A 288,358-nucleotide genomic window follows, 5' to 3' on the forward strand; every position below is an offset into this window, starting at 1 on the left:
CCTGGAAAGTGAAACCAGCCGTCGAGCTCATTCCTGTACACCGAAAAATATCCAGAACGTACAATTATTCAGCCGTCTTTTCCAGCGACTAGCAGACTTTAGATCCGTAGCACTAAGAACCACGTATCGTGGCAGAACTTGTACCATTCGTTCTCCTGTTCTGGAACAGCGATCACTGCTACGAGTGGAAGAAGATCCTGGAGCTAGGATACGTAGAATTTCAGCATATATCGGATTTAGTCATCCTCTAGTCTGAACGATCCTGGATAAACACTTGCTCTACCCATATCACGTACAGCCTGTACAGCACTTTGGCCACAAGATCGTCCTGCCAGAATGCAGTTCTGCCAATGGCAGTTGCAAAGATGTGGCGAAGATCCACTTTCCACAACAAAAAATACTGTTCACAGACGAAGCTGGTTTCAGACGAGATGGCATTGTCGATTTTCATAACCGAAATTTATGAGATGATGCGAATCCACACGCAGTTGAAGAAACAAGGCATCAGCATCGGTTTTCAATTTCTGTATGAGCAGGAATTATTGGCAGTAGACTAATGGGACCTCACATACTACCAAACAAATCGACTGGTAGAAGGTATCTTCAGTTCCTATCAAATGAGTTGCCTGCCCTTATAGAGGAGGTACCATTCCAACAACGGCTAGAGATGTGGTTGATGCATGACGGAGCATTAGCCCGAGAACATCTCGCACAGACGTTTAAAGGGGCAATGGATTTTTCCGAGAGGTCCAGATGTCCAGCTCATTCCGCCGATCTTAATCCGTTGGATTTTTTATTATGAGGGTACTTGAAAGCTTCGGTGTATGCAAACCCCATTAATGATGTACAAATACTACAGGAACGTGTCATCAATGTCTGCCAGTGCATCCGTGACCAACCTAGAGATTTTCAGAGAGTGTGGTTTCCCTAAGACGTCCGACAGAAGCACGCCTTACTATGAATGAATACCATACCGAGCGCCTCCTTTAACGATGGCTCACAAGTGCAGGTCGTATGTAATGGCAAGCAGATTACAAGCTCCGCTTCTTCACAGTAACAGAGTAATGTGTCTCATTTATTCACTCATTTCTTTACTTCGTCCAGTAGATCGTTCATAAGAGCAAAGAGCTTGCAGTAGAAGACTGTGTTTTACAGTAGCGAAGATGAAAAAATGCTCATAGCTGTTTACGTAGGCAGTTTAGAGGCCAAGTTTGGTGGAGAATTTTGTTTTGGTTTGGTCTATACTACCACCTCTCAAAATGTGGAACATTTTTATTAACACCCTGTATTTCTTAATACAGTACATTAGTGTCAAGCAATATTTTGTGTAATGTAATATCTTGCACAGACATCTTTTATTAACCTGACACGTTCCACATCATTACGAAGTGTCGTATTCATGATCTATGGATCAATTATTAATCTAATCTAATCTAATCTGTTGTTATTACTGTTGTTTCTGTTTCATTTACTATTGTTATTCAAAAACTACATTGACCATTGTTGGATTAGTCTTGTCTTGTTCCTTTCGATAAGCCCTGGGTAAGTCATGACGTTTTCTACGACGTAATGTGGTTGTGTAACCTGCCTCTTATCTCCTTTTATATTAATTTGCTGCAATCGAACGTGGGTGGAGGATGATTACCACAGGAAACACGCTTCGTTACAAAATTAAACTCACAGTGTTGTCTAATACGAAACGTATCTCTTTATTTCACGAACATTAAAAAATCCTACAAATTTTCGGTGGAAAAATTTTGTTTTGAAAGGATAACCGCGCATATCATTTTGTTTCTTCACTGACTTCTTGCAAGTAACACGGTTCCTAGCAATGAACAGACCTAACCATACTCGTATTAACAGTTAAAATGTATTCATCTTTCACACTGAAGTTTGCCGTTACTGTATTGCTTTTCCGAGTAAATCTTTCGCGTTGTAACTACGATAGCCGTTTTATAACTATTCGAATAACGTAAGTGGCTATCAAAAATTTTCGCTCGAAGGCCGTGCAGTCCAGAATCGGTATGCCATTCAGGCAAAATCGTCGTGAGCACTGACCCAATCGTCCCACCGACGCAGCAGTTTGAAGACACGCGTTAGTAAACCACCTACTGCGCATCCTTGTACCACAGCAATCGTCGACCGTTCAAGGCTTTTTTAAATGACCGATGACGTGAGAGTTGCGTGGGGATAAATAAGAACCATAGGGCAGGTGCTCGAGTGTGTCCCACTTGAGTTGGCGTTAACTTGTGCATTACTACATCTGCGATACGGGCGCGAGTGTTATAATGAAGCAGGAGCACCACTTGTCGCGCACCATTACACAACGGTAGTTTCCGGCAGACATGGTGCCCCCTACACATTCTTCACTCGCCGGTGTTTGGGCTTCGGCAGCCAAGAAAAGAGTAACAGTACGTCGATCCTGTTCGGACGCATTTGCTAATACCGTCGCTATAGTTTGCGTTTCCGCATTTACCGCATTTTCGTCGGAAAGATACGAATGCCACACTAAACCCTTGTCATCATGTCGGTGCTTATATAACTGCATTGGAGTCGCGCTACGTTACATGTACGCTACAGTAACACAATCAAACAGAAACTTTTTGATCGCGCATTACAATACGTTGCTATAACTAAAGTTACTGACTGAAAATGACGATGCCCTTTCGTCCACCAATTCCAGTGGAATTTCGCGCACGTTCCGCGAATAATCACAATAATTACTCACTATTACTCTATCAATCGACGTAATACTTTCAAACTGATAAGTCACCGCTTTAGCACTCCGTCCAAATAATTTAGGTGGGATATGAGTACACGCAACCACTCCGCGCAAAACCCGAACAACGACGCTCCCCTCGTATTCAAATGCGTTCTCGCCAGCGCTTGGTCGTTGTTGAACGTAAAACAGCGATACAGTGCCCTAGCCAGTTAAAAGACGCACAGGCAGAAGTTTTCAGAGAACCAGCAATGCGTAAGGGGTACGATTTACTACGTTATGCTACTATCGATAGTAGTACCTCTTATAACTGACGTAGTCGTTCACTTGAATGAAAAATAAATACATGGTAGTCACCCTTGATATCTGCTCGTCATAATATTCAAAGATAAACTACGCACAATTCCTACATAAGTCTCTGCCGCATGGGTTAGTCGAATGAAGCAAGAAGATTAGTGATTAACGTTCCGTAAGCGACTAGGATGTGAGAGACGCAGCACAGGCTCAAAATGGAATGGATCGCCATGTCGTTTTCAAAGATACCATCCCGCAAATTACCTTGAGCGGTTTAGGAAACAGCTGCACAGCCAGCTGTCGTACTTGATAACAATGTGCAACACGATATTTCGGTATGCGTGTCAAACTTCGCGAATTTGTAACACGTACCTAATAACAACTCAAACAGCTTACTTACTCAACGTTAGTGGATACATATTTCGACACACATCTACAAAAGGCTCATCAGCCAACGTTATGAAGTCTTTCTGATTGTTAGCTGACCACGCTACGGTCAGTTATTGTGGTTGGATATCTGCAAGAATATTTAGAGACACTTGAGCAATTTTTCCACTTTTTGTAGCGAACAGCGTATTTCCTTTACTGTGAATACTGCACATTAGGACTAAAGAAAATGTTTTATTCTATTACCGAAGGTAGTGAGCTATGGATATTGCCATCGGTGGGGTGGCTTACGTGTCTCAGAGATACAGATAACCGTACCGTAGACACAACCACAACAAAGAGACATCTGTTGAGAAAAAAAGACAAACGTGTGGTTCCTGAAGACGGGCAGCAGCCTTTTGAGTAGTTGCAGGGCTAAAAGTCTGGATGACTGACTGATATGGTCTAATAACATCAAACAAAACGGACTTGCTGTGTTGGTACTGCGAACGGCTGAAGGCAAAGGGAAACTACAACCGTAATTTTTCCCGAGGACATGCAACTCTACTGTGTGGTTAAATTATGATGGCGTCCTCTAGGGTAAAATATTCTGAGGAAAAATAGGCCCCCATTCGGATCTCCTGGCGGGAACTACTCTGGAGGATGTCATCAGCAGAAACAAAACTGGCATTCTGCAGATCGGAGGGTGGGATGTTAGATCCCTCAATTAGGCAGGATGGTTAGAAAATTTAAAAAGGGTAATGGATAGGTTGAAGTTATATATAGTGGGAATTAGTGAAGTTCGGTGGCAGGAGGAACAGGACTTCTGGTCAGGTGAGTACAGTTTTATAAGTCAATAAGTCAAATAGGGGTAATGCAAGAGTGAGGTTAATAATGAATAAGAAACAAGGAATGCGGGTAAGCTACTATGAAAAGCATAGTGAACTCATTGTCGTAGCCAAAGTAGTCGCGACGTCTACGTCTGCCACAGTGGTACAAGTTTACAATCCAACTTGCTCCGCAGGTGATGAAGAGATTGAAGAAATGTATGATGAGATAAAAGAATTATTCATATAGTTAAAGGAGAAGAAAATTTAATTGTGATGTCGGGACTGGAATTCCATAGTGGGAAAAGGAAGAGAAGGAAGAATAGTAGGTGAATATGGACTGGGGTTAAGGAATGAAAGAGGAAGCCGTACAGTGCAGTCGTTGTCGAAGCGATTTATCGATTTATCTGACGTCCAAAAGTGCATGATCATTGGCATTCGGCGCAAGGGTAGAAGCTTTTCCGAAACGGCTAAGTTTGTAAGCTGTTCGCGAACCACCGTGGTTAAAGTATACCATCCATGGCAAAAAGGCGCCATCGAAAATCGATATCGAGGCAACTGAGGCGCAACACGGGCCATAGAAGACAGGTGTGAAAGACAGCTGCAGAGATGTGTACAGACGAATATACGTGCAGTTGTTGAGCAACTGTCCAAGGGGCCACCAACAATGTCTCCTCAACGACCATTCATCGAACGTTGCTACTTATGAACATCCGCAGCAGGCACCTGGTTCATACACACATGCTGACTGCTGCTCATCGGCGACGAAGGCTGGAACTTGCACGTAAGTACCGCAAGTTTATTTCCACTGAGTGGCGAAGGTGCCTTTTCAGATAAATCACGTTTTATGATCCATCGGGCAGATAGCCGTTGGATCGTCGGATGGTTCAAATGGCTCTGAGCACTATGGGACTTAACTTCTAAGGTAATCAGTCCCCTAGAACTTAGAACTACTTAAACCTGACTAACCTAAGGACATCACACACATCCATGCCCGAGGCAGGATTCGAACCTGCGACCGTAGCGGTGGCGCGGTTCCAGACTGTAGCGCCTAGAACCGCTCGGCCACTTCGGCAGGCTCGTCGGACGGTTCTGGGTTATTTTCTGTAGCATTTTCTAGATGTCCTCATCATTCTGGAAGACACAATGGACCAACACGTATGTGCTATCCTTGGGGACCTTGTACAACGCTGACTGCTGCTCATCGACGACGAAGGCTGGAAAATGCACGTCCGTACCGCAAGTTGATTTCCACTGAGTAGTGACAGATGGCTTTTCAGATAAATTATGTTTTATGCTCCATCGTTGGATCGTCGGAGGACTCCAGGCCGGAGAAGAGAGCGTTTGTGTCTAGGGTATTTTCCGTGGCATTCTCTAGGTAATCTCATCATTCTGGAAGGCACAATGGACCAACGTTTGTATGCTATCCTTGGAGACCATGTCCATCCCCACACGCAGTTTGTTTTTCCTCGTCACGATGATGTCTACCAGCAGGATAAGGCAACGTGTCACACAGCTGGCAGTGTACGTGCGTGGTTTGAAGAGGACGAGGGTGAGTTTATCGTACTCCCCTGGCCACCAGACTCTTAGGATTTAAACCCAGTCCGGTTTCCGTGAGACCACCTCGATGCGGCTGTTCGAGCCTTGGATCCTCAACCGAGAGACCTAGCGCATCTGGCCACAGCACCGGACTCGTCGTGGCTCCAAATTCCTGTCGGTAGCCTCCATAAACTCACTGTCTCTCTTTCTGTACGTCTCGCATTGTTCTGCGATGCAAAGGGCTGTTATTCTGGCTTTTCCCAGGTGGTCACATACATGTGAATGGGCACTGTATACGTTAACATTATCTACGGCGTCAAGGTACTGCCAAATCATGACCTCAAAATGATAAACATTTAAGAAATCAACCGATTATGATAGATTTCTTACAACAAAATGTCGTATATTGAGATCTATCGCCGTTTTGCTTCCGGCCTGCCAGCCGCGGTGGTCTAGTGGTTCTGGCGCTGCAGTCCGGAACCGCAGGACTGCTACGGTCGCAGGTTCGAATCCTGCCTCGGGCATGGGTGTGTGTGATGTCCTTAGGTTAGTTAGGTTTAAGTAGTTCTAAGTTCTAGGGGATTTATGACCTAAGATGTTGAGTCCCATAGTGCTCAGAGCCATTTGAACCATTTTTGCTTCCGGCCGTTAGAATTTAATGTAGTGTGACATGGGATGGTCAGTTAGCTTCCGGAGTTTGGTGAGGTGGGCATCAGACAACAGAGTGCTATGGACTGGCAAGTAAACCGCACAAAATTTATTCGTTTTGTGGATTTTCTGGTTCCAGTACGTTATATTGGTTCAAAAAATGGTTCAAATGGCTGTGAGCACTATGGGACTTAACATCTATGGTCATCAGTCCCCTAGAACTTAGAACTACTTAAACCTAACTAACCTAAGGACAGCACACAACACCCAGCCATCACGAGGCAGAGAAAATCCCTGACCCCGCCGGGAATCGAACCCGGGAACCCGGGCGTGGGAAGCGAGAACGCTACCGCACGACCACGAGATGCGGGCTACGTTATATTTCAATGCAAATATTATACAGTGTAATTTTCTAAAAAATTAAATTCATTGTGGAAGGCGAACCGCAACTGTGATTTAAATTGGCTGTTTTGTAGATTCACTATGCAACTAGTCGCTTTTTTTTAAATTTTGATACAAGCTCTTTTACCATTAACCAGTTTTCGAGCTATTGCTAGCTCGTCATCAGATGGAGGTGTTACAGGAACATTATCTAGACCACCTGCAGCTAGATACTAGCATCGTAGTACTTTTCCAAAATTTGTTGAACCAAACAACCAGTCGGTGCTTATTGAGATTTTGAGAGAGATTTTATTTGATATACAGGGTGAAACCTACTCCAAGACTATAAAGAAAAAAAAAAGACTAAACTGTTGCAGCACAGATACAAAACCAAGTGTTATATAACGAATGCAAAAAAAAAAAAAAAAAAAAAAATAAGGAACTGCTATTTGACATACGGGTAGAAGACGTAAGTAGCCGATGGAAACAGTATATTGAAGACCTGTACAGTGGTGCTGCATTTTGGAACTTACATGATTATATTTGAGATGAGAAACTAATTGATAAAATAATAATAAGAGCCACCGAACACAAAACACAATTTTTTTTTCTCTCTTTAAATATGTTAAAATCATATAAAGCAGCGACATTACTGCAGAACTACAAAACAGTAGTGACAATATCGCCAGTAAATTATTTACTGTGGTATCTAAATGTTATGACGAGGGTATCATACTGCCTGACTTTACATAAAGTAAAACCATTCCATTAGCCAAGAGGGCAAATGCAAAGGACTGTACAAACTACAGAACACCAGCCCTTCTGTCACATGTATCAAAAATGTTACTGTCAGTAAGTAAATAGGTTAAAAAGGTAAAAGAGTGGAACTTAGCCGGCGAGCAATTTGACTTCAAAACAGGAAAGGAACGAGAAAAGCAATATTAGCACTACGTAAAATATTGTAAAGTAGATTAGAAGTAAACAGAAAAACACATACAGCGTTTATACACCTAGAAAAAAAATTGATATTGTTGATTACAAGTTGTTATTTAAAACAATGCGCAAAGTAGGTCTAGACTGGAAGGACAAACGATTAATTTTGAGTATACACAAAAATAGAAGTACTAAAATTGGTATTAATTGTAGAAAAAAAGAAGAAAAATCAGAAGTGGAGTAAGTCAGGGGCGCCCTCTATCGCCTTATTTATTTAATATGTTCATCGAGGAAGCAATAAAAACACTGAAAGAAAGGACGACTGGAATCAAAATTAATGGTATTCATATTCACTGCATCAGATTTATCGATGACATTGTCATAGTGGCAGACTCACGGAAGAATTAAATGAAATGCTTCAGGTCTTAAATCAAAGGATAACAAAGCCAAAAGTAAATAACGAGAAAACAAAGGGCACGGTTAAAAAACAAGAAAGGAGATGGAAGCGAGACTGACATAACAATAGGCAGTGAAGAACTCGAGTAAGTAACCGAATTTCACTATCTCGCCAGTGCTGAGAAAGAAAACAATAGATGCGTCCAGGAAATCAGGAGAAGAGTAACACGGGTAAAGAGTTCCGTCCAAAATAAGAACAACGTTCTACTGAACCACCACATCAGCTTCCACATTCAGAAGAGATTTGCAAAGACCTTTGTGAGGAGTGTCCTGATACGTGTACGAATATGTGAAACCTGGACGTTAGCAAAGCAGGAAAGAGTTCGCCTTGAGGCTGCGGAAACGTGATTCTCGAGGAGATTACAAGAACTAGCTGGACTGCCAGAAAAACGAATGAGATGGTACTACGAGAAATAGGAGACAAAAAAGAACTACTGTAAACAGTAACCCAACACAAAACAACCTTGTTGGACTCTTAATCATGCACGATATTCCGCTGCAAAATAGTTTCAAAGGCAAGATCATAGGGAAGAAAGCGAGGGGACGAGCGAGAACATTGTGTTTAAAAAGTATAATAATGCATTTTTCATACATGAAGACGAAGAGCACTGCTGAAGAGAGGAAGCTGTGGCTGCGGAAGCAAGATTAGCCTTTTGAAAGAGAAAGGCCGATAGAGCACGTGGCCTTAACTCTCGGTTATCGGGCTAAGCTTAGACCAGCTGCTGATTTTTTAGCTTAATCCCTTCTGTGAGTAGATTTGTAGTACGACAATGCAGAGTTGTGCTTCACTTAATTTTCTTAACTTCGTTCGATTCTTGTTGTGACCTCGTGGGTCTTATACACTCCTGGAAATGGAAAAAAGAACACATTGACACCGGTGTGTCAGACCCACCATACTTACTCCGGACACTGCGAGAGGGCTGTACAAGCAATGATCACACGCACGGCACAGCGGACACACCAGGAACCGCGGTGTTGGCCGTCGAATGGCGCTAGCTGCGCAGCATTTGTGCACCGCCGCCGTCAGTGTCAGCCAGTTTGCCGTGGCATACGGAGCTCCATCGCAGTCTTTAACACTGGTAGCATGCCGCGACAGCGTGGACGTGAACCGTATGTGCAGTTGACGGACTTTGAGCGAGGGCGTATAGTGGGCATGCGGGAGGCCGGGTGGACGTACCGCCGAATTGCTCACGTGGGGCGTGAGGTCTCCACAGTACATCGATGTTGTCGCCAGTGGTCGGCGGAAGGTGCACGTGCCCGTCGACCTGGGACCGGACCGCAGCGACGCACGGATGCACGCCAAGACCGTACGATCCTACGCAGTGCCGTAGGGGACTACGCACCGCCACTTCCCAGCAAATTAGGGACACTGTTGCTCCTGGGGTATCGGCGAGGACCATTCGCAACCGTCTCCGTGAAGCTGGGCTACGGTCCCGCACACCGTTAGGCCGTCTTCCGCTCACGCCCCAACATCGTGCAGCCCGCCTCCAGTGGTGTCGCGACAGGCGTGAATGGAGGGACGAATGGAGACGTGTCGTCTTCAGCGATGAGAGTCGCTTCTGCCTTGGTGCCAATGATGGTCGTATGCGTGTTTGGCGCCGTGCAGGTGAGCGCCACAATCAGGACTGCATACGGCCGAGGCACACAGGGCCAACACCCGGCATCATGGTGTGGGGAGCGATCTCCTACACTGGCCGTACACCACTGGTGATCGTCGAGGGGACACTGAATAGTGCACGGTACATCCAAACCGTCATCGAACCCATCGTTCTACCATTCCTAGACCGGCAAGGGAACTTGCTGTTCCAACAGGACAATGCACGTCCGCATGTATCTCGTGCCACCCAACGTGCTCTAGAAGGTGTAAGTCAACTACCCTGGCCAGCAAGATCTCCGGATCTGTCCCCCATTGAGCATGTTTGGGACTGGATGAAGCGTCGTCTCACGCGGTCTGCACGTCCAGCACGAACGCTGGTCCAACTGAGGCGCCAGGTGGAAATGGCATGGCAAGCCGTTCCACAGGACTACATCCAGCATCTCTACGATCGTCTCCATGGGAGAATAGCAGCCTGCATTGCTGCGAAAGGTGGATATACACTGTACTAGTGCCGACATTGTGCATGCTCTGTTGCCTGTGTCTATGTGCCTGTGGTTCTGTCAGTGTGATCATGTGATGTATCTGACCCCAGGAATGTGTCAATAAAGTTTCCCCTTCCTGGGACAATGAATTCACGGTGTTCTTATTTCAATTTCCAGGAGTGTATTTAATTTTGAGGTAATACAATAAATGTACTTATAGAGTATTTGCTGGTCTCATTTTCAACCACTGAGTATGTTTCTCGTATCCCACCTATGCAAAAATTATAAATGCAGACTGCCAAAGCAAGTAAAACGTTTCCAAAAAAGAAAAATATTTTAACATTTCGTATCAATTTCAGCGTTAAATGGCTCTGAGCACTATGGGACTTAACATCTTAGGTCATCAGTCCCCTAGACTTAGAACTACTTAAACCTAACTAACCTAAGGACATCACACACATCCATGCCCGAGGCAGGATTCGAACCTGCGACCGTAGCGGTCGCGCGGTTCCAGTCTAAAGCGCCTTTAACCGCGTGGCCACACCGGCCGGCTTTCTGCGTTAGAAAATCTTTACTGAAAGTATTAGCCTCAAGTGCAGCCTTGTACAAAACTGAAACGTGAACGGCAAACAGTTTAGACAAGAAAAGAATAGAAGCTTTTGAAGTGTTGTTCTACAGGATATTGCTGAAGACTAGATGGATAGCTCGAATAATTAAAGAACAACTGTACCGAATCGGATAGAAAGGAAATTTATGGTACAACTCAACTAAAAGAAAGGGTCGATTCATAAAACACGTTCTCAGGCGTCAAGGAATGGTCAGTTTAGGTATAGAGAGAAGGGTTCAGATAAAAATTGTAGAGGAAGACCAAGGCTACACTATGATATGAAGGTTCAAGTATTGGGGTGATATATAAGTACGTAGTGCTTTTCAGTAAGTTTAATAAACACTACAGGTACACGTAACAGAGAATTTAGTCATCAGTAATATATTGTCCTTACAGTCTGCCAACGCTGAGATAACTTTCCGATTCCGCAACTGTAGAAATTGTAAGTAGGCTGTTTATGTTTTCTTATTGGCAACGTTACGTAGCGCTCTATATGAAAATCACTGGCTGTGCTGTGCGCAGTCTGTGGGTAGTTTGCATTGTTGTCTGCCATTGTAGTGTTGGGCAGCGGCAGCTGGATGTGAACAGCGCGTAGCGTTGCGCAGTTGGAGGTGAGCCGCCAGCAGTGGTGGATGTGCAGTAGTTAGTGCCTTCCGTAGTTTGAATCTTTTATTTAGCTGGCAGTAGTGGCGCTCGCTGTATTGCAGTAGTTCGAGTAATGAAGATTTTTGTGAGGTAAGTGATTTGTGAAAGGTATAGATTAATGTTAGTCAGGGCCATTCTTTTGTAGGGATTTTTGAAAGTCAGATTGCGTTGCGCTAAAAATATTGTATGTCAGTATAAGCACAGTCATGTATAAATTTTTCAACGGGGACGTTTCAAAATAACGGAGCGTATTTTCATGTGGAAAGGAAGTTCCTTGAAGGTTGTTCGCAGAGAGCGAAGGAGAAAATCTGAGTTTGTGACATCAGGTGAATAAGGTGGGTGCGCAATGAATTCCCAATCCAACTCCTCTATAGTGTTTTTTGCCAGTCTAGCAGAATGCAGGTGGGTGTTATTATGGGGTAGCGTAACGACACGCAATGTCCATGGTCGTTTGTCTTGGACTGCGTCTGGAAAACGTCTCAGTTGTTGTCAATAAATGTCAACAATAGTGGTTACACGTAGTACATCATATCGTCGCTGTTCCACTAGATGCATAACTATCTTTTGTGGATGCCAAAGGTCTCTGTACGGAGAGCTTATGCTTTTCTGGGCTCAACCATCCCTTTGTTTTCTTGATGTTAGCATAAAGACACCATTACTCGTCCCCAGTAACTACACTCCTGGAAATGGAAAAAAGAACACATTGACACCGGTGTGTCAGACCCACCATACTTGCTCCGGACACTGCGAGAGGGCTGTACAAGCAATGATCACACGCACGGCACAGCGGACACACCAGGAACCGCGGTGTTGGCCGTCGAATGGCGCTAGCTGCGCAGCATTTGTGCACCGCCGCCGTCAGTGTCAGCCAGTTTCCCGTGGCATACGGAGCTCCATCGCAGTCTTTAACACTGGTAGCATGCCGCGACAGCGTGGACGTGAACCGTATGTGCAGTTGACGGACTTTGAGCAAGGGCGTATAGTGGGCATGCGGGAGGCCGGGTGGACGTACCGCCGAATTGCTCAACACGCGGGGCGTGAGGTCTCCACAGTACATCGATGTTGTCGCCAGTGGTCGGCGGAAGGTGCACGTGCCCGTCGACCTGGGACCGGACCGCAGCGACGCACGGATGCACGCCAAGACCGTAGGATCCTACGCAGTGCCGTAGGGGACCGCACCGCCACTTCCCAGCAAATTAGGGACACTGTTGCTCCTGGGGTATCGGCGAGGACCATTCGCAACCGTCTCCTTGAAGCTGGGCTACGGTCCCGCACACCGTTAGGCCGTCTTCCGCTCACGCCCCAACATCGTGCAGCCCGCCTCCAGTGGTGTCGCGACAGGCGTGAATGGAGGGACGAATGAAGACGTGTCGTCTTCAGCGATGAGAGTCGCTTCTGCCTTGGTGCCAATGATGGTCGTATGCGTGTTTGGCGCCGTGCACGTGAGCGCCACAATCAGGACTGCATACGACCGAGGCACACAGGGCCAACACCCGGCATCATGGTGTGGGGAGCGATCTCCTACACTGGCCGTACACCACTGGTGATCGTCGAGGGGACACTGAATAGTGCACGGTACATCCAAACCGTCATCGAACCCATCGTTCTACCATTCCTAGACCGGCAAGGGAACTTGCTTTTCGAACAGGACAATGCACGTCCGCATGTATCCCGTGCCACCCAACGTGCTCTAGAAGGTGTAAGTCAACTACCCTGGCCAGCAAGATCTCCGGATCTGTCCCCCATTGAGCATGTTTGGGACTGGATGAAGCGTCGTCTCACGCGGTCTGCACGTCCAGCACGAACGCTGGTCCAACTGAGGCGCCAGTTGGAAATGGCATGGCAAGCCGTTCCACAGGACTACATCCAGCATCTCTACGATCGTCTCCATGGTAGAATAGCAGCCTGCATTGCTGCGAAAGGTGGATATACACTGTACTAGTGCCGACATTGTGCATGCTCTGTTGCCTGTGTCTATGTGCCTGTGGTTCTGTCAGTGTGATCATGTGATGTATCTGACCCCAGGAATGTGTCAATAAAGTTTCCCCTTCCTGGGACAATGAATTCACGGTGTTCTTATTTCAATTTCCAGGAGTGTATATAGGATAGGAATGGTCGATGTTGTTCACGAGCCAATTGATGACTGATCTGATATTCATGATTTTGGCTTAGAACATGCGGAACCATACACCCGATCTTTGAAGCGTCCCCACTGCGTGAAAATGTCACACGATTGTGAATGATCTCAGTTAATCACATTTGCCAGTTCTCGAGTACACTGACCTGTTCATTGTGGGTTAATGCGTTTAAACTGTCTTCATCAAACCCCGAAAGTGTCCCTAAACATGCCCGCATCTCGTGGTCGTGCGGTAGCGTTCTCGCTTCCCACGCCCGGGTTCCCGGGTTCGATTCCCGGCGGGGTCAGGGATTTTCTCTGCCTCGTGATGGCTGGGTGTTATGTGCTGTCCTTAGGTTAGTTAGGTTTAAGTAGTTCTAAGTTCTAGGGGACTGATGACCATAGATGTTAAGTCCCATAGTGCTCAGAGCCATTTGAACCATTTTTTTTTGTCCCTAAACATGGAGAGTCACAAAAGTCAAAACGACTCTCCTTAAACGAAAATCCAGTTTTCTGCCGTGGTCTGTCCAATGGTATTATCCCAATAGACGGTGTAAATGTTTTTGTCTGCTCTTACCTCTCAACAGAACTCAAACAGAAGAGTCTGTCTGAAATGTTCCCATTTCTCCACTCGGTACTCCGTTTTATAGTATCCACAGCTTCGTTCACTATCTCCAAATCACAAAATGTCAATATGTAAACTTGGATAACAACAATAAACTACAAATTAAACTGACAATCAAGAAATAACCCCATAGTAACCCGAATAGCAACATGGAAAACAAAACGCTACGAACTTATGTACCAAACTAAAACATGTAATTTTCTTGTTTAGTTATTATTGCGACCACGTGAGTCTTACAGTTCACTTGTAGATAATACAGTAAATGTGCTTCTGGAGTATTTGTTGATCTCATTTTCAACCTCTTAGTATGCTTCTCGTATTCTACCGATGCAAAGAAAATATAAATTCTGGTTGTCAATAGTAAAAAAAGCGTTTCAACAAAAGAAAACATCTCGTATCAACTTCAGTGTTGGGAAGTCTTTGCTGAAAATATTAGTCTGAAGTGCAGCCTTGCACGATACTGAAACTTGAATGATGAGCAGTTCAACAAGACAAAAATGGTTCAAATGGCTCTGAGCACTATGGGACTTAACATCTATGGTCATCAGTCCCCTAGAACTTAGAACTACTTAAACCTAACTAACCTAAGGACAGCACACAACACCCAGCCATCACGAGGCAGAGAAAATCCCTGACCCCGCCGGGAATCGAACCCGGGAACCCGGGCGTGGGAAGCGAGAACGCTACCGCACGACCACGAGATGCGGGCTTCAACAAGACAATGCTGACGATTAGACAGATCGGATAATTAAAGACGAATAACTGTAGCGAATCGGAGAAGAAGGAAATTTATGCCATAATTTAACAAAAAGAAGGGATCGATTATAGAACGCGTCCTGAGGCGTCAAGGAATGGTCAGTTTGGGTATGAAAAGAAAGGTTGGGGTAAAATTTGTGGAACAAGACCAAGACATTACTAAAGTAAGCATTCTCTTATAGATGTATGTTGCAGTGGTTGTCAGAGATGAACAGGGTTGCGAAGTATAGCCTAGTTTGGAGAGCTGTGTCGAACTAATTTTTTGACTAAAGACCACAAGAACAACAAGAAAATCCTTCGACTGTCCGCTGTCTGCTGTTTTTATACCTTCGCCCAACCCACCAACATTTCAATGTGGGTTAAGACTCGTGCAACACAGACAAGTTCGTAGGGACTTCAGAAAGTAAGTTATACATGTCGTCCCACGATAAGACCACTGCACAACAAAATGGTTCAAATGGCTCTGAGCACTATGGGACTTAACATCTGAGGTCATCAGTCCCCTAGAACTTAGAACTACTTAAACCTAAATAACCTAAGGACAGCACACACTGCACAACAAGAATGGCGCATTGTCAGATGAGAGTACATGCTCTGGTTTCCTGCAGATTAGTTCTGAAGCATTACAGAATGCAGGTGCATCACAGGGTATGGGCGGAATTTCGCTGCAACTGGAAACCTACTCCGTAGCTGATTGTGTGGCATAGTACACGATTCTTGTGGGCTGAAAGGCTAAACTGCATACACATTCGCCGTGAGATTCTGAAGATATACACGAGGGTTGGAACTTTAATAGTGGCAACTATTTAATTACAGCTCTTAAAAAATAGGCACCTGTTACAAAGTTTTACTGACCTTCAAAGTAGTCACCAGCATTGTGTATAGCCCGTTGCCAGCGATGTGGAAGTCGTAGGACACTCTTAGCAGTGCCAGTTGTGTTGACAGTTCGAGCGGCGCGGTCTATTGTCCGACGAATTAGTAGCAGTTCTGCTGCGAATGCCGCGCAGTGTTTCCTTCAGTTTAGAAATCGGGTTGAATTCACGAGGGCTTAAGTCAAGGGAGTGCAGTAGGTGGTATAGCACTTAGCAGCCCCATCAGTCAAACAAATCAGTTCAACTCGATTTCTAAACTGAAGGAAACACTTCACGGCATCCGCTTCAGAACTGCTACTAATTCGTCGGACAATAGACCGCGCCGCTCGAACTGTCAACACAACTGGCACTGCTAAGAGTGTCCTGCGACTTCCACATGCCTGGCAGTGGGTTATACACAATGCTGTGACTACTTTGAAGGTCAGTAAAACTTCGAAACACGTATCTATTTTGTACGAGCTGTAAATAAATAGTTGCCACTATTAAAGTTCCAACCCTGGTAGATCAAATTCAATGTTGCGTCCAGCCGTAATGAGATGGTGGCAACAATTTGTCCAACTCCGCATAGATCTGGATGAGGCTCATCGGCAAGTCGTGATCTTGCAAAGTGCGATTTCTGTCTTTTCGGCAAGCTGAAAGAACATGTGGGGAAAAGAGGTCTTCAGTGACGAGGACGTTCACACAGCGGTCCCCATAAGAAGTGGATTTCTATCGTCGAGGCACTCAACGGTTAGTAGAACGTTCCAATTGTTGTTTACAGAGATTTAGTGACTACGTTGCCAACGTCCTTGCTGCAGTGGTAACATGAGTTTCCATCAGAACGTGCCAAATTAAGCGCTTTCGGCCTTGGCTAACACTCGGATGGGTGACCGTCGGGGTCTACCGGCTGCTGTTGACAAACGGGGTGTACTCAGTCTTTGTGAGGCAACTTGAGGCGCTACTTGATTGAGAAGTAGCGGATCCGGTCTCGTAAACTGCCAACAGCCGGAAGATGGTGAGATGACGACATGTCCCTCCATATGTCCATCCAGTGACGCCTGTTGGCTGAGGATGACACGGTGGTAGGTCGATACCGATGGGCCTCCAGAGGCCTGTTCGGAGGAACTTTATTTTAGTGCCTACGCTGAGAAATAGTATCATGAACTTTGAAGACAAGTGCAACACTCAATAAAATTATTTGGACTGCCATAATAATACACTCCTGGAAATGGAAAAAAGAACACATTGACACCGGTGTGTCAGACCCACCATACTAGCTCCGGACACTGCGAGAGGGCTGTACAAGCAATGATCACACGCACGGCACAGCGGACACACCAGGAACCGCGGTGTTGGCCGTCGAATGGCGCTAGCTGCGCAGCATTTGTGCACCGCCGCCGTCAGTGTCAGCCAGTTTGCCGTGGCATACGGAGCTCCATCGCAGTCTTTAACACTGGTAGCATGCCGCGACAGCGTGGACGTGAACCGTATGTGCAGTTGACGGACTTTGAGCGAGGGCGTATAGTGGGCATGCGGGAGGCCGGGTGGACGTACCGCCGAATTGCTCAACACGTGGGGCGTGAGGTCTCCACAGTACATCGATGTTGTCGCCAGTGGTCGGCGGAAGGTGCACGTGCCCGTCGACCTGGGACCGGACCGCAGCGACGCACGGATGCACGCCAAGACCGTAGGATCCTACGCAGTGCCGTAGGGGACCGCACCGCCACTTCCCAGCAAATTAGGGACACTGTTGCTCCTGGGGTATCGGCGAGGACCATTCGCAACCGTCTCCATGAAGCTGGGCTACGGTCCCGCACACCGTTAGGCCGTCTTCCGCTCACGCCCCAACATCGTGCAGCCCGCCTCCAGTGGTGTCGCGACAGGCGTGAATGGAGGGACGAATGGAGACGTGTCGTCTTCAGCGATGAGAGTCGCTTCTGCCTCGGTGCCAATGATGGTCGTATGCGTGTTTGGCGCCGTGCAGGTGAGCGCCACAAACAGGACTGCATACGACCGAGGCACACAGGGCCAACACCCGGCATCATGGTGTGGGGAGCGATCTCCTACACTGGCCGTACACCACTGGTGATCGTCGAGGGGACACTGAATAGTGCACGGTACATCCAAACCGTCATCGAACCCATCGTTCTACCATTCCTAGACCGGCAAGGCAACTTGCTGTTCCAACAGGACAATGCACGTCCGCATGTATCCCGTGCCACCCAACGTGCTCTAGAAGGTGTAAGTCAACTACCCTGGCCAGCAAGATCTCCGGATGTGTCCCCCATTGAGCATGTTTGGGACTGGATGAAGCGTCGTCTCACGCGGTCTGCACGTCCAGCACGAACGCTGGTCCAACTGAAGCGCCAGGTGGAAATGGCATGGCAAGCCGTTTCACAGGACTACATCCAGCATCTCTACGATCGTCTCCATGGGAGAATAGCAGCCTGCATTGCTGCGAAAGGTGGATATACACTGTACTAGTGCCGACATTGTGCATGCTCTGTTGCCTGTGTCTATGTGCCTGTGGTTCTGTCAGTGTGATCATGTGATGTATCTGACCCCAGGAATGTGTCAATAAAGTTTCCCCTTCCTGGGACAATGAATTCACGGTGTTCTTATTTCAATTTCCAGGAGTGTATTATTAGAAGATTAGATGGGTAGATCACATAACTACTGAGGAAGTATTGAATAGGATTGGGGAGAAGAGAAGTTTGTGGCACAACTTGACCAGAAGAAGGGATCGGTTGGTAGGACATGTTCTGAGGCATCAAGGGATCACCAATTTAGTATTGGAGGGCAGCGTGGAGGGTAAAAATCGTAGGGGGAGACCAGGAGATGAATACACTAAGCAGATGCAGAAGGATGTAGGTTGCAGTAGGTACTGGGAGATGAAGAAGCTTGCACAGGACAGAATAGCATGGAGAGCTGCATCAAACCAGCCCGTAATAGGTTCAGATGGAATGCCTAAAATAACTGCAAGTATACAGGCTAATTTCAAAGTTACGAGGTGTCAAATAGAAAAACACATGAATTTACGATATTTGTTATTAGTATTTACTGTTGTAACACTTTCCGGATCCAACTCAGTCAGGTTTGTAATAAGAAGTAATGGTCTCACCATATTGATTCAACCAGTAGTGTATCATTACCTCTCCTGTCCTTTTCGTGTTAGTACTTATTTTATAAATATCTGAGAAAAAATAATAGGCTTAAAATACAATGTTCACGTAGAAAGTGTACTCCTTTCGGAGTATGCTGATCCATTACCCCTATACTTAACAATCATATACAACCGTTCGCTCGAAAGATCCGCACCCAAAGACTGTAAAGTTGCACACGTCACACCAATATTCAGGAAAGGTAGTAGGAGTAATCCACTAAATTATAGGCCCATATCGTTAACGTCGATAGGCAGCAGGATTTTGGAACATATATTGTGTTCGAACATTATGAATTACATAGAAGCAAACGGTCAATTGACACACAGTCAACATGGATTTAGAAAACATCGTTCGTGTGAAACACTGAAGTGTTGAGTGCTATTGACAAGGGATTTCAGATCGATTCCGTATTTCTGGATTTTCGGAAGGCTTTTGACACTGTACCACACAAGCGGCTCTTAGTGAAATTGCGTGCCTATGGAATATCGTCTTAGTTATGTGAGTGGATTTGTGATTTCCTGTCAGAGAGGTCACAGTTCGTAGTAATTGTCGGAAAGTCATCGAGTAAAACAGAAGTGATTTCTGGCGTTCCCCAAGGTAGTGTTATAGGCCCTTTGCTGTTCCTTATCTATATTAACGATTTGGGAGACAATCTGAACAGCCGTCTTCGGTTGTTTGCAGATGACGCTGTCGTTTATCGACTAATAAAGTCACCTGAAGATCAAAACAAATTGTAAAACGATTTAGAAAAGATATCTGAATGGTGCGAAAAGTGGCAGTTGACCCTAAATAACGAAAAGTGTGAGGTCATCCACCTGTGCTAAAAGGAACTCGTTAAACTTCGGTTACACTATAAATCAGTCTAATCTAAAAGCCGCAAATTCAACTAAATTCCTAGGTATTACAATTATGAACAACTTAAATTGGAAGGAACACATAGAAAATGTTGGCTAACCAAAGACTACGTTTTATTGGCAGGACACTTAGAAAATGTAACAGACCTACTAAGGAGACTGCCTCCACTACGCTTGTTCGTCCTCTTTTAGAATACTGCTGCGCGTTGTGGGATCCTTACCAGATAGGACTGACGGAGTATATCGAAAAAGTTCAAAGAAGGAGAGGACGTTTTGTATTATCGCGAAATATGGGAGAGAGTGTCACAGAAGTGATACAGAATTTGGGCTCGACATCATTAAAAGAAAGGCGTTTTTCGTTGCGACGGAATATTCTCACGAAATTCCAATCACCAACTTTCTTCTTTGAATGCGAAAATATTTTGTTGACACCGACCTACGTAGGGAGGAACGATCAGAGCTCGTACGGAAAAAATATAGGTGTTCATTCTTTTCGCGTGCTGTATGAAATTGGAATAATAGAGAATTGTGAAGGTGGTTCGATGAACCCTCTGCCAGATACTTAAATGTGATTTGCAGAGTATCCATGTAGATGTAGATGTAGATGTAGATGGGAAAACACGAATTTCTAGCCGGCCGGAGTGGCAGAGCGGTCCTAGGCGCTACAGTCTGGAACCGCGCGACCGCTACGGTCGCAGGTTCGAATCCTGCCGTGGGCATGGATGTGTGTGATGTCCTTAGGTTAGTTAGGTTTAAGTAGTTCTAAGTTCTAGGGGACTGATGACCCCAGCAGTTAAGTCCCATAGTGCTCAGAGCCATTTGAGCCACGAATTTCTAACCTCAGCAAGATGAGTATAGAAGCTACATGTTCGTCAATACCGCTCTTCGTAATTCAGTATTTCCAGTTCGCAAGCTACTGTACCGTCACGGCCGAGGGTGACGTGCTCAGCTTGAGCTGTTGCGTCATCGCGGCGGACAGAAGGCCGCATTTTGGAGGCGCTCGCCGACTGTAAACGTGCCACTGCAAGGGAGGCCTCTTCCTCCTTCCCGCTCACTGTTTATTTACGTCAGTCCCCGGCGTTTGTTTGCGACAGCACAATGTACACAGCCTCTCGACTTGCCTTGGAAACAAGCAGCGACAAATGAATGAAACGCAGCTATTTTTATTGAAAAAGAACGAATCTTTTGCTACAGGCACAAAAAAGACTGCCGACTTTTGGTCGTAAGTGCTAAGGTATCTTTTGAAAAACTATTCATTACTTTCCGGAATCGAAATTCCGGTACTAGAAGTTCGTTCTGAGCCACGATTGCCAGATACCTCGGTCGTCAAACCGGGACACAATGAAAAAATCCTCGTCTCGAATTGTAACATAAAACACATTTATTAAGAACAAAAACGAAAACCACAAACAAAATTTATACATATGTATATATGTACATATATCTCAAATGTATTTGTATCTCTTTAAGGAAAATATGTTTTTAGGTACGAAATAGATAGTAACAAAAATGAGTCCACATATGTTACGACTTAACTACAGTACCACAGGATTCAATCTGTACTCTCATTTCTTTTCTTTGCATTTTGAATTTGACTAAATATTTTAAATAGCGTCTTATCAGTTAATAAGTAATTATGCGTTTCATTACAATTAAAAGTATAATTTCCAAGCACAGCAGAAAACTTTTAAAAAATGGTTCAAATGGCTCTGATCACTATGCGACTTAACTTCTCAGGTCATCAGTCCCCTAGAACTTGGAACTACTTAAACCTAACTAACCTAAGGACATCACACCCACCCATGCCCGCGGCAGGATTCGAACCTGTGACCGTAGCCGGCGCGCGGTTCCAGACTGTAGCGCCTAGAACCGTTCGGCCACTCCGGCCGGCAGAAAACATTTAACAGTATCGGTTGAAAGTTTATTCCTCTCGTACGTCTATTATATTTCAACCAAAGAAAATATTGTTTCTGCGTTACCCTTATGGGCCGGCATGAGAAAAGGTATACTAGTGCATGCAATATTGCTCGAGAAATTCCGTTTCTAATTGTGAAAGGTAGGACATTAAGGAGATGGGATGCAGAAAAGTTGAAAAAACTAGAGGTTGTTGAGAATTTCGGAGGGAGCATTAGGCAAAGAGGGAAATGGAATACAACAGAAGAGAATGTGTAGCTTTGAGAGATAAAACAGTGAGAGGAGCAGAGGATCAAACAGATAAAAAGACAATGCATAGTCGAAATGCTTGGATGTCAAAGGAGATATTGAATTTAACTGACGAAAGGAGAAAATATAAAAATGTAGCAAATGAAGCAGGCTGAAGGGAATACAAACGTCTAAAAATTGAAACTGATGGTAAGTGCAAAACAGCTAAGCAGGAATAACTGGAGTACAAATGTAAGGCTATAGAAGCATAACTAGGAGTAACATAGATACTACTTACAGGAAATTTAAGGAGACATATGGAGAAAAGTGAAGGAGCTTTATGAATATCAAGATCTCAGATGGAAAACCAGTACAAAGCAAAGAAGGGAAAGCTGAAAGATGGAAGGAGTTTAAAGAGGAACTACAAAAGGGAAATGAACTTGAGGCAATATTGTAGAAAGGGAGAGAGACGTAAATGTATAAGGTGGAAGATATGATGCTGTGGGACGACTTTCACAGAACACTGAGAGAACTAAATCGAAACAAGGCTACTGGATCTGGGGAACGTGCAGGATGAGCTTCAGTTTGGAAAAGTGAAGGACGAACGCAGGAGGGGAGTAGACACACGAACAATAAATACAGAAGTGCAAACTGTCGTAGTTGTGTTGGAAAAGAACCAGAGTTCCAAGCGCTAATAGAAAGCACTGAATCTCAGATCGGTACATGTACGGAATACTGGCTAAAGCCGGAAATAAGTTCAGCCGCAATTTTTACAAAGGACCTAACCGTGTTCCAAGAGGATGTATTAAATACAGTTGGTGGTGGAATGTTTAATGCTGATAGAAATAGCTTACCTTGTAGTGAAATAGAAGTAGGTAGTTCCTGTGAGTTAGTAATTCTTGACAACCGGAATAAATTAATATCTGTTCCTTTTACCGACACTCCGACCCAGATGATACAGTTATTGGATGGTTTAAAGAAAACTTGAGTGTCATTTCAGTCAGGTATCCCACTCAAACAATTATAGTTGCTGGACACTTCAGTCTACCCTCGATTTGTTGGAGAAAATACATGTTTAAAGTCAGTGATAGACACAAAACGTCGTCCGAAATCGTGCTGAATGCCTTCTCAGAAAATTATTTTCAGCAACTAGTTGAGAAGCCCACTCGAATGTAAATGGTTGCGAAAATATATTATATATGTAATATCTTCCTCTCAGCAACGAATAATCCTGACCAAATAAGGACCAGCATGACAGATACAGCGATTAGTGACCCCTAGGTTGTTTGTATCTAGACTGAATACCGTAACATCCAACCCCACCAAAAATAAATGTAACATACATATATTTAAAAAAGTAGACAAAAATTCTGTTGAGACCTACCTCCACTCCTTCCAATCTGACTATGTAAGCGTAGATCAGATGTGGTTTAAATTCAGAGAAATAGTATCGACAGCAATTGAGAGATACATACGAAATAAATTAATAAGAGATGGTACTAATCCCACCTGGTACACAAAACAGATCAGATCACTATTGTAGGTGCCTAATATAAAAGAACGGAAAATCTGCAAGACTGGCGACGTTTTACAGAAGCGCGAAGCTTAGCACGAACTATAATGCGAGGTCCTTTTAATAGTTTCCACAACAACACTCCGTCTCAAAATCTGGCAGAAAGCCCAAAGAGATTCTGGTGGTATTTGAAGTACACCATTGGCAAGACACAGTTAATGTCTTCACTGCACGATAACAATGGTGATGTTATTTATGACAGCACTACTATAGTAGTTTCTAAACATGGTTTTCCGAAATTCTTTCACAAAAGAAGACGAAGAAAATATTCCAGAATTCGAAGCATGAACAACTACCAAGATGAGTAGCTTAGAAGTAGATATCTTTGGTGTAAAGAAGCAGCTTTAAACAATTAAGAAAGCTTATGCTTCTGGTCCATATTGTATACCAAGTCAGGTTTCTTTCAGAGTATGTTGATACAACAGCCCCATACATAGCAATAATACATAACAACTCGCTCGTAGAAAGTTCCGTACCCACAGACTGGAAAGTTGCACAAGTCATACCAATACCCAAAAAAGAAATATGAGTAATCCGCTGAATTACAGACCATATCACCAACGTCGATTTGCAGTAGGTTTTTGGAACATATAGTATGCTCGAGCATTATGAATCACCACGAAGACAACCATTTATTGGCAATTAGCTAACACGTATTCAGAAAATATTGTTCTTGTGAAACACAATTAGCTCTTTATTCTCCCGAAGTAATGCGTCCTATCGACAGATTACGTAAAATTGATTCCTTATTTTTTGATTTCACAAGCGACTTCTAACGAAATTGCATACCTATGGAGTATCGTCTCAGTTATGTAACTGGGTTCGTGATTTCCTGCCACAAGTGCCACAGTTTGTAATAAGTGACGGACAGTCATCGAGTAAAACTAAACTAATATATGGCGTTCCACGAGGAAGTGTCATAGGCCCTCTGTTGGTCCTGACCTTCATAAACGATTTAGGAGACAATCTGAACAGTCCTGTTTCACTGTCTGCAGATGATGCTGACTTCGATTTACTGGCAGAATACTTAGAAAATGTAACAGGTAAAGAGACTGATTACACAATACTTCTCCGCCTTCTTATGGAGTATTGCTAGGATTGCCGGAGAGGACGTCGAAAAGTTGAAAGAAGCGCCGCTCGTTTTGTATTAGCGCGAAATAAGGCAGAGAGTGCCACGAATATGATACACGAATTGCGATGGCAGTCATTAAAACAAAGACGTTTTCGCTGCGGCAGGACATCCTCAAGAAATTTCAGTCATAAACTTTCTCCTCAGAGCGTAGAAATGTTTTGTTGGCGTCCTCCTACATACGGAGAAATGATCATCATAAAAAAAATAAGAGTAATCATAGCTAACGTGGAAAGATTAAAGTGTTCGTTTTTCCCGCACGCCATTCGCGAGTGGTGTGGCAGGGGAAAAGCTAAAAGGTGGTTCGATGAACTCTCTGCCAGGCACTAAATTGTGAATTTAAAGTAATCACGTAGATTTAGTTGTAGATGAGGTGTCTGGAATAGACGACATTCGTCAGAACTACTGACATCCTTGGGAGTGCCAGCCATGACTAAACTATTCCACTTAGTGTGCAAAGTATATGAGATAAGAGAATAACCTCAAGTTTCAAGAATAATGTAGGAATTCCAGTTGCAAAGAAAGCTGATGCTGACAGGTGTGAATATTAACGAACTATCAATTGAATAACTCACTGTTGCAAAATACTAACACGAATTATTTAAAGAACAATGGAAAAGTTTGTAGAAGCCAACCTTGGGGATGATCAGCTTTGATTCCGGAGAAATATAGGAACACGCCAGGCAATACTGACCTTAAAACTTATCTTAGAAGACAGGTTAACCTACGTTTATGGCTTTCGTGAATTTGGAGATAGCTTTTGACAGTGTCGACTGAAATACACTTTGAAATTATGAGGGTAGCAGACGTAAAACACAGGGAGCGAAATACAACTAGTACAAAAACCGGACAGCAGTTATAAGAGTCGGGGGACATGGAAGGGATTCAGTGGCTGAAAAGGGAGTGTGACACTGTTGTAGCCTATCCCCAATGTTATGCAATATGAACAATGAGCAAGCAGTAAAGGAAACCAAAGAAAAATTTATAGAAGAAATTACTCCTCAGGCAGAAGAAATAAAAACCTTGACGTTTGGCGATGACATTGTAATTCTGTCAGAGACCGTAAAAATCTTTGCAGATAAGTTGAATGGAATGGACGGGGTGTTGAAAGGATGTGTAAAGTCAAAAGTAAAACAAGGACAGTGGAATGTAGTAGAATTAAAGTAAAAACTGATCTTTTTAGCAATTACGGACTGTAAGGAGGTTCACATAAAGATATGCTACTGTTTCTAGTACTAAATTCTAAATAAAATAAATTTTTGTCACAATTACTCAATAAGTAATAACACAACGACATTTTAAAATTCAGTACTGTGTCTATTCCGTGTCATATTATTATAGCGCAAGCGGTGAAACCAACGAGATAAGGCACGACAGCTATCGACTTCTAACGGTATGACTTAAGCGGAACTAGTGTGCGGTGCATTTCTTAGTTCTTTAACAAGTTATCGTACTTTACTCACTAGCTGTAGTAAAATTAACTTACATCTGTAGCAAGCCCTAGACAGAAGATGTGCGAACAAATAATATCAAAATAAATATTATCTTCTCAAACGCCTTCTAATCAGCTGATCACAGTAACAATTAGAATCTTTGGGCGTTGACTTCCAGACTGATAGTTGGCAGAACAGGTCGGAAACAAGGGGTACTGCACGTCGAGTAGAGGGGATGCTACCGGTTTGACAATGCAAACATTGTCAAGAATCTAAAAGGCTATAAACTAGGACGTTTGAACATCCAGAAAGGTGTATCAGGGAAACTGGAGTAGTAGAGCAAAGAGAGTATGGCCGCACTGTCCATTGTTAATTTATTCAAGATGGTGGATCCAAGATATCGGCAATAGATATGGCAACGTCGCAATGACGTCATGGCGGGAAGTTCAAATTTTGGCGGGAAAATAGGTCAATTGGGGTACCTCCACTAACCCAACAGCCTCCACTCCCCCTTCCCCATCATCTCAGAAAATGATGGGAAGTTAAATTCCAGTAGGACTATGCAACACACCATGGCTACCTCCACTAACCTAAGAAAATGGGAGGAGAAAAGGTCACTTGGACTGCCTCCCCTAACCTAGGTCATCCAGCCACAACTTCTTCCTAGGAATTGGTGGGAAAAGGACTCAACCTGTGCTGGATAGGATGGATGTAAGTCTTTATTTTCATTCTTTATTCAAACAATTTGAGGCAGCAGTAGCTTCATTCAGTGTGTCGACCATGAGGTCCCGAATCCAACTGATCTAGTACACAGTACTGCTACCAGAGTGCTCTTTCATCCCATGGCGGTCTGGGAGAAACATGGTGGGAAAATGACTCAGCCTGTGCTGGGATGCTGGAGAGAAGAATGAGTGTACTTTATTTATTTTGGAACAATTTATTTAGGGATGGATTTCACGTAGATTATTTATTACACTGACACAAAACATACACTCTGATGTGCTTGGGCCCACAATTCACAGCCTACAGACCTGCAAACTACTCGTAAATCACCGAAATAATGCAGTACACTGATGTATAGAAACACAGACAACTCGTAAATTGAAACTTCCTGGCAGATTAAAACTGTGTGCCCGAGTGCTAGTTCTGCAAGTTTCGCAGGAGAGCTTCTGTAAAGTTTGGAAGGTAGGAGACGAGATACTGGCAGAAGTAAAGCTGTGAGTACCGGGTGTGAGTCGTGCTTCGGTAGCTCAGATGGTAGAGCACTTGCCCGCGAAAGGCAAAGGTCCCGAGTTCGAGTCTCGGTCGGGCACACAGTTTTAATCTGCCACGAAGTTTCATATCAGCGCACACTCCGCTGCAGAGTGAAAACCTCATTCTGGGAACTCGTAAATTGTCAAAATAATACATGTATAATGCTCTGTAAACACGCTTGCTACTTTTAAACTCTCGAAATAATGTACTGAACAGCCTACTGAACTGCAAACTACTTGTAAATCACCGAAGTAATGCAGTACACTGATCTGCAGGGATGGAAACAACTCGTAAATTGACAAAATAATGCATGTAAAAGGGCTCTGCAAACACACTTCCTAATTGTCATCAACTGTCTAAATCATGCATTGCACAGCCTACAGACCTGTTCACAAAATAATGTGACATATACGAAAACAACTCGTAAATCACCAAAATAATGCATATGTAACAGTCTGCCGTCACACTCACAACGCTTAAACAGCCGCAAATAAAGCACAGCAAAAACACTCAGTGCATGTAAAAAACTCTTTCAAACTATAGTCAACCATGACAGTCTCAGCAAACTGCTGCCCTGCAGAGCTCCAAGGCACACATGCCGGGTGGTGCGCTCACGCCAGACCCATATGTGAGACACCTCTGGACATGGGGGTTTACCATGGCTGGCATGATACCTGTGGATACTGACATCACAGTTCGTGCTCTAGAAATCTGTTCCAGAATAACATAGACTGCTTTCTCCCTAGTGATCCTAATGCAACATGCTAGCTATGTCTAGCCGTGCACGCATGCTTAGCTGCCCAGTGTTGCTGACATATCGCGGCGAATTTCACACGTGACAACTCACCATCTAAAAGGTTGTCAATGTTATACAGAAGTCATATGGCTATGTAAAATAAGAGCCAAGTAGGCCTCTCGAAATTGTAAAGTGCTGCAGAAATAGTTAACGACTCGCTTTTGTTAGAGCTTTCATGAAGTCTCAGGTTGTCTGCATGGAAATTCTTCTCCTAACAGAACCTGTTTACGACAAATAGCGCAGAATAACGCCGAATGCATTTATCCTGATGGTCGTAATGTGGCAACTCATCCATTACATGTTACCCTTCCTGCTTTCAACAAACATCTCCTAAACACAAACGTTCTCACCACTATGTAGAGGCTCTTTGTGAATGAATAGAGCGTTCTGATTGGCTTTTAGTGAATTTACCCGCCAAATTACTGATGTTGCCGGTGTGGAAGCACTGTCCGCCATATTTTTTTCTGCAGATGAGACTTTCAGCAGCAAAAAAACTATCTTGTACAGCTCGCCATATTGCACTGACAATTAAACCCCACAAAGTGGCCTATAGATCGACAACTATGGAAAGACTCTTACACAGTTACACTGCTCTGCCACTGAGGACAGGAGCTTGAATATCAAAGCGTGAAACCGATCTCCAACCCAGAAATATATCACTGTGTACCATGTCGATGTAGTAAACATACAATTCGTATACTGCGGCATAGAAAATCACCATTTTTATATCATTTGCATAGCTATCAGCCGCCAGACACTTGTACATATGCTGTGAAGACAGATAGCATAAGCACATGCAATGCAGGAATACTTCTCGCTGCATGAGATAATTCCTGTGAGGTCGATGGGTCATCCACTCCCAACGCGTGACCTGAGCACCCTTAGCGAACCAAAGTCACTCTCAGAACTGTTCTATAAATTCGGGGTCAGCTCCCCTCGGCACTAAAGCATTCCTGTTTATGGCCATGACCTGCTTGCACGCTTGCTTTTCTACACCCGCCTCCATACTCTGGGATTACAAGAACATATGTAATTTTGCATGGTTTGCCAGAATATCATACCATTTTCGCGATACTTCCCAATATCAAGCACAAAGCAATATTGCTTGCATAGCAGTATCACTCACGCAACATAATTCCTAACAGACTGGAAATTATTTCTCTAGAAACCCGAAACTTCAGTGAGGTGCAGGATGCTGGAAACCACCGAGTAACTAGAAACATATCCTGTCTGTGAAGACCTTTACATTAAAACTCGAAAAAAGGGGAAACTGATATTTACACTCGCGAATACCAATGTCTTTTGTGTAACAAATTCCAAGTCATTCCTATAATTTGCAAAGTCAACTAAGGTGTTCCTCATGTCTAGAGAACCAGTAAATGTGTCTTCCACCTGTCTTTCACCGCTGGCCGCTGTGGCCAAGCGGTTCTAGGCACTTCAGTCTGGAACCGCGCGACCGCTACGGTCGCAGGTTCGAATCCTGCCTCGGGCATGGATGTGTGTGATGTTCTTAGGTTAGTTAGGTTAAAGTAGTTCTAAGTTCTAGGGGACTGATGACCTCAGGTGTTAAGTTCGATAGTGTTCAGATCCTTTTTTTTTCTTTTGTCTTTCATGTGCTAGATGCACACACCAGAATCGATGTTCCCTCAAAGGGGCGAAATTTGCGGAAGCAGTTAACCAGACAAGTTTCATGTGTGGGAATAATGGTCCAGCGCAAACACACGTCAATATTGAATCTTCTGAAATTTCCATGTGATTACGAAAGCTGCCCAACACATATTAAGTATTAGTTCGCTATTCGACCGTCCAGAGGACGACAAGGTTAAGTCAGCTACATTACTGCATCCCAACAGGCCTTTCCAGTCGTATGGCTCCCGCCATGAACGGCAAAGGTGACTCATTCCAGCCACAGGCCACTGGCACTGCACGACAAGCATGCATAGCCAGAATCATCATCCTAGGAATTGGTCACATGTATATTTGATCGCTATACTTACAATTACATGTTATGATTGCAGTATTAGTTGAAGTCTTGCAACTTCTGCCATTTCTGCAGCTTCATGCATGTAATCCTTTCAATTTAAGTTAGAACTGAGTAGAGGTCAGAGAAAGCTATATTTACCACCTTCAGCAACCCATGTAGAAACAGGCTAAGCTGAGTTAGTGCAGTAGGACTGTGTTTTGACCATTTTATGGAAACAGGAACATACTGTCATAGGTTCACCAACTGTGCACATTGTGTAAGGTCAGCGCCAAACGAAGCCCGCTCCTGCAACACAAAGTAGTATAAAAGGCAGTACAGGAACTGGGAGAAGTACGAGCATTTTGCTACTGCATTGTGATGCATCCGCAAACTACATGCAAGATCTGCTGTCCTAAGCAGATCCGTGTCCCTCAGGGCCTATTCACGTCTATCACCCCAACATGCTATCTTCGTTATTCTGTACCATCCAACAGAGAAAAATTACGAACTATAAAAGCTCCACTAACGTTGTCTGAGCCGACCAGAGTGGCCGAGCGGTTCTGGGCGCTACAGTCTAGAACCGCGCGACCGCTACAGTCGCAGGTTCTAATCCTGCCTCGGGCATGGATGTGTGTGATGTCCTTAGGTTAGTTAGGTTTAAGTAGTTCTAAGTTCTAGGGGGCTGATGACCTCAGAAGTTAAGTCCCATAGTGCTCAGAGCCATTTGAACCATTTTGAACGTCGTCTGATAGAGAACTCGATAAGATTTTTACCGCATCTCTCTCCTTCCATGTATCGAAAATAAATACCGTCTGCATGCCGGCATTAAGCACATGTGACGATCCCATTAAATATACAGCTATTGATCCATTGCAAGGACCAGTGTAAAGGGACATCGCCTGTACTGTAGAAGGATGACTGTATCCCACAAACTATACTATAAGTCGAAGAGACCCTCCCTGTGACCCTGTGTCGTTGTATGAAACATGGTTTTTTCCTGCTGTAACACACTTTGTACACTGCCATACATTTTGTTTTTTCGCCACAACTTCGAGGTCTATGTCATGTTATAAACGGACATTAACACGTTCTGATCTATTGCTTCTCACAGAAAACGAGACGTCACACAATATAAGTCATGTTGTTACTGCTGCTTCCATAACATGCCGCGCACACTGGGTAATTTTAAATAAAAGACAGCTACAACATAGGAAACTGGAACAGTTTGGCAGCGTTGTGGAGAGTTGCCAAACTGCTGTCTGAAGGTGATTGATGGCCTCTACATTTAAACTCATCTGCCACAGTGACGGAATAGCTAATGGTTCTGCATTCTGTTTTGACTGGTTCCTCATACTGCAGTCATGTACGCGATCACTGTTTTGGTGCTAGCCATCCTCAGAACGTGTTGCCCCTCCACCAAAACTATTTCTCCAACTCAAACAAGCGATGTCAGTCAATCATTATGGAGTAACCAACAGCGTACCAGAACGTTACATAGCGTTACATAAGCAAGAAGAAAGAGCGATGGAACGGTATGAACTGCCCAAATCGGGATCTTTGCCGGGCTTAAGTATGGGAACAATTACGTAAATGCACCAATCGTCCGGGAAGTTGCGTAGCTCCCATAAATGACTGTAGATGTCGAGAAATAGGTGTAAGGCATCGTCCGACAGATTGGCCAGCATTTTGTAGTGGATGTCGACATATCCTGGAGCATCATTGCTGGTACTTTTTAAGACATTCCCCAGTTCTGAGAAATGGAATGGAGTCAGTAAGCATTGCGTCAATTCCAGGGGCTAAGGAGAAGCAGCAACCAAGGTTGGCAGTGATTCAGTGATGACCGATGGGGCCGCGGCCGGCCGGGGTGGCCAAGCGGTTAAAGGCGCTACAGTCTGGAACCGCGTGACCGCTACGGTCGCAGGTTCGAATCCTGCCTCGGGCATGGATGTGTGTGATGTCCTTAGGTTAGTTAGGTTTAAGTAGTTCTAAGTTCTAGGGGACTGATGACCTTAGAAGTTAAGTCCCATAGTGCTCAGAGCCATTTTTTCGATGGGGCCGCGACGATTTGTGCGAAGTCATTCAGCCAGCCATGTAAACAAACTTTACTCAAAGGCCTGTTTCGGAATTTGCGTGTGATGGACTAAAGCGATAACAAAGGAGTTTCTCTGGTGAATGTCTCACAAAACGGATTACAAAACTGAGTTTTTTTCGCTGCTTCAAAAACAGTTTGGTAGTGGCGGTCACCTGTTTGTATTTGAGAAAATTCGCCCAGGTTCATTCTCGTTTATAGATGCTGTAAGCTAACTTTCGTTTAGCAATTTATCTTGAGCAGTCGTGATTCCACCATGGAACAAAAAGTCCTTTTGGCCTCCGTATTGGTTTGACTTGTCATTTGGAAAATACGGCCACCTCATTTATTAGGGAAATGAACAGACTGTAACGTTCATCTGCGGGCCCCTTGCAATAAATCTGCATGAAGGTGTTCCTTGATAAGTATTTTATACTCCTCACAGTTTGCTTTGGGCATGTTCCATTTTGATGACGCCATGTATGGACCTGAATCACTCTGATTTATCGTAGTTATTCGAATAGCAAAGTGATCAGACCCCAGCGGGTAGGGGCAGACCTTCCACTTAAATTCTTAGGAGGTATTCGAAGAACACAGGGTGATGTCTGCTGCGTCTTCCAGGCGGCGGGATGAGAGTTGAGCAACCATTGTTCACAATAAGTAAATTGAATTCATCTATAATGTCTAAAATAGCTGCTCGATACCGATCGTTCATCTCGCGTCCCCAGGACGTATGGTACGCATTGAAGCCTCCACAAAACAGGAAAGGGGGATCCAGCTGGTAAACCAATGTATGCCACACACCAATTTCGATTTTGGTTCTTGGAGGGAAATATAGTGGCAGCATGGAGAGGTCTAAAGTCCTAAAGCTGGTGCGCACCGCTACAGCGTGAGAGCCTCTTATGCGTGTGCGGTCGACGTATCTAGCAGAAGCAGGAACTGAGGATCGAACAAACAGTGCAACTCCTCCATTTCGTCGTATCTGTCTTTCCGAAAAGTGTGGAAGCCTGGAACGAGGACAATGAATGAACGAAGGCTCTGAGGTAGCAGCAATGGGCATGTATTGTGAAAATAACTCTCTTTGCAGGGTTTCTCTGTCGGAAATGACTAGTCTGGCGTTCCATTGTAGAATTTTAATCGCCACTTTGCTGAGTCAGACTTTACAGTAACATTTGGAGTATCGCTGTGGAATTGACTAGCGCTTGTGGTGCCGTTTGGATTTCGTGAATGACCTGCATCATAAGATTAAAAAGTTAGTCTTGCAATGTGAGTGGCCCCGGAACGGACGGTCTGCCTGTTTCTCCAGAGTGGAACTTCCGTTTTCAGCGACATGGAGGCGTGGTACGGCGGTCGGTACGGATTGCTGCGGATCGGTCCCAGTGACAGGCCGTTCGGGTGCAGAGGTTGAGTTAGCGTCCATCGGAATGTGGGCGCCGGGCGGGCAGCCTGGCATCGCTGCTTAGAGACTATATTTGTGCGGCAGAGATGGGAAAGCGCGTTCATACGCAGCGGCGGAGGAAAATGCGCTACTTCGACATACGGCCTGTGTGAGAAAGCAGTCTCGGTTTCCGCAAAAGTGACGCCTTGCCTACTAGCGACCTCCTTAACGTACCTATGCCGCGCATACTCTGGTCACTCCCGGTTTACCCCCTCGTGTGCCTGGTAGCAGTGTACACAAAAAAATGGTTCAAATGGCTCTGAGCACTACGGGACTCAACTGCTGAGGTCATAAGTCCCCTAGAACTTAGAACTACTTAAACCTACCTAACCTAAGGACATCACGCACATCCATGCCCGAGGCAGGATTCGAACCTGCGACCGTAGCGGTCGCGCGGTTCCAGACTGTAGCGCCTCCGGCCGGCTCAGTGTACACACCGCGGTTGAGTGGACGGGCAGCCGACTCGCACATGATTTCCAACACATCTGGCGCATCTTATGGCAGAGCGGCACTAGCTGCTTACGTGATTAAATCTGAGACAGCTAAGACGTTGTCGCACAGAAGGGACGTATACTCCACGGAGCAAAGCATCCCATAAATTGAAACACACTCTGGCAGTACTTGCGAAGCAAACTGAACCACACATGTGCCAAATGATGTGGTAGTGGTAATTCCGTCCTTCATCACCTTCTTTGACATGCGTCTGACATATAAGACAGTATAGTGTGAAATTATCGCATGCAGGAGTTCTTCCCCATGCAAGCTGGTGTCAACTTTTCTGATTACATCCTAACGCGTGACTTGGTATGTAGGCCTCCAGTTGCTGAGCTGAAAATACCTGAGACTCTACCAGTTAGTTAGCTGCTTTGGGAGAGTTAAGTTCAATTTCAGTTCTGTTCCGTTGTAGTGATAACATATTTGTAAAGTCTTGCTTACACTGTGCATTCGTTGGGTACACAAGCTTTAAAACTACCATCGGATGCAGCCTACCAACGTTTCCTGCATATCCTACCAATTACACACTGAAGCGCCAAAGAAACTGGTCTAGGCATGCGTATTCAAATATGATACAGAGAGATGTAAACAGGGAGAATCCGATACTGCTGTTGGCAATGGGTATTTTAGACAAGTGTCTGGCGCAGTTGTTAGACCGGTTACTGCTGCTACAATGGCAGGTTATCAAGATTTAAGTGAGTTTGAAGGTGGTGTTATACTAGGCGCACGAGCGATGGGACACAGCATCTCCGAGGTAGCGATGAAGTGGGGATTCTCCTGTACCACCATTTCACGAGTGTTCCTTGAATGTCAGATATGCGGTAAAACATCAAATGTCCGGCATCGCTGCGGCCGGAAAAGCATCCTGCAAGGACGGGACCAACGACGACTGAAGATAATATTTCATCGTGACCGAAGTGCAACCCTTCCGCAAATTGCTGCAGATTTCAATGCTGGGCTATCAGTAAGTGTCAGCGTGTGAACCATTTTACGAAACATCATCGATATGGGCTTTCGGAGCCGAAGGCCCACTCGTGTACCCTTGTTGACTGTACGATACAACGCTGGGCCCGTCAAAACCGACATTGGACTCTTGATGACTGGAAACATGTTGCCTGGTCAGACGAGTCTCGTTTAAAATTGTATCGAGCGGATGGAAGTGTACGGGCATGGAGACTGTGGTGTCACCGCCAGACACCACACTTGCTAGGTGGTAGCTTAAATCGGCCGCGGTCCATTAGTACGTGTCGGACCCGCGTGTCGCCATTGTCAGTACTTGCAGACCTAGCGCCACCACATGGCAGGTCTAGAAAGACGGACTAGCACTCGCCCCAGTTGTACGACGACTCTGCTAGCGACTAGACGTACGAAGCCTTCCTCTCATTTGCCGAGAGACAGTTAGAATAGCCTTCAGCTAAGTCCATAGCTACGACCTAGCAAGGCGCAGTTAACCATATCTGGAGAGAGTCTTACTTGTATTCACCATAGAGATGTACCACACAAGAGAATACAGTTAAGTATACGAGACGCTCCGTTCTTTTCTTTATAGCATTTATGAAGTATCCTGTTTCAGACTTAACGCAAGACGGCGTGAGTTGACGCGTGCCCTATCGGCTACTTCATTGTGGACTGGCTGCTCTTGTCAGTCCACAATAGAGACAACCTCTTGAATCCCTGGACCTTGCATGTCAGCAGGGGACTGTTCGAGCTGGTGAAGGCTCTGTAATGGTGTTGGGCGGGCGCAGCTGCAGTGAAATGGGACCCCTGATACGTCTAGATATGACTCTTGACAAGTGACCCGTACGTATGCATCCTGTCTGATCACCTGCATCCATTCATTCCATACTGCGTTCCGACGGACTTTGGCAATTCCAGCAGGGCATTGCGACACCTCACACGTCCAGAACGGCTGCAGAGTGGCTCCAGGAACAGTCCTCTGAGTTTAAACACTTCCGCTGGCCACCAGACTCCCCAAACATGAACAGTATTGAGGGTATCTGAGATACCTTGCAACGTGCTGTTCAGAAGAGATCTCTACCCCCACGTACTCTTACGGATTTCTGGACAGCGCTGCAAGATTCATGGTGTCAATTCCCTCCATCAATACTTCAGACAGCAGGCCGGAGTGGCCGTGCGGTTCTAGGCCCTACAGTCTGGAGCCGAGCGACCGCTACGGTTGCAGGTTCGCATCATGCTTCTGGAGTTTTTTGAAGAATTTTCTGCAGAGGACAAAACAGAGGCAGGTTACAAATGTGCAGGCTACGCTGAGTCAGTGTTACAATTCAAGACTTATTTCTTTTTACGTCTTTATTGCTATGCAGTGAACCCAGTAGAGGATGGAAAAAAAAGAGAGAGAGAATCCGCCGGCCGGTGTGGCCGTGCGGTTCTAGGCGCGTCAGTCTGGAACCGTGTGACCGCTACGGTTGCAGGTTCGAATCATGCCTCGGGCATGGATGTGTGTGATGTCCTTAGGTTAGTTAGGTTTAATTAGTTCTAAGTTCTAGTCGACTAATGACCTCAGAAGTTAAATCGCATAGTGCTCAGAACCATTTGAGCCAATACATCAGACATTATTCTAGTCCACGCCACGTCGTGTTGTGGCACTTCAGCGTGCTCTCGGAGGTCCTATACGATATCAGGCAGGTGTACCAGTTTCCTTGGCTCTTCAGTGTACATAGAAAGGGACCATGTCACAGTCTCGATAACGGTTATTTTTATTCACTGAAGAACCTGGCCGACAGGAGGGAACAGCATTGTTTGTATCCCGAGTTGGTGCACCGCTAGAAGAGCTTGGCAAGTGCATATTCAAGGATGTGTCTACAGCTGCGGGGCTGTAACGGCAAAACTTTATCTAAGCATTGGTAAAACAAGCTAGTTGCTTCCCTTGTTTGGTTGTTGTACAGCTCCACGGCGAGTGCTACTCGTTTGTCGTTCTTCTGTTCTTCCTCATGCTCCATTGGCCACTTCTGTATAGCACCCGAAGCACCGGTACCGTATGATGTGATTGTTGGTGTAATTGCTGGTATAATCACTGACAACTTCTATGGCCCCCGCTACCGCTGAGTGTAGTTGCTGCTTGTCTGCCGTGCTCACGTTTTAAATAACTTTACGCGGCTCCTTTGCTAACTTTTGCATCCTATTAGCGTCTCTCAAGAAGAAGAATATAGGTCTTCCTCACACGTAGCACGAACCCAATTTACTGACAAGGGAACCTCTCCATCGCACCCCCCTCAGATTTAGTTATAAGTTGGCACAGTGGATAGACCTTGAAAAACTGAACACAGATCAATCGAGAAAACAGGAAGAAGTTGTGTGGAACTATGAAAAAAATAAGCAAAATACACACACTGAGTAGTCCATGCGCAACATAGGCAACATCACAGGAAATCGTGAGCACAGGAGCGCCATGGTCCCGTGGTTAGCGTGAGCAGCTGCGGTACGAGAGCTCCTTGGTTCAAGTCTTCCCTCGAGTGAAAAGTTTAATTTTTTATTGTCAGACAATTATCAAAGTTTAGGCACTCACACATAATCAACTTCGCTCTTCAAAATTCCAGGACATGTTCAGATTTGCTTGGACATATGCAGGTTTTGACGGTCTACGCACGGAAAAATTTGAAAGCGTTAAAAACGTATGTTTTGACATAACACAGGGAAAACTGTGTGACTGTGAAACTGTTGCATTCATTTTTTGCAGTTTATGTACAAACTCTTTATGTTTTCATCACTTTTTTGGGAGTGATTATCACATCCACAAGAAAACCTAAATCGGGCAAGGTAGAAGAATCTTCTTACCCATTTGCCAAGTCTACAAGTTAGGTGGGTCGACAACATAGTCCTGTCATGTGACGCACATGCCGTCACCAGTGTCGTATAGAATATATCAGACGTGTTTTCCCGTGGAGGAATCGGTTGACCTATGACCTTGCGATCAAATGTTTTCGATTCCCATTGGAGAGGCACGTCCTTTCGTCTACTAATAGCACGATTTTGCGGTGCGGTCGCAAAACACAGACACTAAACTTATGACAGTGAACAGAGACGTCAATGAACGAACGGACAGATCATAACTGCGAAAATAAAGAAAGAAAAATTCTTCACTCCAGGGAAGACTTGAACCAAAGACCTCTCGTACCGCAGTTGCTCACGCTATCAACGGGACCACGGCGCTTCTCAGCTCACAATCTGCTGTGATGTTGCCTATCTTGCACATGGACTACTCAGTTTGTATATTTTGCTTATTTTTTTCATAGTTCCACACAACTTCTTCCTGTTTTCTCGATTGATCTGTTTTCAGTTTTTCAAGGCCTATCCACTGTGTCAATTTATAACTAAATCTGAGGGGGGTGCGATGGGGAGGTTCCCTTGTGAGTGACACTAGATATGCAAATCGAAGTAAACAAGGCTCCGCGACTACAAGGAAGTGAACGGCCTGAAATCGAGGCGCAGAATCGCGTGGGCAAGCCCCTCAAAGTAAACATCTGCCGTCCAAACGCAGCGAGCGGACTTCCACACCTCAAGCCATGATACAGGCAGACAGAGCTCAAGCATGAGCTAGCTGTCACTGTTCGTTCATTATTTAAAATAAGCTGAGACTTTTTGTTATAGTTCATTTCGTGTTGCTAATAAACAAAGTGACCATCAGCTTGCATAGTAGCTGTGGGTGCAGCCTCTGCAGCCTCCCATAGACGCAGATTAATAATGATAAAGAAATCATTATGAAGGAAACTGAGACTTTGTTGATGAGTTTACTGTGTTGTAAAAAAACGGAAAAGAGTAGTCAGTTGACTTCGTTGTGGTGCATTATACGGCAGTTTCTCGCGTAGTAGATAGTGTCGGAAATTCCATGCGGCTTTTCGCGGATGATGCTGTAGTATCCAGAGAAGTTGCAGCATTAGAAAATTGCAGCGAAATGCGGGAAGATCTGCAGCGGATAGGCACTTGGTGCAGGGAGTGGCAACTGACCATTAACACAGACAAATGTAATTTATTGTGAATACATAGAAAGAAGGATCCTTTATTGTATGATTATATAATAGCGAAACAAACACTGGTAGCAGTTACTTCTGTAAAATGTCTGGGAGTATGCGTACGGAACGATTTGAAGTGGAATGATCATATAAAATTAATTGTTGGTAAGGCGGGTACCAGGTTGAGATTCATTGGGAGAGTCCTTAGAAAATGTAGTCCATCGACAAAGGAGGTGGCTTACAAAACACTCGTTCGACCTATACTTGAGTATTGCTCATCAGTGTGGGATCCGTACCAGATCGGGTTGACGGAGGAGATAGAGAAGACCCAAAGAAGAGCGGCGCGTTTCGTCACAGGGTTATTTGGTAAGCGTGATAGCGTTACGGAGATGTTTAACAAACTCAAGTGGCAGACTCTGCAAGAGAGGCGCTCTGCATCGCGGTGTAGCTTGCTGTCCAGGTTTCGAAAGGGTGCGTTTCTGGATGAGGTATGGAATATATTGCTTCCCCCTACTTATACCTCCCGAGGAGATCACGAATGTAAAATTAGAGAGATTCGAGCGCGCACGGAGGCTTTCCGGCAGTCGTTCTTCCCGTTAACCATACGCGACTGGAACAGGAAATGGAGGTAATGACAGTGGCACGTAAAGTGCCCTCCACCACACACCGTTGGGTGGCTTGCGGAGTATAAATGTAGATGTAGATGTAGATGTAACATGTGAAAAGTATGCACTGAGTACAATGATATTAAGAAAGCTGAAATTTGACTAAGTGATAGTTAACTTTAATACTTTAATGAAAAATAGTTCACTGAGTTTTTCGTGATGGAAAAGTACTTAGTTGACAACTGAAAGATCGGCGCATTGCTATGCATGCGGCACGTCGGCGAACTGCAGGACGGTGGCCGTCTGGGAAAGCCGATAGGCAATTACCTGCGTTCGCCTCTCTCTCTCTCTCTCTCTCTCTCTTTCTCTCCCTTCTTCCCTCCCTCTCCCAGTTTCTCTCTCCAACTCGATGAAGAGAAACAAAGTACTGCCGTACTGTAGGTTAGAATTCCTCTACCTTCTAGTAATATTTCCTTATTTAAGAGTATTTTTTTGATTATTGTGTTTAATTTTTAAAAAAATAAGAACATGTAAAAAGCGTTGCATTACAATGTATACGCCTTTTATAAATAATATTCTAACTTACTTAAAAATTATGTTCACGCATTATTATGTATTAGAAGTATAAAAACGTTTTATGCAAGTATTTTTATGCTACAATATATCATCAGTATATTTGGTTCCAGATGATGAGGAACAGATGATCGTCATCTGAAATCGACCAGGAGTTTGGGGGCGATGATGGGGATTGTTATTCTATTTCTTTCATTACCTATATGCAATAATAATTAAAATATTTTTTAACAAATGCATTAAATGTAACTACATATTTTAATATAATCAGTAGTATAATTTCGCCCGAGAGAGAAACAGCTAATGTAGTGACATGGATGCAAGGTGTCCGCGCGCATAAACGCACTTGTCTTATTAATCGAAATTGACAGACATCGGAAACCAAGAAAACTGGAAGTTCGTGAAATAATAATTATCTATTACAATTTCACGAAAAAGTGCGCTGAATTTTTCGCAGTGGAAAAGTGCTCAGCTGATGCACTGAAAAATAACGCGCCCACGCGCGTAGCGAAGCACCGAATCTTTAAGTTGTCAGCTGAGCATTTTCCCACAGCGAAAAGCTCAGCGAACTCTTTTTTCATTAAACTGTTAAAGTAACTATCACTTAGCCAAATTTCAGTTTTCTTAGTATCATTTTACTCAATGCGTATTTTTCGCATATTTACGCTTGAAGCTGACATATCGTACCCCGAGACAAAACCAGCTAACTACTTTTTTTCGTTTGTGTACAACATAATAATTGTATCAACAAAGTATCTTGAGATCGGTTTTTCAACATTGTTAAGCGTGTGTGGGAGGTTGGCGCGGCTACACCCACGGAAAATGCGTATGCAGAAGTTCAATTCATTTACTAGCCATACTAAATAAACTATAGCAAATAATTGTAGTTTTCTTACTTTTCGTCACCAAAAGTAGCAGCTGGATCCCGGACAATATCGCACCAGAGGTGTCAGAAGACCACCACTTATGGAGAAGCCAGAGAAACCGCAGCTAGATAACGATAGTCAAAGACAGGAGAGCTTCTGTGAATTTTGGAAGGTAGGAGACGAGGTACTGGTGGAATTAAAGCTGTGAGGACTGGGCGTGAGTCGTGCTTGGTTAGCTCAGCTGCCGGCACGGTAGCTCAGCGTGTTCGGTCATGGGGTTAGCAGCTCTCTGTAGTAAAAAAAAACTGAGTGAATGGCTGAATAATGAACTTCAACGGGCGTCAGAGGACGTCCGCCACAAACAATTGCACCGAACTATAACGAACAAAATGAGATTTTTTTTAAAAAAAAGTTGGAAGAGCACTTGCCCGCGAAAGGCAAAGGTCCCGAGTTTGAGTCTCGGTCCTGCACACAGTTTTAATCAGCCAGGAAGTTTCTCATATCAGCGCACAGTCCGCTGTAGAGCGAAAATTTCATTCATTATAGTCAAAGACGTTCCGCAAGCAAAGGTATCGATATTAGTTTGGGCTCAAAACATGGCTCTCAGCACTATGGGACTTAACATCTATGGTCATCAGTCCCCTAGAACTTAGAACTACTTAAACCTAACTAACCTAAGGACATCACACAACACCCAGTCATCACGAGGCAGAGAAAATCCCTGACCCCGCCGGGAATCGAACCCGGGAACCCGGGATCAGTTTGGGCTCAACTAAGAAATGGATAGGTTGAAGTTCGATGTGGTGGAAATTAGTGAAGTGCGGTGGCAGGAAGAACAGAACTTTTGGTCAGGTCCGTTAGGGGAAGATAGCTGTAACGCAGGAATTGCCTAATAATGAAAACGGAAGTTAGAATGCAGATAAGCTGCTATAAACAGCATAGTGAGTGCATTATCGTAGCCAAGACAGACGGGAAGCCGGTATCAAAGACAGTGGTACACGTTTTTAAGCCAAATAGCTTCCCAGATGTTGAAAGGATTCCAATAATGTATGATGAGATGAAAGAAATTATTCAGGTAGTTCACGGAGAGGAAAATTTAATTATTATGGGGTACTGGAATACGTTAATAAAAAAGGAAGAGAGGGAAAAATAGTATGGAAGAGAAGAAAAATTGTAGAAGAACATGGCCTGTGGGAAAGGAACAAAATGGGCAGTTGCCAGGTAGAATTTTGCAGAGAGAATAATTTAATTACTGCAAACACTTGTTTCAAGAATTATAAAAAAACACATGCTTTAAAAAGTGTGAAAGTCGGTTGTATACGTGGAAGAGATCTAGACACTCTGTAAGTTTTCAGATTGATTACATGGCAGGACAGAGATTTTGAATTCATATTTTAAACTGTAAGAAACTGTAAAAGGGGAAGATATCGACTTTGATCATAATTTATTGGTTATGAACTTCACTTTAAAACTTGAGAAGTTGCCAAAAGCAGATGGATCCTAGGTGAGTTAAAATAACCAGATATTATTGAATGTTTTGGAGGGAGCATTGGTAAATGTTTGGCTGAAACAGGGGATGGGAATGCTGTAGAGGACGAATGGGTATCTTGGAGAGATGAGATAGAGGAAGCTACAGAGAATCAAATAGGTAAAAAGACATGAACTATTAGAAATCCTTGGATAACACAGTAAAGCTCGGACTTAGTTGACGAAAGTAGAAAATACAAAATTGTAGCAAATGAAGCAGGCGAAAATAAATAGAAACATACAAAAAATTAGAATGACAGGAAGTGCAAACTGGTAAAACAGGAATGCTGTAGTAATATAAATGACTAGAGGAAAACCAAATACTATCTCTTGCAAAATTAAAGAGACCTTTGGAAAAAAGTGAAGCCAGCCAGATGGCCAGCCAGTACTACAGCCGTCGACACACAGGTCGAATTAGGTAGCGCTGATGAAGCACTTTAAGAGTTTTGTGACGTCAGCTCCTGTTATTTCGCGTTGAAACACAAAATCGTTCTGCCATATTTCGGTAAGGTGTCACGTAAAGTAGAATCAATAAGAAACAAGAACTCTCTCTGCATCATAAGCAGAACTCGCGAGACGTCATATTGTATTTGTCGTGTCCTATGCTACTTATAAGCACCAACACACTGAATGTCTCGTAACGCATCGTTCTCGCTACAATTTTTTGTAATAAAAAACGGGAAACGTCATATTGGGGATTAAAGAAGTTTCGCATTTACTTGTTTTCGTTGTTTTTGTGTTCGACAGGTTCTCCAATAGAGTTGCGCAGTACGTGCCGATAGTCCGTTTATTTGCAAATTTTAGTTTTCCACGGTCTTTAGTATAGACAGGGACTGCTATTGTTGTGTGCGGATGCGAGCAGAGTTGATGACACTTAGCTCTCAGCTTCAAGCTGTGATGGCTTCGGTTACACAGCTTGAGGCTGCAGTGGATGTGCACCACTGTTGTCGGACGGCCGTGGGGATCCAGCGGACATCCAGCACGTCCGAGTCTTCCGATCGGTCCTCACGGGTGGACAACCCAGTTATTGCTCGCTCTGAGGTTCACCCCTCACCTCTTGTCGAGTGGGAGGTCGCCCCAGGGCGAAGCAGGCGGCGAAAGACTTCCCAGCCGGCCGCACGTGAGGCCTCCCCGGTTTGTCTGACAAACAGGTTCCAGGTGCTGTCTGTGCCTGATACTGTCGCTGAGCCAGATGCTGTCGCCTGTCCTGTTTCAGAGGAAATCACTCAGCCTGCAAGATCCGGTCAATAACTGAGGGTGGGATTATTGGTAGTTGGGAGCTCCAACTTTAGGCGCCTTATGGGGCCTCTTAGGGACTTGGTTGACAAGAAGGGAAAGAAAACCAATGTGGACTCCGTGTGCATGCCACGTGGAGTCATTCCAGACGTGGAAAGGGTCCTCCCGGATGCGATGAAGAGCATATAGTGCAGCCAACTGCAGGTGGTTGTTCTCGTCGGTGCCAGTGATGTGTGTCACTTTGGATCAGAAGAGATTCTCTCTGGTTTCGAGCGGTTAACAGAAGTGCTAAAGACTGCCAGTCTTGCTTGCAAGATGAAAGCGGAGCTGACCATTTGCAGCATAGTGGACAGGACCGATTGCGGACCTCTGGTACAGAGCCGAGTGGAGGGTCCGAATCAGAGGCTCAGACGGTTCTACGACCGTGTAGGCTGCAGATTCCTCGACTTGCGCCAAAGGATGGTTGGGTTTCGGGTTACGGTGGAAGGGTCAGGTGTCCACTATACGCAGGAGACGGTCACACGGGTAGCAGGAGCTGTGTGGCGTGGAATGGGCGGTTTTTTAGGTTAGATGGTCTCGGGAAAACACAAGAAGGGCTTCAGTCACAAAGGGTGCAGGCTGAATACAGGAAAAACGTAGATACAGGAACCATTGGTATAACAGTCGTAAATTTTCATAGCTGTGTTGGGAAAGACCCAAAGCTCCAAGCGCTAATAGAAAGCTCTAATGCTCAAATCGTTATAGGCACTCAAGCCGGATATAATCTCAGCTGAAATTTTTGCGAAGAACCTATAGGTGTTCCGAAAGGATAGGCTAAACACGGTTGGCGGTGGCGCATTTCTTGCTGTTAGAAGTACTATCGCTGGCCGCGAAATTGATGCAGATACTTCCTCTGAGTTAGTAAGGGCAGAGGTCATTGTTGGAAACCGGAATAAAATAATGATAGGATCCTTTTACCGACCTCCTAATTCAGATGATACAGTTGCTAAAAGGTTCAAAGAAAATTTGAGTTTGATTTCAACTACCCAGATAGGAGACTGCCTACACTACGCTTGTCCGTCCTCGTTTAGAATACTGCTGTGCGGTGTAGGATCCTTACCAGATAGGACTGACAGAGTACATCGAAAAAGTTCAAAGAAGACAGCACGTTTTATTGTTGTTGTTGTGGTCTTCAGTCCAAATACTGGTTTGATACAGCTCTCCATGCTACTCTATCCTGTGCAAGCTTCTTCATCACCCAGTACCTACTGCAACCTACATCCTTCTGAATCTGCTTAATGTTTCATCGCTTGGTCTCCCTCTACGATTTTTACCCTCCACGTGGCCCTCCAATATTAAATTGGTGATCTCTTCATGCCTCAGAACATGACCTACCAACCGATCCCTTCTTCTAGTCAAGTTTTTCTACAAACTCCTCTTCTCCCCAATTCTATTCAATACCTCCTCATTAGTTATGTGATCTACCCATCTAATCTTCAGCATTCTTCTGTAGCACCACATTTCGAAAGCTTCTATTCTCTTCTTGTCCAAACTATTTATCGTCCATGTTTCACTTCCATACATGGCTACACTCCATACAAATACTTTCAGAAACGACTTCCTGACACTTAAATCTATACTCGATGTTAACAAACTTCTCTTCTTCAGAAACGCTTTCCTTGCCACTGTCAGTCTACATTTTATATCCTCTCTGCTTCAGCCATCATCAGTTATTTTGCTCCCCAAATAGCAAAACTCATCTACTACTTTGAATATGAAGTGGGAGATACGATACTGCGTGAAGAATTTGACAGAGCACTGAAAGACCTGAGTCGAAACAAGGCCCCGGGAGTAGACAACATTACGTTAGAACTACTGATAGCCTTGGGAGCGCCAGTCCTGACAAAACTCTACCATCTGGTGAGCAAGATGTATGAGACAAGTGAAATACCCTCAGACTTCAAGAAGAATATAATTATTATAATCCCAAAGAAAGCAGTGTTGTCAGTTGTGAAAATTACCGAACTATCAGTTTAATAAGTCACAGCTGCAAAATACTAACACGAATTCATTGCAGACGAATGGAAAAACTGGTAGATGCCGACCTCGGGGAAGATCAGTTTGGATTCCGTAGAAAGACTGGAACACGTGAGGCAATACTGACCTTACGACTTATCTTAGAAGAAAGATTAAGGAAACTCAAACGTACGTTTCTAGCATTTGTAGACTTAGAGAAAGCTTCTGACTATGTTGACTGGAATATTCTCTTTCAAATTATGAAGATGGCAGGGGTAAAATACAGGGAGCGGAAGGCTATTTACAATTAGTACAGAAACCAAATGGCACTTATAAGAGACGAGGGGCATGAAAGGAAAGCAGTGGTTGCGCAGGGAGTGAGACAGTGTTATAGCCTCTCCACGATGTTATTCAATATGTATATTGAGCAAGGAGTAAAGGAAACACAAGAAAAATTCGGAGTAGGTATTAAAATCCATGGAGAAGAAATAAAAACTTTGAGGTTCACCGATGACATTGTAATTCTGCCAGAGACAGCAAAGGACTTGGAAGAGCAGTTGAACGGAATGGACAGTGTCTTGAAAGGAGGTTATAAGATGAACGTCAACAAAAGAAAAACGAGAATAATGGAATGTAGTCGAATTAAGTCGGGTGATGCTGAGGGAATTACATTAGGAAATGAGGCCCTTAAAGCAGTAAAGGAGTTTTGCTGTTTGGGGTGCAAAATAACTGATGATGGTCGAAGTAGAGAGAATATAAAATGTAGACTGGCAATGGCAAGGAAAGCGTTTCTGAAGAAGAGAAATTTGTTAACATCGAGTATAGATTTAAGTGTCAGGACGTCGTTTCTGAAAGTATTTGTATGGAGTGTAGCCATGTATGGAAGTGAAGCATGGACGATAAATAGTTTGGACAAGAAGAGAATAGAAGCTTTCGAAATGTGGTGCTACAAAAGAATGCTGAAGATTAAATGGGTAGATCACATAACTAACGAGGAGGTATTGAATAGAATTGGGGAGAAGAGGAGTTTGTGGCACAACTTGACAAGAAGAAGGGACAGGTTGGTAGGACATGTTCTGATGCATCAAGGGATCACAAATTTAGCATTGGAGGGCAGCGTGGAGGGTAAAAATCGTAGAGGGAGACCAAGAGATGAATACACTAAGCAGATTCAGAAGGATGTAGGTTGCAGTAAGTACTGGGAGATGAAGAAGCTTGCACAGGATAGGGTAGCATGGAGAGCTGTATCAAACCAGTCTCAGGAATGCAGAGCACAACAACAACAACATCTACTACTTTAAGTGTCTCATTTCCTAATCTAATTCCCTTAGCATCACCTGATTTAATTCGACTCCTGTCCATTATCCTGGTTTTGCTTTTGTTGATGTTCATCTTATATCCTCCTTTCAAGACACAGTCTGTTCCGTTAAACTGCTCTTCCAGGTCCTTTGCTGTCTCTGACAGAATTACAATGTCATCGGTGAACCTCTTGGCTCTGTGGGTTTTCATTTCTACCCCGAATTTTTTTTTTGTTTCCTTTACTGCTTGCTCAATGTACAAATTGAATAACATCGGGGATGGGCTATAATACTGTCTCACTCCCTTACCAACCACTGCTTCCCTTTCATGCCCCTTGGCTCTTATAACTGCCATCTTGTTTCTGTGCAAATTGTAAATAGCCTTTCGCTCCCTGTATTTTACCCCTGCCACCTTCAGTATTTGAAAGAGAATATTCCAGTCAACATAGTCAAAAGCTTTCTCTAAGTCTACAAATGCTAGAAATGTAGTTTTGCCTTTCCTTAATCTATCTTGTAAGATAAGTCGTAGGGGTCAGTATTGCCTCACGTGTTCCCACATTTCTACGGAATCCAAACTGATCTTCCCCGAGATCGGCTTCTACCAGTTTTTCTATTCGTCTGTAAAGAATTCGCGTTAGTATTTTGCAGCTGTGACTTATTAAACTGATAGTTCGGTAATTTTCACATCTCTCAACACCTTCTTTCTTTGGGATTATAATAATTATGTTCTTCTTGAAGTCTGAGGGTATTTCGCCTGTCTCATACATCTTGCTCACCAGATGGTAGAGTTTTGTCAGGGCTGGCTCTCCCAAGGCTATCGGTAGTTCTAATGGAATGTTGCCTACTCCCAGGGCCTTGTTTCGACTTAGGTCTTTCAGTGCTCTGCCAAACTCTGCGTACTTTCACAACACGCCGTATTATCTCGAAATATGGGAGAGAGTGTCACAGAAATGATACTGAATTTGGTCTGGACATCATTAAAAGGAAGACGTTTTTCGTTGCGACGGAATCTTCTCACGAAATTCCAATCACCAACTTCCCCTTCGAATGCGAAAATATTTTGTTGACACCGACCTCCATAGGGGGAAACGGTCACCACCATTAAATAAGGGAATTCAGAGCTCGTACGGAAAGATATAGGTCTTCTTTCTTTCCGCGCGCTATACGAGATTGGAATAATAGAGAAATTTGAAGGTGGTTCGGTGAACCCTCTGTCAGGCAGTTAAATGTGGTTTGCAGAGTATCCATGTAGATGTAGATATAACTCGCGTGTTGTGAAAGTATGCAATGTCAAGGCAACGGCCCATTCAAAGTTCATCAAAAATGTGTCGTTCATGGTAGGATTTGTTGTCATTAACTGTCAATAACGTATCCGCCATTAAAGCCTTCGGAAGACTGTAACATAAAATACGCCCCATGAACTTCAGCGTAACAAAGTTGGTAAGGGGCGTCACATTACAGAATAGTGGGAAAGGCTTCGTGTCCCGCTGTATCAAAACTTTTTCCACCTTCGTGGTTTTTAAAAGTTTGTGGCACCCTCTTATTAAACCACCATAAATAATTTCTAGGTTTTTTTCTGTTACGTAAATATAAGTACGCTCTCTTTCAGGAGTGAATTTGTTCTATTTTGTGTCCTTACTGACAGGACATTTATCTGTCTGTTTTGTCTCATTACATTTTCACAGATATTGAAGTTTTGATTTATGTAGACTATAGTCAGAACAACATAACTAGCACATGGAAAAGAGACGATATGTGAGTTCTAATAGAGCATACGCAGGAATTTTATGCGCATCTATTTTCGTAAAGAAACCTGTGAGATGTGCGAGCCAAATAAATCCGACAGCTGCCGCTGGAGACCGCTGAGAACGCAAAATCACGTCAATCAGCTAGTCTCGTGAGTCGACGGCGCGGTGTCTCGTGACGTTGGATTTCCTTTCCACATCACGTCAACCTTAGCTGCCTCGTCCGGTGTGACGACGGCATAAGGAAAAAAGGGAAAACTGAAAGGTGAAAGGAATATTTTCGGGGGCTATACAAAAATAATGAAATTTTAGACAACATTATGGAAGAGAGAAGAGAACGTAAATGATTGTTTGGTGGGACATGTACTACGGCGAGAAGGCGACAAAAGTCATGGGATACCTCCTAAATCGTGTCGGACCTCCTTCTGCCCGGCGTAATGCGACAACTCGAAGTGACATGGACTCAACTATTCGTTGGAGATCCCCTGCAGAATACTGAGCCGTGCTGCTTCAATAGCCGTCCATAATTGTGAAGGTGGTGCCGGTGCAGAATTTTGTGCACAAACTGACCTCTTGCGTATGTCCCATAAAGGCTCATTGGGATTCATGTCAGGCGATCTGGATGGCCAAATGATTCCCTCGAATTGTCCAGAACGTTTTTCAAGCCAATCGCATACAGTTGTGGCCCAGTGCTATGGCGCATCGTAGTTTGAGAACATGAAATCTATGAATGGTGGTAAATGGTCTCCAAGTAGTGGAACATAACCATTTCCAGTCAATGATCGGTTCAGTTGGACCAGAGGACCCAGTCTATTCCATGAAAATACAGACCACACTATTACGGAGCCACTATCAGCTTTCACAGTGTCTTATTGACAACTTTTGTCCATAGCTTCGTGGTGTCTGCGCCACTTTCAAACCCCACCATCAGCTCATACCAAGTGAAATCGAAACTCATCTAACCAGCTCACGGTTTTCCAGTTGTCTAGGGTCCAACCTACATGGTCACGAGCCCAGGAGAGGCGCTGCTGGGCCGGCCGCGGTGGCCGAGCTGTTCTAAGTGCTTCAGTTTGGAACCGCGCGACCACTACGGTCGCAGGTTCGAATCCTGCCTCGGGCATGGATGTGTGTGATGTCCTTAGGTTAGTTAGGTTTAAGTAGTTCTAAATTCTAGGGGACTGATGACCTCACATGTTAAGTCCCATAGTCCTCAGAGCCATTAGAACCATTTTTGAGGCGCTGCAGGTGATGTGCTGTTTGCATAGACACTCGCATAGCTCATCTGCAGCCACAGCCCATTAACGACAAACTTCGCCGCACTGTCCTAACGCATAAGTTCGTCGTTCGTCCCGCATTGATTTCTGTCGTAATTTCACGCGGTGTTGCTTGTCTGTTAGCACTGACAACGCTATGCAAACGCCGCTGCTTCCAGTCACTCCACTGTGTTGTCCATGGTGAGAGGTTATCTTGGAATTTAGTATTCTCGGCACACTCTTTGCACTGAGGGTCTCGGAACATTGAATTCCTTAACGATTTCCGAAATGGAATGTCCGATGCGTCTAGCTTCAACTACCATTCCGAGTTCAGAACTTGTTAATTTCCATCGTGCGTCCACAATACCTCGGAAACTTTCTCGCATGAATCACCTGAGTACAAATGACAGCTCCGCTAATGCACTGTCCTTTTATGCCATGTGTACGCGATACTACCACCATCTGTATATGTGCATGTCGCTATCCCATGACTTTTGTCACCTCGTTGTAAGTCGAAACGAGGAACCTGGAGTCTCGACATTCCGTCACAAGTATTGAGTTCCTTGGGAGAGCCAACCATGACAAAGCTATTCCACCTGGTGTGAACGTCACTTGAGACAGACGAGAAACCCTCAGATGTCAGGATGACTGTAATAATTCCATTTCAGACCATGGCAGGTATAGCCAGGTATGTATATTACCGAGGTATCAGTTAAGTAAGTTATATTTCCAAAGTACTGACACTTATTGTTTTCAGAGTAATGGAAGAAGTAGTAGAAGTCGACCTCGGGAAAGATCAGTTGGTGTTTCGCAGAAATGTAGAAAAACGCGAGGCAATACTGATCCTACAATTTATCTTAGGCTGGAGAAAAGCAAACCTACGTACACAGCATTTGTAGAATTAGAGACAACTTTGTCAACGTTAGATGGTAGGGATAAGATGTAGGGAAAGGAAAATTATATATAACTTGTCCAAAAAATAGACTGCTGTTATAAAAGTCGAAGGACATGAGAGGGGAGTAGTAATTGAGAAGGGTGTGAGATAAGGCTGTAACAAATTCCCGATTTTATTCAGTCTGTATACTGAGCAAGCTGTAAATAACCATCAAGAAATCCTGAAAGGAATTTAAGTTCAGAGAGAATAAATAAGATAATAAAATTAGTATCAACATATTTTCAACATTGTGCGATTGTACAAAGTGAGTTATGGAAACGTTCATAGCAAGGAAAACGCCAAAATTGGAATCGTGGGAGAAATATCCTGAATCCAATTGACTCCTCTACTTTATACAGGTAAAGGTATTACTGATTAAAGTATATTCAGATTTCAAAAAGGTCGATTCGTGAAAAGCTGTTTTTTAATTAAACGATGCTCGCTGGACGAGTTGCGGGAGTCCCTCAGTATGATTCACCTTTGACTAATATTGATTGACCCAAAATGTGGTTCATTCATGAGACAGAATAACTCCGTGCTCTGTAGGGCCACAAAGACTTACGCAGCCAAAACTGCAGCCACGTCACGTTGGCAGCAAGATGTGTTTCTCGACCCTTCTGCAAGTTTAAGGCACAGATACGTAGCAGACAAAGAACTGTGTGTTATAAGAAGAGAAATTATTATGGAATGTGGACAAGTGATTTATCTGTGCTGCAACATTTAATTATTTTTACTTTTCGCACTACTCGCTTTCAGTACTGATCATTAGGTTCGTGTGGACTTTGTGGCAGACGAAAAAGCTGCCTTCTCAGATAAGGTCTACGTAACATTAACGCGAGCAGTCTACGAGGGCGTACTGAAAAGTAATGTCTCCGAATTTTTGTTCTGTTCTCAGTATCGGGTGAGGCGTCAGGGACGCCTACTTATAAAAAATATTGCGGGGGGGGGGGGGGGGGCTACTGAGGGTCTTGCACCGGGATATTTTCTAAATTTTACATGAAAAATAGTGAGTTTTAAAGTTTTTTAGACTCATATGATCAACATTAGAACCCCGAAAACTGGACTCTCGATAACTCAACACTCTAGAAAACTCGACAAGCCTGATACATTTTTTGGCTTTGAAAAAAGAAACAAAACATAAACACGCACGGTATTTTCGTAAAAAGCTAATTTCATTTACAGTGATAATCATGCTTATAGACTATTACAGAGCAATGAATATATAGCTCTGAAAAGACTGAAGTCATATTTAAATAAATCCTAAACTATCTTTAAAAGAATAAAACATAAAATATTGCTGTCGCACAGTAATAGCACTTTGATTAATAAGTGAAATAGCTATTTAAGCTTACTTTTGAATAAGGCTCAGGTTTCATTAAATAGAAACAATAGCTCAAGGTTAATGCTTTAATAAATTTAATACAGTATGCCTAATACTTTCAGTCAAAAAGTATGTAAATAGCGGATTTGAATTGGGTCTTACACCTTAAAAAGTATTTAAAAATAACTAACACAGTACTATAGTAATATAGTAATACAGTACTAAACTAGTACTAATATTTCGAAACTGAAAATTTAACATTATGTATGTATTTCATTCTCTATTTAATAAAGATTTTTAATATTACTGTAAATGCCATTACTAGGGATAGAGTGTCTTTAGAAAGGTGCAAATGTCGACCGTGTGACTGGATTACTGAATATGAAGTCGTTGATGAGTGGTCGGATATCCAATTCATCCAAAACATCTCGGTGCGCATGAAGAACAGCAAAGTTGTTCAGTCGCTTCTGTCCCATTGTTGATCGGAGATATGACCGTTCTGCTATTGCTGTCGTGATTGGAACTATGTGGAGAAGCTTAATGCACTTCATTACTTCACATAACATTTCTCCAACTGCAGGCTCTTGTGTAATGTACTTTCGTACATCACGCAAGTTTTTTAACACGAGTTGTATTTTATTAACGATATCGGCTAACGTATTCAAGTGTAAGCGCAGTCTCTCGATGTCTAGGTCATTTTTGAAAAAACTCAGTTGATTTTTCCAAATTTGTTTCACCTCTGTTCACTAAAATCAAGCACTCTTATTCGACTGCAATGACCTGTGTGAGTCCAGTTGAAGCAAACCGCTCAGTAATGCACGATTGCACCGTTTCACAAACTTCAATGTAAACAGCTTTGTAATATTCCTTTGGGGTTTTGAAAGTGTGCTGTGAGCTGGCTTCGCTGTTTTCATACTTCTTTGGTGTACTTCGATTCCGAGCAGGGGAAGGATCATCAGCTTGTGAAGATTTTTCTTTTAGACACAATTCCCAAAAGTGTTCAAAACTATCACGCTTTCCATGGAATATACAAATCAATCCCTGATATAATTTTTCCGGATCAGCAACACTTAGATGAGGGCACTGATTTTTTTCATTCACATCCTCTACTGGGTTCACTGCATAGCAATAAAGACGTAAAAAGAAATAAGTCTTGAATTGTAACATTGACTCAGCGTAGCCTGCACATTTGTAACCTGCCTCTGTTTTGTCCTCTGCAGAAAATTCTTCAAAAAACTCCAGAAGTTCTTCAAAGTTTTTCAATATTCTCAAGATACTAGAAACTCGCGTAGTCCATCGAGTCGGGCAAAGGGGTCGTAGACCAGCGTGGTCGTTGGCGCCCTCACTGCGTATGCTTCTGAAAAGTCCCATCCTTTTGTTGTGTTCCCTTACGATGTTTATTAAGTCCTTTGCTAAAGTCATAATATCCCTCATAGACGTAAGATGGTGGAGACTGTCTACAACTGCCAAGTCTAAACTGTGAGCAGTGCTGTGCACATAACGTGCTTTTGGTTGTATATCCAAAATTAGTCCTTTGAACTTACCTCTCAAATTCGAGGCACCATCATAGCACTGTCCTCTTAAGTTATCCATTGACAAATCAAGACGAGCAAAAACGTCTTTTAAAATACTAAACAGAGTTTGTGATTCAGTGTTGGGGGTCTCGTATAAGCTAATAAATTCTTCGGTGATGATTAAGGAATCATCGACAGTACGAATACAAAATGACACTTGTTCGTGACTCGAAGAATCACTTGTTTCGTAAACCATAATAGTAAAATGTTCATTCTTCTTGAGTGAAGCCAATATCTTTCTCAACACAGACTTTCCTAGTAGATCAATGATCTCGTTTTGAATATCGTGGGACGTCCACGTATACCCCGCACGCCCTAACCAATCTTTAAGCTCGAGTATGTCACTCTTTCGTAGTTCCAACAGTTGAAAAAAGTTTGAGTTTACATTTTCGTGCCCTCTAATTGCTAGTCCTTGCCGGCATAGAAATTTCATGGTGGTAAAAATTGTCTCAAGAGCTAAACGGCCTTTTTTCATATCACTATCTAACTGTTCATTCAATTGGGAGGCCACACTTCGGTTAGTGATAGAATTTAGGTTCAGAACACCTCCTTTATCCGTAAACGTATTTTCATGAAGACGGAATTTTTCCAAAGCCTTTTTCCAGGTAGAAAACCCGAGGAAGTAAATGCATTTTCTTTTTCTTTTTTTTTTTTTTTTTTGAAGAAAATTGTAATACGATGAAATGAATACCCTTAGTTGCATACATGCGTTGATGTAAGTCAACGGGGACAGTGGAAAATGTGTGCCCCGACCGGGACTCGAACCCGGGATCTCCTGCTTACATGGCAGACACTCTGTCCATCTTTTTTTTTTCATTTTGTTTGGTACTGATCGTTGCGTTTGGTCTGGATGGACGTCACAAGACATCCGTTCAAGATGGTCGTAGATTCCTTTACTCAGTTCTATTTATTTATTTTTAAATTACAGAGGGCGAGCAGGCCTCTGACCGAACACGCTGAGCTACCGTGCCGGCTTGCTCTGAGTCACCGAGGACACAGACGATAGTGCGACTGCAGGGATTTATCCCTCGTTCGCCTCCCGTGGGACCACATTCGCAACTTATTGTCCCGCACTATATTCATAGTGCCCCTGCCCATCATACTCATTACTCGCGGCTTTACCGCCGATTCCCGTAAGCGTTAGGGCATTGCTTGTGCATCCGCACAGAAGAAGATGGTCAAATGGCCGGTGAGCCTTAACTATACATACATGAAGATTAGCATCTGCCTCTTTGGAGGTTTTGCAAAAAGCTTTTTCGGTAGATGTTTCATACTCAAGCCATGTATATTTGATCAACCAAGACTTCTTAAATGATCTTCCCTTACCGGATTGTCCAGGTTTCGACTGTGAACGGTTCTCGCCTGAAGACGACGAAGCAATTGACGACACTATAATTGTTGGAGGTTGACTCGCAGTATCATTAACTTCCAAGTGCGCCTTTTTGGTAACAAATTTATCCATTGCCATTTTAATTCACAATGCACTAAGAGACTAAAGTAAACGAATAAAATATAGTCATATAAAATAGTCCACTAGACACTAAAGTCGGAACACAAAACACGTCTGTAGCATGCAGTGAACGAAACAATCCACACTGAATGACTGCGACAACAGAGTGGGTTTTATATAGCCGCGGCGTCGTAATGTCTCGAAGCGTCAAGGCGACGCGATGCGGATGGTTACAGGCGCTTCTGCTCCAGTCCTTTTGATGTCGCCGCGGCCGCAGCGCTGGCCCGCCGGCGCCAGAATTTACCCGATAGTTCTCACACCGGGACAAATTCTAAGTGTTCCCGCAGCACCGTAACACTATCATGATTCACACCACTCGTTTTCAGTTAACCTGCTTACTACCGTAATAATTATTTGTTTTAACTCATTACTGAATGTATTTTAAAAGTTAACTATCGTCAAACAAGGAAAATAAAAAATTCCAACATAATTTTGTGATTCTAAAAAGCATAATATAACTAATAATTTTCTTAAATAATTGGGAGGGATTCGCCATCCCAAACGAATTTTTGAGGGAGCTCGGGCCCCCTCAGGTCCCATGGAGTCGGCGCCTGTGCATGTCGTGCATATTATTCGGTAGACTTTCCCGCTCTGCTGCCCCAAGTTGCAACCATCTGCCGCAAGATGACTCCGAATTGTGGCGTGTAACACAACGATGTGTAACGTAACTAACGGCGCACGATAAACATCATACTGTTTTCGAATTTCTAACCGCAGAAAACATGCTTCCAATAGAAATCCAAACAAGACTAAAAGCCGTGTACGGTGGTCAGCAATGTGCGAAGTATGGTTGTTCACCATTTTTACCCCGAAAACAAGAGAGCATCAATGGAGTTCCACCAGAAAGGATCACGGACGTCAAAAAAGTTCAAGACCATGACATCAGCAGGCAAAGCCATGCTCACAGTTTTCTGGCATGTTCAACGTGTGGTTCGTTTGGAATTCGTGCCTAAATGCACCACCATAAACTCCGCACGCCACTGCGAGATCCTCATAAGCCTGAAAGCACGAATTCGAACAGTTCGCCCACCCACAGAGCACCCTCTCCTTCAGTAAGACTATGCCAGACCACATACGAGCGCTGCGACATCTGCAACAATCAGACGCATTGAGTTTGCTGTCATCGATCATCCTCCATACAGTAACAACTTAGCCCCAACCGATTTTCGTCTGTTTCCAAAACTTAAAGAACACCTTCGAGGACTTCACTTTGTCATGATGGAGAGGTGCAAGCAGAGGTAAGGTTGTGGCACTATCATCAATGCCAAATATTCTGCAGAGATGGTATCACCAAACTGGTCTCTCGTTAGAACAAATGCAAATATGTTCGTAGACAGAGTGATTATGTTAAAAATAAATATATAGACATGAAGAATAAAAATGTAGAATGTTAGTAACTTTTTTAATTTAATAAGCCTTTAGAGTTTTCACGTAAAAAATTCGGGGGTATTAATTTTCAGCACGCCCTCGGAAATTACCGAAATTCGTGTGAACATTAATTATGCTCTTTAAAAATTGTATTTCGTTATGCATATTAGGAACTTAACATAACCGATAACTTTCTGGATACTCGGCTGCACGCATTTTTATGAAAGAAGTTACCCAATTCATTCGTATGAGAGAAGAATCAGTTTTGCGCTTTGTTGAGGCTCAAAAGAAATAACTCTAATACATCGCACGGATTTGGTAGCGACATTTTGTATGTTGCTTATACACTGAAGAGGCAAAGAAACTGGTACACCTGCCTAATATCGTATAAGGCCCCGCTAGCACACAGAAGTGTCACAACGCGACGTGACATGGACTCGACTAACATCTGAAGTAGTCCTGGAGGGAACTGACACCATGAATCCTGCAGTGCTGTCCATAAATCCGTAGGAGTACGACGGCGTGGAGTCTCTTCTGAACAGGAAGTCGCAAGGCATCCCACATATGCTCAATAATATTCATGTATGAGGAGTTTGGTGGCCAGAGGAAGTGTTTAAACTCGGAAGAGTGTTCCTGGAGCCACTCTGTAGAAATTCTGGACGTGTGGAGGGTTTCACTGTCCTGCTGGAATTGTCCAGGTCCATCGGAATGCACAATGGACATGAATGGATGCAGATGATCGGACAGGATGCTTACGTACGTGTCATCTGTCAGCTTCGTATCTAGACGTATCAGGGTTCCCATATCACTCCAACTGCACACACCCCACACCATTACAGAACCTCCATCAGCTTGAACAGACCCCTAATGACATGCAGGGTCCTTGGATTCATGAGGTTGTCTCTATAACCGTACACGTTCATCCGATCGATACAATTTGAAACGAGACTCGTCCGACCAGGCAACATGTTTCCGGTCGTCAGGAGTCCAGTGGCGGTGTTGACGGGCCCAGGCGAGGCGTAAAGCTTTGTGTCGTGCAGTCATCAAGGATATACGAGTGAGCCTTCGGCTCCGAAAGCCCATATCGGTGATGTTTCGTAAAATGGTTCGTACGCTGACACTTGCTGATGGCCCAGCATTGAAATCTGCAGCAATTTGAGAAAGGGTTGTACTTTTGTCACTTTGAACGATTCTCTTCAGTCGTCGTTGGTTCCGTTCTTGCAGGATCTTTTTCCGGACTCCGCGGTGTCGGAGATTTGGTGCTTTAACGGATTCCTGATATTCACGGTACACTCGTGAAATGGTCGCACGGAAAATGCCCACTTCGTTGCTAACTCGAAGATGCTGTGTCCCATCGCTCGTGCACCGACTATAACACCACGTTCAAACTAATTTAAATCTTGATAACCTTCCATTGTAGCAGCAGTAACCGATCTAACAACTCTGCCAGACACTTGTTGTCTTATGTAGGTGTTGCCGACCGCAGTGCTATAATCTGCCCGTTCACATATCTCTGTATTTGAATAGGCATGCCTATACCAGTTTCTTTGGCGTTTCAGTGTAGAATAATGAACCACAAGTACGTTTAAAAAGCTGTTAATAATGATTATTGCAAACATTATTATTATTTATATCAAATTTCATAATCCACTTGCATAAGCAAAGGAACGTTTCTTTGCTTATGCAACTGGAGGCTGAAATTTAATATAATTACATTTTACAGTTGCTGACTCTGCTGCACTATGCTAAAAATTTTCAAATTATTTCAAACTGTTCACGATACCTACTAGAAGAATTACGATTTTCATATAGCACGTCTCATGAGCGCGTGGTGCACAGGTAAGTTGTCGCTTACGCTTCCTCCCTGAAGAATTCAGCTCGCCGTCTTAGCGTGTGTAGATGAAAAAACTGGAGATCAGCCTCTGATCCCAGCCCATGGCGCAATATAGCTACGCCGCAGACTTTCATGTTGATACCACATGGACTGCTTCATAACTTGTGGGATATTTTGGAATAACAGTGGCAGCATATCAGGTCCGAACTGTTGATGCTTGCACCTGTTTCTAGTCTCATCCATATAACATGGACTAATCACGCGATTCTTGGAAAGATGACTTAATACGCTGACAGACCAAGGTCGTCTTTTATCTACCTCCATCAGCTAGCGACGATTATCAACTGAGCAGTAGAGCATATTTGAAAATTTCTTTTCCCATTGTTTGTACACGATGCTTTATCCGCAAACAATTCCTTGCATAGAAATGCTGCATCCCTTTGCTGTTTTCGTAGACAGCAGTTGGAGAATATAAGGGACTGTGAAATGAAAACGAGACAGATGGAAAAAAATAAGTAAACTGTTTATTATTTCAAAAGTAATCGCGATAACTATTACTAAATTTATCCCACTGTGACACAAGACGGTGAATGCCTTCATGGAAAAATATTTGCGCAGGCGCGCACCTCTTCATCCTAAGCAAATCTACAGCCACGAACGTCTTTGTCCAGGGCTCAAAAAATGTGGAAACCACTTGGCGAGAGATTGGGACTCTGTGGAGGATGTGTAAGGGCTTCCCAGCGGAACTTCTGCAGCGTAGTCGAAACATCCTTGGCAACACGTGGGCTGGCATTATCCTGCAACAGAATGATGCCGTCAGTCAACATTTGTGGGAGTTTGGATCTGACGGAGCGCCTCAATTTTTGCAAAGAGTCCACTTGGACGTGCGATTTCCTTATTTTTGGAGCCCTGAAGAGAGATTTTTGTGGTCGCGGTTTTGTTTTGGATGAAGAGGTGCACGACTGTGTAAAATCATGATTCCGTAGGAAACCACAAATATTTTTCTTAAAGACATTGATCGTCTTGTCTCGGAGTGTGATAAATGTTTAACTGTTATGGTGATTCATCTTGAAATAATAAACAGTTTACTTTCTTTTTTCCTTCTGTCTCTTTTTCATTCGACAGCCCCTTATAGTTACTTACTTTGAAAGTGACTGTCATGGAGCTATTGATGGGACGACATGTAGAAAAACATTAAATGCGTTGGAATGTAGAGTTCTCTGAACACCCTTTGGCTGATCCCACACAAACTGCCTCGTAGTCATATGTGGATTGCACGTTACCGCTGCTAAATGTTAGTTCCATTTATTTCATCAATTGCTACTCTTTTTATTGATATATTTCATTCTTCACACTTCCAATTTCTAGAATTTTTTTTACTTATGAATAAAACAGACATGACAGTGGTGTAATATTCTACAATATTTAATACTTTATGAATCGGTTTTCGGCAGTTACGCCATCATCACGTACAAAAATAAATACCGTACGTGTGGCTGTGAAATTTGTAGGATCAAAGATTTTAAACTAGTGCATTACAGGGTATTTCAGTTCGTTCCAAAAGATGACAGTTCTTAAATCTCTGTTTCGTACTAAAAAGGAAAGGAATTATTTCACTGTAAAATCACTGAACTTAGACAAAATACGTGACAAATTACATAATGGACTGTATAACAAACTAAAAAACTTATTTTTAAGAAGAAAATAAACAGTACAGTTAACTTCGGCGACATGTTTCATCTTGAAATAATATTTTCTGTAACAGGTCCAATATTAGAAGCTGGTAAGATATACGAGTGAGACTAAGTAGGTAAGTGAAACAGCTGTGATTGTAGAAAGTAAACATTTTTAACGGGGCAAATGAAAGTATAGTAAATGATATAAAGCGAAAAATGGGGCATGTGAGTAGGAGGGGTAATTAACAACAGGGTGTGGATAGGATTGTACGTAGTGCAGAAGTGCAAATCAGTGTAAAGGCGTAGATATTTGTAGGGAAATTTACATCGGTAGCTGGAATAGCTATGTACAGTGAATATGCCACAGTACGAGGGGCGTAGGTTCAAATGGCTCTAAGTACTATGGGACTTAACATCTGAGGTCATCAGTCCCCTAGACTTAGAACTACTTAAACTTAACAAACATAAAGACATCACACACATTCATGCCCGAGGCAGGATTCGAACCTGCACCCGTAGCAGCAGCGCGGTTCCGGACTGAAGCGCCTAGAACCGCTCGGCTACAGCGGCCGGCGAGGGGCGTTTGAAAAGTCCGTGGAAAAATAAAAACTACTTACGTGTTTGGAATAAACCTTTATTTACTTTTCGACATAGTCTCCTTTTAGACTTATACACTTCGTCCAACGCTGTTCTAATTCGCTGATCATTTCCGAATAATAGGAATTGTCCAAGTCTGCAAAACAGCTATTAGTTGCTGCAATCACCTCCTCATTTGAATAAAATCTTTGACCCGCCAGCCATTTCTTCAAATTGGGGAACAAATAGTAGTCCGAGGGAGCAAGGTCTGGAGAATAGGGGTGATATGAAACGAGTTGAAATCCTGTTTCCACTAATTTTGCGACCACAACTGCTGAGGTGTGTACTGGTGCATTGTCGTGATGGAAAATGACTTTTTTGCGGTCCAATAGCCGGCGTTATTCTTGCGACTCAGTTTTCAAACGGTCCAGTAACGATGAATAATATGCACCTGTACTAGTTTTACCCTAGTCGACCATAGGCGATGAGGATTGTCCCTTGTGAATCCCAAAAGGCAGTCGCCATAGCCTTTCCGGCCGAAGGAATGGTCTTCGCATTTTTTGGTGCAGATTCTCCCTTGGTAACCTATTGTTTCGATTGTTGTTTGGTCCCAGGAGTGTACTAATGTATCCATGTTTCATCCACAGTGACAAAACAACGCTTAAAGTCCTGTGGATTCTTCTTGAACAGCTGCAAACCATCCTTGCAACACTTCACACGACACCGTTTTTGGTGATGCATGAGCAATCGCAGAACCCAACTTGTGAATAGTTTTGTCATGTCCAAATGTTTATGCAAAATATTATGTACACATTCATTCGAGATGCCCACAGCACCAGCAATCTCACGCACCTTAACTCTTCTGTCATCCATCACCATATCATGGATTTTATCAATGATTTTTGGAGTCGTAACCTCCACAAGTCGTCCAGAACGTTCAGCACCATTTGTGCCCATATGGCCACTCCGAAAATTTTTAAACCACTTATAAACTCTTCTAATCGAAGGTGCAGAGTCACCGCAGTGTTTAACAAGCTTTTCTTTAGTCTCCTGAGGCGTTTTGCCTTTCATAAAATAATGTTTAATCACCACACGAAATTCTTTTTCGCCCACTTTTTGACAATCACTCGACTTGCTTGATTCACACGAATGCCAAACATAAAGAAATAGACCAATATGGCTGAAACGTGGTGTACGTTCTTTCCAAAATGCTACTAACTAAACATGACCTCGATACGCACCGGTGGTGTCATCTCTCGGACTCTGCACGGCCTTTTCAAACGCCCCTCGTATAAGATCCAGTTTACCGACAAATGCCGTCAGATGGTATCGAATTTGATTTCGGTAGTACATAATATAGCAAGACATCAACAGTTCCGATGGTAGAGAGTGGAGCTCGGTATAAATGCAGTCGGCTCTGTGCGGTATTACTATGTGCGTACGTGCCTTTACTGCAGGTAGAAAACAGACGACAATTAGTGACAGTGTGTGTTGTGTACATAAACCATGATTGTGACAATGCTATGCGGAAAACATTTATCAAGTGTCGAAAAAGCAAAAACCGGTGCGTACAAGAAAATGAAACTCTATAATTTGAAAAATCGCCTAGAAGGCTCACGTGGAGTCATCGATAATTTCGTTAGACTGGGTGCATGATATAGACAGAACAAAAACTATGGGCAAAGTAGAAAATTATCTGAGGCATCGAAACGGTTACTTTTGAGCAACCAAGGGCCATAAACCGTTACTCTTCTGAACCTGTTGCTGATTTACAGTTGCCAGTGACTGCCAAACGTGTACGATAAGTTTTGTCACATAACTAATATCTTGCATCCAAGAAACGACTGCAGAAACCAGCTGTAACACCCAAACACTAACAGGCTAGTTTGGGCTTTGCTGTGAAAGATATATCATTGACTGCAGATTGGGATAAAGGGATATTTAGTGATGAGAAGAAATTTAATTTTTATGCGCTGGACGGATTTCAGCGTTATTGGCATCATCTGCAAACAGAGCAGCGGGTAAGAATGAGCAGAAATTTTGGTAGTTGAAGAGTTATTTGGACAGCCTTCTGCGCTATAGGTAAGTCACGCATTGCTTGGTTGAACACTAGAATGAACTCTTAGATGTACACTGAGATGCTGGAGACACGATTTATTAGAATGTATGAGGATCTAGGGAACGAAAGTCTAACGTTTCAACAAGATAATCCGTCAGTGCATGTTTCTGATACAACCAAAAAGTGGTTTGAAGATAAAAATGTTGATTTTTGCCCTGTACGTAGCCCGGATTTGAACCCTGTGGAAGACCCTTGGGGGATACTTGCAAGCCGTGTTTATCGAAATAGATGGCAATTTGAGGCCGTGTATAAGCTGAAAACAGCGATACGAGAAGAGTGGGAAACAATTTCACTGCGAGAATTATAAACCCTAACAAAAATAATGTCGAAGAGAATTTTTGAGGTAATTAGGAACTACGGAGGTTGGAAAAAGTACTAACAATGCAGTAACACAACAGGACATTGAATGCTTTTATACTAATTTAAATCGAGCAAATGCAAACACCTAATTTTGTTGCTCTTGTTATGAAAGGGACTGTGTAATTCCGTCATGATTGTTTGTGTCTTATACGTATCTACTACTTTCATGTTGTTGTGGTCTTCAGTCCTGAGACTGGTTTGATACAGCTCTCCATGCTACTCTATCCTGTGCAAGCTTCTTCATCTCCCAGTACCTACTGCAACCTACATCCTTCTGAATCTGCTTAGTGTATTGATCTCTTGGTCTCCCTCTACGATTTTTACCCTCCACGCTGCCCTCCAATGCTAAATTTGTGATCCCTCGATGCCTCAGAACATGTCCTACCAACCGATCCCTTCTTCTAGTCAAGTTGTGCCACAAACTTCTCTTCTCCCCAATCCTATTCAATACCTCCTCATTAGTTACGTGATCTACCCACCTTATCTTCAGCATTCTTCTGTAGCACCACATTTCGAAAGCTTCTATTCTCTTCTTGTCCAAACTATTTACCGTCCATGTCTCACTTCCATACATGGCTACACTCCATACAAATACTTTCAGAAATGACTTCCTGACACCTAAATCTATATTCGATGTTAACAAATTTCTCTTCTTGAGAAACGCTTTCCTTGCCATTGCCAGTCTACATTTTATATCCTCTCTACTTCGACCATCATCGGTTATTTTACTCCCTAAATAGCAAAACTCCTTTACTACTTTAAGTGTCTCATTTCCTAATCTAATTCCCTCAGCATCACCCGACTTAATTTGACTACATTCCATTATCCTCGTTTTGCTTTTGTTGATGTTCATCTTATATCCTCCTTTCAAGACACTGTCCATTCCGTTCAACTGCTCTTCCAAGTCCTTTGCTGTCTCTGACAGAATTACAATGTCATCGGCGAACCTCAAAGTTTTTACTTCTTCTCCATGAATTTTAATACCTACTCCGAATTTTTCTTTTGTTTCCTTTACTGCTTGCTCAATATACAGATTGAATAACATCGGGGAGAGGCTACAACCCTGTCTCACTCCTTTCCCAACCACTGCTTCCCTTTCATGCCCCTCGACTCTTATAACTGCCATCTGGTTTCTGTACAAATTGTAAATAGCCTTTCGCTCCCTGTATTTTACCCCTGCCACCTTCAGAATTTGAAAGAGAGTATTCCAGTCAACATTGTCAAAAGCTTTCTCTAAGTCCACAAATGCTAGAAATGTAGGTTTGCCTTTTCTTAATCTTTCTTCCAAGATAAGTCTTAAGGTCAGTATTGCCTCACGTGTTCCAACATTTCTACGGAATCCAAACTGATCTTCCCCGAGGTCGACTTCTACCAGTTTTTCCATTCGTTTGTAAAGAATTCGCGTTAGTATTTTGCAGCTGTGACTTATTAAACTGATAGTTCGGTAACTTTCACATCTGTCAACACCTGCTTTCTTTGGGATTGGAATTATTATATTCTTCTTAAAGTCTGAGGGTATTTCGCCTGTCTCATACATCGTGCTCACCAGATGGTAGAGTTTTGTCATGACTGGGTCTCCCGAGGCCATCAGTAGTTCTAATGGAATGTTGTCTACTCCCGGGGCCTTGTTTTGACTCAGGTCTTTCAGTGCTCTGTCAAACTCTTCACGCAGTATCTTATCTCCCATTTCATCTTCCTCTACATCCTCTTCCATTTCCATAATATTGTCCTCAAGTACATCGCCCTTGTATAAACCCTCTATATACTCCTTCCACCTTTCTGCTTTCCCTTCTTTGCTTAGAACTGGGTTGCCATCTGAGCTCTTGATATTCATACAAGTGGTTCTCTTCTCTCCAAAGGTCTCTTTAATTTTCCTGTAGGCAGTATCTATCTTACCCCTAGTGAGACAAGCCTCTACATCCTTACATTTGTCCTCTAGCCATCCCTGCTTAGCCATTTTGCACTTCCTGTCGATTTCATTTTTGAGACGTTTGTATTCCTTTTTGCCTGCTTCATTTACTGCATTTTTATATTTTCTCCTTTCATCAATTAAATTCAATATTTCTTCTGTTACCCAAGGATTTCTATTAGCCCTCGTCTTTTTACCTACTTGATCCTCTGCTGCCTTCACCACTTCATCCCTCAGAGCTACCCATTCTTCTTCTACTGTATTTCTTTCCCCCATTCCAGTCAATTGTTCCCTAATGCTCTCCCTGAAACTCTCTACAACCTCTGGTTCTTTCAGTTTATCCAGGTCCCATCTCCTTAAATTCCCACCTTTTTGCAGTTTCTTCAGTTTCAATCTGCAGTTCATAACCAATAGATTGTGGTCAGAATCCACATCTGCCCCAGGAAATGTCTTACAATTTAAAACCTGGTTCCTAAATCTCTGTCTTACCATTATATAATCTATCTGAAACCTGTCAGTATCTCCAGGCTTCTTCCATGTATACAGCCTCCTTTCATGATTCTTGAACCAAGTGTTAGCTATGATTAAGTTATGCTCTGTGCAAAATTCTACAAGGCGGCTTCCTCTTTCATTCCTTCCTCCCAATCCATATTCACCTACTATGTTTCCTTCTCTCCCTTTTCCTACTGACGAATTCCAGTCACCCATGACTATTAAATTTTCGTCTCCCTTCACTACCTGAATAATTTCTTTTATCTCGTCATACATTTCATCTATTTCTTCATCATCTGCAGAGCTAGTTGGCATATAAACTTGTACTACTGTAGTAGGCATGGGCTTTGTGTCTATCTTGGCCACAATAATGCGTTCACTATGCTGTTTGTAGTAGCTAACCCGCACTCCTATTTTTTTATTCATTATTAAACCTACTCCTGCATTACCCCTATTTGATTTTGTATTTATAACCCTGTAATCACCTGACCAAAAGTCTTGTTCCTCCTGCCACCGAACTTCACTAATTCCCACTATATCTAACTTTAACCTATCCATCTCCCTTTTTAAATTTTCTAACCTACCTGCCCGATTAAGTGATCTGACATTCCACGCTCCGATCCGTAGAATGCCAGTTTTCTTTCTCCTGATAACGACGTCCTCTTGAGTAGTCCCCGCCCGGAGATCCGAATGGGGGACTATTTTACCTCCGGAATATTTTACCCAAGAGGACGCCATCATCATTTAATCATACAGTAGAGCTGCATGTCCTCGGGAAAAATTACGGCTGTAGTTTCCCCTTGCTTTCAGCCGTTCGCAGTACCAGCACAGCAAGGCCGTTTTGGTTAATGTTACAAGGCCAGATCAGTCAATCATCCAGACTGTTGCCCCTGCAACTACTGAAAAGGCTGCTGCCCCTCTTCAGGAACCACATGTTTGTCTGGCCTCTCAACAGATACCCCTCCGTTGTGGTTGCATCTACGGTACGGCCATCTGTATCGCTGAGGCACGCAAGCCTCCCCACCAACGGCAAGGTCCATGGTTCATGGGGGGACTACTTTCATAAGAAATTCAATACATGTATGCTTCAGACTATCACTTTCGTATGAACCCTGCCTTTATACTGATTTGCACTACTGTATCTTCAGTTAAAAGTGGCGAGTAGGAGAGCTGTGTCTGATCATTCAGTACTAAGCTTGGGGAAATTGACATACATCAGTCAGTACAGTCTTTTCTAACGTTCGCAAAGACAGATAGTGATGGACTGGCGCAATCCCGCACAGCTGTTTTGACAACTTGATAACGTTCATCAGAAACGAAAACAATATCCATTTTGTCGACTGTTGTACGCATCGTGAACGTCTGAATAGCTACACGAGCGTGCCGTCTGATACCTGCAACAGCAGAGAATAGATTGACGGGCCGTAAGTGCACATCTACCTGAGTGACGTCATTGCTTATATTTGGTCCAGTCGGCAGATATGCGTGGAAACTCTTATTCTGACGGCGGACAGCGGTTTACGAAGCTGTTATCTTGCTGTCATTTCATCAAACTCCATACTGGTTATGATGTAAAAGTTGTCTTTGTAGATTCTTTCCAATGATACGGAAAAAGTATATAGTTTGCATTAGAAAATGGGTACAATAATCCGGCAGCTATAAACGTTAAAAATGATTTGCGTGTCAGTAAACTCGCCACAATGCCCGCTATAACTTAGCGAGAACCATACCGCGATATGTTTATTCGTTCTAGAGATATTTTTGGTGGCTTATCTTAACTGTCTCACCCTGTAGGGTATAAAGCAATTTTCGTTGGCCCTAAGCACCCAGAGAAGTGACTGCTTGAAATGCGATAAACCAACGAACATTGTGATACAGATAAAGTTCAAAAGAGAAGCTTCCACGTTTCCTATCGTCAAGAGGACTACGATGTTCTGTAAACTGCTCCCAGTGAAATCTGCACATAGAAAACGTAGAGGAAAGGTCCACTAATCCTTCCGTCTCAACTCCGCAGCTTTCCCGGCAGGTAGAAGAGCCGAGAGCTCTTACGCAGTGATCTACTTTGTAGTATATATATGGTGTCTGTTCTTCCGCAGTTGTCCGAAAGAATAGACACCACATATATGTAATTCAGGCGAGGAAGTCCAGTGATCTCTTCAGTACGGATGCACATCAGGCTCGAACTCTTACGGGAATCGTCGAAATTCCGTGAGTAGTGAGGATAATGGACAAGGGGCACTATCCTGTGGAAAAATCACCGCAGTCTCGGTTTAGGCAAAATAAAAGTTGCAGAAAATCCCATGGTCCCAGCTGAAGAACTAAACCGATTCTTCACATTACCTACAACCACAATTGAACCGCAAAAAAAAAAAAAAAAAAAAAACAAACAGAGAGTCATTTATTACTTCATGGGGATGAACGACTGTAGCAAAGAAAAATTCTATCTACAGCACGTCACTTGCAGTACTGTCAAGAAAGCCATAATGCGGATTAGATCAGCATCTACTGGACATGATGGCATCACTATCCAGATGCTAAAAGTTATTATTGACCAACTGCTGCCCTCTATAACAGACATTTTCAACGATTCGTTAATCACAAGTGTTTTCCCTGAGGCCTGGAAACTGGGACAAATTAAGCCACTGCCTAAAACGGACATCGCCACAGCACCCTATGACTACCGCCCCATCTGCCTTCTTCCTGCACTATCAAAGGCCTTAGAATATATAGTTCATGACCAGCTCACCAACTACCTAACTACTAACAACCTACTAGACGAATACCAATCTGGTTTCCGTAAACGTCGAAGCGCAACATCCGCACTGATAAAGGTGACAGATGACCTGAAACTTGCCATGGACAGACAAGAAGCTACTATCATTTGCTTCTTAGATTTCAGCAAAGCATTTGATACTGTCGACTTCGACATCTTACTAGCCAAACTTAGCGGTCTAAATTTCTCACCAAGTGCAGTGCAATGGTTTCGCTCATACATGACGTCTCGTCAGCAGCGCGTCCTGTCTGGGAATATAAAATGACAATGGCGGCAGGTAGTGTCAGGCGTTCCCCAAGGCTCAGTATTAGGTCCTATACTCTTCTCTCTGTATGTCAATGATGTGTCATCGGTTCTGACCTATTGCAAATATCACATGTATGTTGATGACCTTCAGTTGTATCTAAGTGCGAAACCAAGCAATCTCAAGAAAGCTATTGAAAATTTCAATACTGACCTCGATGCACTGTCAAAATGGGCACAGGACATAGGTCTAAAACTAAACCCATCTAAAACCCAAACGGTACTTGTTGGTCACTCTAAGCTCATTTGCCCAAAACATCGGGAATCCGTACCATCTCTTATTCTAAATGGAACAAATATTAACTTCTCTCCCTCAGCAAAGAGTTTGGGAGTAATAATAGATGAAAATCTAAATTGGACAGAGCACGCAACTGCAGTGTGCAAAAAAAGCATCAGCATCCCTTCATGTCCTACAAATATATAAAAAACTCTTCCCTTTCGATCTGAAAAAGAAATTATTACAAACGCTTGTACACCCAATTATTGACTACAGCGATATTATCCTACAAGGTCTCTCTCAGGACGGAGTGTATGGAAATCTCTGAGTTTGTCTGCACGCAGCCAGGACAATTTTGCATATGCTGGTGAAATGTGATCAAAAAGTGGAACGTCACAGATATATCGGACGCAGGCATTCATGACCAGTTCTAGACGTCGCGAATTTTCCTGAGAGAGTTGAGTTGAGTTGTTTGGGGGAAGAGACCAAACTACGAGGTCATCGTTCTCATCGGATTAGGGAAGGATGGGGAAGGAAGTCGGCCGTGCCCTTTCAAAGGAACCATCCCGGCATTTGCCTGGAACGATTCAGGGAAATCACGGAAAAATCTAAATCAGGATGGCCGGACGCGGGATTGAACCGTCGTCCTCACGAATGCGAGTCCAGTGTGCTAACCACTGCGCCACCTCGCTCGGTCGGCCACCCCGGCCGGCAAAGTACGCTGTACTTTAAAAAGGCAGAGCATGGATCATAAAACAACTTACGTAATAACATCATCATCATCATCATCATTTAAGACTGATTATGCCTTTCAGCGTTCAGTCTGGAGCATAGCCCTCCTTATACAGTTCCTCCATGATCCCCTATTCAGTGCTAACATTGGTGCCTCTTCTGACGTTAAACCTATTACTTCAAAATCATTCTTAACCGAATCCAGGTACCTTCTCCTCGGTCTGCCCCGACTCCTCCTATAGTCTGTCGGTAAACTGAAGAGCGAGCGAGCGAGTCCCCACTCTGCCTACCCAGCTACGTCACGAGGCACTTCTACAGGCTGCTTCACAACTTAGTACCGGTCCTACCGCGGCGCGCGTTTTAAATCTTTGTCGACGCCGTGTACAGATATGTCCTGGCAGCGTTTATTTTTAGACAAATGCGTTAAGACCATAATGAATCCAAAACACGATAGCTTCTTCCGAAACACAACATTATAGAGTAAGTAATATTAACGTCAGGATTCTGCTACAAATACAGAACCGAACGCCTGTTCATGTGAATGTATGTACCCTCCACTGCTATTCGTAAAACGAACCCCGTATGGTGCAATCAATCTGTAGAACTTAAGCCTTGTTCTTAATTTATGTTTCTATTAAAAGCTAGAAATTTCCAGGTAAATCCCATTTTTAGCTGTGTCTTACATAAAACATCTTTCTGCCAAAGAAAACAGATTTTTTTTTACGGCAGTAAGTAATGTCTATAATGTCGTCATTATTTTTTGGTTTATGTGGAAGTCCTCCATCGTTTGTCGAATGACCGATTTTGTGAAACTGCCTATAACGAAGAGTTTCCTCCCAAAATTATCAGTTTTCCTTCGTGGCGGTTCCAGTAAACCACGCGGTTTGTTTTCGCGTTTCTTCCTTATGCGTCCTATTGTGGCGAGGCTGACGTTTGCATAAATTGCAGCCCTCTGATTGGGACTGGTAATATTAGCCCATAGTTCTTTTGTGCCACCTCTTTAATACATGATGTTGTAACATTACAGACAATCGAACGCTCATTACTCCATAAATACCTCCTCTTCTCCATATTCTGCACATTTTCTTGCAATGCAGGGCGATTATCCATCACTTCCGGATACCGAAGTATATAAGTAAGCATACAAAATTAACTGTCTAACACTGGCAATTAAGATTCCACGAACAGAACGACGTGTATCACTGCTCGCTGATCTACACCGCTAGGCAGGTAACGGGCAACTGATTTTGGGTGCCCCTGTAGGCCAGTGGCAGGGTTCTTCTAGGAAAGGCCGCTTCCCCCACCAAAAGCACTGCTCGCTCTTGAGTTTACAGACAGACTATACCCTCTACTGCTGACTCCATGAGTCTCTTGGGTAACCTTGCTTCTCCCATGCGTGTAACATGACCCCACCATCTAAGCCTGTTCGCCCTGACTGCTACATCTATACAGTTCATTCCCAGTTTTTCTTTGATTTACTCATTGTGGACACCCTCCTACCATTGTTCCCATCTACTAGTACCTGCAATCATCCTAGCTACTTTCATATCCGTTACCTCAACCTTGTTGATAAGGTAGCCTGAATCCACCCAGCTTTCGCTCCCATACAACAAAGTTGGTCGAAAGATTGAACGGTGCACAGATAACTTAGTCTTCGTACTGACTTCCTTCTTGCAGAAGAGAGTAGATCGTAGCTGAGCGCTCACTGCATTAGCTTTGCTACACCTCGCTTCCAGTTCTTTCACTATGCTGGCATCCTGTGAGAATACGCATCCTAAGTACTTGAAACCGTCCACCTGTTCTAACTTTGTTCCTCCTATTTGGCACTCAATCCGTTTATATTTCTTTCCCACTGACATTACTTTCGTTTTGGAGATGCTAATCTTCATACCATAGTCCTTACATTTCTGATCTAGCTCTGAAATATTACTTTGCAAACTTTCACCGAATCTGCCATCACAACTAAGTCATCCACATATGCAAGACTGCTTATTTTGTGTTCACATATCTTAATCTCACCCAGCCAGTCTATTGTTTTCAACATATGATACATAAATAATATGAACAACAGTGGAGACAGGTTGCAGCCTTGTCTTACCCCTGAAACTACTCTGAACCATGAACTCAATTTACCGTCAACTCTAACTGCTGCCTGACTATCCATGTAAAGACCTTTAATTGCTTGCAAAAGTTTGCCTCCTATTCCATAATCTTGTAGAACAGACAATAACTTCCTCCTAGGAACCCGGTCATATGCCTTTTCTAGATCTATAAAGCATAGATACAATTCCCTGTTCCACTCAAAACACTTCTCCATTATTTGCCGTAAGCTGAAGATCTGGTCCTGACAACCTCTAAGAGGCCTAAATCCACACTGATTTTCATCCAGTTGGTCCTCAACTAATACTCGCACTTTCCTTTCAACAATACCTGAGAAGATTTTACCCACAACGCTGATTAAAGAGATACCTCTGTAGTTGTTACAATCTTTTCTGTTTCCATGTTTAGAGATTGGTGTGATTACTGCTTTTGTCCAGTCTGATGGAACCTGTCCTGACTCCCAGGCCATTTCAATTATCCTGTGTAGCCATTTAAGACCTGACATTCCACTGTATTTGATGAGTTCCGACTTAATTTCATCCACCCCAGTCGCTTTATTGCACTGCAATCTATTGACCATTTTTTACACTTCCTCAAATGTGATCCTATTTCCATCATCATTCCTATCCCATTCTACCTCGAAATCTGAAACATTACTGATCGCATTTTCACCTACATTGTGCAACTCTTCAAAATATTCCCGCCATCTGCCCAAGGCATCCACAGGATTCACCAGCAGTTTTCCTGACCTGTCCAAAATACTTGTCATTTCCTTCTTACCTCCCTTTCGAAGACTGCTAATGGTTTTCCAGCAGCTTGACCCATAGTCTTCAACTTGTTTCCAAAGTCTTCCCACGATTTCTTCTTGGATGCTGCAATTGTCTGTTTGGCTTTGTTTCTTTCTTCAACATAACTTTCTCTGTCTACCTGGGTTCTGGTATGTAGCCATTTTTGATACGCCTTCTTTTTCCTTTTACAGGCTGCCTTGACTGTATCATTCCACCAAGCTGTTTGCTTCATCCTTCTTTTACACACTACTGTTCCAAGACATTCTTTAGCCACTTCTAGTACTGTGTCCCTGTACCTTGTCCATTCCTTTTCCAATGACTGTAATTGACTACATTCAACTAACTGGTACCTTTCTGAGATCGCTGTTATGTACTTGTGCCTGATTTCCTTATCCTGAAGTTTCTCCACTCTTATCCTCCTACATATGGACCTGACCTCCTGCACTTTCGACCTCACAATCCCAATTTCACTGCAGATTAAATAATGATCAGTGTCATCAAAGAATCCCCTGAATACACATGTGTCCCTCACAGCCTTCCTGAATTCCTGATCTGTTATTATATAGTCAATGACAGATCTGGTTCCCCTGCCTTCCCAAGTATACCGGTGATTGTTCTTATGTTTAAAAAAGGAGTTTGTGATTACTAAGCCCATACTGGCACAGAAATCCAAGAGTTGTTTCCCATTCCTGTTGGCCTCCATATCCTCTCCAAATTTACCCATAACCTTTTCATACCCTTCTGTTCGATTTCCAATCATGGCGTTAAAATCACCCATGAGCAGAACACTGTCCTCGTCTTTTACTCTAACAACTACATCACTGAGTGCCTCATAAAAACTATCCATCTTATCTTGATCTGTCCCTTCACAATGCGAATATACTGACACAATCCTAATTTTCTTGCTAGACACTGTCAAATCTATCCACATCAGTCGTTCGTTTACATACCTTATTGCAACTACGCTGGGTTCCATTTCTTTCCTGATGTAAATCCCTACACCCCATTGTGCTATTCCTGCTTTGACTCCTGTCAGGTAGACCTTGTATTCTCCCACTTCCTCTTCTGTCTCACCCCTTACCCGAATGTCACTAACAGCTAAAACGTCCAGCCCCATCTTCCTTGCAGCCTCTGCCAGCTCTACCTTCTTCCCAGAGTAGCCCCCATTGATATTAATAGCTCCCCATCTCATTACCATTTGTTTGCCAAGTCGTATCTTAGGAGTCCCTGGTTTGTCAGTTAGAGGTGGGACTCCTTCACCTCCAAAGGTCCGAGGCATTTTGCTCTGATTGTTGCCAGCATCATATTTAAAGTACCAGGGAAGCAGGTTGCTAGCCTTACTTGCCCCGAGTCCCATTGGGTTTTACCCCTAACGGCTGAGGGACTAACCGTTGGATTTGGTAGTCTGTGCCGTATGAGCACAAAGGTGACCACGACTCAGAATATGTCCGAGATGCCCAGCCTTATTCCGAAGTAACTGGTATCCCGACTGCCGGGGCCACTTACTTGGCCACTCATACGTTGCCCGTGGTTCATGAACTAGAACATGACTACAGGAACCCACACCATGAACCACAGGAACAAAATTTTTAATATGACATTGCATAACGATTGTTCCCATTAGGACAAACTATGAATCGTAACAGTAGCAAAAGCAGGAGTTAAACGTTGAAACAGCCATAACCAACGCAAGATGCGTATGTAAGAGAGCAGCCCACAGTGCGTTATGTCGCCAGTTGGCGACGCTCTTCTTCCGGCAGCAGAATGTTTATTATACGGTCATTTGTGTCGACGTGGTTCGCACAGGGGACACAGCCCCTCGCTACAGGCATATGGAGCATTTCCGGTGGACGAGAGCTCTCGGTGTGCAGACAGGTCGCGAACTTAGGCCGTGCGCACACGGGTCGATTGGCACTTGCCGTGGGCGCGCTTTTCCTTCAGTCAGCTTATCACTTCCTATATAATGAACAGTTCTAGCAATGAGGGGGATGCTGTGATGTTTAGTACCGGCAGAAGAGAAGAAAGACACAGCGAATGTTACTGGTGCATCCTTACATAGAACGGAATTTTCATCATCGATTGTTTGTTGGTGCTAGAAAATTGCAAGAGAGTAATTACAATTTTTTAGCGTTATACAGAACGTCAAAGGAATCTTACATCGCCCTAGTGAAAATTGTAGCTCCAGCTATTCAGCACATGAATACAAACTTGAGAGAATACGTGAGTGCAGAGGAACGAATACTTATGAAATTAAGGTAATACTTTAAGTTTACATTTGTAACAAACATACAAAAGAATGGAAAAGATTATGATTATTTGTGTAGATATTATAAATATATTAAATATTAGATATACAATCGCAGCAAAAAGTATTGGCACACGTGCGTATTTGTCGTTGCTGGTTACAAACGCCGCACCTTCCAGACACAGCACATGTACGTGCTACCTCACATATCAGACATTACAGTTCTGCCCACAGTGCCTACCATTAACAAAGAAATGCAGCGTTAAAGGCAAACATGTATCTCCACTACACGCAAAAAGTATTGGCACAGAGCGTGGCTTCCCGGTATATTGCTGGGTTTTCAGGTACCAGAACGCCATCTGCTGACGCAATGGACACTGCGTGTTGTTGACGGCCCAGTCGCTAGCATGTTGCTGTATTGCGCGATAGTGGTCAGCAAATTGCAAGAGAGTAATTACAATTTTTTAGCATTATACAGAACGTCAAAGTCAAGTCTCTAGAGGAACGGAAGGTTCCAAATGATTGGAAAAGAGCACAGGTAGTCCCAGTCTTCAAGAAGGGTCGTCCAGCAGATGCGCAAAACTATAGACCTATATCTCTGACGTCGATCTGTTGTAGAATTTTAGAACATGTTTTTTGCTCGAATATCATGTCGTTTTTGGAAACCCAGAATCTACTATGTAGGAATCAACATGGATTCCGGAAACAGCGATCGTGTGAGACCCAACTCGTTTTATTTGTTCATGAGACCCAGAAAATATTAAATACAGGCTCCCAGGTAGATGCTATTTTCCTTGACTTCCGGAAGGCGTTCGATACAGTTCCGCACTGTCGCCTGATAAACAAAGTAAGAGCCTACGGAATATCAGACCAGCTGTGTGGCTGGATTGAAGAGTTTTTAGCAAACAGAACACAGCATCTTGTTATCAATGGAGAGACGTCTACAGGCGTTAAAGTAACTTCTGGCGTGCCACAGGGGAGTGTTATGGGACCATTGCTTTTCACAATATATATAAATGACCTAGTAGATAGTGTCGGAAGTTCCATGCGACTTTTCGCGGATGATGCTGTAATATACAGAGAAGTTGCAGCATTAGAAAATTGTAGCGAAATGCAGGAAGATCTACAGCGGATAGGCACTTGGTGCAGGGAGTGGCAACTGACCCTTAACATAGACAAATGTAATGTATTGCGAATACATAGAAAGAAGGATCCTTTATTGTATGATTATATGATAGCAGAACAAACACTGGTAGCAGTTACTTCTGTAAAATATCTGGGAGTATGCGTGCGGAACGATTTGAAGTGGAATTATCATGTAAAATTGGTTGTTGGTAAGGCGGGTACGAGGTTGAGATTCATTGGGAGAGTCCTTAGAAAATGTAGTCCATCAACAAAGGAGGTGGCTTACAAAACACTCGTTCGACCTATACTTGAGTATTGCGCATCAGTGTGGGATCCGTACCAAATCGGGTTGACGGAGGAGATAGAGAAGATCCAAAGAAGAGCGGCGCGTTTCGTCACAGGGTTATTTGGTAACCGTGATAGCGTTACGGAGATGTTTAACATACTCAAATGACAGACTCTGCAAGAGAGGCGCTCTGCATCGCGGTGTAGCTTGCTCGCCAGGTTTCGAGAGGGTGCGTTTCTGGATGAGGTATCGAATATATTGCTTCCCCCTACTTATACCTCCCGAGGAGATCACGAATGTAAAATTAGAGAGATTAGAGCGGGCACGGAGGCTTTTAGACAGTCGTTCTTCCCGCTAGCCATACGCGACTGGAACAGGAAAGGGAGGTAATGACAGTGGCACGTAAAGTGCCCTCCGCCACACACCGTTGGGTGGCTTGCGGAGTATAAATGTAGATGTAGATGTAGATGTAGCATGGGGCCAAAGAAAAAGGAACATTCAGTGGCGTTGCGTGAGAGAGTGGTATTGCTCCATTCACAAGGGAGAAACTATCGACAAATCGGAGGCAGAGGTGTCTGTTGGCTACACCACGGTACGAGCCATCATCCATCAATATAAAGAGACTGGAACAACAGTGAATAAGTGTCGTCCTGGACGTCCAAAAGTGCTTACAACCCGAGAGCGTCCCCGTATCATCGAACTTGCTCGGAAGGAACCTGCCACAAGTGCAGCAACTATTGCTGAGGTTGTTCAGACAACGTCTGACAAGATAGTTAGTGTTCAAACTATACGAAATGTGTTGAATGAGGCTGACATGCATGGACGTTCTCCCAGGAAAAAGCCATACATATCGGAAATTAACCGGCAGAAACGCTGCAGTTTGCAAGGGCTACATCAGCAAACCGATGGAGTTTTGGAACACTGTGATATTTAGAGACGAATCGAAGTTCAGTGTGTTCGGATTTGATGCAAGAAAGAAAGTTTGGGGCAAGAAGAATACGCATCTCGACATCAAACACATCCATCCCACAGCCGAACACCGAGCGGTTCTAGGCGCTTCAGTCCGGAACCGCGCGACTGCTACGGTCGCAGGTTCGAATTCTGCCTCGGGCATGGATGTGTGTGATGTCCTTAGGTTAGTAAGTTTTAAGTAGTTCTAAGTTCTAGGGGACTGATGGCCTCAGATGTTAAGGCCCATAGTGCTCGGAGCCATTTGAACCACAGTCGAACACAGTGGGGATGATATGGTCTGGGGCTGTATGGCGGCGTCCGGCATTGGAAATCTAGCTGTAATCCACGGTACAATGGGTCATATGAGATACATCGACGTGTTGCGAGGTAATTTACACGCTAGTGCACAGATATCACAGACATTGGGCCTTACTGGGGTGTTTCATTTCCAGCAAGACAACGACCCAAAACATACCGCCATGAAAATCCGGGAGTGGTTACTGTACAATGCCCCCAGAACGGTTCTAACACCACCTCAGAGCCCTCATTTGAACCCCATTGAGAACTTGTGGGCTCATCTTGACACATAAGTCAAAAAAAGGCGTCCATCCGGTAAAAACGACTTGGAGAAAGTGCTCCTGGAGGAATGGTCGAAAATTACCCCTGATATCACCCGGAATTTAATACAAAGCTTTCCTAGGCGTTTACTTGCTATTATAGATGCTAAAGGGATGCACACTAGCCATTAGAAGGTGAACATCAATGAAGAAAACGAACACACTGTCCGATTCATACGCGTAAGCCAATACTTTTTTGGATGCAGAAGAGCGATGTTTATTTTCATAAGACTGTATGTTACTTTACGGGCAGGTGATTCGGTCATATTTGTACCCTTGCAACGTAAGGTGGCACGTGTTCTGTTCTGAAATATATGTGTCGTTTACCTACAACCACTAAAATGTAACTGTGCCGATACTTTTTGTGCGATTGCAGATATTAAATATAGGGAGTAATGCCTTTCTTTTATAATACCTTAACTAAAAATCACACATCCGCATGAGGTCTGGGACAAGGCAGCACAGGCTTTTTCTGCGTCACTTTGAAAGTTTCAACATTTTCTCTTCCTGACTCATCTTCTCGTACCCATGGAGTCTCGTGATAGTGTCACCCCGTTCCCATGAATTGCCGAAGATAGTCCTGGAGTCACGGCCGGAGATAATTCAGGGAGTTTTGTGTAGGGGTGGACTGCCGTGATGGTCGTGAGGAAGGTGGTTTCTGCTAGTCAACAATAATAATTTCAAGCTTGGACGAAATATTTTCTGAGAAGAGTGTTATTTTTTTGAAATTTTTCTATTTCGGAAATATATGGTGTTGGTGAGGGATGCGGATTGTAGGGGCCAGCTACTTTAACGGAAGGAAAAGCAAATTTCATTGAATCCATCAGGTAACAGAGTTTCTTCTTTGTTGCTTCACTGTCACTCGGTTTGTGCTTGATGGTTCAAATGGCGCTAAGCACTATGGGACTTAACATCTGAGGTCATCAGTCCCCTAGACTTAGAACTACTTAAACCTAACTAACCTAAGGACTTCCCACACGTCCATGCCCGAGGCAGGATTCGAACCTGCGACCGTAGCAGCAGCGCGGTTCCGGACTGAAGCACCTAGAACCGCTCGGCCACAGCGGCCTGCGTTTGTGCCTGAAATTGTTAATGAACATACTCCGCTGGTTCCTCCATTTTTCCTTGTATTCGGGCACGGTAACTTCTTGATTGATAAGTATATAATTTACAATTAAATATTTTTTGGCACCATGTTTTGAAGGTAATAATTGTAGTGGACTGGCCCGACAGCCAATCCACTATGACTGGTAGCCGAAAGGCACGCGTTTAAGCTCACGCAGGCTGGCGTGAGGTCTGGAACAGTTCAGTCTAGTAAAAAAAGGAGGTAACTGGTAGAATACTTAACTTTAATCCACAATTGGTGAACATCTCTCTTGACGGTACATGCATCACAAGATTAATGACAATTGATATTGGCGCCTTGCTAGGTCGTAGCAAATGACGTAGGTGAAGGCTATGCTAACTATCGTCTCGGCAAATGAGAGCGTAATTTGTCAGTTCCATCTCTAGCAAAGTCGGCTGTACAACTGGGGCGAGTGCTAGGAAGTGTCTCTAGACCTGTCGTGTGGCGGCGCTCGGTCTGCAATCACTGACAGTGGCGACACGTTGTTCCGTCGTATACTAGCGGACCGCGGCCGATTTAAAGGCTACCACCTAGCAAGTGTGGTGTCTGGCGGTGACACCACAATAATACCTTCGCTTATCTATATGCTTATTTCACGTATTTGGCTACAGGAAGTACTGGCTGAAAATTATTGAACCTTATGAAATAAAATCGTCATAACTTCTGAACGGATTGCGTTAGGACGTTCAAAACATGCCATTGGCCGTGGGGCATGATGGGAATTAGTGTGCACATGCGCACGTGCCACGTTTTTGTGGGCCACTTCCATTTAGATGGGTTCGTCAAGAAGCAAAACGCGCATTTCGCGATCGAGAAGTCTCTTCACCCTCAACGGGTGACTGTGTGGTGTGCAATGTCGAGTCATGGAATAATCGGTGCGATATTCCTTGATGACAGATGACTACCGAACGGTACGTGAATGTTATGCAAGATGATTTCATCCCCATTATCCAAACTTACCCTGATCTCGACAATATGTGCTTCATGCAAGACAGAGCTCGACCTGATCGAACCAGGAGAGTGATGTCCTGGAGGAGCAGTTTGGGGACCGCATTCTGGCTTTGGGGTACCCAGAGGCCGTCATATTCTCCGGATCTGAACACATGCGACTCCTTTTTGTGGGGCTATGTTAAAGACAAGGAGTACACAATAACACCAAAAACCACTGCTGAGCTGAAAACATACATTCAGGAGGTCATCGACAGCATCGATGTCCCGACACTTCAGCGGGTCATGCAGGTTTTCACTATTCCTTTGCGCCACATGATCGCCAATAAAGGCAGGAATGTCGAACTTGTCATAACCTAAAGCCAAATATCTGTAGTGACGTTTACATGTTGAATAAAGTGTGTCAACGCCGCAGTTTGTAACTAATTTACTTTTTTTCATATAGTTCAATAATTGTCACCCTGTACATTCGTTTCACAGGAACTCTACTTTCGTCGGGAAGAGATTACAGTTGGGCAAATAGTATCTGAAACTACACAGATCATATGGCGTATGCAATGAGTTGAAAGACGCCTACATAGCATTCCCCACTCAAGATCAGTGGAAACGGATTGCTGGGCGCTTTTAGTTCCTACGGAACCTTCCAAACCTTATGGAGGCAACCTATGGGAAACATGTTGGCATACAGAAAATTCCTGGTACTGGTTTGACTAATTTTAATTCTGAATTATGCTACTTTGTAGTACTACTGCGGTACTGTGTTTCCGACGATATTTTATCTATGACTGAAACTGGGTACGTTGGCAGAAACAGTGATGGACGCATTTTCAGATCCTCAGCAATTAAAAGCTTGTTACCTAATTCGTAACTTAACATACCACCGCCGTCTAAGTTTCCCTTAGATGACTATGATGATTGTGTTTTTTCTTATTACTTTGTAATAAGACCTTACTCAAAACGGACTCCCGACGATATAAAACCACACTACTGGCCATTAAAATTGCTACACCACGAAGATGACGTGCTATAGACGCGAAATTTAACCGACAGGAAGAAGATGCTGTGATATGCAGATGATTAGCTTTTCAGAGCATTCACACAAGGTTGGCGCCGGTGGCGTCACCTACAACGTGCTGAAATGAGGAAAGTTTCCAACCGATTTCTCATACACAAACAGCAGTTGACCGGCGTTGCCTGGTGAAATGTTATTGTGATGCCTCATGTAAGGGGGAGAAATGCGTACCATCACGTTTCCGACTTAGATAAAGGTCGGATTGTAGCCTCTCGCGATTACGGTTTATCGTATCGCGACATTGCTGCTCGCGTTGGTCGAGATCCAATGACTGTTAGCAGAATATGGAATCGGTGGGTTCAGGAGGGTAATACGGAACGCCGTGCTGGATCCCAACGGCCTCGTATCGCTAGCAGTCAAGATGACAGGCATCTTATCCGCATGGCTGTAACGGATCGTGCAGCCACGTCTCGCTCCCTGAGTCAACAGATGGGGACGTTTGCAAGACAACAACCATCTGCACAAACAGTTCGATGACGTTTGCAGCAGCATTGACTATCAGCTCGGAGACCATGGCTGCGGTTACCCTTGACGCTGCATCACAGACAGGAGCGCCAGCGATGGTGTACGGAGCGACGAACCTGGGTGCACGAATGGCAAAACGTCATTTTTTCGGATGAATCCAGGTTCTGTTTACAGCATCATGATGGTCGCATCCGTGTTTGGTGACATCGCGGTGAACGCACATTGGAAGCGTGTATTCGTCATCGCCATACTGGCGTATCAGCTGGCGTGGTGGTATGGGGTGCCATTGGTTACACGTCTCGGTCACCTCTTGTTCGCATTGACGGCACTTTGAACAGTGGACGTTACATTTCAGATGTGTTACGACCCGTGACTCTACCCTTCATTCGATCCCTGCAACGGCTGGTCCCGGCGGAGGTTCGAGACCTCCCTCGGGTATGTGTGTGTGTGTTTGTCCTTATGATAGTTTAGGTTAAGTAGTGTGTAAGCTTAGGGGCTGATGACCTTAGAAGTTAAGTCCCATAAGATTTCACACACATTTGATCCCTGCGAAACACTACATTTCAACAGGATAATGCACGACCGCATGTTGCAGGTCCTGTACGGGCCTTTCTGGATACAGAAAATGTTCGACTGCTGCCCTGGGCAACACATTCTACAGATCTCTCACCAACTGAAAACGTCTGGTCAATGGTGACCGAGCAACTGGCTCGTCACAATACGCCAGTCACTACTCTTGATGAACTGTGGTATCGTGTTAAAGTTGCATGGGCAGCTGTACCTGTAAACGTCATCCAAGCTCTGTTTGACTCAATGCCCAGGGGTATCAAGGCCATTATTACGGCCAGAGGTGGTTGTTCTGGGCACTGATTTCTCAGGATCTATGCACCAAAATTGCGTGAAAATGTAATCACATGTCAGTTGTAGTATAATATATTTGTCCAATGAAAACCGTTTATCATCTGCATTTTTTCTTGGTTGTTGTTGTTGTGGTCTTCAGTCCTGAGACTGGTTTGATGCAGCTCTCCATGCTACTCTATCCTGTGCAAGCTTCTTCATCTCCCAGTACCTACTGCAACCTATATCCTTCTGAATCTGCTTAGTGTATTCATCTCTGGGTCTCCCCCTACGATTTTTACCCTCCACGCTGCCCTCCAATACTAAATTGGTGATCCCTTGATGCCCCAGAACATGTCCTACCAACCGTCCCCTTCTTCTGGTCAAGTTGTGCCACAAAGTCCTCTTCTCCCCAATCCTATTCAGTACCTCCTCATTAGTTATGTGATCTACCCATCTAATCTTCAGCATTCTTCTGTAGCACCACATTTCGAAAGCTTCTATTCTCTTCTTGTCCAAACTATTTACCGTCCATGTTTCACTTCCATACATAGCTACACTCCATACAAATACTTTCAGAAATGACTTCCTGACACTTAAATCTATACTCGATGTTAACAAATTTCTCTTCTTCAGAAACGCTTTCCTTGCCATTGCCAGTCTACATTTTATATCCTCTCTACTTCGACCATCATCAGTTATTTTGCTCCCCAAATAGCAAAACTCCTTTACTACTTTAAGTGTCTCATTTCCTAATCTAATACCCTCAACATCACCCGACTTAATTCGACTACATTCCATTATTCTCGTTTTGTTTTTGTTGATGTTCATCTTATATCCTCCCTTCAAGACACCATCCATTCCATTCAACTGCTCTTCCAAGTCCTTTGCTGTCTCTGACAGAATTACAATGTCATCGGCGAACCTCAAAGTTTTTATTTCTTCGCCATGGATTTTAATACCTACCCCGAATTTTTCTTTTGTTTCCTTTACTGCTTGCTCAATATACAGATTGAATAACATCGGGGAGAAGCTACAACCCTGTCTTACTCCCTTCCCAACCACTGCTTCCCTTTCATGTCCCTCGACTCTTATAACTGCCATCTGGTTTCTGTACAAATTGTAAATAGCCTTTCGCTCCCTGTATTTTACCCCTGCCACCTTTAGCATTTGAAAGAGAGTATTCCAGTCAACATTGTCAAAAGCTTTCTCTAAGTCTACAAATGCTAGAAACGTAGGTTTGCCTTTCCTTAATCTTTCTTCTAAGATAAGTCGTAAGGTCAGTATTGCCTCACGTGTTCCAGTATTTCCAATCCAAACTGATCTTCCCCGAGGTCGGCTTCTACTAGTTTTTCCATTCGTCTGTAAAGAATTCGTGTTAGTATTTTGCAGCTTTGGCTTATTAAACTGATTGTTCGGTAATTTTCACATCTGTCAACACCTGCTTTCTTTTGGATTGGAATTATTATATTCTTCTTGAAGTCTGAGGGTATTTCGCCTGTTTCATACATCTTGCTCACCAGATGGTAGAGTTTTGTCAGGACTGGCTCTCCCAAGGCCGTCAGTAGTTCCAATGGATTGTTGTCTACTCCGGGGGCCTTGTTTCGACTCAGGTCTTTCAGTGCTCTGTCAAACTCTTCACGCAGTATTGTATCTCCCATTTCATCTTCATCTACATCCTCTTCCATTTCCATAATATTGTCCTCAAGTGCATCGCCCTTGTATAGACCCTCTATATACTCCTTCCACCTTTCTGCTTTCCCTTCTTTGCTTAGAACTGGGTTTCCATCTGAGCTCTTGATGTTCATACAAGTGGTTCTCTTTTCTCCAAAGGTCTCTTTAATTTTCCTGTAGGCAGTATCTATCTTACCCCTAGTGAGATACGCCTCTACATCCTTACATTTGTCCTCTAGCCACCCCTGCTTAGCCATTTTGCACTTCCTGTCGATCTCATTTTTGAGACGTTTGTATTCCTTTTTGCCTGCTTCATTTACTGCATTTTTATATTTTCTCCTTTCATCAATTAAATTCAATATTTCTTCTGTTACCCAAGGATTTCTACTAGCCCTCGTCTTTTTACCTACTTGATCCTCTGCTGCCTTCACTACTGCATCCCTCAAAGCTACCCATTCTTCTTCTACTGTATTTCTTTCCCCCATTCCTGTCAATTGTTCCGTTATTCTCTCCCTGAAACTCTGTACAACCTCTGGTTCTTTCAGTTTATCCAGGTCCCATCTCCTTAAATTCCCACCTTTTTGTAGTTTCTTCAGTTTTAATCTACAGGTCATAACCAATAGATTGTGGTCAGAGTCCACATCTGCCCCTGGAAATGTCTTACAATTTAAAACTTGGTTCCTAAATCTCTATCTTACCATTATATAATCTATCTGATATCTTTTAGTGTCTCCAGGGTTCTTCCATGTATACAACCTTCTATCATTATTCTTAAACCAAGTGTTAGCTATGATTAAGTTGTGCTCTGTGCAAAATTCTACCAGGCGGCTTCCTCTTTCATTTCTTAGCCCCAATCCATATTCACCTACTACGTTTCCTTCTCTCCCTTTTCCTACACTCGAATTCCAGTCACCAATGACTATTAAATTTTCGTCTCCCTTCACCGTCTGAATAATTTCTTTTATTTCATCATACATTTCTTCAATTTCTTCGTCATCTGCAGAGCTAGTTGGCATATAAACTTGTACTACTGTAGTGTACTTGGTGTAGCAATTTTAATGACCAGTAGTGTATTTGATGGTACACACGAATGCCAGTCAGTATGAGCCAACTGGCAGTTTGCTCTAAAACACATCAATTGCGGCTCGAGAACAGCTGAAATGTCGCGCTTTATGGTAGCTTCGAATGTAGTAAAGGTTTCAAAGCAATTTTTAAAATGAAGCAAATCGCTGTAGTCGAGGCTGGATACCACGCAGAAACATTTATCATCGATCGCGACAGTGATCGGCTGCAGGATGCCATTTCTGCGAGTTGCACGATTCCCGCGAAGCGTGGGCGGCCGGGAAACATCAGAAAATTGTGCAGCAGCAGTATTTCGAGGTCGTGGAAAGACTCGTGCACGGTGCCGGTGTAGCAGATTAACTGCGAGTATGAAAAGTTTTACACAAACTCATTTTTAATCTCGTAGAAATCATACCTTTATCTTTAAACGCTTATTTCTCGACAGAGTGTTCTTCAAGCTGACGAAATAGATGCGGGCACGCTAATACAGATATCATTCTGAAATTTGGCTGAATTACTCTTAGGACAAGTCCTCAACGAATAATAGGGTAATTTATTTGTATTTTAATTTATTTATTAGGTATTTGCAAAAAAATGGTTCAAATGGCTCTGAGCACTATGGGACGCAACATCTTAGGTCATAAGTCCCCTAGAACTTAGAACTACTTAAACCTAACTAACCTAAGAACATCTCACACATCCATGCCCGAGGCAGGATTCGAACCTGCGACCGTAGCAGTCCCGCGGTTCCGGACTGCAGCTCCAGAACCGGACGGCTACCGCGGCCGGCAGGTATTTGCAAAAAGTGGCCAAAGAAACACGACAAAACTACATTTTTGTTTCAAACGTCTGACATTGTGTTAGTTTTTCAGATTTCAAAAAACTGTGCCACTGCTCCGTGCGCAATATCCTACAGATTAAGAAAATTGTTTACTTTCTGATTTCAGAAAAGATTTGCAGACTGCAGGACTTTCGTCATGGACACGCGTCATTTTGGACAGAGAAACTTTAACTCATCGGATGGGGGCTTAGTGATGACTGAAATTCTTACAAAAATCACAAAAATTTGGCCAAGAATCAATAAATAAAATGCGAAAAGATTTATCTTAGTTGGTTATTAGTTTAAAAAGAACCGTAAAAATCACTTATTTTATTGGCTGACTGAGGAGAATGGACGCTTAAAGAGGCCATCGAAATTAGGGCCCAAGATGGTTGAATTAACAAAGATAGCGGCCTTAACTGAGTCAGGCGTGGAATGCACTGAATCGAGAAAAAAAAAGTTCGTATACAGTGAGTTCCAAACCCGATGGCGAGCGTACGGAGGCTGGAGGCCGCAGTTCGCAGCCGGGCGTTGCCAACGCCACCACTGCCAGCACCTACCGCGGCGTCTGCACGGCTAGTGACAGGAGCAGAGTAGTGGACGTTGTAACGGCCAACGCATACAGTTTTAACATTAATGAAATCGGCAAACTGCAGGGACGGATCCCTGACTTAGAATGAAGGAAAAAAGGTCGAATGACCATGTGTCTAGAAATGAACGGTGTGCGTGCAACGACAACAAATCGTCGCGGAACACAATACAGAGCTGAATCGCATCCACATCACAACAGAAGTTCAAATTGGCCTCCACCGGACTGCGGGTGACACAGATAGTAGCAGTTGTCATGCAGGATACCCATAACCGTACTTTGGTTTAAACCATGTTGTCGGGGCAGTTGCCTTGTACTAGGGTTCATCTCAATATCCTGTAGTACCAGGCACTTCAAATGTGGTGTACGCACAGTCCGACGCCACCCTGTTCGTTAGTTTATATGAAAGGATCCATGATCACACTAACGCCCAAAAAGGGCTTGAAATGTTGTGTTTTGTGGTTGGGGTCGTGAGGATAGTTGCTTTGGTATAGTCGTACTGCCTCTCGACCATTTCCATTTGCATGGCCGTACACAAACACCGTCTCGGCTTGTTCCCGCCATGAATATCGGACCACTTCAAAAAAATGGTTCAAATGGCTTTGAGCACTATGGGACTTAACATCTGTGGTCATCAGTCCCCTAGAACTTAGAACTACTTAAACCTAACTAACCTAAGGACATCACACACATCCATGCCCGAGGCAGGATTCGAACCTGCGACCGTAGCAGTCGCGCGGTTCCGGACTGAGCGCCTTGAACCGCTAGACCACCGCGGCCGGCCTATCGGACCACTCTTCTGCTTCGAGTACGCTGCGTCAATCACACAGCCAGCAACACACAAGGAACACACGGCACGCAGACGATCTGTCATTCGTCAGCGCCGTCTACCGTGGGAAAGATGCATTGCCGGACACATACTCATAGGATCTTTTTTCTCCATTTCCAGTCAGGAATCCATCCCTCCAGTTTGTCGGTTTTATTTATGTTCACACTGTATAGCACGCTGACCTGAGTAGGGCAGCAGTCATAATGAACCACTTGAAGATAGCAACGAATCTGTTTCACGAAGTATCGTGGAGAACTTATGATGTGAGCTAGACAGCCACCCGAGAGTTCTACAAGAAGAAAGGAAGATTAGAGGCTAACGATCGCAGCAACGAGGAAGTCATTAGGCAGAGCATAAAAATGGATTATCATATTAGTTGTTTACTTTAGAGAGGAACCGTCTCTGAATTTGCCTCAAGCGAATTATGGCAACCAAGGAAAACTCAATTCTGGGTAGCCACATGGGGAACTAAGCCCTAGCCTTATGAATGTGAATCAGTTCTACTACTATGAGCCACCTAACTGGGTCACTGAAGACAAAGGAAATAAAGCAGTAGCCAATAGCAGAAGCCCGCTGCGTGGAGTTCACCCACCCACAGTGTGTCCATGATGAATACGAGGATGGTTTTCCTCCAACAGAAAGCGACGCAAGATTAACGGCTCAGAACAGCTGTTACACTACATACAGAGCAGATGCCACCGGGCAGCGCGGGATTAGCCGAGCGGTCTCAGGCGCTGCAGTCATGGACTGGGCGGTTGGTCCCGGCGGAGGTTCGAGTCCTCCCTCGGGCTTGGATGTGTGTGTGTTTGTCCTTAGGATAATTTAGGTTAAGTAGTGTGTAAGCTTAGGGACTGATGACCTTAGCAGTTAAGTCTCATAAGGTTTCACACACATTTTCGATGCCACCGGACGGTACTGAGCATCTACAGGGTGTTTCAAAAATGACCGGTATATTTGAAACGGCAATAAAAACTAAACGAGCAGCGATAGAAATACACCGTTTGTTGCAATATGCTTGGGACAACAGTACATTTTCAGGCAGACAAACTTTCGAAATTACAGTAGTTACAATTTTCAACAACAGATGGCGCTGCGGTCTGGGAAACTCTATAGTACGATATTTTCCACAAATCCACCATGCGTAGCAATAATATGGCGTAGTCTCTGAATGAAATTACCCGAAACCTTTGACAACGTGTCTGGCGGAATGGCTTCACATGCAGATGAGATGTACTGCTTCAGCTGTTCAATTGTTTCTGGATTCTGGCGGTACACCTGGTGTTTCAAGTGTCCCCACAGAAAGAAGTCACAGGGGTTCATGTCTGGCGAATAGGGAGGCCAATCCACGCCGCCTCCTGTATATTTCGGATAGCCAAAAGCAATCACACGATCATCGAAATATTCATTCAGGAAATTAAAGACGTCGGCCGTGCGATGTGGCCAGGCACCATCTTGCATAAACCACGAGGTGTTCGCAGTGTCGTCTAAGGCAGTTTGTACTGCCACAAATTCACGAAGAATGTCCAGATAGCGTGAGGCAGTAATCGTTTCGGATCTGAAAAATGGGCCAATGATTCCTTTGGAAGAAGTGGCGGCCCAGACCAGTACTTTTTGAGGATGCAGGGACGATGGGACTGCAACATGGGGCTTTTCGGTTCCCCATATGCGCCAGTTCTGTTTATTGACGAAGCCGTCCAGGTAAAAATAAGCTTCGTCAGTAAACCAAATGCTGCCCACATGCATATCGTCGTCATCAATCCTGTGCACTATATCGTTAGCGAATGACTCTCGTGCAGCAATGGTAGCGGCGCTGAGGGGTTGCCGCGTTTGAATTTTGTATGGATAGAGGTGTAAACTCTGGCGCATGAGACGATACGTGGACGTTGGCGTCATTTGGACCGCAGCCGCAACACGGCGAACGGAAACCCGAGGCCGCTGTTGGATCACCTGCTGCACTAGCTGCGCGTTGCCCTCTGTGGTTGCCGTACGCGGTCGCCCTACCTTTCCAGCACGTTCATCCATCACATTCCCAGTCCGTTGAAATTTTTCAAACAGATCCTTTATTGTATCGCTTTTCGGTCCTTTGGTTACATTAAACCTCCGTTGAAAACTTCGTCTTGTTGCAACAACACTGTGTTCTAGGCGGTGGAATTCCAACACCAGAAAAATCCTCTGTTCTAAGGAATAAACCATGTTGTCTACAGCACACTTGCACGTTGTGAACAGCACACGCTTACAGCAGAAAGACGACGTACAGAATGGCGCACCCACAGACTGCGTTGTCTTCTATATCTTTCACATCACTTGCAGCGCCATCTGTTGTTGAAAATTGTAACTACTGTAATTTCGAAAGTTTGTCTGCCTAAAAATGTACTGTTGTCCCAAGCATATTGCAACAAACGGTGTATTTCTATCGCTGCTCGTTTAGTTTTTATTGCCGTTTCAAATATATCGGTCATTTTTGAAACACCCTGTAACTACCTTCAGTGAATGAGGTTTCCCGATGGTATGGTACAGGGAGGAGATACCTGCTGTCTCTAAGACCTACAAGGACCTGCATTCTACATATAACTTTCACCCCATTAGTCAAATGCCAATTTCCCATGGTGTGATGATTCTGAAAAATGCTCCCAAACGAGCTATTTCTGGAACAGACATGCCATGACGCACGAACTACTGCGCCTTGTGATGGAGGCGGAGTAGAGAAACGAGAGTTGAACTTTAGAATCAGCGTGGCGCTGTGACCTCCTGTTGAAGCTCCTTTTTCGGGTGCCAGTCCCTCACGTACGACTCCTCCTAACATCTAGAGACAGAATCACCAGTGAACGTACGCAGGAAGGTTTCTCATCTTGCTGCCATATCATACACATAGTAAACAGCGAATGTACCACAGGCGCTGTACAGTGCACGCAATTTATCCATTGCGGGAGGCAGGGGGTTCGGATGGAAGTAACGGGTGGCTATAATTAAATTTTCCCTATTTAATAGGTTATAACACGGAAACTAATTACCGTACGACGACCAAACTTGGTAGCATTAACGTCAAGGACATGAGGAAGAGAAATAATGCAGAATCAATTCAATTGAAACACTTTTAATATAAAACTTCCTGGCAGATTAAAACTGTGTGCCGGACCGAGACTCGAACTCGGGACCTTTGCCTTTCGCGGGCAAGTGCTCTACCAATTGAGCTACCCAAGCACGACTCACGCCCCGACCTCACAACTTTACTTCTGCCAGTACCTCGTCTCCTACCTTCCAAACTTTGCAGAAGCTCTCCTGCGAACCTTGCAGAACTAGCACTCCTGAAAGAAAGGATATTGCGGAGACATGGCTTAGCCACAGCCTAGGGGATGTTTCCAGAATGAGATTTTCACTCTGCAGTGGAGTGTTCGAGTCTCGGTCCGGCACACAGTTTTAATCTGCCAGGAAGTTTCATATCAGCGCACACTCCGCTGCAGAGTGAAAATCTCAAAAAAATGGCTCTGAGCACTATGGGACTTAACACCTATGGTCATCAGTCCCCTAGAACTTAGAACTACTTAAACCTAACTAACCTAAGGACATCACACAACACCCAGTCATCACGAGGCAGAGAAAATCCCTGACCCCGCCGGGAATCGAACCCGGGAACGCGGGCGTGGGAAGCGAGAACGCTACCGCCCGACCACGAGCTGCGGACAGTGAAAATCTCATTCTGGAAACATCCCCCAGGCTGTGGCTAAGCCATGTCTCCGCAACACCCTTTCTTTCAGGAGTGCTAGTTCTGCAAGGTTCGCAGGAGAGCTTCTGCAAAGTTTGGAAGGTAGGAGACGAGGTACTGGCAGAAGTAAAGCTGTGAGGACGGGGCGTGAGTCGTGCTTGGGTAGCTCAGTTGGTAGAGCACTTGCCCGCGAAAGGCAAAGATCCCGAGTTCGAGTCTCGGTCCGGCACACAGTTTTAATCTGCCAGGAAGTTTCATATCAGCGCACACTCCGCTGCAGAGTGAAAATCTCATTCTGGCACTTTTAATATACTCTACAGTACATCATACTATTACAAACCGATACCATTACTGCTAGGAACTGGATATGGCGTTCATAAGTGTCCAGAAGAGTCTGAAAACACTGCATTCTGCACAGCAGAACGAAGCATGCCCTTGGGTATGCTGGCTACCTCTCTTGATATGCTGCGCTTCAGGTCAGCACACGTGTGAATGTTCCGCTGGCTAAGCCTGGCCTTCATGTAGCCCCACAACCAGAAACCACAGGGAGTGAGATCAGGTGTTCGTGTCGGCCAAGCATTTGAAAACGATCGGCTGATAATTCGACCGTTCCCAAGCGACCGTTTCACAAGCGATGTGCGGTGAGGCCCCATCTTGTATGAAAACTGTTGAGTTCAGTGCGTCTCTCTCCTGTAGGTTGGGTATGAAGCATATCGCAGTAACGCTGGCCAGTCACACTGCACATCTTTGGTCCTTGAGCGTCAACCTGTCCAAAAAATAATGGGTCAATGATGAACGTAGCCGTAAAGCCACACCATACAGTGACCCGTTCACCATACAGAGGAACTTCATGCACAGTGACTGGAGGTGAAGAACCCCACAGTCGGCAATTCTGTGTGTTCATCTCACTCGTCAGAGAAAAATGTGCTTCGTCTGTGCATAGAATGGTCCAGGGTCAGCCCTCGTCAACTTCAATCCTAGCGAGTGGAGGGCGAAGTCAACACGTCGTTGTGCGTCCTGTGGTGCAAGCTGATGTGCGAGATGGATCTTGCACGGATACCATTTGAGAATGGTTCGAAGCACCTTCCGTACAGTGGTCCACAAAATGTTCAATTGTTGGTTGTTGGTTGGTTTGGGGAAGGAGACCAGACAGCGTGGTCATCGGTCTCATCAGATTAGGGAAGGATGGGGAAGGAAGTCGGCCGTGCCCTTTCAGAGGAACCATCCCGGCATTTGCCTGGAGTGATTTAGGGAAATCACGGAAAACCTAAATCAGGATGGCCGGACGCGGGATTGAACCCTCGTCCTCCCGAATGCGAGTCCAGTGTCTAACCACTGCGCCACCCCGCTCGGTGAAAAATGTTCAACTACCCTGACACTGTGTGCGCTGCCTGACGATCGGGAATTGCGCGCAGCGTTGTCTGCCATATCAACAGCGATTTCATCAACCACCTGCGGCGCAACCGGTCGTCGGCCTCTTCCCGGAGCGACGCCCAGTTCTCCAGTTGATACGAACTTCCTCATCATGCTCCGCACAGCATGTGGAGAAAGAGGACCCTTCGTAATCATTTCAGCCGGTTATTTATTTATTTAGCGTATGGCTATACATGCAACATGAATACATCAAGTGTTAGACATTAAAATCTTATAACAATCATGAATATAATTGATGTTTATATTGGTCAGTTAAAAGGTTATATCGAGGTTTGAGATCCATTCTAGCGCCGATGGGGATGCCTCCAGGAAGTCGGACCAGTTCCCTGCATATGCTCGCAAGGAGCATTCACCATGGATGTGTTGGATCGTCTGTCTAGGGGCACCGCAGTCGCATTCTGGTGACATCGCTCTTCCCCATTTGTGTAGTGAATCCGCACACCTGCCATGTCCAGTACGTATTCGATTTAATGCGGACCATGTTTTCCGTGTTAGTTCCATTCCAGAGATGTTGCAGTTATAGCTCTCAAACCAGGTCTGTAGTTGGTCATTTGTCTTTTGGTTCCAATCTAGTCTCCATTGTTTCATGTGGTCATAGTTATTATTTTGAAGCTGCTCAGCTGTGCGTATGGGTGGCTTTCTTGATTTCAATCGAGTGTGTCGCAGTTGTGAGAATTCTTCTTTAATTGGTAGTTCTGGTTTTGTCTCAATCTTTCTGAATTCGTGCAGTAGGGCCGCTTTTCTACGCAGGTCCGGGGGCAGGATATTACATAGCACCGGTAGCCAGTACGTGGGCGTTGATTTAACGGTTCCAGAAATCAACCTCATTGTGTTATTTAATTGCCTGTCAGTAAGTTTGGTGTGACAGCTATTAATCCAGACTGGAGCGCAGTCCTCAGCCACCGAGAACACTAAGGCGATAGATGAGGTGCGTAATGTTTTTGCGTTAGCTCCCCAAGTAGTACCGCTAAGTTTTTGAATGATGTTATTCCGTGTTCCAATTTTTGCAGTGGTGTTCTCCAGATGTTTTCGGTAAGAAAGAGTGCGATCCAATGTTATACCTAAGTACTTTGGAAACTTACTATGTTTGAGGTTGGTGTTTCCGAGTTTTATGTTAATAATTACATTTGCCATTTTGTTATTAAGATGGAATGTAGATACTTCAATTTTGTTAGGGTTTGGCTTGAGTCTCCATTTCTTGAAATAATTGAATAGTATTTCGACGTCATTATTAAGGACTTCCTCTGTATTGAAGAGATACTTGTCTCTGGTAGCCAGTGCTATGTCATCCGCATAGCAAACTTTCTTGACTTTGTGTTTGGGAGATCTGCTATATAGAGGTTAAACAGAAGAGGGGCCAATACGGAGCCTTGCGGAAGCCCGTTGTTAATAAGTTTTGTTTTGCTTGTCTTTCCGTTTAGGGTGACCTGGAAGGTTCTGTTACTCAGCATATTATGTATTAAGGATGTTAAAATCTGGCAAGGAACACTCTTAAGAGTTTGTAAATTATTCCATCTCTCCAAACAGGATCATATGCAGATGTTAAGTCTAGAAATACAGCACTTGTTTTCAATTTCTGTTGAAAGCCAGCCTCTATGTAAGATGTTAATGCCAGAACTTGGTCACAGCAACTACGGCCAGGTCTGAAGCCTGCCTGTTCTATAGGTAAGTTCTCCATAATGATGCCGCTAATTCGATTATGGACAAGTCGTTCGAGAAGTTTGTATGTACAGCTAAGAAGATTTCAGCCGGTGATATACTCGAAGTGCAGCTGCAGCATTACTTTTGCGTTGATAACAGAGCTTCACCGATAGTGCCCTGCTCCTTTTGTCCAAGCTCATGCTGACACGTCAACAGCTCCACTGCGACTGGTCAGGTGTGTGAGACTATGAAGCACTATGACTGACCACGGCACCTGATGGTCATAGTTGGAACTGGACGGTGGCGCTGTGACGCATGGAAATCATGCACCCCATACTGTGGACGTTAATGCTACCGAGTTTGCTACTCGTACGGTAATTAGTTTCCGTGTTATAACTTGTTAAATCCCCCCATGAACCATGGACCTTGCCGTTGGTGGGGAGGCTTGCGTGCCTCAGCGATACAGATGGCCGTACCGTAGGTGCAACCACAACGGAGGGGTATCTGTTGAGAGGCCAGACAAACATGTGGTTCCTGAAGAGGGGCAGCAGCCTTTTCAGTAGTTGCAGGGGCAACAGTCTGGATGATTGACTGATCTGGCCTTGTAACATTAACCAAAACGGCCTTGCTGTGCTGGTACTGCGAACGGCTGAAAGCAAGGGGAAACTACAGCCGTAATTTTTCCCGAGGACATGCAGCTCTACTGTATGATTAAATGATGATGGCGTCCTCTTGGGTAAAATATTCCGGAGGTAAAATAGTCCCCCATTCGGATCTCCGGGCGGGGACTACTCAAGAGGACGTCGTTATCAGGAGAAAGAAAACTGGCGTTCTACGGATCGGAGCGTGGAATGTCAGATCACTTAATCGGGCAGGTAGGTTAGAAAATTTAAAAAGGGAGATGGATAGGTTAAAGTTAGATATAGTGGGAATTAGTGAAGTTCGGTGGCAGGAGGAACAAGACTTTTGGTCAGGAGATTACAGGGTTATAAATACAAAATCAAATAGGGGTAATGCAGGAGTAGGTTTAATAATGAATAAAAAAATAGGAGTGCGGGTTAGCTACTACAAACAGCATAGTGAACGCATTATTGTGGCCAAGATAGACACAAAGCCCATGCCTACCACAGTAGTACAAGTTTATATGCCAACTAGCTCTGCAGATGATGAAGAAATAGATGAAATGTATGACGAGATAAAAGAAATTATTCAGGTAGTGAAGGGAGACGAAAATTTAATAGTCATGGGTGACTGGAATTCGTCAGTAGGAAAAGGGAGAGAAGGAAACATAGTAGGTGAATATGGATTGGGGGGAAGGAATGAAAGAGGAAGCCGCCTTGTAGAATTTTGCACAGAGCATAACTTAATCATAGCTAACACTTGGTTCAAGAATCATGAAAGGAGGCTGTATACATGGAAGAAGCCTGGAGATACTGACAGGTTTCAGATAGATTATATAATGGTAAGACAGAGATTTAGGAACCAGGTCTTAAATTGTAAGACATTTCCTGGGGCAGATGTAGATTCTGACCACAATCTATTGGTTATGAACTGCAGATTGAAACTGAAGAAACTGCAAAAAGGTGGGAATTTAAAGAGATGGGACCTGGATAAACTGAAAGAACCAGAGGTTGTACAGAGTTTCAGGGAGAGCATTAGGGAACAATTGACAGGAATGGGGGAAAGAAATACAGTAGAAGAAGAATGGGTAGCTCTGAGGGATGAAGTGGTGAAGGCAGCAGACGATCAAGTAGGTAAAAAGACGCGGGCTAATAGAAATCCTTGGGTAACAGAAGAAATATTGTATTTAATTGATGAAAGGAGAAAATATAAAAATGCAGTAAATGAAGCAGGCAAAAAGGAATACAAACGTCTCAAAAATGAAATCGACAGGAAGTGCAAAATGGCTAAGCAGGGATGGATAGAGGACAAATGTAAGGATGTAGAGGCTTATCTCACTAGGGGTAAGATAGATACTGCCTACAGGAAAATTAAAGAGACCTTTGGAGAGAAGAGAACCACTTGTATGAATATCAAGAGCTCAGATGGCAACCCAGTTCTAAGCAAAGAAGGGAAAGCAGAAAGGTGGAAGGAGTATATAGAGGGTTTATACAAGGGCGATGTACTTGAGGACAATATTATGGAAATGGAAGAGAATGTAGATGAAGATGAAATGGGAGATAAGATACTGCGTGAAGAGTTTGACAGAGCACTGAAAGACCTGAGTCGAAACAAGGCCCCGGGAGTAGACAACATTCCATTAGAACTACTGATGGCCTCGGGAGAGCCAGTCCTGACAAAACTCTACCATCTGGTGGGCACGATGTATGAGACAGGCAAAATACCCTCAGACTTTAAGAAGAATATAATAATTCCAATCCCAAAGAAAGCAGGTGTTGACAGATGTGAAAGTTACCGAACTATCAGTTTAATAAGTCACAGCTGCAAAATACTAACACGAATTCTTTACAGACGAATGGAAAAACTGGTAGAAGCCGACCTCGGGGAAGATCAGTTTGGATTCCGTAGAAATGTTGGAAGACGTGAGGCAATACTGACCTTACGACTTATCTTGGAAGAAAGATTAAGAAAAGGCAAACCTACGTTTCTAGCATTTGTAGACTTAGAGAAAGCTTTTGACAATGTTGACTGGAATACTCTCTTTCAAATTCTGAAGGTGGCAGGGGTAAAATACAGGGAGCGAAAGGCTATTTACAATTTGTACAGAAACCAGATGGCAGTTATAAGAATCGAGGGGCATGAAAGGGAAGCAGTGGTTGGGAAAGGAGTGAGACAGGGTTGTAGCCTCTCCCCGATGTTATTCAATCTGTATATTGAGCAAGCAGTAAAGGAAACAAAAGAAAAATTCGGAGTGGGTATTAAAATTCATGGAGAAGAAGTAAAAACTTTGAGGTTCGCTGATGACATTGTAATTCTGTCAGAGACAGCAAAGGACTTGGAGGAGCAGTTGAACGGAATGGACAGTGTCTTGAAAGGAGGATATAAGATGAACATCAACAAAAGCAAAACGAGGATAATGGAATGTAGTCGAATTAAGTCGGGTGATGCTGAGGGAATTAGATTAGGAAATGAGACACTTAAAGTAGTAAAGGAGTTTTGCTATTTAGGGAGCAAAATAACCGATGATGGTCGAAGTAGAGAGGATATAAAATGTAGACTGGCAATGGCAAGGAAAGCGTTTCTCAAGAAGAGAAATTTGTTAACATCGAATATAGATTTAGGTGTCAGGAAGTCGTTTCTGAAAGTATTTGTATGGAGTGTAGCCATGTATGGAAGTGAGACATGGACGATAACTAGTTTGGACAAGAAGAGAATAGAAGCTTTCGAAATGTGGTGCTACAGAAGAATGCTGAAGATAAGGTGGGTAGATCACGTAACTAATGAGGAGGTGTTGAATAGGATTGGGGAGAAGAGAAGTTTGTGGAACAACTTGACTAGAAGGAGGGATCGGTTGGTAGGACATGTTCTGAGGCATCAAGGGATCACAAATTTAGCATTGGAGGGCAGCGTGGAGGGTAAAAATCGTAGAGGGAGACCAAGAGATCAATACACTAAGCAGATTCAGAAGGATGTAGGCTGCAGTAGGTACTGGGAGATGAAGAAGCTTGCACAGGATAGAGTAGCATGGAGAGCTGCATCAAACCAGTCTTAGGACTGAAGACCACAACAACAACAACTTGTTAAATAGGGAAAGTTTAATTATAACCACCCGGTAGTTCCATCTGCATACAGACTGCCTCAGGAGAGACGCACTGCAAGGAGATAAGGCCCCACTTTCATCGTGCAGAACAGCTACTCGACAATGAACGACTTTTTCTATCTGCGTACTAACGTTGTTAACCATAAATTCGGCGTCATTGCATCGTGGATCGATGAAAATGAAGATGATTTCCTGGTATGATATGCTCAAAGCTCCAACCTACACATCATTAAATTTTTGTAATTTGTACCAAATATTTACGAAGTGACACGCAGATGTAGCCAACGTCTTAAGGTTTTATGTAGTCAACATTGAGATCGCATTATATATTAACGTGTTCACTAATACAGAATGTCGACAAATGTCTACTAATCCACTGTAAAATTGTTTCATTGTGAAGTTAAAATGACTGAAAAGAAAAAAATAACACTATTAACCTGAAGGTTTACTTTTTGATCGGGGCCTAAGTACACGATGCAATAGAGCATTCTGATCACAAATGGAAAATTCTGCATGGTCGTCCTTACACAAGCACCATATATCCTTGATGTTGTAACCATTATACTTTTGTGCCATCGAAGTAAACATTGATGTATTATTGTTGTTGTCTGCCCTCAAATGTATGCATTCCTTTCATTGAGTATATTTGAGAAATATATTTCTTTTACAGTTTAAAATGTAAAAAATATCATTTTGCTGATTCATACATGGGGAATCGATAGTTAGAGCTGTAACGGATAGAAAATAAAAGTTGGAGGGAAGTCCCTCTGTCTGCGAAGTGTTAGCGCGCCATGGGAGTAAGCTTGAGGTTGTGCAGTTATCACGACAAGTTGACTTCAGTCATTCAGTAACTAGCTACCGAAATATGAACATCAAAGAGTGGAAAATGAGGCAAAATTATTTCCAAATTATTATGAAAGGGTCTCGGATGCGAGTGCTATCAACATTTTGCAATGTTACATAATATGGAATGCTCTAAGGCGTCTAACAGTGAAAAGAAGAATTTAACAGAGCAATTCGTATGAAGAGCCACTATTGCGGAATACTTTTTCAGCACTATCGTCACAGCGGATCATCACTTCGTCACCTCCAGACAGTGTACAGGTTATTTAGACTTGTTGTAGTGCATGAATCGGTCATGTCATTACAGTACGTCATTATATTTGTGAAATTCTATGGGAGTATGTAGTGAGAACATCACCTACCTTAATCAGGTAACCTGCGTTCTGGTCTAATCCTGATACTAAAAGTTACTAAGTATCTACAAATCTTAAGTTAATTATTTGAGTTTTTGCTACAGTTAATAATCAAAGCGTTCAAATACGTGAGTCGAAAATATATCTATTTAAGAGCCAGATAAAAATTCGCTTGACGTCTCCACTCCTTCCCAAACAACTATGTGAGTGCAGACGATACGTGGCTTAAATTCAAAGAAATACTAATAGTATCTGAGACAACTGAGAGATTTATACCAAATAAATTAATAAGAGATGGTACAGATCTCCAATGGCACACAAAACATGACAGAAGACAGTCGCAGAACCAACTAAAAACACATGCTGAATTTAAAGGAACACAAACTCTCCAAGACTGGTGATGTTTTACTCAAGCTCGAAACATTGCACGAGAAGGTCTGAATAGCTGACCCGAAATCTGACAGAAAATCCAACGAGATTCTTGTTGTGTGTAAAGTACACCAACGGCAAGACACAATCAATACCTTCACTATGCGATATCAAAGTTAATATAACTGATGACAACGCCACTAAAGTGGAAGTATTAAACACAGTTTTCCGAATATCTTCCACCAAAGAAGAGGAAGTATTCCAGAATTCGAATCGAAAACAACTGCCAACATGAGTAATTTAGAAGTAGATAGCCTCGATGCAGAGAAGCAGTTTAAAGTACTTAATAAAGGGTTGTCTTCCGGTCCAGATAGCATACCGATAATGACCTGTATGCTGATACAATAGCCCCATACTCTGCAATCACATACAACCGCTCGCTTGGTGAAGGATCCGTACCAAAAGACGAGAAAGTTGCACAGGTCACACCAATACTAAAGAAAGGAAATAGGAGTAACCCGCTGTATTACAGACCCACATCGCTAACTTCTATTTACAGTAGGGTTTTTGGAAATTATGAATTACCTCGAAGGTAACTGTCTATTGACACACAGTCAGCACGAATTTAGAAAATATTGTTATTATGAAACAGAACTGCCTCTTTATTTCCTCGAAGAAGTTAGTGCTATCGACAAGGGATCTAAAACTTCTCTCATATTTCTAAGTTTCCAAAAGGCTTTCGGCACCGTTTCTCACGAGAGACTTCTAATCAAACTGCGTCCCTACGGCATATTGTGCGATTCGATTCGACATTTCCTCTCAAAAAGGTCACAGTACGTATTAATCGACGGATTATTCTCAGGATTATTTGTTGCTGCGAGGTAAATCATCTTTACGCAACCATTTACACTTGGAATCGAATTCATTCACCCCTTTCATCTATAAATGCAACTCCATCATGGGTTCAGGAGCGCGGAACAGCGGCTGACCGATGAAATGTAATAATACAGTACCAGCAGCAGTTATTTTGATGTTGTTTTATTAGGCAAACAGTTCCGAGTTTCCAATCACATCATCTTCAGGCCTGTCGCGCGGGGTAGCTGCGCGGTTTAGGGCGTCCTGTCACGGTCCGCGCGGCTTCCCCGTTGGAGGTTCGAGTCCTCCCTCGGGCATGGGTGTTTGTGTCGTCCTTAGCGTAAGTTAGTTTAAGTTAGATTAAAGAGTGTGTAAGCTTAGGGACCGATGACCTCAGCAGTTTGGTCCCATAAGACCTTACTACAACTTTCAAAATTCTTCGGTCCTGCCACATGAATGACACCAAGTACCACACTTGCATATATAAGACAAGGCATCAGTATTCGTATCTGGTTTTGTAGATACCCAAACTTCATGTGGCCGAGCGGCTCTAGGCGCTTCAGTCCGGAACCGCGCGCCTGCTACCGTCGCAGGTTCGACTGCTGCCTCGGGCATGGACGTGTGTGATGTCCTTAGGTTAATTAGATTTAAGTAGTTATAAGTCTAGGAGACTGATGAACTCAGATGTTAAGTCCCATAGTGCTTAGAGCCATTTGAACCACTTGAAGAGACGTGTATGTTTCACATGGACACTATTCGTAAACACGGGTAAATGTGAGGTCGTGACAGAGTGGCGAAAAGAGGCAGTCGTGTTTGGCCGTGTCCATGTGATCCTATTACAGACCGCTCTCTCGTTGTATTTGTGCCCTGAAAATGACAAGGTGTGCACCTGAAGCAATATCGGCTTTTTCGTTCCTTTCATTTTTGCTCTGTGTTGATGATTTACCCATCAATGTCAACAATCTATCAGTACTGTTTGCACATGAAGCATCCGCTTCAACTGAAAATCGTGAAGCCGAATAAAAAGCCTGAATGCAACATTAATACAATCGGTAGCGTAGAAACAATGTTCCTTCTAAATCAGTTGTAACAAAACATCTCAAAAATACATATGGTAAAATTCACGACAAAACTCATCTTATGCTTCTTGTTCGTCGATAGCACTGGTTTTTAGCCTCTTGGAGGATAGTGTAGCAGGGACAGACCTTGTTATCAGCTGTTCGGATTATTTCTTATTGTTTCCCTGTCAACGAAGCTTCCCCAAAGACTGGCAAGACTTGGATACGTGAAAGTCATTTTTTGCTTGTAAGTCTCTACGACTCCGATCTAATGCTTGTCTGTATTTAGCTCCTTGTGTAGAAGGTACAGTAATATCTTTAACCGCTTCGGAACCGTCAACATTTCCAGATTCACAGACTTTCATTTGACTGACGTACATTAATTCTGTGGTTCCAAAATTATTTCTCGTTAACCGTGTCTTACACCTTTTACAGTGTTCGCTTAACTCTACGAACGATTTTGATGGCTTTCCAACTCGAGTTTTGCAACATAGAATTTTAATGGTACTTTGTAGACAAAAAATGCGTGTGAAATCTTATGGGACTTAACAGCTAAGGTCATCAGTCCCTAAGCTTACACACTACTTAACCTAAATTATCCTTAGGACAAACAGATACACCCATGCCCGAGGTTGGACTCGAACCTCCGCCAGGACCCTTTGTAGACAATTATGATTATTGTTAAGAAGGTACTTTCATCATCGTGTGAAGCAAGCCAGCGTTTCTTTGTGACTTTATACTCGTATAAGACAGCGTATGTTTAAAACTTTTCCTTTCCTTACCAGGGAAGGTAGCAACTGATAATATATAATTTTCCACAAAGTGGAAACTTTTTACAAACTCTTTTTAGGAACATGTCTCCACATGGAAGCCTTTTCTTGTCTTAATTTTGACTTTCGATGGGCCCAGAATAAAAACAAAATGTTTTCAGTATTCATTTCGGAGATGACATTTTTTGTAGCTTACAACTCAGTAATGTAAAACAATCATAGAAAATCAAACTGCTGTATTCGGTGGCTACATTTTTAAATTTGCGATAGTGGAATGATTTTTCTATCACACTGAATTAACGCCGGCCGGCGTGGCCGAGCGGTTCCGGGCACTACAGTCTGGAACCGCGCTACCGCTACGGTCGCAGGTTCGAATCCTGCCTCGGGCATGGATGTGTGTGATGCCCTTAGGTTAGTTAGGTTTAAGTAGTTCTAAGTTCTAGGGGACTGATGACCTTAGTAGTTAAGTCCCATAGTGCTCAGAGCCATTTGAACCAATTTGAACTGAATTAACGAATATTCAGGGAAACACCCGGAACTATTACAATTACTAATAAAAGTAGTAAACAGTATGAATGAAAATAATTATAAATAACGGTATATATCCAGCTCTTCGGAACTCATATTGCTTTTCACCACACTTCAAGTACAAACACAATTTTACACATACACAAACGTACAATGATTTCAAGCCAGTAGAGAAGCTTCATATGCACTGCAAGCGAGACGTAAATACAGACTAGCTCTGCCGAGTATCAGTGCACAATAAACAATAACACATTGCTTCAGCAATGCCCCACATCTCAGACTATCGCAGGAAGTTATGCATTCCGTGACTCATGAAAAGTGGACTTTTGGCCAGCTTAAGCTAAGCGTCTTCAACGCTTAAAGGCACGCGTGTTAGTAAACGCATCGGCTTCTATAAACAGCAATAGCATAACATAGTAAGCTCTTCCTCGAACCGGTATAGGCTTTCCTTGACTCTGTACAGTATTCACCAGCAAGGCAGGCGTAACGAATTTAGGCAGTCTGCGCAACTCTGCACACTGTTGTGCGCTGTGGGCAGTTACAAGAGTCGAGGGGCACGAAAGGGAAGCACTGATTGAGACAGGGTTGTAGCCTATCCCCTATGTTATTCAATCTGTATATTGAGCAAGCAGTAAAGGTAACAAAAGAAAAATTTGGAGTAGAAATTAAAATCCATGGAGAAAAATAAAATCTTTGAGGTTTGCGGCGACATTCTAATTCTGTCATAGACAGCAAAGGACCTGGAAGAGCAGTTGAACGAAACGGACAGTGTCTTGAAAGGAAGATATGAGATGAACATTGTGGTGTCACCACCAGACACCACACTTGCTAGGTGGTAGCCTTTAAATCGGCCGCGGTCAGTTAGTATACGTCGACCCGCGTGTCGCCACTATCAGTGATTGCAGACCGAGCGCCGCCACACGGCAGGTCTAGAGAGACTTCCTAGCACTCGCCCCAGTTAGACAGCCGACTTTGCTAGCGATGGTTCACTGACAAATTACGCTCTCATTTGCCGAGACGATAGTCAGCATAGCCTTCAGCTACGTCATTTGCTACGACCTAGCAAGGCGCCATTACCAGTTACTATTGATGCTGTAAAACATGTACCGTCAAGAGCGATGTTCACCAATTATGGATTAAAGTTAAGTATTCCAGAAGCTACCTACGTTTTTTGCTAGTCTCAATTCCTTGTCCTGTTCCAGACCTCACGCCAGCCTGCGTGAGCTTAAACGCGTGCCTTTCGGCTTCCTCATAGTGGATTGGCTGTCTTGCCAATCCACAACCAACATCAACAAAAGTAAAACTAGGATAATGGAATGTAGTCGAATTAAATCTCGTGATACTGAGGGTATTAGATCAGAAAATGAGACACTTAAAGTAGTAGAAGAGTTTTGCTATTTGGGAAGCCAAATAACTGATGATGGTCGAAGTGGAGGATGTAAAATGTAGACTGGCTATGGTAAAGAATGCGTTTCTGAAGAAGAGAAATTAGTTAACATCGAATTACGATTTAAATGTCAGGAAGTCCTTTCAGAAAGTATTTGTATGGAGTATAGCAATGTATGGAAGTGAAACGTCGACGATAAATAGTTTAGACAAGAAAAGAATAGAAGCTTTCGAAATGTGGTGCTACAGAGGAATGCTGAAGATTAGTTGCGTAGATCACGTAACTACTGTGGCGGTACTGAACAGAATTGTGTGTGTGTGTGGGGGGGGGGGGGAAGGAGAATTTGTGGCACAACTTGATTAGAAGAAGGGATCGGTTGGTTGTTCTGAGACATCAAGGGCTCACCAATTTAGTACTGGAGGAAAGCATGGAGGGTAAAAATTGTAGAGGAAGACTAAGAGACCAATACACTACCGCAGATTAAGAAGGATGTAGTTTGCAGTAGTTACTTGGAGATGAAGAAGCTTGCACAGGATAGAGTAGCATGGAGAGCTGCATCAAACCGGTCTCTGGACTGAAGACCATAACAACAAGTGGGCATTAATGAATTATTCCATCTTGACCAATCCGCTTCCCAGGGTAATATGCACTGAGATACCCTTGAAGATGAACACTAAAATGTGCAGAAGTGCCACAGTCCAGCAAGGTAGGCACTTCGTAGACTTTGTGTGAGGTGTTCTGAGCACCATTGTGAACAGTTGTTGCCAGATTTTCTGGTGAATTGATCTGGCGAGCAACTAACAATCAGTCTACTTCAGACGAAGATGGCAGAAGCACTCGATTTCCGACTCTGAGGAGGCCAGTTCAGCAAATCAGGTTCCTTCCCTTCAATCTACGACGTAATGATCGTGATTGTATCGATAGGAGCATTATAATGCAGACACAAAAAAGTTCCGATTCTAAAATGTTGCCATTATGCAGGGAGCATGCTTCCGAACCGGCTATATGATTTCATCGAATTTGTAATAGAATGGTAGGGTTAATGAAATTACAGTACAAGTCTTTTGCCAAATTCGAAATAAACTGTCAAAATGGTAGCAGATACGAGACAGTCTATGATCCGTATGTATTTTCTTATGAGTTGCTTCTGCGAAGCCATATTTGACTGCGAGAGAAATAGTTAACAACATCACACGTTGCCGTGTGTAAGTTTCATGCGGTGAGTAAAGAGTTATTAGCTATGCGTTGTGACAATAAGTTGTATCTGAAAGGACAGAGAGTACAAGAAAAATCAAGAAATGACGAAGGGCCAGAAAGAAAGGGTAAAAATAGGAAAATACCATAAAAGACAGTAAGGGGTAGGAAAGGATCAGAAAGGACAAGAAAAGACCATGAAGGGTAGGAAAGAAATAGAAAGGACATGAAAAGACCGAGAACGACAAAAAAGGATCAGAAAGGACACGAGAGAACTAGACAAGATTGGAAAGGATCAGAAAGGACAGGAAGGACCAGAAAGGACAGGAAAGAACCAGACAGGGCAGGAAAGGATCAGGAATAACACGAAGGAACCAGATACAACAGGAAAGGATCGGGAAAACGGGATGGAACCAAACAGGACAGGAACGGACCAGGAAGAACAAGAAAGAACCATATAGGGAGGAAAGAGCCAGGTAACACAGGAAAGGATGAGGAAGGACAGGAAAGAAGCAGGACACGAAAGGTAGTGCAGGAAACAAACTGACAAGATAGGAATGGATGAGGAAGGATAAGAAATAACTACACTTCTGGTCATTAAAATTGCTACACCAAGAAGAAATGCAGATGATAAACGGGTATTCATTGGACAAATATATTATACTAGAACTGACATGTGATTACATTTTAGCGCAATTTGGGTGCATAGATCCTGAGAAATTAGTACCCAGAACAATCACCTCTAGCCGTAATAACGGCCTTGATACGCCTGGGCATTGAATCAAACAGACCTTGGATAGCGTGTACAGGTACAGCTGCCCATGCAGCTCCAACACGATACCACAGTTCATCAAGAGAAGTGACTGGCGTATTGTGACGAGCCAGTTGCTCGGCTACCATTGACCAGACGTTTTCAGTTGGTGAGAGATCTGGAGAATGTTCTGGACAGGGCAGCAGTCGAACATTTTCTGTATCCAGAAAGGCCCGTACAGGACCTGCAACATGCGGTCGTGCATTATCCTGCTGAAATGTAGGGTTTCGCAGGGATCGAATGGAGGGTAGGGTCACGGGTCGTAACACATCTGAAATGTAATGTCCACTGTTCAAAGTACCGTCAATGCGAACAAGAGGTGACCGAGACGTGTAACCAGTGGCACTCCATACCATCACGCTGGATGATACGCCAGTATGGCGATGACGAATACACCCTTCCAATGTGCGTTCACCGCGATGTCGTCAAACGCGGATGCGACCATCATGATGCTGTAAACAGAACCTGGATTCATCCGAAAAAATGACGTTTTCCCATTCGTGCTCCCAGGTTCGTCGTTGAGTACACCATGGTAGGCGCTCCTGTCTGTGATGCAGCGTCAAGGAAAACCGCAGCCATGGTCTCCGAGCTGATAGTCCGTGCTGCTGCAAACGTCGTCGAACTGTTCGTGCAGATAGTTGTTGTCTTGCAAACGTCCCCATCTGTTGACTCAGGGAGCGAGACGTGGCTGCACGATCCGTTACAGCCATGCGGATAAGATGCCTGTCATCTGGACTGCTAGTGATACGAGGCTGTTGGGATCCGTATTACCCTCCTGAACCCACCGATTCCATATCCTGCTAACAGTCATTGGATCTCGACCAACGCGAGCAGCAATGTCGCGATACGATAAACCGCAATCCCGATAGGCTACAATCCGACCTTTATAAAAGTCGGAAACATGATGGTACTCATTTCTCCTCCTTACACGAGGCATCACAACAACGTTTCACCAGGCAACGCAGGTCAAATGCTGATTGTGTGTGATAAATCAGTTGGAAACACACATTGTAGGTGTCGCCACCGGCGCCAACCTTGTGTGAATGCTCTGAAAAGCTAATCATTTGCTTATCACAGCATCTTATTCCTGTGGGTTAAATTTCGTGTCTGTAGCACGTCATCTTCGTGGTGTAGCAATTTTAATGGCCAGTATTGTTGATATGACAGGAAATGAAGGACAGGAAAGAACCAGGCAGGAAAAGAAGAATAGTAAAGAACCAGATAGGACAGCGACATTAAAGGGCCACAAAGGATAGGAAAGGATCTGCAAAGGTAAGAGAGATCAGGGTGCCAAAGTTAAGGAAATCAGAATTTTATCTCCCTGCAAGGACGAGGTTATTAGGGACGGACAACAAGGCCGCATGAACAAGAGTGGGTAATGCAACAGACTGTGTCGATCAAAAGTAACCGGCTCAGCATTTACCTTCATCGGGTCAGAGGACTATGAGACAACTGAACCCGGATGGCCGAGTCTAGTGAAGTGACCACTGCGCTACCACGCTTGACTTATACCGAACTGGTGATAATAGCTTCGCGCACCTCTAAGAAATAGAGACAAACAAAATCTATGGTATGCTGAGAAAAAGGCTTTCACAGTAATGTAATGTCAGCACGTCTTCGAAAGTTCCCCTTTTTGCTATGTATAGGCCTAGTATCAAGAGAACTACATGAGACATCGAGAGAGGGGTGAACCACGTGTGACCGAGCGAGGTGGCGCAGTGGTTTGCACACTGGACTCGCATTCGGGAGGACGACGGTTCAATCCCGCGTCCGGCCATCCTGATTTAGGTTTTCCGTGATTTCCCTAAATCGCTTCAGGCAAATGCCGGGATGGTTCCTTAGAAAGGGCACTGCCGATTCCCTTCCCCATCCTTCCCTAATCCGAGCTTGTGCTCCATCTCTAATGACCTCGTTGTCGACGGGACGTTAAACAGTGATCTCCCCCTTCTCCCCTGAACCACGTGCCCGAGTATTCTGCCGCCGGCTTGGTAGCAATCACATGCGGATGCTCACCCCGTCCCCTCCGAGGCAGATGCCAAACTTGCAACTACGGCACCCTCGCTTTTATTCTGGCACATCCATTGTCCTGCTGCCCAGTAATATTGCAATACCTGTCGCCGACAAAGTGGCGCAAAAGAAGGGGCTGTAACGGTCGATAATGGAGTATCGCTCTTTCAGAGAGACAGATGCAACATGGAAGCAGCACAAACATATCCAGATTTTTGCCATTTCATGTGGTGCTATTACTGGTCTTTGCTCTTTACTGCCCCAAGCGATCAACTTGCTTTTACTCTCCGTACGTTATCCCACGTCGGCAAGGTAGGGCGCTGCTTTTAATTAATTTACGTGCATAGTGCGTGCTTGGTGCACACAAGGAGCATATTAACTGGTGACAAATCTAATTAGCGAATGGTCTAAGAACATCCCTTGCTTTAAGAATAAATTACCTCACGGCCTACTTAATCACAACAAGAATCACAAAAAAGTCAAGAAAAATTACATGTGGGAAAGAGCCACATCGGAACATTAAACTCCCTAAGTTCATCTTACAGTTCTTCAAAAACAACAGTTAACCAAAGCTCAGACCGAAAACCCGGAGTCCTGGTCGTGTGCTCTATTACTCTAAGTAAATGAGCACCAGAAAAAACAGATTTAATTTTGCAAAACTGGCCTGAAGTATCTCCAAATACTCAAAATAAATCATGTGACTTGAATAGAAGGATACTTTAACTCATGAAGACTCAATGTACGTGGATATCCCCTCTCTCATATTATACAGCGCTGATCGCACACTGAAAAACCAAAGGAACTAGTACAACTGCCTAGTGTCGTGTAGGGACCCCACGACGACGCAGAAGTGCCGCAACACGACGTGGCATGGACTCGACTAATGTCTGAAATAGTGCTGGAGGGAACTAAATCAAATGGTTCAAATAGCTCTGAGCACTATGGGACTCAACATCTTAGGTCATAAGTCCCCTAGAACTTAGAACTACTAAAACCTAACTAACCTAAGGACATCACACACACCCATGCCCGAGGCAGGATTCGAACCTGCGACCGTAGCAGTCCCGCGGTTCCGGACTGCAGCGCCAGAACCGCTAGACCACCACGGCCGGCCGCTGGAGGGAACTGACACCATGAAACCTGCAGGGCTGTCCACAAATCTGCAAAAGTACGAGGGGGTGAATATCTCTTCTGAACAGCACATTGCAAGACATCCCAAATATGCTCAATAATGTTCATGTCTGGGGAGTTTTCTGGCCAGCGTAAGTGTTTAAACTCAGAAGAGTATTACTGGAGCCAATGTGTAGCAGTTCTGGACGTGTGGGGTGTCGCTTTGCCCTGCTGGAATTGCCCAAGTCTGTGGGAATGCACAATAGACATGAATGGATGCAGGTGATCAGACAGGATGCTTACGTACGTGTCACCTGTCAGAGTGGAATCTAGATGTATCAGGGGTCCCATATCACTCCAACTGTACACCTCGAGATGATTGGGTGTTTGTGTTGTCCTCATCAATCATGAAAGTAGCGAAATTGGGCTGAGCAAAGGTTGGGAGTTTGTACGGGCGCTGATAACCGCGCAGTTAAGCGCCCCGCAATCCTAACATCATCATCATCATCATCCAACTGTACATGCTCCACACCATTACAGAGCACGTCCATCCGCTAGATACAATTTGAAACGAGAGTCGTCCGACCAGGACACATGTTTCCAGTCATCAACAGTCCAATGTCGGTGATGACGGGCCCAGGCGAGGCGTAAAGCTTTGTGTCGTGCAATCATCAAGGGTATACGAGTGAGCCTTCGGCTCCGAAAGCCCATATCGATGATGTTCCGTTGATGGCTCAGCATTGAAATCTGAAGCAATTTGCGGAAGGGTTGCACTTCTAACACGTTGAACGATTCTCTTCAGTGGTCGTTGGTCCCGTTCTAGCAGGATCTTTTTCCGACCGCAGCGATGTCGGAGATTTGATGTTTTACCGGATTTCTGATATTCACGGTACACTCGTGAAATGGTCGTACGGGAAAATCCCCACGTTATTGCTAACTAGGAGACGCTGTGGCCCATCACTCCTGCGCCGACTCTAACGCCACGTTCAAAGTCACTTAAATCTTGATAACCTGCCATCGTAGCAGCGGTAACCGAGATACGCCAGAGAATTTTTGTCTTATATAGGCGTTTCCTATCGCAGTGGCGTATTCTGCCTGTTTATATATCTCTGTGTTTGAATACGCATGCCTATACTAGTTTCTTTGGCGCTTGAGTGTGTCTAGTTATCATAAGTGCAATACGTGTTTTTTCCATTTAACAAATTTCAGAAAATTTTACTCAGTGAATACTTGTTTGCAATGTGACCGATCATAAACAACAAAACGAAGAAAGTGATCAGCTTTCTTTGCTGTACTTGCCAGGCCATAGCGTCCCTGACTCTGCGTTCTGGGTGATGTGGAGCCCAACAAACTCTGAACACTAATGCTAAGACATCACACATTATCCTAGATTTTTTGGTGGAAGCAGCTGCCTAAGATAGCCACAGTAATAGCAAGCACTCTTACAGGAAAGAACATTGTGTGCCAAATATATAGTTCCGACAAGCTTAGACAGAGCGTTAAAAAAATATTCCATATTTTGAGGGTTGCTAGTATCGACTCAAACAAGAAAACAATATTCAGTAACCATGAGCTCTAAAATGCTTATCTTAAGAGCTGTCAGCACTTTTCCATCTTCATTGCTGTGGAATACATCTCGACTACTGCAAACTCTTCACTATTACAAACGACCTACAGAATGCAATAAAGAAATGAGTGAAAAAATAACACATCATTATGTTACTATGAAGTCTGTTTATTGTTATATACTACCTGCACTTGTGAGCTATGGTTGAAGGACGCGCTGAGTTTCGTGGTCGAGTCATAGTAAGGCATGCTTCAGTCCGACGTCATTCTGAAATACTCCAGGTTGTTTACGGATGCATTTATACGTTACTGTAGTATTTGTACATCGTTAATCAGGCTTACATACATCAAATATTTCAAGCGTTGCCAGAGACAAAAATCTAAAGGGTTATGGGGAACGAGCTGGCCAAGGAACTGGACCTCCCCCAGCAATCCACTTCCCATTAAATGCCTTTGTGAGGTGAAACTTCCTGGCAGATTAAAACTGTGTGCCCGACCGAGACTCGAACTCGGGACCTTTGCCTTTCGCGGGCAAGTGCTCTACCAACTGAGCTACCGAAGCACGACTCACGCCCGGTACTCACAGCTTTACCTCTGCCAGTACCTCGTCTCCTACCTTCCAAACTTTACAGAAGCTCTCCTGCGAACCTTGCAGAACTAGCACTCCTGAAAGAGAGGATATTGCGGAGACATGGCTTAGCCACAGCCCGGGGGACGTTTCCAGAATGAGATTTTCACACTGCAGCGGAGTGTGCGCTGATATGAAACTTCCTGGCAGATTAAAACTGTGTGCCCGACCGAGACTCGAACTCGGGACCTTTGCCTTTCGTGGGCAAGTGCTCTACCAACTGAGCTACCGAAGCACGACTCACACCCGGTACTCACAGCTTTACTTCTGCCAGTACCTCGTCTCCTACCTTCCAAACTTTACAGAAGCTCTCCTGCGAACCTTGCAGAACTAGCACTCCTGAAAGAGAGGATATTGCGGAGACATGGCTTAGCCACAGCCCGGGGGACGTTTCCAGAATGAGATTTTCACTCTGCAGCGGAGTGTGCGCTGATATGAAACTTCCTGGCAGATTAAAACTGTGTGCCCGACCGAGACTCGAACTCGGGACCTTTGCCTTTCGCGGGCAAGTGCTCTACCAACTTTTGTGTGTGTGTGTGTGTGTGTGTGTGTGTGTGTGTGTGTGTGTGTGTGTGTGTGTAAAGTGGACCGGTGGGGGCTCGGGGGGCAAAGTGGGCAGGGGTCGAAACCTGAGGCCTGGCCACAGTGTCCCCCTCACCACCACCGAGCTTGTGGTGCTTAGGGAAGTGGGAGAAACAGGAATCAACAGTAGTGGAAGGCGTTGTTATTTATTTATTTGCATGTGTTTTTGTAAGATTCACTAATAGCATGAAATTATGCGAACACATATGTGAAAGAAAATTAAATATAAATTCTGGGTAAAGAAAAAGAAAGGAAAAAGGAAAAGCAAAAAGAAATAAAATCCGCGCAATCTGCGACGCGCTCTCCCATCCGCGGAGATCAGAAGTAGAATAGATCGTAGGCGGTTGAAACTCAGACACCGCCGGGTGAGGAGGAGAGGGTGCCCTCTGTGCCAGGCACCCCCCAACTCAGTGGAGGTCTAACAAAGACCGCTCGAAGATAGTTGGCAAATAATGTTCGGTAACGTGGCGTGTTTTCGAGAGCTGCATGGGCTGTTCGTAAATAGGTCCAGAAGTCGAGGCGGGATTTAGGTCCCTCATGAAAGAGATAAGCGACCGCCCACCCTTTGACCCACGTAATAGCATGACATTTGGCGGCGGGAAAATGTCGGTCTTCCGGGTATAGAAACATTCGAGGCTCGACTGTGTCTGGTGGCACCCGGAGATAGCAGGCAATGATTTGCTGCACGAAGCGCCATACATCTCGCGATGAGGCGCATGTCAGACGGTGTTCATCAGCGTCCAGTTGCTGGCAAAGGAGACAAAGAGGGGATTCTGACAAGCCAATGTTGTGCAGGCGCTGCTTCGTGGCAAATTTCCTGTTGACTATGTGATACCACAGTGCCCGGACGTTCGTAGGGAAGAAGGGCTGGTGGACGGTAGTCCACACTATGGGCCACTGGATGGAGGGGTGTTTGGTCTCCATCACATTCCGGGGAACACAGCGCAGCAACAGGCTGTAAAAATCCTTAGTCCTAGGTGGGCGTGTATCTGGGAGACTGGTATGTGTGTAACTGTAGTCGACGAAAAAGGTCGAAATATGGGACAAATGAGGCGCGATATGGCCGACAGACACCGGTGGTGAGGTGGAAGCAGGTAGGAGGACCTCAAGCAAGCTGCGTGTTAGAGATGTACCCTGGCCCATCCACTGTTTTCTCATGGTACTCATGTACAAGGCTGCAGCTCGCATACGGACATTAACGAGCCCGACGCCACCATAACGTGAGGGCAGGGTAAGTGTCTCATAACGGACTTTAAACATTGAACCAGCCGTGAGATAATAGCCGAAAGCCGCCTGAAGGTTGCGCCCAATTGCAGCTGGCAGAGGGAGAACTTGCGCGATGTGAACCAATTTTGATGCCACATAAAGATTAATAAACGCAACCCGTTGAAGTGTGTCCTGGCGGCGCAAGAGGTTCTGGCGGACGTCGTTGCGGATGACGTGTAACAGGCGACGGAAATTCGTTGCCGCCGTGCGTGTGACCGTGGGGGTAAAGGTAATGCCCAGGTACCGGAAAGTCCGCACAAGCGGCAGTGGTGCCACTTCACCCTCTTGGAGGCCTCGTCCAATGTGCATGACAGAAGATTTGGCGACATTCATGGCACTGCCAGCGGCAGCCCCATAACGGGTAATCAATTCGAGGACATCCCGAATCTCAGAGCCGGAGCGAATGAGGAGGAGGAGGTCATCAGCATATGCCCGACAGCGAAAAGTGTGTGGGCGTAGGGTGAGGCCAGAGAGCTTGGTCGTCAAGCCCCCAATAAGGGGCTCAAGGGCAATAGCATACAGGAGGGTAGAGAGGGGGCACCCCTGCCGTATCGAACGGCAGATAGGTACCGGCCCTGCTATACGTCCATTGACTTGGAGACGTGAACTGGCACTGGCGTAAAGACGCCGGATGACGTCGAGAAACGGAGGGGGGATGCCCATTCGGGCTGCCACCGAAAACAGGAAACGATGACGCACTTTATCGAAGGCGCTGTCGAAGTCTATAGCGACGACCGCTGCCCGGAGCCTGCAGGCCGCCGCTATCGCAATTAAGTCGCGGCATTCTCCTGTGGCAGGCTGTATGTTAATCTGTCCGCCAGGCGTCGTTTGCTCTGGCGAGAGGATATGAGGGAGTGTAGTTCGGAGCCGCATCGCCAGTAAGCGCGCGAAAATCTTGTAATCGGCATTGAGGAGGGTGAGCGGTCTGTAACTCGTGACCATCGAACCACGGGCTGGTTTGTGGACTGGTATAATGATGCCCTCAGCAAAGGCGGGTGGGATTGCTTGGTCAGACGTCATCAGTTCTTGATACATAGTCGTCCACCGTGGGGCCATGAGGTCCCGAAAAGTACGGTAAAACTCAATCGGTAAGCCGTCAATGCCGGGCGATCTGTTGACTGCCCCCTTGGCGATTGCGTTGTTGACTTCGTCTAGCGTGACCGCCACTGTCAAAGCATCCGCCTCCGTGTGGGGGAGGGTGTGCGTGACGTAATTCAAAATGGAGTCGTCTGCTGCAGTTTCAGCGTCGTCATCACTATAAGTACGACGGTAGTGCTCGACAAATGTGCGGACGATGTCATTCTGAGTGGTCACCTGCGTTCCATGAGGCGTGGTCAGAGTGCTGATGATCTGCCGACGACGCCTTCGTTTGTCGGACACTATATCATGCATGGATGGAATTTCTAAATCCGCGCGATCGTGGCGCCGCGTTCGTATCACGACCCCTTGCAGTTTCCGGCGTGCCAGCGCAATTATCTTCGCCTTAGTGCTTTGCCGTTCCAACTGGTTGTCGGGGGTTGGCGGTTGAGCATCCAGATCTCGGAGAATCGCGTAATAGAAGTCAACAGTGGTGCGATGCCAGTCGGCCATGTCCTTCCCGTATCTCATCAGTGTCCTCCGGATCGCCGGCTTGGCGCAGTCCAACCACCATGTCAATGTCGAGTGGTAGCGGGGAAGGCGTCGTTCGCAGACTGTCCACGTTTCAGTGACTTGTTGGCGACACGCCAGGTCATGCAAGTGTGAGGTATTGAGTTTCCATGGCGCACGGCTGCGCCATACTGATTGCGGCGGAAGGAGGACCGTACAGATGTAAGCGCAATGGTCGGAAAAGGCCAGCGGCCAGCGTTCGGCGCCCCGTATCGCAGATCTAAGAGTTTGTGAGACATATATCCTATCAAGTCGGCTTGCGGAATGACTGGTAAGAAAGGTATGGCCAGAAAGGTCGCCGTGTTGTACTTCCCAGGTATCGTGAAGCAGGAGGTCTCGCACCACTATACGTAGCTCCTGGCATGTAGTATAGTGGGGAGTCTGATCTTTAGGATGCAGAACGCAGTTAAAGTCACCTCCCAGTAGGCAATGGTCATAACGCCCTAAAAACAGGGGAGCGATTTCCTCGGAATAAAACCGGGCTCTTTCATGCCGTCGGTCGGTGCCTGAGGGAGCGTAGACATTAACGATGCGTGTCCCCATGGCAGTGAGTGCCATGCCCCGAGCTGAGGGAAGGAAGGCGACATCGGTCACAGAAATCCCGTGGCGGACGTAGATGGCCACCCCGCGGCCCATAGGATCACTCGCGGAGGCGTGGGCGGTATAGCCATTGATATCCGGGAGACTAGCCAAGTGAACTTCCTGCAGAAGGGCGAAATCAATATCCGAAGCCCAGAACATCTCCTGCATAAGGCGGATTTTTACCCTGGAACGGATGTTGTTGGTGTTGATGGTTGCTATCCGGTAGGCCTGATGTCGGATTGCTGGAGGCTGGTCCACTCCGCCGTCCACGCAAGGGTGTGGGCGTCGCAGCGGAACGTTATCCCGCTGGCCCGCAGGGGAGTCTGGGGAGAGTATGATTAGTGGTGCGGCCGTGACGGCGCAGGGTCCCGTAACGGCTCCTGCTCCGTGACCTCCTCCTCGTGCCACGCCGTGGAAGCGGAAACTGGTGTATCGTCCATTTTGTCTGCAGAAGATGTTGTAATTGTGCGTGGTGTAGTGTCGCCTGTGGGACGTTCATGATTTAGTTCAGCGTCAGGACGGGGCGCAGGCACACCGAGAGATGTCTCCGCGCTCATTACGTCTTCGTCAGCAGTAGCGGGTTCTGAGGCCTCGTGCTGGTCGACGGTTACGTCCTCCTCGACTTGTAACGTCTCCTCTTGGCCGGAAACGGTGCGACGCCTTCGCTTGCGACGTTTCGGGGAACGTTGTTTCCTTGTGCGACCCTCCGTGTCCGACGACGGAAGGGAGTCGCGTCGTTCTGGCAGAAAGGCTGTTGTAGGAACGACGAGCGAGTCGATCTCCATCGTGTTTCCGAGATCAGGGTCAGCGTCTGGTTGCGCCGGCATCTTCGGAGCGGCGTCAATGGGCGGCCGAGGCGGCGGGTCGTCCGAGGCGCTCTCCGTCGGGCTCGTTGGTGGCGTCGTTTGTGGTGACCGGGCGACGTTGCAAAGTGGTAGGAGAAGCTAGAGCAGCGGCATAGGTCACCGGTAGCACTGTAGGTTGCGACGTGGGTGGTTCTTCGGCAGCTGGAAGTTGCGTAATACGCCGTTGTAGGCATTCGGATCTAAGGTGGCCTTCCTTGCCGCACCCGGAACAGGTCCGAGGCTGGCCATCGTATATAATTATGGCACGGCATCCGCCGATCTGTAAGTAGGACGGGACGTGGCTTCGGAGATCGATGGTGACCTGTCGGACCCCGTTTAGGACAGGATACGTCCGAAACTGTGTCCACTTCTCCGCAGTATGGCCGTGGACTGTGCCGTATGGGCGTAGTGCCGCGACGACTTCCTCAGCTGGAAGTTCGAATGGCAATTCGAAAATGCGTATCGTTCGCATACCTAAGCCTGCGTGGTCGACGGTTACCTCCCCCACATTGCCATCAGCGTGACAGAAGCGGAGCCCCTGTTTGGTCTCACGTAGTATGCGTTCGCACGCCGCGTCGTTAATGATTTTCACGTAGACCGTGCTGCTCACGATGGACAAATGTATGCCGATAATATCGGTCGCCGGGATCTTCACTTCCTCTCGCAGAAAACGCTCCACCTCGAGTGCTTTGGGTCGGGCATAATCGTTGCAGAAAGTAAATCGGAGTGTTGATTTACGGTAACGGTTCGCCATGGATCGTACAAAGTAAGCCGGCACTTAAGCAACAGCCGTCAGAAAGTAAACAAGGCGAGCTCGCGCGCCGCACGAAGTCAACACGTACGCGTCCGCTCTGTTGCCCTGCCGAAGGCAGACCGACCAACTGAGCTACCGAAGCACGACTCACGCCCGGTACTCACAGCTTTACTTCTGCCAGTACCTCGTCTCCTACCTTCCAAACTTTACAGAAGCTCTCCTGCGAACCTTGCAGAACTAGCACTCCTGAAAGAGAGGATATTGCGGAGACATGGCTTAGCCACAGCCCGGGGGACGTTTCCAGAATGAGATTTTCACACTGCAGCGGAGTGTGCGCTGATATGAAACTTCCTGGCAGATTAAAACTGTGTGCCCGACCGAGACTCGAACTCGGGACCTTTGCCTTTCGCGGGCAAGTGCTCTACCAACTGAGCTACCGAAGCACGACTCACGCCCGGTACTCACAGCTTTACTTCTGCCAGTACCTCGTCTCCTACCTTCCAAACTTTACAGAAGCTCTCCTGCGAACCTTGCAGAACTAGCACTCCTGAAAGAGAGGATATTGCGGAGACATGGCTTAGCCACAGCCCGGGGGACGTTTCCAGAATGAGATTTTCACTCTGCAGCGGAGTGTGCGCTGATATGAAACTTCCTGGCAGATTAAAACTGTGTGCCCGACCGAGACTCGAACTCGGGACCTTTGCCTTTCGCGGGCAAGTGCTCTACCAACTTTTTTTTGTGTGTGTGTGTGTGTGTGTGTGTGTGTGTGTGTGTAAAGTGGACCGGTGGGGGCTCGGGGGGCAAAGTGGGCAGGGGTCGAAACCTGAGGCCTGGCCACAGTGTCCCCCTCACCACCACCGAGCTTGTGGTGCTTAGGGAAGTGGGAGAAACAGGAATCAACAGTAGTGGAAGGCGTTGTTATTTATTTACCGGGCGTGAGTCGTGCTTCGGTAGCTCAGTTGGTAGAGCACTTGCCCGCGAAAGGCAAAGGTCCCGAGTTCGAGTCTCGGTCGGGCACACAGTTTTAATCTGCCAGGAAGTTTCATATCAGCGCACACTCCGCTGCAGAGTGAAAATCTCATTCTGGCCTTTGTGAGGTGTTCTCGGACACTTCGGGGAAAATGGGATTGTACTCCGTAGCGCATGAACCACATCTGCAGCAGCTGTTGGAACGATATCTCCTCTCGCATGCTTTATTCAAGGACAATAACAGAGATATGTGTAGTCATTTGTAAATTTCATTCTTTAAACCGATCGCAATAGCAAAGAGCTAGCAGCAGAAAGATGAACAAGTGCTCATAGTTCTTAAAGTGTGCATTTTAGAGCCAATGTTTACTGGACTTTTTGTCTTGTTTTTGTCCATACTGTTACCTCTCAAAATATAGAATACTTTTTTTAACATCTTGTACAGGTGCAAATTTACCTACCTTTAGTTATTGGATATAGGTTCCGCCTTTTACGCAAAACACTGTTTTTTCTTGTTACCCAAACATGTTTCGGCACCTCTGTGCCACCATCAGTGGGATTTGTTTAGTGAAAAACTGTAAAAAGAGAGGTTCTAGGCGCTACAGTCTGCGACCGCTACGGTCGCAGGTTCGAATCCTGCCTCGGGCATAGATGTGTGTGATGTCCTTAGGTTAGTTAGGTTTAAGTAGTTCTACGTTCTAGGGGACTGATGACCTCAGCAGTTAAGTCCCATAGTGCTCAGAGCCATTTGAACCATTTTTGTAGAAAGTGAACATGTTTTAGGGGTGCAGCTGATGTAACAAAATGAGGCCTAAAGACAATTTTTGTTCGTTTTTGTTCTTACCTGGATTTTACATTACATAGTTTTTCAGGACTGTCCGTATGGTGTTCTACGCTGATAGGTCGTCATCTGCAAACCACACGATGTAAATTTGAATTTTATCAGCAAGTTAACACATCCCCTAATACAATTCACAGTTACATCTTTTGGTTTGCAGATGACTAGATATCAGTACAGGACACTATACAGATGGCTCTGTAAACCACATAATGTAAAATCCAGGTAATAACAAAGACGAACAAAAATTTTCTGTAGGCCTCATTTTACCACATCAGTTACAACCTAAAATATGTTCACTTTTTACAGTTTTTCACTAAACAAGTCCCATTGATGGTGGCACAGAGGTGTCGAAACATGTTTGGGCAACAAGAAAAAACAGTGTTTTGCATAAAAGACGGAAACTATATTCAAAAATTTTAACTACAGACACGGAAAAGAAATACAAGAGCTGCAAATCCAAAAGACGAATACCTACTTTCTATTTATTCATGATGGAAGAGTATGAGTGATGATGAAAGGGGAGAATATAAAATAGCCTTCATCACTTCCAAATTGAGTCACAAAAAATGTGAAATTTAATGAACTTTAATGACAATAAAATCAACGCATTCTATCATCATTTCCTGGACGTTTTCTCAAAACTTCCTTCCAAGGCCTCTCCTTAGATTTAAGCTAAAACCGATACGCCACCCACCAAAGTCCATTGATCGGTCTGCAATGAATGTGGCGCCTGGAGATATCTTCCTCAGTTTCGGTTTCTGTGAGCACGGGGCACAGTAAAAATGAGACATTCTGTAAAACTCTTCATTTTGTAGTTACTTTATGAAGTAATCGAGTCAGAAAATCATAACGGATATTCAAAATATCACTGTCTTGCTTCCACACACCCATGCACTCGTTGTATCATTAACTGCAGGAATCTTCAAACACCCGCGGAAGGTGTCGAATTATTTCGGAGGCTTCCGTGATCTCATAAGATTTAACAGTTACTGATTTTGATATGGCGTTAGAGTATTTAAAAAGCTACATGTAATAAATAATAAACATAATCGATTATCAATATATAAATCAAACTGTCTAACTGTAAGATCAAAAGATACAGTTGAAACCATATTTAAAATTAATGATATTTGATGACACTGAAGTCTATGAATAACATTTTAATCTGTATAAACTAATGATTATATCTGGTGCGTAAAGCGCAAAATTTTTCCTTCACCGACTGTCCCAATTATAAAACGAAAATAGTTCAAGAGCGGTACAGCAGCTGTATGATTAACTCCTGAGCTGTCAGGTAATTTCCAGATTTCTCCTTGAATATAGCGAGTCCTTGATGATAGCACACGCCGTATGACACTGCAAGCTATGACAAGCACTAGAGGAGTGAGTGCAGCTGTAGTGGAAGACGTACATTACTTTCGCACGGCATTAATTGTTTAATCAGTCTAAAGCTGCCAATGTGGGCGACGTCACAAGCATATTAGCGACGTAGTTCTGAAAAATACACCAGTCTCGCCTGACTCAGGCGGAAATCTGAAGGCATTCCCAGTGTTACAGGCTCTGCCTGCGTGTTTGTACTACGAATACAAAAGGTCTCCATGTCGTTGCTGTTTAACAAATGTATTTTCTGGCCAAGTCGTTCTCTCAGCCAGTCTTCCTTGACGCAACGCCAGCGTTCAGCGCGTCCGCTGCGGAACAGCGAACATCGGCATTAGGCCAAGGAGTGCCGTTGCATTGTCTTTCCACATGAGTCACGCTCCAGTCTGACTGCGGGTGATGATCTTATCAGGACGTGACACCACAGCATAGCGTCAGCTTACCAAGTATGTGATTTCTACAGGGTGCAAAAAGTGAGATATGTTTATGACTGGATAACTACACTTTCGGACAAAAAATGAAATGAGCGTGTGACATTGTTTTCCGGGAGGCCCCATCGGGGGAACTTCGGCCGCCGAGTGCAAGACTTATTTCTGTCTACGGCACATTAGACGACTTGCGCGCAGGTGATGAGGATGAAATGATGATGAGGACAACACAGCACCCAGTCCACGAGCGGAGAAAATCTCCAACCCGACCGCGAATCGAACCCAGGCCCGCTACATTGGAGGCAAGTACGGTAACATTCAGTTAAGTACGCGGACTCTTTAGGACAAAATGCAAACATCGTGCGATTCCCTAACAGAATAATGTCAGGAATTATTAACCGGTCCGACGAGCAATGACAGCATAATAAAAGTATTGTCCGCTTAGTCTGCCTTGCTGACTTACGTCCGCGAGGTACTACTACTGCCGCCACCGTTGTGTTGCAATAAATTACATGTGACAGCAAATTCAGCAATTCTGTAGTAAACAAATTGTGTCGAATTTGCTTCTTATTTCTTTAGTATCAGATTAGGAATTAGGTTTTCTTGTTTACAGAGTCAAGAATTAATGCTCGACTCAAATATAATAATACATAAGCAAATAATAATACTTATTTTGAATATAATCCATTTAACAAAAATATTTTTGACCTTCCCCAAAAAAAATGGTTGAAGGCAGCGGAGAATGACTTAATCATTATCATCATCATCATCATCATTTAAGACTGATTATGCCTTTCAGCGTTCAGTCTGGAGCATAGCCCCCCTTATACAGTTCCTCCATGATCCCCTATTCAGTGCTAACATTGGTGCCTCTTCTGACGTTAAACCTATTACTTCAAAATCATTCTTAACCGAATCCAGGTACCTTCTCCTCGGTCTGCCCCGACTCCTCCTACCCTCTACTGCTGAATCCATGAGTCTCTTGGGTAACCTTGCTTCTCCCATGCGTGTAACATGACCCCACCATCTAAGCCTGTTCGTCCTGACTGCTACATCTATAGAGTTCATTCCCAGTTTTTCTTTGATTTCCTCATTGTGGACACCCTCCTGCCATTGTTCCCATCTACTAGTAGCTGCAATCATCCTAGCTACTTTCATATCCGTAACCTCAACCTTGTTGATAAGGTAACCTGAATCCACCCAGCTTTCGCTCCCATACAACAAAGTTGGTCGAAAGATTGAACGGTACACAGATAACCGTTGATGCTGGCAACAATCAGAGCAAAATGCCTCGGAGCGGACGTCAGAATGACTTAAGAGAACTCCAAATCACAGAAAATATGCTCATAGACAAAACTGCAAAAAAAAGGCAAAACAAGAAACAGAAGTTCCAAATCAAAATTAAAACCGAACGAACAATCCAAATCTCTGAAGAAGAAAGGAAAGCAAGGTCAGAAACAATACTGGGCTAATAGAAAAGCACAGAACATTAAAAATTGACTGATTTAACGTAAAGCAAAGTAGGGTGAAACGAAAGAAGATGAAAAGCCGTTTGGATACTGGATCACGTCAATCTCTGTAAGCAAATAATAGCTTTGAAACCGCCGCGAGATGGTGTTAACCATGATTTTTTTGTGATACAGACTAATGGCTAAACAAAAATACACTGGTCCCAGAAGTCTTCGTACTTACACCAACAATATCCATATTTCTAAGTAAATTGCTGTGTTTAAAGATAGTACTGCCTCTTTATAATGAACTGTTGGTAAAAAATTGGTATATAGCGAAATATTACTGTCGATTAGACTTTTTGGAGCGTTAGGTGATTTCATAGTTTAGCATCAATTTTTTTCTTTTTTTAATGATGATTTGTTGTACGTTAACTGGTGCTTTTAAATCGGGTTTATTCTATGCATGTTTCAACGAATAGTTTCTAATTCGAACAGAGGAGTCAATTTACATAGATTATGATTTGTCAACCCGAGTGCCTTAAACAAGCCAACTCAGTTGTGACTGGACGATCTGACTGATGTGTTTCCGGACGCTTGCGACTCCTGACATTTGCAGTTTCACCTGCTCAGAAGGGCTGGCTACTCTTGTCTCCTCCCCCACTAGCCGGGCCATGGATTTCCCCTGAACGGTGTCCAGCCACTTGCAGTTTTACCTGTTCTGCCAAAAGTCGGATCATTCCAAGTGAAGAATGCATTCGAAGAAAGGAGAATTTCTTAGAAGATTAGGATCTTTCTGTCGACCACCTGATGATACAACTCTGGAAGTAAAGAAGCGAGTGGAGAGGGCGAAGAGGAGGGCTCGAGAAAAAAATACACAATTATCACAAATACGTTGATGGAATGGGAAATCTTCGTAATAAATATTGACCTTTTTACAGTGATGTCTAACTCAGAATGAGGAGTACCTTGCGTCGTCAACGGAGTCAAGAGCGGGGGAACCAATAAGAGCCCAGGAGCTCTTATGAAATTATTCTTCACGAAGATCTCTTAAAAATGAGAGATGACAGTATTTTTCTTCCATAAGACGATAAATTAGAGGAAAGCATAATAACTTTTTGTGGAAACAAAGGAAAGAAAGCTTCAAAGCGTCTTCCCATTTTTAAATGAATAGAACATTTGAAAGCTGCAGCAAGTAGTTTGCACAAATCTATACTATAAACGCAGCCATAGGAGGCCCGAGTGACCGAAAAAAACATTCTTCTTGCTGTATTTGCACTGCTCCCTGACAAGAAGGAAGACACATATGTCCGCTTGTTTCATCTAATCTGAATCTAACTGATGATTACCACTAGAACGAAGATTTAAGACTTCACGTCAGCATGTGCGCAGCGCTGACGTTTGTAAAACCGCAGGACGTAAATAACGGATGAGTTGACATTGATGAGAAAGGCTCTCTCAATTTCTTGACTGTTTTGTCGACATCGGCTACAGAGTGAAGACAACCCCACGGCAATGTGGAATTGCTACGGAAAAAGGCATCGAACGACGAATGTTGTTGAAGGATGGCAAGCGTAATAAACAACGTCGTTGGAAACCCTCCACTCTAGAATCACCTATTTGGTGGAGTGTTTGAAGAAGGAAGCGGAACTCACAAAATGGATGTACATGAAGTTGGAGATGAATCTTGAAGGGAAGACGAGAAAGAAGAAATACTTGAAGCTAGACGACAGGATACAGAGAACCAAAAAAATTATGAAGAGACTGGCAACATTAGGCCCTGCTTGAAAGCCATTTCCGTTCTCAGAAACCGGACTAATAAATTAAAAAGTAATGTATTAAAAAGCTATTAATACCACTGAGTCCTCGCAAATTATTTAATTAAAATTTTTAAGTATACTGAAGCAATTTTGTCGGCGGTAATATTGAGCTATAGTTGTACGTACAGTGTACTCTAGTTCTTGCCTAAAATGGTGAAGCCTATTTAGGCTGTTTTTAAGCACCCCTAAATGGTAAATGATCATTTATCATTTCCACAGTCCAAAGGCCGTGCAAAATGTGATGCGAATCAGCCTTCATTAGTTGTAAAAATTAAAACGTGTTTCAGGTCTCCCAGCAGTCTCGCAAAACAATAACGGAAATAGTTGGTCGCAGCTCGGTTCTCCAGCGTTTACTCAATAAGCAATGGGTTTTGACTTAACGAAGATAATGTTAAACATTACTCAAATGACGCTCCTAATTACACTTATATTTAACTTTATTCAATTGTAATTTCCTATTCAGTGACCATATTTTCCTTCTCTCTTTTGAACGTTGTGCCGCGACATAATATTAATGAATTTTTGGCCGTAAGGGATATCGGATTTTGGTGAGTAAATGATCACGCAGTATTTCATTCTTCTTTTCAACCGTTCACGTACTCATTTCTTCTTTCCTTATTGTTTTTTGGGCTTTCAGTCATTAGCAACTATGGTTACTAAAGTTAATAAATCAGTTAAGAAGGCTGGGAGAGTGTTTCTGCCAAAAAGAGCGGATAAGCTTTTGTTAGAATCTAACTTGGACAGTAAATTAACGCCACTTAGTTCCAGTAACATGGACGTAGAAGAACTGTGCGGCAAAGTTTAAGCAGATTATACGTCCAGTAAGAGGATTAAGGACGGAAAAGACCTAACATACTTTAATAACGAGATTCGGAAAATGTTGAGGAAGCAGAGGCTGTTGCACCTTCGTATGAAAAGAGAAATCACAAATGACGACACACAAAAGTTAGTAGAGGTTCGTGCGACTGTGAAAAGATATGTATGCGAAGCATACAACAACTACCACCGTCATATCTTCGCAAAAGATTTGGTGCTATGTAAAATCGCTAAGTGGATCTAAGGCTTCCAACCACTCACTTGTTGACCAGTCTTGTGTGGCAGTTGAAGATAGCAAAACGAAAGCCGAGGTTTTAAATTTCACGTTCAAAAAATCGTTCACGCAGGAGAATCGTACAAACGTACCATCTTTTGACCATTGAACAGACTCCCGTGTATACGACATAGTAATAAGCAAGTGAAAGAGTTGAAAACAAATAAGTCACCAGGTCCCGATGGAATCCCTATTCGATTTTTCAAAGAATGCGTTATAGCATTGGTTCCTTACCTACCTTGCCTTTATCGCGAATCTCTCGCCCAGAACAACGTTCCAAGAGACAGGAGAGAATATCGCAGGTGACTGCTGCGTATAAGAAGAGCAAAAGAACAGACCCGCAAAATACAGACTAATATACCTAACATCGGTTTGCTGCAGAACCATTGAACATATTCTCATTTCGAATATTATAAATTTTCTTGAGACTGAGAATCGTATGTCCACGAGTCAGCATGGTTTTAGAAAGCATCGCTCGTGCGAAATTTAGCTTGCCCTTTTTTCACATGATATCTTGCAAACGATGGGGCTAGGGCAACAGGCACATTCCGTATTTATAGATTCCCGGAGAGCGTTTGTCACGGTGTCCCAGTGCAGCGTCAGGAGTGCCTCCGGGAGGTGTGATAGGGCCGATATTATTCTCTATACATCATTGATTTGGAGGACAGGGTGGGCAGCAAATGGCGGTTGTTTGCTGATGATGCTGTGGTGTGCAGTAAGGTGTCGAAGTTGAGTGACTATAGCAGGGTACAAGGTGGCTTAGACCAAATTCCTAGTTGGTGTGATTAATGGTAGCTAGCTGTAAATGTAGAAAAATTTAAATTAATGTGGATGGGTAGGGCAAACAATCCCGTAATGTTAGTAGTGTCCTGTTTGACGGTCAAGTCGTTCAAATATCTGCGCACAACGTTGCAAAGCAATATAAAATGGAGCGAAAATATGAGGGTTGTGGTAGGGAAGGCGAATCGTCGTCTTCTGTTTAGTGGGAGAATTCTAGGAAAGTGTGGTCCCGGGAGTAGACAACATTCCATTGGAACTACTGACGGTCTTGGGAGAGCCAGTCCTGACAAAACTCTACCACCTGGTGAGCAAGGTGTATGAGACAGGCGAAATACCCTCAGACTTCAAGAAGAATATACTTATTATAATCCCAAAGAAAGCAGGTGTTGACAGATGTGAAAATTACCGAACTATCAGTTTAAAAGTCACAGCTGCAAAATACTAACGCGAATTCTTTACAGACGAATGGGAAAACTGGTAGAAGCCGACCTCGGGGAAGATCAGTTTGGATTCCGTAGAAATGTTGGAACACGTGAGGCAATACTGACCCTACGACTTATCTTAGAAAATAGATTAAGGAAAGGCAAACCCACGTTTCTAGCATTTGTAGACTTAGAGAAAGCTTTTGACAATGTTGACTGGAATACTATCTTTCAAATTCTAAAGGTGGCAGGGGTAAAATGCAGGGAGCGGAAGGCTATTTACAATTAGTACAGAAACCAGATGGCACTTATAAGAGACGAGGGGCATGAAAGGAAAGAAGTGGTTGCGAAGGGCGTGAGACAGGGTTGTAACCTATCCACGATGTTATTCAAAATGGCTTGGTTCAAATGGCTCTGAGCACTATGGGAGTCAACTTCTGAGGTCATTAGTCCCCTAGAACTTAGAAATAGTTAAACCTAACTAACCTAAGGACATCACACACATCCATGCCCGAGGCAGGATTCGAACTTGCGACCGTAGCGGTCTCGCGGTTCCAGACTGCAGCGCCAAGAACCGCACGGCCACTTCGGCCGGCGATGTTATTCAATCTGTATATTGAGCAAGCAGTAAAGGAAACAAAAGAAAAATTCGGAGTAGGTATTAAAATCCAGGGAGAAGAAATAAAAACTTTGAGGTTCGCCGATGACATTGTAATTCTGTCAGAGACAGCAAAGGACTCGGAAAAGCAGTTGAATGGAATGGACAGTGTCTTGAAAGGAGGATATAAGATGGAACATCAACAAAAGCAAAACGAGGATAATGGAATGTAGTCGAATTAAGTCGGGTGATGCTGAGGGAATTAGATTAGAAAATGAGACACTTAAAGTAGTAAAGGAGTTTTGCTATTTGGGGAGCAAAATAACTGATGATGGTCGAAGTAGAGAGGACATAAAATGTAGACTGGCAATGGCGTGGAAAGCGTTTCTGAAGAAGAGGAATTTGTTAACAACGAGTATAGAGTTAAGTGTCAGGAAGTCGTCTCTGAAAGTACTTAAGTACTTGTATGGAGTGTAGCCATGTATGGAAGTGAAACATGGACGATAAATACTTTGGACAAGAAGAGAATAGAAGCTTTCGAAATGTGGTGCTACAGAAGAATACTGAAGACTAGATGGGTAGATCACATAACTAATGAGGAGGTATTGAATAGAATTGGAAAGAAGAGGAGTTTGTGGCACAACTTGACAAGAAGAAGGGATCGGTTGGTAGGACATGTTCTGAGGCATCAAGGGATCACAAATCTAGCATTGCAGGGCAGCGTGGAGGGTAAAAATCGTAGAGGGAGACCAAGAGATGAATATACTAAGTAGATTCAGAAGGATGTAGGCTGCAGTAAGTACTGGGAGATGAAGAAGCTTATACAGGATAGAGTAGCATGGAGAGCTGCATCAAACCAGTCTCTGGACTGAAGACCACAACAACAACAACGTGGCTCATCTGTAAAGGAGACAGGGAGACAGCATATAGGACACTAGTGCGACCTATTCTTGAGTACTGCTGGAGTGTTTGGAACTGAGAAAATTTAGAGAACCGGCATTTGTAGCTGACTGCAGAATGATTCTACTGCCCCCAACATAGATTGCGCGTAAAGACCACGAAGACAAGATACGATAAATTAGGTATCATACAGAGGCATATAGACAGTCGTTTCTCCCTCGTTCTGTTTGCGAGCGGAACAGAAGAGGAAATGACTAGTAGCGGTACGGAGTACCCTCAGCCACGGTGGATTTCGATTGCTAAATATCTGTGCAGATGTAGATATTCAAATAGCCACAAAAGCAGTGTTCCAAATGATTAGCGAACATTCGTGGTCTTTTTACGTAGTTCCTTTTCTGTTTCTCCGATGTCGATATGCTGTTTCTATCTCAGTCAACAAGTGTGTAAAGTAGCTACTGTACAGACCGATTGACTATATTTATGCTTGGAAGAACTAATTACAGATCGACATAGTCGATGATATGGCTTTTGTTTCCCGAAGTTTTAAATGTTTCTATTTCCGGATGCTGAAAAGAAGCTCGATATTCCGGTACAATGGAGCGGTAGTTCGAGACATTTTAGTATTAGATGTAACGATTACATCTAAAATCTCATCAATAATTATATCAATATTTTCCTTTGGCAACGTGATTTCAAGATGCCAAGATGTCGAAAAAGGAGGCGCCTTCGACTGGCTGTATTGAGTAAGATGCGGAAACGGCGGCTCGCAAGCGGACAGGACGAGCACGAGGAAAGGCCTCGGTTCCCTGATGGATTGCTGCTTAAACTACCTGTCGAACAGGATAACCGCAGATGTCCGGCAAACCGTGCTGATCGCAAATGTCCAGCAAACACTGCCGACTGCCAATGTTGGTGATCGCAACTGTCCAGTATTCGACTTATGTGGGCAATACAAGACCTGAAACTTTTGTTAAATACAATTCAAAAGCCAAGACGCACAAAATATTTTTTATTCCATACAATCGGTTTCAACAGCCTTAGCTGTAATCTTCAGGTCTCAGACTTTCTTTCTGTCTCTGTTTTTTTTTTTTAGTAAAACACGTTCATTTTATGCTGAACCTCATTCACGAGATGTCAATTGGATAAAATTCAGCACATTATAAAGTTTGTCATCTCTAAAATAACTAAAAATACTCTGCACCTTGTCCAAAAGGCCATGTCCACATACATATTGCTCACAGATGCCCTACCCAAAGGTGGATGGAGGGTGGGGAGATGGAGGGGTAGAGATGAGGGTAGGTACGAGGGCCTCTAATTTTGGCAGTTTGTGATAGCACATGAAGGAGAACACGGGTTCAACTACCGCCCCCTCTGCTGTCTATTGGGACAACGATTTTTCCCAGTTCATGTGTTGCATTATGACGCATTCATTATGAGTGGTGGTTTCTCCCGCGATGTGTAATTAGAACAGTGAAGCATTTTCCATCAGTTGTGGTAGCGTGTACTAGCTTCGATTATCTGGGCTGCAGACTGATTGTCGGATAGGCATCTATAGCGAACTCTGACGTCAAACAACAGTAGATACAGTCCTCAGCTATATGCTTACAGGTAATACACTTATTAAACTCCTCTCTGTCCAACTCAAGCATCTCGTCAGTTGAATATATTTCCCACCAAAAATGTAAAGATAGTACTTCTCACTCCACACTTTTTTCCTGCCAGCTTGTAGGTGAAGAGTACAGTTTCAGTGCGTCTGCCACGTGTTTCGGGTGGTATTGTGAAATTTTTTCCTAGCAGGATAGCACCAGTTGTATGGCACCATCAATTTTTAGCTGTATTTTGATTTTAGGCACTCCTTGTGTGGCGCTATGCATATAGTTGTGTAATTAGGCCCAATCTTTATGATTAATTGTGTAATTAGGACAATCATTACTTTAGTTTCCCAACCAAAATAAATAAAGTACTCTAACCTAAGCTTCCTCTCATGCATCTGGGTAGTTTCCACGTGTTGGGGGGTTACTTGGGATTTCTGTCCAGAAGGACCAAGGTTTTAGCCGCAGAGAGGCCATTTTTAATTTCTCTCCAATTCCGGGGGTCGGGTTGGACGCCGGCACAGCCCTGGGACAAAGAAGTTCCCACCATTTTCGAAATTCCCATCAAAATTCTAAATTCCCACCAAAATTCTAAATGCCCACCAATAGGGTAGGGGGGGAGGAGGGGGAGAGGTGTGGAAGAGGGGAGAATGGGCGGGGACCCACGTGCAGGCTGAGGGAAACACACGCATCATGTGGGGGTGGGCGTGAGCGTGGTTCCGTGAGTTAATTAATTGATCAGTGTAATTAATTTGCATATCAACTTGATATCAAAAGTGTCCTATCAGTGCCATCTTCCTACCACAACGGTAAACTGGCAGCAATACCTAATTTGTGAAAAAGGTGTGAAACATATTTTGCAGTGAATGAAACAGCATGAGTACTACATAGGAAACATACATAAATACAAACATAATCATAAACTCAGGGTGTATATAAATGTTTATCCTGATAACAGAACAGTGTAATTCTTAAATGGATACAGTAAATGAATCATGCGTTATACAACACATGCCTCTACTCATTAAGTTTGTAACATTGCGTAAACATTTAATACAGGTAACACTCTTCAATACTTAAATCACTTCAATATGTGCATCCCTGGTAAAATGCAAAATATCAAGCCAGTATTCAATCTCTTGCCACACATTCTGCAGTATGCCTGGTGTCACTGTGTCAATGGAATCCCTGATGCGTTGTTGCAATGTCGAAATATCCGGAACTGCCGTTTTGTACACAGTATCTTTCACAGGCCCGTAAAGAAAGAAATCCAAGGGGGTAATGTCATTTGATCTCAAGGGCCACGGAATTCGGCCATCCCTGCCAATCCACCTGTTGGGGAATGTTTCATAAAGGAAATCATGGACTTCTACAACCCAATGACGGAGAGGTCATATTGCTGAAATACGATAAAGTCTTGCATATCCTTTGGCTATGGAATGGCATAATTCACTAAAATATCTAGGTAACCATGTCCTCTCGCAATTCTTTCACGGAATTAAAATGGGTCAGTCACTCGATCACACATAAACCCAAACTACATATTGATCTTAGGACTGTCACGAATGTGTTCTCGTACGATATGTGGGGTGTCTGATGCCCCGATCCGGACATTATGGCGATTAACTGAGCCACAAACATTAAATGTAGCCTCATCGGGAAAACGCACAAACTTCAAGAAATCATTGTCCTCATCTAAATGGTACTGCATGTCATTGCAAAATGTTCACGTGTTGGCCGATCATCTGGTTGCAACGCCTGGACAATTTGGACGTTGTAAGCGTACGGTTTAAGACGTTTGCGAACCACTTCGTGCACTGCACTCTTTGGCAGTTGAAGCTTCCGCGAAGCTTGTCTAATCGATTTTTGTGACGACTTGGTGAATGCGGTCTGAACTACGTACACGGTCTCCTCCGAAAGAGATGGTCTGCCGCTACTTGTCCGTTTCTGAACCAATTCCGTTGCTAAAAAGTTTCCGTTCGTGTTATAATTAACTCGACATCAGGTGATTTCTTTCCTTAATGGGACATAAACTTTCCCTTCACAGTAATCGGTGATTTGGTTTCAGCTAGCCACACAACACACGCGTTTCTCCAAAGGGGAAGCCATTTTTACGATGCAACTCACACAGCGCTCCTTGTGGCGAAAGTGTTGAATGAGACACAGATGTACAGCAACTTTAAGGGTTCCCTAAGAGACCTGTAACAAAAAACAAACATTACGATCAGAAATATAATTAACATTTAATCTTGAAATCAGGGTAAACATTTGTAGACGCCCTATAATCCCTCCAACTGAAATATTCGGTTAAATAAATAATTTAGAATTAATAGTTCTTTTCTGGGCCCGTAAAAAATGAACAATTATTTGAAATAAAATTATGTGCCCATATAAGACTTTAAAATTAACGCACACAATTTCATTGCACGTAAATCACTGTCACTTCTTATCGGCGCTGATGTTCGGTGATTGCACCTGATATATGCAACCAGTTTCTTACGTCCAGGCTTCATCACTATGGCTATAGTCCTTCCCGCACTTCCCTCTGTGTGCAGATGGCAGTGCTGTGCAATCTCTCGCCAGCCAAGCTGTGTATTATCAAATGTTCAGACAAATGGCCCCAGCAAGTCATAACTCAAATGACTGACCCATGACCACCCAGTGATCACAGTACAAAACCCTTCCCTGGTTCACCGTGTGTCCACTGTATTTAGTTCTGAAATAAAACTCATTAAGGCAATAAGACAAATGAATTAATGAAAATTCAAACAGCTTCACATATCCATAACATTCCACCATGCTACAGCCAATACCATTTAAATTTTGACAGGATTTTGTTGCTTCCCGCAAGCTACCCATGATATTAATTAACAATAATGAAATAACAAATTAACTCCTGCTTCCCCAGCTAAATAGATAACCACAATAAACAAAGCTAGCTCAGATCCTTTCCTAACCTTACAAAACACACTTTACCTCTATATTCTAACAAGAATAAATAAATCAACATATATTAATTCCCTTTTTACAAACCAAAATTTACATTCAAATTCGCACCATTTATCTCACCCCTATGCACCAGACTTATTCTCCAGGTACCATTTCTCATGCCACACCTGCTCATTAGCACAATTCACAATATTTTAACACCCGCATGCCTCCACACATATATTCACACAAATAAATGCCCAAATTCTTTTCTTACACCTGGCATATGCTTACGTGACATCAAATTTTATCCCTCTCATTCAGATAGAACTTCAAACATCACTATCACTTATACTAGTTGCGCAAATCATATAGCTTCCTGATCACATATAATAATAATAATAATAATAATAATAATATAATGGAAACCTCCAAAATAGTTACAGTAATATGAAAATACTGAATAAATAAATACTTTAGCATAAATACATTTACCTCTCTTCATTCTTTTTACTTTTCAATCTATTCTACTTTTTCCGTCTCTGTTCAACCAGTACTCAAATTCTTATCCCTAAACACATGATGTTGACCTTCCATAAAAAAAAAACAGATCTCAATTTCTACCTTAGGACGAATTTCATAATAATTGTATTACAATAATTAATTCTCACTTAACTGACACATTAATCACTAAAATAATTATTATCGCCCACTGATAAAGGCGCGATCTTAAAATTCTATTAATAACCACATTATCAGATGCACCATAACCCGTAAAATCTTAATATCAGCACTTGCTTTCTTTTAAGCATGCCCATTTAATCACTATCAAAGAATACTCACATCATCCGCTGCATCACCACCATAAAAACCAGATCAACATATGCTTCTTTTGAGTAGGCTCTCATAATAATTCATTGTTAATAACTTCCTTTCCACTAACTATTTTGCCCCTCAGCTCCATAGCAACACCTGTTTCCTCTTCTGGCAACCTCATTGCCTCTATTACAGACATCAGAATAATAACAAGATGTTATTACTCTTCATTTAGGATAGTATCTATCACACATTCTAACATAATAATTATAATACACAATTCTTCTCTTATTACTAATACAGGTATGTACAGTGCACATATTCCTCCTATCCGACACATTTCTCTCACCTTTCCCTACAATTGCCTCTACCAGGGACGTGCCAGTCTTCATCCTTTCTTCTTCACCTTTGCCATACCATCCATGTTGGCAAGAAAATTGTTCCTGCAAGCTGCCAAGAATTCGTAAGTGCCCCAGTGTCGTTAAATTCTGACAGCATGTAAGAATGTCTGCAGAAAATTGCCATGAATAACGTGCGCTCTTTAAATCTGTAAACTCACAGTCGCCTGTAGCCTTTCACATCATACCGCAAGACCAGTGTAGTCTTGCAAAACATTTGCATAAGAAAACAGATACAAAAGACATCATAACTCAATAAATAAAACAGATACAGATGAGTGGCTTTCAGGGGTGAAAGGTGTCGTGCAATGCTATAACCTGAGATATCATTTGTTGAAATCGCAAGAAGCGTTTAAGAGTTGTTAATTCAGAGGTTCATTGTGAAAATGAAGTTTGAAAGATATTGAAAATACTATTGTGTGTATATGGGGTTAATACTTGTTTATAAAGGATTATTCGTTCTCAAAGAACTGTAAGAAGTCACATTTCAACTTGTCTCAAAGTCCGCCATTGCCGGTCATTCCACATTTTGCTAAGCGTGAGACTATTGCCAAACTGCTCTCTTTTGGGATTTACCTGAGCCTCTGGCCCACTAGCATTCAGCTGTACATCAAATTCACCTTACCTTGTGGCAATTCTGGGCGGCCGAATCTCTCGACTACATACGCGTAACGATACAACCTCTTCTTACCGTGGCGAATTAGCTTGCTAACTTGGCACATTAAGTAGCGCCAAATTTGGCATACTAACGTAAAATAATAAATACATACATAAAATAATAAATGGAAGACTCTGCTTGCTTGTCAGAACGAGAGTATAAATATCTTTGCGGCGGTGTATGAAACAGCATGTTCCTCGTAGGTTATGTCATAACAACTTATCAGCATACATTTACTAAATATAACACAAATTATAAAAAAATATGGAATATTAATTAAACGCCCAAATAAACCCATAACTTTTATGTAACTTTCGAGTCTTCTCTATCTTTTCAAAAGTTTTTAGCGCTTTTGTACTCATCTGATAGCAGACTTTTGCTTTGACCACATCGTTGCATTTCATCATCACCAACACAGCACTTGGGTCGGTGTTCTAGCGCCGAAGTTTAGATGGTTCGCAGTCCAGCCGCCTCTGCAAAATTTCATGGCCCTCTTGGGCACGTACGACGCCGGACACGCGTCAGTTCGCAGTCACCATCATTGTTGGAGAACGATAGCTGTGTAAGTACGACTGTGGTATAGTTATCAGCAATCATATGGCTCTACGAATCCAAATAGAGCAGGCACTGAACGCCCTCCCCATTGGAATCGATACATCACAAACAAGATAGCAAGCAGAAATTGATTTATAGCGTAGGCAAAATGCATTCAATTCATCTCGACATTTAAAACACCCTGTCTATGTTCCCACTAGAAAACACATATTTCGCGGCATGAAATTTGTCCAGCACCATAAATCAACTGACATTTTTCCATTTCTCTACAGTTTTGCCATGGCTAATGGAAACTTTTAAACTAATATTATACAGGGTGATACAAAAAGAATACCACAACTTTAAAAATGTGTATTTAATGAAAGAAAGATAATATAACCTTCTGTTGTACATCATTACAAAGAGTATTTAAAAAGGTTTTTTTTTTCACTCAAAAACAAGTTCAGAGATGTTCAATATGGCCCCCTCCAGACACTCGAGCAATATCAACCCGATACTCCAACTCGTTCCACACTCTCTGTAGCATATCAGGCGTAACAGTTTGGATAGCTGCTGTTATTTCTCGTTTCAAATCATCAATGGTGGCTGGGAGAGGTGGCCGAAACACCATATCCTTAACATACCCCCATAAGAAAAAATCGCAGGGGGTAAGATCAGGGCTTCTTGGAGGCTCGTTTTCGGCCGTCCAGAACTTTTCCCTTTGCACAAACACCCATTCTCTGTAAACTGTTTATACCAACGTTTAATACACCACCTATCAGGAGGTTTAACACCATACTTCGTTCGAAATGCACGCTGAACAACTGTCGTCGATTCACTTCTGCCGTACTCAGTAACACAAAAAGCTTTCTGTTGAGCGGTCGCCGTCTTAGCATCAACTGACGATGACGCCTAGTCAACAGCGCCTCAAGCGAACAAATGTACAACTAAATGAAACTTTATAGCTCCCTTAATTCGCCGACAGATAGTGCTTAGCTCTGCCTTTTGTCGTTGCAGAGTTTTAAATTCCTAAAGTTGTGGTATTCTTTTTGAATCACCCTGTATTGTGCAGAAATCGCCCATTTAACTTTCCTTCAAACTCAGCAGATAACTACGTTCTAAACTCTTCAATATGCCATTTTCATAATAAAACACTTATCCCCAGAATTTCTCTTATAAACAAATTACGAAGTTGTCCCCAAACTTTTACATACAGGTCTATTCAAAACGCTTTCAAAATAGCGTACATCATAGAATTAACCCACGTAATACAGCTCCAAAAACGTAGCTCATACTTTGCACATACCTACACGTTCTACTCCCACAATGAATTTCAATTTTAATAGGGTCTGATGACATCCAAGCACCAAATTTTGTGGGAACAATAATTACAAACATATTACACCAGAAACCTATCCAAAATACTACAACTAACACATATAAGTAACATCTTGAAATTTCCCCCCAAAATACAGCACAATTCATAATCCTCTCTTACGAAAATAATGAAATTTGGCGACCTCCGGGCACCAAAGGTTGTGCTGCCAATACATATTCATTACTTCCACTAAACTGAACCTCCATACACTGTCACGTACATTTGAAATCCGTCAGTACTTTACACAAAACAGAAAAAAAAACAAAATTCTTAAAAATTACACATGAAAATACCCTTACTTACACAATTATTAATACACATGCCATTATTCTTGTACAAGATGCAACTCTGCCACTGTTTCCTGTTATAACATTTATTTCGCCAGGGTGAATCTCCCTTTTCTGCGTTTTTCGACCTGCTCAAATTAAAGCTTTCTTTCCTTGTTCACCAACCGACTCTTACTCTTTACCGACAAAATTTTGGAACACCACTTTTTTGTTTGACAAGCACACAAACTTTTTTCTTCATCATCATCATCTGTCACTTCGCTTACAGGTTGCACATTTTTAATTTCACCCCTATCTAAACACCGTTCCCTCAAAAGATCGTTTTCATCGTTCCTTCCTTTTTCTTCCTTATTTATGATAGATATTATAATTTCAGAACAACCCTCGATCTCATTATCCCTTGCTAGATTTCCTGATCTACCTCCAACATTACATCTATCCATATATTTTAGAAATCACTACCAATAGCTCTTTCAACATCCGCCGTTACACCATATAAATTGCCGTTTTTGCATGGGCTACTGTGGAACTCACAATACACTTGAGTCCAACCAAACTCAGATCTAACCATATCTCCTTTACATTTTCTCTACTGTCAATGTTCCGTAACTCTGCATTCTGATCTACTACCTAAACGTCGCAGTTTGAAGTCACCGCCACCCGGCTGGAAGCCCGAGACCTCTTCGCCAGCTGTATACGCCGGGAAAGCATACATTCACAAGTTCAGAATCTATTGCGCTATAGGTACTTTTCATGGGAACTCCGAGCATAAGATTTTGCAGCTGTTGCGGGTGTGAGGTTCGGTGGCAAAAGTTAGCGGCGAAACTTCGAGAAAGAAAAAGAAAGCTACGCAGCGGCGTGAGTTCGAGTCTGAAGCGGCCAGCAGCAGCTGTGACCTCAACGGCAGCACTGGAGCAGCGGGGCCCTTGGCAGCGAGGACTACCTATGGCGACTTCGAGATCGTCAGCATAGCCAGCATCTACACTTTCAGCAGCAGCAGTACGATTAAGCAATCACCCAGTCTGTGTGGTTCAGATAATGTTAATGGGCCAATTAGTCCAAATTCTGAACGGGGTAGTGTTCATATTGAAGATATTACTGAGCAGATAGTCCGAAATCAGAGAAAGGAGATGTAATTGCCACTGATTCGATGGCGTGGTTAAGGGAAATTCTGACAAACCTGAAGTCTAAAATGGGGGTACTGGGTACAGTTTAGTATCAATAAAAAGAGAGTTAGGTTCAGTAGGGACAAGTGTAGCAGAAACAGTAAAAGCTAAGATGAAGAAAATTAAATCAGGTACAGAATGGATAACTGATTCATAATTTGAAGCTATGTAGGCAAAATTTCTGAGGAGGTTGGTCTGGTCAACACCAGAGTCGACACTGTAGAAAAAGATTTTGGGGACAAACTGCAAAAAAAGACCGGATGAGCTGGGTGGTGATGTTAAGAATTGTGTGCTGAGGCAAAATTCAGGTGAAGAAATGACCACTAAGTCTGTTAACAATTTGTCTGTTACAGTGATAGAGTGCCAAAAAGAGGTGGTGAAAAATAGACAACAGTTGGAAGCAGAGATTAACAACGAAGATTTGGAGCGGGAGCAGCAGGTTAAAGACGTGGGCCACAGTTAAACTCCTTAGCACCCAAATCAGGATACTACTGTGATGGGTGTTCTGTGAGTTAATTCAGGAACGAAAAAGTGCTTTACAGATGATGGAAAATACTATACATGTGATTTTATTGCTGTACGTACAGAGGGTTTTGTGAGAGAAAAGTCGGAAAACGCAAAAATTAAGGTCTCTAAAAAGTATCTCGAAGACGATGCACAACCATGGGCAGTTTTAATTTATGCTTCATTTACTACCCATGAAGGTTTTCCGTGATTTCCGTAAACCGCTCCAGGCAAATGCCGTGATGGTTCCTTTGAAAGGGTACGGCCGACTTCCTTCCTCTTCCTTCCCTAATCCGATGAGACCGATGACCTCGCTGTCTGATCTCCTCCCCCAAAAGCAACCCCAACTACCCATGAAGTGGTTTATGAGTTGTCTCCTGAACAAGTTCTGGAGTGAAGCGAAGGAAAAGCGATTTCAGAATGAGTTCCTAAACCGATAAAGCTTCAGACAAGGAGGTGGGTCAATGTGGGATTTTTGTATGGATGAACTGGCTAAGTTGACACTTATTAATCGTCCGCTGGAAGTGTTGTCGGACATTATGATACTTAAGGGACGCATACTGGAATATTTACAGTGGGATCTTACAGATAGTCCCACAAATTCGAACTATGAATTTCTAAATTTAATTGAGAAACTTGAACAAGCTTTGAAAATCAAGCCACATGATAGGAACAATAGACCAGGGTACCAGAATGGGATCAATAATAATATTGTAGCTGGGTAACCTCTTTTGATGATAGTCAATTGTCAGGATGAGCATTACTGCAAAGGGCATTTGATTCTAAAGCATTGTGTCAGGGTGAAAAACACTAAATAAATTACTTTTTCTCTCTTAACAACATGTGGGCAGGGTGGGTTCTTCCTTGGCTCGGGTATGAGGTAGAATGAAACAGCATTTTTACATAAGATAACTTTTATTGAAAGATTTGTACAATGGTTTCCTTACTGGACTGTTCTGGTTGGGAGAGCGGCAGCTGTGTCGTTTGCGAAGCCTTCTGCTGCGTGAGCGGCGGCGTCTGATTACGCCTGGCAGTGTGTATCTCGTGTCGCTGTTTCGCCCAGTTGACTGGAGACGCGCATCGTGAGGTGGCCCGTTTAATTATTGAGAACGAAGTCGTAAATCGGATGGTGATACCTTGGATGTGGCGTCCCAGTGTTTCTCTTCTCTATGCGGCCGCGTGTGTAACTGTTGTGCGTCGGCAAGCGGAGCGGCGTGGTGGGGGAAGGCCAGTGTCCCAGACTCGAACAACGGACTCCAGATTGCCAGTCTTCGACTGTCAGATCTTCATCACCAGCTGACAGGTGACTGCTGATGTGAGGCCGTCTCCTTCCCGTCCTCACGAGTCACCCGGGCACGTAAAAATCAGTCTTCAAATACCTTCTAACTTCTGTCTTCTGGTGGCCAGGCTGCTGCTTGCTATTCCACTACTGCGGCGGACTTGGTGCTTCTGTGTATGATGTAGTCTCTTCCTGCATGACGGTCTTCAGCACTGACTGAACTGTACTGGAACTGAACTCGAACCGAAACTGACTGTCGGGCCCACTGCGTCTGACGTATTTATTTACTTCAATTCACTGGATGTGTACGACTTCACGGTCATTGCCTCTTCTGTCACGTTGAAAAGCTTCTCGAAGGATCTTCTTAACGTCGGTCATTGGCTCTTGGAATGTAAGCGAGGGCCTTTGATCACATGTGACAATTGAGAAACACGTGAGTCGGTCGGGCGATGCCCTGGCGGCTGAAGCGACAGCTACCGCTTATGTGGGGAGGGTGATGGCTTCTCCTGAATGTGCTGACTTCACGGTCGTTGCCTCTGCTGCTCTGCCCGCCGTTTGCCAGTGTGTAACTCTTATAAACTAAACTAAGTTTTTCATTTATTTTCTAATTTCTACTTCGCTTCACATTGATTTCACTAATTTATTTACCTATCTTTAGCACCACTCAACAATATCCACAATAATTATAATGATCCATATTTGGGGCCCATATCAGCCAAAATCGGGAGGCTATTGAGAAAATCAAACATAAATACCGTCTTCCGACCACCGCCGAAGACGAAAGAGCTGCTGGGCTCAGCTAAAGACCCACTCAAACTAAACACACCTGGTATATACAGCACTGCCTGTGAATGTGGTGTGCAGTACATTGGACAAACGCAGCGCTGCATCTCTAAAAGGTGCGAGGAACACATCAGGCATGTTCGACTTGGACAGATAGAGAAATCTGCTATAGCAGAACATAGCATCAAAGAAAACCACACCTTTGATTTCGAAAACACCAGAGTGCTGTGCCGAGCCGCGAGCTATTGGGATAGCGTCATTAAAGAATCAATAGAAATACGGGTCCACGAGAATCTTGTGAACAGGGACGAAGGTTATCAACTGAGCGCGGCCTGGAATCATGCATTAGCCGCAATACGCCAGGAACGCACCAGAACCGTCCAGCTCACGAGACGCAACCGGAATGCTCTGACGGCAATAGTATCGAAGGAAATTGACGGAGATCCGAAATGTGAAATAATTTTGGTGAAGGTCACGGTTAAAGCAGGCTCAGACATGGTAATTGGATGTTTCTATAGGCCCCCTGGCTCAGCAGCTGTTGTGGCTGAGCACCTGAAGGATAATTTGGAAAATATTTCGAGTAGATTTCCCCACCATGTTATAGTTCTGGGTGGAGATTTTAATTTTCCGGATATAGACTGGGAGACTCAAACGTTCATAACGGGTGGCAGGGACAAAGAATCCAGTGAAATTTTTTTAAGTGCTTTATCTGAAAACTACCTTGAGCAGTTAAACAGAGAACCGACTCGTGGCGATAACATATTAGACCTTCTGGTGACAAACAGACCCGAGCTATTTGAAACAGTTAACGCTAACAGGGAATCAGCGATCATAAAGCGGTTACTGCATCGATGATTTCAGCCGTAAATAGAAATATTAAAAAGGGTAGGAAGATTTTTCTGTTTAGCAAAAGTGACAAAAAGCAGATTACAGATTACCTGACGGCTGAACGCAAAAGTTTTGTCTCAAGTACAGATAGTGTTGAGGATCAGTGGACAAAGTTCAAAACCATCGTACAATATGCGTTACATGAGTATGTGCCAAGTAAGATCGTAAGAGATGGAAAAGAGCCACCGAGGTACAACAACCGAGTTAGAAAACTGCTGCGGAAGCAAAGGAAACTCCACAGCAAACATAAACATAGCCAAAGCTTTGCAGACAAACAAAAATTACGCGAAGCGAAATGTAGTGTGAGGAGGGCGGTGCGAGAGGCGTTCAATGAATTCGAAAGTAAAGTTCTATGTACTGACTTGGCAGAAAATCCTAAGAAATTTTGGTCTTATGTCAAAGCGGTAGGTGGATCAAAACAAAATGTCCAGACACTCTGTGACCTAAATGGTACTGAAACAGAGGAAGACAGACTAAAGGCCGAAATACTAAATGTCTTTTTCCAAAGTTGTTTCACAGAGGAAGACTGCACTGTAGTTCCTTCTCTAGATTGTCGCACAGATGACAAAATAGTAGATATCGAAATAGACGACAGAGGGATAGAGTAACAATTAAAATCGCTCAAAAGAGGAAAGGCCTCTGGACCTGATGGGATACCAGTTCGATTTTACACAGAGTATGCGAAGGAACTTGCCGCCTTCTTGCAGCGGTGTACCGTAGGTCACTAGAAGAGCGTAGCGTTCCAAAGGATTGGAAAAGGGCACAGGTCATCCCCGTTTTCAAGAAGGGACGTCGAACAGATGTGCAGAACTATAGACCTATATCTCTAACGTCGATCAGTTGTAGACTTTTGGAACACGTATTATGTTCGAGTATAATGACTTTTCTGGAGACTAGAAATCTACTCTGTAGGAATCAGCATGGGTTTCGAGAAAGACGGTCATGTGAAACCCAGCTCGGGCTATTCGTCCACGAGACTCAGAGGGCCATAGACACGGGTTCACAGGTAGATGCCGTGTTTCTTGACTTCCGCAAGGCGTTCGATACAGTTCCCCAAAGTCGTTTAATGAACAAAGTAAGAGCATATGGACTATCAGACCAATTGTGTGATTGGATTGAGGAGTTCCTAGGTAACAGGACGCAGCATGTCATTCTCAATGGAGAGAAGTCTTCCGAAGTAAGAGTGATTTCAGGTGCGCCGCAGGGGAGTGTCATAGGACCGTTGGTTTCACAATATGCATAAATAACCTGGTGGATGACATCGGAAGTTCACTGAGGCTTTTTGCAGATGATGCTGTGGAGTATCGAGAGGTTGTAACAATGGAAAATTGGACTGAAATGCAGGAGGATCTGCAGCGAATTGACGCATGGTGCAGGGAATGGCAATTGAATCTCAATGTAGACAAGTGTAAAGTGCTGCGAATACACAGAAAGATAGATCCTTTATCATTTAGCTACAAAATAGCAGGTCAGCAACTGGAAGCAGTTAATACCATAAATTATCTGGGAGTACGCATTAGGAGTGATTTAAAATGGAATGATCATATAAAGTTGATCGTCGGTAAAGCAGATGCCAGACTGAGATTCATTGGAAGAATCCTAAGGAAATGCAATCCGAAAACAAAGTAAGTAGGTTACAGTACGCTTGTTCGCCCACTGCTTGAATACTGCTCAGCATGTGGGATCCGTACCAGATAGGGTTGATAGAAGATATAGAGAAGATCCAACGGAGAGCAGCGCGCTTCGTTACAGGATCATTTAGTAATCGCGAAAGCGTTACGGAGATGATAGATAAACTCCAGTGGAAGACTCTGCAGGAGAGACGCTCAGTAGCTCGGTATGGGCTTTTGTTAAAGTTTCGAGAACATACCTTCACCGAAGAGTCAAGCTGTATATTGCTCCCTCCTACGTATATCTCGCGAAGAGACCATGAGGATAAAATCAGAGAGATTAGAGCCCACACAGAGGCATACCGACAATCCTTCTTTCCACGAACAATACGAGACTGGAATAGAAGGGAGAACCGATAGAGGTATTCAAGGTACCCTCAGCCACACACCGTCAGGTGGCTTGCGGAGTATGGATGTAGATGTAGATGTTATCGTATCGCGACATTGCTGCTCGCTTTGGTCGAGATCCAACGACTCTTAGCAGAATATGAAATCGTTGGGTTCAGGGGTTAATACGGAACGCAGTGCTGGATCCCAACGGCCTCGTATCACTAGCAGTCGAGGTGACAGGCATCCACATGGCTGTAACGGATCGTGCAGCCACGTCTCTATGCCTGAGGCAACAGATGGGGACGTTTGCAAGACAACGACCATCTGCACGAACAGTTCGACGACGTTTGCAGCAGCATGGACTATCAGCTCGGAGACCATGGCTGCTGTTACCCTTGAAACTGCATCACAGACAGGAGTGCCTGCGATGGTGTACTCAACGACGGACCTGGGTGCACGAATGACAAAACGTCATTTTTTCGGATGAATCCAGGTTCTGTTTACAGCATCATGATGGTCGCATACGTGTTTGGCGACATCGCGGTGAACGCACAGTGGAAGCGTGTATTCGTCATCGACATACAGGCGTATCACTCGGTGTGATGGTATGGGGTGCTATTGGTTACACGTCTCGGTCACCTCTTGTTCGCATTGACGGCACTTTGAACAGTGGACTTTACATTTCAGATGTGTTACGAACCGTGGCTCTACCCTTCATTCGATCCCTGCGAAACTCTGCATTTCAGCAGGATAATGCACGACCGCATGTTGCAGGTCCTGTACGGGCCTTTCTGGATACAGAAAATGTTCGACTGCTGCCCTGGCCACACACTCTCCAGATCTCTCAGCAATTGAAAACGTCTGGTCAATGGTGGCTGAGCAACTGGCTCGTCATAGTACGCCAGTCATTACTCTTGATGAACTGTGGTATCGTGTTGAAGCATCATGGGCAGCTGTACCTGTACACGCCATCCAAGCTCTGTTTGCCTCAATGCCCAGGCGCATCAAGGCCGTTATTACGGCCAGAGGTGATTGTTCTGGGTACTGATTTCTCAGGATCTATGCACCCAAATTGCGTGAAAATGTAATCACATGTCAGTTCTAGTATAATACATTTGTCCAATGAATACCCGTTTATCATCTGCATTTCTTCTTGGTGTAGCAATTTTAATGGCCAGTAGTGTATATGCAATGGCTAGAATTGCGAGTTGATAAAATAAACAGGAACACGAAATATAGTTTAAATGAATAATTTAATAACAAGAGTTCTATTCTAATGTCTGTAATTGCTGTAGATGACAGACAATTGCGGTGAATGATGTTTATTCAGGAAAGGATATCTTAGATAAATGGGAAGTGGCTTATGATATTCAGTTACAATACAGAAAAAAATATCCTTTCAAACGCATTAAAGTTACGCTGAGAGCATTACGAGAATCGTAGCAAAATCCTTAAACTAAGTTGTAATCAATTATAGGTGAAAACTAAGTCAATTTAGTAACCACAATACACGAAATATTCACCAGTTCAAAACAGCTCAGATTTCAACATGATGATTTGCAAATTATCAAACATGAGACGAAGAATAATAACACATACTCTGTCTGTCCTCAGTTCCGTGATACAAGCAGAACAAGTTGGAGTACTAGTCTGGAGCACATTCAGACCCCTCTAAATACAAAATCCCTTGAGAAATTAAAAGTATGATAGCAGTCATTCACCACCTAGAATCTATTACCCGCTCCATCAAAATCCACACGGTACCACAGGCAGTTCTGTCTTCTACCAGAACGAACATCCAAGAGTCCAGAGCCGCTCCCTTGAGCTCTTCAATCGAAAAATGCCGGTCTCCACCTGCGTAGCTGAATGGTAAGGTGTTTTCGTACTATGCAGCGGGCCTGGGCTCGATTCCTGGCCGTGTTGGAGATTTTCTTCGCTCGTGGACTGGGTGTTGTGTTGTGCTCATCATCCTTTCATCATCACTGCCGAGCAAGACGCCCAATGTGGCGTTGCCTGAAATAAGACTTTGCAACTCAGTAGCCGAACCTTCTCGGATGGGGCCTCCCGGCCATCAGTGCCACATAATCATTTCATTTCCACTTGACTCCTGCAGTGTTCCGCTTCTGTTAGCTTTTCCATTGGCTGAAGACTATCCACACCAAAAATACATCATTCTTAACCTTTATGTAGATGATATGACTAGACACGATCACTTTGCAGACAAAATATATTAAAACAATATTTAAATAAGAAAATTTTATAAATACTCGGTCAAACTAAGATCGTTGACAATAATTACAACTACAGGTTTGTTCATAAATAAATAAGCTAGTACTCTTGTGCAAGTTCACTCACGTTAAATGACACTGAATTGTTATCATATGTTGTTTAAACAATTATTTATGCCTCCTTAGCAGAAGTTCCTTTTGGTTCTCTTTTCAATTATGGCGAACGTTAAAACATGTGACTGGACACTTTTAAACTAGAACAGCTTTTATAACACTTTCAATCAACATTTAAATAAAATTATTGGGAAAATAGTAAACTGACCTCATTTTTCTGATATCGTAAGTGTATTCGGATTTGCTTTAAGAATAAGTTTACTATCTTTTGGTTCAAAAAATCGATTTTTAATTGCATTTTTGGATCCATAGAAGTGTTTAGAATTCACCTATGAAACGGTTTTTTTCGAATACGAAACGGAAATGTTTGTTATTCGCGGGTGAACAAAAAATGCACCTGCCTGAAATCGGCTTTTTTCACGCACCACTTTTTTTCTTTCGGATGACGAGTTATTGTACCGGTTCTTGGGATGAAACACACAAAATTCAAATGAAAGTTTGAACGCGTGTGTTTGGAATTTAACCCACAAGCATTTGCATTCTGGTGCGAAGACTGTGGAGACTGCGACTTTCCTGGCAGTGAACAGCTTCAGCGAAGGGTATTCAGCAATTATGAAGACCATGACAACGATGGATGTCACCCTGGGACTCTATTCGACGCAATTCGCCAAGCATTCGGACGACCACCGGATTCAAGCGGCCGAAAACCGCTTCTCACCGGCCGTACGAGCGGCTCTGGAGCAGTGCAGGATGGCCCAGATCGAGCAGAACGCCCTCTATGAGGAAGAGGAAGGACTAGTTTATGGACCCGGAATAGCAGATTGAACGTAAGTTGCATAATATTGCATTTATATGTAAGCAAAACTTCAAACGCTTTTTTCTCGAAATGCCTTTTTTTATCGCGCGGTATGGTAACTTCAAATCTACTGAACCGATTGTCATGATTCTTTGTTTCCGACGAAGCTAACTAAATTGTCTATGATTTGTACCGCTTTTGTACCGATCTATCAACTATAAATATTTTTACTTGGCCGACGAACTCTTAAAATCGATGAAAAAACCTATTTTTTCATATGGCCGCCATTCTGTTTCTTATGGTCCAAATAACTTAAGCGAGGTACAACTCCTAAAGAATCTTATATACTTCGCTAACGTCAACTCAGTTTTTATTTCAGATGAGCCAGCTGACCTGTGACACACCACGCGCGGAGGTCAACATCGAAATTTTGTTTTGTTCCGACGGCACTTCCGCATTTGCTCTTCGACATTTCCTGTCGAAAAAATTCCAGTTTGTAGAGGAAATATCAGTAAACATTTTGACCAAATTTGACATCGATATCTACAACACATCCCGAAAAAGAAATTCTCAGACAACATGCTTCTTTCGGGACAAAGATAGTAACCCTCCCCTTAAAACTTGACTACAAATTATTATTCATTCTCAAAGAAGTGTAAGAATCCATCTTTGATTTGTGTCAGAGTTCGCCATTGCTGGTCATTCCACATTCTGCTAAGTGAGCGACCACTGTCCAGCTCGTTTCTTTTGGGATTTACCTATATGCGGCTGCACTACTCGTCTCCGTTCCTGGCTGGCCTGGAGTGACCATTTCGACGCGCCCTGAGCCTCGGACTCTTAGCGTTCAGCCGTACACCAACTTCACCATACCTCTTAGCAAGTCTGGCTGGCCAAATGCTCGACTACATACGTGTAACGTTACACCACCGTTCACACTGTTTTCTATACAGAAGTTCAGCAATGGTAGCCTGTACACACTCTCGTAAAATGCCACACTTCCCTGCGAGCTGCGTCTGTGTTTTCCGACGATTTTCTCTGATAAGTTCATCATCCCCAGTCCGATTAGTCTCGTCAGTTACCGTACGCGATTGTCCACTCTGAGCTTTGCTTTTTTTTTTTTTTTCAATTCCCCCCGAAGGGGGCGGGCTGGCAGCAGCTTAGTACGCTGTTCTACAGCCTACAGACTTTGTTTCTAAAAACGGAAGAAGAAAAGAAATAAGAAAATGGCTCTGAGCACTATGGGACTTAACATCTGTGGTCATCAGTCCCCTAGAACTTAGAACTACTTAAACCTAACTAACCTAAGGACATCACACACATCCATGCCCGAGGCAGGATTCGAACCTGCGACCGTAGCAGTCGCGCGGTTCCGGACTGAGCGCCTTAACCGCGAGACCACCGCGGCCGGCAAAGAAATAAGAAAAACAAGCGATAAAACGGTGACTTAAAGTGTAAAACGGCGGAAAAATGCGGAAAGTTAAAACAGAAAGCAAAAGGGATTGGCAATATTTATAAAAGACACAGGAATCAGAAAAGTAACATAGTACACACACAATTAAAAAAACATGGCGACAGTCTGGTTTCTGTTCACAAGAGATAAAAAGTACACCCAGCGACAGTATGATGGCCGTTCGCAACACTTCCCAAAAAACACAACACAGAGCACTCACTGTAAAACACTCACTGTAAAACACTGCACGAAAATGGCGGCACAAAGATGACACTCCTGAGCAAAGGCAGATGGGGGGGGGGGGGACCTGGAGTATGGGGAAGAACAAGGAGGGAGGAAGGAAACAACGAAAAAGGGGGGGGGGACCAAGGAGGGAGAGGACTCATAAAGGAGGAGAGGCGCACGGCAGACGCGAGAGGGAATGTGAGGAGGCGGAGGAGGGAAATGCAAATGGATGCGGGGGAGAGAAGGGGGGCAGAGAGAGGGGAGGTGGGGAAAAAAAGAGGATGGAAGGGGGACAGAGAGAGCCTGGGAAAAGGACAGAGGAAAGGAGGGGGAGTGAGGATCAGAGTTGATAGGAGGGATAAATGGAGGGAGAGAGGGCATCACCCGGGAGGGGGAGTTGATGGAAGCCACCTTGGGAAAGGAGATGTAGGGTGTAGAGATGGAGGGTAGGGGGGACACAAAGGTGAAGACGTGGCAGGGGGCGGGGATGGGAGAGGAGAGGAGCAACCAGGGGGTGAGGGAGTCTGAGCTTTGCAAAACACGTTGAGGTTAGCATTACCATTTCCCTCATAACGAGCAAGAACAAACCAACATCGCACATTACTGATATCAATTCGGTCATCACTATACACAGTTTTCATTCTTATATGCATTTCAGTTGGTGTTACGTTTTCTGAAATTACAAAGTCGATTATAGCGCGCTGTTTCTCACGCACCGACGTAGTTTAGATATACAGAGTCATGTTACACGCTAAAACCCTGAGCCCTCAAACGATATTGCGAACAGAATAAAATATTCGGAGGCATTACTTTTCAGCACGCCCTCATAGTACGTCACAGAACTGATACAACAGCAATGCGTGTGCAGCACCATAACGCCACTAGGTGACTTCACTTGCTGGCAGGCTGTTTGTTTTCTGCAAAATACTGATGCCATAAAAAAAATAAAGTCACGCTAGATTGCAACTAATATTTATTTATTCTGGTAACCGGTTTCAGTCAGACATGCGTATCTTCAGACAACTAGCTCCGATATTTAACAAAATGGGCGAAGTTCACTTAGACCCATGTATACTTGGCCAATTTTGTTAAATATCGGAGCTAGTGGTCTAAAGATGGGCATGTTTGACTGAAACCTGTTACCAGACTAAATAAATATTTGCTGTGACCTAGACTCACACTGCTTAAGAAAATCACTGTCTTTCCAGTAGGAGTACAAAAATTGTTGTACTAATATTATACGACGCGCGTTCAGTAAATAACGCAACACATTTTTTCTGAGCGCATTTTGGTTTAATTCAGGATTCCAATAAACCATGTTATTCACCACTCTTTTGGTTACAAAACCGTATTTCTCAGCTTTAACACCTTTTAATTGGACCAGTTTACGCCAACTTACTGGGAGGACCTGCATGCCTGCATAGTACAAGTCTACTGGTCGACATCGGAGCCAAAGTCTTACTGCATCAATAACCTCCTTATCATCCACATACTGCTTCCCGTAGAATGCATCCTTCACTGGACCAAACAGAAGCAACTCGGAAGGTGCGAGATCCTGGCTCTAGGGTAGACGAGGAGAAGCAGTCCAATGAAGTTCTGTGATCTCCTCTCGGGTCTGCATCTACATCTACGTGATTACTCCGCTATTCACAATAAAGTGCCTGGCACAGGGTTCAATGAAGCACCTTCAAGCTGTCTCTCTACCATTCGATTCTCGAACGGCACGCAGGAAAAACGACCACTTAATTTCTGTGCCAGCCCTGATTTCTCTTATTTTATCATGATGATCATTTCTCCCTATGTAGGTGGGTGCCAACAGAATGTTTTCGCAATCGGAGGAGAAAACTGGTGATCGAAATTTTATGAGAAGATCCCGACGCAACGAGAAACGCCTTTGTTTTAAGATTGCCACTCCAATTCACGTATCCTGTCTGTGACATTATCTCCCCTATTTCGCGATAATACAAAACGAGCTGCCCTTCTTTGTACTTTTTAGATGTCATCCGTCAGTCCCACCTGATGCGGATCCCACACCGCACAGCAATACTCCAGAATAGGGCGGACAAGCGAGGTGTATGCAGTCTCTTTAGTAGACCTGTTGCACCTTCTAAGTGTTCTGTCAATGAATCGCAGTCTTTGGTTTGCCCTACCCACAATATTATCTATGTGATCGTTCAAAAATGGTTCAAATGGCTCTGAGCACTATGGGACTTAACATTTTAGGTCATCAGTCCCCTAGAACTTAGAACTACTTAAACCTAACTAACCTAAGGACATCACACACATCCATGCCCGAGGCAGGATTCGAACCTGCGACCGTAGCAGCCCCGCGGTTCCGGACTGCAGCGCTAGAACCGCACGGCCACCGCGGCCGGCTTGTGATCGTTCCAATTTAGGTTATTTGTAATTGTAATACCTAATTATTTAGCTGAATTTAGAGCCTTCAGATTTGTGTGACTTATCGCGTAATCGAAATTTAGCTGATTTCTTTTAGTACTCATGTGAATAACTTCACACTTCAATTTTTTCAGGGTCAATTGCCACTTTTCGTACCATACAGATAGTTTATCTAAATCATTTTGCTACTCTTTTGATCATCTGATGACTTTGCAAGACGTTAAATGACAGCATCATCTGCAAACAATCTAAGACGGCTACTCAGATTGTCTCCTACGTCGTTAATATAGATCAGGAGCAATAGAGAGTCTATAACACTTCCTTGTTGACCGCCGGATGTTACTTCTGTTTTACTCTATGACTTTCCGTCTATTATTACGAACTGTGACCTTTCTGACAGGAAATCACAAATCCAGTCGCACAACTGAGGAGATACTCCGTAGGCACACAGTTTGGTAAGAAGACGCTTGTGAGGAACGGTGCCGAAAGCCTTCTGGAAATCTAAAAACAGACTTGTGTGACGCCTTGCGTTGGCATGGAGCAGGGGAAGTACGTTTGTGTTTATGTGTTGACAGACACGCTGAAGTCGTTCGTTCACAAGGCACGCCTACGATGCAGTGCTGGCACTACAAATTGCGCGTCATGCTTACACGAAAGCAGACGAAAGGCTTGGAAGTAAAACTGGCTTTAAATGTTGTTCGTAAACGAAACTGAAATCGTCATGTACATTAAAATCTATATATATAAATGAATGTATGTATGTTTGTCTACTATGCGCTCACAAACCATGAAACGAGATCGCCAGTGCACGATGTCTGGACGTTCTAACAACACATTCCTCTTGTTTTCCACCTTACGCCATATGAATCCCATATACAAAAGTACTTTTCTCAGCGAGACAATACTCCACTTCCAGCCTATTTTGTCGTACAAAACTGGAAGCAGTGTTTGCAGGCTCGGCACAATCTTTCGCACTGAATAAAATTCCGCTATCGTGTCGCGAATGACACGCTGGTTGAAAACATCGATCATTACTTCGATTTCTCCACTTCTTTTCCTAAGTTAAAAGAGAGAGAAAGATTTACAAGAAAATGCCTTCTGCACTGCATATATTTTTTTAAATTTTGAAATGTACAGTAATATGAATGTGTTTCGAAATAATACAGTAACCAGTGGTGTTTTCATACAAAGCAATATGGTAGCAAGGAGAAATGAAATATAAGGTAATTCGGACGAAATAGGGGGCTCCTTCAAAGTGATCGCGAACAAAATATTTGAAATGGAAACTTACTTTTTCTTGCCAGGCGTTTGTGGTGATACGCCAGGATGATTCTTGGAAAACTGTTTGAATCTTCGAATGCTACGCATGCTTTGTCCTGTGTATGTAGCAGCTCTCACTGAAGATTTGTAAATGGGGTGAAGCAATTTTTTCTGCTCCCTTTCCCTTTCGCAGCATTCAATAACACGCAATATAATTTTGCGAGCGTCGCTACGTAATACTGGTTTCCTCCTAACCGTAAGCCTACCGGTAGGGGTTGTTGGCGACTCCCGAGATGGGCCAGCAACTGCCTCTTCACTCATTTTGATAATGTTTAGCACAACTGCACAATAAAAACACGCAGAACAGTACAGCGCAAAACAATAACGAAGCAGACGACAATGGCTACCTTGTACAACACAGTCACCTACGTAACGTTGGCAGCAGTCAAAACTGCGTGCCCACCGAAGCCTCCCGACGTTTACCGACTTCTACCGATTCAGGACTAGGGAGAGGTCCGCCATCTAAAAGTTTACACACTGTACTTCTGTTATGTTTCTGTGTCGAAGTGATGAACCAGTGTATCGTCACCTGTGACGATGTTCAACAATAAACTGTCACGGTCATCCTCGTAACGCGTTAGCAATTACACATAGATGGTCTTTCGTTGCTTTTTATGGTCTTCTGTCCGCCCCGATAGCTGAGTGCTCTTCTACTACGCAGGAGGCCCGGGTTCGATTCCCGGCATGGGACTGGGTGTTGTGTGTCCTTTCATCATCATTAAATGCCGGCACGGTAGCTCATCGAGTTCGGTCAGAGGGATGTGTGCTCTCTGTAATAAAAAAACTGAGTCAAGGAATCAACGATCAACTTGAACGGATGCCATGTGACGTCCGCCCAGACCAAACGCAACGAACTATATAGAACAAAATGAAAAAAAAGAAAAGAAAAAAAAAGTGGTCAGCGCGGCGATCTGTCCCGGCTCGGTCGGAGATTTTCTAGGCACAGGGACTGGTTGTTGTCTTGTCCTCATTATCATTTCATCATCATCAGTGGAAGGCAACGGGAAACCACCACTGGAATCACTTCCCTGGGTGAGCATGTGGTGGACCTCTCTGACGAGGCTTCCCGCAGGACCAGACCTGCCGTAAGGTCTGAGGACCCCAACTAGTGAACGAGTGCATTAGCACTGCCAAGAGAGACATCCAGTTGACCAGCGAGGTGTTTGATTGTAAACTGTTGGGCACCTCGAATGAGAGTGTCCGCACGTTTCAACATTCCACGGGAGTCACAGATGTGTGCGGCCGGCCGGCAAGGAGGAAATCGGACAGGTCTTGGAGACCTTGTTGCAATCATGACCAACACCTCGCCCACGACTCATCGTTCTTTTGTTCACTGCCAGGTCTCCCTAGACATTCTGCAAGCGCCTAGGAATATCTGTGATCCTCTGTGTTTCCGCCAAAAGAATCTCGATGACAGCTGTCTGCCTCGAACACACCTCCGTTATAGACACCATTTTGAAGGTTACGTATAGCGCCACCATCTGTCGGAACTTCATGAAAGTACAGGTGCTGAAGCGGGAATATTCCACGACGTCCCACAATAAATTCCTAAATTCCGCATTTTTTGAACCGAAACTGTGAGGGAAAAAAATTTTTATGGGTATTGTAAGTAGGTACCTGTGAAGATGTTCTGCTCTTTAATTGTCAACTAAATCTTTCAGAGCAAATTTCCAGTACCCGTCGCTGTATAGTAGATATTGAGAATTTTGATCCCTTTCTTATGTCATTCCCATTCATTTCTAAAGGCTTGTGACAATATATCACTGCACTGACTCTTTTTGTGCAAACAGCCACTGAACTTGTGAACGTCCTTCATATCACGAACAAATAGTAAAGGGTAAGCAGCGCCGCTACCACGATTCTGCCGGACTGAAAAGAATTTTCCCGGCAGAAAAATGCCACACATCATTACCAAATGAATTGTCACGTTGTGAGAACACTTCTGGGAAAGAACAAGCAAAGCCGAAAATGCGTCGAGCCCTGGCCTGCACATGGGCCGCACAGGCAGCACGTGAAGTTTGGCAAGCCTACTGTACGAAGTCTCATTACTGCCAAGGTTTATGAGACCATTTTGGCTGATCAGGTCCTTCCCATAGCGGAATGTTTGTTCCCCTATGGTGATGCTGGGTTCCGAGACGACAGGCAACCTGTTGACACAGCTCGCATCGTCTAGGATAGGTTTTGTGAGCACTAGGATCAACTGTCACATCTCCCTTGCCCGTCACAGTTACAACATCTCAGACATATTAAGCCTTAGTGGTCTGCTTTGGGCAGAAGATGCGTGATCTCTATCCACCTCCAATAACGTTAACTGAACTAACCACTATTTTGAAGGTAGAATGGTACAAGATTCGAGTGAAAACTATACAGGACCGGTATTTATCCATTCCAAGACGACTGGGAGCTGTTTTGAACGCCAACAGTTCTCGTAAGCGGTATTAGGTATGATAATGTGTTTTGTTTTATGATGGTGCCATATCTTTGTTCACCTCCCGTAAATCTGAATGGCCGGACGGTTTTCTCATTCACCAAATGACTCTGAACACTATGGGACTTAACTTCTGAGGTCATCAGTCCCCTAGAACTGAGAACTACTTAAACCTAACTAACCTAACGATATTACACACATCTATGCCCGAGTCAGGATTCGAACCTGCGACCGTACGGTCGCGCAGTTCCAGGCTGTAGCGCCTAGACCCGCTCGGCCACTCCGGGTGCCCATTCTCATTCACCGTCCATTGCGTCTAGACGAACGCTGTGATATTTTTGGATCACTTACAATAAAAAGCAGATGTATCTTTCATGTTGAAAATTATATTTTTTCTCCTACGAGTAGACATATGCGATGTATCACGTACTTTACTTCTACCGATTCAATAAATGATTGCTTCAATCCTTCCCTTGGAGCAACTTCTCCATCCATAACAACAGAAAATATGTTAAAAATAGAGATCCGAACAAACATACGTATTTTATTACTATCGAATTCTTCATTGTTAGTTTATTCAGTGATACGTTGAGTTTGTTACGTTGGGAACTACAGACGTAAAGTGAGATGAAATTACGCTGCACTTCCGAAAGTCGATACTCTGGACCAGTCAGTTTCCTTTCTGTCGGGAAAGAGTGGCTTTCGGTATGAAAGCACGATATTGGGCAACTTTCCTCCGCAGCTGGGAACGATGAATCGATATCCACAAAGTTTCTGCCGCCCCAGGTTTCGCTGCTGAGTGCAATAAGCTCTGCAGGAATTCCGCATCACGTCCAGCACAGCCTAGTTCTGGAGACACTGGCACATTTAATTCCACGTTGGGGCTTCTGCTTATAGACAGAGTCATCAGACTGTCGATATCTCACCATTCACGCTCAAACATTTCTTGCGTGCATGGGTAATCCTTTCAAATTAACACTGTTTGTTCAATTTACTTATCACTTTCCTCCCTTCAATCGTCTCTCAAATTTCTGTGAGCGGCTGCTGAGGGATCAGTATTACACACGCCAAGATGCACGACGTCAAGACCATGTGATTTCTTACTCTGTAATTAGGAAGAGCCAGTCAGTTTTGGGTATTTCGGCAACTTGTTTCACTTTTTACGAAGGAGTTACGCTTAATATCGAAAACGTCTGCGACAGGGACAAAATTATTCGGGAACTCATGACTACTAACAAATTAACTGAACCTATTTTAAAAAAATTAATTTAATTAAAGAATGTGAGATAACGTTTTCTAGACAGACTAATGGAAGTATGCAGTCAAAATTGCTGTAATGTGTGTAACGGGCGAATTGGCGCAGTGGAAAACATTGGACTCGCATTCGGGAAGAGCGGAGTTTAAATACCCGTCTAACTCTCTTTACAAAAGCTTTCCGTTGGTTAACTCACCATTTAGAAAATATTGGTATATAAATGAAACGGTTGACTGCGTCAGTCACTCGTTTATTTTCCCCACAATGACTTTCAAGGATATAATTGCGTAGGCTTCCGCGACTAGAGTCAGTTGACACAAAAGTTCTCCGAGCATCGTACACGTCATAATGTAAGAAAAAGAAACTGTCCTGGAGAAACTAACGTTTCGGCCAGGGTTACAGTGGTCTTCTTCTGGGTCTACTGAAGTACTTATACACTCCTGGAAATGGAAAAAAGAACACATTGACACCGGTGTGTCAGACCCACCATACTTGCTCCGGACACTGCGAGATGGCTGTACAAGCAATGATCACACGCACGGCACAGCGGACACATCAGGAACCGCGGTGTTGGCCGTCGAATGGTGCTAGCTGCGCAGCATTTGTGCACCGCCGCCGTCAGTGTCAGCCAGTTTGCCGTGGCATACGGAGCTCCATCGCAGTCTTTAACACTGGTAGCATGCCGCGACAGCGTGGACGTGAACCGTATGTGCAGTTGACGGACTTTGAGCGAGGGCGTATAGTGGGCATGCGGGAGGCCGGGTGGACGTACCGCCGAATTGCTCAACACGTGGGGCGTGAGGTCTCCACAGTACATCGATGTTGTCGCCAGTGGTCGGCGGAAGGTGCACGTGCCCGTCGACCTGGGACCGGACCGCAGCGACGCACGGATGCACGCCAAGACCGTAGGATCCTACGCAGTGCCGTAGGGGACCGCACCGCCACTTCCCAGCAAATTAGGGACACTGTTGCTCCTGGGGTATCGGCGAGGACCATTCGCACCCGTCTCCATGAAGCTGGGCTACGGTCCCGCACACCGTTAGGCCGTCTTCCGCTCACGCCCCAACATCGTGCAGCCCGCCTCCAGTGGTGTCCCGACAGGCGTGAATGGAGGGACGAATAGAGACGTGTCGTCTTCAGCGATGAGAGTCGCTTCCGCCTTGGTGCCAATGATGGTCGTATGCGTGTTTGGCGCCGTGCAGGTGAGCGCCACAATCAGGACTGCATACGACCGAGGCACACAGGGCCAACACCCGGCATCATGGTGTGGGGAGCGATCTCCTACACTGGCCGTACACCACTGGTGATCGTCGAGGGGACACTGAATAGTGCACGGTACATCCAAACCGTCATCGAACCCATCGTTCTACCATTCCTAGACCGGCAAGGGAACTTGCTGTTCCAACAGGACAATGCACGTCCGCATGTATCCCGTGCCACCCAACGTGCTCTAGAAGGTGTAAGTCAACTACCCTGGCCAGCAAGATCTCCGGATCTGCTCCCCATTGAGCATGTTTGTGACTGGATTAAGCGTCGTCTCACGCGGTCTGCACGTCCAGCACGAACGCTGGTCCAACTGAGGCGCCAGGTGGAAATGGCATGGCAAGCCGTTCCACAGGACTACATCCAGCATCTCTACGATCGTCTCCATGGGAGAATAGCAGCCTGCATTGCTGCGAAAGGTGGATATACACTGTACTAGTGCCGACATTGTGCATGCTCTGTTGCCTGTGTCTATGTGCCTGTGGTTCTGTCAGTGTGATCATGTGATGTATCTGACCCCAGGAATGTGTCAATAAAGTTTCCCCTTCCTGGGACAATGAATTCACGGTGTTCTTATTTCAATTTCCAGGAGTGTATGTGAGGAGTCGCTTATATTTCGTCACTCCCGCTCACTGAGCATGACGGTACGTCATAGTTTTAAAAGGTCACAGTTATCGTTGGTCACTTGCGGCGGGAAGGAACGGAACTTTATTATAATGGGAGGAGATTAGTGTTTAACGCCCCGTCGACAACGAGGTCATTAGAGACGGAACACAATCACGGATTAGGGAAGGATCGGGAAGCAAATCGGCTGCGCCCTTTCGAAGGAACCATCCCGGCATTTGCCTGAAGCGATTTAGGGAAATCACGGAAAACCTAAATGAGGATGGCTGGACGCGAGTTTGAACCATCGTCCTCCCGAATGCGAGTCCAGTGTGCTAACCACTGCGCAACCTCGCTTTCATTTATTCTTATGGTGTATTCTGATGGAGGCAGTGAGGATCTGTTACTGTCTATTGCTTCTTGTATTGGTGATCATCGGCAAATGAGTCGTGGGTTCCTCTTTTCCTCCTGCTGGACGCAGGCCGGTAGCGCTCGCGTCACGTGTTGATCGTGCGGCCTGCTGGACTGTGAGGGTTGGCAACCAGGATGGGGCAAGCTTGTATCTATCCTCTCTGTTCAGGTTGTTACAGTGTTTCATTATTTCTTTGGCTTCTCTGATCTTGCGTTTCGCTCAAAGCCGGCTGTTTAGCCAGTACGCAGGTTTTGTTATATTTGAGTTCATTGCCGCAGTCTTGTTGGTGATCCGCCACTGCAAACTTTCTGTGCAGCCTCAGACGATCGTAGTGCTCATGTTCTCGTATGAGCGTTGCTGTCAGCCTCTCAGTCTCACCGACGTATGTCTCTCGACAATGATATTCCACCTTGTACATACCGCAGTGTGCGAAGCACCTATTTTGTCTTTTGTGGAACCTAGCACATCCTGAATATTGCAGTTGCTGTGGTAGACAGGCAGGACACCAACCCGACGGAGTTTTAAATAGTTCAAATGGCTCTAAGCACTATGGGACTTAACATTTGAGGTCATCAGTCCCCTAGACTTAGAACTACTTAAACCTAACCAACCTAAGGACATCACACATATCCATGCGCGAGGCAGGATTCGAACCTGCGACCGTAGCAGCAGCGCGGTTCCGGACTGAAGCGCCGAGAGCCGCTCGGTCACAGAGGCCGACCCCGACGGAGGAGTTTACCAATCCGGTCAGTGACACAGTATATCGATTTCTTGCCTATCTCGCTTCCTTTTGTTTCGTTGCCATGGCTGTTTGGATTGACTTATGGTTGCAGTCGTTGGCCACGAACGTTGTACGCAGAATCTTATAATCATACAATGAAGGCTTTCACGACCGGATGGTACTGTTGTTGATAAGGTAAGGAAGAACACGGTGTCCTTACCTTTCATTAGTAAGGTTACAGATCGAATCGGCAAACTTTTGCTGAAACAAAGTGAAACAGGTATTCAAACCTACCAGAAAAATACTTCGTTCTGTTAAAGATAGAAGGCCACCATTATCATCTAGCGGTGTGTATAAAATTCCGTGTACCTGTGGCAAGGTCTATATTGGTACTACGAAAATAAGTGTGAATACGAGGGTAAAGGAGCATAAAAGTCTTTGCCGACTGGGTAAAATAGATAAATCGGCCGTTGTGGAACATGCACTTCAGTCCGGTGACCATGTAGTTAAGTTTTCCGAAACTACAGTTTCAAGTGCTACCACGAACTATTATCCACGTCTCTATAGGGAGGCTATTGAAATTTATAAACATGAAGATAATTTTAATAGAAAAGAAGAGGCCTTGAAATTAAGGGAGATATGGACAGTGGCGTTACAGAATCGATAAGTGATTTTTATCTATGACGGACTATTATCAATAGTTACATTTTATCTTTGACTAGTTTTCTCTCTGCTACTATGTGCAAGCTAGACCACCCCCACTTTCCTTAGTATTTAGGCCGCTCTCCGACGCCCGACTCGTCAGTCGGCAGGACTCAACAGGACCAGTCATACCTCTGAGGATGTCCAACGTAGTATTGGACATAACGCTAGGAATAGAAGTATTCCATGGACCACGGCCATATAACCCGGAAGAATTATCAACAACAGTTGTACACAGACTTTTCAGCCCATGTGTTATGTTTTTAGCATCACTTAGGCGCTGCTTGCTAACGGCCTTGCCGCAGTGGTAACACCGGTTCCAGTCAGACGACCGAAGTTAAGCACTGTCGGGCCGAGCTAGCACTTGGATGGGTGACCATCCGGTCTGCCGAGCGCTGTTGTCAAGCGGGGCGCACTCAGCACTTGATTGAGAAGTAGCGGCTCCGGTCTCGTAAAGTGACATACGGCCCGGAGAGCGGTGTGCTGACCACATGCCCCTCCATATCCGCATCCAGTGAGGCCTGTGGGCTGAGGATGACACGGCAGCCGGTCCGTACCGTTGAGCCTGGTTCAAATGGTTCAAATGGCTCTGAGCACTATGCGACTTAACTTCTGAGGTCATCAGTCGCCTAGAACTTAGAACTAATTAAACCTAACTAACCTAAGGACATCACACACATCCATGCCCGAGGCAGGATTCGAACCTGCGACCGCAGCGGTCGCCCGGCTCCAGACTGCAGCGCCTAGAACCGCACGGCCACTCCGGCCGGCACCGTTGGGCCTTCTAAGGCCTGTTGTGAGAGGAGGAGGAGGCCCTGCTCACGGATGGCCAAAGAACGGGCGACTGGGTTGTTCTGCACTGTGTGGTGGTTGGACTGGGTGTGCAAATACCTGTCCGTGTGTGTAGCGGCATACTCTGAGTCCTAGTGTGCTGTCCGTTGTCCTATAGAGTTCCACGTCCAGGAATGTAATTGCGCCATTCTTCTCTCCTAAACTGTGAGTTGCCGGCCGCTGTGGTCGAGCAGTTCTAGGCGCTTCAGTCCGGAAAGGCGCTGCTCCTACGGTTGCAAGTGCGAATCCTGCCTCGGGCATGGAGGTGTGTGATGTCCTTAGGTTAGTCAGGTTTAGGTAGTTTAAGTCTAGGGGACTGATGACCTCAGGTGTTAAGTCCCATAGTGCTTAGAGCCATTTGAACTAGAGCGTGAGTTGTATCTTCCAGTGCATTTTATTCAAATATTCGTGAAACGTGTGTAGCTCCGTTTCACCATGAGGCCACATTTGAACCAGCATCGTAGGCGTAAAGGAGCGAAACAAAGTGCGGTTGCTTCAAACGCATCCATGAATGTATTTGCTACTGACGGTGGTAAGGGAGACCCCATTGCTACGTCGTCTGTCTGCTCGTGGTATTGTCCTTGCCTTTTTGACGTATGTTGAAGTCAAACATAGCTCAACGAGGTCTCATATAGCTTGCGGTACGTGTTCTTGTAGGGTGTGAACAGTTTCGTCTACTGGCACGTTTGTGAATAATGACTTGACGTCGAAGCTGGCCACGATTTCCGGGGGAAAACTGTTTCTACCGTTATGATTTCTATGAAGTGCGTCGAGATCCTCACATAAGAGTCCATTTTGGCAACTAGAGGTCTCAGTTTGCAGGCTAGATAATTTGCCAAATTGTATATAAGCGATTTAATCCCGTTCACTACTGGCCTTAAAGGATCATTTTGCTGATGTATCTTTGGCACTCTGTAGACTTTGAGTGATTCGCTCCATCATATGCAGATGGAGAAGTGTGTTGTTAGGCTCTTGGTGTTAGTTTAAAGGATACTCGCCTTTTCACAGCAAAAGACCAAATGCGAAGCAAGCTATGAACCATCGAAACGCGTAGTGGGAAAAAAGCAATGATTTCATTATTGCCGTGACCTTAAACATTAAATTTCTTTACTTTAATAACATATTATTGCTAACTTCAGTTCTCGAAATCTAATCTCAGAAGCTTTTTGTAGTACATAGAGATTCTATTATGAATGTCGATTCGTATTTTAACGTATTTTTATTAGGTTGCTTTCTCATCTGTCCATCTGTTCGATGCAAATTTGAGATTGATTTAAAACTAACTTCCCGATGAGCTAGAGACCTGAAATTTTAGACATAACTCACAACTAGATGACACAGCAATATTAACTCAATTTTCCGTAGGTATGTTTGATAAGGATGTTAGAGAGGTTGAACAAATTCGGTAACACCTGACATCTCGGCTGCCCCACAGAACTGGCGTGTTGAATAGGTAATACCACAATGCATTCCAGGCGGTATGTGACCGAACGGATATGGTTGAACAGACAAAAGGGGAAGAGAAGATGGAAACCGAGAGAGGGGGAAGAGCAGATGTGTGCAACATATGTGACACACACATACCCGCGCATAGCTGCAGTTTAAATGGTAGTATACACTGACAGGAAAAAATCGCTATACCAAAAAGTAATTAATGTATAGTAATGAAATTTCTGCAATACATTTGTCTATGTAACATATTTAAGTGATAAACATTGCAAGATCACAGGTAATGTAAGCATGAGATAAAAAAGCACTCTCCGTCTTCAGGCCACGAGTGGCCTAGCGGGACCATCCGACCGCCGTGTCATCCTCAGTGGCGGATGCAGATAGGAGGGGTGTGGGGTCAGCCCACCGCTCTCCCGGTCGTTATGATGGTATTCTTGACTGAAGCCGCTACTATTCGGTGGAGTAGCTCCTCAGTTGGCATCACGAGGCTGAGTGTACCCCGAAAAATGGCAACAGCGCATGGCGGCCTGGATGGTCACCCATCCAAGTGCCTACCACGCCCGACAGCGCTTAACTTCGGTGATCTCACGGGAACCGGTGTATCCACTGCGGCAAGGCCGTTGCCAAGCATGAGATAAGCCGTTGCAAATGTAAAGTGCTAGTACATTAATAACCGATGTAATCACTAGAAAGTTAAATGCAAGCATGCAGACGTTCTCTCATTGTGTTGTACAGGTGTCAGATATCCGTTTGTGGGACGGAGTACCATGTCTGTTGCGCCTGGTCGGTCAATAAAGGGACAGTTAATGCTGCTTGTGGATGATGCTGGAGTTGTAAACCGATGTTGTCCCCTTTGTGACTGACTAGCGACAGATCTGGTGATCAAGCAGGCCAAGACAACACGTCGACACTCTGTAGATAACGTTGGGTAACAACAGCAGTACGTGAGCGAGTGTTATCCTGTTGGGAAACACTGTGTGGAATGCTGTCCATGAATGGCAGCACTCTAGGCCAAATCCCTAGAGTGACGTACAATTTTGCAGTCAGGGTATGTAGGATAAACACGAGAGTGCACGTGCTGCCCTAGGAAATAGCTCCCCAGACTATACGAGGTGCATTCAAGTTCTAAGGCCTCCGATTTTTTTCTCCAGACTGGAAAGAGATAGAAACATGCGCATTGTTTTAAAATGATGCCACGTTCATTGTCAATACGTCCCAGAGATGGCAGCACCGTACGGCAGATGGAATTTTACCGCCAGCGGCGAGAATGAGAACTGTTTTAAATACTTAAAATGGCGACGTTTTCCTTACTTGAACAGTGTGCAATCATTCGTTTTCTGAATTTGCGTGGTGTGAAACCAATTGAAATTCATCGACAGTTGAAGGAGACATGTGGTGATGGAGTTATGGATGTGTCGAAAGTGCGTTCGTGGGTGCGACAGTTTAATGAAGGCAGAACATCGTGTGACAACAAACCGAAACAACCTCGGGCTCACACAAGCCGGTCTGACGACATGATCGAGAAAGTGGAGAGAATTGTTTTGGGGGATCGCCGAACGACTGTTGAACAGATCGCCTCCAGAGTTGGCATTTCTGTTGGGTTCTGTGCACACAATCCTGCATGACGACCTGAAAATGCGAAAAGTGTCATCCAGGTGGGTGCCACGAATGCTGACGGACGGCCACACGACTGCCCGTGTGGAATGTTGCCAAGCAATGTTGATGCGGAACGACAGCATGAATGGGACTTTCTTTTCGTCGTTTGTGACAATAGATGAGACGTGGATGCCATTTTTCAATCCAGAAACAAAGCGCCAGTCAGCTCAATGGAAGCACACAGATTCACCGCCACCAAAATTTTCGGGTAACCGCCAGTGCTGAAAAATGATGGTGTCCATGTTCTGGGACAGCGAAGGCGTAATCCTTACCCATTGCGTTCCAAAGGGCACTACGGTAACAGGTGCATCCTGCGAAAATGTTTTGAAGAACAAATTCCTTCCTGCACTGCAACAAAAACGTCCGGGAAGGGCTGCGCGTGTGCTGTTTCACCAAGACAACGCACCCGCACATCGAGCTAACGTTACGCAACAGTTTCTTCGTGATAACAACTTTGAAGTGATTCCTCATGCTCCCTTCTCACCTGACCTGGCTCCTAGTGACTTTTGGCTTTTTCCAACAATGAAAGAGACTCTCCGTGGCCGCACATTCACCGGCCGTGCTGCTCTTACCTCAGCGATTTTCCAGTGGTCAAAACAGACTCCTAAAGAAGCCTTCGCCGCTGCCATGGAATCATGGCGTCAGCGTTGTGAAAAATGTGTACGTCTGCAGGGCGATTACGTCGAGAAGTAACGCCAGTTCCATCGATTTCGGGTGAGTAGTTAATTAGAAAAAAATCGGAGGCCTTAGAACTTGAATGCACCTCGTAACTCAAGGTGTAGGTCCAGTCTGTTTAGCGCGCAGATAGGTTGTCTGCAGGCCCTCAGTTGGTCTCGTAACCAACGCGCGGCCATCACTGGCACCGAGGATGAACCAGTTCTAATTAGAAAGCGCAAGAGACCTCCGCCCTGACCTCCAATGAGCTCAGGCCTGACACCACTGAAGTCGCAAACAACGGTGGTTCGGTTCCAGTGGAATGCACACCATAGGGAGTCTGACTCAAAACTGTCCTTGAAAGAACCGATTTATAACAGTTCCTTGTGTCACCTGATGCCTACTGTTTCTCAGCCTGCTGCTGCAGATGCAGTAGATGTAGCAGAGCCACACTGCGAACTCAGTTGTCTTTACTCTCGTTAGTGCCACGTGGCCGGCTGGCGTCCAGTCTTCTTGCGACTGTCTGTCTGCAATCATGTATAGTGGCTACATGCCTTACAAGTCTTTCTGCAACATCGCAGAAGGAACAGTCAGCTTCTCGTTACCCTGTTACACGACTAAGTAATTAAAGCATAGTTTACACGACATTGGGTTGCACCACTCGTTGCGTGGAATGAGTTGCACGCAAGTGGTTTCATATATGACTGTAGACACGGCGACACCAGCATACACTTCAGTTTCGTCGTTTTGTCGGTCCCTGAGTCACGTCTGAAATGAAAGTTTTGGCAGCTGCACGTCGCACGAGTTGTGATGGAGTTAATGCTTCTTGCGTGGAATCGCTTCATAAGAAAAAAATGAGAAACGTGTTTCGATTCGTGACTGGATGAAGAAAAGACGTCAGCTCGGTTTGCTCAGCATCCTTGCTGAAATAATTTATAACGGAAGATCCAAGAAGTTCGCCGCGCGGGATTAGCCGAGTGGTCTTAGGCGCTGCAGTCATAGACTGCGAGGCTGGTCCCGGCGGAGGTTCGAGTCCTCCCACAGGCATGGGTGTGTGTCTGTGTTTATCCTTAGGATAATTTAGGTTAAGTAGTGTGTAAGCTTAGGGACTGATGACATTAGCAGTTAAGTCCCATAAGATTTCACACACATCCAAGAAGTTCTTTTAATTATCTTAGAATGTCACTAGAACTGTTCACGATTGTTCTAAATAGAGTTAATTATGCAATAAGGAATAAAGGTACTGTAATGCATGAACTACTGTCGCCAGAACTGAAATTACATATCATATTGCGTGCATTACAATCGAGAACACTCGGCATGCTATAAGATCGGTTTTAGTTGGTGACGACGCTATTTCATTAACATCAATAATTATTAACATTAGCAACAGTAATTATTCTAAACAGGTCGCATTAAGAAGAGAATGGTTTGCAAACTACTCTCTTGAAGATGGATCTGTACAGTAGCAATATTTCAAAATTCTAACATATGTGAATGGGGACCACTGCAGCGACGTTTTAAATATATGAATGTTGAATAAAGAACGCAGCATCTTGAATTTGTATAGCCTTCCCTCCTGTCAACAATATTCTTTAACAAAATATTCTTTAACAAAATTCTTTAACAACAAGTTGTCCAACTCAAACGATGGGATTTTAGTCTTGTAGACGAGATCATTGGCACAGCTAGAATTACACTTGCTTGTATTTCCTCTTAATTCAGTTCTATATGTGCTCCTAACTCAATAAATTTTGCCCTGCAGGTCAGATATTGTCAAACCATCTATGTTATGGTCGCACATGAGGATCTCTGCGGCAGCAATATGTTGCATATCTTTGTAATCAGCATCACTGAAATCCCACAAACACCTATGCTAAGCATAGATATCCAAAAAGCGAACATTATTCTCAGTTCCCCACTTCATATTTCAGTTTGTCTACACTCTACGAACACACATAACCTCGAAACTCATGCAAATAGTGCCGCCAAAGTTAGAACAGGTCGAAACTGTTTAGTTTCACCAACGAGTTGCGCAAACGCGTGGCGGGCATGTGCAATGGCCGGTAGCGCAGTTGCCTGCAACCGAGTGTCGTCGTGTAAACTACGCATAACGCTCACGACAGTTACAGAATGTATTTAAAGCAAACCTCATTTGCGTCCTCATACTAGCGCCACTAGAGCCAGTCTTGTGCGACTGGCGCTAAATTTGAATAGACATATCTTTCAGACGTAGAAACACGGCCACCATCTTCCGTTTATCTCGCACAACTCCTTCTTGTTGTGATTTTTTTCCGTCAGTGTATATATAAATAAATATTTCAACACAAAATATAATCTCTTCAAAAGTTTAAAATCCACTTACAAATTTCACACATATATGACTAAGAAGCAGAAAATAATTATTTAAATGAAAATAAATTATAGATATTACACGTTTTTAAAATGGACTAAAAGGTGTAAAAAATTTCTCCTGTCCCCATTAAGATTCCTAACACTATACAGATAGTCCCGAAATTTTTTGCTTGCGAATTTTTAATAACTGTGACAATACATGACTAACACATTCAAAATTAATTATTGCATACGCCGCACATTATTCCTTGTAATTCTTACAATTTTTGTCAGAGCTATTACAAATTCACAAGCACACATTTTTATGGGGTTAGGAATCTGTTTTGGCTAGGAGAAATTATTCTATACTTTTTAATCCGCTTTGAAACCATCTTTATTAAAAATTCATATTTGTTTAAATAATTCTGTTTATGTAACGTTAAAAGCTCACCACACAAAATACACTGTTCAGTCAAATTAATTTGACGACTTGTCAAAATCTTGAATATCTATCTTTTGCCGCCCAGATCGCTGTGAGATGTGCAGGGGGAGAGTCACTGAATATCTGGAAGGTACCAAAAGGGATGTGGAGCCATGTCAACACCAGTACCATCGCCAGCGTGATAGATTTCTCGGCGGAGGATCCGTGGCGTGAGCAGCCCGATTGAGATGGTCCCACAGATTCTCGATTGGGTTTAAATTTGGGAAGTTCGCTGGCCAGAGGAGTAGAGTAAACCATTCAAGCCATGCAAAGCTGTGTGACACGCTACAGTGCCCTGCTGGTAGACACCATCATGCCCAGGGGAAACAAACAGCATAAATGGCTGGACACGGTCCCCAAGGATACTTGTTGATCCAGTGTACCTTCCAGAATGACAAGATCACCAAGGGAATGCCACGAAAAGTTCCCCAGACCACAACACTCTCTTCTCAGGCCTCGTACCTTCCTGCGACTGTTGCAGGGTATTTGCTTTCTGTCCGATGGAGCATAAAACATAATTCATCTGAAAAGACCAGCAATTGCTCCAGCAATCAGAATGGGATCATGAACCGGGGGCCTGCTGTGAACGCCCATACGCAGCAACGTTCAGTGGGAGGGAACATACTGTTGGGAGCCCAATAGTTCATCTTGGCTGTCCGTTGCTCAACAGTTGCATGTCTGTCCGACTGCACACATTTCCACAGCCATCGTCCACCCCTGTCATATGTTCCCGTGGTGCTCCACAGTTGTCCCAGCGCCGATTTCGGGCAGTGCCATTTTGCCATGCACGGTATACTTTACCCACGGCACTACACAAACATTTCACAAACTTTCCACCCTTGGCTCAAAACCCAATGACCATGCCTTTTTTGACGTCATATAAATCCCTCCGTTTCCGCATTACAACAGCTGCAAAGCTCATCGCGTCCCCCCCCCCCCCCCGCCCCCGCCCCCGCCCTCGACACACTTTACACACCACCGATGAGCCAAATCATTATTAATAGCGTGTTGTTCCACTTTTTAAACACGGTGCATCAGATATTCCGCTTGGCATGGATTCTACACATCCCTGGCGGGATTTCTGAAGTATATGGCACCAGATGTCTATGCACAGATCGAGTAATTCCCCAAATTATGGGATGGTGGTTTACGGGTACGCAGCTGGCGCCCGATATGTGTCCCAATGGGTACAGATCAGGCACATTTGCTGGGTAAGACGTCAACGTCAGTTCACTATGATGCCCCTCATACCACTACTGCACGATTCTGCAACATGCTGGAAGGTGTCATCGCCGTATTGGGAGACTTCAAGCATGAAGCGATGCAGGTGGTGCGCAATAATACTCATGTGGTTCACTGCTCATGTCTGTCCTAATAGCTGAATGGTCAGCGTGACGGGCTGCCGTCCTAAGGGGCCCAGGTTCGATTCCTGGCTGGTTCGGGGATTTTCTCCTCTCAGGGACTGGGTGTTGTGTTGTCTTCATCATTTTATCCCCATCCGGCGCGAAGGTCGCCCCATGTTGCGTCGAATGTAATAATACCTGCACCAAGGCGGCCCGACTTGCCCTGTATGGGGCCTCACGGCCAATGACTCCAAATGCTCATTTCCATTTTTACTGCTGTCATGATGACTTAGATTACCAGCACAGATCTTATGGAAGTCCAACTCCATGTACCCCATAGCATAATTCTGCTCTCACCGGTCCGCATTTGTGGTGCGGCGCATATTTCGTGCAGCCATTCGCCTGGATGATGGCGTGTAAGGACCCAACCATCAGTCTGGCGTCATTCGAGAGGCATTTCTATCGATCCACGGAGAAAACTCAGCGATGCTGTGCTCACTGCAGTCACAACTGACGATGTCGTTGGATCAACACAGGAACACATAGGTGACGTGTGGTGTGGAGCTGCATGTTTAACAATGACCTCTGAACAATGTGCTCTGAAACACTTGCGCCTGAACCAGCATTGTGCTCTGTCGTCAGATCTACCACAGATAGCTGCCTATCATGGATTACACAGGGGGTGTGATGAGCAATGGCCATTCATTACCATACGATCTACTCGTTATTTTACCATCCTTCGGCCACTTTCCATAGGTACTCATAACAGTTGTAGGCTAACAGGCAACTGGCTTCGCCGTTTCAGAGATTCTCGTTTCCAGCTGCAGTGCCACAACTATGTGCCCTTTGTCAAAACCTCTTATATCAATGGATTTCCGAATTTGTGGCCCTTATCTTTCCTATAATGACTACCTGTTCGTCTCTCTTCGTCTTACATTATTTCATGAATGCATCACGTGCCCACAACACCACCAAGCGACATTCAACCTCGCGGCGGGCGAGGTATATCCTCCACTGCTAGCGCTACCAACTGCCATATTTGAGTGGTTACTGCACGTTGACGTATCACGGAGGCAATGGTCACATTAATGAGACTGGGTCGTGTATTTATCACTTCGTTAAAAGACCACAACTGCCGCTTTGGAGCTCTGGAGGTGGTGTACAACTGGAACCAGGCAGTCAGGTGACCCTACAACACTGACCTAATTTTATGACAGTCGGTTGTATAGAATCACCACAGTAAGATGGCTGAAATGACAGAATAAACAGCCATATAATATGACGTAATAACGGTGGTCGTAAAAGATCCCCACTGGTAGAAAACGGAGACAGGCATACTACGCCAACGACAATCAGTATCAAACACCTCAGAAATTGCTACTTTCAGTGAACGTAGGTCTATGTAATCCAGTTGCCTTACGAGCATTGCGAATGAAGTTGCGTAGAATGGGTATTTGCGGTCGTGTACATCCAAAAAGGTCATTGCTCATACTGGCGCATACAGCTGCACATCTTCAGTGAGCCAATCAACGATGTAGTTGCACGGTAGTTGCCTCGAAGCGTGTAGTGTGGCCAGACGAGTTGCGAATTGCCTGTCTTCAAACTATGGGAGCTGTCGAGTGCACGGACGTCCATCTGAGCAATTTAACCCGCAGTGTGTGGAGATTCTAGTTCAGACCAGAGGTGGTTCTATGATGTTTCGCGGGTGCTTTTAGTATCCTGACTTGAGCCCATTCATTCAAGTTACAGTGAATGGTGATTACGATGTATATTTCCGGATATCGGTGACCAAGTATTGACATGAAAGTCCACCATACTGAGTAACATTTTTACAAGGTGGAGGCGGATAGCGATCACGCACCATTCTCTTCAAAGCAGACCGTAAAGGCTCACTGTTTTTGAGATCTCGTAACTGTGATGGGCAAGGCTGATGTGACGACTGATCCTAGTGCCCAAAAAACCAGGCCTGGACGATGCGAGCTCTGTGAACAGGGGCACTGTCGTCTTGCAACTCAGCATCACCATTTGGGAACAAACATTACGCCATGGAATCGACCTGATTAGTCAAAATGCTCTCATAATCCCGTTTGTTATTTGTTCGTGCTATGAAGGCCGTTCTCAGGTCCAGTGGATGTCTGCACATAAAGCCTTTAAAAATGAATGGGAATGACATACGAAAGGGATGAGAAGTTTCAGTATCTACTATGCAGTCGCATAAACAACGGGTACTTCACATTTGCTATCAAACGATGTTACAGTACCATGTAGATGTATTTTTAAGAATTAGTTGACAATTAAAGAGCAGAACATCTTCACAGGTACCGACTTGAAATACCCATAAAAATACACGAGGTGTTTCAGTAAGTAAAGCAACACATTTTTTCCCGGCAAATTTCGGTTGAGAAAGTCCGGAGTTTGTTGTGGGACTTCGTGGAATATTCCCTCTTCAGCCTCTATAGTTTCACGAAGTTCCGGTAGGTGAAAGCGCTATATGTAGCCTTCAAAATGGCGTCTGTAAAGGTGGTGCGTTCCAAGCAGAGAGCTGTCATTGAGAATCTTTTGGAGGAAAACCAGACCATCGCAGGTATTGACAGGTGCTTGCAGAATGTCTACGGAGACCTGACAGTGACCAAAGAACGGTGAGTGGTGGGCGAGGCGTCTGTTATCACTGCAACAAGGTCACGCAGATTAGTCCGATCTCTCGCATGCCGGCCTGCCGTACATAGCTGTGACTCCTGTCATGTTGGAATGTGCGGACACTCTCATTCGATGTACTCAACGGATTCAATCAAACACCTCTTTGCTCAACTGGATGTTTCTGACGGTAGATTTTTTTTTTTATGGGACCAAACTGCTGAGGTCATCGGTCCCTAAGCTTATTTCTTCTTCTCTCTTCTCCTCAGCGATCACAGGCCCTGTAGACCACGCGCTGCATCAACTATCTGCTTCCACCGCCTTCTATCTCTCGTAGTCTCTCTCCACCCTATGGAAATTCCTAATTCTGCGGTGTCCTTCTCTATGTCATCTTTCCACCGTCTACGAGTTCAGCCCAATGGCCTTGTTGCCTGGAGAGTTCCTTCAAATGCTTTTTTGGTGATTCTGTTGTTTTCCGTTCTAGCCACATGTCCAGCCCATTGCAGTCTCCTACATTTTAATTTTTGGATGATAGTGGGTTGCTTCATTAGCTAATATTCAGTTTTTCCCTTTCATTCTTTGTAAGCGTCCAGCTTTCTGAACCGTACTGTTCTAGGGGACAGATGATAGTGTTACATATCTTCATCTTTGTGGTGATTGACAAAGCTTTACTTTTGAGTTGGATGCTTAGTGAGTACAGACATCTTGATCCTGAGGCTATTCTTTCGTTTATATCCATTGTTATGATATTTTTATTGTTGAAACGTGATCCAAGGTATTTAAACTGAAGAACTTTTCTGGATTTAGAGTTTTGGTCTATTTCAAAGTAAGGATGTGGGTTTATGACTCGACCTGTTTCCATATATTCTGTTTTCTCTTGGTTAACCAAAAGCCCCATTTTGCTGGCACTGTCCCTGAGAGATCTGTACATGGCTTTCAGTTCTTCTTCAGTTTCACTCACCAACACTGTATCATCTGCATAAGGCAGGAGTTTTACTTCACTGTGTTCGCATTGGAGACCATTGTATAGATGTAAATTACTCTCCCGAACCACTTTCTCTAATGCAAGGTTGAAGAGGACACATGAAAGAGCGTCTCCTTGTCGTAAGCCTGTTGTAATTGCAAAGGCGGGGGATATGTATCCTCTGAACTTCACTGCTGCCTGGGAGCCATCCATGCACGGTTGTATCATGCTAATGATTTTACTGGGTATACTAAATTCTCTTAACGTGTTGTAGAGGCTAAGCTTACACACTACTTAATCTAACTTAAACTAACGAACGCTAAGGACGACACACACACCAATACCCGAGGGAGGACTCGAACCTCCGACAGGGGGAGCCGCACGGACCGTGACAAGACGCCTCACACCGCGCGGCTACCCCGCACGGCTTCTGTCCGTAGTTCAAAAATGGCTCTGAGCACTATGAGACTTAACTGCGGCGGTCATCAGTCCCCTAGAACTTAGAACTACTTAAACGTAACTAACCTAGGGACATCACACACAACCATGCCCGAGACAGGATTCGAACCTGCGACCGTAGCGGCAGCGCGGTTCCAGACTGTAGCGCCTAGAACCACTCGGCCACTCCGGCCGGCTCTGTCCGTAGTGCTGACACACTTTCCCACCAGTTGTGGTCCTCAGCCTGCTGGTTTTTTCGCTGCCTAACAGAAGACCATAAAGAGCCACGAATGACTGTCGGTGTGGAATTGCTGACGCGTTACAAGGATGATCGTGAGAATTTATTGTCGAACATCGTCACAAGTGATGAACCATGGGTTCATCACTTCTAAACGTAAAAAAATGGCAGTCCATGGTATGGCGCCACTCCACCTAACCGCCGAAGAAAAAGTTCAGCCACAATCTCAGCTGGTGAAGTCGTGACGACGATCTTCTGGAACTACACTGTAAAATCGTAAGACTTGATACATTGGTCTGCTGTATTCTCCCTTTATCTTATACCAACGAATCAGCTTCCCATTATTTTCACGGTATTTGCCGACCTGCTAATAATTTAACATCGAAACTACGCGGAAACAACAACTATAAAAAGACCTTTTTGTGGTTCTGAAATGTGTTTCCTGAAAATTTTTTGTGTAAGCTGATCGGCAGTTTATTACACGAGCTCGATCTTTTCTCGGATTTTCATACAATGATAATCATATCCGTATAAATAGCGGCAAAACACACTATTCCAGAATGATACTACTTCATGAACAATGCAGCCTCTCAGGTGAACGATGGAAAGATAGTTAAGCGTCTTTTCGACATGAAGGTCATTGAAGTCTCAGTTAGAACCATGTAGCTAGGCGAAGGGAATCGGTTGTGATTTGGCTGAAGAACGCATCACGGATTGTTCTCAAATGACTTAGATAAATTACGGAACGTAGAAGTTCTCCTAAGCAGTGATTTCAAACCTTCGAACCTCGGTCCTCCCGAATGCAAAATAAGTATTTTAACCTCTGAGCTATTTTACTGTGTGTTAGCTAAATGCCGGCCGGAGTGACCGAGCGGTTCTAGGCGCTACAGTCTGGAACCGCGCGACCGCTACGTTCGCAGGTTCGAATCCTGCCTCAGGCATTGGTGTGTGCGATGTCCTTACGTTAGGTTTAAGTAGTTCTAAGTTCTAGGGGACTGATGACCTCATAAGTCAAGTCCCACAGTGCTCAGAGCCATTTGAACCTTTTTTTTTTTTTTTGTTAGCTAAATAAGAATTGCCTTTTCCACCTAGCAGGTCCTATAGCTGTATTAATGAAACAAATTTTGTTTCCAAAGTAGACATGACAGTCATCTTTCATATAGATCTAGAACACGAAAATACTTGTAGAATACTTACCGCACGGAAATTTTTGATTTCGCTACGAGACATTGTGTCCTCACACTTTCATTAAGAAATATAGTTCTGAGGAACAAGTCTTCATGAGTGGTGTCAGTGACTTCTTTGGTCGAAGGTTCTCATACTCAACAGAAAGATTTCACTTTCTAACCGTCTCATTACGAGTCTTGGAATCGAGGTACGTTCCGTTGGGCCGGCCGCTGTGGCCGAGCGGTTCTAGACGCTTCAGTCCGGAACCGCGCTGCTGCTACGGTCGCAGTTTCGAATCCTGCCTCGGACATGGATGTGTGTGATGTCCTTAAGCTAGTTAGGCTTAAGTAGTTCTAAGTCTAGAGGACTGATGACCTCAGATGTTGAGTCCCATAGTGCTTAGAGCCATATGAACCATTTTGAACGTTCCGTTGGTGTGTTGGTGTGCCGAGTGTGTGGCCCATTACATCAAGTCAGCACAATGCTTTACGACTTCGCCACTTTCACTAGACGTTCGTGTTTCACTGACGACAGTAAATCGCAAGAACTCGGGAATTTACCTGTTTCATTGCATTGTCGGGTTAAATTCGTTTTTCTTAGGACTAATGAGGCCACTGAAATGTCCGAGCCCACTACTCGCAAAGCGAACATTCAAAAATAACAAAATCGTTGCTAGGACATGTATTTAATTTCTTTCTATATTTTTCAGTTTATTTTTCGGAGATTTGAGAGGGATCAACAAAGTATGGAGTAGCGATCTTGTGTAAAAATAATTTCTTCGTTGTCCCGGATATTAAGTGAAAAACACACAAATGGTTCAAATGGCTCTGAGCACTATGGGACTCAACTGCTGAGGTCATTAGTCCCCTAGAACTTAGAACTAGTTAAACCTAACTAACCTAAGGACATCACAAACATCCATGCCCGAGGCAGGATTCGAACCTGCGACCGTAGCGGTCTTGCGTTTCCAGACTGCAGCGCCTTTAACCGCACGGCCACTTCGGCCGGCGAAAAACACACAGTTCTGGTGCAAGTATATCAGGTTGAAGTTCTACAAAAGCCATTAGGATTATTTGTCAGGAAACACGCATCTTTATGAGATCGGAATTCGCGATGTGACAGTGTATATTCGCACCAAAACTGGATGCGAGTGCATGAAAAGCAAGGAAGCCTGATAATTTCTTGCCGCATGTGTCATGAGGACAGGACAGAACTGGAGACGGGAAACTGTGGCCGTTCATTTGTCGGCAGCTGGTTGTCGCGTAACAGATGACAGAGGGCAGAGGGCAGGCCCTGGCGCAAGAAGCGGCCGCTGCCGGCTTTTTGTGCCGTGCCAGCTCCCGGCATCCAGCAGATAAACGCGCCGTCGACCCTTTGGTGCACCGCTCTTTACTCGCTACGCTGGTTTTGCAGTTTCAGACTCGGCCCAGAAGTTTGACCGTTGCTTACAGTTCCTCGTGCCCGCGAGGGGACGACGTGACACAGTGACAAAGCGGTGTCCTCAATGTCTGTAGAAATCGCGTTCAAGTTTCACTTCCCATCATCCTATTGCACGAGGGTCACTCCAACAGAAATGCACACTATTTCTTTTAAATCCATCTTTTATTCTACATGTTTGAATGTTTCACAGCATGTGGATACATCCTTTAGGAACAATGTTTTCATTTCTCCACATAATTTCCATCCCTCTCAACTGCCTTACGCCATCTTGGAACCAGCGCCTGTATACCTGCACGGTAAAATTCTGGACCAACCTGTTGGAGCCACTGTTTGGCAGCGTGCACAAGGGAGTCATCATCTTCAAATCTTGGTCCACGAAGAGAGTCTTTCAGGTTCCCAAAGAGATGGTAGTCACATGGAGCTAGGTCAGGACTGTAAGGCGAGTGTTTCAGTGTTGTCCATCCGAGTTTTGTGATCGCTTCCATGGTTTTTTGACTGACATGTGGCCGTGCATTGTTGTGCAAGAGCAAAACATCCTGCTTTTCCCGATGTGGTCGGACACGACTCAGTCGAGTCTGAAGTTTCTTCAGTGATGCCTCTGTCAGCAGTCACCAATTCGTTAACTCTCTGCACATTGTCTGTGGTGTGTGCAATACGAGGTCTGCCGCTGCGAGGACAATCCTCAATATTGCCGTACCCGCTTTCATCACGTAACCTGCTTGCCCACCGACTAACTGTACTGCGATCGACAGCAGCATCTCCATACACCTTTTTCAACTTCTTGTGGATGTTTCCCACTGTCTCGTTTTCACAGCACAGGAATTCTATGACAGCACGTTGCTTCTGACGAACGTCAAGTGCAGCAGCCATCTTGAAGACATGCTGTGACGGCGCCACTCACGGGAACAGGTTGAACTAAGTTTGAAAACAAGATGGAAGGGTGTATCTACACACTGTAAAACTTCCACACATGCAGAATGAAAACTGTATTTTTCAAAAATAGTGTGTATTTCTTTTGGAGTGACCCTCGTAGGTTTCACGAATGTTTTCTAACTCATCAATTGCGAATACAGTATTTTTGCGTCAACAATACCGAGGTATGTATTCTCACCCATCCGCGGCAAAATTTAGCTAATGGTCCGATTGCTTATACTTCATAAAATTACGTAGCTTGGGCTAGAAAACCCTTTTTACATCTCCTAGCATCTAGGTTCAGCCTTGTAGGCAATGGTCGACACGAGACGATAGGAATTTGACTGAAAAGATAAAAATTACATTTTATTACTTACATTAAAGTTTAGTACGCCCACCTTCCTACCGACTTTAGAAAAACCGTGGAAACGTCATCGCGTCTGCTGTATTTTAACACATTACTCACAGTAACTATCCACAAAAACTACACAGTTGTAACAGAGAAATAAACGTGTCTAAAGCTCTGCGTGCAGAAATATCACTATCACTTACCTAGACATCAAACCACCGTGCCTTCTACAGCAGAGAAAATCTCTATGAGAAGTCATAGCCACCAAGACATCGCTACAAGTGGCCTTTAGCATTTCTCTTAGGCAAATGAGCGGGAATCTTGGCCAGATGGCACGTTCTGCTAGGTGAGCCATTCTTTAGAAGCGCCAGCCAATCACAGATCTACCTGTCTAATTTTGCTATTATTTTTTAATACGAGGGCGTGCTGAAAAGCATTGCCTCCCAGTATCTTTGTGTGTAATCTCTTACACTGAAAAGACAAAAGTCATGGGATAACGATATTCACATAATACAGATGGCGGCAGCATCGCACATGCAAGGTGTAGAAGGGCAGCGCATTATCGGAGGTGTTACGAGGGGCGTTTGAAAAGTCCGTGCGATGTCCGAGAGATGGCACCACCGGCGCGTATCGAGGTAACGTTTAGTTAGTAGCATCTCTGGAAAGAAAGCACACCAAGTTTCAGACATATTGATCTATTTCTTTATGTTTGACATTCGTGTCAATTTAGGAAGTCGAGTGATTGTCAAAAAATGTACGAAAAAGAATTTCGTGTAGTGATTCAACATTACTTTATGAGAGGCAAAACGCTTCAGGAGACTAAAGAGAAGCTTGATAAACATTACAGTGACTCTGCACCTTCGATTAGAACAGTTTATATGGTTCAAATGGCTCTGAGCACTATGCGACTTAACTTCTGAGGTCATCAGTCGCCTAGAACTTAGAACTAATTAAACCTAACTAACCTAAGGACATCACACACATCCATGCCCGAGGCAGGATTCGAACCTGCGACCGTAGCAGTCCTGCGGTTCCGGACTGCGCGCCTAGAACCACTAGACCACCGCGGCCGGCAACTGTTTATAAATGGTTTCAAAATTTTCGGAGTGGCTCTGGGCGGTAATCCGGAAGGATACCGCTCTTCGATTCGTCTTTCGGTTCTAATCGAAGCATTAGGTATATTGCAGTTGCCAGCCAGCAGCCAGCAGCGGTTCCTGTCAGCAGACAGCAGACAGCAGCCAGCAGCCAGCGCGGTTCCTACCAGCAGCCAGCGTCCAGCAGCGGTCAAGCCAGCAGCCAGCAGCCAGCAGCGGTTCCTGCCAGCAGCCAGCGGCGGTTCCATCCAGCGTCCAGAGTCCAGTGTCCAGCGTCCAGCGTCCGGCAGCGGTCCCACCCAGCAGCCAGCAGCGGTCCCAGCCAGCCTCCAGCAGCAGCAGCAGCAGCGTCCCCACCGGCCAGCCAGCCAGGTCGCCTCGCCCGCCAACAGCAGCAGAGTGGGGCTTCAGCACCAGTCTCCTTCATCGTTCTCCGTCCCTTTTACTCTGTGTCTCTCGTCGCCTTGCCCATCCCTCGTTTGCTTCTTTGTCCTGTCTTTCCCCTTATCGTAATGTTGACCCCCACCACCACCAATACTGCCACCACCATTGCCATCATATACACATTCCCCTCCGCCGCCGCCACCACAATCACGTGGTGTGCCCTATCACCCCCCCCCTCAGTCCATCCCCCCACTCCTCACTCTCCCATCTCCCTCACTCTTTGTCGCCCTATCCCCGGCTCCTCCCTCCCGCGCCTCCTCTGACCCCTTCCCCCCACTCTCCCCCTCTGCTCCTTCCGTTTCTGCGGCCCCCACTAGGGCCACGGCCCACGCTCAACTCTCCCCTTTGCCTTCATCATCATCGTCATCACCGTCGCCTTCGCCATCGCCCTCACCATCTCCGGCGCCGACTCCAGCACCGGGACCTGCCAGTCCCCGGCACATTCCAGTCGCTCCCATCCCCCACACCTCCTCCGCCGCCGTCAAACGCCCCAGTGGCACCCCTGCCTCCTCTACTCCCAAAAAGGCTCCGCCTCGTCCCCCTTCCCCAGACCATGATGCCATGGATGTTTCCCCGCCTGTCCCTGCCCCCTCCCCCTCCTCCTCCTCCGCCCCCTCCTCCTACCGCTACCTCCTCTCCCGTCCTGATCCCTCCCTTCTTGAGGCCCAGAACCTCACCCTCTTCCTTTGCCAGAATTTTCCTGGTGCCCCCATCTCCCTCCTCACTCCTTGCCGTGATTTGGTCCTCATCTCCTCCCCCAGCCCTACCCTCCACACAGATCTCCTTTCCCGCATCTCTGTCACCCGCTTTGGCCCTAATGCCTACCTCACCCCTGATCCTTCCCTGCCTCCCTCCCACCAACCCCAACCCCCACGTCGCCTGACAACCCTCACCGCCGTAATCACTCAGCTTCGTCCGGCGATCATGGAGGAGGAGGTATTGGCGGAGCTCAAGACGCATCCCCATCTGGAGGTGCGTGCAGTTCGCTGCATCCATAACTCAGCCGGCCCCACCCGCCTTATGCGGGTCTTTTCTGAACACGCCCCCTCCATAGACCGTCTCCTGATGGAGGGTGCCCTTCTCTTTCACCAACGCTACCAAGTTGACCCTTCCCATTCCCCTCGTCAATCCCTCCGCTGCCAAAGGTGCTTGCGGTATAATGCACACCCGACATCTGAGTGCCGCGAGGCCCCCACCTGCCTGCACTGTAGGCAAGCACACTTTTTACGGCAGTGCCCAAATCTCCAGTCCCCCACCTCCTGTAATACCTGTAACCTCCCTCATCCTACTTATTCCCAGAAATGTAAGGCCCGACCCACTCCTACCACTCCTGAACTCACCGTTCCTGTCCGCCCTCTGGACGCCTACACCCCTCCTGGCAATTCCCTTCGCCCACCCCCTACCACTGAGGACATCATCAGATTCCTCACCATCGTCCTCCAAAATGTTCACCCGTTCCAGCGCCCTCACACCCTCCAACAGATACCCTCGCCGCCTGTTCCGTTTTCCACTTAAAAATGTATACCACCTACTCCAACAACCAGGCCCATTTCACCTTCTCCCGTCTTGACACCCTTGTCTAAATCCCTGTCATGGCGCGACAGCACCGTATCCTTATCAACAACATCCACTCCCTTCCCGCCAACAAGAACCTCTTCCTGCACACCATTGCCACCCACTGCGTGGATGCCTTCCTCCTCAATGATACCTTCCTCCAACCCCACTATATCATCCACACTTTGCCCTACCTCCTTCACCGCTCCGATAATCCCCTCCCGATTGGGCGTGGCGGAGTTGCCATTGGTCACCACCGCCAGATCCCAGTTCTGCTCCAACCACTTCTTCCTGCCCCCACTGAACACCTGATCCTTAGTCTCTTCTTCCCCGGCCTTACCGTCACCTGCACCACCATCTATGTCCGCCCTCACGCCCCTCTTCCCTTCGACTTCCTCTCCCACATTGACCGTACCTTCTCCTCCTACGTGATCGCTGCAGACCTCAACATCCATAGTCGTTCCGCCGCCCAGTTACGGCTGTGGCTTCGGTTCCTCTCCTCCCTTCAAGGCGACCTCATTCCCATTCCCCAGCACACCCGTCCCGAATCCAACTCCACTCCCGATGTTATCCTTTCCTCCCCTAACCTCCTTGGCTGCATAACGCTGGAAGTCCTGGAGCCTATTGGTAGCGACCAGCTCTCTGTCCTCCTCACCATTTCAGATGGTCGTCGCCCCCACCCTGACCCTCGTAATGACCCTCCCCCAAAGTACGTCCATGATTATTCCTGTGCCAACTGGGATGCCTACCGGGATACCCTCTCCACCCAGGTCGATAGCCACCGCTTCACCTACCACCACCCTGATGATGTAACCCATGCCACCTCCTTTCTCCAGCAGATCCTGTCTGAGGCCGTCGAGGCCCACATCCCTACTGTCGCCATCCACTCCCACCGTCCTACCTTACCCCCACAGGCCGTCCTCCTCCTCCATGAATCCCGTCGTCTCTACCATGCCTTTCTCCACATGCGTGACTCGGACACACTACGACGCCACCGGCAACTACAGCGACACATTCGTAATTTGCTCGCGGCTAAGAAACGCCGAGACTGGCGACAGACATGCACCCATTTAAGTGCTACCCTACCTATAAACTCGTCCAAGTTCTGGTCAGCCTTCCATCGCCTTACCAGGACTAAACCCTCCCCCTACTGTCCTCTTCTCCATGATGATCACCCCTTCCCTGACACCCTTAGTAAGGCCAATCACTTTGCCTCCTACCTCTCCGATGTCTTTTCCATCCCTGATGATCCCCAGTTCCATTACTCCCACTTCCCGGATGTCCGTGATCGAACTGACACCTCTGTACCTCCCCTCGCACCTGGTTTCCAGTACTTGGACAACATTGCACACACAGAACTCAATGCCCCTATCACTACACAGGAACTCATTGCTACACTCTGCACAAAACGCAACACTGCTCCTGGTCACCATCGTATCACCTATCGTCACCTTCGTAAAGCTCCTGTCTCTTTCCTCTCCACCCTGGCCAGGCTCTACAATGTAGTTCTGTCCACCAGTTACTACCCCGACCTGTGGAAAACCTCCCATATCCTGATGTTCCTTAAGCCTGGCAAACTGCCGTCCGCTGTCTCCTCCTACCATCCCATCAGGCTTACCTTGGTCTTCAGCAAGGTCCTGGAATCTATCCTCACCCGACGCATCCATCAGCATCTCCACCAGCACCGCCTCCTTCCCGTTACCCAGTGTGGCTTTCGGCCGTCCTTCTCTTCCGATGACCTTATCCTTCACCTAACTCATCTCCTTTCCGAACAGCTTAATTCCCATCGCTCCACCATCTTTCTCTCCCTGGACCTCGAATGTGCTTATGACCGCGTATGGCATTCCGGTCTCCTCTTCAAGCTCCAAACCTTCGCCCTTCCCATTAACTACGTCCATCTGATCGGCTCCTTTCTCTCCCACCGTCCTTCCTACATCACCATCCATAACACGGATTCCTACACCTTCTTTCCCTCCGCCAGTGTGCCCCAAGGCTCCGTCCTCTCCCCCCTCCTGTACCTTTTGTATACGGCGGACATGCCGCCGGCGTCACCCCCCGTCCACCTTCTCCAGTTTGCCGATGACACCGCCTTCCTTGTCCTTGCCACCACACTGCAGCGCTCCCAACACCTTCTCCAATCCCATCTTGACCGGTTTACCGCTTGGTGCAACCAGTGGTTGCTCAAGGTCAATCCCTCCAAAACCCAGGCGATCATTGTAGGCAAAACCACCCCTTCCTTCCGCCTCCTTGGTTTCTATCTCACCATCTATGGCCATCCTATCGCCCTCACCTTAAGTACCTTGGCGTCACCCTCGACCGTCGCCTCTCCTGGACCCCCCATCTCCAGACAATCCAAGCCAACGCACGTTCCCGACTCCATCTCCTCAAGCTCCTCTCCGGCCGTACGTGGGGTCTGGACCCCTCCACCATCCTCCACACCTATAAATCCCTCGTCTGCCCTATCCTTTGTTACGCCCATCCGGCCTGGATCTCTGCCCCCTCCCTACCTTTTATAAATCCATTCAAATCCTTGAACGCCATGCTCTCCGCCTCGCCTATCGCATCCATCTCCCCTCCCCCATGCAGATCCTGTACGATCTCATTCCGTTCCCCCACCTCCTCCTTTTTCTTGAAAGGATATGGATCCTATACACCTCCCGCAATCTCGATCCTCTGCACCCGCTTGTCTCGCCCATCCTCTCCCACTCCCGCCCACTGCCGCACCTGTATTCCCACGTCCCACCCGGTCTCCATCTCTCCACCCTCCTTACCCTCTCCAAAGGTGGCTTCCGCCAGCTCCCCCTCCCTGATGATGTCCTCCTCCCCTCCATATACCCCTCCTATCAACTTTGATCCTCCCCCCCCACTTCCTGTGCCCTTTCCTTTAGGCACCCTCTCTCCCTACCCCTCCCTTCTCTTTCCTTTTCCCCTCATCCCCCTTCCTCCACACGTCTTCCCCTGGGCTTCCCCTCCCCCTTCCTCCCTTCCCCCTGTCTTCCCTGCCCATGGCATCTCTCCTCTCCCCTCTCCCTCTCCCACCCCGCCCTCCTCCTCTCTTGGCAGGTCCCCGGACTCGTACATGCTCAGTGGACTTTCGCGCGCCGGAGATCATTGCCATCAGTGTCTCTTGTGTGTGCCTTTGTTTTGTGTTTAGTGTTATTTCGTCGTCACGCCTCCACTGTTCACGTGTGCCGTCGCAGTCATCCGTGTTATGTGCGCCGTGTCAACAAGTGTTAGTGTTTTTTCTCGTCCAGCTTGAACGGCTTCAGGTTTATTGTTTCTTTGTATCTAAATTTTTTGCCCGCCGTTTTTATTGTATTGTCTGTGTCACCTATATGTCATATTATTGTACCACTTAAGGCTGAAGAGCAGGGTAATATGCTGCTGACAGTCCGCCTGTATGAGATGATTAAAATTACAATAAAGAAAAAAAAATCGCAGTGGCCATACGGCCACAAGTGATGCTGAGCGTTCTGGACGCCCTGTGGAGGTTACGACTCCAGAAATAATTAATAAAATCCATGGTATGATGATGGATGACAGAAGAGTTAAGGTGCGTGAGATTGTTGGTGCTGTGGGCATCTCGAATGAACGGGTACATAATATTTTGCATAAACAGTTGGACATGAGAAAGCTTTCCGCAAGATGGGTTCCGCGATTGCTCACACTTGACCAAAAACTGAATCGTGTGAAGTGTTGCAAGGATGGTTTGTAGCTGTTCAGGGAGAATCCACAGGACTTTAAGCGTCGTTTCGTCACTGTGGATGAAACATGGATACATTACTATACTCCTGAGACCAAACAACAATCTAAACAATGGGTTACCAAGGGAGAATCTGCACCAAAAAAGCAAAGACCATTCCTTCGGCTGGAAAGGTTATGACGACTGTCTTTTGGGATTCGCAAGGGAAAATCCTCATCGACTATCTGGAAAAGGGTAAAACTATTACAGGTTCATACTATTCATCGTTATTGGACCGTTTGAAAACCGAGCTGCAAGAAATACTCCGGCGACTGCACAACAAAGAAGTCCTTTTCCATCACGACAATGCACCTGCACACACCTCAGCAGTTGTGGCCGCAAAATTATTGGAAACTCGTTTCACATCCCCCTATTCTCCAGACCTGGCTCGCATTTGTACTCAGGTGATTCATGTGAAAAGATTTCCGACGTGATTTTGGCCGCACAACGTGAGTTAATAGGCTTTGAGCGCAGAGTGGTAGTTGGAGCTACACTCCTGGAAATGGAAAAAAGAACACATTGACACCGGTGTGTCAGACCCACCATACTTGCTCCGGACACTGCGAGAGGGCTGTACAAGCAATGATCACACGCACGGCACAGCGGACACACCAGGATCCGCGGTGTTGGCCGTCGAATGGCGCTAGCTGCGCAGCATTTGTGCTCCGCCGCCGTCAGTGTCAGCCAGTTTGCCGTGGCGTACGGAGCTCCATCGCAGTCTTTAACACTGGTAGCATGCCGCGACAGCGTGGACGTGAACCGTATGTGCAGTTGATGGACTTTGAGCGAGGGCGTATAGTGGGCATGCGGGAGGCCGGGTGGACGTACCGCCGAATTGCTCAACACGTGGGGCGTGAGGTCTCCACAGTACATCGATGTTGTCGCCAGTGGTCGGCGGAAGGTGCACGTGCCCGTCGACCTGGGACCGGACCGCAGCGACGCACGGATGCACGCCAAGACCGTAGGATCCTACGCAGTGCCGTAGGGGACCGCACCGCCACTTCCCAGCAAATTAGGGACACTGTTGCTCCTGGGGTATCGGCGAGGACCATTCGCAACCGTCTCCATGAAGCTGGGCTACGGTCCTGCACACCGTTAGGCCGTCTTCCGCTCACGCCCCAACATCGTGCAGCCCGCCTCCAGTGGTGTCGCGACAGGTGTGAATGGAGGGACGAATGGAGACGTGTCGTCTTCAGCGATGAGAGTCGCTTCTGCCTTGGTGCCAATGATGGTCGTATGCGTGGTTGGCGCCGTGCAGGTGAGCGCCACAATCAGGACTGCACACGACCGAGGCATACAGGGCCAACACCCGGCATCATGGTGTGGGGAGCGATCTCCTACACTGGCCGTACACCACTGGTGATCGTCGAGGGGACACTGAATAGTGCACGGTACATCCAAACCGTCATCGAACCCATCGTTCTACCATTCCTAGACCGGCAAGGGAACTTGCTGTTCCAACAGGACAATGCACGTCCGCATGTATCCCGTGCCACCCAACGTGCTCTAGAAGGTGTAAGTCAACTACCCTGGCCAGCAAGATCTCCGGATCTGTCCCCCATTGAGCATGTTTGTGACTGGATGAAGCGTCGTCTCACGCGGTCTGCACGTCCAGCACGAACGCTGGTCCAACTGAGGCGCCAGGTGGAAATGGCATGGCAAGCCGTTCCACAGGACTACATCCAGCATCTCTACGATCGTCTCCATGGGAGAATAGCAGCCTGCATTGCTGCGAAAGGTGGATATATACTGTACTAGTGCCGACATTGTGCATGCTCTGTTGCCTGTGTCTATGTGCCTGTGGTTCTGTCAGTGTGATCATGTGATGTATCTGACCCCAGGAATGTGTCAATAAAGTTTCCCCTTCCTGGGACAATGAATTCACGGTGTTCTTATTTCAATTTCCAGGAGTGTAGACGCATGGGACATTTCATTTAGGAAATCGTTAGGTAATTAAATATTCCGAGATCCAAAGTGTGAAGAGTGTGACGGAAATACCAAATTGTAGGCACTACCTCTCATCAGAACAATGCAGTAGCCTACGGCCTTCACTTAACGCCTAAGAACAACGGCGTTTGCGTAGTAGAGCTGTCAGTGCTAAAATACAGACAACACTGCGTGAAATAAGCACAGAAATCAATGTGGATCGTACGACGAACTTATCCGTTAGGGCAGTGCGGTGAAATTTGGCGTTAATGGGCTGCAGTAGCAGACGACTTTCGCGAGTGCCTTTGCTGACAGCACGACATTGCCTGCAGCACGTCACCTGGGCTCCTGATCGTATCGGATGGACCCCACACTACTGGAAAACTGTGCCCTGGTCAGATGAGTCCCGATTTCAGTCTGGTAAGAGCTTATTGTAGAGTTCGACTGTTGCACAGATCCCAGAAAACCATGGACCCATGTTGTAAACCAGGCACTTTGTAAGCTGGTGGTGGCTCCATAAAGGTGTGGGCTGTGTCTACGTGGAACGAACTGGGTCCTCTGGTCCAATTTAACTGATCATTGACTGGAAATGGTTATATTCAGCTACTTGGAAACCATTTGCAACCATTCATGGACTTCAAGTTTCCAAACAACTACGGAATTTTTGTGGATGACAATGTGCCGTATCTCCGGGCCAGAAATGTTCGCGATTGGTTTGAAGAACGTTCTGGACAATTTGAGCGAATTTTTGGGCCACCCAGATCACCCAACATGATTCTCATCGAACATTTATGGGACATAATCGAGAGATTAGTTTGTGCACAAAATCCTGCAACGGCAACGCTATCTCAATTATGGACGGCTGTAGAGGCAGCATGACTCACTATTTCTGCAGGGGCTTCGAACGACTTATTGAGTCCATGTCACATCCAGCTGCTGCACCACGCCGAGCAAAAGGAGGTCTGACACGATTAGGAAGTATCTCATGACTTTTGTCACCTCAGTATAAAGCTTTCTAAGTAAAACAAACTGTTTGTATTGCTCCATCACTATCAAAGTGAAGTCCCTCAAAGGTGACCTTTAAGTTTTCGAAACAGACGAAAATGGAATGAGGCCAGGTAGGGACTATATGGGCGATGATCTACGACGGGATAGTTGCAGACGTTGCTGCATTCGTGTGTGGTCTGGCACTCTCATGCTAAAGGAGAGTGTAACTGTGTTATCCGACGATTTTCTTTGGTGAGTTCTGCAACTAGATTCAGCTGAGTCTCGTCGGTTGCTGTACGTGGTCGACCATTCCGAGTTCGGCCACATACGATGAGGTTAGCACCACTGTTTTCTTCATTACGAGCACGAGCAAACTAACATCGCATATTACAATTTTTTTCTTTTTTATCCATACTCCGCAAGCCACCTGACGGTGTGTGGCGGAGGGTACCTTGAGTACCTCTATCGGTTCTCCCTTGTCGGTATGCCTCTGTGTGGGCTCTAATCTCTCTGATTTTATCCTCATGGTCTCTTCGCGAGATATACGTAGGAGGGAGCAATATACTGCTTGACTCTTCGGTGAAGGTATGTTCTCGAAACTTTGACAAAAGCCCGTACCGAGCTACTGAGCGTCTCTCCTGCAGAGTCTTCCACTGGAGTTTATCTATCATCTCTGTAACGCTTTCGCGATTACTAAATGATCCTGTAACGAAGCGCGCTGCTCTCCGTTGGATCTTCTCTATATCTTCTATCAACCCTATCTGGTACGGATCCCACACTGCTGAGCAGTATTCAAGCAGTGGGCGAACAAGCGTACTGTAACCTACTTCCTTTGTTTTCGGATTGCATTTCCTTAGGATTCTTCCAATGAATCTCAGCCTGGCATCTGCTTTACCGACGATCAACATTATATGATCATTCCATTTTAAATCACTCCTAATGCGTACTCCCAGATAATTTATGGTATTAACTGCTTCCAGTTGCTGACCTGCTATTTTGTAGCTAAATGATAAAGGATCTATCTTTCTGTGTATTCGCAGCACATTGAGATTCAAATGCCGTTCCCTGCACCATACGTCAATTCGCTGCAGATCCTCCTGCATTTCAGTACAATTTTCCATTGTTACAACCTCTCGATACACCACAGCATCATCTGCAAAAAGCCTCAGTGAACTTCCGATGTCATCCACCAGGTCATTTATGTATATTGTGAATAGCAACGGTCCTATGACACTCCCCTGCGGCACACCTGAAATCACTCTTACTTCGGAAGACTTCTCTCCATTGAGAATGACATGCTGCGTCCTGTTATCTACGAACTCCTCAATCCAATCACACAATTGGTCTGATAGTCCATATGCTCTTACTTTGTTCATTAAACGACTGTGGGGAACTGTATCGAACGCCTTGCGGAAGTCAAGAAACACGGCATCTACCTGTGAACCCGTGTCTATGGCCCTCTGAGTCTCGTGGACGAATAGCGCGAGCTGGGTTTCACATGACCGTCTTTTTCGAAACCCATGCTGATTCCTACAGAGTAGATTTCTAGTCTCCAGTAAAGTCATTATACTCGAACACAATACGTGTTCCAAAATTCTACAACTGATCGACGTTAGAGATATAGGTCTATAGTTCTGCACATCTGTTCGACATCCCTTCTTGAAAACGGGGATGACCTGTGCCCTTTTCCAATCCTTTGGAACGCTACGCTCTTCTAGAGACCTACGGTACACCGCTGCAAGAAGGGGGGCAAGTTCCTTCGCGTACTCTGTGTAAAATTGAACTGGTATCCCATCAGGTCCAGAGGCCTTTCCTCTTTTGAGCGATTTTAATTGTTTCTCTATCCCTCTGTCGTCTATTTCGATATCTACCATTTTGTCATCTGTGCGACAATCTAGAGAAGGAACTACAGTGCAATCTTCCTCTGTGAAACAACTTTGGAAAAAGACATTTAGTATTTCGGCCTTTAGTCTGTCATCCTCTGTTTCAGTACCATTTTGGTCACAGAGTGTCTGGACATTTTGTTTTGATCCACCTACCGCTTTGACATAAGACCAAAATTTCTTAGGATTTCTGCCAAGTCAGTACATAGAACTTTACTTTCGAATTCATTGAACGCCTCTCTCATAGCCCTCCTCACACTACATTTCGCTTCGCGTAATTTTTGTTTGGCCGCAAGGCTTTGGCTATGTTAACAGAGTCGTCACCGCACTCAGCATTAATTCTTGCATGGATATCAATTGGAGGCACGTTTTCTGCAGTTCGAAACTCGACTGAACTGTTTCTCAGACACCGGCATAGTTACGTTAGAGACTGCAGTCCCTCTAACGGCAGACGGTTGCAACTTGCGTCGGCGGAGCAGGAAAGTCGACCGAGTAATATCGATAACATGTAACATCTCAACCGGTATTGAGAACAGAATAAAAATTTCGGAGACGTTACTTTTCTTCTCGCCCTCGTATTTGATAACCATGAATTCCGCTTTTCTTGTCTCACTCAGACTTGTCTCTATATTGAGCTTGTGTTTCTCTCTTTACCTTGATTATTGTTGTATTACTGTAAATTTCTTCTGGTGTGTAGCCTTTACTACCTTGTCCCAGAAGGACCGTTAGGTGTCATTCATGCTCGCAAATCCACATCTCCACAAATGTTCTAGTATTCTGCGTGGTCGTTTCCGTGTGGATACTTTACATCAATACATATGAATTTCTACGAGGGCTATGCGGAAAGTAAGGGACGATAGGTCGCAAAATGGAAAACACAATGAAAATCAAAACTGTTTTATTTGCAACAGCTAGCTACAACTTCCAGCTACTTATCTCCATAGTCGCCGATCCGACTTAGACTTTTGTCGTAGCGTTGTACCAACTTTCCAATACCCTCGTTATAGAAGGCATCCGCCAGTGCTTTCCGCCAATTCTCTACGCTGGCCTACAGCTCGTGTCTGTCCCAAAATGTTGTCTTCACAGCCAGCGGTTCACGTGAGCAGAGATGAAACTCAGAGGGAGACAATTACGGACTTTATTGTGGGTAATCAAACATTTGCAGAAGCATCTTCATTGCCCCTGCAGAATGCGGCTGAGAATTGTCTTGAAGAAGAAAACGCTTAACAGTTATGTAATGTTGGCTGCATAGCTTCAGGCGAAACTTCTCACCAGGCACTCGTACTTGGCGGGAGACACTATTGTTCTAGGTATCTTTATGTGCTCCCTGTGTACTCAGAACTAAAAAGAACGGCGTGACGCGATCGACAGGCATACTAGAGGCACTGCCCAACACACCTGAGCAAAACTTCATCACCTTTTCACTGTGGTTTCCATTTTGTGACCGATCATTCCTTACTATCCGAATAACCCTCGTATATGAGTGTGAGGCAGGTCATGCTCGTCTGTCATCTTCTTTCTGTATACTCCAGCATATTGCTCGTACATTCCCACTTGTACCATGAATACTGCACTTTGGCAATGACTGATTGTGCATTTGCAACTTTAATTACCACACCAAAGTCACTATCCAGTAATTCATATAGTTCCACTTGAAGTCGAGTGGAAATGTTGGCAAACATCAGTGCTGTTGTGGGACTTGTCTGCAGCTTGGTGACCTATGGTAGTTCCAACGGCAGTGGCTGCTGCAGTTGCGGCTCATATAGCTGGACGTCACCAAGTCCAATAAAGCTGGAAGATGCTGCTGATATGCAGTCTGGACAATAGTATGTCAGTGTCCTCATTCAGCAGTTCTGCTCCTACAGGATAATGGTCACACTGTGGTGCTTCTGGAATAAAAGGTAACAAAACAAGGAAAATCGTATAAAGCTATAAATAACGATATTAATAATACTAATATTAGTAATAGATACCTACTTTTAAATCTAACGGTCTTATTATTATTATTATTATTATGTCTGGGAGCTCTGTCTAGTCCCTGCTGGTGCTTCATCCTTTCACTATGAAGATCCAGCCTTGACTGAGGGGTCTTGGGAATTTGGATTCATAATACACTCCTGGAAATTGAAATAAGAACACCGTGAATTCATTGTCCCAGGAAGGGGAAACTTTTTTGACACATTCCTGGGGTCAGATACATCACATGATCACACTGACAGAACTACAGGCACATAGACACAGGCAACAGACCATGCGCAATGTCGGCACTAGTACAGTGTATATCCACCTTTCGCAGCAATGCAGGCTGCTATTCTCCCATGGAGACGATCGTAGAGATGCTGGATGTAGTCCTGTGGAACGGCTTGCCATGCCATTTCCACCTGGCGCCTCAGTTGGACCAGCGTTCGTGCTGGACGTGCAGACCGCGTGAGACGACGCTTCATCCAGTCCCAAACATGCTCAATGGGGGACAGATCCGGAGATCTTGCTGGCCAGGGTAGTTGACTTACACCTTCTAGAGCACGTTGGGTGGCACGGGATACATGCGGACGTGCATTGTCCTGTTGGAACAGCAAGTTCCCTTGCCGGTCTAGGAATGGTAGAACGATGGGTTCGATGACGGTTTGGATGTACCGTGCACTATTCAGTGTCCCCTCGACGATCACCAGTGGTGTACGGCCAGTGTAGGAGATCGCTCCCCACGCCATGATGCCGGGTGTTGGCCCTGTGTGCCTCGGTCGTATGCAGTCCTGATTGTGGCGCTCATCTGCACGGCACCAAACACGCATACGACCATCATTGGCACCAAGGCAGAAGCGACTCTCATCGCTGAAGACGACACGTCTCCATTCGTCCCTCCATTCACGCCTGTCGCGACACCACTGGGGGCGGGCTGCACGATGTTGGGGTGTGAGCGGAAGACGGCCTAACGGTGTGTGGGACCGTAGCCCAGCTTCATGGAGACGGTTGCGAATGGTCCTCGCCGATACCCCAGGAGCAACAGTGTCCCTAATTTGCTGGGAAGTGGCGGTGCGGTCCCCTACGGCACTGCGTAGGATCCTACGGTCTTGGCGTGCATCCGTGCGTCGCTGCGGTCCGGTCCCAGGTCGACGGGCACGTGCACCTTCCGCCGACCACTGGCGACAACATCGATGTACTGTGGAGACCTCACGCCCCACGTGTTGAGCAATTCGGCGGTACGTCCACCCGGCCTCCCGCATGCCCACTATACGCCCTCGCTCAAAGTCCGTCAACTGCACATACGGTTCACGTCCACGCTGTCGCGGCATGCTACCAGTGTTAAAGACTGCGATGGCGCTCCGTATGCCACGGCAAACTGGCTGACACTGACGGCGGCGGTGCACAAATGCTGCGCAGCTAGCGCCATTCGACGGCCAACACCGCGGTTCCTGGTGTGTCCGCTGTGCCGTGCGTGTGATCATTGCTTGTACAGCCCTCTCGCAGTGTCCGGAGCAAGTATGGTGGTTCTGACACACCGGTGTCAATGTGTTCTTTTTTCGATTTCCAGGAGTGTATAATAAAGGGAGGGATGAACTCTATTCCTATTCGCCCAGCTGCTTCCTGCCATCCCACTGGCCTATGGGGAGTGTTAAGCGGTGTTTTGTGGTTCCCTCACATGACCTTGAACAGTTGCTGGTGTTTCCCTGGAGAGAGGGGGTGGGTAGGGGGGTTGACCTTGAAAATATAAGTAGCCCAAGTGTGTGATCTGAGACCCTTATCAGTTCAAATGTTTCAAATGGCTCTGAGCACTATGGGACTTAACATCTTAGGTCATCAGTCCCCTAGAACTTAGAACTACTTAAACCTAACTAACCTAAGGACATCAGACACATCCATGCCCGAGGCAGGATTCGAACCTGCGACCGTAGCGGTCGCGCGGTTCCAGACTGTAGCTCCCTTATCAGTGACCTTTAGATAAGAAACCAGTTATAATCATAATGTGTGTAGAACTGGCCCTTGATAACTACTTACACCGCCACTACCATATATAAATTTAAAAACCCTATTAGTTCAGCATAAATATCCCACGTAACGACATATAGAAAAATTAGAGAGTTCGTTTCTGGATTTTCGCGATCTAGTGTAAGTTAATTCTGATGACCACTCGCTCACAGAAAGATACGTACCTAAAGACTGGAAAATTGCTCAAGTCACAGCAATACCCAGAAAGGGAAGTAGGAGTAATCCGCTGAATTACAGGCCTACATCACTAAAGTCGATTTGCAGTAGCGTTTTGGAACATATACTGTATTCGAACATTATGAAGTACCTCGAAGAAAACGATTTATTGACACATGGTCAGCACGGATTCAGAAAATATCGTTCTTGTGAAACACAACTAGCTCTTTATACTCATGAAGTAATAAGTGCTATTGACAGGGGATGTCAAATTGATTCCATATTTTTAGATTTCCAGAAGGCTTTCGACGCCGTTCCTCACAAGCGTCTTCTAACCAAACTGCGTGCCTACGGAGTATCACATCAGTTGTGCGACTGGATTCGTGATTTCCTGTCAGAAAGGTCACAGTTCGTAGTAATAAACGGAAAGTCATCGAGTAAAACAGAAGTAATATCCGGCGTTCCCAAAGAAAGTGTAATAGGCCCTCTATTGTTCCTGATGTACATTAACGGCATAGGAGACAATCTGAGTAGCCGTCTTAGATTGTTTGCAGATGATGCTGTCATTTAACGTCTTGTAAAGTCATCAGATGATCAAAAGATTTGACACATGATTTAGATAAGATATCTGTATGAAGCGAAAAGTGGCAATTGACCCTGAATAAAGAAAAGTGTGAAGTTATTCACATGAGTACTAAAAGAAATCAGCTAAATTTCGATTACGCGATAAGTCACACAAATCTGAAGGCTGTAAATTCAGCTAAATACTTAGAGATTACAATTACAAATAACCTAAATTGGAACGATCACATAGATAATATTGTGGGTAGAGCAAACCAAAGACTGCGATTCATTGGCAGAACACTTAGAAGGTGCAACTGGATTACTAAAGAGACTACACCACGCTTGTCCGCCCAGTTCTGGAGTATTGCTGTGCGGTGTGGGATCCGCATCAGTTGGGACTGATGGATGACATCGAAAAAGTACAAAGAAGGGCAGCTCGTTTTGTACTATCGCGAACTAGGGGAGATAGTGCCACAGACATGATACGTGAATTGGAGTGGCAATCATTAAAACAAAGGCGTTTTTCGTTGCGACGGTAGTATCTCACGAAATTTCAATCACCAGTTTTCTCCTCCGATTGCGAAAACATTCTGTTGGCACCCATCTACATAGGGAGAAATGATCATCACGTTAAAATAAGAGAAATCAGGGCTCGCACAGAAAAATTTAAGTGCTAGTTTTTCCCGCGTGCCGTTCGAGAGTGGAACGGTAGAGAGACAGCTTGAAGGTCGTTTATTGAACCCTGTGCCAGGCACTTTATTGTGAATAGCAGAGCAATCACGTAGATGTAGATGTAGATGTAGAAGAAAGATTAGGACATAACTATCTGTCACTGACTAGGTCTCTAGAGACTGAACAAAAGTTTGCATTGGACACGGATGGGAAAGGAAAGCGGCCATGCTCTCCTCACAGGAACGATCACAACATTCGCCTTAACTGACTTAGGGAAGCTGTTTCCGCTCGTCCCAAATGTGAGTGTGGTACTTTAATCAAATCTCTTAGTAAACTGAATTCTTGAACATCTCAAGAGTGTATTTTCATGAATATCTACTCATGAACCAAATGAATTATATTTAGTGTAATTAAATAACTACAGGGAATAACAATAAATGTAAAATCTGAAGTTATTCAATGGAGTCACTTATTACCATTTGGTTCGCATTTGAGTTATTTATGCCTTAACTGTTTATCTAAAATTGTGTGAAGCACTCATGTTATTTAACGCAGCATCTACAGGCACTGTAACTATAGTTTGTTAAGAAATATCGAAATTATTTTCAGTACAATACAGAGTATGTGCAGTGAGATCTATTGTATTTCCTATTAAAATACAATATGTGTTCTCATACAGTAATATGGAAGTGAATACATAAGAACCTGTTCCTTCTTTTACAAACGAAAAGAATAAAATAGTGGATATGTGCTCGTGCAGTATCAGTTATAGTCTGATGATGGGCTTGTAAGCCAAAAACCCGTTTACTAACTAAATTAATGCTGTAGAACATCACTATTTTGCGCTTTTCACTTAAAAGCATGAAGCTGCTTTATCAAGCAGGAACTCAATAACTAATTAACATGAGAATCTCGTTTTGCAAAAAAGTATTAAATATAACTTTCTCAAAGTTTTACCTTACGATTTACAATGCATGTAACATCGACTTCACGACACTTCCTCAATGTATTCTCCCGTCCATTCTGGTTTAGGTTTCCAAATGTTACACTAAAATCATGCCACACCAATACCAGGATGGTTCCTTCGTCCATCACTCTCCGGTCACGCTAGAGTTCCGTCTCTCGACAGTGGCTGCATCGAAAAGTGAAAATTTATTTTATTTTATTTTGTTGTTGCCTTTGGGTATGCAAGTATCGTATATATTTGTAAAGTAGGTCGTGTTAAGGAGTTTTTTCGACTTTATTACATGACTTAGTTTGTTACGAAATTGAGTTTCGGCTTTGTAATAATTACAATAAAATAGTAGTTATTATTATTATTACGATAATATCGAGCTTAAACTCCTGGAATCAGAGTCACCCTTACGGATACAAACTCGAAGACAAACTTCCCATTGTGCCTCTCAGATTCCTTTGATATCAAAGCAGGAGGAAGACAAGGCGACGGGCTGCCTCTGACGCTTTTGAACTGTGTTACTGAAAAAATTATCAGGACGAGATTTATGGAAAATGACTATAGCCCGATAAGAATCTGAATTAAATCAAGGGAATGATAGTAGACTGTGTATCTGTTGATGATGACATAGCCCTTCTGTCAAACGTCGTAGAAACTGCTAGGATTTAACTGTAACTACTAAAGAAAACCGCCGAACAAACTGAGTTACAGATACGTATCATTTGAAAGAAAAAATATAAATAATAATTGACATAAAAAATGCTCTCCCAAAGCTCTGGACAAACTTTAGAGACATCAGCAGAGTAGAAATATTTAAGTAGCTGGGTTACATCATCATGAAAAACGGACTAGACTAGGAAGTATTTCAGGAGCGAATATGTGGACTTCATGTGGCCTACCAAACGTCGCGCACGATCTACACCAAAAAATGCCTTTCACAAAACACTAGGATACATCACTATGAAACGGTTTTGGAGCCGATAGTTGTATATGGATTCGAAGCCCTTTCCCTAAATGCAGGGAAATGCTGTAGGTTTTGGAAGTCTGCTTTTGGAAGTCATTTTTCTACATCCTCATACAATGAGAACGTTCTCAAGGATGTTTACAATGTTAATAAAGGTGACTTACTGTATACAGATGAGGAGTCACAGCTCGACAGCGATTTCCACTTCCACACATAATCTCTGCCGTGCATCACTATATCGTTATAGGTTTGATTGCGTGCCATTACTCATGCAAACACGGCATCTAGTGAGAGTGTAACTGCTTCTGAACTACGGTATGCAACGAACTCGAATCAACTTCAGGTGGCATAATTAACTGTTGTCTGACATTGTCAAGCACATCTGTAATGTAAGCTGTTTAGTAAGTAGCTCAAAGTGTATGAGACCTTGAACAGTTGGTTGAGCAGAAACTTGAGAACAAATCGACTATTTTCCTAGCAGAATGCTTCACATCTGTGAAGTGAAATAAATTCAAATCAATGTCACGAGGAGCGCTCGATTAACTTTAATTTTTCAAGAAATGCAGTAATAACAATTTTACGATTTTCCCTGATGCTTAAATAAATGTGTAAAAAAAGCTTGTGAACGCCAGTCTCTTTTTCTGCTAAGTCAGCAGCGACACAGGAATTACAGAGAACCCTAAATCATATTACGGGGAATGTTGCAAGGTGTGTACTCTTTTCAGAAATGGTTTATCCACTGTATAATAATCCTACTAGCTCTGATAAGAAGAAATTACGGCTTGTAACATGCCAGATAATGACCAAAGGAACTCATTAATAAACGCAATCTGACTTCGGTGTGAGGAAAGAAAGTTAAATGAACTACACACGCTTACGTTAAATCGCGCGCCAGAAAATATCAGCTGTAGCGTTAGAAACAGAACAGCATGTAACATGAATATCACTCTCAAGATCCTAACAATATCAAGAGTTTAGTAGTGAGCAACTTATTGTTGGTCACTGTGCAATGGGGACACAGACTCCATACTGTAGTGATAATAGCCAAATATGAAACGTTAAATACCTACTAATAATACGAATTAAAGTCGGTTGGATGATGTTTCGGTCTGGAAGATCTGAATGTCGGTGGTTAGCCAAAACGCGAGGGACACTTTGTGATAATGCATGCACTATGGCTTTCCAATCTCTGCTAGAGTAGTGCCGTGCGGTAAGGGATCCCTACCAGATAGGGATGACGGAGGACATTGAAACAGTTCAAAGAAGGGCAGCTCGTTTTGTACTGTCTCGAAATAGGAGAGACAGTGACACAGATACGACACGCGAGTTGGGGTGGCAATCATTAAACAAAGGCTTTTTCGATGTGGCCAGATCTTTTCACGGTATTTTCACCTCCTACTTTACCCTCTACATGCGAAAACATTTTGTTGGCGCCCACCTTGTTAGGGAGAAATGACTATCGTAATAAAATAAGAGAAATCAGAACTCGCACGGAGAGATTTAAACGTTCGTTTTCCCAGTGCATTGTTCGGGTGTGGAACGGTAAAGGAATAGTGTGAAAGTGATTCGATGCACCCCCTATCAAGCACGTAAGTATTAATTGCAGAGTACTCATGTAGATACAGCTGTAGATACTCTATTCGAGGTAGTTTGTAAAACAGGAATAAACACACTTTTGCACGATCATGCACAGCGTCCCTCCGACCAAGGTTCATCGTCAAGACCTTCCTTGTTAGCTGGAAATGTATGCATCAAAACGGGGTTATGTATTGTTAAAAGTATGCGCTGCTATTTGTGAAATTAAATCCTCAATGGAATTCATCAGATACAACCATTAGCTTAGATAAAGGTAGTGTCTCGTAATAAACGATTACAAAATGGCGACAGACAAACATTATGCAAAGGTGCACTTAAATACTCATTAAATGATCAGAATGGTTAAATGAAGAAATTGTCTTTAAATTTAAGTTATATAATTGGTTCAAACCCAAATGGACATTACAGATGACCCCTTGGACCACAAAGACACGTGAAATACAAGTCAGATATAGGGCTGTCAGCGTCACATGAACTCGTTTCTGTACACGACAGAAGGACAATCATTGCATAATAAACCGAAGGAAAGAATTACTGAACTGACTGCGTAATGTTTCGGGTTAAGTGACAAGACCTCGATTCTGTAACCGGACTCGCACTTACTGACTTCACAAAGGCGCGAATCGTTTGCAACACCACACGGATGAAAACATGTTCATTTCCGCAGTCCATAACAAGTTTAGTAAAAAAAGTTATCCGTGGAATGCGAGCACCTCATGAACAATTTAATAGAGTAAACTTGCTTATGAGGAATCCGTTCGGATAATCGTAATTAATAGAATTACCTCACCAAGACGGCAGACCTGCAGCAGTCATACCTGCCAGCTGTCTACACATTCGATCTAGTAAGACAACGTGTCTCCTTCGCAGTTATTAGCCAGCCTGCTGTCCCCCCCCCCCCCCCCTCCCACGGCTTAAGCGCTGACTGTTGAAACATCATGACTGTCTGTAGTCGATACTTGTTATATTTGTTACAGAAATTTCGTTGTAGAGTATCAGCAAAGACTAGGTCGTGAGCCAACGAGAACATGTAAATGGAAAACTGGAAGTGCCTATTTAATATGCAACTTTCAAGGTATTTCGGATGAAAGGTTCTGTCGAACGAATGATCTCCGAAATTTGTCTCGAAAGCTTACTCCTGAAGAGCCAGAAATTAGGGAACTACTCTTAACTCCTGTCTGACAGACGAGAGAAGCTTGTCCTGCCGGTCAAAGAAGCAGTAATAATAGATAGTATGAAGATACAGAGAGGTGGCTGATTCTGCGTTTGGGACATACTGCTTCCTCACAGCTCAAATGGCATCAGCATTTTAGGGTGGAATAGTCTGTAACAGGAAATCCAGTGGCGTAACTGCGTACTTCCTACGGCCCTCCTGCCCCCTCGTACCCTTCCCTTCCACCCACAACGAGGCAATCACTTTTCCCTCACACAGTTTGTCACTGGAACAGCAAAAGGAATTAGTAATAATAATGCGAAATATGCTCCGCCATGTTACTGCAAAGTGGTTAGTGGTGTAGTCCTGTGTATGTGGATGTAGACTTAAATCTGAACATTATGTAGCAGTTGCTCGAACTGGGATGCCAACAGTAAATTCATTCAGCTAATATTCAAGGAATGAAAGTGTAAAATTTTAAAAGCCTCAGTTTTGTAGGGAAATTGTAAGCGATTAAAGTCAGAAGTGAACTGGGTCATCAGAGATTTTAAATACAAAGAGCAAGTCCACGCATCAAAGACAATAGAGTGAGGTCACGCATGGGAAACCCTCGCCCTGGACTAATAAGATTCATGTCACAACTTTCCCTCCTCATCCTTGATAACTACAGAAGCCGAATCGGTGATCTCAGTCTTGTTATGTGCATCATACGGAGATGATAACGATTGTTTGGGATCAGGGTGTGGGTATTTGTCCTTGTTAATAATAATAAATTAATTTTATTATTATTTCAGTTTTGCAAGTTTCGTCATTTTAGGCCTGAGCTCTATAATGAGAGGACCAGGGTGTTGGTATTTGTTATAAATAATTCATTAACTGTATCATTATTCGAATTGTGAATTTTTGTCATTTGGGATCTGTACGTTGTAGTGAGAGATTCAAGGTGTGGCTATTTGTTATAAATAATAAATAAAATTTATTATTATTCGAGTTACGTTAGTATTGTACTACTGCTCTCGACGTCACAACTACGTCATGTCACGTCACATCAGTGGTGCAGTACATCACGTCCTCGTCGCATCACGTCAACGTCAAGATGTTCACAGCTAAATGTTGGCAAATATTACGAGGCAAGACACTTTGACGTTATAAATTAATAAATTCAAGGTGTGTTATTCAAAATGGACGCAAATATTAAAGTAATTTGCGATCTAAGACACTTTGATAGTACGGTGTGTAGCTAAATGAATGACATCAGGATATATTACGCAGAATGGCGGTAAATATTAACGTAATTTATAGTGTAAGACACTTTTACAATGCAGCGTATGAGTGAATTGAAGACGTCGCTATATATTATGCAAAAAATGGTAAATATAATATAATTCATGGTGTAATATAGTGTGACAATTCTGTGTGGCAAATTTTGTCCAGTAAGGTGGAAGAGTCAATCTCATTCATTACAAAGCATGACATTGTTTCTAAACTTGAGTCTTCAAAATACGTAGATGCTTTTGAAAAAAATGGCGGAAAATGTTAGTTTATCCACTCCTCTAGGCGAATTGCGTGCTTCCGTCATCTTGGCGAAGTTAGCCTGGAGGGGACAACTCTCCGTTTCCTTCAGGTGCGAACAGGAGGTCCACAGTGCCATTCTAGAGACGAAACTACCTTAGCCCCCTATAAGTCGACCATACTTTATTAACAATAGACATATCGGAAAAAATTAACAAAAAATAAACTCCTACTTGGACCTCCTGCGAGCTCACTGACGAATGATAATTCTACTCATTTCTGTTTATAACTATCTGGGACGAGAGACTGTCACGAAGTGAAGTACTGTCAGGTCCCTACAACATACCAGAATTCTTCTCCCCCCTCCCCCCACCCGCTCGCACCTTCTCTCTGGACCTGTGAGAACCAAGCTCCGTCATCCCCCACCCAACACGCTCTTAAAAATCAGAGTCTACGTGTGTGCAGCATCATTTTTGGTCAGCCAGTACCGTCACATATAATAAAAAAGACAATAAAGACATGTAATTACAATTAACATGCCACAACAAGATATTTAAACAAATAAACGAAATCTACATTACCACTACAGTATTTTTAGTGTGTGTGTGTGTGTGTTTGTGTGTGTGTGTGTGTGTGTGTGTGTGTGTGTCTGACTTTTCTGTACGCACTACAAAGCATGGGCCAAACCAGTATTCTAAAACACATAAGAGAAGCTTGAATGTTGAATAAATTACGTAATTAATTATTTAACAAAAAACTCTATTTGCTAAGTACTAAGACTATATTATCCATGCACTATTGACAAGTGACATTATAGGTTTAAAAAAACAATTGCATAGATAATTCAAAGTAAGAGGGGCGTATTGAAAATAAAAATGTGCAGTTTGTCGTGGGACGTCGTGGAATATTCCCACTTCAGCCACTATAGCTTTATGAAGTTCCGACAGGTGGCGGTGCTGTACGTAGTCTTCAAAATGAGGTCTGTAACGGAGGTACGCTTCGAACAGAGAGCTCTCACTGAGTTTCTTTTGGGGGAAAACCAGAGCATCGTAGATATTCATCAGCGCTTGCAGAATGTCTGTGGAGATCTGGCAGTGAACAAAAGCAAGGTGAGTCGTTAGGTGAGGCGTCTGTTATCTGCACAACAAGGTCGTGCAAACCTGTCCGATCTCCCTTGTGCCAGCTCCCGACTTTCATCTGTTGGGCCTAATGAAGGATTCACTCCGTGGGAAGCAGTACGTGGATTATGGATAATTTATTAATGCAGGAAGTCGTTGGCTCCGACTGAGTGCTAGAATGCTACCGTGCGGTCATACAAGCCCTCCCAGGAAGATGGCATAAGGCCGTCGCATTGTACGGAGGTTATGTTGAAAAATATGTTTTGAAGCCAAAAAAGTCAGGTATAATGTGGTGTACTGGAATGCTGAATAAAGCCAACGTTATTTCAGAAAGAAAATGTGTCGCATTTCTTACTGAACGTCCCTCGTATTTCTACGTAACATTCGACGAAAGATGCACGAGTCATTTTCTGAGACGTGGTATATGCAAATGATCAATTGTTAGAAAATGTTTCAAATGGCTGTAAGCACTATGGGACTTAATATCGGAGATCATCAGTCCCCTAGACATAGAACTATTTAAACCTAACTAACCTAAGGACACCACGCACATCCTTGACCGAGGTAGGATTCGAACCTGCGACGGTAGCAGCAGCGCGGTTCCGGACTGATGCGCCTAGAACCGCTCGGCCACAGCGGCCGGCTTAAATTGTTATAGATTAGCTTGATCATTACTGGTAATCACAGGTATTTTACGACAGCATGTTGACATTAGCGCAGCATGATGGAAGTATAACACACATATCCACATATGTTATGTGTTGTTGCCTTAGAGAAGCACTTAATACAAATCTAAAACACCACGAATCAATCAATCAATCACGTTACGTAAATTTTTATGTGCCCTGTCAACAGAGATTGTAATTTATTATCAGTCATAACCCGAAGTGAAGCCATGATCATATGATCAATTTATAATACATATATGGCGGTTTGTAAGGCTAGAGATATAATTGGAGGCATCAGTCTGCAATTTTGCAACACAATCTCCATCTCGTCTTTCAATTTCTTGAACCTTTGCTCTACCTATGGATTTTCCACCATACAATAAGACTCTTGAGAATACGTAGTTCTGAAACTCGCCTACTGGTAAATAATATGAGCTTGAAGTTGGTCACATGATCGTCTCTCCACTACCGCACGTGACTCCTAAAATTAGAATACGTATTGACAATACAGATGAAAATAACACGTTATGTGATTGGTTTTTGATTCGTGATGTCATCTTCCACCTCTAACGCGAATTTTTTATTGCTCTAACGATACAAGCAAGAAACATCAAAAACAGGAAAGGAGGATATGCGGGAAGTCTTGTTGTCAAGCACTTTAAACCTAATGATTGTACTGTAGTAGAGGGAAGCACGTTAAATATGAAAACGAACGTAGTTAAGTTTTAAGACAGTTCACCCATTGTTACAAATTACCTGACTGATACACATAATCGTATGTGGTCCAATCCCACTAAGCTAAGCTATTGGTAATAAGCCACAGCAAGCATATTTTACACGTCTGGGTCGATTTAATTACAATTAGTTTTCATTTGCAAACCACATTCCGGGAAATGATTCGGATTTTCAAGTGCTTTGCTAAAGAATGGGCTACATATAACCATTTACCAATCAGAAGTGTAATTATTCTCAAGAGTAAATACGAAGGATGTTGTGATTCTCATCGCATGGTGGAAAAATCCAAAGTGAGAACAAATTTCAAGAAGTTTAAGGACAAGATGGAGACTGCGTTGCGAGATTACGGACAGATGCCTCCAACTAACATTAAAAACCACCATGCATGTATTATAAACTGATAACGTGATCATGGCTTCACTTAAGGTGATTTGTCGTGTGACTAGGGCCTCCCGTAGGGTAGACCATTCGCCGGGTTCGATTTGACGCTACTTCGGCGACTTCAGGTGATCTTTCATAAGAACTTAGAATTCGTGTTGATAGTACACATAAAAAAACACGTAACATGATTAGATGGTTTGTGGTGTTGTTGATTTGTGATAGGAGCTTCTCTACAAATGGCTCTGAGCACTATGGGACTAACATCTGAGGTCATCAGTCCCCTAGACTTAGAACTACTTAAACCTAACTAACCTAAGGACATCACACACATCCATGCCCGAGGCAGGATTCGAACCTGCGACAGTAGCGGTCGCACGGTTCCAGACAGTAGCGCCTAGAACCGCTCGGCCACACCGGCCGACGAGCTTCTTTACAGCTATGCAAGATAACATTATACGTGAATATGTGTGTTACAGTTCCATCATGCTGCACTGATGTCAGTATGCTCTCGAAAACTACCTATGATTACCAGTAATGACCTATTTAATCTATGATTATTTACAACACGTATACCACATTTCGGAAAATAATCGGATTTTCAAGTGCGTTTTTCGTCGTGTGCTACGAAAAAAAGAAAAAAGAGGTTACAAGATTCGCTTGTAAGCCTGAGGTTCCTACCAGATTGGATTAATACACTCCTGGAAATGGAAAAAAGAACACATTGACACCGGTGTGTCAGACCCACCATACTTGCTCCGGACACTGCGAGAGGGCTGTACAAGCAATGATCACACGCACGGCACAGCGAACACACCAGGAACCGCGGTGTTGGCCGTCGAATGGCGCTAGCTGCGCAGCATTTGTGCACCGCCGCCGTCAGTGTCAGCCAGTTTGCCGTGGCATACGGAGCTCCATCGCAGTCTTTAACACTGGTAGCATGCCGCGACAGCGTGGACGTGAACCGTATGTGCAGTTGACGGACTTTGAGCGAGGGCGTATAGTGGGCATGCGGGAGGCCGGGTGGACGTACCGCCGAATTGCTCAACACGTGGGGCGTGAGGTCTCCACAGTACATCGATGTTGTCGCCAGTGGTCGGCGGAAGGTGCACGTGCCCATCGACCTGGGACCGGACCGCAGCGACGCATGGATGCACGCCAAGACCGTAGGATCCTACGCAGTGCCGTAGGGGACCGCACCGCCACTTCCCAGCAAATTTGGGACACTGTTGCTCCTGGGGTATCGGCGAGGACCATTCGCAACCGTCTCCATGAAGCTGGGCTACGGTCCCGCATACCGTTAGGCCGTCTTCCGCTCACGCCCCAACATCGTGCAGCCCGCCTCCAGTGGTGTCGCGACAGGCGTGAATGGAGGGACGAATGGAGACGTGTCGTCTTCAGCGATGAGAGTCGCTTCTGCCTTGGTGCCAATGATGGTCGTATGCGTTTTCGGCGCCGTGCAGGTGAGCGCCACAATCAGGACTGCATACGACCGAGGCACACAGGGCCAACACCCGGCATCATGGTGTGGGGAGCGATCTCCTACACTGGCCGTACACCACTGGTGATCGTCGAGGGGACACTGAATAGTGCACGGTACATCCAAACCGTCATCGAACCCATCGTTCTACCATTCCTAGACCGGCAAGAGAACTTGCTGTTCCAACAGGACAATGCACGTCCGCATGTATCCCGTGCCACCCAACGTGCTCTAGAAGGTGTAAGTCAACTACCCTGGCCAGCAAGATCTCCGGATCTGTCCCCCATTGAGCATGTTTGGGACTGGATGAAGCGTCGTCTCACGCGGTCTGCACGTCCAGCATGAACGCTGGTCCAACTGAGGCGCCAGGTGGAAATGGCATGGCAAGCCGTTCCACAGGACTACATCCAGCATCTCTACGATCGTCTCCATGGGAGAATAGCAGCCTGCATTGCTGCGAAAGGTGGATATACACTGTACTAGTGCCGACATTGTGCATGCTCTGTTGCCTGTGTCTATGTGCCTGTGGTTCTGTCAGTGTGATCATGTGATGTATCTGACCCCAGGAATGTGTCAATAAAGTTTCCCCTTCCTGGGACAATGAATTCACGGTGTTCTTATTTCAATTTGCAGGAGTGTAGATATAATGCTTGCTCAAATCTTCAAATGTGTGTGAAATCCTAAAGAACCAAATCGCTGAGGTCAGCGGTCCCTAGACTTGCACACTACTTAAACTAACTTATGCTAAGAACAACACACACACCCATGCCCGAGGGAGGACTCGAACCTCCGGCCGGAGGGCCGCGTAATCCGTGACATGACGCCTCAAACCGCACGGCCACGCCGCGCGGCGGTGTTTAATTAATCTCGCAACCTACCGTAAACGTATGCACCCTAAAAACTGCACTGCAGGGGACGAACCATACGAGGAAATCGTCATATGCCTTCAGGCAGGCAACCCTCTGATTCAGCATACTCGCTAGCAGTGCCTACAGGAACAGAGCTGTTTGCCTGCAGGCCAATGCACAGGTACATTTTTAAAGTGCACAACAAAGGTGAGTGGGTGGTACCAACGGAGTTGCCAAACCGGGTGGTCTTAGAGAAACACTTTAACATTTTATTCATGCATGTGTCAATGACGCACCTGACCCCCTGCCCCCCACCACTCGATCTCGGTACAGAGGAGCTCGAAATAGCAGGAGGGCTGAAAAAGCGTAAGCACGTTTCGCTGTTTCAGATCACGTTCAAATTTCGTCGAATGGTTTTGAACGGTCTCTATTAGTTCCATCCTGTACACCAGAGCACTGCAATCGAAATGGATTCGATTATCTTCATTGGGGCAGACCACGATATCCTTAGAGAAGGGTTGAATCGGCTGGGGGCTGTCAGCACTGTCAAAGGCTGTCAAGAACATATTCCTGTTGCTCAACGCACTGCCTGCGAAATGTCGTTTCCGACCGTTATATGTGTGGGAATCAACGCCTCAAGGAATGGGGTGGTTTCATGCAGCCACCTGAGTTCTTCCCGTGTCTGTTTTGGGCGGCAGTGACTCTGTAATGTTTTCCTCGGCCGCCCAAAAGAAAACCGCTTGATTTCAACGCTGAGCGTCGTGGTCCTGACCTCCATCTCATGGGTGTCAAAGAAAGGGGTGAAATGCGGGTAAGAGGGGGTGTGACGACCTTCTTATCGTTTGAAACGTCCGTGGTGGCGTTGAAAAGAATTATGATGAAATTTGGTGCCAATGTGTCATCATTAAACCACCTTACGCCTCTAATGAGCTTCTGAGCTCGAGCCTTCTTTTCACATGTGCCGACATCTTGTGTCTGAATTGTCGCCGAGAGAGCTTGTAGGCACCTTTGAGGCACATTTTAGTTGCACTGGGGGACGATTACAGGGTTCCGAAAAAATCATCCTTTAATTGCGTTGGGCAGTGTAATTGCGTTCGTCTTAGATTTGCTATTGTCCCTTTGTGGAGACGAGGTCCCATCAGCCAGACGCCATAAATGATCTGCCGTTTTATAGGAAATGTGAGAAGGAGGTCCATTGGCTGCCCCTAAAAATTAGTGGAGAGTGTAAGGCGGCGGTCTGCTTTTTGAGAATTAAACACACAGGAGAGCTGCGGACTGGCTGAAATAAAAAGAAAACATCTGTGAAGAGTGCCAATTTTCCGTTTAACTTTTAGGAATTGTGCTCATGGAAACATAAGTCATTGACTAGCAGACAAAAATTTTCCTTGGATGGGAGTTTAGTGGTTTTCTTACGAAGATTTTCGTTGGCCAGAAATTAACGGAGCATTGCTGTTGGCGAAAGATAGTTTATGTGAACTTCGGGGAGAGCAGAGAGGATAGAACTCTTCCGGGGAACTCTGGTTCGACGGCACGAAGTTCTGTATTTACCACGTTCCAAGAGAACGAAAAAAAAACAAAGAAAAGAAATTGTACAGCAATGTAGGTAATATCCTGTCTATAAACTTCCCTTATCGTCAGTCTCAGGCGCTGAACTTGACTCTGATCTTAGATGATTTGTGCTTCATCATCAAAGACACTGTCATAGACTAGATGTTGCCGAAGTCATTACTGCTCTAACGACAGTTGAAAAACTGGAGAGAAGGTATCGTCGTAAATCTTAACATCCAACACTTTCACTTGATGATTTTATTGTACTGAAGTGCTATCACGAGTAAATTAGGCATGTATTTGTTGTGAAATGATGAATTTATTTGCGCCGGATATCAACGTACGTTGCGAAAAGGACTGTATGGACAAAGCCAGCAGCTCACAGACTTGCTGAAGGGCGCACATGAGGCGTGTAATGAAAGTAATTTTTGAACTTTTTAAGGCTGGCTGCTTTCTATACCCTCTGGCTGTTAGGCTTTTTGACGAGTGTCATCTTATCGCGTCCTCTCCTCCGCCGGCAAGCTATAATCGCAAGTATGCACATCGGCGCCAGCGGTCGTCTTTTAAGAGGTTTTGTGACAGTTATCTGGTGGAAGCAGGCAGGCGAGAGGAATTCTGGACCATTAACACCAAGGACAGAGATCCGTGACTCATCATTTATCAGTTTTGCGTAGGACGTTTTTCCGCCAGTTACTGGAGCCAACGCGTGTGCTTTGAGGCCATGGCCGTTCTTCCCCGGGCAACGCGTTCCATTTGCACAGGAGTGAATGTGGCTGAGAGCGCGCAGTACGCCGGACGGTAGCGGTGGGGCGCAGTAGCATCGTACGTTAGCAGGGCTACTTGATGAGCAGCATTAGTCTTATTTATTTATCGGAGTGTGTGTTACTTGTTCGCCCAAATATACAGGGTGGTCCATTGATCGTGACCGGGCCAAATATCTCACGAAATAAACGTCAAAAGAAAAACTACGAAGAACGAAAATTGTCTCGCTTGAAGGGGGAAACCAGATGGCGCTATTGTTGGCCCGCTAGATGGCCCTGCCATAGGTCAAACGGATATCAACTGCGTTTTTTTTTAAATAGCAACCCCCACTTTTTATTACATATTCGTGTAGTACGTAAAGAAATATGAATATTTAGTTGGACCACTTTTTCGCTTTGTGATAGATGGCGCTGTAATAGTCACTAACATATGGCTCACAATTTTAGACGAACGGTTGGTAACAAGTAGGTTTTTTACATTAAAATACAGAATGTAGGTACGTTTGAACGTTTTATTACGATTGTTCCAATGTGATACATGTACATTTGTGAACTTATCAGTTCTGAGAACGCATGCTGTTACAGCGTGACTACCTGTAAATAGCACATTAATGCAATAAATGCTCAAAATGATGTCAGTCAACTTCAATGCATTTGGCAATTCGTGTAACGACATTCCTCTCACCAGCGAGTAGTTCGCCTTCCGTAATGTTCGTACATGCATTGACAATGCGCTGACGCATGTTGCCAGGCGTTGTCGGTGGATCACGATAGCAAATATCCTTCAACTTTCCCCACAGAAAGAAATCCGGGGACGTCAGATCCGGTGAACGTGCGGGCCATGGTATGGTTCTTCGACGACCAATCCATTCCAAAATATGCTATTCAAGACCGCTTCAACCGCACGTGAGCTATGTGCCGGACATCCATTATGTTGGAAGTACATCGACATTCTGTATTGCAGTGAAACATTTTCGGTAGAACATTACGTAAAAAATCAGCATACATTGCACCATTTAGATTGCTATCGATAAAATGGGGACCACAATTATCCTTACTCCCATAATGCCGAACCATACATTAACCCGCCAAGATCGCTGATGTTCCACATGTCGCAGCCATCGTGGATTTTCCGTTGCACAATAGTGCATATTATGGCGGTTTTCCGTTGCCGCTGTTGGTGAATGGCGCTTCGTCGCTAAACAGAACGGGTGCAAAAAATCTGTCATCGTCCCGTAATTTCTCTTGTGCCCAGTGGCAGAACTGTACACGACGTTCAAAGTCGTTCCCATGCAATTCCTGGTGCATAGAAATATGGTACGGGTGCAATCGATGTTGATGTAGCATTCTCAACACCGACGTTTTTGAGATTCCCGATTCTCGCGCAATTTGTCTGCTACTGATGTGCTGATCAGCCGCGACAGCAGCTAAAACACCTACTTGGGTATCATCTTTTGTTACAGGTCGTGGCTGACGTTTCACATGTGGCTCAAGACTTCCTGTTTCCTTAAATAACGTTACTATCTGGCGAACGGTCCGGACACTTTGATGATGTCGTCCAGGATATCGAGCAGCATACATAGCACACACCCGTTGGGCATTTTGATCACAATAGCCATACATCAACACGATATCGACCTTTTCCACAATTGGTAAACGGTCCATTTTAACACGGGCAGTGTATCACGAAGCAAATACCGTCCACACTGGCGGAATGTTATGTGATACCACATACTTGCACGTTTGTGACTATTACAGCGACATTTATCACAAAGCGAAAAGATGGTCCAACTAAAACATTCATATTTCTTTACGTACTACACGAATATGTAATAAAAAGTGGGGATTGCTATTTTAAATAAAAACGCAATTGATATCCGTTTGACCTATCGCAGCGCCATCTAGCGGACCAACAATAGCGCCATCTGGTTTCCCCCTTCAAGCTAGACAATTTTCGTTCTTTGTAGTTTTTCTTTTGACGTTTATTTCGTGAGATATTTGGCCCGGTCACGATCAATGGACCACCCTGTATATGCCCGTCTCCTCGGAAAAGTGGGAGATGATGAAAATAAAAGAAGACGGAAATCGGTAGATGTGCTCTACATATACAGACAAACAAATGATTACAATTCCAGAAAAAAATTAATGATTTTCTTTAGAGAAAGAGGTTCACACACTGAACAAGTCATTGACCTGTTCATCCGTCTGTGGCCCTTATCCAAGCACTTATTCGACTTGGCTCATTGATAGAGTTGCTGAATGTCCTCTTGATAGATATCGTGCCAGATTCGGTCCAATTGGCGCGTCAGATCGTCAGATTTCCGAAACGGTTAGAGGGCCCTGTCCATAATTCTCCTATCGTTCTCAATTGGGGAGAGATCCGGCGAACTTTCTTTTGAAGTTAGGGTTTGTTAAGAACGAAAAAAACAATAGAATCTGTCACAGTTTGCGGGCGGGCATTGTCTTACAAGGGGACCCTCCATACTGTAAATCACGGATTTTGATGCGCTTCAAATATGTTGGAGAGGCACGTACCCTGAGTACCTGGCTATCCGGTTTTTTAGCAACGGTCTTGGTTTTTGAGAAAATCGATTTTGAAGTTCCTTACGTGTTTTGTATATTCGTTACACAAGAAGTAGTTCGAGTAAGTCAGCGTCGAACAGCGGTAAAGGTTCAGGGTACTGCGCTGAAGAAACTGTGTTCGAATCCTGCTCGTGTACTTTTTTTTCAAAATCGACCGATTTTTTTCAATTTTATGTCAAAGAATATCAAAAAACAGTGTAAGGTGTGCGAAATTATAAAGAAGTATTCAGTTATTAATTTTTTCAAATATTCATTCCGTTTGTGGTTCGCAGTTGCAATTCCAAATGTTCGTACAACGGTCGCTTCTTGTATTACCCGAAATCGATCTCAACCCATTATCGTCCCCTCTCCCGTGAATACCGTCAGCCGTAACGGGAACACCAGCTCCTAGTTGCGGCCAATGAGGATGCGAGTTGTATTCCTTTACGTTCGCTTCTAACTACATCGTCAGTTAATCGCAAAGCGTCTCTAGTGCCGTGAGTTAGAAAAATTCTGTGAAATGGAAGAACCAAGTGTAGTGCACCTAGAAGAAGATCCACAAGTAGAGGAGTCGAACAAAGAATCAAATGGCGAAATCACAAATGCCATTAAATACGCCGAAAATCTACTTCGCGATTTGAATCTCGTAACGAATACACCGCCTAGCGGATCTCTGCCAATTCCATTGCAATTGGCGAAGAGATATGTGTCGCAATACATGATCTCTTGGTCGAAAGACAAATCATTATTGTTGATGAATTGATAGAGTTAAACGAAGACGATGAATTGGGAGAATATAATGCGAACTACAAATAGAATGAATATTTGAAAAAATTAGTAACTGAATACATCTTTATAATTTCGCACACCTTACACTGTTTTTTGATCATCTTTGACATAAAATTGAAAAATAGGTCGATTTTGAAAAAAAAGTGCACGAGTAGGATTCGAACACAGTACCTCCAGCACAGTAGCCATGAACCATTACCGCTGCGCTACACCGACTTGCTCGAGCTGTTTATTACGTAACAAATATACAAAACACTTAATGATCTTCAAAATCTATTTTCTCAAAAACCAAGGCCCGTCGCTAAAAAACCGGATAGTCAGGTACTCAGGGTACGTGCCTCTCCAACATATTTGAAGCGCATAAAAATCCGCGATTTACAGTATGGAGGGTCCCCTTGTTAGTGAAATGTAAGTGCAGGATGGTTTGCCATGAAGGGCAACAAAACGGGCCGCAGAATATCATCGACGTACCGCTGTGCTGTAATAGTGCCACGGGTGACAACGATAGGGGTCCAGCTGTGAAAAGAAACGGCAGCCCAGGCCATTACTCCTGGTTGTCGGGCGATGAGTCCTGCTTCGAACTGGGTCCCTACGACCGGCATGCAGAAGCGCTGCTCAGCCGCTGCTGGACTGCTGACTAGTCCACAGCCGGCCGGTGTGGCCGTGCGGTCTGGGCGCTTCAGTCTGGAACCGCGTGACCGCACCGGTCGCAGGTTCGAATCCTGCCTCGGTCATCGATGTGTGTGATGTCCTTAGGTTAGTTAGGTTTAAGTAGTTCTATGTTCTAGGGGACTGATGACCACAGAAGTTAAGTCCCATAGTGCTCAGAGACATTTGAACCATTTTGAACTAGTCTTTGCGGTTTACTGTCCCTCTTAATCCATATCGATGTAACGAATGTCACACTAGACTAATTTGGGACCACTCTATCGATTGGGCACGTAAAATTCCACATTATAATTCATTTTGTTTGTAATGGGGAACAAACCGACGCTTTCCGTAGACAATGGGCGCCGCATGACGCACTTTATAACCAGTATATGTTTGGGCCGATTCCAGCTAAACATTGCGAAAACAAAATAGCAAACATCTGCCGACACATTAGAGAAAATGCGCCTGACGGCTCTTACTAGAGACACAGTGTAGACATTCGTTAGCATGTGAATTATTTGTAGGATGCTTTTGCCAGTACAGGTATTTAGTTATAGGAGTAATACACTACTGGCCATTAAAATTGCTACACCACGAAGATGACGTGCTACAGACGCGAAATTTAACCGACAAGAAGACGATGCTGCCATATGCATATGGTTAGCTTTTCAGAGCATTCACACAGGGTTGGCGCCGATGGCGACACCTACAATGTGCTGACATAAGAAAAGTTTCTAACCGATTTCTCATACACAAACAGCAGTTGATTGGTGTTGCCTGGTGAAACGTTGTTGTGATGCCTCGTGCAAGAAGAAGAAATGCGTACCATCACGATTCCGACTTTGATAAAGGTCGGATTGTAGCCTACCGCGATTGCGGTTTATCGTATCGCGACATTGCTGCTCGCGTTGGTCGAGATCCAATGACTGTTAGCAGAATATGGAATCGGTTTATTCAGGAGGGTAATACGAAACGCCGTACTGGATCCCAACAGCCTCGTATCACTAGCAGTCAAAATAACAGGCATCTTATCCGCATGGTTGTAACGGATCGTGCAGCCACGTCTCGATCCCCAAGTCAACAGATGGGGATGTTTGCAAGACAATAACCATCTGCACGAACAGCTCGACGACGTTTGCAGCAGCATAGAGTATCAGCTCGGAGACCGTGGCTGCGGTTACGCTTGACGCTGCATCACAGACAGGAGCGCCTGCGACGTTGTACTCAACGACGAACCTCGATGCACGAATGGCAAAACGTCATTTTTTCGGATGAATCCAGGTTCTGTTTACAGCATCATGATGGTCACATCCGTGTTTGGCGACATCGCGGTGAACGCACATTGGAAGCGTATATTCGTCATCGCCATACTGGTGTATCACCCGGCGTGATGGTATGGGGTGCCATTGGTTACACGTCTCGGTCACCTCTTGTTCGCATTGACGGCACTTTGAACAGTGGACGTTACATTTCAGATGTGTTACGACCCGTAGCTCTACCCTTCATTCGATCACTGCGAAACCCTACATTTCAGCAGGATAATGCACGACCGCATGTTGCAGGTCGTGTACAGGCCTTTCTGGATACAGAAAATGTTCGACTGCTGCCCTGGCTAGCACACTCTCCAGATCTCTCACCAATTGAAAACGTCTCTTCAATGGTGGCCGAGCAACTGGCTCCTCACAATACGCCAGTCACTACTCCTGATGAACTGTGGTATGGTGTTGAAGCTGCATGGGCAGCTGTACCTGTACACGCCATCCAAGCACTGTTTGACTCAATGCCCAGGCGTATCAAGGCCGTTATTACGGCCAGAGGGGGTTGTTCTGGGTACTGATTTCTCAGGATCTATGCACCCAAATTGCGTGAAAATGTAATCACATGTCAGTTCTAGTATAATATATTTGTCCAATGAATACCCGTTTATCATCTGCATTTCTTCTTGATGTAGCAATGTTAAGGCCAGTAGTGTATGTTCACCCACACTTCTTCGAAGGTGCATACTCGGAATTTCAACTGTAAACGGCTGCGTGACGCAAGACACAAATCTCTGCCACTGGACTTTGTTGAGCAATTTCATAGCGCTCTCCCGTTTACTAAACCACCTCGTGACGAAAAGTACTGCTCTTCGTTGGACCTTCTTTATCACTTCCGTTAATCGAAATTGGTAACAGTTCCTGACTAATTAATAATACACAAGAATCCTTCCTACAAGTGGCTTTTAAGCTACTGCTTTCGTCAATGAATTAAATTCCCTTAACATTCTTCCCGGTAATCTCAGCCAAGCATATGCCCTTCCTACAATTGGTTTCATATGTCCATTCCAATTTACGACTCTCCGGACGGTTACTCCACGGTATTTTACGGGTATTACTACTTCCTGTGGGTTATCATCTACAGTGTAACCGAACAGTAGTGTATTTACGCACACAAATAACACTCTTTTACATTCAGGATCGAATGCCAATCATCGATCCTCCTTAGGCCTTCCAGCATTTCGTTGTAGTCACCTGGCGTTGTCTGTAGACAACAACATTAACTGCGTGCAGCCTCGTGGAGCTTCCTAATTATAGACTATATCATTTATATACGTCATAAACAGAATCGTCCATATAACAAACCCTTGTGGTACTCCCGAAATTACAATTACGTCTGTAGACTTCGTCACATCAGGAGCAATGTGCTGATTTCTGCCTGCTAGGACGTCCTGAATCTAGCTATAAATCTGCTCTCATAATCGTATTTCTTTCATAAAGCGACAGTATGGAATTGTATCTAATGCCTTTCCGAATCACAGAACATGGCCTCAACTAAGATGCCTTTTTCTATAGAGAGCTGCATTTCATTTCCGAACAGAGGCAGCTGCGTTCCTCAAGATCTCTGCTTTAGAATCCATGTTGTTTGCTATAAAAGACGTTTTCGTTCTCCGATAACGTTAATATCAAAATGTTCCATAATTCTGCTACAGCTTGACGTCAGTGATACAGGGCTGTAATTATGGGCATATGTCTGAACTCCCTCCTTGAAAATGGGAAAGATTTCCACTTATTTCCACTCGCTTGGTACCCTTCGTTGTTCAACTGAAACGTGTCAGTCTCTTGCGGACCGACTCGTCTCATATTTATTACCCTTCTTTAATTCATTTTCGCATGTGAGACACTCTTGTACCGATTAAATACGTCAGTGCTGTTAATGGACAGTATGAGTGATAGCAACGAATAAGCCGTCAACTGCTGCTTTAGTATTCTCTCCAGACTAGATAGCTAATGATTATGAAATTTTTCTGAGGGTGAATGTCTGGGTAACGTAATAAGGAGGGAACAGGCGAGGCTAGGTGACTCAGGATTATTCCCTGGAGAGCCAGTTCCATTTCTAAGAGAATGCCGCCAAGCTTCGATGGGACAAAGGGCAGGTAGGCCGTCACCTGTTTTCTTTAGCCCATACATTTTGCCTGAATACGGTGGTCAGTACAGTATAGTAGTCCATCAACTCCACATCAAAACGCTAGTATAATGAGTCGTGACTAAAACTTGGCAATGTGCTCGATGCTGCGAATTTTTACAAGCCAAATCCATTCAGTCAGAGCAAGGCTCTACAGAATCTTGTTTGCCATAGCCGACAGTCTTCCTAGGAAGCAAAAGAGTGGGACGCCAAAGATTTCTGTATTTTTAGCGGGAAGAGAAATAAACTGTACAACACAATTATAGGACCACTTTTTTGAAACTCCGTAGTTATCTCCCACTGAAACATAGAAGTATAAAATTTAGTTCAAAGGTGCCTACAGCATTAAAGCAATGGCGCAAAAGTGTGGCGCTCCGCGGCGTAACTCTAGGCTTCGGAGTCGCTTCAAACAGATAGGTGTCGACACATGCGCAAAAGGTCGGGTCTCAAAAGGTCATGTGACTTTGTAAGATGGCTTAATGACGTCACATTGGCATCAAATTTCACCACAATTCTGCTCAATGCCACAGCGGTCGTGTCACAACATGGAAAGGTCGTGACACCTCGTCTTAATCACATTTCGCCCCTTTCTTTGACACCTCTGCGATGGAGGTCAGAACCGCGAAGCCTAGAGTTGAAATCTACATCTATATCTTTGCTCTGCATGCGCATGGCAGAGAGGAGTAGTAGTAGTAGTGGAAGTAGTAGTACTCTCACATTCTGCATGGTTTCTGTTTGTTCTAAGTCGTGTCTCCCTACCACTTTCGCGCAACGATGCTCTGAGCGTGTTTTTAGGGAATGGACTAGTTTGAACCTGCGACCTGTTGCTGGTAAGGAGACGCCAGACCACACATGACATGTAGAGTTCAGAAGAGTTCAGTGAGACTAGCGATGATATAATCAAATCCTTAATGATTTCAGCGTCAGCTCCACTGCACTCCCTGTAAAAGAATCTTAATACTAACTAAATTTAGTGGAAGGGGTTCAAGGCTTTCCTATTTTTAGTTAGCTGGTAAAATAACGTCGAAAAAGCAGTTACGTTTACCATTGGAAATGTTATTCTACTCACAAAACATTGTTTATAAATTGCACTATTGAGAAAAGGAAATGTTTTAATACAGGATGATAAAAACCAACTGCGTTCACCAAAACTGTGAACGAATATTCCCTGAGTGGATTTCCAAGTTCTACAATGGACCGAAGGATGACCTATGCCATATCACATCTATTAAATTAAGTTTCACAAAAGAGAACACTATCAAAATGGTCTACAGTGGCCCTCAATTATCTTCAATTACTTATCTAACTTGTCGTAAATTATAGTGACTGATGTGGCTTCTCAATAATTATGTAACAGAAAAATCATCGCGTTTCAGATTTTAACTTACGTAGCAAATGTGAATCCCATGAGCTTTAATTGACGATCGACACTAGTATTACGTAAAAAGGGGATGTAACAGATGAGACTTCTGCAGTTCTGAGTGAAGCCTTATGCGCTCAAAAATGCGGCATCGCGTGCATTCATTACCTTGTCAGAGTTTGTCAGGGGGCGGCGGGCTGCACAGCTCCGCTCACCTCGCCGTCTCGGAAGCAACTCTCTCCTAACTTCTCGTTACTACAATTTACCGAAGTTGCTTTAAAAAAACTATCTGGCTGTGTTTTCATCTGACCAATCAGGGTCTCAATGTTAACCTTAAGCTCCGCCTACAAAAATTATGTCTATCCAATGAGAAACGTTATACTTTTCGTGGTGGGGCAATGTTTTTAAAGTTTGCAACGTAACAGAGACGCGAAAAAGTCTCACGCTAAAACTTGCAGCTGGTGTAGCCCTTTTAGTGTTATCGTAAGATCTATACTGTTCTTCTGGATGGCTCTATCTTTTAACGTGGGCTCGGGGGTGGTCCTGTCGGTTACTTTCCTTGGTGGGGCTATGTTTTTAAAGTTTGCAACGTAACAGAGATGCGAAAAAGTCTCATGCTATAACTTGTGGTTGGTGTGGCCCTTTTAGTGTTATCGTAAGATCTATACTGTTCTTCTGGAGGGCTCTATCTTTTAACATGGGCTGGGGAGTGGTCCTGTCGGTTACTTTTCGTGGTGGGGCAATGTTTTTAACGTTTGCAACGTAACAGAGACGCGAAAAACTCTCACGCTAAAACTTGCGGTTGGTGTGGCCCTTTTAGTGTTATTGTAAGATCTATACTGTTCTTCTGGAGGGCTCTAGCTTTTAACATGGGCTGGGGGATCGTCCTGTCGGTTACTTTTCGTGGTGGGGCAATGTTTTTAACGTTTGCGATGTAACAGAGACGCGAAAAAGTCTCACGCTAAAACTTGCGGATGGTGTGGCCCTTTTAGTGTTATCGTAAGTTCTATACTGTTCTTCTGTAGGGCTCTAGCTTTTAACATGGGCTGGGGGTGGTCCTGTCGGTTAGCTGGCGATGTGGGTATCCGTCCCTTATCGTAGGGCCTTCTAGCTTAACACGGTTCTGCTCTCGGCTTCTGTTCTCGTTTCTCCCCTCGGAACTGCGTCTGTCTCACGGTGGGAAGGTATGAGATGCATTTAGGCATCCTTGTGTTAGTCTGTGGTATTCCATTTGCTCACTCGTTACTAGTATTGCTTTGGTTAGTTTAATGTTACGATTTATTCAGAGCTATGTGACATACTACTGGATTTGTTTATCATGTCAGGGTTTTCATGGAAGATGTTGGATTTGCCTGACACCTTACATATCACCACCCTTCGAACTTAATTTTTGCACTGAAGTTAGGCAATGATTGAATCGTTGTCTAAGCCAGTCAAAAATTATTCCTTTACCTAAATTTAATTGCCTACTGTTCAGCCACGTTATTCTGGTTCTATGCTAGTTTGTATTACTAATTTATATTTTTATATTCTTCCACATTATTCTCAAAAATATGTTTATATTGACAAGAGAAGAATATTTTTATATTATTATTATTATTATTATTAATTTTTAATCATTTTATTTCTTTATTTCAGTGTGAAGTTTGTTTTTTAAGAAGTTTGTTATCGAAAGTGAGGAGTCTTTCCCAACGATTTTCTTAGAAATATATTTTTTTTATAAATGTACTAATTAAGTAAAATCTATTCCTAACACATTTTCTAAATATCATGTACAAGTAAAATGTTTTTGTTTCTAGCCACTCATTTCAACATTGTTACACTAACAAATAAGAATTATTTCCAAGAATTGCTTTGACAAAGAAATATACATACACAAGTATTGAGATGTTAAAAATAAAGGGAAAACATCCAACAAGATAATTTTTTATTCTTTGTTTTTATAAGGAGAAAATAAGTAAAATATAGTTATTCTTTTATTTTTATGAGGAGAAAATAAGTGGCATATAGTTTTAGTGTTTATTATTCCTTACTTTTGTTCTTTATATACTGTCCACCTCAGAACTAATGACTTACTTTTATCGACAGTCTATTTTTTACTTAAATCCATAGTCAATGACTGTTATTTTGTAGTTTATTAGCTGTCTGGCGTGCTTAATTTATTTAGTTTTTCACACATTTCTTTTGCACAATTCCTACATCACATAATTTGATTTCACACATTCACGCAATCCTATGAATGTTTAAGCATGAGGTTGGCGAATGTTTTTGCACGAAGGTGATGGACTTGAGCGAGATGGATGTGGGCAAGTATTTGATGTACAGCTTCGTTCGTCATTCCATGTTGGCTTTGCAAGTGTGTGTTGCTGTTGTGGAGGTCCCATAATGGAATGGAGCTGTGAGTGCAAAATCTCGTGGTTTACTGGCTTTGTATGCGTGAAAGTCATCGTTATGTGTCGTTGAAAGCGGTCGTTTTTCGTTGTAATACTTCACAGACAACTAGTTTACAATAGGATAGGGATTTGGGAAGGTATGTCGTCTATTCTTCACCCATCTTCTTTCTTGTTCTCAATCTTGTGAATCTTCAACTTCTGTTCTTCCTGCTTTTTCTCTGCTTCTTACTTGCTCCTTGGTTCTTCTCTGGGTAGGACATGGAAATATTTATTGATAAGTAGTCACTTTGAAGTTCCCCTCTTAGTAACAGTTTGATAAATTGTTTGGGCGTGTCACTTTTACTTTGTGGAAGTTTTCTTCACTTTCGTGCATCAGCGTGCTGTTTAATAGCAGTATTGTGTCTTTTACACATAATTTTTTTGCCAGTGGTGGCTTGCCCAAGCAGTCTTCTCGTTGGGCGGTTTTTTGCTCGCTCCGCTGAGTCAGGGCGTCCCAAGACCCTCTTGACATTCCTGTTCTGCCACTCTGTGGTTCCGTGTTCTGTCCCAGAGCAGGGTTCCGCCACCCTGTGGTTCAGAAAATTTACTGCCCACTTCAGCTACAAGGGCCGTCTGTTGGTCTAGCTGTCCTTTCCTTTCTCTCGACGCTTCTGCCTTATAGGAATTGTGTCTTGCTAATTACGTCCTTTTCTTTCTTGATATTTCTCGCGTTGCATCTTCTGGGTCGTTGCATCTGGTCTTTGCTGGTGTTTTTACAATGGTTCTTACAAAAAGTTTTACTTATAATCATCTAACATATGTCTAGTACCTACATTGTTTTACGCCTTCTTAAAAAGCTTTACAAATTTCGGCGCCCTTTCCATGTTACAATTCCAAGATATTTTGAGTCTTAACTTCTACAAGAATCCTCAAATTCGTTTTTTATTTTTGTGTAGTGTCGTAGTGTATAGCATTTTAGTATTTCATGCTGTTAGGCTATCTATGCTTTATCCCTTCACCTTAATCTATAGTACTGTTGCTGTTATTTTTGTTTTTGTTTTTATTGAAACTACTTTCTTTTTCCCACCTTCCTCTCTCTTCATTCTTCTTTCTCCTGAAGATCTTATCTGCAACATAATCTTGAAATATTGTGCTGATTATTTACCAGTAATAAAATTAATCTTCAAACTTTTTGATATGGCTCACATGGTGAAGTCCTAAGGTTTTGCCTGTTTTCGGGTTCCTTAGTTCCGCAGCATTATCATGAGCAATTCGGCTAATTATGACAGGTCCTTTGTATGCAGCATAAAACTTATGTATTTTGTGTTTCTGTTTGCTGGAGAGATGATGAGTTTTTACAAATACTTTCTGGCCTACTGAGAATGTACTTTTAATTGCCGTTCTAACTCCTCTTTCTTTTCTTTTAATGGCTGCCTTTCTGATGTTCCAGAGTGCTGTTGCTGTGACTTGTTTGTGCTGTCTACGTGGTACAATAGGAAATCTAACATTTTCTCTGGCTATGTTTGGGGGTTCAGTATTTTTAAGTACAGTAACTGGAGGTAGTAGTGTAGTGCTATGTGGCATTTCATTTATTACTTCTTGAAAATCTTTAAGGTATATATCGCAAGTGTTGTGTCTTTTGCCTGCATATAATCGGCATAAAGTGCCTACGTCTTTCATAGATTGTTCTACTGGATTTACGCTAGGTTTGTACTTAGATATGTATATGGGTTTTATTTTGTGTTGTTTTAACGTGTTCTGCCATTGCACTGATTTGTATTGTGGGCCATTATCCGAAATTATTCGTTCCACTCAACCTACTTGTCTGAGAAAATCTTGTCTAAATGCTTTACTTATAGTAAGACCTGTTGCCCATTTTATTGGTGTCAAGGTAACATATTTAGAAGTAAGTTCCAAAACGTCAAATATGAAAAAATATCCGTTTTTTGTGCATGGGAGGGGCCCCATCAAATCTCTTGCAGCTATTTGTTTTAATCTTTTAGGGATTATTGGAAACATACGTGGTTTGGTTTGGAAAGTGACGTGTTTAGCCCTCATACATTTTTTGCATTTGACTAATACTGTTCTAATTCGTCTTTCCAATTAGGAAAATGGCTTGTTTGTTTTATTTTTAAAAAGCATTTCTTTGGTCCAAAGTGGCCATTACTTAAATGTGTATACCATATGTACTTATTAATTAGTTCATCTGGGATATAAATTAACCATTCATTCGTTGCAACATTTCGTCTAAAAAATAAAACATTGTTTTTTACGAGATAGTGCTGTCGAATGTCTGGAAAATCCTTACTTCTCCACTTGTGTTTGATTCCTAGTATTTCGGGATCCTTGTCCTGTTCTTTGCCTATGTTTTTCAATGCTGTCGTAATGTAGTTTTCGAAATGTACTTGTTTCATATAGTACATTGTAAACTGGTCTTCTGCTGCATCCAAACCCATGTTATTCGATGCACCCTGTGGACATCGTGATAAATCATCTGCTAATACATTCGCTGGTCCTGGTATGTGTGTAATAGTGAAGTCAAATTCTTGTAGTATTAACATCCATCTGGCTAACCTCCCATGAGTTAGTTTGGCGGATAACAGAAATTCTAATGCTTTTTGATCAGTGTATACTTCTGTTTTTCTTCCGAATAGGAAGTATCGAAAACGATGGAATCCCCATACAATGGCCAATGCTTCCAGCTCCGTGACTGAATAGTTTTTCTCGCTTTTTGTGAGTACCCGACTCGCAAATGCAATTGTTCTATTGAAACGTCCCCTTTTGAACAAATTATACAAGACTGTGCTTAAACTGACACACAATATTTTTAGCGCAACGCAATCTGACTTTCAATAATCCCTACAAAAGAATGGCCCTGACTAACATTAACCTGTACCTTTCACAAATCACTTTCCTCACCAAAAATCTTCGTTACTCGAACTACTGCAATACAGCGAGCGCCACTACTGCCAGCTAAATAAAAGATTCAAACTACTGAAGGCACTAACTACTGATGGGCATAGTTAGCAAATGAAAGATTTTAATAGAGAACAAACAATGTATTTACCTTAATAGTCATAATATATATAGCAGTTCATGACAAATTACAAAACTCCGCCATCTCTCTCCCCACATCCACCACTGCTGGCGGCTCACCTCCAACTGCGCAACGCTACGCGCTGTTCACATCCAGCTGCCGCTGCCCAACACTACAATGTCAGACAACAATGCAAACCAGCCACAGACCGCACACAGCACAGCCAGCGATTTTCATATAGAGCGCTACGTGGCGTTACCAATAAGAAAATATAAACAGCCTACTTACAATTTTACAAATTGTTTTGGCCAGTGGCCAATAATGATTTGAAAAAATGTTTCATAATTACACTAACAAAGATATCCAATGCACACACTTATTGATACAATGTTGGTCAAAAGTTAAAATTTTCTCACAGTCCATAAAGACAGCCCTGATCATTGATCATAATAGTAATTACAGTTTTTATTTCAGAAAGTCTCATTAGTAAAAAAAATTGCACAGAGAAGTAGTGGATTTCCATGCAGTCTTGAAGAAGTAGTGGTGTCCTTCCAACGGAAAGACAGTGCTGACTCTTGACATGCTGACAGGTAATGGGCCACAATGGAGCAAACCCACAGCAGAGTCATTCGACGTTTTGAAGAAGATTGGTAGGTAGGTCATCACAGAGTAGACCCACTGTAGTCCTGGTAGAGATTGTGGTATTGGTGGGCCACCAGAGGTGCAGACCCACTGCAGTCCTTGTAGAAATAGTGGACAGGCCCACTGTAGTCCTGGTAGAGATTGTGGTATTGGTTGGTCATCAGAGATGCAGACCCACTGTAGTCCTTGTAGAAATAATGGTATTGGTGAGTCAGCAAAGGTGTAGACCCACTGTACTCCTTGTAGAAATAATGGTATTGGTTAGTCAGCAAAGGTGTAGACCCACTGTAGTCCTTGTAGAGACGGCCAGCAGCCATCTGTTGCAACTGTGCAGGTGCACAATCACCATTGAAGAGTCTTGCGGATAATAGAGCAAGTCCATAACCACCACTTGTGCACTCACAAAGCTTTTTGGAATTGTCCTTAGAACCAGCAATGCTGTTATCCAGTCCCTTGCTGAATTATTAACACACGTGCAAACACTAACAGTCCCAACTTCTCACATATTGTCCATATACTATGACCAACACAAACGTGTGCAGTGAAATGGAACTTACAAGTTACTTAATTTGATGAACTGGTGTCAATGACAATATTATAACATGAGAATACAATTACAAAGGTACAAAATACATCATTAAAAACATAACAATACAGATAACATTTGTAGTACAGGCTTTACAACAGAATAGAAATAAACATATACATCAGTGTTACAGGAATTATGACATGAGTACATACATAAAAGATCAGAATAACTTGCGAAACATCAACTTCACACATGAGCATTAAAACAAAACAGAATAAATAATGTCGAAGCATATTTATAAGGTAAATAACATATTATTAATGCCAATTATATTTGAGGATAACAGTATTCCTCATCATAGTGAATATAGCTTAGTATTAGAAGAAGAAAAAATTCTATGAAACTACACAGAGACAGGAAGAAAACAAATACACAAGGGTACACAAACACATAGTGGGATAACACAAGGAAAGGACAGTGTTTGTTTTACTGCAGTATTTGGCAAACAAAACTTTCTTTGCTTCTTGGAGATCTCCCTTCATTCATCATTATTCCCAAAAAGTTCTATCTATAGCTCCTTCCTGTATTCTATTCATATCTCTTTCAAAATAAGTATTTCTGATTGTACAATACTCATTTTGGCTCAAATCTTTTTCATATAACTTCTCAATGCATTCTTTCCCTACTGTCCATAGTCAGTTTCTTATATAGTCTACCCTTCTTAAGCTAACTTAAATCTACTGAGCTCAGATGTTAAACTAAGGGACGAGGCAATGCAGCAGCATAAAACAATTAATACAAACAGCAATGAAAAAAAATGCAAATTGGCAAAGCGATTGCAATAATACAACTAATAGAAGGCACTGTGCAGCAAACAAGAAAAATAATTCCATAGTAAAACTGGCTTAACAGCGTAATACAAAGGCAAATTCAGTAACACTATGCCTGGCAAACAGCAGCAGCAACTTATACCTAAACATGACATAGCTCAAGCAGAAAAAATATTACAGTAAAAACAACAATGCAGATAAGGAAAATGTATATTCACATCTTAATGTCTATGTAATTAAAGTGGTGCACCACAAGTTATTCTACAAAAGAAATTACCAAGTACTTGAAAAGAAAATTATATATGCAGTTATTGTTATCAGTCCCTTCTTATTGTTCTTTCCATTCCAAAAGCTCCTTTTTCGAAGAATGTGGATCATAAAATAATTATTTAATAGATCTGTTGACAGAAAGTGTTCACATTAGCAAATGCATTTTATTTTATTTTATAAAACCAATGCCGCAACACAGCTGGAAACTAGATATCAAATGAAATAAGCAACTATAAAAGGCAAAGCATAAAAATATCATTCAACATCTATGTGGCATTTCGTAAGTCAGTAGCTCTCAACTCTCGTAGAAAGACACTTGTCATAATCAGGTGTGCAGATGTACGAATATTTCCCATCAATTCATAAGCATTTCAGTAATTAGCACAAAGTACGAGTAATCATATGTTTTCAAGTAATGAGCGTGTAATATTTGCGATGTTTTCTACAAAGGAATGTCAATAGCGAGGTTAATGGCCTCTTTTTTTTCCATCTAATGGCTTTCTTTTGTCAGACGACTACCTCTCAGCTGGGCGCCAAAAACGCATTACATCAAGATCACTTACCTTTCTTAACGAAATATTTATGACAGCAGTTTCCGCTACAGTGACAGTCTCATATAAAAAATTTCACAGGTCGAGAATTTGCGTTACAAACGTGCAGAAACAAAATCTTATGAATATAACAGTGTCCAAAAAATTTTCGCCGGCATTGTGATACATTCACGCATTTACACACATTTCATAACTCTTAAAGTACGATTCTTGGTTTCCAACATCCTTTTCATAAATGAGAGTCCCTAACCACTACTCCTTATTCCTTACCTTATTACACATATACATATTCATCAACACGTCTTCAACACTTCATCATAATAAATACATATCATAATAAACATTCCTCAACAGCATAATACACATCGTCGTCGTAATAATAACATCAAACACCTCAGTCAAATCTCAAAAACGTCGTAGCTTTCTTAATAATTTCAAAACCTAAAGAAAATTCTCTGCTCATTTCAATAGTGTCATCTACCTCAAACGTACTTTAAAAATCATGATCCCATCCCAAATACATCATTCAAAGCTCTCATAGTATCACAATGGTTCCAAAAAAATATGAACAGTTCACAAAGTACAGACAAAATACAATTTCGTAAGTGTGAAATTATCCAGCGGTGTAATCACGTAAACATCTGTCACTGACGTAATAAAAAAGTTTGTCTCTCTCAGTTAAATGATCAGATAGCTGTGTAATTTGTGTTAGAGAAATATGGTACCGATGTGTAAAGTTGTATAAGCAAATACCATATTAGCTAGGGCTCCTTGTGCTTGCCAAACACATGATACACAAAGTAAGCGTGTACCCCCCTGAGGATTAATGTAATTATACCCTCAGGTGTTACAGATTACAGCAACGGAATGAAATGTATCACGGAAAACTTTCTTTGTAATTCAAAAAATCTTGAAAAATAAATGGTTTAAGTACAAAATTAAGCACTCAAATGCGTGTCCTGTAGCGCTAAATGTGCATCTTGCTGTAACATAATTCTGTGGAAGTGTCGTAGTTATTGTCCTCTGAAAGCTAAGTTCTGCAGAAGTCAATGTACTTACCTCATGATAAACAAAAGTGAAATGCTTTGCGTATAGATATCTTAGTTATTACGCTTATTGTTGTGATGAAGAAATTACTGTGCTGTAACGTATTGTTGTGCTATGGAAAAGGCTGTCTCATTGTAGCTATACCACAAAAGTTACTATTAAACATGTTTTACTTTCCAGAAGAATTCAGAAAAACTGTGCAGATATAAAACAGATACACCGCAAAAGCAACATTGTAAATTGTCACTCATTAGTAACGTCGTGATAAAATCGTGTAGCTGTCACATAAACTAACCACTGTGTCATCTGGTATCTCACAGAAAGTACTTTAAATCCAGAATGTATTTTCAAGTAAACCAAAATGTTGCATTAGAATCTCATTAGCAGTACCAGTATATATTCTAAGTATGTGAGCCTTATAGTCATTACGTAATCGTGCAACTAACAAGCAAGAATGTACACACACAATAACACTGTGTCGTCTGTTCGCAATAACAATGCATTCGCAATTACTTGTCTAAGTTACCTATGTTCTTGACTGGATAGTTAGTTAGCTTTAAAACATAGTTGCATGTTTACAGTTTGTAAGTGTGACAAAGAGTACTAGTAACGTGAAGTGAAAAATTTTATAGCAAAGACTAAATTAAAAAACAGTTTATCTCTCAATAAACGGTTTTACATGTGAGATGTGGTGTAACCCTTTGCTCTTCTCAGCACGCAGAGTTTCAACTTGAATGCAATTATCATGCGGTATTCGTCCGTAAAGAATACTGGAATTTTGCTCAAGGTTAGCGTCTATGTTATTTTTCCCTGAGCCAGCGGGCGCAAGTGGCTGCCTGCGGTGCGAGTCATTGTTTGTTTCTTTGTTGGCGCGCGTCGTTATTGGAATTAGGAGACCTAACTTCTAAAATTCGCCTTGCCGAGAGGGCCCAGCCCTGTTTAAATCCCGCCAGTTCTGATGAAATTCACGTCTGTCGTTACAATCACATCGTCTGTCGTCATGTTGGTAGTTCCTGTAGTTTCTTTCTTGTCAGTTAAGTGGTGGAGAATTTCTCCCTGAGTTGTCACTGCACGGTGGACCGTTGCGTCTGAAGTTATTCTGTCTCCCGTGATAATACTTGTTCTGGTTGCCAAATTGTCTGTTTCTCTGATTGTCTCTGTGATAGTCATTACCGCGGAGAGGTGATCTTTCCCTCTAGTTATTACTACTCTGCCAACGGTTGTCATACGGGTGGTGTCTGTTTTGGTCACGATTTATGTTGTAAGAATAGAATTGTCGTGTCCAGTTATTGTTTCTGTCATCACGGAATTGTGACGGATGTGACCTGTAGTGATTGTTTTCCTGTTTTTGCATCCCGCGACTGTCTGTGTCAATTTCTAATTCTTGTAAGAGTCCCTGAAAAGCTTCAATGTCGTCTTTGCAACGTCCTGCCAACATAATATTTCTTAAATGTTCAGGCAATTTCATTAAGCAAATGCGGATGAGTTCTGAAGGGCTGTATGGGTTTGACAGGTACTGATTCTTGTGCAACATGTCTTCAAAATATTTCACAAGACTGGAAAATTCAGATTGTTCGAAATGTTTCATCATTGTGATGCTATGTTTTACTCGGTCTTGTGTGGCTTGAGACCAATATGCTGAGAGGAAGGCATGGTAAAATTCTCCTTCACTGTGGCAATCGTGAATGACCGATCACATTCTTTCAGCTGGTTCATTCTCTAAATAGCCACACATAAATTCTAATCTGTGTTCTAATGACCAGTTGGGAGGAAAACAATGAGAGAATTGATGGAGCCACGCTTGTGGATGAATGTCGTTGGCAGAATTCTTAAACGTTTTGAATTTACGTGTAGTAATGAACAGCTTATAGTCAAAATCATCGTGTCGGCGAGTAGCATATCGGTCATTGTTACGTTGTGTCGGCAGTTCCATCTTAAAATTCGGTGCACCTTGCCAATTTCTTTCATAATTTCCGAAATGCCCTGTGTTATTATTTTGTGGCTTTTCCGTATTTCTAAGTTCCTCTTCCCGTGTTGGAGCGCGAGTGTCCTCTGAAATATGAAATTTTTGTATTACTTGTGCCAACTGATCTTGTACTTCCCGCATTTCTCTTTTGTATTGCATATTAACCTGATTCTGATTTTGTTTGAATTTCTTAATTTGTTCATACTCTTCTGTGTCAGTGAAGGCTACGGGTCTTGTGTCATTCAGATCATCATCTACCTTTGTAGATAAGTTAGTGACCTGATCCGAAAGTTCGGCTACTTTCTCCGATAGTGTACTTATTTCCTCAGTGTGTTTTTCTGAACCAAATTTCAGAGTGTCCATTTGTGTTGAAATCGTATCTACTGTGTCCTTTAAGTTTTCTTGAGTTTTTGCAAGTTGCGTAACCGAATCGGTAGATGCAACTGAGTCAATTTTAGCTTGCAAGATGTGATTTTCATGAACAATCGTTTGCAGTTCTTTTATGGCTGCTTCGTGATTCTGTAATGCATTTTCATGACGCGAAAAAATAGGTTGGAAATGCTCACAAATTTGTGTTTTTACGTCATTACAGACTTTTTGACATTTCGATTCAATGTTATGTAACTCAGCAGTTAAATCTTCACGTGTTTGTTCAAGTGTTGTGTCTAACTTTTGAAGATTTTGTTCCATTGTGTCTAACTGTTGCTGTGTTTGTCTCTGGTGATGTTCCATTGTGTGTAACTGTTGCTGTGTTTGTCTCTGGTGTTGTTCCATTGTGTCTAACTTTTGAAGATTTTGTTCCATTGTGTCTAACTTTTGAAGCTTTTGTCCCATTTGTTGCATTAATTGTAATAACAATGCACTGGTGTCTGAAACATGTTCCTCAGTGCTATTCGGCAATGCATTTGAACCGGCAATATTCGCAGTTTGAAAAGCAGAAAATGTGTCTTGACTTATTTGAGAAAAGGGTGAGGACGCAAAACCTGAATCTACAGTATTTGCAAGATTGTGTCCTGTCATTTCGGATTCCTGAGGCAAGCTGTTGCCGACCGATCGATCGATAATGCTTCTCTGTTCACTAATTGTTTCAGTGTCTACACCATTGTTTGCAGCCCGCTCCATTTCCATATGTACAATTACCAAATAGCTACTTGGAACGTCCGTTAATTCACTACACAGTGGTGGTGATAAGCTACGCTCGTCGTCACTATTATTTCTCAGTTTACTTTGGAGCCTAGTGTTACGTTTTTTACACGCCATTATTGTGACAATATTTCACACGATAACACAGAAAAACACAATTTGAAGAGCAAAAATAAGAGAACACATTAACATAGCACTGAAAATAATATCTAGTTAATTGCAGCTGCGAAATACTTGGTGCAAATCTACATGCATGCCACAACTGTTTTACTGTGCAACAATGAAAAACCACAACTACCAAGGAAATTCTCTCTATAATTACGCGCTAGCAATAAACAAAAGCTACACTAAATACACAAACTACAAGAAAAAAATCAGAAGATTCCAGTGAGGTATCCTAGGCTAAGGGTCGACATATGAAACGTCCCCTTTGAAAAATTATTGCATGACTGTGCTTAAACTGACACACAATATTTTTAGCGCAACGCAATCTGACTTTCAATAATCCCTACAAAAGAATGGCCCTGACTAACATTAACCTGTACCTTTCACAAATCACTTTCCTCACCAAAAATCTTCGTTACTCGAACTACTGCAATACAGCGAGCGCCACTACTGCTAGCTAAATAAAAGATTCAAACTACTGAAGGCACTAACTACTGATGTGCATAGTTAGCAAATGAAAGATTTTAATAGAGAACAAACAATGTATTTACCTTAATAGTCATAATATATATAGCAGTTCATGACAAATTACAAAACTCCGCCATCTCTCTCCCCACATCCACCACTGCTGGCGGCTCACCTTCAACTGCGCAACGCTACGCGCTGTTCACATCCAGCTGCCGCTGCCCAACACTACAATGTCAGACAACAATGCAAACCAGCCACAGACCGCACACAGCACAGCCAGCGATTTTCATATAGAGCGCTACGTGGCGTTACCAATAAGAAAATATAAACAGCCTACTTACACTATATGATCTTAGCCCTGCCTGTTCGTATTCTTGGAATAAAACAACTCCTAAACCTGTTTTCGCGCTATCAGTGGTCATACAAAAATTTTGTGTTAGATCAGGATGTGCTAAAATCGCTGCTGTTGTTAATGCGTTTTTCACTTTTAAAAATTCTTCATTGGCTTGTTGATCCCATACCCATGGCGTGTTTTTTCCAGTCAATGCACATAGGCGTGGTGTTGCGAGAGAGTCGATCCAAATAAAATTTTTTATAGAATCCGGTGAGACCTAGAAATCCTCTGAGAGTTTTCTTATTATATGGAGTACATAATTCTTTGACTGCCGTTAGTTTTTCTGGGTCGGGCATTACCCCTTTCTCTGAAATTATGTGTCCTAGAAATTTGACCTCTCGCCTTCCAAATTTGGATTTTGTTATATTTACTGTGACCCCATGCTCTTTCATGATCTGTAAAAACTGATTTAATGTGTCGTTGTGATGTTCCCAAGAGGGTTCTGCTATAATCACATCATCAACATAACAAGTAATTTTTTGTAAAATTTCAGGACTGAGTATAGTATTAAATCCTCTAATAAACGCTGCTGACGATATGTTTAAATCAAATGGCAATCGTTTAAACTGGTAACATCTACCGAATACGATAAATTCTGTACATTTTCTACATTCAGGGGCCTATTCTATTTGCCAGAAACTACTCCGTAAATCAATTGATGAAAATATCTTAGCTCCGTGGAAGTTTTGTGTCAATTCCTCTAATTTTTCTGGGCGATCTGTCTCAGTGATTATGATTGTGTTGATCTGTCTGGAATCAAGCTCTAACCTGATGCTCCCATCTCGTTTTTGTACAATATGGAGCGGGCTGTTATATGTGGAGGTAGCTGGTTCAATAATATCGTCATCTAACATTTTAGATATCTCCTGGAATATTTTATTCCTGTAGCTTAATGGGATTGTATAGGGTGGCACTCTAAATGGTTTGTGCTGTTTTACTTCAAACTTGTACTGAAAGTGTTTAATACTGCCAGTCTTAGGTAAAAATACCTCTGCTTTATCTCGTAAAATACCCTCTAATTCTCTTTTACTGTGTTCCGAAATACCTTGAACTTCTTGCAATTTTTCGTCGATTTCTTTATGGACTTCTAACATGAGTTGAGGCGATTCCCCCCTTTGTGCATACCATTCTAATTCTTCATCCTCTTTATCTCGCGTCGTTCTTAATTGTTTGTTTATAACTGGTATTTCTTCTAATTTTAGCTTTTGCGCAAAGAGATGTGTGACATTCCCGAATGTTACGCTACCTTTCCCCATATCTATTATCGCTCGTCTCTCATTTAAATATCTGCACCTATAATCAAATCTACAGTTAGTTTAGGTATAATCACGAAGTTGGCTTCGATCTTTTGACCTTGACACGAAAGAGTTAACCTTGTTTGTCTCGTAACTTCCGCAGCATTGTTTCTAATAGGACCTCTTACTTTAATCTTGCTGTTTTCAGAACTGGCAATTCCTCATTGGCATTACACTGCATGAATAAATTTTCTGAGATCGCAGTCAGTTCACTTCCGCTATCAATTACAATATTGACTGGGATATGCTTTACCATGGCCTTCGCAATTGGTTGAATTTGAAAGGGTTGGTTCTGTTCTTCTTCTTCTTGCATCAACGAATCCTCCACTGAATCATACATGAGTCTTTTCAGGAATTTCCCTTGTGAATTCGAACTTTCTGTAGGATAAGCTTCGACTGCTACTTCTCTCTCTTTTATTTCCTCTTCTCTATTTCTTCCTTCATTTACGCTTTCTTCAACATCCTCTACTTTTTCCTCATCCTCGTCTATCTTCTCCTTCTTCGTCGCTACTTCCACATAATCGCATCTAAATGCTCTAATAATCGCTTCATAACTTCCTTCATTATATACGTTGGGCTGTGTGCCCACTTGTAACTTATTTTCAACTTCTGTCGACTGCGCATTATCCTCATTGAATTCGCTTTCCCTCGTTTCCATCTCTAATAGCTGTGCAATACTCATTACTTCGTCCTTTCCTCCTACATTCGTTGTGCATGCCTCTGGTAACTCATCTTCCTCGTCAGTATTCTCCCAATTAATTTCGTCCCAACACGATATTGTTATTTACCTGTCTTCGTTCTCATCTGGTCCCTGCGGTTTTGTTTCTTCCTTCTTCTCTTCTCGTGATAAGATTTTTACTTCTCTGTTCAAGGTGCTGCAATTGTCCTGTGTCGGTGCGTCATTCTCTTTGGCATGGGCGCTTAGCTGTCAATTCGAACGTTTTTCGGGGTTTTGTGGTCTTACCTCCACCTCTTCTATCTGTATTCTCTTTTCTTGCTCCGCTTGTTGATATTGATTTCTTTGTTGATAATTTGTCGGTCTATTGGCGCTCCAATACCCGTTCCGGTTGTCGTTATTCCCTCTGTAATAGTTGTTGCCGTTTCTGGGTGAATTATAGTTATTGCCATATTCTCTTCTAAATCCATAACCGGTTCTTTGTTGAAATCTATTGTCGTTTCTTGGTGCGAAGTTATCATGTGGTTCGTAATTATTGTTTCTTCGTACTGTGTCTTGTGGATTCCACTGCTTTTTGCTTTCGTTTTCACGTGCGCTTCGTCTTTTTCTTGCGTCATCTTCCGAAAATATGAACTCTAGTTCCCTTAGAATACCTTTCAATGCTTCGACGTCATTGCCTCCGCGACCTACTAATGATTGCTGGTATTTCAATGGTAACTTCATCGCGCATAATTTAATCAACTCTCCGTCACTGTATGGTACATCTAAGCATTGATTTTTCTTTGCCATTAATTCGAAAAATTTCACGGGACTCTTCTCTCCCGAATTTTCCAAATATGGGTTCTGTAATAATTCGTACTTCACTCTGTTCTGTGCTTCGCTGGACCAGTATCGTGAGAGAAACTTCTCTCTGAAATCTTCGTACGATCGGCATGTCGCTGCAACATTCTGCATGGTTTCTGCGACTGTTCCTGACATGTGTGCACATATAAAGTCTAATTTGTGTGCTAGCGTCCCGTGTTCTGGTAATCCTACTCGGAATTGATCAATAAAAGTACGTGGATGTAATGAGTTTCCTTCTCGAAAGTGTTGAAATTTTCTGACTGTGAGGAAATGATCGTTGTCGTACTTCGTCATAGTTCCATATGAAATTTGCGATTCTTCACCACTTTTGTTTCGTATCATTTCTCCCGTCGTCCTTTCCGGTTGTGGTAGATCCATTGGATATTGTCCACTGTAACTTTCGCCTACCCTTGCGTAGTATCGTTGGAGTGGTACGCAATAATTTTCTTCGATCGGTTGTGAGCGTGTAGCTGAATGCATTGTACCTTCGCGACCTGGCTTTCCATTGTCAGGTATTGGTTGGGTATCTTGTCTGGCTAACCTTGCTGCTTCATTGCACGATCAAAACTGTCTTGAAACATACATTTGTGGTTCCGCATGTGTTTGTGATGACGTTTGTTCATCAAGAATTTCGAAACGTGTGTGTTGCTGTGCAGGCTGTCTGATTTCACGTATGTTACTTTCCGCCTGTGTTTGGAATCGCAAATGCGTAATATCTTCGTTAATTGCTTGTTTTTCCGGTGCTGTTACAGATACGGGAGTGGTTGCAGACTCAGTGCTTGTTCGATCCTGTTCACTACGCTGTTCAGTGGTTTACAACAACTCTGTTCGCCATTTCTGAAATTGTCGATTCGTTTGCGCTTCTATTTTGACTATGCGGTCATCATATCTTTTCAGCGCTGCTTTTGTGATACGTTTGTGTAACACACTGTTTTCAACAATTTTACGTGCTGTACCTGCTGCTTGTCTAGTAATTTAGTTTATCTGTTTCTCTAGTTTCTTGACTTCTGCCTGGGTGTTGTTACGTAATGTTTTGATCTCGTCCTGAGTGTCATTACGCAATGTTTGTACGTCCGCTTGTATCTTGTCAATGTCTGTTCTAAATTGATTGTGACCTGTTATTAAGTTTCCTATCACTTCTCAAGATTCTTTTGCCTCGTCTTCAATATGGCTTAGGTGTAACTGAATTTTTTTGTTTTGTTCTTTAATGTCACGCATTTGTCTCGTGGTTTCTGCATTCTGAATTTGAATTTGGTTCGATATGTCTTTATTTTGCCTTGTCATGGTTTCCGTAATTTGTTGTAATAATTCTGCCAGATTGGTGGGTCCTATTGCGTTTTCTTCCGACGTCCTACGCTCTGTGTTTTCGCCCAAGTGTTGGTTCGCAACCGATTGCATTGAACTGTGCTGTGACACGTTTCTGCTCGCATTCCTTGTACTCTGTGGTGAGGGAGCTCTGATTACTTGTACTATGGGTTCTACGTATTCAATACGCAAGTTAGAATCCTCATCGACTGTCTCTCTACTTTCCTGCTCCTCTGTCGTATGCTCACTTATGTTTTCTGTGCCTTGGCGTACATTATCCTAGTTATGGTGCGTTATCTGTCCTATTTCTCGCGATACTGCATCGTCTGTTGTACTGTCCTCTATTCTCTGTCCGTCTTCATGCTGGGTCTCTACCTCAATTCGGCCAAAGTCTCGATCTGCCATTGCTAAACTTTCCGAATCCCTTATTTTCTGTTTTAAAGGCAATTCACGCGCCCTACTTCGAGTCAACATGCGCTCATACGATCCCACGTGTTTCATAAACGTTTTGTTCACACGACTTGACACGTATTATACCAAAGACTGACAATCCATTCAATTACTTGTTGGGTCAGAACCAACTTGTCAACGATGTATCCGCCACCTGTGCGCTTGCATTGAGGAGAAAACTTAATTCTAACAATTTTTAAAATTCATAACTTAATTATGCTATTGTCTCTGCTAGAATGTCTCACTTTCTATTGAATACTTTCTTACTGTCTATCGCTGCAGCTACTGTTTTCAACTATTTATGCCTTTCAAAAAAAAAATTTTTTTACGAAAATTTTTAACAGGATATTTTTCTGACCCAGTTAGGCATATGGTCGACCTTCAATCATGGTATTTTACTATCCTGGCAGGGTCGCCATTCTCTAACATTCTGCGTCGTTTCTGTTTGTTCTAAGTCGTGTCTCCCTACCACTTTTGCGCAACAACGCTCTGAGCGTGTTTTTAGGGAATTGACTAGTTTGAACCTGGGACCTGTTGCTGGTAAGGAGACGCCAGACCATACATGACATGTAGAGTTCAGAAGAGTTCAGTGAGACTAGCGATGATATAATCAAATCCTTAATGATTTCAGCGTCAGCTCCACTGCACTACCTGTAAAAGAATCTTAATACTAACTAAATTTAGTGGAAGGGGTTCAAGGCTTTCCTATTTTTAGTTAGCTGGTAAAATAACGTCGAAAAAGAAGTTAAGTTTACCATTGGAAATTTTATTCTACTCGCAAAACATAGTTTATAAATTGCACTATTGATAAAAGGAAATGTTTTAATACAGGATGATAAAAACCAACTGCATTCAACAAAAATGTGAACGAATATTCCCTGAATGGGTTCCCAAGTTCTACAATGGATCGAAGGATGACCTATGCCATATCACATCTATAATCTAGGTTTAAATTAAGTTTCATGAAAGAGAACACTATCAAAATGGTCTACAGTGACCCTCAATTATCTTTAATTACTTATCTAACTTGTCGTAAATTACAGTGGCTGATGTGGCTTCTCAATAATTATGTAACAGAAAAATCATCGAGTTTCAGATTTTAACTTACGTAGCAAATGTGAATACCATGTGCTTTAATTGACGATCGACACTAGTATTACGTAAAAAGGGGATGTAACAGATGAGACTTCTGCAGTTCTGAGTGAAGCCTTATGCGCTCAAAAATGCGGCATCGCGTGCGTTCATTACCTTGTCGGTGTTCGTCAGGGGGCAGCGGACAGCACAGCTCCGCCCACCTCGCCGTCTCGGAAGCAACTCTCTCCTAACTTCTCGTTACTACAATTTACCGAAGTTGGTTTAAAAAAAACTATCTGGCTGTGTTTTCATCTGACCAATCAGGGTCTCAATGTTAACCTTAAGCTCCGCCTACAAAAATTATGTCAATCCAATGAGAAACGTTATACTTTTCGTGGTGGGGCAATGTTTTTAACGTTTGCAACGTAACAGAGACGCGAAAAAGTCTCACGCTAAAACTTGCAACTGGTGTAGCCCTTTTAGTGTTATTGTAAGATCTATACTGTTCTTCTGGAGGGCTCTAGCTTTTAACATGGGCTGGGGAGTGGTCCAGTCGGTTAGCTGGCGACGTGGGTGTCCGTCCCTTACCGTAGGGCCTTCTAGCTTCTGTTCTCGTTTCTCCCCTTGGAACTGCTTCTGTCTCACGGTGCGAAGGTATGACATGCATTTAGGCATCCTTGTGTTAGTCTGTGGTATTCCATTTGCTCACTCGTTACTAGTATTACTTTGGTTAATTTAATGTCACGATTTATTCGGAGCTAAGTGACATACTACTGGATTTGCTTATCATGTCAGGGTTTTCATGGAAGGTGTTGGATTTGCCTGACACCTTACAGTACTCGTATTTCCTAGTATTTTTCTCGTTCCGTTCACAGCTGGAGCACGAGAAGAATCTACATCTACATCCATACTCTGCAAGCCACCTGATGGTGTGTGGCGGAGGGTGCCTTGAGTACCTCTATCGGGTCTCCCTTCTATTCCAGTCTCGTATTGTTCGTGGAAAGAAAGACTGTCGGTATGCCTCTGTATGGGCTCTAATCTCTGATTTTATCCTCATGGTCTCTGCGCGAGATATACGTAGAAGGGAGCAATATAATGCTTGACTCCTCGGTGAGGGTATGTTCTCGAAACTTCAGCAAAAGCCCGTATGGAGCCACTGAGCGTCTCTCTTGCAGAGTCTTCCACTTGAGTTTATCTATCATCTCCGTAACGCTTTCGCGATTACTAAATGATCCTGTAACGAAGCGCACTGCTCTCCGTTGGATCTTCTCTATCTCTTCTATCAACCCTATCTGGTACGGATCGCTCACCGGTGAGCAGTATTCAGGCAGTGGGCGAACAAGTGTACTGTAACCTACTTCCTTTGTTTTCGGACTGCATTTCCTTAGGATTCTTCCAATGAATCTCAGTCTGGCATCTGCTTTACCGACGGTTTATTTTATATGGTCATTCCATTTTAAATCACTCCTAATGCCTACTCCCAGATAATTTATGGAATTAACTGATTCCAGTTGCTGACCTGCTATATTGTAGCTAAATGATAGAGGATCTTTCTTTCTATGTATTCGCAGCACATTACAGTTGTCTATATTGAGATTCAACTGCCGTTCCCTCCACCATGCGTCAACTCGTTGCAGATTCTCCTGTATTTCAGTACAATTTTCCATTTTAAAAACCTCTCGATATACCACAGTATCATCCGCAAAAAGCCTCGGTGAACTTCCGATGTTATCCACAAGGTCATTTATATATATTGCAAATAGCAACGTTCATACGACACTGCCCTGCGGCACTCCTGAAATCACAGAATGACTGTTGAAATGTCATTGTGCGTGCTGTAATTAATCTAATCTTGTCCTCACGATCCCTATTGAAGCGATATGCATGGGTTAGTAGTACACACATATAAAAAGTTTTGCATTAACTCGGTTCTGAGAGTTCCGGAACCTGTACAGAAAACTGGAATAGAAATGAACATAAACATCATTTCCGCCCTTTTTATTGCTCACGAAAACCACACACTGCATGTTGTACCACCACACAGCGAGACCTTCGGAGGTGCTAGTCCAGACTGCTGTACACACCGGTATCTCTAATACCCAGTAGCACGTCGTCTTGCATTGATGCATGCCCGTATTCGTCGTGGTGTACTATCCACAAGTTGATCAAAGCACTGTTGGTCCAGATTGTCCCACTCCTCAACGGCGATTCGGCGTAGATCCCTCGGAGTGGTTGGTGGGTCACGTCGTCCATAAACAGCCCTTTTCATTCTATCTCAGGCATGTTCGACAGGGTTCATGTCTGGAGAACATGTAGGCCACTCTAGTCGAGTGATGTTATCCTGAAGGAAGTCATTCACAAGATGCGCACGATGGGGGCGCGAATTATCGTCCATGTAGACGAATGCCTCGTCAATATGCTGCCGACATGGTTGCACTATCGGTCGGAGGATGGCACTTACGTATCGTACAACTGTTGTGGTGCCTTCCATGAGCACCAGTGGCGTACATCGGCACAACGTAATGCCACCCCAAAACAGCAGGGAAGCTCCACCTAGCCGTATTCGCTGGACAGTGTGAATAAGGCGTTCAGTTTGACCGGGTTGCCTCCAGACAAGTCTCCAACGATTGTCTGGTTGAAGGCATATGCCACACTGATCAGTGAAGAAAGCGCGATGCTAATCCTGAGCGGTCCATTCGGCATGTTGTTGGGCCCATATGTACCACGCTGCATTGTGTCGTGGTTGCAAAGATGGACCTCGCCATGGACGTCGGGAGTGAAGTTGCGCATCATGCAGCCTATTGCGCACAGTTGAGTCGTATCACGACGTCCTGTGGCTGCACGAAAAGCATTATTCAACATGGCGGCGTTGCTGTCACGGTTCCTCCGAGCCGTAATCTATAGGTAGCGGGCATCCACTGCATTAGTGGCCCTTGGGCAGCCGGAGCAAGGCTTGTCATCGACAGTTCCTGTCCCTCTCTATCTCCTCCACGTCCGAACAACATCGCTTTGGTTCGCTCTTAGATGCCTGGACACTTCCCTCGTTGAGAGCCCTTCCTGGCACAAAGTAACAATGCGGTCGCGATCGAACCGCGGTATTGACCGTCTAGGCATGGCTGAATTACAGACAACACGAGCCGTGTACCTCTTGACTGGAACTGATCGGCTGTCTGACTCCTTCTGTGTAATAGGCGCTGCTCATGCTTTTTTGTTTACATCTTTAGGCGGGTTTAGTGACGTCTCTGAACAGTCAAAGGGACTGTGTTTGTGATAGAATATCCACAGTCAACGTCTATCTTCGGGAGTTCTGGGCACTGGGGTGACGCAAAGCTTTTTTTAATGTGTGTATATCCCTACAGTTTTCTTTTTAAGCTGGATCTTGACACTTGGCTAGTAATTTCTCGGGATAGTATCCTTCTATCTTAATGAATCTGCCAGTTTACTTTTTTCAACATCACTGTGACACTCTCCCGCAGGTCAAAAAAACCTGTGAACATTCGTGCTGCCCTTCTCAGTATATGTTCAATATCCCCTGCCAGTCCTCTTTGGTATGAGTCCCACAAACTTGAGCATATCCCTGGATGTGTCGCATGACTGATGTGTAAGAAGTCTCTTTTGTATACAGACTGCATTTCCCTAGTATTCTACCAATAAACCGATGTTTGCTGACCTACGTCTTAGCCTATGTGATCATTCCATTTCATGTTCCTACAAAGTGTTTACAGATTCCAACCGTGACTCGTTGATACTGTAGTCATATGGTACTACCTTTTTTTCGTTTTGTGAAGCGCAGAATTTTACATTTCTGAATATTTAAACCACGTTGCCAATCGGTGCACCACTTTGAAATTTTATCAAGTCTGACTGAATATTTGTGCTGCTTCTTTCAGATTGTAGTTCATTGTAGCTAAGTGCATCATCTGCGAAAAGTCTGAGGCTAATATTCATATTGTTCGCAATGACATTGATATACAATACGAAGAGCAAGAGGCCCAACACAGTTCTCTGAGGTACATCAGATGTTACTTCTACATCTGTCAATGATTCTCCATCCAAGATAACACGCTGCGTCTTACTTTTGATAATAAGCGCAGGTGTGGTACTGAGTAGAATGTGTTTCGGAAGTCGAGAAATACTGCTTCTACCTGATCGTGTTGATCCATGGCTTTCAGCATGTCATGTGAGAAAAGTGCAAGTTGAGTTTCACATAATCTATGTTTTCGAAATCTATGCTGGCTGTCATAGTGAAAGGTCTCTGTTGGATTCCTTTCACGTTAATTTCTTAAATATGTTGTCATTTACGGCATAAATTCCTCTTCTAAATTTACTGTGGTGTTTCTGACTATCTGGGAGGAGACTGAGCAGTGGAACGTGTTACTTTTACACATGAACAAGAACGACCTGTCACTCTACTACACTATAAAACACAGTTTATATGTAATTCATGTCACACAGTCTCATACGGAACCTACATCCGCTTTCTTTTATATACTGTATATGATAAGATACTGTCATCCCCCTTCCCTTCTGTGTGAGAGGATGAATGAGCAAATGTATTTCTAGTTGCATGCTTGATGCTAGCAGACAAGCCTGTCTGCTAGAGAACAGTAGGACCAACGTCGGAACAGGTAGCTACGCTTTCTAAAAGCAGAGAGGTTTCTATTCTTAGTATGGTCCTGTCCGTCCCGTGTCATGTTGGTATAGGAAGCTGCCTCCCTGTTCACTTCCGTTTGTATCGGTTAAGCACCCTCGGTACGGGCCCAGTCAGTCTGTCCGCGGCGAGCGTCTGAAGCGGTAAGATCTTCGGTTAAGCGCGTGTCTGCTAAGTCCGTAGGACAATGGATTTCTTAAGTTCAGCCTAACTGAAAATTTAATCACCTTTATTTCAGGTTTAGATCTAAAATATCTAATGTTATCTTAAATTGCAACACAGTGTAATTCGAGTGTGAAGTTCAGAATATCTTCCAGTAGTTGCTTTGTCACTACTTTGTGAGTAAAGTGGAACCACGTGTTGATCAGATCATCAGTCTTAATTGCGAATGTGCGTGAGATTATAACGTCTCGTCTTGACAATATTTTTCAATATAGCGACTTTTCTTTATGTTCAACCCACGTGGGGTGTACGTTGTGAGACCAGTACCACGTACTTATACAATTGTTTGACCCATCAGGTTAATAGTAAGACGATAGTAACCAGTTCGAGGTTTTTCTTTTGTAAATTGCGTTTCGATGTAATTTATTTTAATTATCAAAATTATTGTGGAGTTACACTCTTTGTGTAAACCAAGTCGACCACGTGAAGCAAGTGGTGTAAGCATCAAAGTAGCCCTCAGCTATTCTTTTCGGGAAGATTTCACAGAGAGTTAGTATGAATTTAGTATACCAGTGTGTGGTAATTTCATGACGGACAGGATTGCGCTACGAACGTAACTTCTTTCGGTGAAAATTGAATCGGTTAGTTGTGGTTAATTTCCTCTTGCATATGTTTCAACGTTCTTCGTGTGTTATTTTATGAATGCAGTGTTGTATGTAGTCTCCCAATCTTGGCTCCCTATTTGATGTGTTCCGTAAGATTACAAACTCACGTTTACACAATCACGAATAAGGCACCAGTTTAGCTATGAATCAAGTTTGATATGCTGAAATTTTAACGGAACAATGATCAATGTTAAAATAAATGTCCAAATATAAACTGATTTATTTCTTTTTATTTAAGTTGTCTTATATATATATATATATATATATATATATATATATATATATATATATATATATATATATCACCGGTTATCGTAAGATGAGTACTAAAGGATTATAATTAATGTTAGTCTGGTTGGGAATTTGGTAAGCTAGACTGGATACCTGATTGAACAGTTGCGCAGTAATGCAAGGTTAACTTCCTCAGATAGCTCATAGCTTTTAACCCACTTTTATCGTCTTGAATATCAGCACCGCTTTCAGAACAAATTAATGCAGCAACATTACAATAGAGGAGTTCGTTCTGTTCTAATACCACATTATGATTGAGCTCAGAATATGTTCTAAGATTCTACAACAAATCGATGTCAAGGACACTGGGTGGTAGTTCTTGTAGACAAGTGTGTCCTGTGCTTTCTTTCAGTTCCTGGGCACGGTTTTTTGTTCGAGGGATCTACGACAGATTACAGTTGTCAGAGAGCCGCAGACTAGGTATACAATCTGTTGGGATTCCACTGGGTCCTCGGACTTTGTCCAGTTTTATCCACAGCAGCTGTTGCTCAATGCCACTGAGACTAAGATCGATCTCACTCACCCTTTCAGTGGTACTAGAATTAAATTGGGGTAATATTCTTGTTTTCCTTTGTAAAGGAACTTTTGAAAACGAGGCAAACATTTCTGATTTTGCTTTGCTGCTCTCAATTTGAGTTACTGTCTTGTCAGTGAATGCCTGGACACTAACTTTGGTACCTTACATACGACCGGGATTTCCTTAGTTTTTGTGAATGATCTTTTGACGATATTCTGCTACGCACTGCTATCTCCATCGCCAAACGCACTTCATTCAGCATCTCTCTATCTACAAGGTGTCAATGAAACCACTCTCTATTTTTGGGGAGGTGGTTTTTTCGTACACATCTCCCAGACGAAAACGACAGCTCTCAGTGAGACGAGCAACAGGACGAGGTTCTCGGCAACGTTTAACACTGGTAACACCACCCGGATGATTCAGTCCTTCTCTAAGGACATCGTGGATCTGCAACTCACTGAAAGTGATCACAGCCCTTTGGAGTGCAGTGCTTCTGCAATTCTTGCTCTCGTGTACAGGGTGGAACCACTAGAGTCTGTTCTAAACCATTCGACGAAATTTGAAAGTAATCTGAAGTACCACAGGGTGTTTACACTTTTTCAGCCTTTCTGTTTTGTGCCCTTCTGTGGCGTGATCATGGGAGGGGGAGGGAGGGGGCTTCGACATTGACACATGTGTGAATACAATGGCAAACAGTTCCTGTCCTGTAAGACTACTAAGTTTGGCAACATCCTCGGTGCCCTCCGACCATCATTATTGAGCACTTTAAAAATGTGCCTGTATACAGATAATTCGTGATGGAGTCCTAGGCGCCTTCAGGAAGGAAGATCCATAACACCACTCCGATTCTGCCTACTCACTAGCAGGGGACACAGCAGTAGTGTAGTTTGTCTGCAGGCCCCTCAACAGGCACATTTTTAAAGCGCTCTACAAAGATGGGTCGGTGGTACCGACGGAATTGCCAAACCGGTTGGTCTTAGAGGAACACTTTGGCGTTTTATTCAAGCATGTATCAATGTCACACCACCTCCCACGATCTCGCTACAGGAGGACTCGAAACAGGAGGGCTGAAAAAGTATAAGCACGTTTTGCTCTTTCAGATCACGTTCAAATTTCGTCGAATGGTTTTTAACGGTCCCTGTACACCAGAGCAATAACTGCAGTCTCACTGCACTCGAAACCGATTCGATCATGTTCAATGTGGTACAACTGAAGTGTTGGCAGAAGAGCCAACACTGTGTTGCTAGAGTAGGCCGAAATGCACGCGTTTAATTACACGCTGACTGGCGTGAGGTCTGGAACAGTTAAGGGAATTAATAGTAGCAAATAAAGTACGTAGTTGATATAATACTTAACTTTAATCCACAATTGGTGTACATCGCTCTTGACGGTATATGTTATAATCTCAATATCAAATGCTATGGCGCCTTGCTAGGTCGTAGCAAATGACGTAGCTGAAGGCTATGCTAACTATCGTCTCGGCAAATGAGAGCGTAGTTGTCAGTGATCCATCTCTGGCTAAGTCGGCTGTACAACTGGGGCGAGTGCTAGTACGTCTCTCTAGACCTGCCGTGTGTCGGCGCTCGGTCTGCCATCACTGACAGTGGCGACACGCGGGTCCGATGTATACTAGCGGATTTAAAAGCTACCACCTAGCAAGTGTGGTGTCTGGCGGTAACACCACAACAACCACGATGTCCTTAGAGAAGGGCTCAGTCGGCAGGGGGGATATCAGCAGTGTCAAAGGTTGTCAAGAACATCTTCCTGTTGGTCATCACACTGCCTTCGAAATGTCGTTTCTGACCGTTGCATCTGCAGGAACCAACGCCTCAAGGAAATAGGTGGTTCGTGCAACCACCTAAGGTCTTTCCGTGTCTGTTTTGAGAGGCAGTGTGTCTGTATTGTTTTGCTCGGCTGCCCATAAGGAAACCGTTTGATTTCAACGCTGGGCGTGCTGGTTCCGACCTCCATCGAAAGGGTGTTAAAGAAAGGGGTGAAATGTGGGTAAGAGGAGGTGTGACGACCTTCCCATCGTGTGAAACGTCCATGGTGGCGTTGGGAGGAATTGTGGTGAAGCGTGATGCCAATATGACTTCACTAAGACACCTTACGCCTCTAATGACATTTTGTGCTCTGGCCTTCTTTTCGCATGGGTTGACTTCTTGCGTCTGAATTGTCGCCGAGACCCAGGGTAACGTCGCAGGCCACAACGCTCTTGCACCATTACAGAGAGAGCTTATAGGCACCTTTGAGTCACATTTCAAACTTCTAAGTTGCTCTGGGAGACAGTTACAGGGTTTCCAAAAATGATCCTTTAATTGCGTTGCGCAGTGTAATTGAGTCCGTCGTAGATTTGCTTTTCTCCCTTTGTGGAGACGAGATGCTGTCAGCCAGACACCTTCTCCACCCAAGATAAATGATCTGTCATTTTGTAGAAAACGTGGGAAAGAGGCCCATTGGCTGCCCCTAAAAATTACTAGAGAGTGTAAGGTGGCATGCCGCGTTTTGAGAATTACAGACAGGATAGCTAGCGACTGGCTGAAAAAAAAAACATCCGTGAAGAGTGGAAATTTTCTGTTTAAATTTTAGGAATTGTGCTCACGTAAACACAAGTCACTGACTGGCTGATCAAACTTTCCATAGGATGGTAGTTTCGTAGTTTTGTTACGAATGTTTTCGTTGACAATAATTTAACGAAGCATTTCTGTTGTCGAAAGATAGTTCAAGTGAACTTTGGGGAGAGCAGAGTGGATACATCTCTGCCAAGGGCACTCTGGTTCGACAACTCTAGAAAACAGACGAGTTCGACACCTCCTCGGGAGCACTGTGATTCTGTACCACCATCCGTGACTGAATGGAAATGGGCTTCCTTCTAAGGGAGGAGATGGGATCCAGTGGCCAATCTGTCGGGATCCGTCCACACTACTCCATCCTACATCTTAAATAATGGCGAGAATCTGCAGCCCAGGGGACTGGAAGCAGGAGTTTACCAATTGGTCGGTAGGAGCATGGTTTTGACTGTTGTGGGTTTGCAGGAGAGCCAACACCGGTATGAGAGGAAGCCGAAAGGCGCGCGGTTTAGCTCACGCAGGCTGGCATGAGGTCTGGAACAGGACAAGGGAATTAGACTTTAGCAAAAAAGGACGTAGCTGTGGAATACTTAACTTTAATCCATAAATGGTGAACGTCGCTCTTGACGGTACATGTTTTACAGTATCAATAGTAACTGGTAATGGCGCCTTGCTAGGTCGTAGCAAATGACGTAGCTGAAGGCAATGCTAACTATCGTCTCGGCAAATGAGAGCGTATTTTGTCAGTGAACCATCGCTAGCAAAGTCGGTTGTACAACTGGGGCGAGTGCTAGGAAGTCTCTCTAGACCTGCCGTATGGCGGCGCTCGGTCTGCAATCACTGATAGTGGCGACACGCGGGTCCGACGTATACTAACGGACCGCGGCCGATTTAAGGGCTACCACCTAGCAAGTGTGGTGTCTGGCGGTGACACCACATTGACTAAGTTAGATTTCGGTTCAAAATGGTTCAAATGGCTCTGAGCACTATGGGACTTAACATCGGAGGTCATGTCCCCCAGAACTTAGAACTACTTAAACCTTACTAACCTAAGGACAACACACACATCCATGCCAGAGGCAGGATTCGAACCTGCGACCGTAGCGGTCGCGCGGTTCCAGACTGAAGCGCCTAGAACCGCTCGGCCACATCGGCCGGCTATATTTCGGAATCACGATACGTTTCATTAGGTGTTCCGAGGCTCAAGAAAGACCCTGTTAAGTGCACGTGAAATACTGTGCTCTCTGGAACTGTCGAAGAAGCAATCACTGTGTGTGTGCGGATACAGCTATCTCTTTAAAAAAAAAATAAGGTGGTGACTATTCCCTTTTCCCTATTTCTCGCGGTCTTTGCCAAGTGAATCACTCATTAGTTTATGTTGCTCATTATCCATGAAGATTAGCTGTTTTATTTCCTCTGTGGTTATTCCTCTCTGTATCAGTTTGTCAGAAATTTCGTGTTGTGTAGTTGATACAGATGTTCTGTAATAAATTTGAGTCACACTATTTCAGTAGGTAGATGAACCCCCTTTTTATTGAGATCATTAATGCTTTTCGAAAGAAAGACATCCAGAACTCGTTTGTCAGGGTCAGTCACCCTCTTCATCAGGTTATTAGGTTGTGCAAAAGTTTTCATTACCACATCTGAGACCATGGGGAGTTATCTGTCTCTTGAAAAGTCCAACTGATGCAGATCATAGTGGTTTTCAGAAGGCACCTGCAACTCGGTTAACGTCTTTCACAACGTTCTACGAAAAATTCTCGATATTGGAGAAAGAATTGAAAATATCAGAGAGGTATTGTTAATGGAACACTGGGTCAAAGGACAGATAACTCGTCTTTCTCATGATGAAAATATAAATTCATAGACTCAGGAAAAAGACAGTGGCAAGGTTCGCTTAGAAAAAAAAAATTAACAGGGGTTACAAAAAGTTAACAACGAAAATATTACACTAAAAGTGAAAAAAGGAAGACTAAAGAAAGAATCAGTGCCAAACGCATGGGTAGCAAGCACAATCTTTGGAACTAAGATTTATGATTATCAGTACAGATTGTACGTACGCAAATCTGACGTTAAGCACACTGACGGAAGTAATTCTGCGGCAACTTACAAGAAGGGAGAAGTATTTATTAGTGTGACTGAAGAATTAAACTTAAAATTTAAAAGAAAATACCTTGGTAATCGTCGATATAATGCTATAACCGGCTTGTGACGTAGAAGCCAGCGGATAACTTAGTCCCTGAGCAATGCTTTGTACAATAAGTGAAGTATTATCAGATTTCCCGTAATATTTCATCGTCATCATTGTGCTTTCAACGAAGCAAAGACTGACTAAGAGGAGAAGCCTATAAAGATCGTGTTGATAACAGAGTGTGTGATCTGTAAAGATTTTACAATGGAGTATAGTCTTGGGCGAGTTATTTTCTGCCATTACGAAAACCGAATGGCTATTAAAAGGGAAGAAAGACGTTAATTTGAAAGGAAGTAAGGCAGAGAACTGACTTATCACCAGTTTTGTTTATACCGCATGTCGTGTCAAGAAGGTGTCTTCTGTTACTCCTTTTAATCTCGCACTGACAGCGGATTCATTAGGAGCAGAGCATTAGCCCAGTTTACACAAGCGGAAGGATCGATCGTGGCTTGCTGAAGAGGCCAACGCGGCGTCCACCTGTAGCGATGCAGGGAAACCACGAAAAATCAGTAACAGGTTCACGGGTTAGTCAGTAATGTTTCAAATCATCACTATTGGATCAGTCAAGGACACGTCTGTTCTCACTGAATGTACGGTTCTCCAAACTAATTATTAACTAAAATGTATTTTGTGCTTTCTAAACAAAAACACGAGAAATACTAAAGTTATGAAGGCCTAAAACAAGAAGAGAAATAAAATTTTGAGTGTGTAAATGTAAATCACTCTTTGTTACTGAAGTGAGCACATTTGAAGCAAAATAGAATCGATAATAAATGCTTTCTTCAACAATGCGAATTTATTATTGTCAAATGTTGATCGGAAACCATGGAAAGAGTTTCCGGAACCATAATTTTGAAAAACCGCACTGCAGTGAAATGACACAGCTGCATTTAGGGAGACAGAGAAGAAAAGAGTCCATGGATTTCTGATGCAATGTTACAGAAGCATGTCACAAAATGTGTGCTTAAATATAATTGGAAGTGACGTATAGACAAAAAGATATCTTTTATGGACTAAAATACATATACGTTAGATACACACGTGCAAAGCACGTTGATTGAAATAACTTGAAGTGATGTAGCACCAGTGGGTGAAGACGGCAACTGGCTCTGAGCACTATGGGACTTACCATCTATGGCCATTAGTCCCCTAGAACTTAGAACTACTTAAACCTAACTAACCTAAGGACAGCACACAACACCCAGTCATCAAGAGGCAGAGAAAATCCCTGACCCCACCGGGAATCGAACCCGGGAACCCGGGCGCGGGAAGCGAGTCGGCAATTCTTAATACAGTTTGTTGATGGCTTCGTATTTCAGTGTAATCGCACTTAGCATGGGAGTAGAAAGTGTCGAACTGCATGAACTATCGAAATGCATACAATCTAAAAAATTAAGAAATCTCATGTAACAAACCGGAAGTTTTACCATGGTGATAGTCGTGTTACACCGGTCATTAGAACCGACAACGACCGGCAGAAGCCCTCCGTGTCCGCATCCGGTGACACCTAAGGGCTGAGGATGACACGACGGCCGGTCAGTACCGTTGAGCCTTCCAGGCCTGTTCTGACTGTGTTTGTTTTTAATAGTCGTGTTTCCCGCCTCCGTAAGTGAGGTCTCTAACGCACGCGTGTGCAATGGTGCTCGATTTGGATGTAAGCCAGTTCGAATACTGGTGGAAGATGAAGTTTTCAATGGCAATATTTGGCCACCAAGATGAGACGAGTGGATGGCGTGAAGTTTCTGATCACCAATCATTGTGCCAGTGTCCTGGATTAAATTCCAACCCGCTCGACAGGGTCTCATGAAGTGATGCTATGCGACAGTGTTTGTGGTAATCCGTGCGTCGGATGGGAATGGTACTCAGCATCACCGTTCGGGCTTTTTCAGAGGAGTCAGCTGTGTAGTGGCACCAGTTTTCATCCTCTTCCCTTCCTTCATAAATAACAATACAGACCCAACATTATATTATACAAGCACACATAGCGGTCATCCAAACAACTCTTACACTTGGCACTTCATAACAGGTCGGAGGAAGGCAATGGCAAACTACCTCCACTAGGACCTTGCCATGATCGGCGGTACAGGATAAAAAAAATAAAATAAAATAAAATAAAATAAAAATAAAAAAACAGTTCAAATGTGTGTGAAATCTTATGGGACTTAACTGCTAAGGTCATCAGTCCCTAAGCTTACACACTACTTAACCTAAATTATCCTAAGGGCAAACACACACACCCATGCCCGAGGGAGGACTAGAACCTCCGCCGGGACCAGCCGCGCAGTCCATGACTGCAGCGCCAAGGTGGCCGAGCGGTTCTAGGCGCTACAGTCTGGAGCCGCGCGACCGTCACGGTCGCAGGTTCGAATCCTGCCTCGGGCATGGATGTGTGTGATGTCCTTACGTTAGTTAGGTTTAAGTAGTTCTAAGTTCTAGGGGACTGATGACCTCAGAAGTTAAGTCCCATAGTGCTCAGAGCCACTTGAACCATTTCCTGCAGCGCCATAGACCGCTCGGCTAATCCCGCGCGGCGGTGCAGGATCCCTGCATCTTCTCCCCCCATGCTCATTCCGTGAGTATGGGATTATTTATTTATTATACTAGTAGTGTTAGTAGTAACTGAAGTGTAGCTAACCGCCTTATTAGAGTTCCATTCTACCAGAACAGTTTTTGTACAGTGCATAAATGACTCAGTAAATAGTAAGATTACCGGTAGTATTGGTAGAATTAATAGGAAAAAAGACACAAATGAATGTGTGAGAGACAAACTGAGAGCCGACGACCTCTCTTTGTTGTCTGTTTGTTTGTTTGCAGCCGGCCGGAGTGGCCGAGCGGTCCTAGGCGCTCCACTCTGGAACCGCACGACCGCTACGGTCGCAGGTTCGAATCCTGCCTCGGGCATGGATGTGTGTGATGTCCTTAGGTTAGTTAGGTTTAAGTAGTTCTAAGTTCTAGGGGACTTATGACCTCATCAGTTGTGTCCCATAGTGCTCAGAGCCATTTCAACCATTTGTTTGTTTGCACATAATTAGAACCGCAATTTGTTCAACGTTATTCCATTGTGTATTTTACAACCATACAAAACATAAATTGAGTTTTATAAGTAATAATCATTAGTTGACCACCATTGGACACTAGCAGCAGCCAGACTAGAGAACTGCTGTTCCATGTGTGCACTGCCGTCAACACTGTCATTTCAACGGATGCGTTTGGAGTGGTCCCGTGACCGGGAAGCAAGGACGGCTGATAAAAAAAATGGCGTCACACTGTGTTCAGTGATCAATCGCGGTTCTGCACTGCCCCGGGAGAACGTCGTCAACGAGTACGGCGGCGACCTGGGTAGTGTGCCCACTCTTCCAGTGTTTCCGAGAGGCACACTGTTGTTGACTCTTGGACTCAGGATCTGGAGAACCACAAGGTTTCACTCCAGGTCACGGCTGTTGATGGCCGAGGGAACTCTGACAGCATAAGAGTACGTCACTGACATCCTGCTTCCTCATTTGTGACTACCGTGGTGCCGTTTTGGACAGTGCTAATCTACACATGGCACGTGACTGTCAACTGTCTGGGTGATGTTGACGAACTCCCGTGGCCAGAAAGATTCACAAAGGTGTCTCCTGTAAAACGTGTGGGACCAGCTCGGACGTTAACTCCGCCCCACTGCTGTTATCTACGATGTCAAGGGTCAGTTGCAACAGTTGGAAATTTTTGAAATTTGTGGTTAGGTCTTATGGGACCAAACTGTTGATGCCATCGGTCTCTAAGCTTACGCGCTACTTAATCTAAGTTAAACTAACTTACGCTAAGGACAACACACACACCCATGCCCGAGGGAAGACTGGAACCTCCGACAGGGGGAGCCGCGCGGACCGTGACAACGCGCCCCAGACCGCGCGGCTGTACAACAGTTGCTGGGTAACTTGCCCCAGGAGAGGATACAACAGCTTTGTGACACCCCTCCCAACCAAATCAGCACATGTATCCAAGCCAGCTGGCGTGCAGCATTATACTGATAAGTTGTAAGTAGGCTATTTAGGTTTTCTTATTGGTAACGCCACGTAGCGCTCTGTATGAAAATCACTGGCTGTGCTGTGTGCAGTCTGTGACTAGTTTGCATTGTTGTCTGCCATTGTAGTGTTGGGCAGCTGGATGTTAACAGCGCGTAGCGTTGTGCAGTTGGAGGTGAGCCGCCAGCAGTGGTGGATGTGGGGAGAGAAATGGCGGAGTTTTGAAATTTGTAAGACTGCATGTCATAAACTGCTATGTATATTATGATTTTTCAACGCTTTTAAGGTAAATACATTGTTTGTTCTCTATCAAAATCTTTCATTTGCTAACTATGCCTATCAGTAGTTAGTGACTTCAGTAGTTTGAATCTTTTATTTAGCTGGCAGTAGTGGCGCTCGCTGTATTGCAGTAGTTCGAGTAACGAAGGTTTTTGGTGAGGTAAGTGATTTGTGAAAGGTATAGGTTAATGTTAGTCAGGGCCATTATTTTGTAGGGATTATTGAAAGTCAGATTGCGTTGCGCTAAAAATATTGTGTGTCAGTTTAAGCACAGTCATGTATAATTATTCTAAGGGGACGTTTCAAAGTGGACTCATACTGTCAAGTTATTTATAAATTTTTACTCGTTTTTGTAATCACTGAACTAACGTCAGATACCCTCTCAGTTCATGACGTGTCCTAAAACTACAACGTAACAGTTAGCTGAGTGCTCTACTTCTTACCAATCCTCTGTGTCCCAAACTGGCGGGGGGACGACCGTTCAAATCCGCGTCAAGTCGTTCTGATTTAGGTTTTCCGTGATTCCCCTAAATCGCTCCACGCAAACGCCGCGATCGTTCCTCTGAAACGGCACGGCCGATTTCCTTCTCCTTCCTTAAAACATTCGGAGCTTGTGCTCCGTCTCTAATGATCTTGATATCGATGGCACATTAAACCATGATCTTCCTTCTTCCGTACCGCAGTTGCCCGCATCTCGTGGTCGTGCGGTAGCGTTCTCGCTTCCCACGCCCGGGTTCCCGGGTTCGATTCCCGGCGGGGTCAGGGATTTTCTCTGCCTCGTGATGGCTGGGTGTTGTGTGCTGTCCTTAGGTTAGTTAGGTTTAAGTAGTTCTAAGTTCTAGGGGACTGATGACCATAGATGTTAAGTCCCATAGTGCTCAGAGCCATTTGAACCATTTGAACCGTACCGCAGTTCGTTCCAATTCACAGCCTCCCCTCTCCACATTTCAGTTCTGCCGGAAGTTTATTGAAACTGAAGCCTACGGTCTAACGTCTAATTTTCTGCAGCCTACAGCAGAGATAATATGTTTCTCTCTAGTGTTCGCAGAATTAATGCAGAAGTTCCACTTGAAGGAATCAGTACTATTAGCGACACATCACACGGAGGAATATATGTGCAGGACTGAATTTCGAGACACTTGAACAACCACCTACACGAAATTCGCGAATTTGTGTCGTTACTCTTTCTTATAGTTTCTTTAAAGAAAATTCAGCTAGTGGTTACGGAAGCATTTCAGGGTAGTTTGTTCGTTGAAGTTATAGTATTCTCCAATGCTGTCTATAAAATGAATTTTAATTTTGCATTTTTCGTTTGTGTACCTACACCGGTTATAATACAGATGTGCTACGAAAAAATTTTCACCAAATATGACTACTGTAAATATGATCTAAATATTTTCTCTATAAACCTTAAAATGTCGTTTGTAAATTGAAAATGGAACATGTTTTTGGTAATCTATTTAAATTGTTTCTGTAATATGATGCAATTTTACTGCGTTAATGCTGTTAGGGAAATTTAGGGAAGTAGAGTTTCGTTTGTCAGAGAGTGAAACGTGTTCCAGCAGCCGTCTCCGGAGGTGAGCGAGTAACTGTTTCTTGACCGCTCGTTCAAATGCACCCAAGCTCTAGATGGCACACGATAAATTTAAGGCCTTAAGTGGGTACCTTTTCACTGATAGACTGATTTTCCATGGGCCGTCCATGGAACTGAGCGTTCGCGAAGTATGGCGGACGGGGAGACTAGTGCGTCATGTCAGGTTCGTTGCGGTGTCCATATTTCTCGTGGGCCCTGACGTGAGTAACGTGACGTCAGAGGAAATGCGTGGCAGGAGGACTGGGGTGTCTCGCCGAAGAAGCCGAGTAGCGCAGTCGCCGAAGTCTAGTGATTAGATGGCCCCGTAGCTCAGCGTGTTCAGTCAGAGGGCTATTCGCGCTCTGTAATAAAAAACCTGAGTAAAGGAATCCAAAGATCAACTTGAACGGATGTCTTGTGACGTCCACCTAGACCACACGCAACGAAAAATACCGAAAAAAAGTTATTATGATAGTAGATTGTTGCATAGAGGGTTGTGAGTTCAAAACTCACCTGAACTAAAAAATTTTAATTTCTATATTCGGTTCGAGTACATTCTTGAAGTATCCACAAATGGCAAGAGTCATTGTACTGGAATGTTCTGTGGCTGTGTATATAGCGTATGTGTTCTGGCCGGAGGCAGTTCGCTCCACGCTCTTGTATGTGCAAGTGCTGAATAAACCTTCGTTAAGTGAAGTTAGTGTCCGTCATTCATCTACTTACACCTTCCTCTACGTGACAATATTGATTTTCCGTGGGCCGTCCATGGAGCTGAGCGTTCGCGAAGTATGGCGGACAGGGCGACTACTGTGACATGTCACGTTCGTTGCGGGGTCCGTATCTCTCGTGGGCCCCAACGTGAGTAACGAGTCGTCAGAGCAAGTGTGTGGCAGAAGGACTGGGCTGTGACACACGAGAGCGAGTGGAGGCGCGAGTTGTGTGTCTAGTGGAAAACAAGCTTATGTAAGGCGAAGTTGTTAACTGCGAGGCACAAGAGCGTAACAAGTGTGGACAGATGCACGAGACTACAGAAACATCAAAATCCTGCCCTGTATTTGGTCATTGCTAATTAAAATGTGCCCGTTATGCAGGGTGTATCATAATTAATGGCGTAAACGCATACAGTTGAAAAAACACGATACTAGAAACAGAAAATCTCACTAACGTGGGCTCTAAAACGCATACCTTACGAGCTATTGTCACTTCATCTTCGATACTGTGAGACAAATTTCTTCTTCTGCTAGCTCTTTGGTTTCCACATTTTGGGAGAAGTTAGTACTGACCAAAAAAATAAAAAAATTGTGTAGAAAACATGGGCTGTGAAGTGCATACCTTAAGAGCTACGGGAAAGCAGCTGCCAGACTGAGATTCATTGGAAGAATCCTAAGGAAATGCAATCCGAAAACAAAGGAAGTAGGTTACAGTACACTTGTTCGCCCACTGCTTGAATACTGCTCACCGGTGTGGTATCAGTACCAGATAGGGTTGATAGAAGAGATAGAGAAGATCCAACGGAGAGCAGCGCGCTTCGTTACAGGACCATTTAGTAATCGCGAAAGCGTTACGGAAATGGTAGATAAACTCAAGTGGAAGACTTTGCAGGAGAGACGCTCAGTAGCTCGGTACGGGCTTTAGTTGAAGTTTCGAGAACATACCTTCACCGAGGAGTCAAGCAGTATATTGCTCCCTCCCACGTATATCTCGCGAAGAGACCATGAGGATAAAACCAGAGAGATTAGAGCCCACACAGAGGCATACCGACAATCTTTCTTTCCGCGAACAATACGAGACTGGAATGGAAGGGAGAACCGATAGAGACACTCAAAGTGCCCTCCACCATACACCATCAGGTGGCTTGCGGAGTATGGATGTAGATGTAGATACGAGCCATTGTCCCATAGACGTGATGTGTTTCGCAGCAGCGTAGATGAAGAAGTGCTCACAGCTCTTAGCGTATGCTCTTTAGAGCCCATGTTTATCATGTAATTTGTTCTTGTTTTGGTCTACACTTGCTCCTCTCAAAATATGGAAAACAGGGAGCTTGCAGCAGAAGAGATTTGTTTCACAGTATCGAAGATGAAATAGTGCTCATAGCTCCTACGGTATGCAATTTAGAGCCCACGTTTAAGGAGATATTTTTGCTTCTAGTTTTTTATATTTTCAACTGTATGCGTTTACAGCATTAATTATGATACACCTTGTAATGAAGCAACAGGATCATTCTCGACGACAGCGAAGACAGCGTCACAACATCTGGGACGAACGTTTTATTTCTATTTACGTTTGAAACATTCTGAGGCATTACCTGGTGACTTTAAGTAAACTTGATTTCTGTAAGTGTTGTATGCAAAACTCAAGAATCCCAATCTGTTTACCATTCTATGTAATTGGCACCTACATAAGGTCCAATACTGTTATTGAATATATTAGTGTCGTTGTTTAAATCTAAAAGAACATTACTAAGGAAGAATACTAACGCCAGGTTGTTTTCTATTGATCTGGAAATATAACTGAAATTAATTATTAATGACGCCTCAGTAAGCTAATTGTTCTGTCCTGTAATAGTAATCAGAGGCAAACTCCAATCTTTAAATCCAAACAGATGTAAAAACAGAGTAAATTTAAACACTATATTACTGGCAAAACAGCATCTTAAACTAAAGCTGAAAATTTTTGCACATTTCATTTCAGGTTAACTGTCAAAGTGCTAATGTATGTTGGCTTGATTCACTATCCGGCGTTGCATATGTGCAGAAGATTAATGGTTACTTATTGCTTTGAACGGTTTTCACATTAATTATAATATTTCAACATATTTAGCTTGAAAATTTCAGAAAATTTGTGCATGTTGTATATTTCTCCCCATTAAGCGCTAATTTTTCTTCGCAAACAACTGCCTCGTCACAATTCATTATTTCTACTACTCGCACATCATCACGGTCCAAACTTTGCATTAACCGATTTGTAACTGGTGAGTGTGTGTGGGGAGGGGAGGGGGGGGGGAGATGGTGCAGTGGGAGGTTACACGTTATGTCAAAAGTTTCTCTCGTCGCAGTCTTCAGTTCGTATACGTTTGATGCAGTTCTCTCCTCTAACCTGTCTTCTAAAAGTCTTTTGATTTGTGCATAGCTACCGCACTCTACATCCATTTGAACCCGATTACTGTAATCAACCTGTGGTGTCCTTCTATAACTTTTACCCTCCTCCCTTTTCCCGCTGTTACCAAACTAACTACTCCTAGACGCTTTTAGATGTGTCCTTTTCAACGAATCCCTTCGTTCTGACAAGTTGTGCCACAAAAGCTGTTTTCTTCCCAGTTCGATTAACTACCTCCTCATTAGGTACTCGAGCTAGCCAACTAAACTTTAGCATTCTTCACTGGAACCACATTTCAAAAGCTTCTTTCTCTGCTTCTCTGCTATTTTTTTTATCCAACCAGGTTTAACTTCTGTATAAAGCTACACCACAAACAAATAGTTTCATAAAATACTTCGTAATACTTAAATTCGTATTTAGTGATAACACTCATTCACTTCGCTGGCTTCTTTGGAACGTGGCGACACCGCGCCGCTCTCACTATCTGCCTCTAGTTCTCTTTCTGTCAAGCCGCTTCCTTCGATTCAGTGGTATCATTACTCTGCAGTCTGAGCTCACCTCATTTTTCCATCTACTTCTTGGTCATTCAGGAGTTCTTGAGGCTACCATCTTCCTGTCATAAATCTGACGGTCTATTCTGCCCGGCTCCATTCTGACAACATGGCCCGCATTTTGCAAATGTTTCGCCTTGATGATTTTCACAACCGAGGTTTAGTCGGCTAGCTTAATTAGTTCTTCATTGATCACCAAATTCATAATTGTGTAGCTTGGTCTAATTTTGGCTAAAAATGTTTTCTGCACATTTTATTTTCGAAGACCAAGAGTTGATGCTCTTCACCTCTGGTCACGCTCCAATTCCGCCCCATGCAACATAACTGGCCTGATGATTGTGTTGTAGAGCTTCAGCTTGGTTTCCCTGGTCAGGAGTTTGGAATATAGAAGTTTCTAGACGGAACAGAAAATTTTATTTGCGTTCCGTAACCTAATTTAGTAATCGAACTGTCTTCTACTGCAGTCATTATACACTGAAGAGGGAAAGAAACTGGTACACCTGCCTAATATCGTGTAGGGCCCCCGCGAGCACGCAGAAGTGCCGCAACACGACGTTGCCTGGACTCGACTAACCTCTGAAGTAGTGCTGAAGGGAATTGACCCCATGAATCCTGCAGAGCTATCCATAAATCCGTAAGAGTACGAGGGGGTGTAAATCTCTTCTGAAAGGCACCTTGTAAAGTATACCAGATACGCTCAAGAATGTTCATGTCTGGGGAGATTGGTAGCCAGCGGAACTGTTTAAGCCCAGAAGAGTGTTCCTGGAGCCACTCTGTAGCAATTCCATGTGGGATGTCGTTTGGTCCTGCTGGAATTTCCCAAGTCCATCGTAATGCACAATAGGCATGAATGGATGCAGGTGATCAGACAGGATACCTACGTACGTGTCACCTGTCAGAGTCGTATCTAGACGTATCAGGGGTCCCATATCACTCCAATTCGACACGCCCCATACCATTACAGAGCCTCCACCAGCTTGAACAGTCCCTTGCTGACATACAGGGCCGGCCGCGGTGGTCTAGCGGTTATAGGCGCTCAGTCCGGGACCGCGCGACTGCTACGGTCGCAGGTTCGAATCCTGCCTCGGGCATGGATGTGTGTGATGTCCTTAGGTTAGTTAGGTTTAAGTAGTTCTAAGTTCTAGGGGACTGATGACCACAGATGTTAAGTCCCATAGTGCTCAGAGCCATTTGAACCATTTCTTTGACATGCAGGGTCCGTGGATTCATGAGGTTACCTCCATACCCTTACCTGTCCATTTTGAGTGTTGTCTCGTCTATGCGTGATAGCCGTATCTAATATGTCAGCATACAGATTCTTCTCTTTCGGCAAATACTTTGGAGTGTTCGATGTCCTTAGGATTATTAGCTCCACTAAACCAGGTGACCACTCGAAATCTGTATCCTAACGTGGATGATGTCCATCGTTAAGCGTACTGATAGCTTTCCCAGCATATACATTTCATCGAAACTGACCCATGCGTGGTATCTAATTCTCTAGCACTGTGACGGTTGATGAAATCGGAGATTGTATATCCTTCTTCTTCATCATCTTCCCTTCTTCTGCGGCCATCTGACGCTGCCACTGAGTTTGAAAACTGTTTAAGACTCTTTGTTAAGCGTCTAAACCTTTCTCAGAGTTTTAAGGTTCGCAGTTTGCGACAAGTGGCTATCTGCGCCTCTATTACTTTGCCTTTTTGTTGACTTTCTGTCGCATACTAATCACACTTTCAGGTAGTACACATCTTATTTAGTCTTACGCGGCTTTCTCAACCTCGTCAGCCTTTCCATTTGTTACACTGAGTAACTTTAGAAGGGTTTCATTCGTTTCTTCCCGAGCTTTTCTTTCCGCAATGTTTACAGGAGGGGATTTTTTCTCTCTTCTAATGTTTTATGAACCCTTACAGTCATTGAAAGAGCCTCCTTGATCTTTGTGTTGCACAGTCTCGATATATGATTGTATTCTATCACTCAACTGCTGCATCCCAGATTCACCTTTCGTATCTGCTGCATTAATAATGCCTTCCAATTCTGTTAGCCTTGTGTTGATAATTTTCTCACTTCAGTGTACTCTGTCATTTAGCTGAGACTCACCTTTCGCAGCTGCTGCCTTGATGCCACTATCCAATTCCATGAATCTTGTGTTGTGTAGAATTTTCTTTCGACGTATGAACGTGTGTTTGGCTTATGGTTTGCGCACACAGCATCTGTGTGCATTTGTCCATGTTGTTGTTGTTGTGGTCTTCAGTCCTGAGAATGGTTTGATGCAGCTCTCCATGCTAATCTATCCTGTGCAAGCTCTTTCATCTCCCTGTACCTACTGCAACCTAAATCCTTCTGAGTGTGCTTAGTGTATTCATCTCTTGGTCTCCCTCTACGATTTTTACCCTCCACGCTGCCCTCCAATGCTAAATTTGTGATCCCTTGATGCCTCAGGACATGTCCTACCAACCGATCCCTTCTTCTAATCAAGTTGTGCCACAAACTTCTCTTCTCCCCAATCCTATTCAATACCTCCTCATTAGTTACGTGATCTACCCACCTAATCTTCAACATTCTTGTGTAGCACCACATTTCAAAAGCTTCTATTCTCTTCTTGTCCAAACTATTTATTGTCAATGTTTCACTTCCATACATGGCTACACTCCATACAAATACTTTCAGAAACGACTTCCTGACACTTAAATCTATACTCGATGTTAACAAATTTCTCTTCTTCAGAAACGCTATCCTTGCCATTGCCAGTCTCATTTTATATCCTCTCTACTTCGACCATCATCAGTTATTTTGCTCCCCAAATAGCAAAACACCTTTACTACTTTAAGTGTCTCATTTCCTAATCTAATTCCCTCAGCATCACCCGACTTAATTCGACTACATTTGTCCATAGCCTACAATATACTGACAGGATTACGTCTTTGTACACTGTCTTTTATGCAGAATCTCATCGAAGTTTCTCCTATATCGACTGTCATTCAGTTTCTCCTTTTTATCAATAACTAGAAAAAAAGTACTGCGAATTATTCCAGCGATCATCACATGTGGTGATGAATTCATTGCATGACATGGCTGTACCTACATTTGCTTGGTAAATAAACTTTAAATTCAGATTTTCCTGTTTGAAAACTACTATAAGGTGCACATTACTACGAGCCAACTGCTACGGGAACCTTGAATCAGTCTGGCTCACATTAAATGTATTGACATAAAAATGGGAATCAAACAAAAATATTTCATGATCTGATACTGGTTTTCCACTGCGATGTCTTTAAAAATGAATATACTGTCCGGCTTCTCTTTTTCAGTTAGTAGTATATCGCTGTTTTCACTAAGCATCTGATATGTTACCCGCTCAACGCTCAACGCTGTGTAATAACTCCTGCAGTAGCTGGTATTTTGGCTGAAACAGGTTTTTGAAAAAATGTATAGATACCTGAGCGACACCCTTTCCAGAATCCAAAAGCCTACAATTAAAGCAGGTATTTTACTGGGAAGTAATGAACTATTCTTCTTTTTTTTTTCTTCTTCTTCTTCTTCTTCCTTCTCCTCTTCCTCCTCTGGTTTCCAGCATAATCACTGCGGGTCCAGTCGGTTACCACAAAACTCTTGTAAAGGGAACATTTCGTCCACTTCACCATGACGACAACTATATGCCCACGATATTTTATAGCAAACGTACTTGTGTCTCCTAGACTTTTATAAACACTTAAACATTGCAAGGTATATGAGCAGACTTAAATAAGAGCACCTATATCTGACACATTTGGCTCTTATACTCAAGCGTCAACTTTAGGTTACAATATCTCCGGTTGTAATTAACATTTTACAATGCAACAAACGGCACTGATTACGTATTTGTTTATATGTTCAGATGTGCTAACAAAACTAACGTGGTTCCATTTTAAAAAATGTAGGTTTGTGTTAAAAAACATACTTCCGTGCATTTTTGTATGGTTCGTATTAAACAGTTACACTAGCCCCTATCCTCACGTTCGGTCTGTGGAATCGGTTCGTCAGTATTTGATGTGGTTTACGAAATATATCCAGCGGTAACGTTAGGTGACTCACCCTGTATAGACATTTTACACAAACAGTGCAGTTATCTCTTATATCTGTACAGTGCCCAAAGAAATTATTGCATGCCTACACTCACACCGGCTATATGTCTCGATTCCCCTCAGTCCTAGGAAATTATCTGACAAAGTCTTCGAATCAGCGCTTCTGGAAGGTGCTGCATCCTGCCAAGATTCCCTCAAACAAGTGTTATGAAGGACAGGTGTCCGGCACTATGTGAAATGAATACCACATCCGCAGACATAATGCTTGTAAAGACATCAGCAACGCAGGTTGGAGTACTGTAATCAACACCACTGTCGATAGAACAACAAGGAAAATGCGAGGATACACTTAAGGGTACCGATGAGGGGACGTATTGTTACAGCCGTATTGTGCATCCTGTTTGTACACTGTAACAGGCCCAGTTGAACACTTGCATTGCTGTATTGTGCAGCTGTTTATGAAGTGAGTCTATCACCACTTACGTTCGGATATACTCCTCAGTGTGTTGAAATCACAATTCACCATGCCCGATCTGTCCTACCATTATCACTAGACATATGTAACTTTTCTTTTTTTACGTGAATAGTAGTTTGATTGCTCCCCACAAACGTCTGGTGATATGTCGGAACATAAGCCATGGCACCTTTACGTTCAAGCAGCAGCATAACATTTCTGATTGTTAATTATGGATGTATAGAAAAATTATGAAATGTCCACACTCGCACCATCTGGGTGTCGTTTTCACATTGCAGAAAAGGCTCCCGCCATCACATGTTTGTCGATGAATGAAAGATGCTATTACAAATTGAAATACGCTATAGAATTTTCCCGGTTTTTCGATTTTACTGCTTCCACGAAACCTTTCCGTATTTTCGATACTTGTATATCCGGCCAACACACAGTGGCGTATTTTATATGTTCAGACCACCAAGTCAGGGTTTGTGCCAGTACTTTCCATGCATAGCTTCCACCACCCACATCACAAAATTTTCCCCTGACTAAGAAATCATTGTGAGTGCAAAATATACTAGACTACATTCATTCGGAGTTAATTTTCACGGACGGAGAAGATGGGTGGAAAAACCGCAAAACTGTTGTACTCCAACCACATTTATAAGATCCTGTTGCAGAGCACCGTACATGTATAACACTTTGGAGCAGAAGTAGGATCACCGCGAGACGGATCTGTTGTATCAGCCTGCAAAATTGAGTTTGTTAAGAAAATAACAGAAGAGCCTGTTAGAGCATCATACAAAGATTCTGTTTGTTGCATGTGCGAGAAACGGTGACTTAATGATACAGACCTGTTTGTATCCTATGACGTGTGTGGTTCAAATGGTTCAAATGGCTCTGAGCACTATGGGACTCAACTGCTGTGGTCATAAGTCCCCTAGAACTTAGAACTACTTAAACCTAACTAACCTAAGGACATCACACACATCCATGCCCGAGGCAGGATTCGAACCTGCGACCGTAGCGGTCGTGCGGTTCCAGACTGTAGCGTCTTTAACCGCTCGGCCACTCCGGCCGGCGTGTGTGCAGAAGCTGAATTTTTAAAAAGGAATACCATGTTATGTAAAAGCCTCCTATAGGCCTGGATGCAAATAATGCTCTATTATAAGCGTACAATAGACTTCTGTTTGTCTGTTTCAGTGTTCCAGCTGTATGTAACTGAATAATCACTATGAATCCTTCGTCATTCAGTTATTCGACTTCAAATGTGTACTGGATGTCTGTGAATAAGGTATTGCTGTAGTTCTGAGCGTGATAGTGAGTGTATTGTGCAAAATACGGTCATGCTTTAGTTATTGCTATTAAAGGGGGTTAGTGACTGCGCAACTCTGCTTATGCAGCAACAGAGCTGTAGTCACACATTAGAAAAAATATTCTAGAGCTCTTACTTCATTATAAATGGTTCAAATGGCTCTGAGCACTATGGGACTTAACATCTGAGGTCATCAGTCCCCTAGGACTTAGAACCACTTAAACCTAACTAACCTAAGGACATCACACACATCCATGCCCGAGGCAGGATTCGAACCTGCGACCGTAGCGGTCGCGCGGTTCAAGACTGAAGCGCCTAGAACCGCTGGGTCACAACGACCGGCTTACTTCATTATATGTTGCGACAATTAACTTTGAGGACTACGGATTCGCGGGAGAAGAGAATGGTACTGCTTACAGCGTGTTTGAGCGGGTGAAATCAAGAAATGTGTGTAATGCGCTCTCGGATATTTATATGAAACTGATAGAGTCCTCATCAACGCTTTTGATTATTACATGTCCCCTACACAACTTGTACCATTACTATGTAATATATACATATTTTATTTGCCACCTAACGTATTTCAGAGTATGAGCCCCGCTTTAAGCACTATGACTCGAATGAGCGATGCTACACTCATGGGCCACCATCAGCGTCCCTTATTTCACTTTAGTTTAAAAAAATGGTTCAAATGGCTCTGAGCACTATGGGACTTAACATCTATGGTCATCAGTCCCCTAGAACTTAGAACAACTTATACCTAACTAACCTATGGACATCATACAACACCCAGCCATCACGAGGCAGAGAAAATCCCTGACCCCGCCGGGAATCGAACCCGGGAACCCGGGCGCGGGATGCGAGAACGCTACCGCACGACGACGAGATGCGGGCACTTTAGTTTAAGCTTTACAGCAACGTTATTCTCTGTTTCTCTGAGTTGTATACCGGTTAATTTGTTAATAAGGTGTTTTGTTGCACCGAGTGAACTCGAAGTGCGTAAGAGGAAGTGTTCATTCCAAGAAAAATATTCAGACTTATGGTTGTTCATAAAACTCGGGAGGCGTGACTATGAAGCAGAATGCGGATGGGAGGACAGCAGATACTAAGGATCTTTTAGTTGACGTAAAGCACAATCTGGAATCACTTAAAGAAATGGACAGTTACTTTGTTTCATATTCATTCAAACAGGGGCAATTAGTAATAGCAGCGAAATTAGCAATGTGCTGTTATACCGTTAAACATCATCATGTCTTTGAAATCGGCGAAATGTACTTTCACGCTAAGCTCCATACCGTTTAACGTTCCCAAAGAGCCGCAACAAGCGTGATGTTGAGCATAACAAAATCGACAGTAGTTGTGAAATAATTCTTAGCGCCCTACACTGTCAAACAAAAAGCAGCATTTCCTCCAAACTTTCACGTTTTTAAGCTTAAGAGAAGTAGCCCACTTTGCCACGATTTTCAATTTGAGAGAAATTTTCCGGTTTGTCAGATAGTAATTGTGGAAACTCTAGATACATAGGAAGCTGAACGTGAATTTACAGCGAAATGGGGGGGGGGGGGAGAATTACCTACATTCAACCTTACATTCGGTTTTATCGAATAGCAAAAATTGCACAACCCGCAGGACACAGGCAGTGCCCACATACCTGCCGGCTGGTGTGGCCGAGCGGTTCTAGGTGCTTCAGTCTTGAACCGCGCGACCGCTACGGTCGCAGGTTCGAATCCTGCCTCGGGCATGGATGTGTGTGATGTCCTTAGGTTAGTTAGGTTTAAGTAGTTCTAAGTTCTAGGGGACTGATGACCTCAGATGTTAAGTCCCATACTACTCAGAGCCATTTGAACGATTTTTTTTTTTGCTCGCATACCGGCACAGACTTGTCCAGCGTGGTCAGACTGGCACCAGCCTGTCCAGCGCGCTCAAACAAGCATTCAACTGCTGGTGGGGTAGAATGCTGCTTCCCTATTGGCTCCCGTAGAGTGAAGTCGATCGTCTTGTTCTCGCTCGAGCGCGTCAGTTTGCTCCTTTCTTGAGTGCATGTTATCGGTTAAGGTACAAAAAATGAAGCGTTCAACAGCGGCATCAAGCACCGTCGGTTGTGCTAGTGGCGGCAAATGGCAGAGAACGTTAGAGCATGATGGGGAATTACCTGGTAAGTGTAGATTCAAATCGGTACGTGTAACTTTTCTCTTCCACTAAGAATTTCTGACTATTGAATATATTCCTCCTTCTTATTGTTTCAGAGCATCTTCACCAACATCAAAGAGTGGCTGAAATGCGCCGTGTGCTGCAACAGCAGGGACAGTGGCAGCAGATGCAGCTTCAGCAGCAGCAGCAGCATCGGCAGCATTGTACGTAATACTGGTGTGACCAGCTAGTCTGTAGATGATTTCGACAGATAAAAATCGATAATTGCTACTTTTTTGCACTAAGAATTTCGTACTGAATACATATCCTATTGTTTCAGCATATATTCAGGGGGTAACTGAAGAAGCTGAGAGGCAACAGGAACAGTAGTGGCAGCAACAACAGTCGGTGCAGCTGCATCAGCAACAACAGCAGCTGGAGCAGCGGCAGCAGCAACAGCAATGGCATCAGCTGCAGGAACAGCAACAGCAATGGCATCAGATGCACCAGCAGCAGCAGTGGAATGAACTACAGCAGCAGCAGCAATATCATCGTAAGTCTGCCCCAGGTAGCTGAGTGGTCAGCAAAGACAGAATGTCATACCTAAGAGCCCGGGTTCGATTCAGGGCTGGGTCGGAGATTTTCTCCGCTCAAGGTGTGGGTGCTGTGTTGTCCTAATCGTCATCATATCATCCCCCTCGTCACGCAAGTCGCCGAAGTGCCGTCAACTCGAAAGACTTGTACCAGGCGAACGGTCTACCCGACGGGAGGATCAAGCAACACGGCATTTCCATATACATACATACATATATATATATATATATATATATATATATATTCTCTCATTGCATACGTAATGTGTTGTGACCAATGAGTCTGAGGTTGTTGTAGATGATTTAGAGGGACCAAAATCGATAAATGTTACTTCAAAAAAAAAAAAAAAAAAAAAATGTTCAAATGCGTGTGAAATCTTATGGGACTTAACTGGTAAGGTCACCAGTCCCTGAGCTTACACACTACTTAACCGAAATTATGCTAAGGGCAAACACACACACACATGCCCGAGGGAGGACTCGAACCTCGCTGTAGTCCGGAACCGCGCGACTGCTACGGTCGCAGGTTCGAATCCTGCCTCGGGCATGGATGTGTGTGATGTCCTTAGGTTAGTTAGGTTTAAGTAGTTCTAAGTTCTAGGGGACTGATGACCTCAGATGTTAAGTCCCATAGTGCTCAGAGACATTTGAACCATTTTGAACTCGAACCTCCGCCGGGACCAGCCGCACAGTCCATGACTGCAGCGCCTTATACCGCTAGGCTAATTCCGCGCGGCAAATGTTACTTCTTCACTAAGAATTTCGTATTGTTGCAGTATATGTCATGTATAAGTAGTTTCTTCCTAAAAAAATCATCGTTTACGTAATATGTTGTCGCTGGTGTTGTAGATAATTTCGAGGATCAAAAACGATAAAACGTTACTTATTTTCTTTTCACTACGGATTTCGTGTTGTTTGAATATATATATCCATTAATTTTTTTCCATTTCCATAATACTGTGCATATGTAATTACGTTTCATCGTATATGTAATATGGTGCATATTCTTTGTTGGTGTAGATGATTTCCTGGCATACGAAGAAGGGGGACAGGGTGGGATATGTGCTGGAGATATGCGGGAGCCCTCTCACATCTCATGTAAGTGTGTATTCTAAAAAAGTATATTTTTTTTGTTTCCTGTAATTTCCGTGTGTACATGATTTTATTATTAGATCATTATGTTGCAGGTGACATAGGGGAAATGAATCGATGGATCTTCCCAAATTCAGGCGAGGGCGAAATGCCACAGTGGGTGGAGGAGATGGCGAGAGACCTTCGTCGTCGTGAGGGGATGAAGAAGATGCGAAGGATCCAGAGCGAAACAGGTAATATATATACCCCCTCTGCTTACAAATAATCAGTATTCTTTCTTACCCTGCAGCAGTAGTGGTGGCAGGCGGTGTCTAGAATGTTGTACTTAATTTTGTTTCTTTATTCTACAGCGGTTGCATCAGGGGAACATTCCCCGCAGTACGCCGTGGCTCGGGTACCAGGGGCGGCAAAGACTATAACATCTAAACGACGTCCTGTGCGGCGTGCTTTGCCGGAAGAGCGCCGCTTGTCGCTGCGCGGGAAGCCGTCGCCGCCACCGCCCCCGCCCCCGCCCCCGCCCCCACCTCCGCCGCGGCCCCAAGCACCAATCTGTCGTCCATGGGCCACCCTCCCTCAGGCTAGCGGGTCGGGGCTGCAACAACGAGTCTGCTCGCAGCGTCTCCTCCTCCTCCCTCGCCGTCACGTCGTTATCGATCACACCCCTGTCCACCTTGCCAACTCCATCGACTAGTTGTAGTTACAATATTAGTAATAGAGAAGATCCTGTGGTTAGTGGCAGTTCCCTCTCCCGTTCGTTTAGTGAAGGACATCAGATCAGTGACACCATACCACAGTTAGAATACTCGGTGATAGCAGACGCCTTTGAGGAGCGACTCTCGTTGACGGCGATCGAGAACCTGGCAGGAGGGTAACGCGATCCAATTGGTTTTCTAAGGGCGTCCGGAGCTGCTCAAGGTATTCAGTGATCTGCAGCATCCCACCATCAAATGCAGTGCGATGTTCCGCATCGAACTATCGTACCCCCCAAAAGGTTATTCTGGTGTTGAAGAGATAACTCTTCATTATCTTTGGGAGGAAAATGGCGTGATAACGTGTAGCACGTCAATCGCCGAGTGGTTTCGTAAATCCATCTTGAGTGCTATGCTGGCCTAAGACGGAAGTCAGAGGGTCAGCTAAAGCACTCAGCCAAATACTAAACGTGGGCATCCATACACATGTCTGTGATCTGGTAAATGGAGGGTCTAGCTATATCAAACTCTGTAAAGATAGAGCTAATAAGTGAGCATGCTATAATGTCGAAAATAAAACCGACCAGGCTTTTTCTGCATGGTCAATCCTGGCTTCCGAAAAAAATTACACAAAAGATCCGCAACACACAACTCAGTACGGCAGATATCTTGACATTCATAAGTGTTATAACTTTGATGGTATCGAGTTCCCCATCAAGATACAGGACATACCTAAATTTGAGACGCGCAGTACTGGAATATCGGTTCATGTTTATGGCCTGGAGAGGAAAAGCATGTCAGATGAGCAAGACAAGCATACTGTTATGGACCCCCTCCATTTCTCAAAATTTGCGGGTGAGCGTGAGCTGCATGTAAACATGCTGCTCTTCCCTGGAGGTGATAATTATCACTATGTTTGGATCAAATAGATGTCCCACTCCTTTCCACCAAACTGAGTAATCATAATGGTAAGCAGCATATTTGCTTAAGGTGTCTCAATGTCTTTTCCTCAGATAAACTATTAGTGGCGCATCTAGTAGATTTTGCTTCCAAGGACCCGGTACATGTTATTATGCCTACTGAGGAAAATAAATTCATAAAGTTTAAGAATGCTCACCACCAGGAGCGATGCCCATTTGTAATGTACGCCGACACTGAATGCCTTCTCGCTCCTGTGACCTGTTGTGAGGTGAGCCCTCAGCCTCACATACCACTTTTACAGAAAAACATGTACCATACGTGACAGTGCACCAAATTGTATCATCCTATGATTCCAGTATTAACCACTAAAAATCTTATGTCAGGGATAATACTACGATTTGGCCACTCACTGAGCTCGAAAAACTTTCATGGAAAGTTCACAAGCTTTACAGCGACAATGTTCCCATGACCATATGGAAGGAGACTGAAGATCTGTACAATAATTCGGTTGACTGCCATATCTGTGGGACGCCGTTACACAAAAATCGGAAATGCCGCTGCTTGAACGTAAAGGTACCGTGGCTTATGTTCCGACATATCACCAGACGTTTGTAGGGAGTATTCAAACTACTACTCACATAAAAAAGAAAAGTTACATATATCTAGTCGTAATGGAAGGATAGATAGGACATGGTGAATAGTGATTTCAACACACTGAGGAGTATACCCGAAAGTAAGTGGTGATACATTCATTTCGTAAACAGCTGCACAATATAGCAATGCAAGTGTTCAACTGGACCTCCTATAGCGTACAAGCAGGACGAGCAATATGGTTGTAGCAATACATCCCCTCATCGGTACCCCAAAGCATATCCTCGCATTTTCCTTGTTGTTCTATGGATAGTGGTGTTGATTACAGTACACCAAGCATTATATCCGCTGGTGTGGTATTCATTATCACATAGTGCCGGACACCTGTCCTTCATAACACTTGTTTGAGAGAATCTTGACAGGATGCAGCACCTTCCAGAAGTGCTGATTCGAAGACTTTGTCATAATTTCCTAGTACTGAGGAGAATCGAGACAATTAGACAGTGTCAGTGTAGGCATAAAATAATTTGTTCTGGCGCTGTACAGGTGTAAGAGATAACTGCACTGTTTGTGTAAAACGTGTCTATATTGCAATGTGTGTTTTTTTTTACTTTATTGTTATTTTAATACCTGTACAAATCAGGTAGGCTGTCAGTGGCATACTACGCCGCTCTTCAGCCATAGTGTTGACAATAGCACAAGAATGTAGAAGGATAATGAATATAGTGATGGGCAAAAGATAAAGGTCACAGAGACACAAAAAACACGGAGCCGTTCACACGCGACGATAACAACACTGAAAACACGTTGACACGGCGCTCATAACCTCGACGAATCCGACAGCACAAGTGAACGTAGTAGCGGGACGGCGGACACTAAAAACACAAAACGACGTCACACACACGAGACACAGATGGCGATGATCTCCGGCGCGCGAATGTTCACTATGCGTGTGCGAGTCCGGGGACCAGCCAAGAGAGGAGGAGGAGGAAGGGGAGTGGGAGAGCGAGAGGGGAGAGCAGAGATGCCACGGGCAGGGGAGATAGGGGGGAGGGAGGAAGGGGGAGAGGAAGCCCGGGGGAAGAGGGGTGGAGGGAGGGGATGGGGAAAAGGAAAAAGAAGGGAAGAGAAGAGAAGGGAGGGAGGGTGCCGAAAGGAAAGGACACCGGAAGTGGGGGGTGGGGCAGGGTCAAAGTTGATAGGAGGGGTAGATGGACGGGACAAGGACATCATCAGGGAGGGGGAGCTGGCGGAAGCCACCTTGGGAGAGGGTAAGGAGGGTGGAGAGATGGAGACCGGGTGGGACGTGGCAACACAGGCGCGGCAGCGGGGGTGGGAGAGGATCGGGGACACGAGCAGGTGAGGAGGATCAAGTTTACAGGAGGTGTACAGGATCCGTATCCTTTCAAAGAAAAGGAGGAGGTGGGGGAAGGGGATGAGATCATACAGGATCCACGTGGGGGAGGGGAGACAGATGCGATAGGCAAGGCGGAGAGCATGGTGTTCAAGGATTTGGAGGGATTTATAAAAGGTAGGGGGGGCGGAGATCCAGGCTGAATGGGCGTAACAAAGGATAGGGCGGATGAGGGATTTATAGGTGTGGAGGATTGTGGAGGTGTCCAGACCCCACGTACGGCCGGAAAGGAGCTTGAGGAGACGGAGGCGGTATCGTGCCTTGGCTTGGATTGTCCGGAGATGGGTAGTCCAGGAGAGGCGATGGTCGAGGGTGACGCCAAGGTACTTAAGGGTGGGAGTGAGGGCGATAGGACGGCCATAGATGGTGAGATAGAAATCAAGGAGGCGGAAGGAAGGGGTGGTTTTGCCTACAATGATCACCTGGGTTTTGGAGGGATTGACCTTGAGCAACCACTGGTTGCACCAAGCAGTGAATCGGTCAAGATGGGATTGGAGAAGGCGTTGAGAGCGTTGCAGGGTGGGGGCAAGGGCAAGGGAGGCGGTGTCATCGGCAAACTGGAGAAGGTGGACGGGGGGTGACGACGGCGGCATGTCCGCCGTGTACAGAAGGTACAGAAGGGGGGAGAGGACGGAGCCTTGTGGCACACCGGTGGAGGGGAAAAAGGTGTAGGAATCTGTGTTATGGATCGTGACATAGGAAGGACGGCGGGAGAGAAAGGAACCGATCAGACGGACGTAGTTAATGGGAAGGGCGAAGGTTTGGAGCTTGAAGAGGAGACCGGAATGCCATACGTGGTCATAAGCGCATTCGAGGTCAAGGGAGAGGAAGATTTCTGAGCGACGGGAATTTAGCTGTTCGGAAAGGAGATGAGTGAGGTGAAGGAGAAGATAGTCGGAAGAGAAGGACGGCCGAAAGCCACACTGTGTAACGGGAAGGAGGCGGTGCTGGCGGAGATGCTGGTGGATGCGTCAGGTGAGGATAGATTCCAGGACCTTGCTGAAGACCGAGGTAAGGCTGATGGGATGGTAAGAAGAGACGGCGGACGGCGGTTTCCCAGGTTTAAGGAACATGAGGCTACGGGAGGTTTTCCACAGATCGGGGTAGTAACCGGTGGACAGGACTACATTGTAGAGCCCGGCCATGGTGGAGAGAAAAGAGACAGGAGCTTCACGAAGATGACGGTAGGTGACACAATCGTGACCAGGAGCGGTGTTGCGTTTTGTGCGGAGTGTAACAATGAGTTCCTGTGTAGTGATAGGAGTATTGAGTTCCGTGTGTGAAATGTTGTCCAAGTACTGGAAACCAGTAGTGAGGGGAGGGACAGAGGTGTCAGTTCGATCGCGGATATCTGGGAAGAGGGAGTAATCAAACTGGGGATCATCGGGGATGGAAAACACATCGGACAGGTAGGAGGCAAAGTGATTGGCCTTACTAAGGGCATCAGGGAAGGGGTGATCATCATGGAGAAGAGGATAGTAGGGGGAGGGCTTAGTTCCGGTAAGGCGACGGAAGGCTGACCAGAACTTGGACGAGTTGATAGGGAGGGTAGCATTTAAACAGGTGCATGTCTGTCGCCAGTCCCGGTGTTTCATAGCCGCGAGCAAATTACGAATGTCTCGCTGGAGTTGCCGGTGGCGTCGTAGGGTTTCCGGGTCACGTGTGCGGAGGAAGGCATGGTAGAGATGGTGGGATTCACGGAGGAGGAGGACGGCCTGTGGGGGTAAGGTAGGACGGTGGGGGTGGATGGCGACAGTAGGGACGTGGGCCTCCACGGCCTCAGACAAGGTCTGCTGGAGAAAGGAGGCGGCATGGGTGACATCATCGGGATGGCGGTAGGTGAGAGGGTGGCTATCGACATGGGTGGAGAGGGTATCCCGGTAGGCATTCCAGTTGGCACGGGAATAGTCATGGATGTACTTAGGGGGAGGGTCATTACGAGGGGCGGGGCGGGGGCGACGACCGTCTGAAACGGTGAGGAGGACAGGGAGATGGTCGCTACCAATAGGCTCCAGGACATCCACCATAATGCAACCAAGGAGGTTGGGGGAGGAGAGAATAACATTGGGAGTGGACGGGTGTGCTGGGGGACGGGTGTGCTGGGGGATGGGGATTTGGTCGCCTTGAAGGGAGGAGAGGAAACGATGCCACCGCCGTAACTGGGCAGCGGAGCGACTATGGATGTTGAGGTCGGCGGCGATCACATGGGAGGAGAAGGTACGGTCGATGTGGGAGAGGAAGTCGAAAGGAATAGGGGCGTTGGGGCGGACATAGATGGTGGCGCAGGTAATGGTAAGGCCGGGGAAGAAGAGACTAAGGATCAGGTGTTCGGTGGGGTCGGGAAGGAGAGGTTGGAGCCGAATGGGGATCTGGCGGTGGTGACCAATGGCAACTCCGCCACGCGCAACTGGGAGGGGATTATCGGAGCGGTGAAGGAGATAGGGGGAGGTGTGGATGGAGTGGTGGGGTTGGAGGAAGGTTTCATTGAGGAGGAAGGCATCCACACGGTGGGTAGCAAGGGTGTGCAGGAAGAGGTTCTTGTTGGCGGGAAGGAAGCGGATATTGTTGAAAAGGATACGGTGCTGTTGCGCCATGACAGGGATTTAGACGAGGGTGTCAAGACGGGAGAAGGTGAAATGGGCCTGGTTGTTGGAATAGGTGGTGTACATTTTAAGGTGGAAAATGGAACGGGCGGCGAGGGAGATCTGTTGGAGGGTGTGGGGGCGCTGAAAGGGATGAACATTCTGGAGGACGATGGTGAGGAACCTGATGATGTCCTCAGCGGTGGGGGGGGGGGGGACGAAGGGAATTGCCAGGAGGGGTGGGGGCGTCCAGAGGACGGACAGGTACGGTGAGTTCAGGAGTGGTTGGAGGGGGTCGGGCTTTACACTTTTGGGAGTAGGTGGGATGGGGGAGAGTGCAGGTATTACAGGAGGGAGGGGATTGAAGGTTAGGGCACTGCCGGAGGAAGTGTGCTTGCCGACAATGCGGGCAGGTGGGGGCCTCGCGGCACTCAGCTGTTGGGTGTGCATTACAGCGCAGACACCTCTGGCAGCGCAGGGATTGAGGAGGGGAACAGGAGGGGTCGACCTTGTACCGCTGGTTGAAGAGGAGGGCACCCTCCTTCAGGAGACGGTCAATGGAGGGGGCGTCCTCGGAGAAAACCCGCATAAGGCGGGTGGGGCCGGCCGAGTTGAAAATGCGGCGGACCGCCCACACCTCCAGCGTGGGATGGGCCTTGAGCTCCGCCAACACCTCCTCCTCCGTGATCGACGGACTGAGCTGAGTGATCACGGTGGTGAGGGTCGGCAGGCGACGCGGGAGTTGGGGTTGGCAGGTAGGAGATGGAGAAGGAGCAGGGGTAAGGGAGGCGTTGGGGCAAAAACGGGTGATGGGGAGGTGGGAGAGGATGTCAGTATGGAGGGTTGGGCTGGGGGAGGAGATGAGTACGGAATCCCGTCTGGGAGTATGGAGAGAGATGGGGGCACCAGGGAAGTGTTGTCGGAGGAGGAGGGAGAGATTCCGGGCCTCGAGAAAGGAAGGATCGGGATGGGACAGGAGGTATTTGTATAAACAGGCGGGGGGAGGAGGTTGGTGGGTTGGTTGGTTTGAGGAAGGAGACCAGACAGCGTGGTCATCGGTCTCATCGGATTAGGGAATGATTGGGAAGGAAGTCGGCCGGGCCCCGTTCAGAGGAACCATCCCGGCATTTGCCTGGAGTGATTTAGGGAAATCACAGAAAACCTAAATCAGGATGGCCGGACGCGGGATTGAACCGTCGTCCTCCCGAATGCGAGTCCAGTGTCTAACCACTGCGCCACCCCGCTCGGTAGAGGGGAGGAGGAGGAGGAGGAGGAGGAGGAGGAGGAGGAGGGAGCAGGGCCAGGTGGGGAGACATCCATGGCACCCTGGGGGGGGGGGATGGAGGTCGGGGCGGGGCCTTTTTGGGAGCGGAGGAGGTGGGGGTGCTACTAGGGCGCTTAACAGCGGCAGAAGGGCGGGTGGTGATATGAGGGACGGGAGCTATAGGGAGGTGGTGGGAAGGGACAGGTCCCGGCGTGGACGCAGCAGTCGGCGTCGGAGATGGTGATGGTGACGGTGAAGGCGAAGGCGAAGGCGACGGCGACGATGATGATGACGGTGGTGGCGGTGATGGCGAAGGCGACGGGGAGAGCTGAGCGTGGACAGTGGCCCAACGGGCCACCACCCCAGCCGGAGCTGCAGTGACAGGCTGGGGGAGTGGGGGGAAAGGATCAGAGGGAGAGGAGCGAGAGGAAGAAGCGGGAGAGGGGGCGACAAAGAGCGACGGCGAAGGGAGAGTGAGGAGAGGTGGGATGGAAGGAGGGGGATGTGACTGGGCACACCATGTTATAGAGGTGGAGGCGGCGGAAGGGGATGTATAGACGATGGCGGTGGTGGTAGTGGTGGCGGTGGTGGTGGTGGGGGCAGACATGACGATAGGGAGAAAAAACGCACAGCACGAAAAGGAAAGGACACAAACCGGAAACAGACGAAGACGCAGACGGACGAAGACCAGGGTCGGACGGCGACGGCGACGGCGACGGCGACGGCGACGGCGACGGAGGAGGACTGGCTGGCTGGCTGCCTGGCTGGCTGGCTGGCTGCTGCCGGTGGGACCGCTGCTGCAGGCCGGGACCGGGACCTGCTTTTGCTGGACCGCTGCGGCTCTGCTGGGCTGGCTGGCTGGCTGGCTGGCTGGCTGGCTGGCTGGCACCTGTAACACCTAGCACTTCGATGAGCGCTGGAATCGCACTATCGAAGGGCGGCAACCTTTCGGTGTACCGCCGGAGATGATTGCAGTGTGATGTTACTGCAGTTTATGTTGTGGCATGAGCAAAGAAAAAGAGTGTGAGTCCTACCGGGCGGGACGTATAGATTCGGATAACCACGAGGGTATGACAGAGATTTTTATGTGGAAAATTATATGCACTATACAGTGTGGTCCATTGATAGTGACCGGGCCAAATATCTCACGAAATAACCATCAAACGAAAAAACTACAATGAACGAAACTCATCTAGCGTGAAGGGGGAAAAAACCAGATGGCGCTATGGTTGGTCCGCTAGATGGCGCTGTCATAGGTCAAACGGATATCAACTGCGTTTTTTTAAATAGGAACCCCCATTTTTATTACATATTCGTGTAGTACGTAAAGAAATATGAATGTTTTAGTTGGACCACTTTTTTCGTTTTGTGATAGATGGCGCTGTAATAGTCACAAACGTATAAGTGCGGGGTATCACGTAACATTCCGCCAGTGCGGACGGTATTTGCTTCGTGATACATTACCCGTGTTAAAATGGATCGTTTACTAATTGCGGAAAAGGTCGATATCGTGTTGATGTATGGATATTGTGACCAAAACGCCCAGCGGGCGTATGCTATGTATGCTGCTCGGTATCCTGGACGACATCATCCAAGTGTCCGAACCGTTCGCCGGATAGTTACGTTATTTAAAGAAACAGGAAGTGTTCAGGTACATGTGAAACGTCAACCACGACCTGCAACAAATGATGATGCCCAAGTAGGTGTCTCAGCTGCTGTCGCGGCTAATCCGCACATCAGTAGCAGACACATTGCGCGAGAATCGGGAATCACGAAAACGTCGGTGTTGAGAATGATACATCAACATCGATTGCACCCGTACCATATTTCTATACACAAGGAATTGCATGGCGACGACTATGAACGTCGTGTACAGTTTTGCCACTGGGCACTAGAGAAATTACGGGACGATGACAGATTTTTTGCACGCGTTCTATTTAGCAATTAAGCGTCATTCACCAACAGTGGTAACGTAAACCGGCATAATATGCACTATTGGGCAACGGAAAATCCACGATGGCTGCGACAAGTGGAACATCAGCGACCTTGGTGGGTTAATGTATGGTGCGACATTGTGGGACGAAGGATAATTGGCCCCCATTTTATCGATGGCAGTCTAAATGGAGCAATGTATGCTGATTTCCTACGTAATGTTCTACCGATGTTACTACAAGATGTTTCACTGCATGACAGAATGCCGATGTACTTCCAACATGATGGATGTCCGGCATATAGCTTGCGTGCGGTTGAAGCGGTATTGAATTGCGTATTTCATAACAGGTGGATTGGTCGTCGAAGCACCATACCATGGTCCGCACGTTCACCGGATCCGACGTCCCCGGATTTCTTTCTGTGGGGAAAGTTGAAGGATATTTGGTATTGTGATCCACCGACAACGCCTGACAACATGCGTCAGCGCATTGTCACTGCATGTGCGAACATTACGGAAGGCGAACTACTCGCTGTTGAGAGGAATGTCGTTACACGTATTGCCAAATGCATTGAGGATGACGGACATCATTTTGAGCATTTATTGCATTAATATGGTATTTACAGGTAATCACGCTGTAACAGCATGCGTTCTCAGAAAAGAGAAGTGTGGTGTCACCGCCAGACATCACACTCGCTAGGTGGTAGCCTTTAAATCAGCCGCGGTCCGTTAGTATACGTCGGACCCGCGTGTCGCCACTATCAGTGATTGCAGACCGAGCGCCGCCACACGGCAGGTCCAGAGAGACTTCCTAGCACTTGCCCCAGTGGTACTACTGACTTTGCTAGCGATGGTTCACTGACAAAATGCGCCCTCATTTGCCGAGACGATAGTTAGCATAGCCTTCAGCTACGTCATTTGCTACGACCTAGCAAGGCGCCATTACCAGTTACTATTGAGATAATTAATAATGTACCCTCAAGAGCGGTGTTCACCATTTATGGATTAAAGTTAAGTATTCCAGCAGCTACGTACGTTTTTTGCTAAAGTCTAATTTCCTTGACATGTTCCAGACTCACGCCAGCCTGCGTGAGCTAAAACGCGTGCCTTTCGGCTCCCTCTAGTATACCGGGTTGGCTCTCTTGCCAACCCACAACAATAAGTTCACAAAGGTACATGTATCACATTGGAACAACCGAAATAAAATGTTCAAACGTATCTACGTTCTGTATTTTCATTTAAAAAACCTACCTGTTACCAACCGTTCGTCTTAAATTGTGAGCCATATGTTTGTGACTCTTACAGCGCCATCTATCACAAAGCTAAAAAATGGTTCAACTAAAACATTCGTATTTCTTTACGTACTACACGAATATGTAATAAAAAATGGGTTCCTATTTAAAAAAGACGCAGTTGATATCCGTTTGACCTATGACAGCGCCATCCAGCGGGCCAACCATAGCGCCATCTGGTTTTTCCCCCTTCAAGCTAGACAAGTTTCGTTCTTTGTAGGTTTTTCGTTTGACGCTTATTTCGTGAGATATTTCACCCGGTCACGATCAAGGGAGCACCCTGTAGATACTGAGATTCGTACCGGAACCACAGCCATCAACAGGAGACATTACGTGTACATCGATCAGTGTCAAACTGCAGCTGCAATTGTAATATTTAATTGTAGTTACACTGGTAAATATGTTCCTGGTTCCCAATATTCCTGTGAGTCAATGGCTCTGAGCACTATGGGACTTAACATCTGAGGTCATCAGTCACTCCTGTGAGTCTTATGTCTACTTGATGATCTGTAGATCACTTTTGTGGAGTTTAATTGTCAGTGCAATATGGCGATCTGTAAAAAATAGTTCTGCCTCTGAAAGTCACGTCTGCAGAAAACAATGGTGGATGGTGCTTCCACACCGACAGCAGCAGCAGTTGGATGGGTAAACTCACAAGGGAACCTCTCCATGGCACCCCCCTCAGATTTAGTTATAAGTTGGCACAGTGGATAGGCCTTGAAGAACTGAACACAGATCAATCGAGAAAACAGGAAGAAGTTGTGTGGAACTATGAAAAAAAAAACCAAAGTATACAAACTGAGTAGTCCATGTGTAGGATAGGCAACATCAAGGACATCACAAGCTAAAGAGTGCCGTGGTCCCGTGGTTAGCGTGAGCACCTGCCGAACGAGAGGTCATTGGTTCAAGTCTTCCCTCAAGTGAAAATTTTAATTTCTTTATTTTCGCAAAGTTATGATCTGTCCGTTCATTCATTGACGTCTCTGTTCACTGTAATAAGTTTAGTGTCTGTGTTTTGCGACCGCACCGGAAAACCGTGCGATTAGTAGACGAAAGGACGTGCCTCTCCAATGGGAACCGAAAACATTTGATCGGAAGGTCGACCACTGGTTCCTCCACAGGAAAACACGTCTGATACATTCTATACGACACTGGTGACGGCATGTGCGTCATATGACAGGAATATGTTGTCGACCCACCTAACTTGTACACTTGGCGAATGGGTAAAAAGATTCTTCTACCTTGCCCTATTTAGGTTTTCTTGTGGATGTGATAATCACTCCCAAAAAAGTGATGAAAACATAAGAGTTTGTCACATAAACTTCAACAAATGAATGCAACAGTTTCACAGTCGCACAGTTTTTCCTGTGCTCTGTCAAAACATATGTTTTTAACGTTTTCAAATTTTTCCGTGTCTAGACCGTCAAATCCTGCATATGTCCAAGCAAATCTGAACATGTCCTGGAATTTTGGAGAGCGAAGTTGATTGTGTGTGAGTGCCTGAACTTTGATAATTGTCTGAAAACAAAAAATTAACCTTATCACTGGAGGGAAGACTTGAACCAAAGACCTCTCGTTCTGCAGGTGCTCACGCTAACCACGGGACCACGGCGCTCCTGAGCTCAGAGTATCCTCGATGTTGCCTATCCTGCACATGGACTACTCAGTTTGTATATTTTGCTTTTTTTTTTTCATAGTTCCACACAACTTCTTCCTGTTTTCTCGATTGATCCGTGTTCAGTTTTTCAAGGCCTATCCACTGTGCCAAATCTGAGGGGGGGGGGGGGGGGGCCGGCGATGGGGAGGTCCCCTTGTCAGTAAGAGACGTGACGGATGGGCTGTCTAATTAGGATTGTTAGGAAGAATACACCCTGTGCTATTCTGGGGAGCATTGCAACAGATTTCTATAGCGCATCCAGAGGGGGACTTGGTTGTTATTTACATAGACATGTGACATCAGTATAACAATGAGAACCTTTTAGCTGCATCTGCAAGGGTGAGCTGTTATGCAAACATTTCTCTCTGCACTGGACCCACACCACAGCTATGCGTCATCGCTCTAGCAACAGCGCCTAGGTGTACACCTGTTTTGACAGGTATGTCTTGGGTATCATGTTTGAAAGAGTTGCCGCCGCCTAATCCTTGCAGGACCCGAACTGACACCTACGCATGGTTCAGCAGTTGACATCCATGTCGGCACTCTGCAGGGACTGCCGGTGCATCCCAACTCCTGGGGGCATGTGCTGAGTCCGTGGCATCAGAGTCCGGTGTCAGGTGGCAAGTTCTGTGTTTCACTAGCAATCTTTTGTTTAAACTATATTCCATCAATTTCATCGACCAATAGCAAGCTGGGAATTAAAAAGAAAACTACCCCTACATGTGAAGACTATCAATTTAATTAATTTGCAGAGTTAATTTGCCTAATTTTTTATATCAATGTGGTGTTAGTGGTAGAATAGTTAAGGGGTTGGGGGTGTGTGTGGGTGTCTGGGAGCAGAACAGCAGATTAAGTGCAGAATACTAAGTTAATGTGCATAATTTTTATGTAAAATTCAGTACAATATTTTAAGGGTGTCAGGTGGGTGACAAAGAAAGTGCAGCAGAAATGACGTTCAAAAAGCATGTGAATTTCGAAATGTGTACCAGAAAATGGTGGTAGGACATATATAATTACCTAATTTTGTATCTATGGCGGTACAATAGTTTAAGGAAATGGGAGTGACATGGAAAACCACTTAACAGAACAATAGGTTAAGTGCCGACATAGGGCCAAACATTAGTTTAAGGCACCCAGAGTACAGTGCCAAACATAAGGTTATGCAACATGTTTTCCCCATGTTACAGCTTCTTACAAGACCTACATCCGTCCAAACAGCAGAGAATGATGAACAAGAGAAGTCCAACCCCCACAAACTGAATTTTTTGTAAATAAACAATATACCCTTGAATTCCTTGTTATGAGATCCTTCCTCACCACCAAAGAGCCACCAATTTTGATATATTCCACACACTGCCTTGAACCCCATAAATTGTTTAAATAAACAATATTCCACACATTGTCTAAATTGTTAAACAATATTCCATACATTGAAATCGATTTCTAGACAAGTTCTTTAACTAAAAAATAAAATATATTCCATACGCTGCCATAAATAATTCATCAATGTTCTATACATTGCCTAAATTGTTTAAAGAATATTCCATATGCTGCAATCAATTCCCTCCTAATCACTGATCAACTGAGTCTTTTTCCACCAATTTCCGGGAGGGGAGGTTACTGGGGGGTTAATTAATTGATGACTTTAATTAAATAGTTAATCAAATTGATAAGAGTGAGAGGGGCTATTCAATTACCTCAGATCTGAAAGTGTACCTGTAGCTGGGAGGGCAAGGGGGTTGGTTGGGGGTTTCCTGAGGCGGGGAGGGGGGCACAATAGGTTAAGGAACTGTCAATCAAAAGGAAGGATAATTTTAGCAGAACAAAAGTTAAGTACCTGTCAGTTAAAGGGGAGCAATTGGTTAATGACCTATCAATCAAAGGAGAACAATAGGTTTGCCCCTGATTGTATACAGGACCCTGATGTAGGCAACCTGCACTAACAAAATGCGCTGATGTTCTCTTTGCCCTACTACTAGCGAGTAAGAAAGCATTGTACATTCTTGTAGAAGAACTCATTAAGTCTTGCACATAAATTTTATTTTTATTTTGTGTAGTTTTAATACAATCCACCTTAATTTTTAACTTAAAATTTAAATCTACTGCTAAATCAGCCATTTCCTTCTCCAGTAATTTGACAAATACAGTATAGGAATATTCTCTAATTCTAGAACATACAATTTTAATTATCTACCTGTATACTACGTGGAGATTCTTAATATTGACTCCAACAAAGACGACATAAGTGTTATGCATTATGCAGAAGTACTATATTAAAGAAGGAAAAGCATATTTCTCTTAGTCCAGGACATTGTTCTCCATAAAACCGTCAGATAACGGTATCTCCGAATTACGCACAAATAATGTTAACCCACAAGTCCTAAGAGTAACAGTAAGTGTATGAAACACACTTAAACTGTTCCCCGTTAAAGAAATTTCATCTTTAAGTGCAGTAATGTGTTATGTGTATGAAAAAGAAAACTGTAGATGGAAGAGATCAAAATCAGAAAACGAAAACTGGAATCTATGGCGAAGACAATCGCCACAAAGGACGAATATCCACATCCACACGACTACTCTACAAGTCACAATTAAGAGCCTGGCAGAGGGTTCTTCGAACCACATTGAGACTATTTCTCTGACGTTCCAATCTCTAACAGTTTGTGGGAAAAATGAACTCTTTAGTCTTTCCGTTCGAGCTCTGATTTCCCTTGTTTTATTATAATGATCAAATCTGCCTATGTAGATTGGCGACAATAATTTTTTTTTCACATTCAGAGGAGAAAGTTGGTGACTGAAATTTAGTGAAAAGATCTCGACACAACCATAAACGCCTTTGTTTTAATAATTGCTATCCCAGTCCGCTTATCATATTCGTGACACTCTCCTCCCTAATTCATGATGATACAAAACAAGCTGCCCTTCGGTGTTCTTTTTCGAACTGCAGTTGGAAAAAGAAGAAGCTATTGGATGTGCAAGAAAGGTTTACACATTGCTTTAAGCACAGTGCATGGCAAAATCTGCCAACGACTGGGGAACATAAAATAAATGCATTTGCAATAAACAGCAATGCAAATTGCTCACGTGTCCGAGTAGTGGCCGAAATCAATGGAATCGAGAACGTTTATTCCATTAAAAGATACACAAAAAATTTTTATAAACTTCAGCTACCATTCAGGTCTGCTTATAAAGGGTTAGCAACAGAACAGCCATTTGCAGATTCTGAAACCGATGTAATAACAACTTTTATGAGTACTTATTTGTAAAAACTGTAAACGTTAAGTTCTATACATAAATTTCACAAGAATATAGAACAGAAGAGTTGCCAGCGTACACCCAGGAAGATGTGGAGGGTTTTAACAACAGCATTACGCATTAGATAAGAGGCAAAATTAAAATCCCCAAATGCTCTTACCTAGAAGAACTGCAAAAAGGAACATAGATAATTTTTAAAGCCATACAACAAATATTTTACAGGAAGAAAGTTAGATATGTACTAGAATTTGAAAATTCCCTTCTCTGTATTTGTCAAATTACTTGCTAGAGAAGGAAATGGTTGATTCAGGTGTAGATTTAAATTATAAGTTAAAAATTAAGCTGGATATTATTAAAACTACACCGAATAAAAAAAGTTGTTGTTTTCCGTGTGCAAATGTATATGCAGGAACTAATAAAGTTCTTGTACGAGAATATATTACACTCTCTTATTTGCTGCCGTGCTAAAATCATAAAAGGCGCCTATTTACGATGATGTATATGTATGAGACGTGGGTAATTGCATGTACTTGAAAAGTAGTTAAAATGAGGTAGTTGGAAACATAGCGACCCTCTTTTCGCACATATGTAGCACAACTGTGTGAAGTGAGTGGGGGCTACTATGTCTGATCTCGATCAATTCCCGGTGGTTCCCCAGTGACAGGGGAGTTGGAGTGGCCTTGAATATAAATTAATCAAGTGGGTAACATGACACCAGATGTGTAACCTGATACCTCCCTTATCTTATCGGTGATAAGAATGGAATGTTGTCCTACTCATATGTAGTCACAGAAGAAGTAACACATGAGATCGCATGATGTGCGTAAAATACAGTTGCGATGTAAAGCGTTCCCTCAATAACTACCTGCCGTAACCTAAAGAAATAGCCAATGGCTCGACACCATGACGCCAGAAATAACGGCCCACTAAAACACGCTAAGAACGCGACTTCTCTCCAGTTAGAGGCAACTTTCATGGATCTCGCGTAAGAACCACGAATATAAGTATGAACCCATACGGAGACATATAAACAGTTGTTTTTCCTCGCTCTATTAGCGAGTGGAACAGGAAAGGAATTGACTCGTAATGAGCCGGGCGAGTGGCCGAGCGGTTCTAGGCGCTACAGTCTGGAACCGCGCGACCGCTACGGTCGCAGGTTCGAATCCTGCCTCGGGCATGGATGTGTGTGATGTCCTTAGGTTAGTTAGGTTTAAGTAGTTCTAAGTTCTAGGGGACTGATGACCTCAGAAGTTAAGTCCCATAGTGCTCAGAGCCATTTGAACCATTTTTGACTCGTAATGGTACAGGGAAACCTCTGTCACGCATCGTATGTTGACTTTGGATTATTTATTTAGGTGCGGATGTAGATACTGCCCAAAGATGGTCGTCCCGGGTAGTCTAGAACCCTGATTCATCGCTGAATTCAATACAATGCTATTCATCAGCAGTCTATGCTTCCCCGTCACAGCACCACTCCAAACGCAGCTGTTTGAGGACTATGGGACTTAATATCTGAGGTCATCAGTCCCCTAGAACTTAGAACTACCTAAACCTAACTAACCTAAGGACATCACACACATCCATGCCCGAGGCAGGATTCGAACCTGCGACCGGCAGTCGCGCGGTTCCAGACTGAAGCACCTAGAACGGCTAGGCCACCGCGGCCGGCTGTTTGTGTGGTGGCAGATTAAACATGGGACGGTCATCTGCTGCTAGTCTCCTACCAATGGTGCGGGTTATCCCAGAATCTTGCAAGGATTCCAGAGGGGAAGCACAGATGTGAAGGAGTAACAGTGTGTTTGGTGCACAGTACAGCGATACTTCTTTGTGGAGATCAGGCGTGGTCCACCGAAACCTTGACAACGAGTATGCATGCCCTCACGCTGTCATGCAGTCCAACATTGAGCTACTGTCACATCCAGATGTCCCACAAATGTGGATTTAGCCAGACGACCAAGTTTATACCCTCAATGACACTGTCTCACACGATGCCCAGCTCTTCTTGTCATAGAGAACTGCAACTCTAACCATTTACGTGCGGACCGATGGTATGTACGTATACGAAGTTAAATTGACATCCGACTACATCTTCTGAGAGATCCACTTTCATTTGTAAGGCATTGTACATTCAGTTACGGTCTGTAGCGTCATGTTTAAGATAAAGCTAATGAAGGGAAATTGGTTGCTACATTAGGTTAATTCAGACACAGCTTTCGTGACGGGTGGAGCACTTTGGATCGACGACAGGTATTTAGTTGTCAAAATTAAATAGTAATTTAAGGGATATTATGCATTCTATAGTTTTTGGTTTTATTAGCAGCAGATACGTGCTAAAGAGCGAGTCCAGATTACGTAGAACATTCAGACGTCTCAAAAAGAAAAAAAAAATTTTTGATAGAGCGTTCCTGCCACCATTGAACGTCAAGAAATCGCCCTGGAATGCAAGTAATGCTTGAATCTGCACTGGGCGTCCCAGGGGGAGTGATCAATACTCAGGGATGGCAGGAACGAGGCATAAGAGCTATGAGCACTTGTTCATCTTCACTACTATGAAACACACCTCTTCTATTGAACACGTCCTCACAGGTCTTGAGCTATGCAGACAACTTTTGATTGTTTTGGTCCGTTCGCCTCCTCTGAAAATATGTAAAGCAAAGAACTTGCAATAGAAGACATTTATTTCACAGTATCTAAGATGAAACAGTGCTCATAACTTTAAGGTATGCGTTTTAGAGACCATGTTTACTACACATTTTTGCTTTGAATTATCGTTCCTTTCATATCCCTGAACATTGAGCATTCCTCCTGGGACACCATATATATCTTACAACAATCTGTAAAGGTTTTTTAAATTACCACTACCAGTCACAAACTTTGTTAACTATTGTATTATTTATTTATTTTTCTACAAGTTTCGAGGGAATACCTCACCTTCATGGTAAATGGCATTACAAAAACAATTTCACGATAAGATTATACTAATGTTACATAGTCTTTTCATAAATGCTATGGTTATCTTTGTTCTTCTGGCGTGGCAGTCTCGTTGTGGTGTGGAAACACCTCAGTTAGAGGGAGGACTAGATGGGTAGGAAGAGGTGAGAGGAGGAACCAAACAGAGAAGGGGAACGATAGTGGACAGAGAGAGATGGAAGGAGGAGATAGAGTAATAGAAGTTTGGAATAAATACATAACCGCGAATTATTTTACAAACAACTGTTTAACCACGGCTAACTCCACAGGGCACAGCTCGTTCTCTATATTGCTACCGAGCGAGGTGGTGCAGTTGTTAGCGCCCTGGACTTGCATTCGGGAGGTCGATGGTTTAAATCCTCGTCGGACGATTACGATTTAAGTTTTCGACGATTTCCTTATCTCGCTCAGGTAAGTGACGTGTTGGTTCCTTGGGAAGAACACAGCTGATTTCCTGTCCTATTAAAACTATCTGAGCTTGTAATCCGTCTCTAATGACTTCGTTGTCGACGGGGCGTCAAACGCTAATCTTCCATTTCATTTTCTCCAGCCGTCGCTTAACGACCTTTATATTTTGATTGGTTTTTGCACCTGAAGTCCATTTCTCACCGCTGTGAGTCAAAACTTATAACTCACATTCATTGTAAACTTTTTTCCTTTACAGGAACACTGGAGGCTTAGTTTGGAAAACTCTTTCTACTTTACTAATAGCACTCCAAACAATTTTTTTATTTCGCTTATTTCTTTCACTGGTCATCCATTGTGTAAGAAAAATAAAGCGTAACTCTCCGTTCTGGATTGATACCCCAGGTGGAACCAACCGGCTGTCATGTCATCCTCTGCCAGTGGCATCATCAGATGGGATACGGAGGAGCATGCGATCAGTCCACTGCTCTCCAGGGCGCTGTCTCCTTTTTTGATCCTGGAGTCGATGTTTCTAATTTAAGTTCGCATCATGAGGCTGAGAGCATCCTGTTCGTTTTCCCACCAAGAAAACTTTCCTGGCTGTACCGAAAATCGAATCCGGGACCTCCGCGTAGCAGCCAGACACGCTGCACACCGAGCTACAGAGGTGGACATCCATTATGTAACGTGAGCATATCTCAGAGAACTTCAGTGTCATCTCACATTCTATTAATTGAAAAATAATCAAAGCTTCTGTATAGGTAAGTGAATAGTTATATCAACTTAAGCTCCGCCAAGAATTTTATATGGAAGTTTAACAAGAAAAAGCACCGATAATAAAAGGAAATCGTTTGGAAGATTGTTGTACTCATCGGAAAATCACGTGAAGCCACGTGGTACAATCGGTAAAAATAACAGCGTGCAACGCAGCGACACTAAACCGTTGTTAGTGGTGCGAAGGTAGCGTCACAGCGGTGACAGAGGCGCCGAAAACATCGAGAATGGTGGACGTAAGACTGAACGACGGTGTATGATATGAAAGTGCTGTAGAAATATTAAGATAATCAACAATTATAACAAAGTACCGAGGACAGAAAATCGGTATGACAACTGAATAAGAAATTACCAAACAATTGTTATTTCAACTAAGTGGCGAACATGTGGCGCAATCAGTGATAATGCAGTTAAATATGATAGCAGATGGTGCTGTAAAACAAACTGGAAATGGTAAGTGTTATCTCCCAAGGAATAACTGTGCGTATATTATTTCATTTAATCATTTACCTACGAATCAATGTCAAGAAAAGAAGACGCAATGAAGTGGAGCTCATCGTCATCTTGAAGGTAACACTGGGCAGATTATACGCATGTGTAACAGAAAACATCTTAAAAGTAGAAGATACATAGGAACACTGTTTGCCGGCCGGAGTGGCCGAGTGGTTCTAGGCGCTACAGTCTGGAACCGCGCGATCGCTGCGGTCGCAGGTTCGAATCCTGCCTCGGGCATGGATGTGTGTGATGTCCTTAGGTTAGTTAGGTTTAAGTAGTTCTAAGTTCTAGGGGACTGATGACCTCAGTAGTTAAGGCTCATAGTGCTCAGAGCCATTTGAACCATTTTTTAACACTGTTTCATGATAAACACTCTGGAATTTCAATGATCAAGATTAAAGTTTGCACGTCGCAGAGTCTCTCAGTAACATTTCATCGTAGCCATATCACATCATATGAACAAATACAATGTATGCTGCACAAATAAACACTTAAAAATTAACCCTTGAAACTTCAAAAACAGTAAATATGCAATAGCAGACACGCTGTACTTGGCTTTTCGTGTCGGGATAGGTCTCATTACAGTTACTTGTCTTCAATTGCTCTGAATACAAAAGCACATCGTATGGTTCTCTGTTTTCATTATGTTTATACTTTTTCGATATGTTGGTTACGCATTACTTAGTCCATATACTGAAATGAACATTTGCAGCGAATCAACATTAATACAGAAGTACCTTGGTCTACTTTCGTTCGGAGGCGAGTGCATAAATGTGACAGAAATATGTATAGAATATCCTGAATATGTATGTTGGGAAAAAGTTATCTGAATTCTAGCTTCTCTTCTCACTGGTTTCTTACACTCTGCAAGTTATCTAGAGCATCAGGCACGACATTGCCGATGCCCCCATTTCGCTTTCCGTCGATGATACCACTAACTCTTGTGGAGGATACATTTGTAATGTGCTCAATTTGAATCTGAATCGAAATTAACCGGGAACGCCTCGTCCGTCACAGGGATTGCACAAAAATATGGAAACACAGCAAGAAAGACATCCTTGAACATAAACAAAAATACTGACCAGGCCTGCAGGTTACGCTGTTCTATTTGACCACGAACATTACCTATGCAATATCCTCAATAAGTTTCAGGTATCAGTTGTGGTTAGAATAGTGTTATGTGTAGTTTTGAGTGCGTTATGTCGGAGCGAAGTGAATTCTAATGTAGGAAAATCGTTGCTACTCGTATGGTGGATGCTTCCGTAACCGAGCGAGCCGAAGTGTTTGCTCTTTGAAGATGCATCGTGCCGAAGATTTATACTGCGTGCAGGGAAAACGGAAAATTATTATCCGCTAATTCACAACGTGGACGAAACTGCATGTTGAGTGCTCGTGATAGGCGGTCATTGAAGAGGATTTACAAATTCGTAACGATTCGACGTGTAATGTTCTACGAAGACCGTACGGTAAATGAACTTGGGCGTACCTGGCAACCAACTAGATCTACGTACATACACCATACAAATCCTCCGAAGGACAAAACACAATATTTCTTATTTCATTAAGAGTGATGAAATTTTCTGCGAGGCTGCCACTCAACTTATCTCTAATATGCCAGAATAATACCTATTTTGTATGCGGACATCTCTATCGAAATACTTACATCACTGCGTATGTTTTATCGAGAAATGTTGTTCCAGATAGCGAAAAAAACTAGCGTAAGCCTGGGTCTACTTAAAAAGTGATGCCTTGTGGTTAGTAAAACTACAGTGGAATATTTAGCACTATTTTTGTGCTCCTTGTGGCTTTTTGTCTGGATGAAAACAGAGCGACCAACATTTTTAACAAATAAAACAAAAATGAGGTGAAATATTTAATCCCGTTGTGCAGCTGTACACTGCTTCTGACAGCTGTTAATGTCGCTTTTTGGCGTTTTTAATCAGTTCTGAGGCCGCAAATACACCCAGGGCACAGGACCAGTAGGGAATAGTCTATCCACTGGAGTGGCCTGTGTGCCTTTGCAGCCTCAGATCTGATTAAAAACGCCAAAAAAGCGACATTACATTAAAAGCTGTCGACTCCAGTGGATAACTACACGACAGGGTTATATGGGATATCTTCCATGCCAGAGGTCATTTCCGCTTAGTGCAGTATATAAATATAATTTAGCAACAAATATATTTAACGTAGTCATCAATAAGGAGCTAATATGTGAGGAAACTGTTGTCGTTGTAGTGGCCCGGAGTTGGCACGTTTGATCTAAATAGATATCGGTTTGTCTTTAAATTTATTCTTATTGTCTGTTGATCCCATTAATTCACTGTGAAGGCTGTTGAATATTTTTATGGTTGCATAATATGCCTATTTCTGTGCCATAGTAAGGTTAGCTCACAGGGCTCCTTCTGGAGAAGAGCGGCCTTCATCTCTCCTTCTGGTCACCTAGAACGACGGTTTTCGGGCGAATACTGCGACGGTTCCTTCAAACATTCAGCGGTCGATTTACTGTTCCATCCTTATCCAAACCGAGCTTCTCTCAAATGACTTCGCCGCCGTCACGACGCGAAAACCGCAAAAAAAATTCTGTCTGCGTACCAATAGCAGAAACCCTCTTTTATCTGTCGCCAAAGTAGTGGTAGACTAAACAATTCCTGATATTGAAGCTCTTTTAAACTGCCAATAACAAGATAGAATCGAGCGAGGTGGCGCAGCGGTTAACACACTGGACTCGCATTCGGGAGGACGACTGTTCAAACCCGCATCCGGCCATCCTGATTTAGGTTTTCGGTGATTTCCCTAAATAGCTTCTGGCAAATGCCGGGATTGTTCCTTTGAAAGGGCACGGCCGACTTCCGCCCCATTCTTCCCTAATCCGACGGGACCTATGACCTCACTGTTTGGTCCCTCCCACAAATCAACCAACGAACCAATCAACAAGGTAGAGGAGAAGAGAGAGAACTAGGGACTTATTTGTCACCACTAAAGGGCGAAAAATAGTTATAATAAAGCGGTGCCTAGTGCGATCAAGTCGAAGAGGGAGCGTCAGCTTCTTATATCTTTATGGCTCTCTTATACCTCTCTCTCTCTCTTTTCTTCTGCACGGCACCTCTCTCAAAAACAGATTTAGAAATAAATAAACTTCAGCATAACTGTCCAATGATCAGTTTCAAATCCCATAACACCATATCATTAAATTAAATAACAGAGACAGAAACATGGATGAAAGTTGATGAAGAAAAATAACCAAAACGATCCTACTGTTATGCTCACTTGCAAAGCAGAGAATTTTAAAAGCCGCCGGCTGGAGTGGCCGAGCGGTTCTAGGCGCTACAGTCAGCCGGCCGCTGGGACAGAGAGGTTCTGGGCGCTTCAGTCCGGAACCGCGTGATTGTTACGGTCGCAGATTTGAATCCTTCCTCGGGCATGGATGTGTGTGATGTCCTTAGGTTAGTTAGGTTTAAGTAGTTCTAAGGTCTAGGGGACTGATGACCTCAGATGTTAAGTCCCATAGTGCTCAGAGCCATTTTTCGATGGAAGTCAGAACCACGTCGTGCATTGTTG

The 288,358-nt window shown here is 44.2% G+C and overlaps 1 pseudogene; it reads right to left on the reverse strand.

The window, feature by feature from the left end:
• Positions 1-161,684: 161,684 nt before the first annotated feature.
• On the reverse strand, positions 161,685-161,802 carry LOC126185563 (5S ribosomal RNA; annotated as a pseudogene).
• Positions 161,803-288,358: the final 126,556 nt, after the last annotated feature.

The sequence above is a fragment of the Schistocerca cancellata genome, chromosome 4, assembly GCF_023864275.1.
Source record: "Schistocerca cancellata isolate TAMUIC-IGC-003103 chromosome 4, iqSchCanc2.1, whole genome shotgun sequence".
NCBI lineage: Eukaryota > Metazoa > Arthropoda > Insecta > Orthoptera > Acrididae > Schistocerca > Schistocerca cancellata.